Here is a 288,358-nt window from a genome sequence, read left to right as displayed (position 1 = left end):
CACTATTCAGATTCCATCCCCTTGATTCTGTGACATGTTCAAACCCATCCATAACTGGACTCTTATTGCTGTGCTTAAAATATATTTTTTTAAACTTGAAAGCTAGTAAATATCACGACCAACTAGCTCTTGTTGTTGAAGGCCAGTGAACCTCACGACCAACCAAACTCCTTAACGGAGAAGTAGGCTGCACTGAAAGATGCAGGAACTGACCTGAGATTTTCCCATGGCTTTCCTTAACTTGGAGACTGCCCCCCCCCTGCTGGTCATTTACGGTCCTGCTTTGAGACAAGTTCAGTAGTGTACTATGTCAGTGTCTCCAACCAGTAACGTACGCAGGAGACGGATACGATAGGAAATATCAGAACTATATCGTTGAATACAAAATAATATATATTTTTTTTTACAGATGGTAATGATGGTTTATAATGGTTATGTAATTATAACTAGTATATCTTTCTATAGTAAATACTAGATGAAATAGGACTGCAAAATACATTGTTAGGGCTAACAGTCCTTGTTAAATTATGTATGCACATACCGATTTTGCATACAGATATGCTGTCCTCAAAATGGGGAGAAGGGGGCTGTTTGAGTACAGAAATGTACAAAAAGTGTCCTTTAAAAATGAAGATATGTCCTAATAAGAGGGAAAATGTCCTCAATTAAGATCATAAAGCCTAGTTTAGTTCATAAAGATCATAAAGCCTAGAGAGAGGTCAGGTGGCCACTCCATGTTGATTGAGGCAAAGGGTAAGAGGGGACATTCCGGACTTTAAAACATCCACTTTTTACGTTCCTTATTTGTGATATTTATCTTTTAATCCGAGAGACATGTACGTGCTTAAAATGATATAAAAGCTACAACGCATTGCTTGTTACTTTAACTTGACTAAATATAAACAAGTCTGCCACTCAAAAACACATACCAAGAGGCATTTAGGGACAGACATACACATTTAAAATCTTAAGATGAAAAGGCTTTTATGATTGGACAATTGCATAAAAGATGCTGCATTGCCTAAATGTATCTGAGGGGAAATGGCCTGTCTTGAACATGGATGTGTTAACATGCTTTTTTGAAGGACCTTTTGCAGGTTATTCAGAGAACCAGAAGATGGTCACGACAAAACCTCACCCGACCCCCTAGCCTTAGGAATATTGGATATTATATCACTCTAAAAACATTGAAGAATATCACCCTTTGATACCTTGCAGTGTTTAACACTCCCTCTATTATCCCTGACAGTTCCTCATGCTTTAGGACCTGTCCCAACAACATGTAAATGTATCTCTCCTCTCTGCTTTTATCGCCCTATCAGACTCCTCCTCCATCATCGTCTCTCACTGTCACCTCTCATTGGAGCGAATGTCATCAGGTGATCTCTCCCTGCTCTACATTTGCCAGTCTAACTTTCATCAAATCTTATGCAGAGCAGCTCACCAGGGGGCTCCGTTCCACAAAAGTTGATTGACAGGACACTTTGAGCTGCCCGCTGGGAGGGTTTGTTGCCTGGCCCTAGGCTGAGGGCAGAGGTCAACATTTTGAGAAGAGATGGAGGCCGGGCCCGAAGAACAAGATCACAAAGACCGCTAATTATCCTCAGTTGTGTGCGTTGCCGTAGTAACCCACTGTTTTATACTCTCACTAACTCAACACAGACAGATAATGTTGTGTGTCAACTAGTGGGTATATATAGCAAATTGTTTATTTTGTGAATAAAAATATTGAAATGATTTATTTGACAGAACTTTTCTGTGATTGAGGAAACTAGTTGATAGAATGGTAGCACTTCCATTTTTTTTTTACGGTAGTTTTCTAAAAATAAAAAAAATAATTCTACACAACTGGTAACTACATAACGCTAACATAATGTATTTATAATTAGCAGAAACAAATAAGTTATTCAAAGGTTATTAAAATGTAATTAACATTTTGTAGTCAATATGCAACTATGTGCTGTAAAATAAGGTTATATCAATAGAACTGTGGGCCTTGTCTGCTTTGTGCAGGTCTATAGGCTTCAGATGGTATGCATCTATAGATCTCCAGCTTATTGCATCATTGGTTACATAGTGTACACTTGTCCTTGCCTTTGTTTACATTGGTTTACAACACATATTGTTCTCTGCTATTTTTCGAGGAGACCTCCATTATAATCCTTTTCTGAACATAAGGTGCTGGTTGCATGGACCCAATGTAAGCCTAACCTTACAAAGCATGTTCAATGTACAATTTACAGTGAAAGTACTTTTATTCCAGGGTCCTTGCAACCAATTGAAGACACAGACTGCATCAAGCCCCTTTTGTAAACAGAAACTCAAAGCCCAAGAGTTATTGTGTGTGTGAGAGCATACGTGTGTGCAGGAGTATGCTTGCGTGTGTGTTTGTGTATTTAGGGAGAGAGATTGGCCTGGACAGCATGTGAGCCAGATCCCGGTGATCGGGATTCATTACCAGTGTGTCATGTGAATGGGAGAGCTACTTTTCAAACCTGACCAGACTCACCACTTGAACTCTTCCCACAGTAGCAGCGTTGCGTGTCAGTGCATGTTTACTGTGTGCTGTCTCCTCTCTGTCCATGCAGATATCCCCAGTGAGCCAGTGTCACAGAGGGATTGAGCGTTCCCACATAGGTATGCGTTTATGTAATGTGGATATAAGATTTTTGCTTTCCTACATGGAGTATTTATCATGCTCCCAAAAAAGGGCTCTGAGATAAGAACAGGATTAGGTGTAATAGGTTATGATGCAGCTATAATGCATTGTAAGACTTGTCATGCCCACTCATAGTCCCCTTGTAAAAGCCTTATAATCATCACATAATGATTTTTGACAAATTGCTTTTTAGGATTATTTTAAAATAGTATGAAATAATATAAGCCTTATTATAAGTCATTGTAATGTTTTTATTCAGAGTTATAAACCATTATACCTGCAGGCTTTACTGTAGGTAAAAGGTTACTAGATTACTCAACGAGCTCATTCAAAAACAGAGATTCTGTATGATGTTTGCATCTCTATGTCACCGGCTTACGAAATCCTTTCTCAAAGTTACTTCTCTCATATTCTGTTGTCCTACATTTCTGATGATGCGTAGACACTGTGAATGAACACAGACTGCTGAGAGACTGCAGTGCTCTACCCATCAAGGCTTGGATATCCCTGTGTGTGTGCGTGTATGTCTGTGCACCTTCTGTGTGTGTGTGTGCGTGCACGTACAGCGTGTGTGTGTGCATGTGCAGTATGTGCGTATGAGCCTGGTATGTAGGCCTATGCATGCGCATATATGTGTACGAGCTTGGCATGTGTGTATGCGCGTCTATGCATGCATGCATGTATGTGTGTATGAACCTGCTCTGTGTGTGCGTGAGTGTGTGCACTTCCACGCACAAAGGTTACGTAACACCCTAACATGTTATAACTACATGGTATGTGCGTAAGCAGAACTATAGTGTTGACCAAGACCAGTCAGTTCACCGTCTGTACATGCAGGAAACAGTGCACAGTGTGTTGCACTGCTACAAACCAATCCACGAACATGATACCTATCATCATTATGAAATGTTATAGAGGAATATATATGGCTCATTCCCTTAGGAACAGTAATCCTAGGTTTAGACTCATTTACTCTGGACCCTTCCTGTTTGGCTCAGCTGATGGCAACAAGCACGATGACCTCATCACAGTACTTGGTCATTGGCCTAGAGACCCTCTATCATTTGGCCAATCGTAGATTGATTTGGTGACGTTAGCTTTACAGTCTATCGGTTGGATGGGGAGGCGGGACAAAGCGCGCACTGACGTCAACGATAGTATATAGAGCGCTGTGATTGGCTAGACTGGCTAATGTAAAGGAGAAGAATGAAAATATCAAAGGATACAATAGGGGAAAAACACGGTTAAAAAAACATATATTCGAAATAAATAGCAAAAATGGACATTCATAATGTCTAGGTTTTCGATGTCACTTGCTTGAGCGCATTGATCAGCGAAAATAAACAGCTCTAAACTTTTTTTCTATCCCATTCCCCTCCCCATTTAATTGCTGGTTGAACGTCACTTGCCTCTTCTATACTGGTCATGTAAGCTACAGGTTAAATGTTTTTTAAATTATTATTATTTTACAACAGATGTCCTTATATTACCACAACTGCAAAACACGAGCGTTAAAGAACATCAGGTCCCAAATTCCAATTTTTATAGGACTGTTATCTCCGCTGTATGCGTTTGTAGATTGGTAAGGAGTATTATTTTTGTTCCATTCGCCCGCCTACTCCCTGTCAGCAGACCTCCCCTAAAGCACTATTGGATGCCGCAGCCCTGTCCTAAACAGCTGTTTGGTGTTTTGCCACAGCACGATTCGACTAAACACGGTGTCAATCAAATATACATGGCCATGTAGTTCCTTGGATTCATGAAATCTACTGGCTACTGTACTCAAATGTGTCCTCTGATTGGCTAGATGGACTAGTGTCAAGGCTTTGGGCTTCATTCACCATTTTGCGACTGTAGAGTAGAATGTACAGAGCAGTCAGTAGTTTTTCCTCATTTAAGTTGCTTTACAGAAGAAAGATAATGTGACAGTCTGTTAAATGTCAACCCTGGATATCCGACTATAGGCCTACTAACGATTTCGCTACTGACTCGATAAATATCTGCATTGAAAATAATTTTGTGGTGAGTAAAACCTACAAATCTTTCTTCTGCAGCGCTGCAGTAGCCTGTTTTGCTTTGTCGACCTGCTACGTTGTAGACGTTGCCAATAATAAGCACCCTCTGCAACTACTAATACAATTATATATTCATTTTTTTTATAATACTCTACGGAGAGAAGTAAAGAGAGGATTGGATGCCACACTTAATGAAAAGGGAGCGGTGCGGGTGGATTGTCAGCCTAAAACTTTTCCCCCAGAAAATATTCAACGCCATAACTGCCATTATTAAGACTGAGACTTCCTAGAAGTGTTTTTCTTAGGTTGCGATTGAAAGCAAACATCGAAGCAATCTGCATCACCCACATAGTTATTAGCTTTATTATCTCTACCTAGGCTACTATTCGCGATACAAAATGTCTATTTGAATCTGTCCTTCGCCTGCAGGCTTGTGGGCCGCGTTTCTGCGTTGTGTCCACAATTTTTTACTTTTTATTGTAACTTAATGTACAACGTTGCAGTTTGCACTCGCCGGTAAATTAGTTCCTAAGTTGCATCCAGTAATGTCCACATTTGACAACGGTTGTCACGAATGAATTCGCAGCATAATTACTTTGGCTGCTGTCGCACGATGTAACGTTCATGACATATTGTTCGATTTAAGTAAGCCTAAATCTGTTTGTCAATACCTTTTGATGAGTTATTCCACAGCACCATATTTTGGAATTACTAGGCCTTTAAGTGTTTAATGTCCCGTGTTAAATGTTCCACGAAGAAGATTTTGCTAAGCGGCCTTGTGTTGTTAGACCTGCGTCACTGGACTTCACGGCCCTGTTGTGTAGTAAGCTGATAGTAATCGCAAAAGCACTACGACCAATAAGAGTGGTTGACACATATATCGCACCGCAACGTTACTATTCAGCAAAAGTAACAGTTCCCCGGTTCTTGCATTCGTTTGCATTTAACAGTACTTCAGTTTAGGGTTGTTGCTTGTTTTTGATCTACATTCAGCCTAAGTACTTTGGTAGGCAGGCCCTACGTGAAGTTTGTAAATTATCCGGTAGTTGCACTATAGGTCAATGTTCTCCAGTAGTTCTCATCGTTTAATAGTTATGTATCGAAATTGTAGAGGTGGAAATTCATCCCACTGTGCACACACCGGTTGAATAAACGTTTCCCCCCCACTTCGTTTAAATTAAATTACGTTTAACCAACGTAGAATTGACGTCTGTGCACATTGGGATGTTATGTGAACATTGATTTTCATTATGCGCACATAGGATATTACCACAAGTTCTCCAATGGTGACCAATGACAATGCTATAACATGGTAATAGTTCAGCATGCTAGGGTTTATACAGCATAGATATGGGCAAATATATATTTTTGTAACCTGTATTTAACTAAGAACAAATTCTTATGTACAATGACGGCCTACACCGGCCAAACCCGGACGACGCTGGGCCATTTGTGCGACGCCCTCCCTATGGGACTCCCAATCACGGCCGGTTGTGAAACAGCCTGGATACAAACCAGGGATTCGAACTAGTGACGCCTCTAGCACTGAGATCCAGTGTCTTAGACAGCTGCGCCACTCTGCAGCCCAAAGTGAACGTTGATGCAATATTGATAAATGGATAAGGCTCATACATTTAGAAGGGAAATGCGTCGTACCTTCATTTATCGAAATTGTTATAATTATGACACTCACCCACATACTTGCCAGGTGTCCACTATTGAGTAAACAAATGTGCACACTTCTAACTTGAAAAAAGTGAGGCAACAAATGACTTTTATGATGACAGTTCTTTGGAAGCAATCGCAAGTCTCCCAAATATAATTTGCATAACACAGGTACTGGTTTGTAACTGTGTGTATTATCAAACAGCAGTTTACGTGTAGTGTGGTCACAACAACGCAGGTCTGTAGTTCCTCATTACAAGTAGATAGATACCTTGGAGTTCTGTACAGCAAAAATAATTAAATTACTAGACGTACATGACATTGTAACAACCGAATATTCACTAAATATCATTTCTCCATGACATGCAGCATTCAATCCTAACGTGATGAAAGCAAACTCATACTCCACAATATCATTTTGTCTAGACTTTGACGTTTGTCTTTGGTCCTGCTTTGTTAGAGGATTAGATAGACTTTTTGTTGAATCGCGGCGTTGTGTTGTCTGAAACTCTGAGGCGGACGGGAACTGTGTGCTGGAACAAACGACCCAGAATGTAAGCATGCTAGGCCTACAACACATGGCGCTGCCTGTTTCAATAGAAAACCCAAACCAAACCTGTTGGTTTTCAGTTCGTCTCTGTCAACCAAATTTGTCAGCATTCGAGCAACATCGATATTTTCCCTGGCAGTGAAAAATGCCTCTAAATGAGAGAGTGGTTGTTGGTATGAAATCTAAGGAGAAGAGAGGGCTAAAGAGAGAGGATAATGAAGTAGCAGGAAGTTAGGTAATGGTCCATGACAGGATGTGTGGATTGTAGGGGCGGATTGGTTCAGCTACGAAATAGATGAAGGTCACCACCGAGAACCAGAGAGAGAGAGAGAAAGAACGAGTGAGTAAGAGAAGGAGAGAAATGCGAGTGAACAAGAAGGAATTCCCCCTCCTCAACTGTCATAGCCAAGAAACCAGAGAGAGAGATAGAGACAGTGTGTCTGTGTGCCTCTGTGTGTGTGCCTCTGTGTGTGTGTGTGGGTGCAGACTTGTCTGGACAAGCATTTCCAAATGTGCTCGCCACTATTTTGCTATATTGTTATATTACTTTACACACTATATAAGATTGCTTCATTATGGTTTCATTTGTATAATTATATGTGATACTTAAATCTTTTCTCTTGCCCATTCACCCTCTGAATGGCACACACACACACACACACACACACACACACACACACACACACACACACACACACACACACACACACACACATACACACACACACAATCCGTGTCTCAGTTGTGTCAAGACTTAGCTTTCACCTGGATTCATGTGGTCAGTCTATGTAATGGAAAAAGAGCCGTTTTCCCTAATATTTTGTACACTCAGTGAAATTCATGTGAAATGATTTTGTAATAAAATGGTAATACCCATTACTTCTTGAGTTGAATGATACATCGTTCATATCAAGAATGAATGCATTACCAAGGACACAAAATACATGGCTTTATAGAATAGGTCTGTATTGGAAATTATTTGGTCAAACTGGGCCCAGTTCTTCTTTGACGACCACTTCTCCCCACCGCTACCGTACCTGGTGAATAGGATTTGTATAATGTCACAATGCATTCGCCACATGAATAATCCATCCCTTGTTACGCTCTGCTCTGTTTCAGGGTCTGCAATAAGGTGGAAAGAGCTGGAGAAACAGAAAGAGGAAAGGAAGAGAAGAGAGAGAGGAGCTGGAAGAGCAGGGAAATAGAGGGAGGAGAGAGGAACAAAGATTCTGGAAAATTAAGCCACTGTAAATAGTCAAGAAACCTCCCAATGCAGAGATGAAGCCGATTAAAAAGCAAGGAAGGCGCTCGCCCCCATCGACCCGAGCCAAAGGGGGGAAGAGACGGGGGACAGGGGACAGTGGAGAGAAAAGAGACTCGGATGAGAACAGAGACCGATCCCCCAAAAGTCAGACCTCACCCCAAACCTCATCTCACTCAGAGTCTTCTCAGGAGGAGTCGGTGACACTCACAACGATGGCCACGCCAGAGAGGGAGGGCCACAGAGAGGGGCCCCGGGTCCCAGAGACAGCGGCCGCAGCAGCAGGGTCCCTCCCTGGGAAGTCGGAGGACTCCCTCCTGGGGAGCGTCAAATCGCTGAGCGCCCACAGCACAGACAGCAGCAGCAGCGCCACCAGCGCTGCCAACAGCCCCAACCCCTCGTCCAACCGCAAGACGGCCACCTTCAAGGCCCGCGTCCCCAAGAAGAAGTACACCTCTGAGCACTGTGCTGCCGCCGCCGCTGCCGCCGCCAACCACGGAGGCCCCGGCAACACCGGCGCGCCTCCACTGAACAGAAATAGTGCTCACAGTGACAGTAACGCCGGAAGTCAGTTGTCGAGCTTATCTTCGGGGCCCGGGTCGGCGGCGAGGGAGGGCGGTTCGCTCACTGACATCAACAGTCAGACCAGGAGACCAGTGGAGGACTACATTACCACTATAGCTCCACCACAGGACAGGGACAACACACCTGGACCCCCTCCCATAGGGGACAGAGACAGGAGAGGCCCAGAGGGAGGCAGAGAAATCTCCCCCAGCCCTGTCCGCTGCTCCTCTACAGACACAGCCAGCGAACACGACCTGGACGTGAGCGAGCCACACCGCTCCAACTCTCACCACGCCAACCCCACCCCCGAAGCACACACCCTGGCCCTGGTGCAACGTAGCACCCCGCAAACTCCGACCCCACAGAGCCTGTCGGACGCGCTAGCCGACGCCCTGGCCAAAGGTCTAAAGAACCAGCGGGTGCTAGCCAGGCAGGCTCGGAGGAGGACTGGAAAGGGGGAAGAGGAGAACGGAGGAGGGGGGAGGGAGAGCATGGACTCAGTGTTCAGAGCGGGCGTGGTGCGGCGGGTGAGCGGCGAGCACGGCAGCCTGGAGGTGCAGCTGAACGGCGAGAAGGAGCTTTACCGCTACCCGTTCCGTGAGGGTGCCCAGGGACCCGTGGACATTATCATGGACGCCCCGCCGCCCGGCTCCCAAGCCGTCCCCATCGGCACCCCTGTGTGCGTGCCCTTCGGAGGCAACGAGGACGGCGGCACCACAGAGGTCCAGCGCCAGTGGTACCGAGAGGGCCTGGTCACCCAGGTGGACTCCCACCCGGCTGTGTCCTACCCCTATAGAGTGTTGTTAGAGGATAGAGTGCCCCCAGGGGATGAGGAAGGGGATGGCAGGGTGGGCACTCCGACCGCTGTGTGGGTGTCCCGCCAGAGCCTCCGCCTGCTGGTGCCCCCCTGGGACCTGGACCTGGGACCCTGCGGAGGGGGGCGAGAGGAAAGCGATGCCGCCGCCAAGAGAGGGCGAGAGAGGGAGAGAGAGAAAGAGGACAGGGATGAGATAGAGGTGGAGCAGGAGCTGTGTCGCCTCAGCCGTGGGATGGGGCTCAGCGCGACTGTGGCTGGGTCCGTGTTGGGGAGGCTTTCATACCCTGGAACGGCCCCCGCCTCCTCGTCTTCCTCCACTGTCAGCTCCCCCGTCACCCCCGCCTCGGTGCTGAGTCTGGTGCCCGGAAGAGACTGGGAGCGAGAGAAGGACCTGGTGGAGAGAGAGCGGGAGCTCCAGAGGAAACAAGAGAGAGATAACCGAGAGAGGGCCAAGCAGCACCACCACTTCATGCCCCTGACCCCCGAGGAGGACATAGAGGTGTCCCACTTCAGCATGGTGCCCATGGGGGCGGCGGGGGGGGCGGTCAACACAGGCCCACTGGCGGTGTCCCAACACAGGCACATACTCTCCAAGCCGCCCCCGGGCTACCTCAGCCCCCACCTGTCCGTGGTCCGGAGCCTCGGAGGCACCCCGCTGGTGGGCCCCCACCTGGCCCTCAACCCCCACCCCCCTCCCTCCCCCACGGTGCTACTGGGGCTTGAGTCGGGAGCGCTGGCAGCGGGGGCTGCCGTCATCGCCACCCCTCAGCTCCCTCCTCTGTCCTCCTCATCCTCCCGCGGCTCCCTGGATAAGCCGCCCTCTTCAAACTCCAACTCCCACGGCGCATCTGGAGGGGGTGGAGGCTCGTGCTCGGGTTCGACTTCCTCGTCGCGCTCCCGCACCCCGCTCACGGCGGCCCAGCAGAAGTACAAGAAGGGCGACGTGGTGTGTACCCCCACGGGCATCCGCAAGAAGTTCAACGGCAAGCAGTGGAGGAGGCTGTGCTCCAGAGAGGGCTGCTCTAAGGAGTCCCAGAGAAGAGGCTACTGCTCGCGTCATCTCTCCATGAGAACTAAAGAGATGGAGGCCAGCGGAGGGGGCAGAGACCGTGGCGGGGCCAGCAGTACGGGCACCCTAACCCCGTCAGACCTGAGGCTGGGCGGCGGCCGGACCAGTTCAGAGTTCGACTGGGACAATACGTCGCGAGACAGCAGCGAAGCGAGCAGTAGGGGAGGGGATTCACGACCCCGCCTGGTCCTGCCCTCGCTCCTGCCCCAGGACTTATCACGCTTCGACTTTGATGAGTGCGAGGCGGCCACAATGCTGGTATCTCTGGGCAGCTCCCGCTCGGGCACGCCTTCCTTCTCTCCTATCTCCAACCAGTCGCCCTTCTCGCCCACACCGTCGCCCTCGCCTTCCCCGCTTTTCGTCTTCCGCCCGGCCACCTTCAGCCCCATCACGGCGCCGCCTTCGCTCACCCCTCGCCGCCACCGCCACCTGAGCGGCACTAAGGTGGGTACGCCGGGCTCGGAGCGTGAGCGCCACCTGTCGGGCATCGTACCCACCTTCCAGACCAACCTCACCTTCACTGTGCCCATGAGCCCCAGCAAGCGGAAACTTGATGCCCTTCCTCCGCCCCTGCCCCTCTCTGCCCAGGATTACTCCAAGCCCGACCAGCAGTTAGGGGAGAATATAGGCCTAAGCCCAGCCGCCTTCAGGGTGCTCTCTCCTCAGAGCCAGCCCACCACCCCCTCCTCCCTCTCCTTCCCCCGGCCCCGGAGCGCCACCAGCCGCCCCCGTCCTCCGCTGCCTCCACCCCCCGCCAATGCTGGTGTCTCCCACCCCTCCCTCCCCCTTCCCCAGGACCCCAGTCCCCGCCGCGTCGTGCCCCTGCGAGACTCCCCCCGTCATCGTGCGGAACCCCGACGTCCCCCTGGCCAAGTTCACAGATGGACCCCTGGTGAGGAGGGGAGGAGGAGGCCGCTCCTCCAGAGAGCACAGCCAGCCCCTGCACCTTGCCACCGGCCTCCAAGCACCCGTGCCCATCAACGGCGCCGCCACCAATGGCGCAGTCCTCCTGCGAAACCCCGCCTCCACCCTTGTCCTTGTAACCTCCTCCCAGTCCCTGACCCCAGCCGTCGCCGGACACCCTGCCCACTCCAGCCCCACCCTCAGTGGTGGCTCCGCCTCCATCTCCTCGACTGGCTCCGCCCTCTCCAGCTCTGGATCAGGAGGTAGGGAGTGGGAGAGGAAGCCCGGCGGGCACCAGGACGCCATTGGAGGAGCATTGCCCCAGCCGGTAGCCTGCCACCCCTCTCCAACCGCCCTGCTGCCCCTCATCCTACCAGCCGAGTCCCCTCACCCTGCACCCCGCAAGGACATCATCATTGGACGACCCGGGACAGGTAAGACAACAATTATTATTGGGGTGTATAGTGGTTAGTATATAGAGGTGTATAGGATAGGGGTTAGTATATAGAGGTGTATAGGATAGGGGTTAGTATATAGAGATGTATAGGGGTTAGTTAATAGAGGTGTATAGGGGTTAGTATATAGAGATGTATAGGGGTTAGTATATAGAGGTGTATATGGGTTAGTATAGAGATGTGTATCGGGGTTAGTATATAGAGGTCTATAGAGGTGTATAGGGGTTAGTATAGAGAGGTGTATCGGGGTTAGTATATAGAGGTCTATGGAGGTGTATAGGGGTTAGTATATAGAGTTAGTATATAGAGGTGTATAGGGGTTAGTATATAGAGGTCTATAGGGGTTAGTATGTAGAGGTGTATAAGGGTTAGTATATAGAGGTGTATAGAGGTTAGTATATAGAGATGTATAGGGGTTAGTATGTAGGGGTGTATAGAGGTTAGTATATAGAGGTCTATAGAGGTTAGTATATAGAGATGTATAGGGGTTAGTATATAGAGATGTATAGGGGTTAGTATATAGGGGTGTATAGAGGTTAGTATATAGAGGTGTATAGGGGTTAGTATATAGAGGTCTATAGAGGTGTATAGGGGTTAGTATATAGAGGTCTATAGAGGTCTATAGGGGTTAGTATATAGAGGTGTATAGGGGTTAGTTAATAGAGGTGTATAGGGGTTAGTATATAGCGGTGTATAGGGGTTAGTATATAGTGGTGTATAGAGGTTAGTATATAGAGGTGTATAGGGGTTAGTATATAGCGGTGTATAGAGGTTAGTTAATAGAGGTGTATAGGGGTTAGTATATAGAGGTGTATAGGGGTTAGTATATAGCGGTGTATAGAGGTTAGTATATAGAGGTGTATAGGGTTAGTATATAGCGGTGTATAGAGGTTAGTTAATAGAGGTGTATAGGGGTTAGTATATAGAGGTGTATAGGGGTTAGTATATATAGGTGTATAGGGGTTAGTATATAGAGGTGTATAGGGGTTAGTTAATAGAGGTGTATAGGGGTTAGTATATAGAGGTGTATAGGGGTTAGTATATAGAGGTGTATAGGGGTTAGTATATAGAGGTGTATAGGGGTTAGTTAATAGAGGTGTATAAGGGTTAGTATATAGAGGTGTATAGGGGTTAGTATATAGAGGTGTATAGGGGTTAGTATATAGAGGTGTATAGGGGTTAGTTAATAGAGGTGTATAGGGGTTAGTATATAGAGGTGTATAGGGGTTAGTTAATAGAGGTGTATAGGGTTATTATATAAGGGTGTATAGAGGTTAGTATATAGAGATGTATAGGGGTTAGTGTATAGAGGTGTATAGGGGTTAGTATATAGAGGTGTATAGGGGTTAGTATATAGAGGTGTATAGGGGTTAGTATATAGAGGTGTATAGGGGTTAGTATATAGAGGTGTATAGGGGTTAGTATATAAGGGTGTATAGAGGTTAGTATATAGAGATGTATAGGGGTTAGTGTATAGAGGTGTATAGGGGTTAGTATATAGAGGTGTATATGGGTTAGTATATAGAGGTGTATAGGGGTTAGTATATAGAGGTGTATAGGGGTTAGTATATAGAGGTGTATAGGGGTTAGTTAATAGAGGTGTATAGGGGTTAGTATATAGGGGTTAGTATATAGAGGTGTATAGGGTTAGTATATAGAGGTGTATAGGGGTTAGTTAATAGAGGTGTATAGGGGTTAGTATATAGGGGTTAGTATATAGAGGTGTATAGGGGTTAGTATATAGAGGTGTATAGGGGTTAGTATATAGAGGTGTATAGGGGTTAGTATATAGAGGTGTATAGGGGTTAGTATATAGAGGTGTATAGGGGTTAGTATATAGAGGTGTATAGGGGTTAGTTAATAGAGGTGTATAGGGGTTAGTATATAGAGGTGTATAGGGGTTAGTATATAGAGGTGTATAGGGGTTAGTTAATAGAGGTGTATAGGGGTTAGTTATTAGAGGTGTATAGGGGTTAGTATATAGAGGTATATAGGGGTTAGTTAATAGAGGTGTATAGGGGTTAGTATATAGAGGTGTATAGGGGTTAGTATATAGAGGTGTAAAGGGGTTAGTATATAGAGGTGTATAGCGGTTAGTATATAGAGGTGTATAGGGGTTAGTATATAGAGGTGTATAGGGGTTAGTATATAGAGGTGTATAGGGGTTAGTATATAGAGGTCTATAGGGGTTAGTTAATAGAGGTGTATAGGGGTTAGTATATAGAGGTGTATAGGGGTTAGTTAATAGAGATGTATAGGGGTTAGTATATAGAGGTGTATAGGGGTTAGTTAATAGAGGTGTATAGGGGTTAGTATATAGAGGTGTATAGGGGTTAGTATATAGAGGTGTATAGGGGTTAGTATATAGAGGTGTATAGGGGTTAGTATATAGAGGTCTATAGGGGTTAGTATATAGAGGTGTATAGGGGTTAGTTTAATAGAGGTGTATAGGGGTTAGTATATAGAGGTGTATAGGGGTTAGTATGTAGAGGTGTATAGGGGTTAGTTAATAGAGGTGTATAGGGGTTAGTATATAGAGGTGTATAGGGGTTAGTTAATAGAGGTGTATAGGGGTTAGTATATAGAGGTGTATAGGGGTTAGTTAATAGAGGTGTATAGGGGTTAGTATATAGAGGTGTATAGGGGTTAGTATATAGAGGTGTATAGGGGTTAGTATATAGAGGTGTATAGGGGTTAGTATATAGAGGTGTATAGGGGTTAGTATATAGAGGTGTATAGGGGTTAGTTAATAGAGGTGTATAGGGGTTAGTATATAGAGGTGTATAGGGGTTAGTATATAGCGGTGTATAGAGGTTAGTATATAGAGGTGTATAGGGGTTAGTATATAGAGGTGTATAGGGGTTAGTATATAGAGGTGTATAGGGGTTAGTATATAGAGGTGTATAGGGGTTAGTATATAGAGGTGTATAGGGGTTAGTTAATAGAGGTGTATAGGGGTTAGTATATAGAGGTGTATAGGGGTTAGTTAATAGAGGTGTATAGGGGTTAGTATATAGAGGTGTATAGGGGTTAGTATATATAGGTGTATAGGGGTTAGTATATAGATATGTATAGGGGTTAGTATATAGAGGTGTATAGGGGTTAGTTAATAGAGGTGTATAGGGGTTAGTATATAGCTGTGTATAGGGGTTTGTATATAGAGGTGTATAGGGGTTAGTTAATAGAGGTGTATAGGGGTTAGTATATAGAGGTGTATAGGGGTTAGTATATAGAGGTGTATAGGGGTTAGTTAATAGAGGTGTATAGGGGTTAGTATATAGGGGTTAGTATATAGAGGTGTATAGGGGTTAGTATATAGAGGTGTATAGGGGTTAGTATATAGAGGTGTATAGGGGTTAGTATATAGAGGTGTATAGGGGTTAGTTAATAGAGGTGTATAGGGGTTAGTATATAGAGGTGTATAGGGGTTAGTATATAGAGGTGTATAGGGGTTAGTTAATAGAGGTGTATAGGGGTTAGTATATAGGGGTTAGTATATAGAGGTGTATAGGGGTTAGTATATAGAGGTGTATAGGGGTTAGTTAATAGAGGTGTATAGGGGTTAGTATATAGGGGTTAGTATATAGAGGTGTATAGGGGTTAGTATATAGAGGTGTATAGGGGTTAGTATATAGAGGTGTATAGGGGTTAGTTAATAGAGGTGTATAGGGGTTAGTATATAGAGGTGTATAGGGTTAGTATATAGAGGTGTATAGAGGTTAGTATATAGAGGTGTATAGGGGTTAGTTAATAGAGGTGTATAGGGGTTAGTATATAGAGGTGTATAGGGGTTAGTTAATAGAGGTGTATAGGGGTTAGTATATAGGGGTTAGTATATAGAGGTGTATAGGGGTTAGTATATAGAGGTGTATAGGGGTTAGTTAATAGAGGTGTATAGGGGTTAGTATATAGGGGTTAGTATATAGAGGTGTATAGGGGTTAGTATATAGAGGTGTATAGGGGTTAGTATATAGGGGTTAGTATATAGAGGTGCATAGGGTTAGTATATAGAGGTGTATAGGGGTTAGTATATAGAGGTGTATAGTTGTTAGTATATAGAGGTGTATAGGGGTTAGTTAATAGTAGGGGTTAGTATATAGAGGTGTATAGGGGTTAGTATATAGAGGTGTATAGGGGTTAGTTAATAGAGGTGTATAGGGGTTAGTATATAGGGGTTAGTATATAGAGGTGTATAGGGGTTAGTATATAGAGGTGTATAGGGGTTAGTTAATAGAGGTGTATAGGGGTTAGTATATAGGGGTTAGTATATAGAGGTGTATAGGGGTTAGTATATAGAGGTGTATAGGGGTTAGTATATAGAGGTGTATAGGGGTTAGTTAATAGAGGTGTATAGGGGTTAGTATATAGAGGTGTATAGGGGTTAGTATATAGAGGTGTATAGGGGTTAGTATATAGAGGTCTATAGGGGTTAGTATATAGAGGTGTATAGGGGTTAGTATATAGAGGTGTATAGGGGTTAGTATATAGAGGTGTATAGGGGTTAGTTAATAGAGGTGTATAGGGGTTAGTATATAGAGGTGTATAGGGGTTAGTATATAGAGGTGTATAGGGGTTAGTTAATAGAGGTGTATAGGGGTTAGTTAATAGAGGTGTATAGGGGTTAGTATATAGAGGTATATAGGGGTTAGTTAATAGAGGTGTATAGGGGTTAGTATATAGAGGTGTATAGGGGTTAGTATATAGAGGTGTATAGCGGTTAGTATATAGAGGTGTATAGGGGTTAGTATATAGAGGTGTATAGGGGTTAGTATATAGAGGTCTATAGGGGTTAGTTAATAGAGGTGTATAGGGGTTAGTATATAGAGGTGTATAGGGGTTAGTTAATAGAGGTGTATAGGGGTTAGTATATAGAGGTGTATAGGGGTTAGTTAATAGAGGTGTATAGGGGTTAGTATATAGAGGTGTATAGGGGTTAGTTAATAGAGGTGTATAGGGGTTAGTATATAGAGGTGTATAGGGGTTAGTATATAGAGGTGTATAGGGGTTAGTTAATAGAGGTGTATAGGGGTTAGTATATAGGGGTTAGTATATAGAGGTGTATAGGGGTTAGTATATAGAGGTGTATAGGGGTTAGTTAATAGAGGTGTATAGGGGTTAGTATATAGGGGTTAGTATATAGAGGTGTATAGGGGTTAGTATATAGAGGTGTATAGGGGTTAGTATATAGGGGTTAGTATATAGAGGTGTATAGGGGTTAGTATATAGAGGTGTATAGGGGTTAGTATATAGAGGTGTATAGTTGTTAGTATATAGAGGTGTATAGGGGTTAGTTAATAGAGGTGTATAGGGGTTAGTATATAGAGGTGTATAGGGGTTAGTATATAGAGGTGTATAGGGGTTAGTTAATAGAGGTGTATAGGGGTTAGTATATAGGGGTTAGTATATAGAGGTGTATAGGGGTTAGTATATAGAGGTGTATAGGGGTTAGTTAATAGAGGTGTATAGGGGTTAGTATATAGGGGTTAGTATATAGAGGTGTATAGGGGTTAGTATATAGAGGTGTATAGGGGTTAGTATATAGAGGTGTATAGGGGTTAGTTAATAGAGGTGTATAGGGGTTAGTATATAGAGGTGTATAGGGGTTAGTATATAGAGGTGTATAGGGGTTAGTATATAGAGGTCTATAGGGGTTAGTATATAGAGGTGTATAGGGGTTAGTATATAGAGGTGTATAGGGGTTAGTATATAGAGGTGTATAGGGGTTAGTTAATAGAGGTGTATAGGGGTTAGTATATAGAGGTGTATAGGGGTTAGTATATAGAGGTGTATAGGGGTTAGTTAATAGAGGTGTATAGGGGTTAGTTAATAGAGGTGTATAGGGGTTAGTATATAGAGGTATATAGGGGTTAGTTAATAGAGGTGTATAGGGGTTAGTATATAGAGGTGTATAGGGGTTAGTATATAGAGGTGTATAGCGGTTAGTATATAGAGGTGTATAGGGGTTAGTATATAGAGGTGTATAGGGGTTAGTATATAGAGGTCTATAGGGGTTAGTTAATAGAGGTGTATAGGGGTTAGTATATAGAGGTGTATAGGGGTTAGTTAATAGAGATGTATAGGGGTTAGTATATAGAGGTGTATAGGGGTTAGTTAATAGAGGTGTATAGGGGTTAGTATATAGAGGTGTATAGGGGTTAGTATATAGAGGTGTATAGGGGTTAGCATATAGAGGTCTATAGGGGTTAGTATATAGAGGTGTATAGGGGTTAGTTTAATAGAGGTGTATAGGGGTTAGTATATAGAGGTGTATAGGGGTTAGTATGTAGAGGTGTATAGGGGTTAGTTAATAGAGGTGTATAGGGGTTAGTTAATAGAGGTGTATAGGGGTTAGTTAATAGAGGTGTATAGGGGTTAGTTAATAGAGGTGTATAGGGGTTAGTTAATAGAGGTGTATAGGGGTTAGTATATAGAGGTGTATAGGGGTTAGTATAGAGGTGTATAGGGGTTAGTATAGAGGTGTATAGGGGTTAGTATATAGAGGTGTATAGGGGTTAGTATATAGAGGTGTATAGGGGTTAGTATATAGAGGTGTATAGGGGTTAGTATATAGGGGTGTATAGAGGTTAGTATATAGAGGTGTATAGGGGTTAGTATATAGAGGTGTATAGGGGTTAGTATATAGAGGTGTATAGGGGTTAGTATATAGAGGTATAGGGGTTATATATAGGGTGTATAGTTAGTATATAGAGGTGTATAGGGGTTAGTTAATAGAGGTGTATAGGGGTTAGTATATAGCGGTGTATAGAGGTTAGTATATAGAGGTGTATAGGGGTTAGTTAATAGAGGTGTATAGGGGTTAGTATATAGAGGTGTATAGGGGTTAGTTAATAGAGGTGTATAGGGGTTAGTATATATAGGTGTATAGGGGTTAGTATATATAGGTGTATAGGGGTTAGTATATAGAGGTGTATAGGGGTTAGTATATAGAGGTGTATAGGGGTTAGTTAATAGAGGTGTATAGGGGTTAGTATTAGTATATAGCTTTGTATAGGGTGTTGGGGTTATTAATAAGGTGTATAGGGGTTAGTTAATAGAGGTGTATAGGGGTTAGTATATAGAGGTGTATAGGGGTTAGTTAATAGAGGTGTATAGGGGTTAGTATATAGGGGTTAGTATATAGAGGTGTATAGGGGTTAGTATATAGAGGTGTATAGGGGTTAGTATATAGAGGTGTATAGGGGTTAGTATATAGAGGTGTATAGGGGTTAGTTAATAGAGGTGTATAGGGGTTAGTATATAGAGGTGTATAGGGGTTAGTTAATAGAGGTGTATAGGGGTTAGTATATAGAGGTGTATAGGGGTTAGTATATAGAGGTGTATAGGGGTTAGTATATAGAGGTGTATAGGGGTTAGTTAATAGAGGTGTATAGGGTTTAGTATATAGGGGTTAGTATATAGGGGTTAGTATATAGAGGTGTATAGGGGTTAGTATATAGAGGTGTATAGGGGTTAGTATATAGAGGTGTATAGGGGTTAGTTAATAGAGGTGTATAGGGGTTAGTATATAGAGGTGTATAGGGGTTAGTTAATAGAGGTGTATAGAGGTTAGTATATAGAGGTGTATAGGGGTTAGTATATAGAGGTGTATAGGGGTTAGTTAATATAGGTGTATAGGGGTTAGTATATAGAGGTGTATAGGGGTTAGTTAATAGAGGTGTATAGGGGTTAGTATATAGAGGTGTATAGGGGTTAGTATATAGAGGTGTATAGGGGTTAGTATATAGAGGTGTATATGGGTTAGTATATAGAGGTGTATAGGGGTTAGTATATAGAGGTGTATAGGGGTTAGTATATAGAGGTGTATAGGGGTTAGTTAATAGAGGTGTATAGGGGTTAGTATATAGCGGTCTATAGAGGTTAGGGGTTTATAGACATCATAGTAATACATCAGTGATATGGGAAGAGTTATTATTGCAGTTATGCAACATCATTCTTCCACAGTAAATACATCAGTTGGTGTTTTGTTGACTGCGGTGGAAAAAGCTCACTCAGGCGCTGCTCCAGAATCTCCCATAAGTGTTCAATTGGGTAGAGATCTGGTGACTGAGACAGCCACGGCATATGGTTTACATCGTTTTCATGCTCATCAGACCATTCAGTGACCACTCGTGCCCTGTAGATGGGGGCATTGTCAACCTGGAAGAGAGTGAGACCACTCCCATCAGGGTAGAAACGATTCACCACAGGTTGAAGGTGATCACTCAGAATGGCTGTGTATTTTTTGCCGTTTACCTTGCCCTCTAAGGGGTTGTGTGGATCTCAACCATGCCAGGGAAATGCACCCCCACACCATAGCAGAGGCGCCAGAACCCTCATTTACTCAAGTGTTTTCTTTATTTTTGGCAGTTACGTATGTTTAAAAATGAGTGACTTCAGCGACAATAATTGTACATTTGAGTGTGGTGAAATGGTGCAACATGGCCGCAAGAGTGCTGTGTCAGGCGTAAGGTAGCATAACGTTTTGTGGTTGTCCGATAAGGGGTGTGTGTGGTGGGGCAGGGGGGGTCAACGAGTGTGCGATAAGGGGTGTGGGTCTGTGTGTGTGGTGGGGCATGGGGGGTCAACGAGTGTGCGATAAGGGGTGTGGGTCTGTGTGCTTCAGTTTCAGTTCAACTTTGAAAGAGGGACGTGTCTCAACATGCAAGGCTGCTGAGAGCAGGGAGGACTCACACAAACAACACACAGAGCCCAGTATAGCAGACGATACACAACCCCGGGCAGAGTAACCAAGGGCAAGTCCAGTGGTTTTATTTTATCCCACCCGAAATGGGAAGGATCAAAAGTATTACAGTGTTGTCATGGATAATTTGTCTCTCGATGGAATTAGTGCAGCTCTCTTTGCTTATTGGATCGTGCTTCTCTCCACCATTCTGTCACGTTATACTCTATGGGGGGGTTCACTTGGTCCCGTTGAAGTCAATGGGAGATGAAGTGAATGTTTAAAGCTAGCCCTGTCTAGAGCAGTAGTCTCAGCGTGTGTGCATGAAGTAATGTGCTCCGCCATGACCCTCCCATGTGTCATGAGAACCCGAGGAGGGCTTGCAAGTTCAAGACTTCAAACACTTCTGAGAAGAAACCCCTCTATCCTCTAAAGGCAACTCAGTCATCCTTCGTCATGTACAGTATCTCACCTGGCCAACATCAAATTAAATCAAATGTTATTTGTCACATACACAACAGGTGTAGACTAACAGTGGAATGCTTACTTAGGGGACCCTTCCTATCAATGCAGAGAGAAAGAAAATAGAGAAATAATAGAATAATAAGTCAAACACATAATAATAGATGGGCAATGAGTAACGACAACTTGGCTATATATATGTATGAGGTAATTGAGGTAGATACACTATATATACAAAAGTATGTGGACAACCCTTCAAATTAGTGGATTTGGCTATTTCAGCCACACCCGTTGCTGACAGGTAAAGTCAAGCACACAGCCATGCAATCTCCATAGACAAACATTTGTCAGTAGAATGGCCTTACTGAAGAGCTGAGTGACTTTCAACGTGGTACCGTCATAGGATGCCACCTTTCCAACAAGTCAGTTTGTCAAATTTCTGCCCTGGTAGAGTTGCCCCTGTCAACTGCCCCGGTCAACAACGGCTCAGCCGCGAAGTGGTAGGCCACTAGAAGCAGCGTCAACACAATAACTGTTCGTCTGAAGCTCCATGAAATGGGTTTCCAGGGCCAATCAACTGCACACAAGCCTAAGATCCCCATGTGCAATGCCAAACATTGGCTGGAGTGATGTTAAGCTCGCCGCCATTGGACTTTGGAGCAGTGGAAATGCGTTCACTGGAGTGATAAATCACGCTTCACCATCTGGCAGTCCGACGGACGAATCTGGGTTTGGCGGATGCCAGGAGGACACTACCTGCCAAAATGCATAGTGCCAAGTATTTCGCTACACCCACAATAACATCTGCTAAATATGTGTATTTGACCGATAAAATGTCATTTGAACTGTAAAGTTTGGTGGAGGAGGAATAATTGTCTGGGGCTGTTTTTCATGATTTGGACAAGGCCCCTTAGTTCCAGTGAAGGGAAATCTTATCGCTACAGCAAACAATGACATTCTAGACGATACTGTGCTTCCAACTTTTTGGAAACAGTTTGGCGAAGGCCCTTTCCTGTTTCAGCATGACAATTCCCCCGTTCACAAAGCAAGGTCCATACAGAAATGGTTTGTCGAGATCGGTGTGGAAGAACTTGACTGGCCTGCACAGAGCCCTGACCTCAACCCCATCGAACACCTTTGTGATGAATTGAAACAGACTGCGATCCAGGCCTAATCGCCCAACATCAGTGCCCGACCTCACTAAAGTACTTGTGACTGAATGGGGGTAGAAGCTGTTCAGGGTCCTGTTGGTTCCAGACTTGGGACATGCTGTGCTGTAGCAGAGAGAACTGACACCGCCTGGTATAGAGGTCCTGGATGGCAGGGAGCTCTGCCCCGGTGATGTACTGGGCTGTATGCACTACCCTCTGTATCGCCTTGTGGTCGGATGCCAAGCAGTTGCCATACCAAGCGGTGATGCGGCCAGTCAAGATGCTCTCAATGGTGCAGCTATAGAACCTTTTGAAGATCTGAGGACCCATGCCAAATCTTTTCAGCCTCCTGAGGGGGAAGAGGTGTTATCGTGCCCTTCTCGTGACTGTGTTGGTATGTGTGGACCATAATAGATCCTTGGTGATATGAAAATGTCAAGGGATCAATCTCAATGTGACTCAAAAATCTTAAGCAGCTCTAATGTGCAAAAGCCCATATAAGTATATGTTGTTCTTGACCAACTAGGTTGTCATTGTAAAAGAGAATTTGATCTCAATTATGTACTTCCTAAATATCTAAAATAATGGAAGCATATTATATACTAATCAAGACCTATGTTGCTTTTCCAATGAGACCCTATATATTACTTTTCCCTTGAACTGTTTGACTGTATGACTGTTAACCAGTGTACTCTTAGAAAAAAAGGTTCTATCCAGAGCCTAAAAGGGTTCTTTGGCCAACCCCATCGGATAACCTTTTGGAGAACCCTTTCTGGTTCCAGGTAGAACCCTTTTGAGTTCCACGTAGAACCCTTTACAGAGAGGGTTCTACATGGAACCCAAAATAGTTTTATCTGAAACCAAAAAGGGTTATCCTATGGGGACAGCCGAAGAACCCTTTTGGAACCCTTTTTTTCTAAGAGTGTGTGTTTTCCAAAATGGTGGGTCAATTCCCAATGGGGCTGAGAGGGGCATGACTAAATACTGCTCAGACAGGAAATATTTTGTTTCTCTTAAGGGTCACAAGAGAATTCAAAGGGCGGAGAATTCAGTATGGTCACGCCGTCACTGCACAAAGACGTTTGGGAACCACTGCAGTTAACCCTTGCTATTTGAGACTTAAAATAAATCACCAACTATTCTTAATATTTTCCTTCCGAATCTGCCTTTTCCTCCCACAGTATGGACCAATGTGGAGCCTCGTTCAGTGCCAGTGTTTCCTTGGCATTCATTGGTCCCTTTCCTGGAGCCCAGCCAATCGAGTGCGGCTGCCCAGCCCGCTGATGGCCAACAGCTTGTCAATCAGAGCAAAGGTGAGGATTTGTTTAACACTTCACTCGTGTTGAAATAAATAGGCCTATTCTAGTCAGGTTGCATACACAACTCATGTGTTGTACTTATTTCTTTTGTAAAGATATTTAGTGTACAGTATACCATATTGCATCTTTCACAATTTGCTGCATCACTTCATAAATAAATAACTCTCAGTACATTTAAAAAAAATACATTTATGTTGGTGACATTCGACCTGCATGTTTTTGCAATTACCTTGAGATCTAGTTACATTGGGTTACATTGAGTTGATTATTGCGTCCAATAATCATAATTTCTCTATTAAACCATTTTAGCTTCTTATTGTAAGGGATAATCAACTAGGGGCTATGCGGTCTCTGGAAGTAATGCACTGTGCAGAAGGTGGGTGCCACGACACGGAGCTGAAAAACAACCAGCGTCCACCAACTAACTCCCTTCTCACTTGTCTCAGAGCCCCGTTGTGGGGTGGCCGTAGTGAGTGACGGATGGGTGGGTCCACCAGACGCAGAGCAAGGGTCTCCATCCCGCCCACCACCGTCCTCCAATGACAACGACCCCCCAGCTGGAAGAGCAGAAAGAGGTGGAGCCGACAGCGAGACGGAGAGCGATGCAGACGACCCGTACGTTTTGTTTTTTTTCTAGGTTGTTTAATGGTCGTTCGAAGGTGTGTCGACTGTTTTAATTGCAGGTGTCACACTACAAGTGGGATGTCAAAGGAAATAATGTTGTCTGTAGTCTTTGACAGCCCCACTATGGCTTTCTAGAACAGTCCATCACAAATGCTTGCATTGTAGTTGGAAAGACCAGTTCCTTTCAATTGCCCTGGCGTCATTGATTGTTGAATTATCTTAGTTTGATGGAGAGACCTACATAGAAAAAGTGTCATAGTTGTGTTTGTATACCATAGAATGTACCACTTAAAACCACAAAAGTAGCTTGGTATTTAAGTGATGAAGAAGGATACAAGCTTTTTGCCCTCCTCAACCTTTCTTTATCCAGGTACAGTATGTTACTAATGGCATATTCTCTTGAAGAAATAGCTATTAGCACAGAATTGAAGATGATTGGAAAATCTGTCCTACACATTCATACATTATTAAATGTTTCTGATTGGCAGGCCATATTCACATTACGTTTCTGATTGGCAGGCCTTATTCACATTAAGTTTCTGAATGGCAGGCCTTATTCACATTAAGTTTCTGATTGGCAGGCCATATTCACATAAAGTTTCTGATTGGCAGGCCATATTCACATTAAGTTTCTGATTGGCAGGCCATATTCACATTAAGTTTCTGATTGGCAGGCCATATTCACACAGACTTTCTGATTGGCAGGCCGCTATCACATTGAGTTTCTGATTGGCAGGTTTTTTCCGGGTGTAGCCAATGATCCTGCCCCGTCTACGGGCCCTATCAAGAGGCGCACTCAGTCCCTCAGCGCCCTTCCCAAAGATGGAGACAGAAAGGTGAGCTCTCTGCTTGTCTGTCTCTGGCTTTTATTTTCTTATCTGTGTCTCTCAGTCCAATATCTCCCACTCACATACATTATGTGTCATTCTCTCTGTGTGCTATTAGCTCAAACTAGAAATTGCCATTATCTACAGATCGAGGATCAGATTACCTGACCCCCAATCCCAATCTTACCATTAGGGGGTAAAAATATAACTGACCCTGTATCAGTGATTAGGGGCAAATTCGACCTACTCCTTGTGGCTCAACCCTTCCATGCACCCCCTTATCACATGTATCTTTCTCTCTCTCTCTCTTAGAGGGAAAAGGACCACATTCGGCGGCCGATGAACGCGTTCATGATTTTCAGCAAGCGTCACCGGGCACTGGTTCATCAGAGGCACCCCAACCAGGACAACCGCACGGTCAGCAAGATCCTGGGCGAGTGGTGGTACGCCCTGGGGCCCAAAGAGAAGCAGAAGTACCACGACCTCGCCTTCCAGGTACATACAGTGCCTTGCGAAAGTATTCGGCCCCCTTGAACTTTGCGACCTTTTGCCACATTTCAGGCTTCAAACATAAAGATATAAAACTGTATTTTTTTGTGAAGAATCAACAAGTGGGACACAATCATGAAGTGGAACGACATTTATTGGATATTTCAAACTTTTTTAACAAATCAAAAACTGAAAAATTGGGCGTGCAAAATTATTCAGCCCCTTTACTTTCAGTGCAGCAAACTCTCTCCAGAAGTTCAGTGAGGATCTCTGAATGATCCAATGTTGACCTAAATGACTAATGATGATAAATACAATCCACCTGTGTGTAATCAAGTCTCCGTATAAATGCACCTGCACTGTGATAGTCTCAGAGGTCCGTTAAAAGCGCAGAGAGCATCATGAAGAACAAGGAACACACCAGGCAGGTCCGAGATACTGTTGTGAAGAAGTTTAAGGCCGGATTTGGATACAAAAAGATTTCCCAAGCTTTAAACATCCCAAGGAGCACTGTGCAAGCGATAATATTGAAATGGAAGGAGTATCAGACCACTGCAAATCTACCAAGACCTGGCCGTCCCTCTAAACTTTCAGCTCATACAAGGAGAAGACTGATCAGAGATGCAGCCAAGAGGCCCATGATCACTCTGGATGAACTGCAGAGATCTACAGCTGAGGTGGGAGACTCTGTCCATAGGACAACAATCAGTCGTATATTGCACAAATCTGGCCTTTATGGAAGAGTGGCAAGAAGAAAGCCATTTCTTAAAGATATCCATAAAAAGTGTCGTTTAAAGTTTGCCACAAGCCACCTGGGAGACACACCAAACATGTGGAAGAAGGTGCTCTGGTCAGATGAAACCAAAATTGAACTTTTTGGCAACAATGCAAAACGTTATGTTTGGCGTAAAAGCAACACAGCTCATCACCCTGAACACAACCTATCCCCACTGTCAAACATGGTGGTGGCAGCATCATGGTTTGGGCCTGCTTTTCTTCAGCAGGGACAGGGAAGATGGTTAAAATTGATGGGAAGATGGATGGAGCCAAATACAGGACCATTCTGGAAGAAAACCTGATGGAGTCTGCAAAAGACCTGAGACTGGGATGGAGATTTGTCTTCCAACAAGACAATGATCCAAAACATAAAGCAAAATCTACAATGGAATGGTTAAAAAATAAACATATCCAGGTGTTAGAATGGCCAAGTCAAAGTCCAGACCTGAATCCAATCGAGAATCTGTGGAAAGAACTGAAAACTGCTGTTCACAAATGCTCTCCATCCAACCTCACTGAGCTCGAGCTGTTTTGCAAGGAGGAATGGGAAAAAATTTCAGTCTCTCGATGTGCAAAACTGATAGAGACATACCCCAAGTGACTTACAGCTGTAATCGCAGCAAAAGGTGGCGCTACAAAGTATTAACTTAAGGGGGCTGAATAATTTTGCATGCCCAATTTTTCAGTTTTTGATTTGTTAAAAAAGTTTGAAATATCCAATAAATGTCGTTCCACTTCATGATTGTGTCCCACTTGTTGTTGATTCTTCACAAAAAAATACAGTTTTATATCTTTATGTTTGAAGCCTGAAATGTGGCAAAAGGTCGCAAAGTTCAAGGGGGCCGAATACTTTCGCAAGGTACTGTACCAATGATGTATATAAACCCTGGATGACTGACAGGGGGCTCTGTATTGAAGCCACCGCACAGCCATCTTGGTACTCCTCCATTGTGAAAACGATTTTGATAGCTATAGAAATGCATTTATTAATGTCTACATTCATCTTCTGTTACAGACACCTTAATGCAAATTCAATTATGTTAACTAAACATAAATCTAATAAAAATATATTAAATTATTTATTTGAGAGTACTAATGTTACTGTCCCCACTACAAAAAAAACTTAAATACATGTAATTTTGTCCTTGAAACATTTATTTGAAATACTGTACAATTCCTTTCATTACTATGGACTGCTCCTACTGGGGAGTGCCAATATGGCCGACCAGTTTCTTCAAAGCCTCTCAGTGGCCAATACAAAGCATCAGCAATCCAGGGTTTATATACATCATTGGTACATATTAGAGGTCTTTGATTATGATATTTCAATGCCGATACCGATTATTCTAGGACCCAAAAAAAAGCAGATACCGATTAATTGGCCGGTTTTTATATATATATTTGTAATTATGACAGTTATCACAAATAAGACACATGGCTTTCCCTGGTGCCAATTCAATGAAATAGTCCCACACTGGTGCTCTGCTTTTCTCAGCCATCTGTAAAATGAATATAATCACACACACACACACACACACACACAGCTCTCTGACGTAACAATGATACTGAAGAGTCTGCTTAGGAGACACAAATACTCTCAAATGTTTGAATAATAAAAAAACTAGAGTTTCAGTTACCTGTGATGAATGTTGAAAACAAAAACTGTAATTTCTATATGCAGGAAATCTTATTTTAATAATGGGTATGGTAAGAATTGACTACCAAAGTGTGACTCATAATTCCCATGCCACCTTCCAGCAAAATCTGAAAAGCCGTTCCTTCATTCATTTATTCCATAGGATATTTTTAGATTCACTTCAAATAAGGTCTGTGTTTCGTGTAGGCTTACACCACCTTGCCAGTTTGATAACTGTGTAGATATCCATAGGACAAGGTAACTCTGATCAATATTGGCTAAATATAAGAAAAAAACATTTTTTTTGCAGAGTGGATTTATTCAAATATGTTGACAAACGTTACCTTATCCTAGCCAGATTTACATGGGTATCAAAACGCCGAGGCGGTTTAAGCCTGCACGAAACACAGACTTTATTTGAAGTAGATCAAGACATTCCCTATGGAAGACATGAACGGTAAAATAACGAGGGAACCCCTTTCATGTTTCGCCGCAAGTTATTCTATGAAATATGATGCGTTGACTGTTTCTCTCAATACCATTTTGTATTTCGTATACCTTTGTCTATTGGATGTTCTTATAGGCACTTTAGTATTGCCAGCCTAATCTTGGGAGTTGATAGGTTGGAAGTCATAAACAGAGCTGTGCCTCAAGCATTGCTAAAAGCTGCTGGCAAACGCAAAGTGCTGTTTGAATGAATGCTTACGAGCCTGCTGCTGCCTACCACCCCTCAGTCAGACTGCTCTATCAAATCATAGACTAAATTATAATATAATAAACACACAGAAATACGAGCCTTTGGTCATTAATATGGTCAAATCCGGAAACTATCATTTTGAAAACAAAATGTTTATTCTTTCAGTGAAATAAGGAACTGTTCCGTATTTTATCTAAAGGGTGGCATCACTAAGTCTAAATATTGCTGTTACATTGCACAACCTTCAATGTTATGTCATAATTATGTAACATTCTGACAAATTAATTACGGTCTTTGTTAGGAAGAAATGGTCTTCACACGAGCCAGGTGGCCCAAACTGTTGCATATATACCCTGACTCTGCTTGCACTGAACGCAAAGAACTGACACAATATTGCCTGCTAAAATGAATTTATTTGAACTAAATATGCAAGTTAAAAAAATATACTTCTGTGTATTGATTTTAAGAAAGCCATTGATGTTTATGGTTAGGTACATTTGTGCAACGATTGTGCTTTTTTCGCAAATGCGCTTATGTTAAATCATCACCCGTTTGGCGTAGGTGAAGTAGGCTGTGATTCGATAATAAATTAACAGGCACCGCATTGATTACATGCAACGCAGGACAAGCTAGTTAACCTAGTAATATCATCAACCATGTGTAGTTAACTAGGTATTATGTTAAGATTGATTGTTTTTTATAAGATACGTTTAATGCTAGCTAGCAACTTACCTTGGCTCCTTGCAGCCACAAGTCCTTTTGATGCTGCACTCGCGTAACAGGTGGTCAGCCTGCCACACAGTCTCCTCGTGGATTGCAATGTAATCGGCCATAATCGGTGTCCAAAAAGGCAGATTACCGACTGTTATGAAATCCGCCCTAATTAATCGGCCATGCCGGTCGGTCGACCTCTCATACATATACCATACAGAAAAAAACAGATCTGGGACCAGGCTATATTAATGATGTTTATATCAATTGATTGTATTGTTTATTGTGCCTTTCAATACACCCAAGGACTCTAAACCGGAGAATAGGATATTCTGTTTTCTTTCCGTCCTTCCTTCTCTCCTTTTCATGTTATGACTCCGTGTCTGACTCCATTTTCTCTCTCTCCCTCCATTCTCCCTCCCTCCCTCCCTCCCTCCCTCACTGTCTCCCAGGTGAAAGAGGCTCACTTCAAGGCCCACCCAGACTGGAAGTGGTGTAACAAGGACAGGAGGAAGTCTATCTCTGAGGGCCGAGAGACCCCAGGGGCCAAAGAGGCACGCGAGAGGAGCATGTCGGAGAGCACAGGTCAGAGTGCGTGTGTGTTAACGTCTGTGTGTGTGTGTGTCTGTGTGTGTGTGTGTGTGTGTGTGTGTGTGTGTGTGTGTGTGTGTGTGCGTGCGTGCGTGCGTGCGTGCGTGCGTGCGTGCGTGCGTGCGTGCGTGCGTGTATGTCTTTTTACTATAGGTGTGTTTTGTGTGTGCTTATTTATCATCTTAAGGTCTTACACTTTACTTACAGGAAAATGTACATAGTAATGAGAACACTTTGATGAAAAGTGTTACATACTTATTTGTATATTTCCGTGCTCCACTCCTCTGAGGGTGCATGTGTGTGGGTGGGTTTGTTTTTTCCTCTGCTTGTGCAAGCTATTTTTAAGCTTCTTGGTTGTGTGTAATTGTGTGATTGTGTGCTTGTATTAGTGTATTTGCTATTTTGGTATGTCTTGTATACAACGTCCTCTATTCTATTGGCCTGTTTCCCGGACACTGGACTAAATGGAAAGCTCATTGAAAATCTCCATTGAATGTGCTTTTTAGTCCAGGAGTGAATCTGTGTCTGGGAGACCAGCCCTGTTTAATGTGATTTTACTAAGACTATTTTACCCCCCTCCGCCATAGAGCCTGAGTCAGTCTCTCAGGGAATGGAGGCGAAGGGTGCGGCAGGCCCGGACTGGCCTGGGGGCTCTGAGCGTCATGCGGGCGCCTACAGTGGTCAGCTCCCTCGCCCCCGGGCCTTCTCCCAGAGTGCAGTACACAGCCTGGAGAGGAGGGAACGGGCCAGAGATGTGGAGAAGGTAGTGATATAGTTGGTGGCATCACTTTTTCTTCTGTTCTACCTGTTTTGTACGCCATTTTCTCCCCTTTTTTTGTCTTTAATTTTTCCTATTTCTCCATCTTTCTTCTCTCTCTGTTTAGTAATAGTTTTCCAGTAAAATACTGCATTATATCTAAAAGCACTTAGCATAGTAAATAGGAACCTCCCTCACCTTCACCACCAATGTCTAGCACCCACACCCAGGTCATGCACGGCGGCTATTTTGAGCCAAACCTTCTATCACAGTGGAGCTAACTTCTAGCTCTGTGTTTCACTCTCAGTTGTGTCGAGATGGGGCAGGCTCATTCCGCAGCCGCCTCCCTACTCTCTCCCTGACACAGTGTGGGGCCAGCGAGGACGTGACCAGCGACGAGGAGCGCATGGTCATCTGTGAGGAAGAGGGGGACGATGATGTCATGGGTGAGGTCGCAGTCATATTTAGTGTGGCTACCATAGAATTAGGAAGTAGAATTTAAAAAAAATAAAAGCAGGAAATGCATCACCTATGCCTCTACCGCCATTCATTTCAATTAGACTGGTTTGGATTTCTCCCTGACCGAAATGGCCTCCGTTATCGTTCCATTTTGGAACTTGGAAGGTTAATGACATAGCCTTTCTAGTAATTTAATAGGATCTCTATGGTGACTACTCTGTGTGCCCACTGTCTCATTCTCTGAAATAAAATAGTAGATTCCCTATTCTATTTACACTGCATTCTGAAACTATTCAGCCTTATTCTAAAATGGATTAATATTATTTTTGTTTATGAAAGTGTTTTTTATACATTTTTTTCAAATTATTTAATTTTTCAAATAAAATAAAAAGGTATTTACATAAGTATTCAGACCCTTTGCTATGAGACTCAAAATTGACCCCAGGTGCATCCTGTTTTGACAACTTGATTGGAGTCCACCTGTGGTAAATTCAATTGATTGGACATGATTTGGAAAGGCACACACCTGTTTATATTTAGGTCCCACAGTTGACAGTGCATATCAGAGCAAAAACCAAGCCATGAGGTTGAAGGAATTGTCCGTAGAGCTCCAAGACAGGATTATGTCAAGGCACAGATCTACCATTTCTGCAGCAGTGAAGGTCCCCAAAAACACTGGCCTCCATAATTCTTAAATGGAAGAAGTTTGGAACAACCAAGACTCTTCCTACAGCTGGCTGCCCGTCCAAACTGAGCAATCGGGAGAGAAGCACCTTGGTCAGGGAGTTGACCAAGAACCTGATGGTCACTCTAAGAGAGCTCCAGAGTTCCTCTGTGGAGATGGGAGAAACTTCCAGAAGAACAACCATCTCTGCAGCACTCTACCAATCAGGCCTTTATAGTGCAGTTGGAGACGGAAGCCATTCCTCAGTAAAACGCACATGACAGCCCGCTTGGAGTTTGCCAAAAGGCACCTAAAGGACTCTCAGACCATGAGAAACAAGATACTCTGGTCTGATGAAACCAAGATTGAACTCTTTGGCCTGGGCAGGGACTGGGAGGCTAGTCAGGATCGAGGGAAAGATGAACTTAGCAAAGTACAGCGAGATATTTGATGAAAACTTGCTGAGGACTTCAGACTGGAGCAAAGTTTTACCTTCCAACAGGACGACAACCCTAAGCACACAGCCAAGACAACGCAGGAGTGGCAGGAGTGACAAGTCTCTGAATGTCCTTGAGTGGCCCTGCCACAGCCTGGAATTGAACCCGATCTAACATCTCTGGAGAGACCTGAAAATAGCTGTGCAGTGACGCTTCCCATCCCACATGACAGCGCTTGACAGAAGAGAAGAAGAAGAAGAAAATAATTAATATAGAAGAATGGGAGAAACTCCCCAAATACAGGTGTGCCAAGCTTGTAGCGTCATACATAAGAAGACTCGAGGCTGTAATCGCTGCCAAAGGTGCTTCAACAAAGTACTGAGTAAATGGTTTGAATACTTATGAAAATGTATATATATATATATATATATAACTGTTTTTGCTTTGTCATTATGGGGTATTGGGTGTAGATTGATCATCCATTTTAGAATAAGGCTGTAGCCTAACAAAATGTGGAAAAAGTCAAGGGGTCCGAATGCACTGTATATGGTCTTAATGCTGCTCTATAGCTGTTCTGTGGCACCTCAATGTCTTGCACATTTAGTCTATATATGTTTTATTACAGTAACTATCCTAGAGACAACTCCTATAGCTGCTGTGTTGCTTGTCTGTCTCATATTGGTCCGTTTTTAATGGCACATTCACTATTGTTTTATTTCCATGTCTTTACTGTCCTATCATGTCTGATTGGACCTATCGGATCCTCTTTATTTCCAGAGGACTCGTGCCCTGAGGGATCCATAGACCTCAAGTGTAAAGAGAGAGTGACTGATAGTGACGAGGATGAGCCGGATGGACAGGTACTCTACACGTTTAGCCGTATAGCCTCTTAGCCCTTTGGACTGTAGGTGCTATGAACTAGCTACAATTTAGATTTCATGGGTAATGGAACTGCCAAATGAAGTAGGATAGCCATACTGAATTTGAACAGATATATATTCAATTCCCACTCTTTCCTCCCACACATGCTAAGATGGTGTGAGTCTGATCCGTTTCATTCCCCCACCAGTTTTGAATTCTACACTGGTGCACTGAGAGACTTAATTGAGGAGGGACCTTAGTTAACGTTTCTCTTTGATCTCTCCCCGTCCAGCGAGTCTTCCAGCCAGTGGTCCGCTCCTCTCTCCCCTATGCCACCAGCACCTCCCACGCCGACTCTCACTCCGACTCTACCAAGGGGAACACAGGGGGGAGCACTGGAGAGAGCTCTGAGAGGAAGAGAAAACGAGGGATGGAGGGAGGAGAAGAGGGAAGTGGAGAATCCAAAAGAGGAGGTGGAGGGGGGCAGGTTCCCTCTAATTCCATCCCTGGATCGGCGCCCTTCACCTCGACCCCCGCTCTGGGTTATGGACTCACCCAGGTGCTCGGTGCAGTCCGGATGGCCCCCACTATGGTGACCAATGTGGTATGCCCCATCGCCAGCACGCCCATCCCTATCACCAGCAAGCCAATGGAAGGTCACATCGCCCTCAGTGCCCTCCCTGGGGAGAAGAAAGCCACGCTTCTGATTGGTGGACCGGGAGCAGTAGGTGGGCCTATCACAGCAGGGGGTGGGTACTTGTCCTCGTCCTCTCCCAATCCCGTGAGTGTGGGGCCGGGGGGGCTGCAGGTCACCAGTCTAGTGCTGGGAGGAGCTTTCCCCAACCAGTCTATACAGCTCATAGCCCCGCCTCAGCATCTCTTAAGTCCCACCCACAGCACCCTGCCACTTCCCCTCCCCCTGCTGCAGCCCCAGTTCCTTCCTGCCGCCTCTCTCACCTCCGCTGGCGGTGCCAAGCCTGGCCTCACCCAGGTGCAGTACATCCTGCCCATCCTGTCTTCTGTCAGTGCCAACCCCAAGAGCCCCTCCCCCCAGCTAACCCAGCAGCCAACCGGCATCCTCACGCTGCCCTCCACTCCGCCCACCCATGTCTTCCAGGCCAATGGAATACATTCGGGGGCAGGAGCGGGAATAAGATATGCCGCAGTGGGAGGGGTCAGTCCTGGAGCAAGAGGTGAGAGAGAGGAGTGATTGGCTGACAGGAATGGAAAAGGGGTGGACCTATGGAAAAGGGGAGGGTACTTTGCTATATACAAGGGGATATGCTAACAATCATCCAAGATTCATACAGTTGAAGTCGGAAGTTTACATACACTTAGGTTGGCGTCATTAAAACTCGTTTTTCAACCACTCCACAAATTTCTTGTTAACCTCTCTGGGATATTCGGGACGGTAGCATCCCACCTCAACAACAGCCAGTGAAAGTGCAGGGCGCCAAATTCAAAACAACAGAAATCCCATAATTAAAATTCCTCAAACAAGTATTTCACACCATTTTAAAGATAAACTTGTTGTAAATCCAGCCACAGTGTCCGATTTCAAAAAGGCTTTACGACGAAAGCACACCAAACGATTATGTTAGGTCAGTACCTAGTCACAGAAAAACACAGCCATTTTTCAGTCACAAAAAGCAGAAATAGAGATAAAATTAATCACTAACCTTTGATGATCTTCATCAGATGACACTCATAGGACTTCATGTTACACAATACATGTATGTTTTGTTCGATAAAGTTCATATTTATATCCAAAAATCTCAGTTTACATTGGCGTGTTACTTTCAGTAGTTCCAAAACATCCGGTGATTTTGCAGAGAGCCACATCAATTTACAGAAATACTCATAATAAACATTGCTTAAAGATACAAGTGGAATTTTAGATCCACTTCTCCTTAATGCAACCGCTGTGTCAGATTTCAAAAAAGCTTTACCAAAAAAGCACACCATGCAATAATCTGAGTACGGCGCTCAGACAACAAAGCAAGCCATACAGCTATCCGCCATGTTGTGGAGTCAACAAAGTCATAAATAGCATTATAAATATTCACTTACCTTTGATGCTCTTCATCAGAATGCACTCACAGGAATCCCAGTTCCACAATAAATGTTTGATTTGTTCGATAAAGTTAATCATTTATTTCCAAATACCTCCGGCAGACCTCTTAATCATTCAGCTCCCATTCCCCCCTCCTTCACAGTAGAATCATCAAGCAAGGTTCTAAAGACTGTTGACATCTAGTGGAAGCCTTAGGAAGTACAATATGACCCCATTTCCACTGTATATTGGATAGGCAAAGAGTTTTCCCACTTCCTGGTTGGATTTATTCTCAGGCTTTTATTTCTGCCATATGAGTTATGTTACACTCACAGACATCAATCAAACCGTTTTAGAAACTTCAGAGTGTTTTCTATCCAAATCGACTAATTATATGCATATTCTAGCTTTTAGGACTGAGTAGCAGGCAGTTTACTTTGGGCACCTTTTTATTCAAGCTACTCAATTCTGCCCCCCTGTCCCAAAGAAGTTAACAAACTATAGTTTTGGCAAGTCGGTTAGGACATCTACTTTGTGCATGACACAAGTCATTTTTACAACATTTGTTTACAGACAGATTATTTCACTTATAGTTCACTGTATCACAATTCCAGTGGGTCAGAAATGTACATACACTAAATTGACTGTGCCTTTAAACAGCTTGGAAAATTCCAGAAAATTATGTCATGGCTTTAGAAGGTTCTGATAGGATAATTGAGTTTGAGTCAATTGTAGGTGTACCTGTGGATGTATTTCAAGGCCTACCTTCTTTGCTAAGTGCCTCTTTGCTTGACATTATGGGAAAATCAAAAGAAATCAGCCAAGATCTCAGAAACATTTTTTTCCAAACAACTGAAGGTACCACGTTCATTTGTACAAACAATAGTACACAAGTATAAACTCCATGGCAACCGTCATACCGCTCAGGAAGGAGACGCGTTCTGTCTCCTAGAGATGAACAGACTTTGGTGCGAAAAGTGCAAATCAATCCCAGAACAACAGCAACGGACCTTGTGAAGATGCTGGAGGAAACGGGTACAAAAGTATCTGTATCCACAGTAAAACGAGTCCTATATCAACATAACCTGAAAGGCCACTCAGCAAGGAAGATGCCACTGCTCCAAAACCGCCATAAAAAAGCCAGACTACAGTTTGCAACTGCACATGGGGACAAAGATCATACTTTTTGTAGAAATTTCCTCTGGTCTGATGAAACCAAAATAGAACTGTTTGGCCATAATGACCATTGTCATGTTTGGAGGAAAAAGGGGGAGGCTTGCAAGCTGAAGACACCATCCCAACCATGAAGCACAGGGGTGGCAGCATCATGTTGTGGGGTGCTTTGCTGCAGGAGGGTCTGGTGCACTTCACAAAATATATGGCATCATGAGAAAGCAAAATGATGTGGATATATTGAAGCAACATCTCAAGACATCAGTCAAGAAGTTAAAGCTTGGTCGCAAATGAGTCTTCCAAATGGACAATGACCCCAAACATACTTACAAAGTTGTGGCAAAATGGCTTAAGGACAACAAAGTCAAGGTATTGGATTGGCCATCACAAAGCCCTGACCCCAATCCTATAGAAATCTGTGGGCAGAACTGAAAAAGAGTGTGCGAGCAAGGAGGCCTACAAACCTGACTCAGTACACCAGCTCTGTCAGGAGGAATGGGCCAAAAATCACCCAACTTATTGTGGGAAGCTTGTGGAAGGCTACCCAAAAAGTTTGACCTAAATTAAACAATTTAAAGGCAATGCTACCAAATACTAATTGAGTGTATGTAAACTTCTGACCCACTGGGAATGTGGTGAAATACATAAAAGCTTAAATAAATAATTCTCTCTACTATTATTCTGACATTTCACATTCTTAAAATAAAGTGGTGATCCTAACTGACTTAAGACAGGGAATTTTTACTTGGATTAAATGTCAGGAATTGTGAAAAACTGAGTTCAAATGTATTTGGCTAAGGTGTATGTAAACTTCCGACTTCAACTGTATGTCTTAAGTGTTATTTTTTGGGGGGGGAATTAGTTGAAGTCCCCTTCAATCCCAGAATATGTGTAACCTTCTATTTAGTCTCGCATATCCCTGCTCTTTAATATTACCTGTAAGTGAATACATTTACATGCACGCAAATAATTCAATATTAATCGGATTATGGCAGTAGACAGATTATGCAACACTTTACGCTGCTTATCTTCATCAGCATAAGGTCAAAATCGAAGTGAGCAATACACAGATTAAAACACCTGGTTTTCAGAACAATCTTTCAAATGATTAGGACATGTTAAAACCTTAATCGACGTTCCAGCGGTGGAACCAAATGGTGGAACCAAATGATTCGCTGTGGTTGAACATTTTATTTTGATTGGTGATTTCCTGCATTTATCAGAGTGCCATCAGGTAGCCTGATTTCAGATGTGTCCATGTGTGAACAGGATTATTAGGGAAATCGTTCTTCTTGCAAAGCATGTAAATGTTTTCATCAAACTGTTATGCTAATCTAACCATCTCCAATATTTGCATACTCCGGGAGAGAGAATTCATCACCTTATGATTGTCATTAGTTGTCATGTCAACAGTCTTACCTCAACTGCTCTCTCTGTCTCTCTGTTTCTCTCTTTATTTCTCTCTCTCTGTTTCTCTTTCTCTCTCTCTCTCTCTCTCTCTCTCTCTCTCTCTCTCTCTTTCTTTCATCAGCCCAAGCCCAGTCTCCAGTCTTGCAGAGCAAGATGTTGGTTCCCATGGCAACAGTGAGAACAGGCTCTACTCCTCCTCAGCCCATCTCCCACGTGGCCCCTCCCCTTCCTGTGCAAAATGGTGCTCTACCAGGAAACAAGGTAGTGGTTATTACACACAAGCATACCACAGAACAGCAACTTGTACATTTACATGACATTTAAGTCATTTAGCAGACGCTCTTATCCAGAGCGACTTACAAATTGGTGCGTTCACCTTAAGACATCCAGTGGAACAGCCACTTTACAATAGTGCATCTAAATCTTTTAAGGGGGGGGGGGGTGAGAAGGATTACTTTATCCTATCCTAGGTATTCCTGAAAGAGGTGGGGTTTCAGGTGTCTCCGGAAGGTGGTGATTGACTCCGCTGTCCTGGCGTCGTGAGGGAGTTTGTTCCACCATTGGGGGGCCAGAGCAGCGAACAGTTTTGACTGGGCTGCGCGGGAACTGTACTTCCTCAGTTGTAGACCTCTTTCCGGAAAAAAAAGGCTTGAACATCGGTCAAATACATAGGCACACACTGTGATGATCACAATATAGGCATAAAGCAAACATGATCTACAGTTCAATTTGTTGTTACTGCGGGAATAAAACCACAACTCAGATGGTGCAAGTATGCATGTGGACCACTAGCCTCCTTGCTGACCTGTGTGTGTGTGTGTGTTGTCCTGCACAGATCATCCACATCGCCCCCATGCCAATGGTCCAGACAAATGTCCACCCTGCTGGAGCAGTGCATCCTGGCAGTCCCTTCCCAGTATCCATGGCAACAGCCACTGTGATGACTCCGGGCATCAAATCCCCTCAGACTGTGTTGCTGACCTCGCCTCCAACAAGGTACTCGCTTTAAACCTACAATAAACGTCTGATTATACAGTATGTTCAGTGCATTCGGAAAGTATTCAGACTCCTTGACTTTTTCCACATTTTGTTACGTTACAGACTGGATTTTTTAAAAGTGTCCTCATCAATCTATACACAATGCCCCATAATGACAAAGCGAAAACAGGTGTTTAGAAATGTTTGCAAATGTATTCAGACCCTTTGCTATGTGACTCGAAATTGAGCTCTGAACATCCTGTTTCCATTGATCATCCTTGAAATGTGTCTACAACTTGATTGGAGTCCACTTGTGGTAAATTCAATTGATCGGACATGATTTGGAAAGGCACACACCTGTCTATATTTAGGTCCCACAGTTGACAGTGCATGTCAGAGCAATACCCAAGCCTTGACATCAAAGGAATTGTTCGTAGAGCTCCGAGGCAGGATTGTGTCGAAGCACAGATATGGGGAAGGGTACCAAAACATTTCTGCAGCATTGAAGGTCCCCAAGAACACAGTGGCCTCCATCATTCTTAAATGGAAGAAGTTTGGAACCACCAAGACTCTTCCTAGAGCTGACCACCTGGTCAAACTGAGCAATCGGGGGAGAAGGGGGTGACCAAGAACGCAATGGTCACATTGACAGAGCTCCAGAGTTCCTATGTGGAGATGGGAGAACCTTCCAGAAGGACAACCAGCAATCAGGCCTTTATGGTAGAGTTGCCAGACAGAAGCCACTCCTCAGTAAAAGGCACATGACAGTCTGCTTTGAGCCAAAAGTCACCTAAAGACTCTCAGACCATGAGAAACAAGATTCTTTGGTCTGATGAAACCAAGATTGAACTCTTGGGCCTGAATGCCAAGAGTCACGTCTGGAGGACACCTGGCATCATCCCTACGGTGGTGAAGCATGGTGGTGGCAGCATCATGCTGTGGGGGTGTTTTTCAGGGGCAGGGACTGGGAGACAGGATCGAGGGAAAGATGAATGGAGCAAAGTACAGAGAGATCCTTGATGAAAGCCTGTTCCAGAGCGTTCAGGACCTCAGACTGGGGCAAAGGTCCACCTTCCAACAGGACAACAACCCTAAGCACGCAGCCAAGACAAAGCAGGAGTGGTTTCGGGTCAAGTCTCTGAATGTCCTCGAGTGGCCCAGCCACAGCCAGGACTTGAACCCGATCTAACATCTCTGGAGAGACCTGAAAATAGCTGTGCAGCGACGATCCCTATCCAACCTGATAGAGCTTGATAGGATCTGCAGAGAAGAATGGGAGAAACTCCCCAAATATAGCTGTGCCAAGCTTGTAGTGCCATACCCAAAAAGACTCGGGGCTTTAATTGCTGCCAAAGCTGATTCAACAAAGTACTGAGTAAAGGATCTGAATACTTGAATGTGATATTTCAATTTCTAAAAAACAGTTTTTCCTTTGTCATTATGGGGTACTGTATGTAGATTGAGGGGGGAAAAAAACAATTTAATCAATTTTAGAGTAAGGCTGTAGCGTAACAAAATGTGGAAAAAGTCAATTGGTCTGAATACTTTCCAATGCACTGTATGTCCCACTATTACTTTCACATGGCAGTTGCTTTTAGTTTATTGTGGCTGGTCAATTGACCTTCATCAGAACAGTGTGTTCATAGCTAACCCATCTGCTTTTTGTCTCTTCTTCACTCTAGGATCACTTATGTCCAATCCAGCACTGGAGTGGTCTCCACGGCAACGGTCCAGGCCCCTCTCTCTCCAGGACCCACCTACCTGCCGTCGTCTCTGGGCTTCACCGCCATTGCTCCGGCCGGCCAGGCCCTGAAGCAGCCTCTCGTAGCGGGCCAACCGCCCTTGCTAGCCCCAGCCCTTTCCCCTGGAGCCCCGGGGACGGGACGTCAACTCCTCACCGCCATCTACCCGGCCCCAAGCATCACCCTAGCGTCAGGTGTGGTCGCCATGACCTCCGTGCCCCCCAATTTGGCTCAAGAAGTGTCTGCCCAATCATCAGCCTCGGCTGTCGGCGTGCAGGGTTCAAAGGACGTTACCCGGTCACATGAAGAGGGAATGCCACACCTGACTGCAGAGTTGGAGCAAAAGTCACAGGTGGAGGGCCAGGCCCAACGGAAGAACAAGGCTCAGATAAAGAAAGAGAATACGACGGAGGATGTCGAGGCATATAGCAAACCTGATGCTAACTCAATGGCTATGTCCAGCAGCAAAATACCAACAGGTACGTCAAAACTGTAGTCCGCCTCCCTTCACTTTCTCGCCTCCATTTCTCCTTCCACCTCCCCTCTCTTCCCTTCTCTGCTTATGGCCTTTTTGAATGTACTTTCAGTGCATGTATTTTGCTATAGTTGCCTCTTTTATAACTAGCTATGTTACAATATATTATTACTAGGAATCATGAGCCACTATTGTGCATTTTCCTGCAGGGAGTGAAGAAGACGGTGGTCGAGCCAGCCACATGAAAGAAGAGAATACGGACAATGACCGAGATTATGCCAGAGGGAATGGAGAGAGGGAGAGGGAGATAAAGAAGGAGAGTGGGACGCCTGAACCAGAGGAGTCCAGGGAGGCAGAGGATTGGCCCCATGAGGGCCACAACAAAGGGGACAGTGGCAACGGGGGCCACAGCAAAGAGGTACGAGACTCTGGGTTTTGCTGAAGATTAAGCACCCATCGAAAACAATGACTTCTGTAGAGATTGCAAAACGCAATGCAAACAATTGGATTATCGCGATGTAAACAATTATCACAAGCATTTATCAAGGACAAGGCTCTCTCTCTCTCTCTCTCTCTCTCTCTCTCTCTCTCTCTCTCTCTCTCTCTCTCTCTCTCTCTCAGGCTGGACCGAGGGAACCTCTCCACCCTACCACAGGACTGGACCCTCCTCCGCCTCCCCCACAGACTGACAGGGACGCGCCCCCCTCAGCCAAGAAGACCAAATTCCGCCCCCCGCCGCTCAAAAAGCCCTCAGACGCCATTGAAAAGTGAGTGACAGGGATGGGGGGAGGGGTGCAATGGGAGGATATGAAAAACACATCACCATCGCGTTGCTTCTCTCTGTTGTCACTATGTGGTACATTTTTGACAGTTGACAGTTAAGACCAAGTGGAGAAGAATTTGTAGCCAGGGAATCAGTTGGTTGGAGCTTGGTGCTTACATCACTAGCGTTGAGGGTTCGATCCAGACCCGGCGACAGGATAACGTGACTAAGGGGGCAGTTGAAATTGGCATTTTGGGGGGGGGGGATAACGTGACTAAGGGGGCAGTTGAAATTGGCATTTTGGGGGGCGGGGTTCTTGCATTTGGAATTACATTGGATTCTGTTTATATCATGCTGCACCACAATAAACATGAAGCTCAAATGCAGAGACTCTGAGATCATTGAGGGCTTTTGAAGTGACCGGTCGGCGCGATCGGTAGCCTTTCTCCATTGCACTGCAACAGTGTCCAATAGGGTTCCCTCTAGCAGTCGTAAGGACAAAGATTCAGCAGGACGCATGCAGGTAGCAATGCAAATGAGTGTTGGATTTATTTACACAGCGCTGGTGTTTCGGAGATGACGATGATATTTACAAATGTACGGGCACTTAAATACATTTGGCCACACATGTTCTTGCTCGTTCACACAACGTTAAACATGACGGAGGAACCGGACACATGCTCCCCGAACGAGAAATGGACAGGAAACTGGTAAATGCAATGAAGTAAATCAAACGTTTGTGTGCTCTCCAAAACAATGTTTCCACTTGGAGAATGGTATGAATCAGTATTATCCTGAATGACTTATTAGCATTTCCTTAACCAACCCAAATGATTGGGGGAGTATGTTGGGATTAAAAGTAACTTCACTGATGAATATATATAGTTCGCGGAGCATTGATTAACAGGGACAACTAATTGACACAATGAAACAAATAGTGCTCGCGAATTAGCGCGTGTCAGTGCTCTAATAGTGGAGAGAGACGTGGCTATACAGAGCACACCCTCTCCAGGCTCCGGAGACACTCCTGCAGAGCCCCCCCCCCCCCCCCCCCTATAGGAACAGGAGAGAACCAGGAAGGAGACAGTTCAGTCTCCAACACGGCGTCCTCACCAGGGCCAGACTGGTAAACTTGAACCCGCCCTTACAGTATAAATCAAAAAATGACAGGCGTAAATATGAGAAGTGTTTATTTCCCCCCTGCTTTTTATGGAAACCCAGAGGAGTCATACCTAACCGCCCCAGTGGCTTTCGAGAGCTCCCCTACACACACCGCGGTTCTCTCTCCACAGCGGAGATGCATCTTTTTTTTTTTACCCAACCTGTCACAAACAATTGTTTGGGGCTATTTTTATATAGTGAACATAAAACTGAGGTGCACAAGCTCCTTTTTTTTTAGCCCACACGTGGAACCAGGTATGGTTGGATCCCAACATGGGTCTCATAAAATCAAAGTATATTTCAACTGTACAGGGTCCTGTCGGGGTCCTATTTCGAGGAGCGCTTTGCCGAGCTGCCAGAGTTCAGGCCAGAAGAAGTGCTGCCCTCTCCCACCCTCCAGAGTCTGGCCACCTCCCCCCGAGCCATACTGGGCAGCTACCGGAAGAAGAGGAGGAACTCCACAGGTGAGAGAGAGAGATTTTGTCGTGCTGTGAGGTTTGTCCTACATTTTGCCACTTGGTAGGCCGTCATTTTAAGTAAGAATGTGTTCTTAGTTGACTTGCCTAGTTAAATCAAACAAAATGTTCAAAAAGTGCTTCTGCTTCCACATAAATACATAGAATCAGTTGAGAAGAACACCCCATTATACACACCCCTCCCCACTCACACAAAAAAAGCTCATAAGTTCATGTCAGGCAAGACTGCGACCAGCTGGCAGTTCCACACGATTAAAGAGATACTTTGGGATTCTGGCAATGCTAGCACATACCCATAGACTTCCAGTCATTGCGCTAACGCTGTATAACGCTTTCAGTTTCGCGGCTCCCGAGTGGCGCAGAGGTCTCAGGCCCTGCATCTCAGTGCTCGAGGCGTAACTAAAGAGAACCTGGTTCGAATCCAGGCTGTATCACAACCGGCCGTGATTGGGAGTCCCATAGGGCGGCGCACAATTGGCCCAGCGTCGTCCGGGTTTGGCCTGTGTCATTGTGAATAAGAATTTGTTCTTAAACTGACTTGCCAGTGTTAAATGAAAAACGGATTTAGGATTAGCTCGCAAAACTTAACTTCCTTCATACTGGACACAGAGACATTTAAAATGGTATCCGTAAGTTCATCTGACTTTGTGGAAGTAGATAATAAAGGGCTTCATTGCCAAAATCCCAAAGTATCCCTTTAAGGCCTTTACATGCCAGCTTCAGTCTGCCTCTATGTCTCCCCTGCTGTTAAGCACTTTTATTGACAGGGGGACAAACTGATGTTTATAACTGTTCAGCCTGCATCTAGGCACCATATAACGCCTCATCGCTGGCATTAGCTGGAACTCTGCGTATGGGGTCCGATATGACCTTTCTGGCCTGTCTGATGAACCGGAGAGAGGAGGGAAGTGTCATGCCAAATACTCTTCCCTGCTGCCTTGGTCAGTTTCAAGATTCAGGCTTTGAGCTGCACTGTCGGGTTAAACCTTATCCTGAAACAAGCATGACTGGGGAGAGAGTTGTCGAACATATTCAAAAGAAAATGTATTTAGAATCTAGCACGGCCGCTAAAATGAATTTGAACAGATTTCTTTCCTCCGTTGAAAACGGAGGTAGGATATATTGTGGTTGCGTGTTCTATTGGATTCTGTGGTTAAAACACCTTCTCTTCATCCTCTATCCTCCGCCTCCTTCTTCACTCACTCCCATCTCCTTTTCCTCTGTATCTTCCTCCTCCCCCTCTTCTGTATCATTCTCCCCCCATTCTCTTGTTCTTCCTCCTCTTCTCCTCCTCCCCTTCAGACCTGGACTCGTCTGCAGAGGACCCCAGCTCTCCCAGGAGGAAGGCTGCCGCTCGGAGCCGTCTCTCCAGCTGCAGCTCGGAGCCCAACACACCAAAGAGCGAGGTCAAGTGTGAGGGGGACATCTTCACCTTCGACAGAGCTGGTATGTAGTGTGGAGTGTACGGAGGTCTGTTATAGGTGATGTCTTGTGTCATAAATGGTGCCTTATGCAGTGCACTACTTTTGGCTAGGCCCCTGTAGCTTTTTCCTTAGTTAGTTTTCCCTTCCTCCTCGCATTCTTTTCTCACTCATTAGTTTGGATTCCCCTCGGTGCCTCCTCTTTTCTCCATTCTTCTCATCCCTCTCTTCTCTCAATCACCACCCTCTCCTCTCACTCTCTCTTCATATTACTCATGCTTCTCAACTATCTCTCATCCCTCCCTTCTCTCAATCACCGTCATTTCTCTACCGTAGGTGCTGAGTCTGAGGATGTCCTGGGGGAGATGGACAAAGTGCCGTACTCCTCTCTCCGGAGGACTCTGGACCAGCGCAGGGCTCTCGTTATGCAGCTCTTCCAGGAACACGGCTTCTTCCCTTCAGGTAACCACCCGGCACCATCTGCTTCTCTCATTGGCTCATGTAGCCAAATTGTTGACTGTCATTGGTCACCTTGTATACTGATTTTGTGGTTGAGCAAGGCCAGATTACAACCAACTATTTTTCTTCAGAGAGGGCTCATCTTCTTTCCCTCTCCTCTCGTCCTCTACCCCCCCCCCCCCCCCATCTAGCTCAGGCCACTGCAGCCTTCCAGGCACGATACTCAGACACCTTCCCCACCAAACTGTGTCTGCAGCTGAAGATCAGGGAGGTGAGGCAGAAGATCATGCAGACAGCCACACCTGGAACCCCCGGAATCTCTGAGCCCGGCGGTTCAACAACAGGGGTCATGGGTTCAACGGACTCCGCCTCGGCCGCCATCGGCTCCTCCAATACCAACACTCGAGATGGTACAGGGACGGAGCCAGGAGAAAGAGGGCGGAGTCCCGAGGAGCCCAGGAACGTGGGCAAATTGTAGGAATGGAAAGAAGGAGAGATGGAAAGAAGGAGAAAAGCAAGAGAATAGAGAAGGTGGAGAGAAAGTGCCAAAAGAGAGAGAGGAGTGTTGTTGTGTCCCACAGCATGTCCTTGTACATGTAGTAACAGGACATCAGTTTCACTTTGGCACAGTTCTGTACTGGCTGTACCCTCAGCACATTTGTAGTTTGACACAGAACATTCTGTGGTACACACCAGTGGAGGCTGGTGGGAGAAGCTATAGGAGAGGGGGATGGCTGGAATGGATTCATTGTAATGGCTGGAATGGAATTAAAGGAACGTAGTAAAGCACGTGGTTTCCATATGTTTGATACCGTTCCATTTATTCCACTCCAGCCCTTACAACGAGCCCGTCCTCCTATAGCTCCCCCCCACCAGCCTCCACTGGTACACACATTCTTACTGTCTCTCTCTCGCGCACACACACCCCACCAACTCAGACTGTTACTCTTGGGTGGCAGTCACGAGCACTGTCACACAGATGTACACAATGGCACTTTGTAACAATTTGTGCGGATTCAGTTTGCAGCCCTCTGTTGCCATTGACTTCCCTCCCTCCACTCCTCAGCACAGTGGTTGGGATGTATCCAATGTAACATCCACTGAAATTCCACAGCCCCTCTATGCTGCAACAACAGACAGCACTGAACTGGACACACACTGCACACACACAGTCTGCCAGTCAACTCAACACTCGCCTGACCAAGCCTTTGGCCTGCACAGTTTTTAGAGATTGGAGAAAGTGAGTCAACCATTGGCTCCCGAAAAAGGGAGGCTGGACTCAGCGTGACCATTGACCAATCCCTGGCCCAATCAGTAATCAACGTCACAGACAGGCTGAGTTCCTATTGGCTGGAGAGGATGTTGTATATTGAGGTTTCCCCCTTGTGGACGCCATTATGAGATATGAAATATGTAAAGATTGAAGGGTGATGCGTGACAAAGCAACAAACTCAACATTGGTTGGCTGTAAACGAGCACAGAGAAAGGCTGAACGAGACAAATCGTCCATTCATTGGTCAACTCAAGAGGCTGCGGATTCCACCAAGGAAGCCGGAAGCAGATGATGTGACATGGCTCACTTGGCTCCCAAGTGACAGTTGACAAGCAAAAGTAGATTTATAACCAACGTCTAGGAGTCACCCAGTGGATATGTTGCTTTATCTTGTATTGTTGCAGTGGAAATAACACGTTTTTTCTGTGGCCTGTTTTCTCTCTTGTGGCTCTCATTGGTGTTTCTCCAGCATAAACTTATATAAAAGGGGTTTGGAAACAGCCCACGCAACCCCTCTTCTAAATTTTACTTTGGGCCATTCCCCCTCTCCCATGACTGCTCAGTAGACACATAGAGGAGGGGGCAGGCAGTTTGTTTTTAAACGTTGAAATCAGGTGTTTGCACAATGTGTGGTCTTGTGACTGCAATTTAAATCAGGAAAGTATTATTTTTAGAGATTGTTTCTTAGAAATAACCTTGTTGTTCAATGTTATCAATCCCCCTTCTTCCATTTGGAGCCCCTTTCCCCCTTGCTTCCTTTCCCTGCCCCTCTAACTAACCAAGTGTTGTTAGAAAGTGCCCTTAAGCACTGGTCCAGGGTCAGTTCTGTTACGTAGCTCAGGATGGCTCTGGTTAGAGTTTAGTTCAGGGAAAACAGATCCTAGACCAGCCCCGTAGGGCATTCTCTGGAGCCCTCTCTCTTCCCTCTCTGCCACTTTATTTTTTTCCTTATTAAATGGTGCAATAGGACATTTGGAATGGGTGGGTTATGTGGGTCTGTGCCATAGATATTTACAGTACAGTCAGAAGACCCATTCTAACAACTATGGCATAAGAAGAACTCTCTGAGATTGCTATATTTGAAGAGATAGAGCATAGCTAACTAACTAAAGTCAAAGACATTCAAATAGCACTTTTTGCCTCTTCACTTGTTTTGGGAAGAGTTGGGGTAGTTATGGGTGTACCTTTATTTCTCTGTATACAGTTGGATGTGTGAAAAATATCTATATTTCCATATGTGCATATAGATGTTGTGTGTGTGTTTGCGCACATGCATGTATGGACTCGGCCACACCCTTCACATACCATACAATAAGACATTATCAATCATATGTTCTTCACACATACTGGAGGCAGTATTTTTTTTACAGTCACCAGGACTATTATATGCCACCTTGACTGTTATCTTAATGAGATAGTCCAAGATCAAACGCATAGAATTTATCAAAGATTTGTTGAGTCTTGCAAAGGTGAGGCGTGAAATGATTCCGTGAACATGCATGTGCGCACGCAAACACACAGACATACATACACACACACACACACACGAATGCGTGTACACTGTATGATTGTGCTTAAAATAAACTGTCCATACCTTGGAGAAGGAATTTTAGAATGAGAAAGATGAGTGTGAGCTCATAAACAGGCATGTTGACCATGTGCAATATTTCTAAGCAAAATAAACAACTAAATATTGAAAATATTAAAAGACCTAACACAATATCCTTGGTCTTTGACTTTGTTCTGAGTCAGATTAGTGAATGTGAGTGTGCTGGTTTGATGGAATCCATCTCTGTACAACTGACCCAAGATTCTAACGGAAGTGCCCCTCTAAGGTCGGTAATAACAAATAACTACTTTATCCTATGTAGATGTTATGCCTGAAGGTTGAGCGAGTACTGATACTTGAAATGATGACTGGAAGAGAATCTGAATTCAGAGAACGCGAACCTGTGACTCCCCCACACAGTCGACTATGGCTGCTTCCACGAAGTGAAATCCCCAGTATTTTGAGATTCCCTTTGTTGATTGATTTTCTATACACAAGTAGACATGTCACAGCTGTCCATCAGTCATGTTAAAGTGGGATTACCTGCAATTACAATGTCAAGATCCTTCCTGCCAAGGCAGGTGAAGATATGAACTCAATCTCATGCTCGTCAATCCAAAACTTGGTGTACCAGACCATTCAGAGATCTTGGGCAGTGTGTTGATTTAAAGAACCAATACCTGGGTGACACTATTTGCTTGTCCTTTAGTTGACATCAGGCACTACATTTGAGTCACTTTACACTTCTGACATCATTGTTGTGAACTGTGTATTTGCCTCTGAAACAGACACCTGGGTTCAAGGCCAGGTCAGGAAACCCCCCGAATTTGCTAAAATGGTGTGAGAAGTGGGAGGACTCTGCTGTAAGGCCACCAGAGGCATGTGAAGGGTATTGAAATAAATATTAAGGATTCTTTTTTAAGTCTGCTATTTGGGATTCTTTACCCCCCCCATTGAAACCTTAACTATAACCCCATTGAAATGTAAAAATGGTTACAGTTAGGGTAGGGACGTCCAAAGGATGCCGGAAAGCAATGACCCTTATTTTATGTGAAATTCTTACTCTTACTCTCCTCTTATCTAAAACATAATGGGATTTGTAGTTTTCATGTCTGTACTCCCTTTCGTGTATACATTATTTTTACTGTCACGGTAGAAATGAAGAAATCCCAGACGGAAGCGCCACCTCTGGTGAAACTCAACACTGTTATTTTAGCAGTGTAGTTCTATGGGTATTTTCAAAGACAAGGGAACAGCCGTGAGCCACAGCCAAATCGAACTTCATTTCCCAGGAGAAAATGCAATTTGTCAGTTTCTACTGTCTACGAGCTCAGACAGGCAGTGCAAGGGAGGACTCGTCGGAACGGTGTCAATTCTGCCTGTTTTACAACGATTATTGCATTTGCAGTCAAAAGAGGCAACATTTAAACTCACTTGGTGTGAATCTCTAGCCCCCCGCCCGCTACCCTTGCACAGAGATATGAGCGGCAGCGGGCGGCCCAGAACTAGCTCGTTTGCTGAGCCACAAAGTAATCCCGGAGCCGCTGCAGCATCCACCGGATCAGCCGCTGCGGTGGGGAGCAGCACAGGAAAGACCGGGGTCCAGCAGGCCTCGGGGAGCAGTTCGTCTGGATGCTCAAATTTAAAGCTGGCCAGTAAGTTTATTATGATGTTTTTTCTGAAAAATATTGCCTTGGATGATTGAAAGACACACATTGTAGCTACAGTCCAGTGTCGTAGCGAATGTGGTCAATTTTGCACGATTGCCAGGGCGAACATTGTTGTTGTAACGTTAGTTTAAAGAAAAACGAGTTAGCTAGTTAACTGCCTTGATTAACTGTCGTCTGAACGGTTGAGTTGTCAGTTAGCAAACTAGTTACTGTAACTTGCTAACCCACGCCAAAAACTAAGTAATTCGCGTTAGCTAGCTAGCTTGCTAGGTCTAGATTAGTTATACTAAACAAAAATATTAATGTAAAAAAATCAAAGATTTTACTGAGCTGCAATTCATATGATTGAGGAAATCAGTCAATTGACAAATTCAATAGGCCCTAATCTATGGATTTCACATGACTGGGAATATAGATATGCATCTGTTGGTCACAGATACCTTTAAAAAATGGGCCTCAGGATCTTGTCATGGTATTTCTGTGCATTCAAATTACCATCGATAACATGTAATTGTGTTCGTTGTCCATAGCTTATGCCTGCACATACCATAACCCCACCACCACGGGGCACTCTGTTCACAACATTGACATCAGCAAACTGCTTGCCCATAAGACACAGGGTTCAATTCTTGGACCGACTCTCTTCTCTGTATACATCAATGAGGTCGCTCTTGCTGCTGGTGAGTCTCTGATCCACCTCTACGCAGACGACACCATTCTGTATACTTCCGGCCCTTCTTTGGACACTGTGTTAACAACCCTCCAGGCAAGCTTCAATGCCATACAACTCTCCTTCCGTGGCCTCCAATTGATCTTAAATACAAGTAAAACTAAATGCATGCTCTTCAACCGATCGCTACCTGCACCTACCCGCCTGTCTAACATCACTACTCTGGACGACTCTGACTTGGAATACGTGGACAACTACAAATACTTAGGTGTCTGGTTAGACTGTAAACTCTCCTTCCAGAACCATATCAAACATCTCCAATCCAAAGTTAAATCTAGAATTGGCTTCCTATTTCGCAACAAAGCATCCTTCACTCATGCTGCCAAACATACCCTTGTAAAACTGACCATCCAACCAATCCTCGACTTTGGCGATGTCATTTACAAAATAGCCTCCAATACCCTACTCAACAAATTGGATGCAGTCTATCACAGTGCAATCCATTTTGTCACCAAAGCCCCAAATACTACCCACCATTGCGACCTGTACGCTCTCGTTGGCCTGGCCCTCGCTTCATACTCGTCGCCAAACCCACTAGCTCCATGTCATCTACAAGACCCTGCTAGGTAAAGTCCCCCCTTATCTCAGCTCGCTGGTCACCATAGCATCTCCCACCTGTAGCACACGCTCCAGCAGGTATATCTCTCTAGTCACCCCCAAAACCAATTCTTTCTTTGGCCGCCTCTCCTTCCAGTTCTCTGCTGCCAATGACTGGAACGAACTACAAAAATCTCTGAAACTGGAAACACTTATCTCCCTCACTAGCTTTAAGCACCAACTGTCAGAGCAGCTCACAGATTACTGCACCTGTACATAGCCCACCTATAATTTAGCCCAAACAACTACCTCTTTCCCAACTGTATTTAATTTATTTATTTATTTTGCTCCTTTGCACCCCATTATTTTTATTTCTACTTTGCACATTCTTCCATTGCAAAACTACCATTCCAGTGTTTTACTTGCTATATTGTATTTACTTTGCCACCATGGCCTTTTTTGCCTTTACCTCCCTTCTCACCTCATTTGCTCACATTGTATATAGACTTGTTTATACTGTATTATTGACTGTATGTTTGTTTTACTCCATGTGTAACTCTGTGTCGTTGTATCTGTCGAACTGCTTTGCTTTATCTTTGCCAGGTCGCAATTGTAAATGAGAACTTGTTCTCAACTTGCCTACCTGGTTAAATAAAGGTGAAATAAAAAATAAATACATTTAAAAAAGACGCCATACACGTGGTCTGCGGATGTGAGGCTAGTTGGGCAAACAGTAGAATTCTCTAAATCGAATTTGTAGGCTGCTTATAGTAGATACATTATCAGGCAACATCTCTGGTGGACATGTCAGCATGCCAATTGCACGCTCTCTCAACTTGAGACAACTGTACATTGGCCTTTTATTGTCCCCAGCACAAGGTGCACCTGTGTACTGATCGTGCTGTTTAATCAGGATCATGATATGCCACACCGGTCAGGTGAAAGGAGAAATGCTCACTAACAGGGATGTAAACACATGTTGTGCTCAACATTTGAGGATGTGTGTATGAAACATTTCTGGGCTCTTTTATTTCAGCCCATGAAAGATGGAACCAACACTTTACATGTTGCGTTTATATTTTTGTTCCGTGTATATTAGCATGCTAGCTAATTAATGACCTCGCGGTACCATACTGTAACGCTAGCTAAATATAAAGAAAGCATAAGCAACATAAACAACCGTAGCTACGTGTGCTAAGGCATGCCAGCTAACTTGTAAGCAGCAGCTATAGCAGATGGATAACTAGCATCTCAGATGGGTTTTAGATGGCTATGTGGTAACGTTAACTAGTTTACAAGGAGATTCAATCTAGTTAGCTACGGTAGTATTAGTGCTTTTTATGTTTTAACTAGCAAACGAATCAGTGATAACTAGCTAGTTCAAACAACAATTATTTACCTAACGAGCTAGTTACGTGACACTACAAACGACAGTATTAATTTAAATAAATATTGCATAGGCAAGGTAGCCTAATTGTTTTTTCATAACGGCTGACAAGTAAGCTAGCCAGAAAACAACTAGCGTTGTGCTTCCCAACACTGATTCATGTTATGCACACCCTTACCTATTGTTCAAATTAGGTCGATAGTGGATACGTATCTATCCAGTAGCTCAGATAAGTAACCAGCCTAGAAAGAAATCTCTAGTTATACAGTGACTGTTAACAGGTGATACAGAACTTGATAAAAAGTGGTGAAACATGTAACTACTAGCCAGCTGTATAATATATTATGAGCTAGTAATTCTCCAAGAAGTAGGCTAGTAGATATACAGAAGGAAGATGACAAGCTGAAATACTTGCTTACATAGCACATCAACAACTTCCATGCGTCCTTTGCACATGTTTTTTGTTGTTAGAGCATGGTTCCACTTTGTACCTTGTAGTGGACATTGGAATTGGATGGCTTTATCCACCATGATGATCAATGTTTGTCATGCAGAGTACATTTTGTTGGCTGTGGATCTGACTTTTCCCAGACCTTCTTCCCCCTGACTAAAGGTCTCGAAGCTTCAGCATATGTGCAGATCACGTTCTGCACGTGTGTCTTTACTGCACAGATTTGTGGTCCCTTGCACATTTCTCACTGTCAATGGTGAATGATAATTTTTCAAGTTTTACTGGTGAAATGTCCGTATGCGTTTAGATCTCCCTGAGTTAGTGTTATTTTCGCAGTAGCCTGCAGTGTTGTTTTGAGTGATGTACAGTGAGTGAATTTAGCCTGTCTTACAGTAACGTTATACTATGCTATTATATTCGGTTCTGTTAGTATTCTACCTATCATTGTGTGATCTTGCAGACATTGATTCAGCTTTTATCCATCTTTTATTAAATGACCTCCATTTGCCAAAGTAGCCTGTTCTCTATGGCTAGAACAGAGACTGTGTGTAAAGTAGAGAATAAACACAGGCGCAGAAGCTTTGGGATCTTTAGTCCGGAAGAAACAAGTTCTGGGGCAAGTCTGACCTGCAGCCACATCGTATTATATGTGATGATGAAAGTTGGAGCTCAAACCTAATGGTATAAGTCAATCTTGGTGAAACACTAAGCAAAGATGTGGACAACAGGACATGCTGATGCTTTTGAAATGGTGAAGTGGCGTTCCAAATGATGACCGGTCTCCTTTTTTGTCAAGTTTTTTTCATGCTTCATGTGGGACAAGTCATTAAGATTTCTGTGGTTTGGATTTGACACTAGCAAGAATATAGGCTACTGGTCTAGCCGTTGATTGCGTTTGACTAAATTAACCAAAGTTGAATTTTGTCTCAGATCTCTGGTATTTATTGCACAAGTTCACAGGTCCATAAATTCAACCATTTCTTTAAAAACAACTCCCTCTATTTCTGCACATGAGGGTGTGGGATTGATACACCTGGACATGTCATTCTGCAGGAGCACACTGTATTATGTCCTCACCATGGTGATTGTGCACACACACACATCATTTGTTTGTGGGAGGCTGAGTGATCTGAGCAGAGTTAGAGCGGGGTCATTCTCCGTGCTAAGGTCTCCAGTTCAACCAGCCAACTGGCCCTGTCCTGTCCTCATACAGGGAATGAATCTCACATGAAGTAGGCCTGCCTCAGAACTCTCTGTCCCAGGCCACCAAACACACAGTTGTTTGAGGTGGCCTGTAGGTAACCGTTGTTTTGAGTTCAAGTGTATTGGGTGAGATCGATGATGGGCCCTATTGGAGGATCGCAAGTCTCGTGTTCCTTAGGTCAAATGATGTTCAAAGGAGCACACGTCCTCCAACAAGGCAGGCGGCTACTGTAGTGGTTACATAAACACGAGGTAGTTAATAACACGAGCCCTGGGTTGAGTTCAGTAGGACATTCAGTAACTCATTTTTCAACGACAAATAATTTATTGAAACAAGTCTAGATGGTATTTCACCTACTTTAAAAAATATCTCCTTACTTAACATGACCCTGTAGGCCTATTTTCTATGCTGAGTAATTGCTTACTCTGCCTGTTTTGGCTATGTAAATGCCTATTATCATTTGCCCTAAATGCTGTCAATGCCATAAGCCTCAGATATATCTTTTTTAAGAGTCTAGAAGTAAGGAAGTCAGTGAGGGTATGTGACAAAGCGGTGGGTAGAGCATTCCGACCCATGCCGTCACGCTGTTGAAGGCGGGGATGTTAACCACTACACCACCCCAGGCCAAAAATGTCAATACACTTGAGCCCTTGTTTAAATAGAAATTAACCATATATTAGCAACAATGTCCTTGGTCATGTTCATTATGTCACACCGTAGCAAAACAGCTTTTCTTAGAGTTCAGATAATAGGCCTACAACCCCGTTCTGGTCTGTTTTCTTCAGTTTTGTACCCACTGAATGAACAAAACCCTCTTAATCTCCTCTATTTCAAATCTGAAAAGAGGACTATTTTTTTTTTTGACACGACTTGTGTCCTTGTTTCCCAGGGGACAGTGGGAAGGTGACTACGGTGGTGGCCACATCTGGGCAGGGTCCCGACCGCCCACAGGAGGTGTCCTACACGGACATCAAGGTGATCGGGAATGGCTCTTTCGGTGTGGTATACCAGGCGCGCCTCATCGACAGCCAGGAGATGGTGGCCATAAAGAAGGTGCTGCAGGATAAGAGGTTCAAGGTATGGCGGCCAGTCTCTTGGAGAAATACAGCCTTGTTGTCACCCAGAGTCAAATTTGTTTATTTTCAAATCTGTAGCACATAATTTACAGTGTATTTGGAAAGTATTCAGACACCTGCATTTCCACATTTTGATATGTATTTTTTTCTTCTCTTCCATTTACACACGATACCCCATAATGACAAACGAAAACTGTTTTTAAAAAACAGAAACACCTTATTTACATAAGTATTCAGACCATTTGCTATGAGACTCGAAATTGAGCTCAGGTGCATCCTGTTTCCATTGATCATGCTTGAGATGTTTCTACAACTTGATTGGAGTCCACCTGTCATAAATTAAATTGATTGAACATGATTTGGAAAGGCACACACCTGTCTATATAAGGTCCCACAGTTGTCAATGCATGTCAGAGCAAAAAGCCACAAGGTCTAACAAATTGTCCGTAGAGTTCTGAGGCAGGATTTTATCAAGCATTGAAGGGCCCCAGGAACATAGCGGCCTCATCATCTCCATCGTTCTGGAAGAAGTTTGGAACCACCAAGAGTCTTCCTAGAGCTGGCCGCCCGGCCAAACTGAGCAATCGGGGGAGAAGGGCCTTGGTCAGAGAGGTGACCAAGAACCCAATGGTCGCTCTGACAGAGCTCCAGAGTTCCTCTGTGGAGATGGGAGAACCTTCCAGAAGGACAACCATGTCTACAACACTCCACCAATCAGGCCTTTCATGGTAGAGTGGCCAGACAGAAGCCATTCCTCAGTAAAAGGCACATGATAGCCCGCTTGGAGTTTGCCAAAAGGCACCTAAAGGACTCTCAGACAATGAGAAACAAGATTCTCTGGTCTGATGAAACCAAGATTGAACTCTTTAACCTGTATGCCAAGCGTCACGTCTGGAGGAAACCTGGCACCATCCCAACGGTGAAGCATGGTGGTGGCAGCATCATACTGCTGGGATCTTTTTGAGCGGCAGGGACTGGGAGACGAGTCAGAATCGAGGGAAAGATGAACTGAGCAAAGTACGGAGAGATCCTTGACGAAAACCTGCTCCAGAGTGCTCAGGGTCTGACTGGGGTGAAGGTTCACCTTCCAACAGGACAACAACCCTAAACATACAGCCAAGAAAACGCAGGCGTGGCTTCGGGACAAATCTCTGAATGTCCTTGAGTGGCCCAGCCAGAGCCCGGACTTGAACCCCATCGAACATCTCTGGAGACCTGAAAATAGCTGTGCAGCGACACTCCCCATCCAACCTGACAGTGCTTGAGAGGATCTGCAGAGAAGAATGGGAGACACTCCCCAAATACCGGTGTGGAATGTTGTCCCACTCTTCTTCAATGGTTGTGCGAAGTTGTTGGATATTGGCGGGAACTGGAACACGCTGTCGATCCAGATCATCACGAACATGCGCAATGGCTGACATGTTTGGTGAGTATGCAGGCCATGGAAGATCTCAAATAAAATTGTATTGGTCACATACACATGGTTAGCAGATGTTAATGTGAGTGTAGTGAAATTCTTCTAGTTCCGACTGTGCAGTACCATCTAACACGTAATCTAACAATTCCACAACTACCTAATACGCAATAATGATGCAATGTTTAGTGGGGGGAGTCACCTCTTTATCAAAGTGGGGTTTGCATATTACCGCAGGTGAAACCATGTTTTTGTCTGAATGCAGCTGTATGGACCCTCTGGGAAGAATCAACTTGGTTAAGCTTCTATAGTGTCCGTAGAGTTTGTTTTTTTTGTCTGAAAATTAGAACCTAACAGTACATATGGATGACCGAGCGGCATAGGAAAGATGCAAAAGATTGGTAACTGGGACATTTATAGCGTCCAGGAATTGTGTACAGATCCTTGCCACATGGGGACCTGCATTATCATGCTGAAACATGGGCACAATGGGCCTCAGGATCTCGTCACGGTATCTCTGTGCATTCAAATTGTCATAAAATAAAATGCAATTGTGTTCGTTGTCCGTAGCCCATGCCGTAACTCCACCGCCACCATGGGGCACTCTGTTCACAACGATGACATCAGCAAACCACTCGCCCACACGACGTCATACACGTGGTCTGACAAATTTTCTAGAACGATGTTGGAGGCAGCTTATGATAGCGAAATGAACATTCAATTCTCTGGCAGCAGCTCTAGTGGACATAAATGCAGTCAGCATGCCAATTGCATGCTCCCTCAACTTGCGACATCTTTGGCATTATGTTGTAACAACTTCATGATCATGCTGTTTAATCCGTTTCTTGATATGGCACACCTGTATGTCTTGGTGAAGGAAAAATGCTCACTAACAGGGATAAACAAATTTGTGCACAACATTTTAGAGAATTTTTTTTTTTTGTGTGTGTATGAAACATTTCTAGGATATTTTATTTCACCTCCTGAAACATTGGCCTGACACTGTTTACATGTTGTTGATATTTTTGGTCAGTGTGTATGTGTATATATCAAAAGTTTGGACACACTTACTCATTCAAGTGTTTTTCTTTATTTGTACTATTTTCTACATTGTAGAATAGTGAAGACATCAAAACTATGAAATAACACACAGAATCATGTAGTAACCAAAAGTGTTAAACAAATCCAAATATATGTTTGATTCTTCGAAGTAGCCACCTTTTGCCTTGACAGCTTTGCACACACTTGGCATTCTCTCAACCGGCTTCATGAGGTAGTCACCTGAAATGCATTTCAATGAACAGATGTGTCTTGTTAAAAGTTAATTTGTGGAATTTCTTCCCTTAATGGGTTTGAGCCAATCAGTTGTGCTGTGACAAGTTAGAGGTGGTATACAGAAGATAGCCCTATTATGGCAAGAACAGCTCAAATAAGCAAAGAGAAACGACAGTATCATTACCTTAAGACATGAAGGTCAGTCAATGTGGAAAATTTCAAGATTAAAAAAAAGTTTCTTCAAGTGCTGTCGCAAAAACCATCAAGCGCTATGATGAAACTGGCTCTCATGAGGACCGCCACAGGAGAGACCCAGAGTTACCTCTGCCGCAGAGGATAAGTTCATTAGTGTTACCAGCCTCAGAAATTGCAGCCCAAATAAATGCTGCAGAGTTCAAGTAACAGACACATCTCGACGTCAACTGTTCAGAGGAGACTGAGTGAATCAGGCCTTCATGGTCGAATTTCTGCAAATGACCAACCTCTAAAGGACACCAATAAGAAGAGACTTGCTTGTGCCAAGAAACACGAGGAATGGACATTAGGTAGACAGGTGGAAACCTATCCTTTTGGTCTGATGACTCCAAATTTGAGTAGGTGAACGGATGATCTCCGCATGTGTGGTTCCCACCGTGAAGCACGGAGGAGGTGTGATGGTGTGGGGGTGCTTTGCTGGTGACACTGTCAGTGATTTATTTAGAATTCAAGGCGCACTTAACCAGCATGACTATCACAGTATTCTGCAGCGATACGCCATCCCATCTGGTTTGCCCTTAGTCCCACTATAATTTGTTTTTCAATAGGACAATGACCCAAAACACACCTCCAGGCTGTGGAAGGGCTATTTGACCAAGGAGAGTGATGGAGTGCTGCATCAGATGACCTGGCCTCCACAATCACCCGACCTCAACCCAATTGAGATGGTTTGGGATGAGTTGGACCGCAGAGTGAAGGAAAAGCAGTCAACAAGTGCCCAGTGTATGTGGGAACTCCTTCAAGACGGTTAGAAAAGTGTTCGGTGTGAAGCTGGTTGAGAGAATGCCAAAAGTGTGCAAAGCTGTCAAGGCAAAGGGTGGCTACCTTTGAAGAATATCAAATATATTTTGATTTGTTTAACACTTTTTGGGGGGGGGGGTTATTACATGATTCCATATGTGTTATTTCATAGTTTTGATGTCTTCGCCATTATTCTACAATGTGGAAAATTAGTACAAAAATAAAGAAAAACCCTTGAATGAGAAGGTGTCCTAACTTTTGACTGGTACTCTATATAAATCTGGTTTTTAACAGACCATAACTCTGAGTCTGCTTTGGGCGGTATTGCCATAGAAAATGTAGTATCATGATACTGTATCATGGCAACACTAAATTGTCTTATCCTTTATGTCATGAGATGAGGAATATCCATTTTTGGATTGGTCTCGTAAATTCCTATAATGTTATGAGTAGGCTACTTTGTTTTTCTGAATACAGGACACACCTTTTGTCATTTTAGAAGAAACATTTCCATATGACTTTGTGGGAGGAAATTTAGTATTTGTAGCCTACGTTTTTCTGTGACCGAAATGGACACTTTGCCTTCACCTTACTGAACAAACACATATCCCACACATTGTAAAGATCAATTCACTTACAGGGCAATTAGAAACGCTTTTCCACTGTTCAATTCCAGAACTGTGCTTTTGTTTAATACCTTTCCTATGCAGAACCGAGAGCTACAGATCATGCGAAAGTTGGACCACTGCAATATCGTGAGGCTGCGCTTCTTCTTCTACTCTAGTGGAGAAAAGGTAGGTTGCCATCCATTGTTTTTGGCACACCTTAATGCAGAAATGAGAATCCTGAGGACCTGAACGGTCTGTTTCCTCTTCATAACGAGTCATTCTTCCCACTACGAAGTTGGGATTTTCAAAACGCATGAATAACTTGAGTACATATCGAGTTATGACTGGTGCAGTCATTTGGCGTATAATGATAGTCTGTTCTTCTCCCCCCCCCCCTATACAGAAGGATGAGGTGTATCTCAACCTGGTGCTGGACTTTGTCCCGGAGACCGTGTACAGGGTGGCCCGGCATTTCAACAAGGCCAAAAGCATCATTCCTATCATTTACGTCAAGGTAAACTCCCTCCCTTTCTCTTTCATTGTCCAACTTTCGCTTGCCTCAACGTCTTTTCTGTTTCAAATATTTTTATTAAACACACACAAGAATGGTGTATAGGTATACATGACAAGTATACAATTCTTATCTAAACATAAAAGAGCATACAGGAACAACAAGACCCAGAGTTCTGGGTGCAGAACAAATAATACAAAACACGACATACAAAACAAGGACACGTAGAAAGAAAGAGGGAAGATGTCCCCCCTATCCCCCCCCATCCCCTATTCCCCCCCCCCCCTCCCAACTGCTCGGGTGGTAGGGCCAGCACACGCTGCCCAAAGGTAGATTAAAATATTAAGAGTGCGTTAATAAGTACAAATTCACAGCGCCGACTCGTCCAAGTAGGAGAGGAAAGGCTGCCAGATTTTATCAAAAGTTGATAATTTATTGTTCAGAATATATCTAATTCTTTCTAAGTGTACAGTGTTTGCCAATTCACTGAGCCATAATTTGGTAGAGGGCGCTTCCCTCCTTTTCCAAAACAACAAGATTAGTTTTTTTGCCGAGATGAGACCATACGAGATTAGTTGTTTTTGGGGGTTGGTTAATCCGTTTAGGGACTCAGATACTCCCAGGATTATCAGAAGCGGGTCTGGATCTATTGAAGTCTCCAAAACTTCAGAGAGGATCCTAAAAATTCCACACCAATAACCATGCAAGCTAGAGCATAGGGCAAAGCAGTGGAGTAGTGTACCCTGCGTAGCCTGACATTTATGACATTTATCACATGTAGGGGATGTGTCAGGAAATATCCTATGCAGTTTAGTTTTGGAATAGTGTAATCTGTGTAATACCTTGAATTGTATGAGACGATGTCTGGAATTAATGGAGCATGTGTGGATATACTCCAAGCTCTCTTCCCAGTCTGCCACTGAGATGTCAGTCCCTAGTTCTTCCTCCCATTTTGCCTTGATGGCATCAGTAGAAGGTGTGCTAACAGATTGAAAAGCATCATATAGACGCGATATCAGTTTATCTGAGGTGGGGCATATTTTTATGCATCCGTCAAACATGGAAGGTTTGGCATTCCCAAATGTTGGGAGGTGTTTTCTAACGTAGTCTCTAATTTGTAGGTATCTGAAAAAATTACTTCTGGGAAGATTATAAGTTTCCCTCAGCAGCTCAAAGGAAGCAAAGGTCCCTTCTATGTATAAATCCCCTATGGTACTTATCCCCAACTCTCCCCATCGCTCAAAGGTGTTATCAAGGTTAGAAGGGGCAAAGGAGGGATTCCTGGCGACAGGGAGCATGAATGACATTGGTCTGAGCTCAAAGTGGACATTAATTTGCTTCCAGATTCGGACTGTGCTATGTATTATAGGATTGTTACAATAAAGTGACATCTCCAGATTGACAGGCGACAAAATCACAGCGCCAATAGAGAAGGGGTGACACTCCTCACGCTCCATACCAAGCCAGCTGGGTGCTGGGAGTACGTCATCCAACAGAAACGTAACAATGCGGAGGTTAGCGGCCCAGTAATAAAATATACAATTTGGGAGAGACAATCCTCCTTCCATCTTGGATTTACAGAGGTGTTTTTTACCTATCCTGTGTGTTTTATAATCCCAGATGAAAGGATTGATAATTGAGTCCAGTTGTTTATGAAAGGATTTAGGTATGCATACTGGGATGTTCTGATATAGGTAGAGCAGTTGTGGGAGGAAGACCATTTTAATGACATTAATTCTTCCGAGCAGAGAAATTGGGAGAGTTCTCCAAAATAGTATGTTTGCTTTGAGTTTTTGTATCAGAGGGGAAATTCTCTTTAAATAGTAAGGAGTATTGTTTGGTAACTACAATTCCTAGGTAGGTAAATTTTTCTGAAGATAACTTAAATGGGAGATGTTCTAGCCAGGAGGTATTTTGCGACCGTATGGGCATTAATTCACTCTTGTTCCAATTTATTCTGTATCCCGAGAAGGTACCAAACAAATTGATCACATCAAGAATAGCTGGGATACTAGCCTGGGGTTCTGTTACATAGAGGAGGATGTCATCTGCGTATAGGGAGATCTTATTTAGAGTATCTTTAGTATTATAGCCGTGTATTGCTGCATGAGATCTAATCGTCTGAGCGAGCGGTTCGATAATTAGGGCGAAGAGCATAGGCGACAGCGCACAACCCTGCCTTGTCCCCCTGTTGAGGTTAAATCGGGGCGACAATGATTGGTTAGTGAGTATTCTGGCACAGGGGTTCCTATATAAAAGCTGGATCCAATTTATGAACCCAATCTCCAATATTAAATTTCTGTAGGACCTTGAATAGATAGGGCCACTCAACTTGGTCAAAGGCCTTTTCGGCGTCAAGAGATATGACGGCAAGGTCCACGTTGGGTAACCTCTGAGAATACATAATATTGAAGAGGCGCCTGAGATTGAAGAATGAGTTTCTGTTAGGGATAAAGCCGGTCTGATCCGAATGGACCAATTTGCCAATTAAAGTGCTAAGCCTGAGTGTTAGCCAGGCCTGAGTGTTAGCCAGAGTTTTTGCTAAAATCTTTTGGTCTGTATTAAGGAGAGATATTGGTCTGTATGACCCTACCTCTTCTGGATCTTTACCCTTCTTATGTATAACTGTAATGAACGCTTCGTCCAAAGTAGAAGGGAGAGCTCCATCCTCATTGGCCTGAATCAACATTTTGTGCAGATAGGGGGAGAGCATGTTGCTGAATGTTTTATAGAATTCACCAGCGTATCCATCTGGGCCCGGGGTCTTGCCACTCTTTAGAGATTTAATTGTTTCTCTGATTTCATCAAGAGATATTTCCTTATTCAGGAAGTTAGAGTCTTCCTGGTTCAGGGCAGGAAGATTACAGTCCTCCAAAAATGTTTGCATAATTAAGGGGTTAGGATCCGCTTTAGATGTATATAGAGTCTCATAAAACTGCCGGAATCTGTCATTGATGTCTTTGGGGGAAGAGAGTAATTCCCCAGATGCAGATTTAACCCTGTGAATCATTCGGTCACTCACATTTTTTCGAAGTTGTCTGGCGAGTAATTTGTGTGGTTTGTCACCAAACTCAAAATATTTTTGCTTGGCATAGAGAAAATATTTAGCAATTTTAGCTGAGAGAATCTGATTATATTCAAATTTTAAAGAGGTAATTTTTTTATGTTTCTCCATAGATGGGTGGCTAGCATTCAGTAAGTGAATTTGTCCCTCTAGTTCTTCCAGTTTTCCTCTGTTTTGCCTACTCCTGGCAGCCTGAAAGGAGATGATACAGCCTCTCAGATAAGCCTTCAGTGTTTCCCACAATAATGCTGGGGAGGTCTCTGTGTTGTCGTTGGTATCAAAGAAAAATTTAATTTGGTCTTTAAGATATTCACAGAATGTTGGTTCTGTGATGAGCTGAGGATTCAACCTCCAGACCCTCTCGTTTGGTACAATGTCACCCAATCTCAGGGAGAAGGTGAGTGGACTGTGGTCCGAGATTATAATATCATGATACCTCACATTACAGGTATAGGGGAGTAGTCTAGCATCCAACAAAAAGTAGTCAATTCGAGTGTAAACCTTGTGAACATGAGAGTAAAAGGAGTATTCCCTACCCATAGGGTTAGCGATCCTCCATATATCAAATAAGTTTCAATTTTTTATGTAGGTGTTCAAGAATTCGCTTGAATAGGAGGTAGGGGTTCGCCGGGTAGAGGATCTATCTAAATATTGGTCTAGCACACAGTTAAGGTCCCCTCCAATGACCAGGTTAGTATGGGAGATATCTGGAATCAGGGCAAGGACTCTTTTGAAAAAAGAGGGGTTGTCAATGTTTGGCCCATAGATATTTAGTAGAGTTACTGAGGTAGAGTGGATTTCTCCTATTGCGATCACATACCGACCATCTTTATCCGCAATAGTGGTTTTATGTAGAAAGGGAATTCCTTTCCGTACCAGAATCGCTGTGCCTCTCGTTTTGGCAGAGAAGTTAGAGTGATACACTTGCCCCACCCACCTACACTTAAGTCTGCTATGAGAGTTATTCTTCAGATGGGTTTCTTGCAAAAATATAATATCAGACGAGAGTGCTTTCAAGTGGGCTAGGACCTTGCCCCTCTTAATTGGTTCGTGTAAACCCTTGACATTCCAGGAAGTGAATGTAAGCCCCGCCCTCCTCTCGTTTGTAGTTCCTATGGTGGCCTGCATACCATGTAACTTGATAAAAAGGTAAGAAAGCGCACCAAACCATCACGATCAGCATATGTAGCACCTACACCCGAGCAGTATCCAACCCACCCCTCCCCCCCCCTGCAAGCACCTTTACTTCCCACCCTGTTCCCCTAATTTCCCCAACACTTACCCCCCCCCATCAACCCACATTTAACAGGCATGTACAAACAGGAGAGAAAAAAAAGGAAAAATAAAAATAATAAACACATTGTCTGGCCGATGCCAAAAAAGCACGGCGCGACCTCGAACAAGAGGTAAAACAAAAATAAAATCCCAACTATACGTTCACCTCTCACTATCCTAGAACTTCTACTAACATATGAACTGAGGAGGCTCCCGCGAGTTAAGTGTTCAGTTAGCATCTAATAAACCTAAACCGAATAAGTTGCAACTTAAACATATTGCGCCTTTAAGCGTCATCCTGGGTCAATCCCAGAGATAAGCAAGACATAGCCTCAAGATAATATTGCTAAGCACTGCCGGTCAAAACATAAACCATCCGCAACCGACCTAGTCAGCCGTACCTTTACATACTGTGGGTCAGGAGATCGGAACAAGGATTTGTTAAATTAAACGTTCCCCCCATAAAAAAAAAAGTTTAATAAGTAAAATATAAGGGATAAGTATACATATACATACATATACATACACATACATACATACATACACATACATATACATACACATACATACACATACATACATACACACACACATATATATATACATACATACACACACATACACATACATATATATACATACACACACACACACATCCATACATGTATGTATACATACCCACACAAAAAAATCATATATAAAAATATATATTTAAAGAATATGTATATACATCCATATGCACACATACACATACAAACATTCATACCCCAGAATAACAATCTACACTGATTTAAAATATACACATACATAATACTAAAATGCTAAGAGAAAATAGTAATAAAGTACAAATAGTAATTATATTTACGCACACCTACACATACATAAGCATTACAGAGGGCTGGTGGGACTCTAGTCGGGAGAGAGGCCCACGGCCAGACAAAGGCAGAACGGCACAAAACATCAACTTGCTAACCAGGCGTCTGCCCCCTCCCAACCATCACCCCCAGTCCCCTGCAAGCAATAAGTAAATGGTATGGTAGTAAGAGTGATGTAAGGATTGTAAAATAACTAACGAAACAAAACAAAAGTGGGGGAATATAAGTATATCCGTCCGAAGGTGTCAGTGATCAAACCTGGAAGTAAAAATATGCATCGCTGAGCACAGCCGGGATGAAAGTGAATTTAACGTTAAATGAGAGCTCTGACCGCCATCCATTGGTCTGCTCAGCGTCTTACATGCTCTGTAGCCCTTGTTGAGCCCGTTTAATACGTTTTCACCCAATATGGTATAGTATGGATTCGAGTCCATGAGCAGACCCTAACACGCACTAACAAGGCACTCTAACCTGTACGGGGATTGGTGTATATCCCGGATAAACTTCTCTGCGTCCAAAACCGAGGAGAGCCAAATCTTCTCACCGGAAGGCGGGGTAATTCTTAGTCTTGCAGGGAAGAGTAAGGCTGGGCGAAGATGGAGTTTGTAGAGTTTGGTCATGACATCTCTGTAGTCGGCGCGATGCTTTGCCACATCGGGCGCATAATCCTCATAGACACGGAATGGATGCCCTTTATGTGACAGGTTGCCCCTCATTCGAGCTTCACGCAGGATAAGATCCTTGGTCTTGAAACTGTGACAACAGATTATTACTGGGCGAGGACATTGGCCCGGTCCAGGCACTGGGACAAGGGAGCGATGTGCGCGGTCCAGCTGGGGATCCGAATCCAAAACATCCGATCCCATTGCATCCTTCAATAGCTTGGCGAAGAAGTCAGTAGGGCGAGAGCCCGCCTCTATCCCCTCTGCCAGACCAACAACACGAAGGTTATTACGTCTGGATCGGCCCTCCAGGTCCACCACTTTCACAGAAAGCCTCTGCACAGTATCCTGCAAGGACGAGCATCGCTTCTCTAACTCGTCGATCCTACCAGTGTTGAATTCAGAAGCTTTCTCAAGGTCCACAATACTCTGGCCATGCGAAGCGACCGTTCGAATGACGCTCTCGATTTTGGTGTCCAGCTCAGCAATAGTGGCCTTAAGATCCTCAGCTATAGCAACACGTAGCTCCCCCAAAGCCCGGGTAAGTTCTGTAAGTGTCACGTTGTTGCATGTGCCTCCCGCCATGTCTGTCTCGTTGTTTAGTGGGGAGTAGGCCTCCGCTGTGGATTTATTGTCCTTTGGTCGCTTATTACTCGGCATTTTCATATAAAAAGTTACAATCTTGTATTAGAAAGAAACGTTTGTTGTAAAAAGTGCCATAAAGTAGGTTAAATTAGATTATTTCGCAAAAAAGTTGCAGGAGCCTCTCACGCACAGCCGTTCACTCCAACATGCTAGCTCCGCCCCCCCCCCTCAACGTCTTTTCATTAGACTTTGATTGTCTAGTATAAGTCATTCAACTATGAACTATACTTTTTTTACACTCCCAAACAGGCTTGGCATTGACACAAAATAACCCACCTTATTGATTTGTTTATGGTTCTAATTGGTCTACGTCGGCCATTTTGTGTCTCCTTAGGTGTACATGTACCAGCTTTTTCGCAGCCTGGCCTATATCCATTCCCAGGGTGTCTGCCATCGAGACATCAAACCCCAGAACCTGCTGGTGGACCCTGAAACTGCCATCCTAAAGCTCTGTGACTTTGGGAGGTAAGCTGGTCAGGTATTTCCCATTTCCCTCCACATAGACAGTGTTTTTATATACTATTGAACCGAAATTACTGACTGGTACCGAAATATTGAAGTAAACCTGGGTCATATGTGTCCTGACTGAATGTGTTGAATAAATGGACTCAACCAGACACAATGTGAAATGATCCACTGATCCACTGAACACTGATCCAGTTGTATCTTTAGTTACAATCTCCTACTCACACCCTTTTCATTGTGTATTTTGCACATATTACATCCACATATTACATGCTGTTACCGTGCAGACACAGGGCTGCTTTTCTATAGAAAGTATACTGTGACCGTCTTAATTGTAAATCAATAAGTATAAATCTCACTTAAGATATTTACTTCAGCATTGAAAAAATAATTTACACTGAGACGCGTGAGCTCCACCCCTCATTCATCGGGTTTATTAAGCACTGTATAACACAGTTTCCACCAAATGTCAATGGGTCAGGTGGTCTCATGTGGTCGGGTATAATCCTATACCACATGGTTAGATCTGCAGGGCTCAGTATTAGCCTCTACTGCTGAGCATCTACTGCTTATCTTACCAGCGACAACTGTTGCAGTGGGTAGAGATGAAAGTATTGTAACACGGCTGTATTAGAATAACCTAGACTCGGCTTAGAAGACTGCATTAGCTTAAGCTAGATTTAGGACTAGAATCTGTAACAGAGTGGATTGCGTTTTGTAGACCTTACCCTTTGCCAAAGCTTCCTTAAAAAATGTTGGGGCTTTAGGACAAATTGAGTTATTGCACAAGTGCACCTCACAGAGTAGGTGTTCCCTTATGCAAATATGCTAATAAATGCTAGAACGCACCAATAGGATCTCACTAGCTCGTGCTTGGCTCTGCCTATCTCCTTGCTTGTTCTTCCCACTATGATTAATTTGCTCCCATTGGAAACGACAGGCTCTGTTCTATCTTGGGTTAGTTATAAAAAGTATTTGGTATTACCCTAACCTAGACTTAGCTTAGGAGACTGTATTAGCCTAACCTAGACTTAGCTTAGGAGACTGTATTAGCCTAACCTAGACTTAGCTTAGGAGACTGTATTAGCCTAACCTAGACTTAGCTTAGGAGACTGTATTAGCCTAACCTAGACTTAGCTTAGGAGACTGTATTAGCCTAACCTAGACTTAGCTTAGGAGACTGTATTAGCCGAACCTAGACTTAGCTTAAGAGACTGTATTAGCCTAACCTAGACTTAGCTTAGGAGACTGTATTAGCCTAACCTAGACTTAGCTTAGGAGACTGTATTAGCCTAACCTAGACTTAGCTTAGGAGACTGTATTAGCCTCCTAACCTAGACTTAGCTTAGGAGACTGTATTAGCCTCCTAACCTAGACTTAGGAGACTGTATTAGCCTCCTAACCTAGACTTAGCTTAGGAGACTGTATTAGCCTAACCTAGATTTAGCTTCGAAGACTATTAGTCTAACCTTCAACCTCTGCGGTTTACCCTACCTTCAGCGCGAAGCAGCTGATTCGCGGGGAGCCCAATGTGTCGTACATCTGCTCGCGGTACTACCGCGCCCCAGAGCTCATCTTCGGCGCCACCGACTACACGGCCAACATCGACATCTGGTCGGCGGGCTGCGTGCTGGCCGAACTGCTACTGGGACAGCCCATCTTCCCCGGGGACAGCGGAGTGGACCAGCTAGTGGAGATCATCAAGGTGAGTAAATAGGAGGAATGTGTGTTTGTATGTGGTTTACACTACAGGGACAAAATACCTGCCATTCTGATTGCATACCAACATTAGGAGGACATTTGACTAATGAGAATGTTTTGTGTGAGTGGTGGGGGAAAGCAAGGGGAGTAATAATCAGTGATACAATAAGGCGCGCGTTGCATCGTGCCTAAGAACAGCCCCACGGCCGTCAGCCAATCAGCATTCAGGGCTCGAACCACCCAGTTTATAATAATCAGTGACGTGGGGAGATTCAAAATGACAACCATCGTATGCTACTAACTGTGTACTTGTATGTCTGCTACTCAGGTTTTGGGAACTCCGACACGGGAACAGATCCGAGAAATGAACCCCAACTACACAGAGTTCAAATTCCCCCAAATCAAAGCACATCCCTGGACAAAGGTAAATGGTTCTAAAAAAATAAATAGTTATGTTTTTGTCTTTCAAGTAATGTCTTTATTTTTTTCTGAAACTGTTTCATGTTGTGTGTGTGCTTGTACCTCCTCTGGCAGGTGTTTAAGCCTCGCTCCCCTCCGGAGGCCGTCGCCCTGTGCTCGCGCCTGCTGGAGTACACCCCGGTCACTCGCTTTTCACCCCTGGAGGCCTGCGCTCACGCCTTCTTCGACGAGCTGCGCCAGCCCAACGCCCGGCTGCCTAGCGGCCGACAGCTGCCCCTGCTCTTCAACTTCAGCACCACTGGTCTGTACACCATGTTGACCCCCTGACCTTTTTGTAACCCAAAAGTGGTTGATTCAATTAAAATTCAGGGAATCAATTGAAACTCCCATTCAAGAATTGAGATGGACCTGACCCATGCATATATTCTGCATGTCCTTTTAGGATATCTACAATAGAAAGTTTCAAAATATATTTGTTTTGTTTTTTATGTGTAACGTCTATGTGTTGGGGTGTTTAAAATTGCCACAGTCTTGTACCAGTTCTTTCTTATAAATCTAATGCTTTTTCCTATCTTTCTTTTTCTCTCCTATCCTTCCAGAGCTGTCAATCCAGCCCCAACTGAACTCCACCCTAATTCCTCCTCATGCCCGCGCACAGTCCAGTTCATCTGGTACGACCACCCCCAATCCCAAACATAGTAATTGGCTACCCATGTCACTTCAGTGCCACACAGTGGATAGAGTAGCTGTCAATCATTCATTCCCGTATCTGCAGCTAGCGTCATGGAGTAGTAATTGGCTTGCAGACATGGGTTCGGTGGAGTTCTAGGCTAAATCCACATGAAATGAGGGAAATGGATAGTAAGATGACTGCTCTTACAAATGGCAAAAATAATGGCTCTTCCATTATCGCTTCAAATATTCTTTGTCCATGTTTCTGGTCATTGTAATCCTTTCTGTATAAGACAGCAGCCAACCAAAGGGGCACTAGCCTGAGAACCACACGTCTGTCTCCTTTTATGTTTTAGTAACCACACCTTTGTGCATTGTAAATGTTTGTAGTCTTAAGGAGGTCCTCTATCTGGAAATCTGGAAAATGTTTTCTGATCCGTTTTAGTTGAGGTCTTACTACAATTTGGCTGCTTAATGGCATATGTTTACAGTTTATACTTGACTAGCAAAATCAATCTGTTATACCCGTTCAAAATATCTAACACTGTCCTCTTCTCTACCACTTCTGTTCCTCTCTATCCTCTATCCCTCAGTAGATGGCTCTGGGTTAGACGGCTCCTCTCAGCACAGCTCAGTACCCGGATCACTCAACAACAGCACCTGAAACATCCCTGCAAACCCTCTGTCTGCCAGCCCCCCCGCACACACACACTATATTGCTTCTTTCTACTTCGCTGCTTGTTATTTCTCCCCATTGGTTACAAACATACCTTTTTGTACTGTACATACATTGAACAAACCATTTATAGCGTTAGAGGGTATCATTAGCTGACAAGGTAGTTTTGTTACATTCAATTGAAACTAGATCAGCACTACAGGCAGAGTTCGACACTCTCTCACACACACACACACACACACACACACACACACTTTCTCATGTATTGATGACACCTTAAGTATTATTCCACTCCCTGGCTGCATCTCCTTTGGCCCAGCTCCCTCTTTCTCTCTGCCTGTTTATAACACTCATGTTCCTGCTGTTGAGGGTGGCATTCGACGGTTCAGTAGGTGGGGCAGGTCCTCTCTATAATATTTTTTAGATGTTTTTTTTTTTAAATCAAGTTTTTTTTTTTTTTGGTCTTTTTATTCTAATGTGTATTTATTTTAACTGAAGACTTCATGAAGAGTTCTGCCACAACCACACACAAATTCTACAGGAGTTTGTCTCTACAAGCTAGTTGAGGTGTTTCCCTGTTACAGTCATTTGTAGACAAATTGGATAAAATGGTTCTGGTTGCCAGATGGAGGGAGGAAGATGCTGTGTTTTGTTTTAATACTTTTTATAAAATTATATTTAAAAATATGAAATGACAGCTGCTTAATTTTTTTTTTTTTTTTGCTTCGAAGGCACTGTGAATTTTTACATGGAAAGGGGAGGGTTCAAGTTTATAATTGGTAGCCATACTTGCTAGCAAATTTCCAGTGTGTGTGTTGAGGATCTGAAGGAAAGGGTTTGACAGATGGTGAGGCTGGTGGTGTTCGTGTGGAGACTGAGACATCCATGATTCACATCTGTGTAGCAGCATCTCTGACAGTCCCAAACTGAGCCTCCCTTTTACTGTCCTTGGGAAGACAACCATCTATAGGACCTTCATTCCTGTATTTCAGACTGCTGTGGTAGTGAAATGTCACCTTCCTATTGGCTTCAATATATGGCATAGCATAAAATATATTGTATGGTGAGGATACATGTTTGATTTCAAAATCTGGTTCTGGCTAATTTGGCACTCATGCATTCATAGCATGAACTCTCCAGAACTCCCGATTATTATATATATATATTTTTTAAGTATATACACGCCGTCAAGCAAAGTGGACTTTCAAGAAAGTGGACTTTCACAGCACACTTGTTAGAATCTTTGTCAGTGTTGCACCCATCTAGATTGTAGAGGACCAAGGGATTATCAACTATGGGTTCAGCCATGTGGACATACATGTATCCTACATGGAGTAGCTGACTCCAGTTTGGACATTTGAAACAGACCATGATTCCAGTTCCGTTCTGTTAATTCTCAAATGGAGTTGAGGTCGTGTGTGTGTGTGTGTGTGTGTGAAGACGCGTACTCTTGTTACTGGTGTAGTGTGGCCGATAGCGATTTCATAGTAGCCCTACAGTCTTGTGCTTGTGGGAGTGAATGAGAATGAGTGAGAAATTGAAGCGGGTGAGGGAATGGCAGAGGTTTTTTGTGTGTGTGTGTGATGATAATGTGTTGTTCATGTGAATAATCGTACTCCGAATTCAATCTGCACCGTTTTGAAAAGCCAGTGTTGTAGATTTAGATCAGTTCTCAGTACTGACCACTTGAAAGCTTTCTAGTACAAGCGTGTTATGATATTGTACCACCTCTACCACCCACTTGTAGAAACAACCGTCATATGTGCTGACGTTGGTTTAAAGAACACATTTTTCCTCTTATCTCTCTGAAGCCATCTTCTTCCTAGCCCGGAATCCCAATTGATTTGCGTGAAATGGAGCATATTGGTTTGGATTCCTTTTCTTATTTTCTTCTCCGCCCTGTAAATATCACCAACTTTTAATTTCCCCTCATTATTTTTATTACAGTGTTTTATTTTTCCGTTACCTGTTGAACTCGTCACGGACCACTTTCAGTTCCATTCAAAAGTCTGTAAATACAATCAGTTTCAATGGCCTGATTTCAAGATGTAAATACCCCCCCCCACACACACACACAAAAAAAAGACCACATTTTCCCTCCCTGTTTGTTGATGTCTCTCTCTCCTCTCTCTCTGGTCGCGCGCCTCCATAACGTGTGATTGTACTCTATCTCTCGGCTTTATTTATTACCTCACTTGGTGTTCTCGTGTAGGGAGATGTTGAGGCACCGACTGTTTTGTGGGCATTATGTAGAGTGTTCCAGAATACATGTACTGTACTTGGAACCCACGACATTGGTATGTTTGAAAAGTTGGACTGAAAATGTTTGGTTGGATATATCCAGATTTGATCAGACTATATCTGTGGTACGATTCCAACTAATATATTTCCCTGGTTTTTAATTTTTTTAATTTTTTTTTTTTTTTTTTACCTTAAGTCACCTACGTACTGACCTTTTGACAGGGAAATGTGATTGTGGGCTGTGAGTTTACCAGACAACCATTTGGCCAATGCACGGCCCCTGTACCCATTCATTACAATGGGCGCCCAATGTACGAGATTTAAATTGTGTGAAAGTGTCATGTTGTACTGCAGAGAAGCCATAATAAATGTTTAAAAAATACTCGCTGGATGTGAAGGGTAAACCTGAGGGCCTTGATGGCGACACGGGGTCGGATGGTGCAGCCAGCTTCCCTCCCCTGACAATGCCTATGCCCATCACGGACAATTTGAAAGCAGCAAGTCAAAATGTCAGCCACGGACAAAATGCAGCGACTTCAGTACGAACCAGTTATCAACCCCCTCCTGTTCTGTGTGTTGATGTACATGCCTGTTTGCTGGTTTCATAACTAAATCTCAGCAGGATCAGGCTACTAGCTAATTATACTAGAAGTACCCTGTTCTGTGTATAGCAAACCAAGTGAGGTCACTTTTTAATGTTCTGTGAGTAAAATTGTTATCAGTAATTTTTCATTCCAATCCTGTTTCTATTGTATCTTCCTGGTCAGGAGACCTGGTGTGCTTTTGGGACAGAGGGAGGAGAGGGAAGGAGGGAGAGAACCCAACTGTCTGTTTTTGTCTGTATGAAATGAGCACATTTAATAAAGTGATAACTCCTATGAGCCCTTGTTGTTATTGTGTCAGACTGAGTAACATGTTTGAAACATCGTCTCATGTCACCTTTTGGTCATTTTTGATAAAAGAACAAACATATCCTACAAAGCCAGAAGTATTGATTGTTAAAAGACAGCAGCTCCAATGGCAGTGTATTTCTGCATATGTACTATTTCATTATTTGTTTTTGGTCAACAACTACACATGTGCAGAGGTCCAACAATCGAACAGTGTTTATTAGGAATCGTGCTATGCAGCCACTTGGACCAACTCTTGCTGCAACCTCGACGAAGGGGTGGACATAAATGTAAATCCGGGACACTCATATTAGTATGATCTGATGTCAGGGCTTTTTCTGGATCCAAATGGGGCTTAGGTGGTGGCCGTGGCCAATGGTGCGTTTCGCCGACCAATTTATTTTGAGGTCCTGTTGGACTCAGTGATAGTTTTGCGGTTTTAAAGCACATCTTGCCATGGGGCTGAGGGAATTTGTAGTTCTGATACAAATTTCCTGCAATTTTACAGTTTTACATCAGGCTGAGATTGAAATGTGCAGTTGCAAAGCAAATGTCCTGCAATTCTACATTTCATGCCAGGGGCTGATAGAATTAGCTGTTTTAAAGCTAGTTTATTGCAATGCTACCGGAGTGTCTCAAACATAACGAAATCCATTGGGGTCCCATGCCAGGACAAAATGACTTATAAATGCATCATTTTGGGAATTTTGTTTATTTTCCCTGACTCTTTAGCTTTTATTTTTAATGATTGTTAGTTCTCAGATCTTATTCAAAATGTATTAATCTTTTCTACATACTTTTTCTGGTTATAGTTTTAAGTTTACACTGAAAACAATTAACATCCCAAATGTTTTTTTTCCCCCAAATAAAATGTATACAGGGCGGTGAAAAGGTATTATCCCCTTTCAAATGTTCTCTACTTATGCATACTTTTCATACTGAATGTTATCAAATCAAAAGTTAATATTGGATAAAGGGAACCTGAGTGAACAAATAACACAATGACATACTTATTTAATTGATTTAATAAACAAAGTTATGCAACACCCAATGCCACTGTGTGAAAAAGTAATTGCCCCCTTACACTCAATAACTGGTCGTGCCACCTTTAGCTGCAATGACTCCAACCAAACGTTTTGTGTAGTTGTTGATCAGTCTCTCACGTCTCTTCCATGCAGAACTGCTTAAACTCAGCGATATTTGTGGGTTTTCAAGCATTAACTGCTCATTTCAAGTCCTGCCACAACCTCTCAAGTGGAATTAGGACTAGGCAATTCCAAAACGTCAAATGTGTTGCTTTTTAGCCGTTTTCATGTAGACTTGATTGTGTGTTTTGGATCATTGTCTTGCCGCATGACCCAGCTGCGCTTTAGCTTCAGCTCACAGACTGTTGGCCAGACATTCTCTTATCAGATTCTCTGACACAGAGCAGAATTCATGCTTCCTTCTATTAAGTCGTCTAGGTCCTGAGGAAGCCAACCATCACACTACCACCACCATGCTTGACCGTTGTTACTGTGGAATGCACTGTTTGGTTTTCGCCAGACATAATGGGACCCATGTCATCCAAAAAGTTATACTTCTGACTCATCGGTCCTATTATTTGTGGCTAGCATTAGATAGGTGGCTAATGTTAGCTAGGTGGCTAACATTAGATAGGTGGCTAACATTAGCTAGGCTAGGTGTTAGGGGTTAAGGTAGGGTTAAGGTTAGTGTTAGGATGCTTTGTTATTGTTTTGACTGTTTGATTGCCCCTTGAAGGTATTTTTGTTGGAAGTCGAATTGAATACCACGTAAATTCTCCACTTCATAAGTGATGTCAATAATTGAATAGGAATTTCTATATTAGTTGGCCCCAACCCTGGATGCAAAACCATTCCAAATAACATTGCCATTAACATGGTATTTGAACTTTGTTCAACAGAATACTACCGTAGTTCCATGGAGCACCAATACTAGTTAATCATTTTTTAAAATTGATCATCTTTTATAGCTCACACGATCGGTAAACATTCCAAAGAACATTCTTTGCCATTCATATCTGGAATTTGAACATACCTCAAATCAGCTCTATGGAACACCATTACCAGCTAACAATTGTTTGAAATGGCTAACTATTTATTTGTAGCTGACAGTGTAAAAGTGCTCCTCTTTCTCCAGATGAACAGAACCTGCAGAACTTACCAGTGATTCACATTAACAGGTAAGTCCTCAATTCATGTACATTAAGTAATAAACTGTTTAATTTGCTGTTATGCTGTTTTTCAGAGAATTCTGGATGTTTCTAGCATTATTGCCCTCTGATTGTTCTAGTACCTTGTTTATAAGAGACCATCATCACCACCATGGCAATGTTGACCATATCTCTGCTGCTCTGTGCTGCCGTTGCTCTGAATGGTGCAACAGGTAGGACACACAGCAAACCAAGAATATACACTTTAGTTCACACTTTACAGCATTCTTTACAAAACACTCCTTTCCTGTCGATCCCTGGTACTACAGATAGTTGAAGTTTTTGTTATCCAGGTGCTGAGGCCCTACCCGAGGCCCTACCCAAGGCCCTACCCGAGGCCCTACCCGAGGCCCTACCGACATCCCAGAAAGCACAGTCGAAAGTTCCATATGTTCAGCAAGTAAAGCATCTTAACGCGCAATTACCGCTGCAAGCTCCTTGTAGTTGCCCTTGTGTCATGTCCTCTAATAGCCAATTCTGGCCTGACCCAAAATGCAGTGGAGTTGATATGCCACTTGACAACATCCCTGTTTCTTCTTACTTTCCCGTTGTGTTGTGAGGTTTGAATACGCAGACCTTGAATCATGATTGATTCAGCTTTTTCCCAGCATAGATCTGATGTGGGCATTTATATGCTCCATGATTTTGTTTTGGCATTTAGCTGAACGATCAATGGACTTCAGGTCACTGTACCCCCCTTTCGCCCAAGTTTCAGACTTTCCAAAAAGCAGGCAAGTCCTGCAATGCACGCTGCATGATGAAAGGATCCCTGTTAACCAGCTATACATTTGATACCAGTTGGTATTGAACGCCCTCACCTTTTCATCCTTCTTCATGAAACTGATCTCAGGCAGAGGTCGACCCTCAGTTTTAATTCCCACCTTTTCCCGAGTACCCCAGAGAATGAAAGGGGTTCTTCGACAAAAAGTCAACAACATTTTCGTTTGCGTTGGCGATAACTGCACACTTGAGCTGGTAGCTAGCGAGTTACTGCTACTTGCTACTGAAGTTAGCAAGGCAAATTGAAATAAATTGCACTAACTGGACACAAAAATAAAGTTCTAAAACCAAGAAAACAATTTATAATCTACCTCTTCCATCTCCTGTATTCGGCACAACCCGAATACAACACACTAGGTTCATTCTCTAATTCTAATCCTATGATTGGATGAACAGCATGTCTGTTCATACTGCAAAAGCTTTCACTGGATGGAGGTCGTCCTCCGGAAGTGGTCATAATTACTATGTATATCTATTGAAGGGGTTGAGGCCTACGAGCCTCCTAGGTTTTGTATTGAAGTCAATGTACCCAGAGGAGGACAGAAGATAGCTGTCCTCCGGCTACACCATGGTGCTACCCCAGCGAGTACTGTTGCTATAGACCTTCATTGCAAAACTATGTGTTTTAATCAATTATTTGCTGACATATGAATGTATTTAGTATAGTTTAATCTAAAAAGGATAACTTTTTTATTGTTTCACTATTTTTATTTTTATTACATTTTACTGAGGAGGATGGTACTCTCATTCTTCTTCTGTGGAGCCTCCACTGGACTGGGCAGTAAGTCCAGGTGTGACAAAACCTAGGGCCTGTAGGACTTGTTTTGTTGATAGCCTTGTTAAGAAAGCAGAGCAGCGCTTTATTACGGACAGACCGCTGCCCATCTTAGCTACCTTTGCATCAATACGTTTTGACCAGACAGTTTACAATCCAAGGTTACACCGAGCAGTTTAGTCTCCTCAGCTTGCTCAATTTCCTTGATGGAGGTGGGGTGATAGAAACAGGCTGATATGCCCATAAACGAAGCAGTCAGTCCTTTCTTGCTCCATCCGTCTATCCACATGGTTATTTTTCATGCCTCTTTCAGAATCTCCTTAACGTTCTGGGTTGCTGTATAGTTTTGCGAAGCAATCAAGCCGTTCGCTCTAACAGCAGCAGGAGTTTTACATTTGGTATCAAGTGTTCGGTTGAATTTTCTGAAGGCTGGCTCATCTCAGTCTCGTGGAATTTTCAGACTGGAGGAATGAATTAACCAGTGCTTCTTCTCTTTTTTTGAAACTCATTTGAGGTTGCTATGGTTGCTATGTTTCTACTCTTTTCATGCAAACTGCTGAAGTTGGTTGTCCTGACGTGCAGCTACTGGTTGACGTGCAGCTACTAATAGCTAGCTGGTGGCTATCTCACCTGGAATTTATACTGAAATGGTTTGTATGATTCTTTGATCAAACTCTGATATCCTAGACTGTACCTTTAAGAATCCTGTTACAATTATGGCAGTATCATTCATGTTTAATAATGACTCTTAAGAGAAAACACAATGTCTACTCCCGTTTTATTGACAATAAACAACAAAACAAGTACAAATAATCTTTACTGAATATTTGACTTTACCATAAAGACTGTTCAGTTGGATGTTGGCACTATGGAGTATCATTGTTGGTTTCAGTTCTGGATTTCACACATTCTTTTGGAGCACACCGAGGGAAATCTGTTGCCGCAGTTTATATCGTTCCAGCCATATTTACCTTAAAAGGAAACACGGCACAGAAATGACCTCTCAAATAATCTCAGGTGTTCACACAACAATAGTATAGTGTGTTTTCGGTGTGTGTGTGTGTGTGTGTGTCAGCTTTATTTGATGAATGGATCAGTGAATGATACTGGGCCTACTGTACCTTCCCAGTTAATCACTAAACATGGCTCTCTGCCACCTCTATTATTGGGCTCTCCTTTCTTCCAGTTCTGGTAATCAAATTCAGAGCCGTCACTCCAAAACCATAGTCTGTCCTGTGGGGAAGAAGTGAGGTCTCAGTATCAAATAAATCCCATGTTATTATTATAATAGTATGCCAATAGATACTGCAGTGACCTTTTTGTTGTTGTTGAGTACATCTATAAGATCTTCCAAACCGAGATCTGACTTTATCAGTGACCCTTGAGATATTGATGAGTTTACCAAAGATATTACTGATCTGTGAGTATACTCCACCTGAACAGCATCAAATCCTCCGATCCAGGGAGTTGATAAACCGCCAGTCTTGCACCCCGCAATTGCCTGTAGAAATTGATACTCCGCAGAGCTGTGCACAGATGCCAGGTTTGCTCCAAGGGACACACAGTGGCGCTACAGTGAGAGATAGACAGGGACAAAGACATTTCGTAATGTAAGTATTAGTCAGTAATCCAGTCTGTGATAACTTATCTTCTGGACTCTCACAATCAAATATTGTCCATCGCAAATTAATGCTCCTTTAAAAAAATGCTCTAGGAGATATATTAGATTATCTCTGTCTTAACCAATGTCCTATAGATTCCAATATACAGTAGGCCTTAATTAGCATAAATATATCAATCAATATGCCACGCTTAAAGAAAATTCCAATGAAACAATAACTTCAAGGGGAGGTTCAATATTTTTACATGACACGTGCGTTGCCTATAAAAAAAAATGAGGCCAAATCAACTTTAAGGGTAACCTCAAACCAAATAAGCGAGATGATTTTGATCGAACTTTCCCTTTAATTCACAGTAGAGAGTAACCATAATACCTCTGCTAGGGGCCATGACCTTGCAGTCTCGACGAACATGAAGCAGCGCGATCCAAATTGGAACCAGCCTGTGGGGCATTGGTTCCTGTTCTCTGCTGCCACTACTCCCTCCTCTTCTCCCTTAGCTCCTGGAAGAAGGACAGACAGGCAGGAATTCAAATGGACAAATCATAGCAATGTTGTTCACAAACAACCGCCCCTGTACACAACTGTTATTCTGATTAGTAGAATCATCAACCTGTGAGAGGTGTCTACCTAGTAGTACTGCGGATGAATCTACTGACATACGTTTCATGGACAGAGATTAAAAACTACAATTACCAATATGCAAAGCCTGCTCAAAGTCAATTGTCTTTTCAAGGGACTCTATAGAGGATGTTAAAGACAAGAAAACACATGAAATCAACGCTGCCTTTGCAAAGTTCATGGGACAGTTCTATACCCTTTGCCAACCCGAACTGTCATGTGCTGGCTCAGATATTTTATTTTCACATTGCCTTTCCCAGCACAGTTCCAGCAACTACGGTGGATTCGTAACCAGGCCAGCCCAGTGCAGTCCGACTCGACTCAGTAGTGTGAAAAAGTTACTATCGTACTGGCCAAATTCAAAACAAGTGCAACTAACTAGGCACACACTTTTCTCAGTGTTTTTCTCCAGCAAAGGTTCTGAAACAAGAACTGGTACACAAAAAAATGTGAAGGTAGGGCCTCAGCACCTGGACAACAACAACATCAACTAGCTGGAGTTACAGGGATCGACAGGAAAGGAGTGTTTTGTAAAAAATGCTGTAAAGTGTGAACCAAAGTGTATATTCTTGTCCTACCTGTTGCACCATTCAGAGCAACGGCAGCACAGAGCAGCAGAGATATGGTCAACATTGCCATGGTGGTGATGATGGTCTCCTATAAACAAGGTACTAGAACAATCAGAGGGCAATAATGCTAGAAACAGCCAGAATTCTCTGAAAAACAGCATAACAGCAAATTAAACAGTTTATTACTTAATGTACATGAATTGAGGACTTACCTGTTAATGTGAATCACTGGTAAGTTCTGCAGGTTCTGTTCATCCGGAGAAAGAGGAGCACTTTTACACTGTCAGCTACAAATAAATAGCAATTTCAAACAATTGTTAGCTGGTAATGGTGTTCCATAGAGCTGATTTGAGGCGTGTTCAAATTCCAGATATGAATGGCTTTTCATGGCAATGTCCTTTGGAATGTTTACCTATCGTGTGAGCTATTAAAGATTATCAAACAAATTAATGGTTACCTAGTAAATGGTTTTCCATGGAACTAGTATCCTGTTGAATAAAGTTCAAATGCCATATCCATGATAATGTTATTGGGAATAGTGTTGCATCCAGGGTTGGGGCCAACTAAAATAGAAATTCTTGACATCAAATAAAATCAAGTCAAATTTGATTGGTCACATACACATATTTAGCAGATGTTATTGCGGGTGTATTGAAATGCTTGTGGTCCTAGCTCCAACAGTACAGTAATAAACTAACAATTCACAATAATACACACAAATCTAAAAGTAAAAGAATGGATTCAAGAAATATCTAAATATTAGGATGAGTGGCATTGACTAAAATACAGTAGAATAGAATACAGTATATAGATATGAAATGAGTAAAACAGTATGTAAACATTATTAAAGTGACCAGTGATTCCATGTCTATGTACATAGGGCAGCAGCCTCTAAGGTGCAGGGTTGAGTAACCGGGTGGTAGCCGGCTAGTGAAGGCTATTTAACAGTCTGATGGCCTTGAGATAGAAGCTGTTTTTCAGCCTCTCGGTCCCAGCTTTGATGCACCTGTACTGACCTCGCCTTCTGGCTGATAGCGGGGTGAACAGGCTGTGGCTTGGGTGGTTGATGTCCTTGATGAACTTTTTGGCCTTCCTGTGACATCGAGTGCTGTAGGTATCCTGGAGGGCATGCAGTGTGCACCCAGTGACGCGTGGGCGGTGCAGTTGCCGTACCAGGCGGTGATACAAGCCGTCAGGATACCATCAATTGTGCATCTGTAAAAGTTTGTGAGGGTCTTAGGTGCCAAGACAAATGTAATTTCTTCAGCCTCCCGAGGTTGAAGAGGCGCTGTTGTTGCACCTTCTTCACCACACTGTCTTGTCAGTGATGTGTACGTTGAGGAAATTGAAGCTTTTCACCTTCTTCACTGCGGTCCTGTCGATGTGGATGCTGGCGTGCTCCCTCTGCTGTCTTCTGAAGTCTCATGTAAATGTTATTTAGTTTACCATACTACATACCCCACTTTGTTTGGTTATCCTTAGATACAGATACTTAGATTCTCCAGATTTGCCCAGAAAGGAGGGGGGGGGGGAATGCACCAAAAATGCTATTCACGTGCATGTCTTTAGTATTTAACAGATAGAATGATGAAAAAAGGTATTTCTCCGCAATCTTCTCTGGACAAGTCCGGTCCTGGAGTGTCTTAACAAAATGAAACCAAAATATAGACTTGACTTCATCCAGTGTCAAGAAAAATGGATTTGCGCGATATGACAATATGCACATATTTAACGAGATATTACTATATTTGCATATTTTTAAAATATATTTCAGAAACATTGCAATACAATAAAGTATGATATTTGTGTCTACATCCAACTGGTAAAGGGGAGAAAAATGAGGCTGTGGTGCCTAGCCTTATAAGAATAATCGTCGGTGTCCGACTCAGATTCAGACATTTCTGCCGCACCGTTCAAAGCTAAGGCCAGTTCTGGTTGTTGTTGATCACAGGTATTCTCTTGTCTATACTGTAATAGCCTTGACCATGTTCGCCCCGTTGTCAGTTACGAAGAGTAGGATCTTCTCCTCTGCTATGTCCCATGTGTTCAATGTGCGGTCAGTTACCTCTCCAGTGTGGGGATGCTAATTCCGATGGAGGTTGACCAATGCGTGCTGTGCCTTGTATTTGTATTTATTATTTTATTATGTCAAGGCAGCAGCTACTCTTCCAAGTGTCCAGCAACATTAAGGCAATTACATACAATAAAACATTACATTTCACAACACATTGTTACACACTACTCTACTGCAACATATCTACAACACAAAATCCATATGTACATGGGTAGAGTGTGTGTGCTTATGCGTGTGTCTGTGCCTGTGTGTGTGTCTCCTCACAGCCCGCACTGTTCCATAAGGTGTCGTTTTAACTGTCTTTTTAGCTGATTTTACTGCTTGTATGAGTTACTTGATGTGGAATAGAGTTGCATGTAGTCATGGCTCTATATAGTACTGTGTGTTTCGGGTAGTCTGTTCTGGACTTGGGGACTGTGAAGAGACCTCTGGTGGAATATCTTGTGGGGTATGCATGGGTGTCTGAGCTGTGTGCCAGTCATTTAAACAGACAGCTTAGTGCTTTCAACATGTCAATACTTCTCACAAATACAAGTAGTGATGAAGTCAATCTTTCCTCTTCTTTGCGCCAAGAGAGATTGACATGCATATTATTAATGTGAGCTTTAAGGGCCAGCTGCTTTGTTCTGGGCCAACTGTAATTTTCCTTTTTGTGGCACTTGACCATATTACTGGGCCAGTGGAGGCTGGGGACTTGAAAAATTGAGGAGGATGGGAGACCCAGGGTATAGGCGCGGAACGCACGGAGACGACAAAGTGTGTTTCAAAAATCATCAAAGACTAACTATTTTAACCTAAAGAGTTTAATAAAGACATTTAAATGACAATATTATGAGTTACTTACACAGTGTTGGGAAGGGATCACAGCAGTGATTGGATGAGGATATGAGGCGTGAGTTGAGGTGTTCAGAGGCTTGACCACTGCAGGACAGTGTTTGACTGGGAAGACAAAAAACAATTACACAACACACTATACAGTTAGACAAAAGAGCTAAGAATGAGTTAGTCCAAGAAAGGAGTAAAATCATTGATGTGTCATCATGTGATTGTGTTTGTGATTGACTCTACATACAGGAATGAGAGAACAGATTGGGGTCCTCACAGTACTTGGAGGGGAAACATTCAATTTGCCAGTGGATCAGTGGGAACATGAGGCTTCAGTTCACGTCAGGAGAGAGTTGACAATGGTAGTGGAGTGGTGGTCATCACCTCTTAAATCAGGGAACAGGGCCACCACGTCCCAAGGCCACCACCCGGTTACTCAACCCTGCACCTTAGAGGCTGCTGCCCTATGTACATAGACATGGAATCACTGGTCACTTTAATAATGGAACACTAGTCACTTTAATAATGTTTACATACTGTTTTACTCATTTCATATCTATATACTGTATTCTATTCTACCATATTTTAGTCAATGCCACTCATCCTAATATTTAGATATTTCTTGAATCCATTCTTTTACTTTTAGATTTGTGTGTATTATTGTGAATTGTTAGTTTATTACTGTACTGTTGGAGCTAGGACCACAAGCATTTCAATACACCCGCAATAACATCTGCTAAATATGTGTATGTGACCAATCAAATTTGACTTGATTTTATTTGATGTCAAGAATTTCTATTTTAGTTGGCCCCAACCCTGGATGCAACACTATTCCCAATAACATTATCATGGATATGGCATTTGAACTTTATTCAACAGGATACTAGTTCCATGGAAAACCATTTACTAGGTAACCATTAATTTGTTTGATAATCTTTAATAGCTCACACGATAGGTAAACATTCCAAAGGACATTGCCATGAAAAGCCATTCATATCTGGAATTTGAACACGCCTCAAATCAGCTCTATGGAACACCATTACCAGCTAACAATTGTTTGAAATTGCTATTTATTTGTAGCTGACAGTGTAAAAGTGCTCCTCTTTCTCCGGATGAACAGAACCTGCAGAACTTACCAGTGATTCACATTAACAGGTAAGTCCTCAATTCATGTACATTAAGTAATAAACTGTTTAATTTGCTGTTATGCTGTTTTTCAGAGAATTCTGGCTGTTTCTAGCATTATTGCCCTCTGATTGTTCTAGTACCTTGTTTATAGGAGACCATCATCACCACCATGGCAATGTTGACCATATCTCTGCTGCTCTGTGCTGCCGTTGCTCTGAATGGTGCAACAGGTAGGACACACAGCAAACCAAGAATATACACTTTAGTTCACACTTTACAGCATTCTTTACAAAACACTCCTTTCCTGTCGATCCCTGTAACTCCAGCTAGTTGATGTTGTTGTTGTCCAGGTGCTGAGGCCCTACCTTCCCTCTTTTTTGTGTTCCAGTTTTAGAACTGTTCCAGGACTTTGAGCAGGCTTTGCTTCTGGGTAATTATAGCTTTTAATCTCTGTCCATGAAACGTATGTCAGTAGATTCATCCGCAGTACTCCTAGGTAGACACCTCTCACAGGTTGATGATTCTACTAATCAGAATAACAGTTGTGTGCAGGGGCGGTTGTTTGTGAACAACATTGCTATGATTTGTCCATTTGAATTCCTGCCTGTGTCCTTCTTCCAGGAGCTAAGGGAGAAGAGGAGGGAGTAGTGGCAGCAGAGAACAGGAACCAATGCCCCACAGGCTGGTTACAATTTGGATCGCGCTGCTTCATGTTCGTCGAGACTGCAAGGTCATGGCCCCTAGCAGAGGTATTATGGTTACTCTCTACTGTGAATTAAAGGGAAAGTTCAATCAAAATCATCTCGCTTATTTGGTTTGAGGTTACCCTTAAAGCGTGGCATATTTATAAATATATGTATGTTAATTAAGGCCTACTGTATATTGGAACCTACATGACATTGGTTAAGACAGAGATAATCTAATATCTCCTAGAGCATTTTGTTAAAGGAGCATTAATTGCGATGGACAATATTTGATTGTGAGAGTCCAGAAGATAAGTTATCACAGACTGGACTGCTGACTAATACTTACATTATGAAATGTCTTTGTCCCTGTCTACCTCTCACTGTAGCGCCATTGTGTGTCCCTTGGAGCAAACCTGGCGTCTGTGCACAGCTCTGCGGAGTATCAATTTCTACAGGAAGTGGTGGAGAGCAAGACTGGCGGTTTCTCAACTACCTGGATCGGAGGATTTGATGCTGTTCAGGTGGAGTATACTCACAGATCAGTAATATCTTTGGTAAACTCATCAATATCTCAAGGGTCACTGATAAAGTCAGATCTCGGTTTGGAAGATCTTATAGATGTACTCAACAACAACAAAAAGGTCACTGCAGTATCTATTGGCATACTATTATAATGATAACATGGGATACTGAGACCACACTTCTTCCCCACAGGACAGACTATGGTTTTGGAGTGACGGCTCTGAATTTGATTACCAGAACTGGAAGAAAGGAGAGCCCAATAATAGCGGTGGCAGAGAGCCATGTATAGTGATTAACTGGGAAGGTACAGTAGGCCCAGTATCATTCACTGATCCATTCATCAAATAAAGCTGAAACACACACACACACACACACACCGCAAACACACTATTCTATTGTTGTGTGAACACCTGAGATTATTTGAGAGGTAATTTCTGTGGCGTGTTTCCTTTTAAGGTAAATATGGCTGGAACGATATAAACTGTGGAAGCAGCTTTCCCTTGGTGTGCTCCAAAAGAATGTGTGAAATCCAGAACTGAAACCAACAATGATACTCCATAGTGCCAACACCCAACTGAACAGTCTTTATGGTAAAGTCATGAGTTGTTTCTGTCAACTGTAACTTTGAGTTAGTGGTTGTTCATATATGTTGAGTGATGCTTTTGTTGTTTATTGTCAATAAAACGGGAGTAGACATTGTGTTTTCTCTTTTGAGTCACTATTAAACGTGAATGATACTGCCATAATTGTAACAGGATTCTTAAAGGTACTGTCAGGATCTCAGAGTTTACTCAATGTTCAAGGATCATCAAAAGCCGTACTATAAATTCTCGGACAACCCAAAGATTCCTAGATGCACTTCCAGACTCCCTCCACCTACCCAAGGATGTCGGAGTACAAAAATTGGTTAACCACCTGACTGACGAATTAAATGTAACTGTCACGAGAATTATCTATCCCAATGATAATAATTTTATAGCTGCACACATACTTCCACACAAACAGTAGGTATCCTACGCACATACTTCCACACAAACAGTAGGTATCCTACGCACATACTTCCACACAAACAGTAGGTATCCTACACACATACTTCCACACAAACAGTAGATATCCTAAGCACATACTTCCACACAAACAGTGGATATCCTACGCACATACTTCCACACAAACAGTAGATATCCTACGCACATACTTCCACACAAACAGTAGATATCCTACACACATACTTCCACACAAACAGTAGATATCCTACGCACATACTTCCACACAAACAGTAGGTATTCTACGCACATACATACACACAAACAGAAGATATCCTACACACATACTTCCACACAAACAGTAGGTATCCTACACACATACTTCCACACAAACAGTAGGTATCCTACGCACATACTTCCACACAAACAGTAGATATCCTACGCACATACTTCCACACAAACAGTAGGTATTCTACGCACATACATACACACAAACAGAAGATATCCTACGCACATACATACACACAAACAGTAGGCATCCTACGCACATACATACACACAAACAGTAGGCATCCTACATACATATATACACACAAACAGTAGGCATCCTACGCACATACATACACACAAACAGTAGGCATCCTACATACATACACACACACAAATAGTAGGCATCCTACATACATACTTCCACACAAACAGTAGATATCCTACGCACATACATACACACAAACAGAAGATATCCTACGCACATACTGTCTCACTACCCAGCCGACAGAGATCAGGGAGACCTTGACCTTGAGACGTACTCCCCGTTCTCTCCCAAATCTCTAGTCAGGTCGGCGCCAAATTTTGCTCAGACAGTCTGTGTATAAAATACCATAAAGACATAAACATCAGCCATATTGTTTTACCCTAATTCTGACTAGAACTACACATTTATTGATTATAATTTTATACATTCTTATCAATTCCATACAATTGTATGGTTTCAGGGTGGAATATTCTAATCATTCAATTAACAGATAAATCCCATTAACAGTAACCTTTTGTAGTACCCTAGATGCAGTCGCACCCCTAAAAAAAACATTTGTCACAAGAAACTAGCTCCCTGGTATACAGAAAATACCGAGCCCTGAAGTAAGCTTCCAGAAAATTGTAACGGAAATGGCACTCCATCAAACTGGAAGTCTTCCGACTGGCTTGGAAAGACAGTATCATGCAATATGGAAGAGACCTCACTGTTGCTCGATCATCCTATTTTTCCAACATAATTCAGGAGAATAAGAACAATCCAACATTTATTTTTGATACTGTTGCAAAGCTAACTAAAAAGCAGCATTCCCCAAGAGAGGATGGCTTTCACTACAGCGGTGATGAATTCATGATCACTTGAAAGAAAATTATGGACTCCTCTTTAAATCTGTGTATTTCTCCAACGCTCAGTCGTCCTGAGTCTGCACCACACCTCCAGGACCTAGGATCAATGTAGACACTCAAGTTTTTAAATCCTATATCTCTTGACACATTCATGAACATAGTCATGGCCTCTAAACCTTCAAGCTGCATACTGGACCCTATTCCAACTAAACTACTGAAAGAGCTGCTTCCTGTGCTTGGCCCTCCTATGTTGAGCATTATAAATGGCTCCCTATCCACCGGAAGTGTACCAAAGTCACTAAAAGTGGCAGTAATAAAGCCCCTCTTGAAAAAGCCAAACCTGACCCAGAAAACATAAAAAACTATCGGCCCATATGGAATCTCCCATTCCTCTCAAAGATTTGAGAAAAAGATGTTGCACAGCAACTCACTGCCTTCCTGAAGACAAATAGTGAATACGAAATGCTTCAGTCTGGTTTTAGACCCCATCAAAGCACTGAGACTGCACTTGTGAAGGTGGTAAATTATATTTTAATGGTGTCATACCAAGGCTCTGCATCTGTCCTCGTACTGCTTTTGACACCATTGATCACCACACTCTTATGGAGAGATTGGAAACCCTAATTGGTCTACACGGACAAGTTCTGGCCTGGTTTAGATGTTATCTGTCGGAAAGGCGATCAGTTCATCTCTGTGGATGGTTAGGCCTCTGACAAATCAATTATACATTTCGGTGTTCCTCAGGGTTCCTTTTTAGGACCGCTATTGTTTTCACTATATATTTTACCTCTTTGTGATGTCATTCGGAAACAATGTTAACTTTGACTGCTACGCGGATGATACACAGCTGTCGCAACATGGTTAAGCCCCAAAATTACCCACCCTGGAAGCCTGTGTTTCAGAAATAAGGATGTGGATGGCGGTATATGTTTTACTTTTAAACTCTGACAAAACAGAGATGGTCCCAAGAAACCAAGAGATCTTCTGTTGGATCTGACAATTAATATTGATGGTTGTACAGTTGTCTTAATCTCTCTTTTGACAAACATATCAAGAATATTTCAAGGACAGCTTCTTCATAACACTGCAAAAATCAGAAATGTTTTGTCCAAAAATTATGCAGAAAAGCTAATCCATGCTTTTGTCACTTCTACATTAGGCTATTGCAATGCTCTACTTTCTGGCTACCCAGATAGAGCACTAAATAAACTATATAAGGCTGCTAGAATCTTGACTGCAACCAAAACATTTGATCATATTACTCCAGTGTTAGCCTCTCTACACTGGCTTCCTCTTAAGGCTATGGCTGATTTCAAGGTTTTACTACTAACCTGCAAAGCATTACATGGGCTTGCTCCTACCTATCTCTCTGATTTGATCCTGCTGTAGATACCTACATGTGGTCACAAGACGCAGGCCTCCTTAATTGTACCCAGAATTTCTAAGCAAACAGCTGGGCTTTCTCCTATAAAGCTACATTTTTATGGAATGGTCTGCCTATCGATGTGAGAGACGCAGACTCGGTCTCGACCTTTAAGTCTTTATTGAAGACTCATCTCTTCAGTAGGTTCCCCTTACGTATCTGGCTGTAAGGGAGTCAGGCGCAGGAGAGCAGAAGTTGGGTAGCCAAAGGAGCCTTTTATTTCAGCGAACAAAACACTCACGGCACTAAGAACACTAAACATAATATGGATTGACATAACCCAGCGCAAACCAGTCTAGCGTGCACATACACGAAACAACAAACAATTCCACACACAGACATGGGGGGGGCAGAGGGTTATATACACGTTGTCACGCCCTGACGTTAGTTATCTTTGTTTTCTTTATTATTTTGGTTAGGTCAGGGTGTGACGAGGGTGGTTTGTGTGTTTTTGTCTTGTCTACGGTTTTTTGTATATCTATGGGGTTTTGGTATTGTCTAGGTAAATGTAGGTCTATGGGGGCCTGAATTGGTTCCCAATCAGAGACAGCTGTTTATCGTTGTCTCTGATTGGGGATCCTATTTAGGTCGTCATTTTCCATTTTGGTTTTGTGGGTTATTGTCCATGTGTAGTTGCATGTCAGCACTCGTGTTTATAGCTTCATGTTCGTGTTGTTATTTTGTTAGTTTGTTTAGTGTTCTTCGTTTTAATAAAATAAGAATGTATTCATCTCACGCTGCGCCTTGGTTACGACGAACATGACAGAATAACCCACCATAACAGGACCAAGCAGCGTGAAAAGGAGGAGCAGACGTTATGGACTTGGGAAGAGATTTTGGACGGAAAAGGATCCTGTACATTGGAGGAAATACTAGATGGAGCAGGAACCTGGACACAGCCTGGGGAGTATCGCTGTTCTAAGGAGGAGAAATACCGGAGAATAGAGGAACCGCAACGATATGAGGATACACGGCTAGCACGGAAGCCCGAGAGGCAGCCCCAATAAATAAAATAAAAAAGGAGACCTGAGCCAACTCCTCGTGCTTACCGTGGGGCCTGAACTAAACAAAGGTCATGTAACAAAGAGTGAACAGAGTAAAACTAACTATTTACGCATACCAGTACACAATGTATGACACTTCCTGAGGTGCGTGTCACCAGCCCGGTACCACCAGTGCCAGCACCATGCACCAGGCCTACAGTGCGCCTCGGCAGTCCAGAGCGTCCAGCGACAGTACCCAGTCCAAAGCGTCTGGCGACAGTACCCAGTCCAGAGCGTCCGGTGACAGTTCACAGACCGGAACTTCCAACGACGGACCACAGTCTGGAACCTCCAACAACGGGCCACAGTCCGGAACCTCCAACGATGGGCCACAGTCCGGAACCTCCAACGACGGGCCACAGTCTGGAACCTCCAACGACGGTCCCCAGTCCGGGGTCTCCAACGATGGGCCACAGTCCGGAACCTCCAACGACGGTCCCCAGTCCGGGGTCTCCAGCGACGGTCCCCCGTCCGAGGTCTCCAGCGACGGTCTCCAGCGACGGTCCCCCGTCCGGGGTCTGCAGCGACGGTCTCCAGCGACGGTCCTCCGTCCGGGGTCTCCAGCGACGGTCCCCAGTCCGGGGTCTCCAGCGACGGTCCCCCATCCGGGGTCTCCAGCGACGGTCTTCAGCGATGGTCCCCAGTCCAGAACATCCGGCGATGATCCACGCAGCGAGGGTCTCCAGCCCGGGGCCTACAGCGAGGATCCGCAGTCCAGAGCCTCCGACGATGATCCACAGGTCTGTGCTACAAGAGCGGACTCAGAGTAAAGAAGGGGGGTGGCATCCAGAACCAGAGCCGCAACTGAGGTTAGATGCCCACCCAGACCCTCCCATATCGGTTTAGGTTTGCGGCCGGGAGCCCGCACCTTAGTTATCTTTGTTTTCTTTCTTAGTTTGGTTAGGTCAGGGTGTGACGAGGGTGGTATGTGTGTTTTTGTCTTGTCTAGGGTTTTTTGTATATCTATGGGGTTTTGGTATTGTCTAGGTAAATGTAGGTCTATGGGGGCCTGAATTGGTTCCCAATCAGAGACAGCTGTTTATCGTTGTCTCTGATTGGGGATCTTATTTGGGTTGCCATTTTCCATTTTGGTTTTGTGGGTTATTGTCCATGTGTAGTTGCATGTCAGCACTCTTGTTTATAGCTTCACTGTGGTTTTGTTATTTTGTTAGTTTTAATAAAAGAAGAATGTATTCATCTCACGCTGCACCTTGGTCTCCTCGTTATGACGAACGTGACACACTTCTAATACTGAGGGAATTGAAACCAGGTGTGTAGGAAAACAAGACAAGACAAATGGAAAAATGAAAGGTGGATTGGCGACGGCTAGAAAGCCGGTGACGTCGACCGCTGAACGCTGCCCGAACAAGGAGAGGAACCGACTCCGGCGGAAGTCGTGACAAGAACAAATAGAAAATCACAAAATTCTAATAACCTTGCATTTATTCTTGAAGAATAAAATTCATAAATTATTCTCCATAATGACACAAAAGGTTTTTATTACTGGACAAACAAGAACGTAAACATCTTTAAAATCTGTTCAAAACTATCATGTGGATGACATAGACTGTCAGTCTTTGCATCTAGAGCACAATCTATGAATTTGAGTGGTGTTACATTTCCCTTCCCTGTATACCAAGAAGTTGGGCGAACATTTAGTTGTTTTTCGAATCCCAGAATGTAGCTTTACGTTTCCAAACTCTCACTAGGTATATACAGTTGAAGTCGGAAGTTTACATACACTTAGGTTGGAGTCATTAAATCTCGTTTTTCAACCACTCCACACATTTCTTGTTAACAAACTATAGTTTTGGCAAGTTGGTAAGGACATCTACTTTGTGCATGACACAAGTCATTTTTCCAACAATTGTTTACAGATTATTTCACTTATAATTCACTGTATCACAATTCCAGTGGGTCAGAAGTTTACATACACTAAGTTGACTGTGCCTTTAAACAGCTTGGAAAATTCCAGAAAATGATGTCATGGCTTTAGAAGCTTCTTATAGGCTAATTGACATAATTTGAGTCAATTGGGTGTGTACATGTGGATGTATTTCAAGGCCTGCCTTCAAACTCAGTGCCTCTTTGCTTGACATCATGGGAAAATCAAAAGAAATCAGCCAAGACCTCAGAAAAAAACTGTAGACCTCCACATGTCTGGTTCATCCTTGGGAGCAATTTCCAAGTGCCTGAAGGTACCACGTTCATCTGTACAAATAATAGTATGCAAGTATAAACACCATGGGATCACGCAGCCATCATACCGCTCAGGAAGGAGACTTGTTCTGTCTCCTAGATATGAACGTACTTTGGTGCGAAAAGTGCAAATCAATCCCAGAACAACAGCAAAGGACCTTGTGAAGATGCTGGAGGAAACAGGTACAAAAGTATCTATATCCACAGTAAAACTAGTCCTATATCGACACAACTTGAAAGGCCGCTCAGGAAGGAAGAAGCCACTGCTCCAATACCGCCATAAAAAAGCCAGACTATGGGTTGCAACTGCACATGGGGACAAAGATCGTACTTTTTGGAGAAATGTCCTCTGGTCTGATGAAACCAAAATAGAACTGTTTGGCCATAATGACCATCGTCATATTTGTAGGAAAAATGGGGAGACTTGGAAGCCGAAGAACACCATACCAACCGTGAAGCACAGGGTGGCAGCATCATGTTGTGGGGGTGCTTTGCTGCAGGATGGACTTGTACAAAATAGATTGCATCAATGGGAAGGAAAATGATGTGGATATATTGAAGAAACATCTCAAGACATCAGTTAAAGCTTGGTCGCAAATGCGTCTTCCAAATGGACAATGACCCCAAGCAACCTTCCAAAGTTGTGGCAAAATGGCTTAAGGACCACAAAGGCAAGGTATTGGAGTGGCCATCACAAAGCCCAGACCTCAGTCCTATCAAAAATTTGTGTGCAGAACTAAAAAAGTGTGTGCGTGCAAGGTCGCCTATAAACCTGACTCAGTTACACCAGCTCTGTCAGGAGAAATGGGCCAAAATTCACCAAACTTATTGTGCGAAGCTTGTAGAAGGCTACCTGAAACGTTTGACCCAACAATTTAAAGACAATGCTACCAAATTCTAATTGAGGGTATGTAAACTGCTGACCCACTGGGAATGTGATGAAAGAAATAAAAGCTGAGATAAATCATTCTCTCTATTATTCTGACATTTCACATTCTTAAAATAAAGTGGTGATCCATCCGACTTCAACTGTACATACAGTATTTAAAGATAAATACGAGAATGGACAACATGTGTATTTATCCTACTGTTTTAACCAAACAAATGTCCAAACTCAGTTTGTGAGTACAAGATGTGCTTATTACTGCCACATGTATTAGACCCATATTGTATGGCATGGTACTCACAGGCATGGTACTTATTCCCTCCATGAACAGCTCGCTAGTATAATTACCTCAACATGATCATGGTAATTAACCAATTCTGTTTTGTGAATATGATATATTATAATGATATAGCCTGTTATTATCATGTTATCTAGGTCCGTCTGAAGCCGAAAACGAAAGGAAATTCACGAGTACCACAAGGCTCCTGATTGGCGCAGTGGTCTAAGACACTGCATCTCAGTGCAAGAGGCATCACTGCAGTACCTGGTTTGAATCCAAGCGGCATCTTATCCGGCTGTGATTGGGAGTCCCATAGGGCAGCGCACAATTGCCCCAGCGTCGTCAGGGTATGCCGTCATTGTAAGTAAGAATTTGACTTGTTGTTCTTGTTGTTGTTCTTAAAAAATGCAAAAGGCCTAACTTCACCCATGCTCTACCAAGGTTTTCCAGCTTTGACCTGCTATGTAGCTATGTTGGTCTGATGTACTTCAAACAACATGTAGGCAGGTTGCTTAGGATTTAAACCTTCTCAACACCACAACAAATATGCTGGTACACCTAGAGTAGCTTGACGCACCCGCGCTTCACACCTGACGCCATTTTTAATAGTTTCTTGTGTGTTTATGCTAGAGAATTACCACAACTCAATCCCCTCTTTCCACCGATAGAAAGCTTGCACCTATTGAATAACACAGGGCTTGTGAAAGTGGTGGTTTCTACACCTAAGAGGATCCTGACAAGAAAATTGTCACAAAATGGTCTATAAAAATATATAATTTACAGCCATCACTCCATCACTCTGTGGGGAAGAACAGTCAAGTCTCAGACTCATTCCCATAGAGTAAAAACAAGGCCAGTGGATAATTCATTGAGCATTTGCTCCAGTATCTGCCCCTCAAAGAGCTTCCAAACCTAGACTTGACTTCATGAGTCTTGGCTTTAGAGATATCGATAAGTACTCTACATGAACAGCATCAACTCCTCCAATCCATGTTTTGGAGAAATCACCAGTACTGGTCATCACCACCTCCTGTAAGAAATGGCACTTGGCAGAGCTTTGCACCGATGCAAGGTTCGCCCCGAAATGCACACAGTGCCGCTAGAGAGCGAGGTGGACAAGAACAGATTCATTTTATAGTAAAAATGAGAGTCGTGACATCTGCATTGCTTGCTGTTTGGGGTTTTAGGCTGGGTTTCTGCTGATGCCACGTTGGTATGTTTGATCGGGAGACAGGTGCAGGAATGCGTAATATGGGTTTTTAATTTGCCCAAATTACAGTGTGCCGTGTAAAGTCAATCAATCAAACACTATACAAAACACAGGGTTGAAACCCAAACAAAAGAGCGAGGAGTACCTCGAATAAATAACACATGCACACAATGATTAACACAGGGGACTGGACCCGTAATCATCTGCGCTATCCACAATGGCACGAAATCCAGAACACACAGCACAGGTACCCACACAAACCAACGGACATTGTAACAACAATCAAAAGGACACTGGTAAACCAAGGGCACACTTATACAAGTACTAATCACTGGGAATAGGGGCCAGGTGTGCGTAATGAAAGTTCCGGAGGGATCCCTGACAGCTGGTGTAAAAAGGGCTTTATAAATACATGTGATTTGAGTTAGTCTAAAAATGATGATCCCCATGGCAACATGCTCATAAAGACTTTGCGTCACTTTCTCCAATATTCCATGAGCCTGAACCAGGCACGAAATAAATGTCTCAACCAAATCCAATCAAACAGTAACTTGATTCACCGTAGAAGGTAAACACAATATGATACTGTACCTCAGCTGCAGCCCATGTCCCTGCAGTCTGGAAGAACTTGTAGCAGCATGATCAGTATTTGGTCTATGCCCTCCTCTGTCCTCCACTTTCTGGAGGGGAGGACAGACACAAAATTAATTGACTGACTCACTGGTTGGGGCCAAACAAAATAATCTATAGACGTAAGTTTCACTGGCAAACATTACGAACTGCTAACGTACCCAGAGGCAATGTTAGCTCAGCGACCATCACCTCAAGGGGCTCTACAGTGAAACACGAGGGGGTACATTCAATCAAAACTGTCGTAGCAATATTTATGCAACATCTTTGTTTGAACGTTTACTCCTCACAACACATCTTTACTCTGAAAACTGGAAGCATCTAGTGAAGGGAGTCTACCTAGTCAAGACTTACCAAGAGGTGGGTTCTGTTTAAAGGTGTTTCCCTCATCATCCATATCCTCTATGACATAGAAACACATGGAGGGAAGACATTGTTTTAAAAGTTTCAATAATGTCCGCTGGACACTATCGACATACTGTATATGCACACACTTACCAAGGGGGATGTTCCATGTTTCCCTCCAATGAAGGTTCTGAAACAAGAACTGTCACACAAAAGAGAGTGAAAGTAGGGCCCCGGCACCTGGACAACGAAAACATCATCAGTGCAATTGTCCGAAGTTGTCAATATCTTGTCAACTCAAGTGGAGTACGCATGGATATATGTCTTGCGGTGCGTTTTACCTGGTGCACTACTCAGCGCAAAAGGCAGCACAAAGCAGTAGGGCTATGGTCAACATCGCCATGGTGATGATGGGCTTCTGGAAACAAGACATATGTTTTAAAATACATTACTGAGAAAGAGAGGGCTAGAAACAGTCAGGAAGAACTCACTGAGAAAGAGCTCAAAACAGAAACACACAGTGTTGTCGGTGAGAAGAGGACTTGCCCATCTGCAGGTTCTGTTCAGCTGGAGAAAGAAGAGCACTTTAAAATAGTTAGCTCACATGGCCACAAGGGAAAAAATCTGCCAATTAAAAAAAAAAAAATGGTTAACTTGATATTGTTTATTTTTTCATGGCAATCTTTCCCCCTGCTCTTTAGATTAGGTTGATTGGTGTTATTGAAGATGTTTGCTGAAACGTGAGCCAGATCATGATAGAATATACAAGCACTTTATCTTTAGTCATCTGTCTTTAATCTTTGTGAAATTAGGATGAATTGCAATATCCAATCAAGAGCTGCCTAAATCATATTACACAAAGCCCTCTTGTTGTTAAGTCTAATTCAAATGAAGCAGTCGAAATGAATTATGCTAACTCGAATTTCCCTACTTTCAGCACCATGAGCTGTCCATTTATGGACAATGTTAATTACTCAAAACTGGCTTATTGTGAGATCAATAACTCTGATAAATACCTAATGGGCAAGAAACATATTGTTTTTAATAAATTCAATGATATTAGTAGCAATCTATCAAAGTTGACCCCCGGGTCCTTCTCATCACAATCTCCTTCTCAAACTGAACAAAACATAGGACAGTCCAGGCGTGCATTTTTTGGGACTAGGCCTAAACCTTTTTTTTACTCTCCTTATGAACTGCCACCATAGCCCTACACAGCATAGCCATTGGTTAGGCAGCACACAAAAACGTTTTTGATTAGCAAGAGGAGAGCAGGCCGGGGCTCAGGGTTGGAATATCCATTGCAGTGTGTAATGCAGCCTAGTGTTATTTACACCATCCCAGCAGATATCTTAGAAACTACTATCTTTTCTCTGCGCTTCTCCGAGCATGCACTTTGTAGACTATAGGCTATGGATCTTTTGATTGAGACCACACTAAATAGCCTATAGGCACGTTTATATTGCGCGCCCAGTGGCATCGCACACATCGATATATAGCCTAATAATCAAAGAATTCTAAAACACTGTGAAATATAGACATTTCGTCAATTACAAATTACATGACCCTCCCCTGTACCTGATTTTTTTTTTTAACACTAAACCCTCCCCTTGACTGAAATTGAAAAAGCATGACTCTTATAAGAAAGCCTGTCCTTTTAAGATCTCAGTGATCGTGTCAAAGCTATCACGCACTGGCAGAGTGTTAAGTTCATTACCAAGTGCAACTCGCTACTTACTGCTGTGAACACAAAATCCCAGTTTTGGACATAATTTCCTTTCTGGCCAATTTATTCATCACTGTGTGTGAATACCAGAACTGTAAGTCTACATTTTCGCCTGACATTGTTAGGTGGCTAGTCTGATGTTGCTAGTTACTTGTATTTTCATTTCAGTCATTGGATTATTATAACAGATGAGAGCTGTATATTTTGTTTTGTTCTTGTTAAATGAATGTGCCACAACTTCTTAGCGCTGCAATCCCATTAACGGGATCGATATGACAACAGCCAGTGAAAGTGCAGGGCGCCAAATTCAAAACAACAGAAATCTCATAATTAAAATTCCTCAAACATACATGTATTTTATACCGTTTTAAATGTAATCTTGTTGTTAATCCCACCAAAGTGTCCGATTTCAAATAGGCTTTACAGCGAAAGCACCACAAACGACTATGTTAGGTCACCACCAACTCACAGACAAATTCAGCCATTTTTCCAGCCAAAGAGAGGAGTCACAAAAATAGAGATAAAATTAATCACTAACCTTTGATGATCATCATCAGATGACCCTCATAGGACTTCATGTTACACAATACACGTATGTTTTGTTTGATAAAGTTCATATATAAAAAATCTCAGTATACATTGGCGCGTTACGTTCACTAGTTCCAAAAACATCCGGTGATATTGCAGAGAGTCATTTTACAGAAATACTCATTATAAATGTCGATAAATACAATTGTTAGACATGGAAATATAGATATAGCTCTCCTTAATGCAACTGCTGTGTCAGATTTCAAAACAACTTTACAGAAAAAGCAAACCATGCAATAATCTGAGACGGCGCTCAGATTAAAAATAAAATTATCTGCCATGTTGGAGTCAACAGAAATCAGAAATAACATTATAAATAATCCCTTACCTTTGACGATCGTCATCAGAATGCACTCCCTGGAATCCTAGTTCCGCAATAAATGCTTGATTAGTTCGATAATGTCCATTATTTATGTCCAAGTTGCTACTTTTGTTAACTTCAAAAAGTTATATTACAGGTCGAAGAAACTTGTCAAAATAAGTACAGAATCAATCTTTAGGATGTTGTTATCATAACTCTTCAATAACGTTCCAACCAGAGAATTCCTATATCTGTAGAGAAGCCATGGAACGCAGGTCGTTATCATGTGAAATGCGTGACCAGGACCTGGCACTCTGCCAGGCCACTGACTCAAACAGCTCCCATCTGGCTCCACAACACAGTAGAAGCCTCATTCAAGTTTCTAAAGACGGTTGACATCTAGCGGAAGCCTTAGGAAGTGCAACATAGCCAATATCCCACTGTGTATTCAATAGGGGCTGGGTTGAATATCGATCAACCTCAGATTTCCCATTTCCTGTTTGGATTTCTTCTCAGGTTTTTGCCTGCCATATGAGTGAGTTCTGATATACTCACAGACATCATTCAATCAGTTTTAGAAACTTCAGAGTGTTTTCTATCCAAAACTAATAATAATATGCATATATTAGCAACTGGGACTGAGGAGCAGGCCGTTTACTCTGGGCACCTCTGGGCACCTTTCATCCAAGCTACTCAATACTGCCCCTGCAGCCATAAGAAGTTTTAAGTATTGATGCCATTTGTATTCATGTTTATTATTTCCAGACCACATCTTGTATGGATAAATGGACTGTTATTTGGATAATCACAGCTGAGTGACATGGCACAGAATGGCAGACATTGTTAATCTCCAATCAACATTTATAGAACCCTAAACTGAGGAACTGTCTCTCTCTCCGTATTTCTAATAGGAGTACAATCTCCATAACTTTACCTACTCAAACAGTGTATACATTCCAGAGGCAATCACCCTCTAATTCAACCCTTCCCCATTTTAGTAATTGTGTAAATTTCGATCCGTCCCTATGCATTTCAGAACAAGTCATAACAAGTGAGTTTTTTTTTCTCCAAAAACAAATTAGAATCAATAACATCAAATGCTGCGCTGAAATCTAACAATACAGCTCCAACTACCATCGTATGTATTATCCATTTATTTTAGCCAATCATCAGTCATCTTAAGAATTTGTTCTGAACTGACTTGCCTAGTTAAATAAAGGTTACATGTAAAGTATGCAGTACAAGTTCAGTGCCCTTCCCTACATGCCTGCTGAAAGTCAGCAGTTAGTCATTAAAAAATAGCATTGTATTTGTTCAAACACAATTCTCTCCACCAGTTTACTAAGAACAGGCGGGGGGGGGGGGGGCTTTACTATTGTTTAGTAGTGGAATTTCTTTAGCTTCCTTCCTCGCCTATGGACACACTCCTTTGGTTAAATACATGGCAAACAGGGGTGGCAATACAGTCTGCTACCATTCTCAATAGTTTCCCATCTAGGTTGTCTATATCAGGTTTTTCCACCTCTTCCACACAAACTTGACCAAGTCGATTCAGTATATGAGTGTGTGCGCGTGTGCATACATTTGCTTGAGCCTAATAGCATGTTGTGAAATTGGGTTAATTTGCAATATCCAATCGAGAGCTGCCTCAATCATATCACAGTGTCACGGGAGTTCTAAAAGTGGGTTAAATGGGAATGCTTGCATTTGTGTACTACACTGCACACATACATAGTCATGTGCATAGTTTATGGATGCGTATGTGTGGGTGTTTTCAGGAATCCTGTCACCTGACCTAAAGATACAGTGCTTGTTTTGATCTTTGTCAATGGGGTCACGTTGTAGCTACAATCTTTAAGTACACCAACAAACCTGTGGTGCAAAAACAAAAACATCAATATTAACAACTAGTTCACATCAAGGTACCATAATTACAAATAAAATTTTTAACCCCGCCCCAATTTCGTGTTATCCAATTGGTAGCTAGTCTTGTCCCATATCTGCAACTCCCCTTCAGACTCAGGAGAGGCGATGGCTGAGAGCCATGCGTCCTCCTAAACACGACCCTACAGAGCTGGACTGTGTCTTGACACACTGCTCACTTAACCCGGAAGCCAGCCGCACCAATGTGTCGGAGGAAACACAGTCCAGCTGGCGACCGAAGTCAGCTTGCAGGCGCCCGGCCCGCCACAAGGAGTCGCTAGAGCGTGATGGGACAAGGAAATCGCGGCCGGCCAAACCTTCCCCTAACCCGGACAGCGCTGGGCCAATTGTGTGCTGCCTCATGGGTCTCTCGATCACACAGTCCGGGTCTGTAGTGATGCCTCAAGCACTGCGATGTAGTGCCTTAGACCGCTGCACCACTCGGGAGGCCCCCACTTAAAAATGAATGCATAGATGTCTACATTGGGTGACCGTCCTTGAGAATTGTTTTGGTCCATTTTATTAATTCAATACCTCTCCTTTTACAGAACCCTTTCTGGATAATGATATTGAACAGGTTCCTCCCGATATTGAACAGGTTCACTCCTTACTGGTTATGTCTCTGTTTTCTGTTTTTACAGAGGGTCTGGGTGACGAGGCAAACACCTTTTGAACAGAACCCAACTCTTGGTAAGTTTGTACCACTGTAGACTCGCCTCCCTTCTGGAACACTTTTTCAAAGTTACGTGTGTCTGTGAAAGGAGTAGATGTGTAAAGAAATATACATTTCTAAGAGAAATAAAATGTGCTCGCTTGTCTTTCACTGCAGTGCCCCATAAGAAGATAACTGTTGCTGAGCAAACGTTGCCTCTTGGTAAGTGTTTTTTTTTTTAATCTCTTATTTTTGTTGAATTAACATTTTCAGTTTTTAGGCGGTCACTCGCCCAGGACAAAAAAAAAACTTGAATTGTACATTCCACATAATGGTAGACTCTAGGTAGATTTGTACATGGACAGTGGTCTGTAAACAAACATGTTAACATTGCTACAGCAACCTGTTTCCGTCCCCGTCCTCCCAGAGAATAAGTGGAGAGAGGAGGATGTGACTGAGGAGGTAGGGGGATGTGGAGGAGGGGGCGGAGTGCAAGGAGCTATGCCCAGTAGGCTGGTCCAAATACTGATCAAACTGCATCACTGCAAAGACATGGGATACAGCAAATGGATCATGATTTGTTTTATTGGTATTTACATACAGCCTATGGGTCAAGCTTTCTGTACGTTGCATCCAACAGCTCCACTCGGGCTAAAACACTAATCTGATATCTGTATATCAATATTTTTTTTTTATAATTATTTTTTAATTTGTGTCCACCACAATATACCGCTTTGAAATATGATTAAAACATGTCATTCACTCGGGACTGTCCCTTTAAATTATGAAATGTCACCTCTTGCACAAAAAGATGTGTGGCTTCAAAAGCGTTGGTTGATAATCCTGCCACTTAGAGAAGTAGGCAGAAAGCAAATGCCTGCTTCAGTATCCATTGGCACATCATATAAAATGTTTTATATTCTTTATTTTAGCCTGGGGCCCTTCCCGACCTCGAGGCACCTGCTGCTGCAGGACAATCTGCATACTCTTAATCTGCCACAGACACTGGCGAGGAAGTTGTCAGACTGTCTGCAGACCTAGATAGACTGGGTCACAGTCAGGGGACAATTACCCTTCGAGTCTGTAACGGACCGATCTGCATATTGTTTTTCCTATCACAACAGCCCCTTGAATAGTCTCCTTTTACAATCATTAACATTCATTTTCTGTCACATATTTTCATTTGAAGATGATTTGTTGATCTGAAACATTTCATTGTACACATTTAATTCATTTTCTCTCATTAGTTCTTAAACATATTTCTGCCGTAAAAGTCATATAGTATTTTACGGTAAGCCTATTGCAGTGTGTGTTAGTAATTAAATATGTAGAAGGGTGAGCCGGTCAAGGATCGATTCAGACAAAGTGGTAAATTGTACGACAAGCGACAGTTTATTCAGAGTGAAGATATCTGGTACCGCGTAATTACGGCTCTTCCGTTAGCTCGCACAGAACAGCAGGAAAAGAGACCGTTAACAATCTACACAATCCTTATATGTGGAACAGAAAGTAGGTTGATTCTAGAAGATCGGATCTTTGGATTGGTTCAGGCTGGGGTGTAGTCTGTAGTCTTCCGCCATTGGCTCAGTTGTCTGTCCGTCATCGTAGAATCCTCTTCTGGCACACAATGTTCGGCTAGAAAGGAGATTATGTGTGTGCGCTGGTTTGGCAGTTAGTGTGTAATGTGGGAGCTATCCTGTAGGGGGCCCAACAGGCTTTACTGTGAGTTATAGCAATGTAATAGCAGTATGCTGGTCACCTGCATAAGAAATAGCATTTCTTTACATGTGCCATTATACTAGCAGTATATTAGTGGCGTGATGTAGTTCCCTTCATAAACGGTGTCACTGTCAAATCAACATGGTAATGAACCAAAGACCGAAGAACCAACTCTTGCAAGGTGACACCAAGTACCATGTTTATATTTTTTATTTTTGTTTGCAGTCATCTAACATTAACCTATGTTATGAAATACATCATTGAAATGTATGGGTTTTCTACATGTTTTTTTTTTGTTTGATGCCTGTGCCGGAGCAGAGGGCATCTCTTTAATCAGCCCCTATTGTTGAATCTCTGCCCCAATAAACAGTTCAATCCAATACAGGCCTATCAGACGATCGCATTTAACTCTCACAAACATGATACTTTGTACTGTGTTCAACTGATATGGAACTATGGGAAATCGGTTTCCTTGTGGACATGTGAGCCAACAGTATGAAAGTGCTCCTCTGCTTTTTTTTTTTTTTTTCGAGGGAATCATCAGTGAATCACTAACAGCCCAAAACATCTATTAATCAATTGAGGTAGATGTCTCGTTTGTTATTGATTGTATATGTCTTATTTTCAGGATCCCATTATCATTATGGCAATGTTGATCCTTTCTCTGGTTCCCTGTGCTGTGTTTGCTCTGAGCGGTGCAGCAGGTAACTCACACAGCAAACCAAGAAAACACCTCATCCTCGTATGACATCTAAAATGATACAGCTCACATTATATCCTGGGAAAATGACATTTCTTCATAGTAGTTACATCTCTTTTCCGAGAGGATACAAATGTCATGGAAACCCTCATGGAACAGAGCCCACCTGCTGGTAAGTGCTCGATGTTGTTACATCGTCTTCAATGAATGAGCAACTTGTGATGGCTTTTCTGAGTGCGGAACTACAACCCTGTGATGTGTGAAACCTGGTGCATGAAGAAATCTGATTTCTCAACTTGCTCAGCACAGTGCTTGTGCATTGGTAATGTTAGGCTTCAATGAGTTTGTTCTGATCATGTCTTGCCTCATCACAGAGACGGTGGAGAGGTTGAAAATGCATCCAATTTCTTCTTAACTGACTTGCCTAGTTAAATGAAGGTCAAATATAAACTTAAAAAATCAATGTGGCAAGAACACAAAATCCATAGCTGAAATGATTTTGTAGTTAAAAAAACCAACTTCCATTATAAAATAGGCATGTGATATTATATCCTGTCCTCTTTGTCTCTAGCGGGACTGTGAGCAATTCAGAGCAAGACTTGCATCCGTCCACACCCCTGAAGAGTGTAGTTTTGTGCAAGAGGTGATCAGACAGAGGACTTTACCCCCTGCCTGGATGTGGAGGATCTGATGCTGTTCAGGTAGAATTTGTTTATTTAACTACACAAGTCAGTTAAGAATTCTTATTTAAATTGTAGCCTAGGAACAGTGGGTTAACTGCCTTTTTCTGGGGCAGAGCTAGAGTAATGTTTGCCTATGTAATATCTACTGGCATCAATTTGATTGTTTCTATTCTATGGTGATGTTTCTTTGACACTGAGATGACTTCTTCCTCACAGAACCAAGAGTGACGGCTCCAAAAATGTGACTACAGGAAGTGGCTCAAAAGGGCAACCAAATGGTGTTAGTGGCAGTGAGCCATGTATGATGATGAACTGACGAGGTACAGTAAATCATACTATGTGAAACCCTTAACACTTATCACCCTATCCTTAAATGACATTGAACTTTTATTTATAGTGTGTTTAACCACACAGGTGTGACAAGGACGTTAAAAACAAGACTAAATCAGCCATGTTAAGTCCATTTCCATTGCATCAGCAGTACTCTTATGGGAAGTCTTCTGCGAGTCTAGCTCGTGCACTTGTAATCAAGTGAAGAGAGCATGTATATCCCTTGTAATCCTCCTCAGTTGAAAAAGGCCGGAATGACGTTCGCTGAGAACGTGTACGTCCATCTGTGTGCTCCAAAAGGACATGTTAAATCTGCCAACTAGACCTTTTGTGATACACTTTTTTTTCATGAAAACTATACAGTATTCTTATAGAATGTGAATATGTGGTGGGCTTATGGTTTTTAGGAATCATAGTCAAGCATGAGGTTTAACTTAAGGGGGCTTTTCCGATCATGTAAGTAGGCTCTCGTCAATCTTGTCAGTTATGCTAATCATGTCAAATGCCATTGTGAAATTCTGCCGATAATAAATGAATAATATCCCTAATATTTCGTGTAGATGTCCCGCTGTGGTGTGGGTGCATTTGAAGAGTAGGTACAGTACATTGTAACACTAAGTGCTGTTTTTGGATTAAGTCTTTAAATGCGGTCTTCATTGTTGCACATCAAGATAAGCCAAGCCAATGAAGAGTGGTACAGTATTGGTGATGCAGTGCACTATTGCATCACGAATAATTGACTGTACCCCTCTTGCGCCGTTCTCCCCTCAGTGATATATAGACATTCGACCTACAGAGGAGCGGCCATTGTACCATAGGAACCACAAGTAAAAGTGTTTCTGAGCTCGATGGTGTAGCAAGCAACTCCACCTGTCTGGCTTGCAGTACAGTCAGGCCACGTTGACACAATGAAGCAAATAATGCAGCTACTAAGAATACCTGCAAATGTTTTAGGTAAAAATGGTAAAAATGCATCCATAAGGAATGATGCTTGACAAGACAAAGACAATATTCATTTCTAATAGATAAATTGTGTCAATATCTCTAACAAAATCTGGGGTTACCATCTGCACAAAATAATATTTGAACGTAAATGTCGATCTACAGTTAGGCCCTCGACTATTTCTTTTCCACGCTCATCTTTCCACAAGTTGTGAGGTTGTATCTAGCACACCAGGGGGCGACATTGCATAAGGTTGAAATGGATGAATAAATCCCGGTGCTATATTGAAGAGTGTCACTTGTTAGGCTTGGATGGATATCACAGTGATTATTTATGAGAATGTTTATAGAAAGGTTAGGCCACTGATTTTACAAGAGACAAATATGTACCATGAAATGCACTGAAATGTTTAGGCCTGTGTAATATAGTGTTGTTTATTTGTTCATTGCATCTTGTAGACTACTCATTCATAGCTAGGGCCTGAATGGCCAAATAAGCCTACAGACAAACAGAAGAAAATCAAGGAAGATTAAGGTTTGAATAAACCTAGGCCAGAGATGGTCTATAATTTTGTAACATGCTTTGCCTAGAACTTTGTCATACACACAGTAACACCATACAAGAAGGCCCTACAGCACAGATCATCAACTAGATTCCAATTATTTTTTGGAGCGGATGGTCTGGTTTCTGGAACATTATAATACCTTATATTTTTAGATATATATTTAGCATATTGGCCGCAAGAAGCCTAAACAGAGATAGTATTTGACTAAAACATCATTTTCAAACCTTGATTACATTTGGGAACATTGTCCTACGTAGGGCGCGGTCTTTCGGACGGGACGCTAAAACAGGTGTCCTGACTCTCTGTGGTCATTCAAAATCCCATGGTGCTTATTGTGAGAGTAGGGGTGTTCATCCTGGTGTCATGGCTAAATTCCCAACCTGGCCACCTAATCACCCCCCTCATTCCTAATGGGCATATATCCCTCCTCACACCACCAACTGATAGCTGATGTGTGGTGAGAGTTCTGGCACAAAAATGGCCGCCGTGCATCACTGAGGTGGGTGCTACACAATGATGGTGGATAAGGTGAGTTTCCCCCATACTATGTAAAGCACTTTGGTACCTCAGTTGGTAGAAAAGTGCTATATAAATCCAATCAATGATTGGATGAGTAGGTGTTCTAAAACTTTTGACCGGTAGCCAGTTTCATCATAGCGACTGCACTTGAAGAAACTTTCAAAGTTCATGAAATTTTCCGCATTGACTAACCTTCATGTCTTAAAGTAATGATGGGCTGTCGTTTCTCTTTGCTTATTTGAACTGTTCTCACCATAATATGGACTTGGTCTTTTACCAAATAGGGCTATCTTCTGTATACCACCCTTACCTCGTCACAACACAACTGATTGGCTCAAACACATTAAGGAAAGAAATTCCGCAAAGGAACTTTAAGATGGCACATCTGTTAATTGAAATGCATTCCAGGTGACTACCTCGTGAAGCTGGTTGAGCGAATGCTAAGAGTGTGCAAAGCTGTCATCAAGGCCAAGGGTGGCTACTTTGAAGAATCTCAATGAAAATAAAATATTAATATTTGCAAAATGGACAGATATATGGCTTTTTCTTTGCTACTCTGCCTAGAAGGCCAGCATCCAGGAGTAGCCTCTTCACTGTTGACGTTGCGACTGGTGTTTTGCGGGTACTATTTAATGAAGTTGCCAGTTGAGGACTTGTGAGGCGTCTGTTTCTCAAACTAGACACTCTAATGTACGTACTTGCACTCTTGCTCAGTTGTGCCTCCCAAGTTTGAGCTGTTCTGTGAAGGGATTAGTACACAGCGTTGTACGAGATCTTTCGTTTCTTGGCAATTTCTTGCATGGAATAGCCTTCATTTCTCAGAACAAGAATAGACTGACGAGTTTCAGAAGAAAGTTATTTGTTTCTGGCCATTTTGAGCCTGTAATCAAACCCACAAATGCTGATGCTCCAGATACTCAACTAGTCTAAAGAAGGCCCGTTTTATTTCTTCTTTAATCAGGACAACAGTTTTCAGCTGTGCTAACATAATTGCAAAAGTGTTTTCTAATGATCAATTAGCCTTTTAAAATGCTACATTTTGATTATCTAACACAACGTGCCATTGGAACACAGGAGTGATGATTGCTGATAATGGGCCTCTGTACACCTATGTAGATATTCTATTAAAGAAAATAAACCGTTTCCAGCTACAATAGTCATTTACAACATTAACAATGTCTACACTGTATTTCTGATCAATTTGATGTTCTAAGTGACCCCAAAGTTTTGAACGGAGGTATATATATATATATATATATATATATATTTGCTCAGAAAACTTGGGAGGCCAAATAAAATGGGCCGCCAGTAGGGGAACCTTGCCCTATGTACTCGTTTTTTCCCCAATTACTTTCGGACACCTTCAGTCCTGCAGGCCAGTTCAGTGTTTCTCCACTCAGTATGTAAAGATGTTTTGCCTGGTTACAACCTGAGCATGCGTTTTGCTGCTAATGTTTCCCCCCAAAAATATAAAAATAAATATCAGTAAAAGAAGATCTGCCCTCAAGTACAGTGTTAGAGAGGACAAGCAAGCTCGAGTGCCAAAGCTTTTAGAGGATTAAAAACAAACTGGTTTCATCTCCTCGGAAATTCCTCACCGTTTGCACATTACAAGCCTGGGGGCCTCGTTGCACAATCCATCAGTATTGGCTTTGCACGCTGAAGGCTGCTGTCAGCAATGGTGCCAACTGCTTGTCATTCTGTAACTCTGTCAGCACAGGTGTGATGGCACAGCTGTCTACAATATTTCAACCTTTCTCTGTAGTTTTATATAACCTTCTACGAACTACAAACACATTTTTGCCAAGATGCAAAATCAAAGAAAAGGCTTATATTCAACAAGACCCACCCCCTCCGTTCACAAACAAGTTCACTGGCAGCACTTTGACTGGAAGAGGAATGTAAGATTAATGTAGTGAGTGATTAGTAATCAATGAGTAAATAGATGAAACATTGTTGACAGACATGCTTTTCTCTCACACTGCCACACATATTAGAATTCGCCTAACCGAGGTGATCAAATATTGGCATTGAATTTAGGCTTTTAGATGTGTCGTCCATGTCCACTTTGTTAAACGGTGAACCCCTGAGAGCAACACGGAGCTCCGAGGTTAAGATGACATTGTCAGTCAACACAGTCAAAGCATTTTGAGCTGGGAAACATATCAATCTCAGATCTCTCACATCCCATTGGAGTTGTGGCTGGTATTGCACTCGCCTGTTACATGGGAACAGGAAATGACCTCTGTTCCACAGCGTTTAAAACACATTTAGCTCCAAGATTCCCGAGTCCTATCAAGGGCACAAAGTGGAATTGTTATTAATGGTACCAGACACGTGCAGACGCTCATACACACACACACACACACACACACACACACACACACACACACACACACACACACACACACACACACACACACACACACACACACACACACACACACACACACACACACACACACACACACACTCCAATGGAAACCAAATGGTGCAGCATGTGTCTGTGTGATCCACTCTGCTGTTAGGGTCATAGTCTGTGTATTGTGTGTGTGCTTGTGTGCGTGTGCATGTGTGTATACGGAGGCACAGGCAGAGTGGGTCCCTAGCCAAATAGTTAGCGAACTGCCATCTGTTTTACCCTCAGAAAACTCACACAGAATCCAAGGAGGGAGCAGGGAGGAGGAGACAAAAGATAGAGAAATTCACACGGACTGTTTCACACCCACTGACCCCCTAAAGGGAAACAGCTAATGTGCAGCCAACCTCAGTATGTCAGCTTACCAGCATTATCCATCACTAAGCATTCACTGTGATAGGTAGGGAGAAGGCTGACAGCTGTATGTGAGCCAATTTAACTGTGTGTCTGTGTGTCTGTCTGCCTCTGTCTTTGTATGTGTGTGTGTTTTAATTGGATTGCAGTCTTTTGAGTGTTTGTGTGTGTATAATGTGTGCATTCCTCTCAGACATAGGTATGGACCACTCCTCCCTCTACTTGTTCTCCACCTGCTGCCCGATATTAAACTCTCTGGAGGTGGTAATCTCCTATCAGCTCATCTGCCAACCTGTCAACACACAGGAGACTGTCCCTGTAGCGCCTCCTACACCACAGGCGGAGGTACTGCACCCAAAGGAGATGTCACTCGATGGCCATGTTTGAAAGGACCAAAACGGCAACATCGACAGACTTTATGATCAAGATTACGAACATGAGCTATTTGTTCTTTGTGTAGGATTAGGAATAGCCCCTCTTGGGGCTAGGGGGCAGAATTTTCCCTTTTGGATAAATAGCGTGCCCAATTTCAACTTCCTGCTACTTCATGCCAGGAATATAAGATATGCATATTATTCATAGATTTGGATAGAAAACACTCTGAAGTTTCTAAAACTGTTTGAATCATGTCTGTGAGTATAACAGAACATACGTAGCAGGCAAAACCCCAAGGACTAACTGTTCAGAAATATTATTTTTTGTCATTGCCAAGTGATATTGGGGCGGCAGGGTAGCCTAGTGGTTAGAGCATTGGACTGGTAACCGGAAGCTTGCAAGTTCAAACCCCGGAGCTGACAAGGTACAAATCTGTTGTTCTGCCCCTGAACAGGCAGTTAACCCACTGTTCCATTATTGAAAATAAGAATTTGTTCTTAACTGACTTGCCTAGTTAAATGAAGGTCAAATTAAAAATAATATATATATTTCTTAGGAACCTGTTTTCAGTTCCTACCGCTTCCACTGGATGTCTTTGGAATTTGGTTGAGATTATTCCTTTGTGCACTGAAGAAGTAGGCCAACTAGGAACTGGGTGTTCAACGGAGAGTTGAGCAAGATGTGAAAAGTGGTGCTGGTTTGTTTTCATTCCTGTATTGAACACAGAAAGACCCGTCTACAATTTGATCGATTATTAACGTTTAAAAATACCTAAAGTTGTATTACAAAAGTAGTTTGAAATATTTTGGGAAAGTTTATAGGCAACTTTTGAAATATTTTGTAGTGACGTTGCATTTTTTGTAAGGTGTTTTTTTCTGGATCAAACACGCTTTATAAATGGACATTTTGGATATATATGGACGGAATTAATCGAACAAAAGGACCAATTGTGATGTTTATGGGACATATTGGAGTGCCAACAAAAGAAGCTCGTCAAAGGTAATGCATGTTTTATGTTTTATTTCAGCGTTTTGTGAAGCCGCTTGCAGGGTTGAAATATGCTAACCTCTTTGTTTACTGCTGGTGTTATCATCAGATAATAGCTTCTTATGCTTTCGCCGAAAAGCATTTAAAAAATCTGACATGTTGGCTGGATTCACAACGAGTGTAGCTTTAATTGAGTATCTTACATGTGTGATTTCATGAAAGTTTGAATTTTATAGTATTTTATTTGAATCTGGCGCTGTGCATTTTCCCTGGCAGTTGGCCAGGTGAGACATTTGCGTCCGGCCTATCCCAAAACTAGTTTAAGGGTTAAAATCATGGAAAGTGGTTCAAATTGGATTTGTTCGATAAATCCGTCCTTTCTAGCATGGTCAGATATCGTGATGACCAAGAACTCTTTACAAGGAAAAAGTGTTGGTATCATCCTAGCCTGCTTTCATCAGATTTTAGACCTTGGATGTGTCCCAAATGGCACCATATTTCCTTTATAGTGTACTATTTTTGACCAGGGCCCTAGGGTGTCATTTGAGATGCAGACCCAGATGTATGTCATCTCTAGTCACTGACATGAATCGATCATGTAAGTGTCCGTGAGGGAGAAAAAGGAAAAAGTAGACCCGGCAGCCCTTGAGGACTGTGGTGCGTGACACACCCTGAGCATTGTGTTGCTATGAAAACTAGCCCCTAGCTACCTATTATCCTTAGCAACAGACTAATCAGCTAGCGACAGGTTTGCACTCATGATAAGCGCTCAAACGCCTCCGTAGCATCAAAACACTCATTAAGCGAACACAAAGGAAACTCCAGGGTCTCACATTTGATACACTGTTAGCGGAGGAGAGTTTGGATCTTGTTCTGGTTCTGGGGGCTGTTGAACTTAAACAGAGAAGATCCAAGATAGAGTCTGGAGTCAGTCGGACGCCCTGTCACTCTCTTCTCCATGAGGTTGTGCAGGTAAGGCACGTTTGGGTTCATCGTGAAGGTTCTCTTTTGGTGCATTTTGAGAATGAAGCATCACTCCGGAACTCTAGGACATCACCACAGACATACAGTAGAGTAATAAAATAAATACTTGAAGTTGCTTTCAGTCGAAACACAAACAAAATATACCTTCACTGGAGTTTAGTGGTGGAGGGGGGAAGGGTCTTCTCTGCCACTCATCCCAGCTGAAAGAATTATGGAAGTCAATTGTGTAAAATAATGAACTTATCCACATAAGTAGGTAGGCACAAAACCCAAGAACACTTTTTGAAACAGAAGGGGTGCCCCAGGAAATGATCCAATCAGAACAAAGATTAGCATTTTCCGTTTCAAAATGGTTTGCTACGTTGTACTCTACTGAACACAGTTTCTTTAGGAAGCCTACTGTTGTTGCTTTTCAACTGGAACCGAGGCTTAGTTATATTGCTGTCCACCCGGTGTGTGGAGCCCTCTGAGTCCCCTTCCCCTCTGTCTCAGTGCTGCCTGCGGTGGTATTGGTACTTGATAGTGTTCATAAAGCTCTCTCTACACACGTCACAGTGATGTAGCTCCCCCGCCAAGCCGTGGATGGCCTTTCGGGTGCAGCTTCATGCCAAATCAGTGGTGAAGTCACAGGCCGTGCAGAAGGAGGTCTGGCTCGAGGAGGAATCAGTTGGATTGGAACTACAGGCAGCAGGGTTTGTAAACATGGGAGTGTTGAGGAAGGAATACTGTTTTTGATTCTAATTCAGTCTCAATGCTATCCACGGCTTGGCAGGGGCGCTACATTACTGTGACGTGTGTGGACAGAAATGTTTGAACACTACCAAGTACCTCTACCACCGAGACAGAGGGGAAGGGGACTCAGAGGGCTCCACACATCATGTGGACCGCAATATACCTAGGCCTCTGTTCCAGTGGAAAAACAACAACGGTAGGTACTAGGTAGGCTTCCTAAAGGAGCATGGAGAGCTGTGCTGTGTTCAGTCGAGTACAATGTAGCAAAACATTTTGAAACGGAAACGCAAATCTGTGTTTTCATTGGATAATTTCCTGGGGCACCTCTTTTTTTTAAAGGTTTTCTCACGTTTTGTGCCTACTTATTTATGTGGATGAGTTTATTGACTTACGTAATTCTTTCAACTGTGGTGAGTGGCAGAGAAGAGACCCCAACCCACTCACCCCTCACCACCATAACCACCTCCATTCTCCCCAACCCTTCCACTTCCCTAAGCTGCCGCTTGCGCACCAACATCCAGGCCCACACTGACCTCAAGCCCTTTAAGTGTGACCTCTGCCCCAAGATGTTCGCTTGGAACAGATTGTCGACGCTCCATTGTATCACCCACAGCGCCCGCAAGCCAGACACCTACCTACCTGCGCTGCGGCAAGAGCAGGCTCAAAGACCCACCACCTGGTCCACGAGCCACAGGACTCCTTCAACCAAGATGGCGGAGTGGTGAAAGAGGAAATGGTCACGTATGAGGGCATGGAGAAGGGGCACAGTGTGGTCAATGATGGAGACCCAAAGAACCCAAACCATTTTCGATACAAATGCCGCAATGTTTCCGATGTCCACGCTGCTTCCGATTGTCCTCCCACGTGCCTGTTCACAGGTATGTCTGGCCATCAATTCAATTCAATTCAATTAGGCCTGAATTCGGTTCAATGCAATTCAACTATATGTACCCCTTAAGGGCAATTACGCCCCTCTCTCTGCCTGCTGAAATGTGGCCTCTTAGTTGAGGTGTTTAAAAAACAACAACTGGTAATTCCATTGTAACACGGCACAAAACTAGGTTGATTAACGATTGCTCTTCATTCAGACCAGTACAATACTCTACCGCTTTGAGGCAATTAGGAAGGTGTTATCATGGAGAGCACAAGAGCATAATTACATATATCCTTCCCAGTGGTCGTGCAATACATTTGAACACAAAGGCAAGGCCTGTGTTCATACATACAGAACCATCAGACTGTACCTTTGACAACATTCTGTATGAATTCATGTGCACTGAGATACGAGGTGGCGTATGCAACGACGAAATGGGAAAGTGTTCAGTCAATGAGGGAATTCTACAAGTAATACTCTTATTATTACTAGACGTATGACTCGATGGTTATGCAACATTACTTCCCCCACCATCATGGACAAATTCCAGTCTAATACGACAAGCAAAAGGAATAGATTATAAGTCGATGTACACTTCCTTGCCTGTGGTCAAACGTGTTTCAATAGTGATAGGTGTACTCCAATGCCATTCTTTGACTTATCTTGCCCGCGGATATGATTTGACAGTGTAATCACATTGAGAAACCAGTCTGGTGGACGCGCCATCACATGGCTACACAAGACTGCCGCACACACACACGGACCTACCATTACGTGACTAGCCCCTTAGCAACATGGCTGAAGGCCGGGGGTTTCTCTTTTGCTCTTCCCCACCCATCATAGACACCAGGGGCGTATTCATTATGGCACAGGGTAGCAAAACTTTTGTTTTTGAAACGGAAAACAAATACAAGCCGTTCTTGTTAGACTACTCCATGTAGTCCCTCCCCGTTTCAGTCGGTTTTCTTCTATTTGGTGCCTATTGAACACAGTCCCAGCACAGTGCCAGGGCCTGCCCACAGCTCTGCCCGAGCAGAAATAACCCCCAACCGACCTCTCACTCAAGAGTTACTGTGTAGGGAGGTGGAAGGAATGACACTGCGCCGCGACTCATTGACTTTCATTGAGAAGGTTTCTGATTGCGCTGCAGCGACTATCTAATAGCTAATGACGTCCCTCAACAAAGAGTTGCAGTCTGTTTTGGAATGAGTGCCCAGTAATTAACTGGTCCTGATGATCTCTACAACTAAGAGCATTGTATTTGGTACAAATCATTCCCTAAGTTATAGGACTGAGCTGAATCTGGTAATGAACGTATGGGCTGTTGTGGAGACTTGGTGTTACCTCAAGAAAGCGGACCGTGTTATATAGAGTTGTTGCATGGAGCTCCCTTTCCTCTCATATTGCTCAAATGAAGAGCAAACCTGGTTTCAAAAAACAGATAAAGAAACACCTCACAATGCCTCTCCACCATTTGACCTAGACATTTTGTGTGTATGTGTTGATATGTAGGCTATGTGTGCCGTTTTAAAACGTATGTAGTGTATTATGTCATGTTTCATGTTGTGTGTTGGACCCCAGAAAGAGTAGCTGCTGCTTTCACAACAGCTGATGGGGATCCTAATGAAATACCAACTCCCAAATTAGACTGCCTCATCATCCACTAAGACAGTTTACCACAAACACACACAGACAACAACACCGCTTTAATTACACAGCATTGTATTGTATATTCGAGGCAGTGTCAGAGGAAGACCCAGACATTTTTCAAAGACTCCAAGTCTAATGAGTTAAATCATAGTCTGTTCTCTCTGCTACCGCACGGCAAGCGGTACCGGAGCGCCAAGTCTACGTCCAAAAGGCTCCTTAACGGCTTCTAACCCCAAGCCATAAGACTGCTGACCAATTAATCAAATGACCACCCAGACTATTTGCATTGGCACCCCTACCGACCCCGACCTACATGTACAAATGACCTTGACTAACTTGTACTCCCGCACATTGACTCGGTACCATGTTAATATATACTTTTTTTTGTTTTTTACTTTAGTTTACTGAGTTAATATTTTCTTCACTCTATTTTCTTAAAACTGCGTTGTTGGTTAAGCATTTCACGGTAACCTGATGTATTCGGCACGTGATGAATAACATTTCATTTCATTTATACGTGTCATGTCTGTTGCATTAGTCAACAGAGTCAAGACCTGTGGAGCGAAGCTTTAATAGAGCTAGGTTCTATTTTCCTGAATTTCTGCCTGGCTGATGTGCCCAAAGCAAACTCAGTCTGTTGGAGCACAAACTCAGTCTGTTAGAGCACAAACTGAGTCTGTTGGAGCACAAACTCAGTCTGTTAGAGCACAAACTCAGTCTGTTGGAGCACAAACTCAGTCTGTTAGAGCACAAACTGAGTCTGTTGGAGCACAAACTCAGTCTGTTGGCGCACAAACTCAGTCTGTTAGAGCACAAACTCAGTCTGTTGGAGCACAAACTCAGTCTGTTAGAGCACAAACTCAGTCTGTTAGAGCACAAACTCAGTCTGTTAGAGCACAAACTCAGTCTGTTGGAGCACAAACTCAGTCTGTTAGAGCACAAACTCAGTCTGTTAGAGCACAAACTCAGTCTGTTGGAGCACAAACTCAGTCTGTTAGAGCACAAACTCAGTCTGTTGGAGCACAAACTCAGTCTGTTGGCGCACAAACTCAGTCTGTTAGAGCACAAACTCAGTCTGTTGGAGCACAAACTCATTTGACTTTTCTATTGAACATACTTCTTTCCGTATGAAATATTATAGTTGATTTACATTTTAGGATACTTGAGGATTAAATAGAAATGTAGATTGACTTGAGTGACAAAGTTTTAGCGGTAGCTTTTCTGACTCCTTTGTCTGCATGTTGAACGAGTGGATTACTGAAATCGGTGGCGCCAACTTTTTGGGATATAAAGAAGGATTTTATCTAACAAAAAGACAATCATGTTGTAGCTGGGACCCTTTGGATTGCAAACACATGCTGGCTTATTGTGAATTGCATATAGGACCATGATTAGTGTCGGGAGTATTTCCTGGTCTGGTCATGTGGTAAGGAAAGAATCCTGGCATTATGTTGAATTGGAAATACACGACATGACCAAAAGTATGTGGACACCTGCTCGTCGGAACATCTCATTCCAAAATCATGGGCATTAATATGTAATTGGTCTCCCCTTTTCTGCTACAACAGCCACAATTCTTCTGATAATGCTTCCACTAGATGTTGGAACATTGCTGCGGAGACTTGCTCCCATTCAGCCACTAGCATAAGTGAGGTCGGGCACTGATGTTGGGCGATTAAGGCTGGCTCACAGTCGGCGTCCCAATTCATCCCAAAGGTGTTTGATGGGGTTGGTCAGGGCTCTGTGCAGGCCAGTCAAGTTCTTCCACACTGATCTTGACAAACCTTTTCTGTATGGACCTCACTTTGTGCATGGGGGCATTGTCATGCTGGAACAGGAAAGGGCCTTCCCCAAGCTGTTGCCAAAAAGTTGGAAGCACAGAATCGTTTAGAATGTCATTGTATGCTGTCGATTTCACCTCACTGGAACTAAGAGGCCTAGCACCGAACCATGAAAAACAGCCCCAGACAATTTTTCCTCCTCCACAAAACCTTAGTTGTCACTATGCATTCGGGCAGGTAGTGTTCTCCTGGCATCCGCCAAGCCCAGATTTGTCCGTCGGACTGCCAGATGGTGAAGCGTGATTCATCACTCCAGAGAACGCATTTCCACTGCTCCAGAGTCCAATGGCTGTGAGATTTACACCAATCTAGTCGATGCTTGGTATTGCACATGGTGACCTTAGGCTTGTGTGTGAATGCTCGGCCATGGAAATCCATTTCGTAAAGCTCCCGAAGAACAGCTCTTGTGCTGACGTTGCATCCAGAGGCAGTTTGGAACTCGGTAGTGAGTGTTGCAACCGAAGACAGATGGTTTTTACGCGCTTCAGTAGTTGGCGGTCCCGTTCTGTGAGCTTGTGTGCCTACCACCTTGCGGCTGAGCCGTTGTTGCTCCTAGACCTTTCCACTTCACAATAACAGCACTTACAGTTAACCGAGGCAGCTCTAACATGGGAGAAATTGAACGTACTGACTTGTTGGAAAGGTTGCATCCTATGAAGGTGTTGAAAGTCACTGAGCTCTTCAGTAAGGCCATTCTACTGCCAATGTCTGTCTATTGAGATTGCATGGCTGTGTGCTCAATATTATACACCTGTCAGCAACAGGTGTGGCTGAAACAGCCGAATCCACTCATTTGAAGGGGTGTCCACATACTTTTGTAATAGCGTAGGTGCTTTTCGCTTGAAATATTATCTTCATATTTCAAAGTGTCTCTTTTTCCCCGTCAGATACTCTCATATGGGGAAGCAACCACTCACCTGCTCCATCTGTGGTGAACACTTCTTCCACAAGAGCAGCCTGAAGCATCCTCTGACACACCATGCTCAGAGTAATACTAATGGTGTGTGTGTGTGTGTGTGTGTGTGTGTGTGTGTGTGTGTGTGTGTGTGTGTGTGTGTGTGTGTGTGTGTGTGTGTGTGTGTGTGTGTGTGTGTGTGTGGATTTCCTTACCAGTCTGTGCCCTCAAATCTTGATTTAATCTTTTATCTGCATTGTGTTGATAGCCCTGCGTGATGTCATCTTGTGTGTTTGACTTTGCGTGGGTGGCTCTTCAAGATGCTTGCCTGTTGCTTTGCGTATGCACCCGTATCTACGCCAGCCTCTGTGCCATATGCACCTCCCTACGTCTAGTCTGTCTTCTGTTCCCTCGGCTAAGCGATGGATCGTGCCCGCACTGATAAAGTCAGCTAGCATTCACATCCATTCATATCCATATGAGGTGTTATCCGCTATGAGAGAAAAGACTTGGAGGAGCAGCAAATCCGAGCGAGGGCGTCCCCACTGCCCACAATCCCGTACAACAGCCACCATCCCTGCCGCCCTGTGTCACAACACACAATCGCATTGTGCGTTTCACAGGCCGTGACCTGACGATTTTTACGTGATTTATTTTGTTATTTGCTGTCCTTGTTAAATCACGCCGGCTCGGGCCCAGTAAGCGAGGTCGTCGGGGGCAATGTAGCAACACAACTTACAAGGCCTCACGCAGTCACCTCGGTCTTGTGCATATTCCCCCTTTTCACTTTGACTAATGAATTTCCCCACCACCACTTTATTCACCCCTTAATTAATTATGTTGGTGTATCTGGGAGAAGTTGTTGCCTGAATAGACGGAAGATTTTATACCTTCACCTATTTCAATGCATTGACGTCTTTGACCTCTGACCTGAAAGGGCCTCTCCCCCGTGTGGATTCTAAGGTGAGTGATGCGCGGCTGGGGAAGTCCTTACCACAGTAATTGCAGTGAAAGGGACGGGGCTTGGGGACGTTGGCGGTGGCCACCGGCGCCGGGCAGTGGGTGAGGAGGTGCTCCTCCAGAAGGCAGCCGTGGCGTAGCGCCGTCTGCAGGGGATCATGGGGCAGGAAGGGGGAGGGGTCTGTCCGGCGTGGGACAGTCTGTGGATTTCCAGGCCTTCCTGGGTGACACAGTGGTAGCGGCAGATCTCACAGTTCAGAACCCCTGTGGTCCTCTCTCGCCTTCCGCCTCGGCCATGGCCTCTACCTCTGTCCTGGCCCCTACCTCTGTCCTGGCCCGTTTCCCTAACAACCAGGCCGATGTCCACCTTTCTTGCACGAAGAAGAAAGTCAGTGAGATTACACGGCACAGGAGAACCCATGTTAAGTGAGCATACGAAGACAACAGGGTTAAGGGTTAAGAAAGCCGTTTACAAACGTTGACATTTCTATGGGTGATAATATCAAAGAACTCTACATCATATAATGACAAGGAACAATTCCTAATTAAACATTAAACTAAAAGAGTACACAGGCTAGATCCTAATACAATAAGATGTTATGAAAACTCTTCGATAGGTTTAGGGTGGCAAAATTCCCTGCTGATTCCAGAAATCCTCCAACTGTAATTTCAGAAATACAAGGGAATTTGGGGAAAGTTTCATGATTGTTTCAGCTTGTTTTAAATGTCAACCGAAATGCCAGTTCCAGACAACCAAATTGTCTGTCTTTAGTCCCCTTTCAACAGCTTGTTGTGCTGGCGATTTATAGAGAGGAGTATTTGGTAACACTCCAGGCTTTGGGTGTCGAGTATAAAGCTCTTAGCAGCTCATTAGACCCCTATTAATCGTTGAACACTCTGGGCTAGTGTCTAAAAGACATTTTAAGGTTGCTAAGGGCTTGTATTTTTATTTGCAAAGCTTTTCGGTGTTCACATGAACAATAACCTATCAGTTTTATGTACCGATGTGTAGAATTCCTTTTGAAGGAAGTTATTTCTAACAGAATGTTTTGAAGACAACGCTCTAGGGCGGTGGTATTCAAAACGCGGTGGGGTCGGCCCGTGCAAAAATGAAGAGTACAGATTATTGTATGGGACAATACACAAACGTTTTTGAGAAAGATAATTTGACAAATAGAATTGAGTAAATGTGGTTTTTTTCCTCTTAATTTTTACAAGATGAAATATACAATGAATTGAATTTAAGGACCCCTTTAGGTATCCCACTTTTTTCTGTTAAAATGATTTGATAGCCTCAGTGCAATTACCGCATTGAAACTCACTGAATAACAGATGAATACATGAAAAAACAGTCACGTGGAAGTATGTTTTGAAGTGTCTGTGAAATATCTGAGAAATATAAGACAGCTCAGGAATATGTATATACCCTAAACAAAAACATAAATGCAAAATGCAAAGTGTTGGTCCCATGTTTTATAAGCTGAAATAAAAGACCTAAAAAATGTTCCATATGCACAAACATATTATTTCTCTCAAATGTTGTGCACAAATGTGTTTTCATCCCTGTTAGTGAGCATTTCTCATTGCCACGATAATCCATTCACCTGAGAGGTGTGGCATATCAAGAAGCTGATTAAACAGCATGATCATTACACTGTTGCACCTTGTGCTGGGGACAATGAAAGGCCATTCTAAAATGCCACACAACACAATGCCACAGATGTCTCAAGTTTTGAGGTAGTGTGCAATTGTGGCATGCTGACTGCAGGAATGTCCACTAGAGCTGTTGCCATAGAGTTTAATGTTAATTTCTCTACCATAAGCCACCTCCAACATCGTTTTAGAGAATTTGGAAGTACGTCAACTGGGCTCAAAACCGCAGATCACATGTAACCAAGCCAGCCCAGGACCTCCACATCCAGGCCTTTTCACCTGCGGGATCGTCTGGGACCAGCCACCCAGACAAATGATGAAACTGGGTTTGCACAACCAAAGAATTTCTGCACAAACTGTCAGTCTAATCTGCGTGCCATCTCCTCATGTTTCAGAACGATAATGCACGGCCCCATGTCGCAAGGATCTGTACACAATTCCTGGAAGTTGAAAATGTCCCAGTTCTTCCATGGCCTGCACACACACAAGACATGTCAACCATTGATCATGTTTGGGATGCTCTGGATAAACGTGTATGACAGCGTGTTCCAGTTCCCGTCAATACCCAGCAACTTCGCACAGCCGTTGAAGAGGAGTGGGACAACGTTCCACAGGCCTGATCAACAGTATCTGTGACCAACATATATCTGTATTCCTAGTCATGTGAAATCCATAGATTAGGGCTTAATAAATTTATTTCTTTATATGAACTACAACTTGTTGCATGTCGCGTACATTTTTTTGTTCAGTGTACATATATACATACATTTGTACGTGGAACTGCCCTATATTTTCATGAGAAGACACATTTTTGGGATTTCTCCTGGTTTGATAAACACAGCCGTAGCTCTGCCATCCTCAACCACAGATGGGGAACGCCAACATCGGCGGATGCTGTGGTTTGAGACACAGCCCATACAAATACAACATCTGATGTCTCTAGCTAAACAGGCTGATTTTGACGGGGATTTTGAAATCATTAGCTTTCAAACTGGATTTGACACGGTGCATTCAGAATCAGTTGTATTTCTTTGAATAAAACGCTCTCTCTTTCCATTTCAATGTTCCTCCCTTTTGTAGGGAGATAGCATGGCAGTTGGCCTTAATCTGTCTGTCAAGAGATTTAACGTTTTCTTTGGCAAGACAAATGTAAGCCAATCGCTAAAGTACTTGCTTGACATGATTTGTCTGTATCTATACAGTTGCACTATGTTACCAGTCAACAGGGGCACGTTTTCCCTTTGCTCCGAGTGAGAATTACGAACATGGTGAGCTGAAAGTCTGTGAATTACAAAGCCCACTTACGAAAAGTGTCCCCAAAGGTAGGTTCAAATAGAGAGAGATTGTTTGGCATGGAGAAGCTATTTGGTGGTGTATTTGTGGTAACAAATCCGCTGACAGCAGTTGATGTGGTTGCAAGGAAGGTGTAAAGGTGCCTACATTTGGCAGCTGTCTGGGTTAAAGAGGCAGCCAAGCCCTAATGGTGTCAGTCCCAGGCTTAATTCGGAGAATTCTGAGCCCTGGTCAGAGTGGAACTCCAATTGACCCGGGTTTCTTTTTCCAGGAGCATGTCTGCAATGCGGGCAGGTAGACAGTTAAGTCAATGAGACACTTGTACTTCCAAATGAAGCATCAAGCTCTAAGTGCTTTCACTTCCTATGGCTTGTATGGATCGCGGGGGCGTTGAATTGAATTGCCTCTGTTGAACTGATATTCCTGAGATTAAGGATACGGGTCTTATTTAGTGAGATCATGAATGAATGACTCTAAAGTGCGGACATATTTACCTGTTTCACACTAACGTGCTGACATTGACCTGTTTCAGACTAACGTGCGGAGATATTTGCCTGTTTCACACTAACGTGCGGAGATATTTGCCTGTTTCACACTAACGTGTGGAGATATTGACCTGTTTCACACTAAAGTACGGACATATTTACCTGTTTCACACTAATGTGGAGACATTTACCTGTTTCCCACTAACATTCGGACATATGTACCTCTTTCATACTTACTTTCTGACATATTTACATGTTTCACACTAACATGCTGACATATTTACCTGTTTCACACTAACATGCTGACATATTTACATGTTTCACACTAACATGCTGACATATTTACCTGTTTCACACTAACATGCTGACATATTTACATGTTTCACACTAACATGCTGACATATTTACCACACTGTTGACATATTTACATGTTTCACACTAATATGCTGACATATTTACCTGTTTCACACTAACGTGCTGACATATTTACCTGTTTCACACTAACATGCTGACATATTTACATGTTTCACACTGACGTGCTGACATATTTAACCTGTTTCACACTAAAGTACGGACATATTTACCTGTTTCACACTAACGTGGAGACATTTACCTGTTTCCCACTAACATTCGGACATATGTACCTCTTTCATACTTACTTTCTGACATATTTACATGTTTCACACTAATATGCTGACATATTTACCTGTTTCACACTAACATGATGACATATTTACCTGTTTCACACTAACATGCTGACATATTTACATGTTTCACACTGACGTGCTGACATATTTACCTGTTTCACACTAATATGCTGACATATTTACCTGTTTCACACTAACATGCTGACATATTTACATGTTTCACACTGACGTGCTGACATATTTACCTGTTTCACACTAACATGCTGACATATTTACATGTTTCACACTAACATGCTGACATATTTACCTGTTTCACACTAACATGCTGACATATTTACATGTTTCACACTAACGTGCTGACATATTTACCTGTTTCACACTAATATGCTGACATATTTACATGTTTCACACTGACGTGCTGACATATTTACCTGTTTCACACTAACATGCTGACATATTTACATGTTTCACACTAATATGCTGACATATTTACATGTTTCACACTAACATGCTGACATATTTACCTGTTTCACACTAACGTGCTGACATATTTACATGTTTCACACTAACGTGCTGACATATTTACCTGTTTCACACTAAAGTACGGACATATTTACCTGTTTCACACTAACGTGGAGACATTTACCTGTTTCTGACATATTTCTTTCATACATATTTACATGTTTCACACTAATATTCACCGTAGGGATTTTACACACACTAATATGCTGACATATTTACATGTTTCCACACTAACATGCTGACATATTTACCTGTTTCACACTAACATGCTGACATATTTACCTGTTTCACACTAACATGCTGACATATTTACCTGTTTGATCTGACATATTTACTAACATGCTGACATATTTACAGGTTTGTATTTTTCATGTCCAATCAATGTTTCACACTGACGTGCTGACATATTTACCTGTTTCACACTAACATGCTGACATATTTACATGTTTCACACTGATATTTTTATCCATTTTAGTTTCCGACACTAAGTCGATGCTGACATATTTACCTGTTTCCTGGATAAGAGCGTCTGCACTAATATGCTGACATATTTACCTGTTTCACACTAATATGCTGACATATTTACCTGTTTCACACTGACGTTGACAATATTTACCTGTGCACACTAACATGACATATTTACATGTTTCACACTAACATGCTGACATATTTACATGTTTCACACTGACGTGCTGACATATTTACCTGTTTCACACTAACATGCTGACATATTTACATGTTTCACACTGACGTGCTGACATATTTACCTGTTTCACACTAATATGCTGACATATTTACCTGTTTCACACTAATATGCTGACATATTTACCTGTTTCACACTAACGTGCTGACATATTTACCTTTTTCACACTAAAGTGATCACCCAAAAACCACTGTGATGGTTTGGATATTTTCTTTTCACATTGTCATTTTAAAGCACGGTTCCAGCAACTATGGTGAATGTGTAACCTGGCCAGCTCAGTACAGCTTGGCTCGGTTTGGCTCAGTAGTGTGGAAATCCCTAAAGAGCATTAAAAATAACTATTTTGCTGTGTCTTAATCTGAATGTTCTGAATGTTCAGCAAACGTCAGCAATTCTTGGATACAAGCATGACAGGGCATGGTGCACTTGAGACAGGGCATGGTGCACTTCAGACAGGGCATGGTGCACTTGAGACAGGGTGTGGTGCATTTGAGACAGGGCATCATGAACTTGAGACAGGGCATGGTGCACTTGAGACAGGGCATGATGCACTTGAGACAGGGCATGATGCACTTGAGACAGGGCATGATGCACTTGAGACAGGGCATGGTGCACTTGAGACAGGGCATGGTGCACTTGAGACAGGGCATGGTGCACTTGAGACAGGGCATGGTGCACTTGAGACAGGGCATGGTGCACTTGAGACAGGGTATGGTGCACTTGAGACAGGGCATGATGAACTTGAGACAGGGCATGGTGCACTTGAGACAGGGCATGGTGCATTTGAGACAGGGCATGGTGCACTTGAGACAGGGCATGATGAACTTGAAACAGGGCTTGAGACAGGGCATGATGAACTTGAAACAGGGCTTGATGAACTTGAGACAGGGCAGGGTGCACTTGAGACAGGGCATGATGAACTTGAAACAGGGCATGATGCACTTGAGACATGGCATGGTGCACTTGAGACAGGGCATGATGCACTTGAGACAGGGCATGGTGCACTTGAGACAGGGCATGGTGCACTTGAGACAGGGCATGATGCACTTGAGACAGGGCATGATGAACTTGAGACAGGGCATGGTGCTTGAGACAGGGCATGGTGCACTTGAGACAGGGCATGGTGCACTTGAGACAGGGCATGGTGCACTTGAGACAGGGCATGGTGCACTTGAGACAGGGTATGGTGCACTTGAGACAGGGCATGATGAACTTGAGACAGGGCATGGTGCACTTGAGACAGAGCATGGTGCATTTGAGACAGGGCATGGTGCACTTGAGACAGGGCATGGTGCACTTGAGACAGGGCATGATGCACTTGAGACAGGGCATGGTGCACTTGCCACTTACTCCACGTGTCTACTAATTGAAGTAGTGAAAACCTCTAACAACTCTTTCCACTGATTTGTGTGACAGATGTTTGTTGTTGTCGTTGATTGATTAGGATCTCCATTAGCTGACTCCAATGTAGACATCTAGTCTTACTGGGGGTCCAACACATAACGAAAATACATTACAGACAAAAGACTTTACAATTGACATACATTTAAAAACATTAACATGTAGTGTGTGTGTGTGTGTTAATTAAATGCACCCACCTGCTGTCCCAGGTCTAAATCAGGCCCAGATTAGAGTGTAACAATGACAAATCGCAGTGGAACTGGCTTTGAGGTCCAGAGTTGAGTTTGAGGGATCTAGATGGTGGTGAGACGGAGTGTTTAACCTCCCAAATGTTTGTGCCAAGTCTTGTCACATTTCACGTAAGCACTTTGTCCACGTAAACATCAATGTTGCAACTCCTTTTTGACATTTCGGAGCTTCAATGAATCATTGGAGCATTTAACATTCGGACGTTCAGAGTTTATTTCTGCTCAACCGTGCTTTCAGAATTTATATTATGGCGATTCGTCATAGTTACTTCATTTTGTCTTCTTCACACCTCAAATTTGGACGATGACCTGGAGAAGCCACACAAACAAGATAGATTATTTCATCTAGGCAGTACGGTAGTGAAATCTCAGCAATTCATTTTCTCAGACATTTCATATTTCACAATTTGCGTCATGCTAAATACGCCATATCGTGACGCTAATGACAGTTGTTCCCACAAAGGGGAGGCTTTAACATGTAGACGTGTGAAAACTGGTTTGAGAGGATGTATTCTTCCTGGTTTGAGGGGACATGTCCTTCCTGTTTTGAGAGGGTGTATTCTTCCTGGTTTGAGGGGACATGTCCTTCCTGTTTTGAGAGGATGTATTCTTCCTGGTTTGAGGGGACATTCTCTTCCTGTTCATCTTTTCTCTGTTGTTTTTAGTCTAGAATCATATCCTCACATTTACAGTCGTACACGCTGTTATTTTCTGCACATAATTCAAGTACTGTGTACCATCTTTTGACCTGTGGTTCTCCTGGCAAAGCCCCCAATTGCTTGTATTTCTGCCCACCCTGGCCACGACCTATGCCCTCACCACGCGCATGTGGGTCCCAAGTGTGTGCCTCCCAACATCTTCATTCTCATACTGCACCCCCCCCCCCCCATACCTCGACATCACTGCGCTTCATTGCTTCCCTCCCCCTCTCGCTATCCTCCCCTCCGTCTCAATCCTCTTTCACTCTACACTCTCTTATTCACTTTGTTGCTCCCTCAATGTGTCGCTCTCCTGCTCCCTCTCTTCCCTCCTTCCCTCTCTCTCTCTCACTCACTCACTCATTGATAGTAGAGCATATGTGACCGGCATGCTGAGAGCCTAATCATTATTCCACAGGCGAGGTATGGCGCCGGGGCTGAATGTCAGTTCTCCTCTTTTCTACCCCCTCTCTCTTTTTCTATCTCTCTCCCTCACCCACTTTCTCCTTCGTAGTCTTCCTAACACACCTTTCTGACGTTCTCTCTCTCTCTCTCCCTCTTTCTCTATCGCTCTCTCTGGCTTTCCCCGCCATAGTGTTCTCAGGCTGTGGTGAACAGTGGGACCACACAGACGGGCCCGGAAAGGAGAGGACAGTATGAGTGAACGGGGACGATAAAACACCACAGTTGTTACATGCAGATAAAGGGACTTGGGTAGCGCACTGCCCTTAAGCAGGGGACACTAATGTCAAGCTGTGTTTGTGTGTGTGTGTGTGTGTGTGTGTGAATGCATTAGTGTGTGCTGGTATGTTACAGTGTGTGTGTGTGTGTGTGTGTGTGTGTGTGAATGCATTAGTGTGTGCTGGTATGTTACAGTGTGTGTGTGTGTGTGTGTGTGTGTGTGTGTGTGTGTGTGTGTGTGTGTGTGTGTGTGTGTGTGTGTGTGTGTGTAGATGTGTGTTAATTTTTGTATGTGTGTGTAGCTAGACATTTGTATTACATCTAGGCTGACTCTGATCAGTTTTATAGTTTCAATTCTGACGTACTAGATATCCCGGTCATCTATCATCCTTCTGAATATTTAAGCAGCATTGATTTCATGATCGGCCGAGTCTCATCCTGAATATCTAGGCAGCGTTGATTTCATGACCGGTCGAGTCTCATCCTTCTGAAAATCTAGGCAGCGTTGATTTCATGACCGGTCGAGTCTCATCCTTCTGAAAATGTAGGCAGCGTTGATTTCATGATCGGTCGTGTCTCATCCTGAATATCTAGGCAGCGTTGATTTCATGACCGGTCGAGTCTCATCCTTCTGAAAATGTAGGCAGCGTTGATTTCATGATCGGTCGTGTCTCATCCTGAATATCTAGGCAGCGTTGATTTCATGACCGGTCGAGTCTCATCCTTCTGAAAATCTAGGCAGCGTTGATTTCATGATCGGTCGTGTCTCATCCTTCTGAATATCTAGGTAGTATTGATTTCATGATCGGTCGAGTCTCATCCTTCTGAAAATCTAGGTAGTATTGATTTCATGACCGGTCGTGACTCAATTTGTTCTTATTTATTTGATATAAATTTGCATCACCTCACATTCGATTTCCCCCAATTTATTTCCTCTTTCAGTTGTTCTCGTTTTCTCTCGTCCCGATCTCATATAAAGATCTGAAGCTAGCTATGCTCTTTATGTCCATAACGTCCCAGTAAGTGGTTCTCATTTCCTGCTTTATCCTAAGCACCCAGTGGCAGTTACAACATAGAAATACCCTGAATAGTGCCAGACCCAATGAAAATGGATATAGAGATGTGTGCACCATTGATTTAGGGAGCTTTCCATAGCAAATGTGTTATTGTGTTATTGTGCCTGTTTTTGTGTAGTGTAGTGTAGTGTAGTGTGTGTGTGTGTGTGTGCGTGTGTCTGTGTGTGTGTGTGTGTGTGTGTGTGTGTGTGTGTGTGTGTGTGTGATGAGGGAGAGAGAGAGAGAGGGGGGGGAGTGAAGTACCTACACATCATGCCCCAGGGGGACTCTACTTTGAGAGGGAGAGAGGATGAAAGAGGGGAGAAAGGAGGATAAGGGAGGTAAATGTAATGTATTGTGAGGGACGGTACGTAACACTCCTGTAGGGCATAAGGTTTATGAGCCCTGTCTCCCCCTGTGATCAGGCATTCCCTTTCCCTTTATCCTATCCTCACTGGATGCTCACACACACACACACACACACACACACACACACACACACACACACACACACGCTATCCGTGATGGATTTCTTCTCTCACATAACCATCTGCCTTATGTTTTTTTAACCGCAGGTTGAGTCTGTCTGTGTGTGTGTGTGCTTGTGTGTGTGTGTGTGCATGTGTGTGTACACTGTATGCTTGCGTTTGTTACTGTGATTTATAAACATAATATGATCTGCTTTGTAGTGTGTGGATAGAAATGGATATGCCTGTGAGTTTGTGCAGGGAATTTCAGGGTGTTACTAGTAGGAAACAGCATCTCCACCCCGTTGATCCTCAACACTGGGGCCCCACAATGGTGCGTTCTCAGCCCTCTCCTGTACTCCCTGTTCACCCAGGACTGCGTGGCCATGCACGCCTCCAACTCAATCATCAAGTTTGCAAACGACACCACAGTGGTAGGCTTGACGACCAACAGCAACGAGACGGCCCACAGGGAGGAGGTGTGGGCCCTCGGAGTGTGGTGTCAGGAAATGACCTATGTCATTGTGTGGGATAATATCAGGTTCCACCATGCTTAAATGGTGCAAGCATGGTTTCAGGCCCATCCACAATTTACCACCCTGTACTCACCCCCATACTCTCATTTCCTAAAACCCAAATAAAGAAGTTTTCTCCACATGGGGGTGGAAGGTATATGATAGGCGCCCTCGCGAACAAGCCGCCCTTCTCCAGGCCATGGATGACGCATGCAATGACACCACTGCAGACCAGTGTCAGGCCTGGATTTTCCCGAAGATTCTTCCCAAGATGTTTGGCTAATGAAAACATCCATTGTGATGTGGATGAGAACCTGTGGCCAAATCCACAAGACAGGGTTGATGGAAATATAGAAATACAGTAATCAATCCTTTGTTCAGCTTTTTACAGTAAGCCAGGTGAGGAACACCGCAGTTGATGTTTTACTGTAGTTTTTTTCTTTTTTCTAGATAATTATTTTTGCTCTGATTCAAAAGGAACCTATGAGTGATTTTATTGTATTTCATCAATAAATGTCAGATTTTGTTCAATGATTCCACTGTGTCTGTAGTATTATCTTTACTAGTCCTTTTACAGTGATGTATTTACGTGTAGTACCATAAACAAACATGTATCACATATTTTGTACTACAATATTTAATGATTGTACTAACAACTACACAGTGAAACTATCGGTATATTGTGTGATCTAAATGAATGTTTCTATGGTATTTCATGATAAATTAGTTATTTAAACCAATGATTCTGCAAGTGCAAGGTTTCTTTAAAGCTATGAATGCACTATGCAATGTTTTGAACATTGGACAGCCTGTGTTACAACTGATGACAGTTTTGAGTTTTGTGTCTAGAGTTTTGAAAAATGACCACAAGGTTCTGAAATTAATGTTTACATATCCTACATTACTCATCTCATCTCATATGTATATACTGTATTCTACACCATCTACTGCATCTTGCTTATGCCGCACGGCCATCACTCATCCATGTATTTATATGTACGTACTCTTATTCATCCCTTTACATGTGTGTGTATAAGGTAGTTGTTGTGAATTTGTTAGATTACTTGTTAGATATTACTGCATTGTCGTAACTAGAAGCACAAGCATTTTGCTGCACTTGCATTAACATCTGCTAACCATGTGTATGTGACCAATAAAATGTGATTTGATTTTGTACTGTGCGAGTATGTTACTATATGCCTGTCTGTCTGTCTGTGTTTTAGTGTGTGTGTTTTAGTGTGTGTGTTTTAGCGTGTGTATTTTAGTGTGTGTTTGTGCGCCCATGAGAGAGAGGCGGGCTGATGTTTATTTTATGTTGTGTCCTTGATTGACAGTAGGGGATGAAAGGGTGGCAGCCAGTTGATATTTAGAGAGAGAGAGAGAGAGAGAGAGAGAGAGAGAGAGAGAGAGAGAGAGAGAGAGAGACGATTGGACTGGAGAGAGCTGAAGAGGTATGGAGGTACAATGAAGAGAGAGAGAGAGAGCAAGGAGCTTGCTGGTAGTGCTGAATGCAGTCCGTTCCTTCGCTAGCCCCACAGGAAATACAGCGAGCCCAATACTGAGGGACAACAGGACAAGAGGCGTTAGATAGAAAAAAGAGGAGTCAAAAAGAACAGGGGAACAGGGGAACAGTTACACAGCTTTCACTCATCTCCAAATGGACTGGTCTTTATGAAGAAGCCCAGAGAGGAGGGGGTCGATTCCTGTCATCTTCTTGTGACAGCCTGTGGAGCCGTAACCGGGGTGTCATTGCGACAGCGTTTGCTCTGCATTTTATTTGAATGTGTGTATCCGTCTACCTGTCAATAGAGTCTGGAGCTGTGATTGGCTTCATTGAAAGAAAGTGATCTGTCGTTCTGTTTGTAAAAGGGGATTTGGACAGGATGGATTTTGGGGAATTCGGGGAATGCTTAAAGGACACAGACCTGATAGGGTCATAGTGTCTCTATTGCGCCTGCAACGCGCAACTCTGCTCTTCTCTCCTCTGCTCCTCTCCTCGGCTTTCTCCCTCGTTTCCCCCCCTTCCCCCTCCTCCCATTCTCTCCTTTCGCTCCCTTTTTCCTGTCGCTGGCACACACACTCGTAATAGCCGTCCGTTTGGCATTTTGCTGAGGGCTCCCTCACTCGCTCTCCGTGGCAGCCGCTAACTGCTGATCTAGCAGGGGCTAACCGTTCGTTCGCCCATGGAAAGGGGACTGAGATGGGTGAGTGTGGGTTTTTCCCTCTCCTCTTTTCTCCCCCTTTTCATCTCCTCCTCCTCCCTCTCTCTCATCCCCGTTCTTATTTCTGTTACATCTTTATCTCGCTGGTCGTTATTTGTCCATTGTTCTCCATCAATCAACCCTCGACCCCCCCCCCCTTTCCTATATGGATCATCAGCCATTTTATCGCCCCCTCTGTCTTTCGCTCCCCTCTTTCCCATTCCCTCGTTTCTTTCGTCACTCATTCCCGCCATCACCCACCCAGCCACCCATCGAGGGTGCATACAAACTGTATGAACGAGCCTGGATGTCAACCGCCGTTCAACCGGTCAAAAACCGTCACTCACAGCGAACTCCCCACCCCGGAATTCCTATTTCTCCACATAATCCCCCCCCCCAAGTTCCCTCACCCCTACTCAACCTCCATGATTACCCCCAAACCACTAACCACCAGCATCATCTCAGCTCCATAGACTCATATTTCTGGTCAGTGTCTGAAAAGCCATAAGGACTGTGATGGCTGTACGCTAATGCTAACACTAGATGGTACTCGGGGTGACGGGGTCATAATAGCACAAGCTGTGTTCTGTTACTGAGATCACCATCACTCTGTGTGCCTCCGTTGGGTTGCTGCAGCGGGTCTAAACAGCGGCAGGCAGGGTCCTGTTGTCCCGTAGGCTGCAGGCGACGTTCTGGAATAGAACACAGCAATGACAAACCAGTGTCTGTTCAATAACGCTATAGCTACACCTCAGGGGGGGGTGTGTTGAGTTCTCGTGCACATACACACACTTACGTTCGTTCGCGCGCGCACACACACACACACACACACACACACACACACACACACACACACACACACACACACACACACACACACACACACTGTAACATACCAGCACACACTAATGCATTCACACACACACACACACACACACACACACACACCCTGCCACACATTCTTTAACAAGATGCCTACAACCATGATGCAGAAAGGGGTACAGACACACACATTTACTGCTTTGCCATCTGGCTGTACCACAGGTTTCTCCATTCTGAGACGTAAATGGTGCTTTACCGTATGAAGACACAAAGATGACCCTGTGACTAAAACAACGTGAAGCCTAACGAATAATGACACAAATGAGAGAGAACTGTGATTTACAAACAATGACTCATGGGTTTGGAAACAGAAGTCCTAAATTACATTGAAATATTGGAGATGATATCAGAGCAAACCAGCACTTCTTTTGTCTAGGCCTCAATATATAACCCAGATGATGTAAACAGAGATGCTTAGGGGACATTACTCATTTTTAAAAGGCTTGTGATATGTTTTTTTACCTTTATTTAACTCGGCAAGTCAGTTAAGAACAGATTCTTATTTTCAATGATGGCCTAGGAACAGTGGGTTAACAGTGGGTTAACGACAGATTTTTACCTTGTCAGCTCGGGGGATCCAATCTTGCAACCTTTCGGTTACTAGTCCAACGCTCTAACCACTAGGCTACCCTGCCGCAGTTGAACCTGTATCTTTCCCACTGGAAAGTTGCCCCTAAGCACAGATCCAGGGACAGTTTATATTTAATCTCTGAGAGGTTTACGGTTAGGGCAGGGATAAGGAAAAGCTGATCTGAGATATGCTATTAGGGGCATCCTCCGCCTGTGACCTCTCCATCCAACTAATTTGCCTGCCATCACCATTCACCGTCACGCCACATGAACTCCAAACTCCTACTCACCGTACACACCACACACACACTTTCAGTTCATACATCTATCTATCTGTCTCCCAGGAGTTGGAAGCATCCACACAAAGAACTCGCTCACAATAGCTACATGCGAGCTGTTGTGCTCTGCAGATGCCCTTTCGGCTGGAGTGTTGCAGTGAAGCCGGGTAGCTCCATTTGCTAAGTGCTAAATCAGACTGTAGTTGCTAGTCGGTAGCTCCATTTGCTAAGTGCTAAATCAGACTGTAGTTGCTAGTCGGTAGCTCCATTTGCTAAGTGCTAAATCAGACTGTAGTTGCTAGTCGGTAGCTCCATTTGCTAAGTGCTAAATCAGACTGTAGTTGCTAGTCGGTAGCTCCATTTGCTAAGTGCTAAATCAGACTGTAGTTGCTAGTCGGTAGCTCCATTTGCTAAGTGCTAAATCAGACTGTAGTTGCTAGTCGGTAGCTACATTTGCTAAGTGCTAAATCAGACTGTAGTCCGCTACATGCGGAACACAAGAGGCCACTTGACCGCCGTCCCCCGCTAAGGCGTGCAAGCTGTGCGCGTTTCGGCTCCCGCTGCCACTGATGGCGTTAGGTAAAGGGCGCTAGCGTTAGGCAAATGTTAGTCAAAATGTTGGTAGAATGGTCAAATCTCCAATGCTCCAGCTACACCTTCAAACACGTCCCCCCCCCCCCTTTTGAACAGCCTCTGCATTTTCTGAAATGGACGCCCTTGGTGGTAATGTATATGATATGAACGCGCTGCTAATGTCATGGCAACAGTGAGGAAACATTTAGACAGCGTACGTTTGAAGCAGTGCGGCCTTTTAAGTACAGAGTGTAAATGTTGATGCTACAGGGAAAATACCATAGAGTCCTCCTTGTCTGTGGAAACACTTACTTAGAAGAGCATTCGCTATATGTACAAAAGTATGTGGACACGCCCTTGATTCGGCTATTTCAGCCACACCCGTTGCTGACGGGTGTTTAAAAATTGAGCACACAGCCCTGCAATCCCCATAGACAAAGATTGGCCTTACAGAAGAGCTCAGTGACTTTCAACGTGGCACCGTTAAAGAGATTCCACCTGTCCAACCATTTTTTATTTAACTAGGCAAGTCAGTTAAGAACAAATTCTTATTTTCAATGACGGCCGAGGAACAGTGACAGCCTAGGAACCTCGTCTCCTCAGAGGAGTTGATCTTGCAACCTTTCGGTTACTAGGCCAATGCTCTAACCACTAGGCTACCTGCCGCCCTGTCAAGTAGTCAAACAAGTCAATTAGTCAAATTTCTGCCCTGCTCGAGCTGCCCCCATCAACTGTAAGAGCCGTTATTGTGAAGTGCAAATGTCTAGGAGCAACAATGGCTGAGCTGCGAAGTGATAGGCCACACAAGCTCACAGAATGGGACCGCAGAGTGCTGAAGTGTGTAGCGGGTAAAAATCCTCTGTCCTTGGTTGCAACACTCACTTCCAAATTTCAAACTGCCTCTTGAAGCAATGTCAGCACAAGAACTGTTTGTTGAGAGCTTCATGAAATGGGTTTCCATGACTGAGCAGCCGCTCACAAGCCTAAGATCACCCTGTGCAATGGCAACCATCGACTGGGGGGGTGTAAAGCTCACCGCCATTGGACTCTGGAGGAGTGGAAACGCGTTCTCTGGAGTGATGAATCACGCTTCACCATCTGGCAGTCCGACGGACGAATCTGGGTTTGGCGGCTGCCAGGAGAACCTGCCCGAATGCATAGTGCCAACTGTAAAGTTTGGTGGAGGAGGAGTAATGGTCTGGGGCTATATTTCATGGTTTGGGCTAGGCCCCTTAGTTCCAGTGAGGAGAAATCTTAACACTACAGCATACAATGACATTCTAGACGATTCTGTGCTTCCAACTTTGTGGCAACAGTTTGGAGAAGGCCCCTTTCCTGTTTCAGCATGACAATGCCCCCGTGCACAAAGCAAGGTCCATACAGAAATGGTTTGTGGAGATCCATGTGGATCCATGTGACCTGCACAGAGCCCTGACCTCAACCCCATCGAACACCTTTGGGATGAATTGGAACACCGGCTGCGATCCAGGCCTAATCGCCCAACATCAGTGCCCCGACCTCATGAATGCTCTTGTGGTTGAATGGAAGCAAGCCCCTGCAAGTCCCCAGTCACCTGAGCCACGGCGTGTTCACACTGTTACCACCTGGTACACAGTCTCGGACCAGCAGGCTATGAGGATTCTACTACCACTAGACCCATCTGACTGCTGAACAGCTAACTCTAGCTGCCTCCCTGCACAGAACTGCACCTTAGAGACTAGTTTAATCTCAGAGACTATCTGCCCTTTGGAGACTATTTGCACCGACGACCCGCGCATTCAACCCTTACACACAAACCCAGCCACACGCACTCAAAAGTCACACACAGAGTCAATGCTGCTTTTTCTACAATATTTGTAAAGTACGGTCCATTATGACCGTGTAGTACTGTGCATTCTACGTCTCATATTGCTCCTATTGCTTGTTGTTCTTGGCTTGTTCTTGATATTATTGTTACTGACTAATGTGCTGCGTTGTTGAGGGAGTTAGCCCAAAAGCGCTTCGATGCACCCTTTATACCTGCTGTAAACTGCATGAGACATATAATGTTATACTAACATTCATTCCCGAGTTGAACAAATAGTGTCGTTTACCTCGGAAACAAAGTATGATTCAAGTCAGCGGAACCACACGTTTAAAATTGGATGAACAATGATAGTTTGCATAACTACAAAGGTGGCTGTGCCTGCTATACATTTCTTATGAAATTGATGTTGTAATTGAACACTGACAAATAAATAGAATAAGTCACATAAAATGCGGCCTTTTGACAGTGCATTTTCTGGGAGATGGTGAATAATGACTGGGTTCCACTGGATGTCATAAGGTGAATGCACCAATTTGTAAGTCGCTCTGGATAAGAGCGTCTGCTAAATGACTTAAATGTAAATGTAAATGTATACAATACCGTATGATCTTGAAATGCTGAAACGCACTCTCTCTCTCTCTGTCTCTCTCTCTGCCTCTCTCTCTGTCTCTCTCTCTTGCTCTTTTCTCTCTCTTTCACTACAGATCTCGAATCACTCCTGGAGACGTTTTCACCTGGCGTCCATTTCCTGCCCTGACAAGGACCACACTTCCCTCCATGGGGCCACTCTTCTGTGTGATCACCTCTAGAGTACCCCGCATCCTTCACACCTAAAGACTTTGTATCAAGCTTGCTTCCTTTCGGTGGTGCCATGGCAACCTGTTCCGTTCACAGCCTCAGTGTTTTGCTGCCACGTTGAGTGACGAGCGGATTTGGGTAATTTTTTATGTATGATGACACGTGGATGTGAGAACTAAAAGACAGGAAAACCATTGGTAACCGTGAATTTCCTGCCAAGATGTCTCACACGAGGTGATGCGGCTGTCATGTAGGAAGTACAGTCATGTATTGGATTCCCGAAAATCCTTTAGTTCCAGATAATCTCGTTTCAACATAAACACTCTTTGTATCCTTCTGTGATCTACAAAGCAGTGGATTCACTCTCACAACCCAGAACTGAGCGATCGTTTGAAATTGCAACCAGGTTATTATCTGCCCATCTCTTCTCTCATATTCCCATCATTTCACGTATGCTTTTGAGTAGCCTAATTATGTTTGGCTCACTCTAAGAGACTGCGTGGAAATCTTCCCGGCCCTCCCGGTGAGAAGTACACCTGAAACAAACAAATTACAACAACAACAAAAAGGTGTAGATAAGGAAGAGAGAGGTAGAAAGAGAGAGATTAACCAAGAGAAGCGTGTCAAGCGGGGGAACAGGTGTAGAGTATCTAAAAGAGAAAAGTGAGAGAGAGGGAGGCTGAGAGTCAGGCTGACATTTTCAGAAGCCCGGTTATAGAGGAGAGGGGAGAGAAAGGAGAGAATCTGTAGGGAAGGTTGGGCAGGGGGATGGATAGAGTGGGGGTTCTGGGTAAGGATCAGGGGGCCATTTCTGCCAGATAGTGGGGTAACGGTGGGATCCCAACCTTTAGACTGACACCCACCCAGTGTCATTGGCATTCTCTGCACTGCCTTCCTCGCTATTCGTCAGGCGAAGGGGAGAGTGTAAGAGAACAAAAAGAGAGGGGGGGGGGGGAGTGAAAGAGAGAGAGCAAAAACGAGTGCTTCTGAATGATTGTACTGTCGCCACAACCGGGGCCAATTAAGAGAATTGCATTATATGCCTTAATCTTGCCAGTCAAGTGGGAGAGATATAGACAGAGAGAGGAAGAGAGAGGGAACCCGAAAGAGAGAGGGGTACAGGTGCCACAGACACATGTCATTATCGCCTTCCTCTTTAATTTAGTTTTTTCTTTTCATCTCGGAACGAGATCCCTTTTGAGGACTGTTCGCCCCGTTCGCCGCAAGGGAAGGCGGGAGAATGAAAGAGTTATTTTTTTCCAATTGAAACAGAACGTTCTTTTTCCTCCCGGCTCTTCTATTTGTTAACAGCACAACACTCGTTCATTCTGCCGTCTGTTAATCGCTCCACTAGGGCAGAAAGCTAGATACTTCACCTTCACCTCCGTCTAAATCCCCTTTTTCCACTGCTGTTGGGTATTTTTCACTCCTGTAGAAAATGCATCCTTTTGCACCCTGAGGGAATCATTTCCTATTAAAGAACAAACCCAGGGGTTGGACATTACTCCTATATAGGTTTCCCCCGTAATACACCGTATCACCATATCAAAAAGAATAGACTACTTGGTGAAAAGAAACAGAAAACCCTCCCAAAGCCCAGAGACCCAGTCCCTCACGACACCCCCCAACTCCTTTCTCTTCCTCCCCTCCCTCCCTCCCTCCTCTCGGATCTTACTCCTCTCGCTCCATTCCTTTTATCCGTGGGGGCATCCCACTCCCCGCCGGGACTAAGCCGGCTTGCATCCGCGGGAATCTTTTGATATCGGCTCCTGGTGTCGTCTGATTCATTCTGTGAGTATACCTCTCTTTCCTCTCGCTCTCCCCTCTCAGTTGGTGTGTGAGTGCGCCATTGTGTGTCTACTCTACAGGTACCTTGCCTCCTGTTAAGGCGTCTCTCCCTTCGTTTGATTATAGTGGCGAGCTTGTAGTAATGCTCTCTAGTAAAGGGTAGACCGGTTTAGTCAGTGTGTGTGTTTTTGTGTATGTGTGTGAGATGTATTTACATGTGAGGAAGGCAGTAGTGTTGATGATGAATGATGCACCTGAGGTACTTTGTGCATGATTGTAGATAATTATAAACTGGGTGGTTTGAGCCCTGAATGCTGATTGGCTGAATGCTGTGGTATATCAGACCGTATACCACAGGTATGACAAAACATATATTTTTACTGCTCTAATTAGGTTGGTAACCAGTTTATAATAACAATAAGGCAACTCTGGGGTTTGTGATAAATGGCCAATATACCACGGCTAAGGGCTGTGTCCTAGCACTCTGCGTTGAGTCATGCTTAAGGAGAGCCCTTAGCCGTGGTATATTGGCCATATACCACACCACTTTGGGCCTTATTGCTTAATTAGACAGGTATGGTTGTGTCTTCTCTGCAATGTGCTTGTGTTAATTATGTGTGTGTTCATTTTTTCCTTTTATATGTGTTTGATGGAATGTGCTGATTTACAAGCTTTCATTCTGCACTCCCCCAAAATATTTTGGCTGCCCTTCAGTTTTGCTCATATTTTGTGAACATTACACAATCAATTCATGTTTTCTGGCGGAATGTAATCGTCTCTTTTAGAATTTACTTAACTCGGTGGGACTTGATGTGCACTAGATTCATTCATGTAGAAATGAACTGATCAAATTTCGTTTGGTCACAGAGTTTTTTCTTTTTTGCGGGACAGAGCTCATTAGACTAATACCCAGCATGCTTTGCAATCATACATTTGTACATTTACATTTACATTTTGGTCATTAAGCAGACACTTTTATCGAGAGTGACTTCAGTCAGTGCATTCAACCAAGTTAGATAAACAATCACATGTACAAAGTAAAACGTTTATGTAACCATTACTGAGAATGTTGTTGTAGTTAATGCTATACTTCGGGATTTTGCATGCTAGGACCCATAGGCTTCAAGTCATTGTGCTAACACTAATTAGCATTGACCTGTGAACCTACTGCTAACTTCCTTCACTGGACACAGAGACATAAAAATGGTTTGCACGAGATAATCTGACTCTTGGGAAGTAGATAAATGGAATTGCCAAGATCCTGAAGTATCTCTTTAAACGGGTGTATTGGTTGATACACTGTACCTGCAACCCTGTTGGTTTAGGAGCTGGTAGAAAAGCTCATGGGTGAGCAAGAAGCAGATGGGATTGCAAAGCTCCCTACTTAAATCTTTGTTTGTTGTTGATTTTTTTTTAAAGTTCATAAATGCTTTTTTAATTTAGCAGTTTAGGGTGAATGCAACTCAGAGCTAAAACTGACACAATTGTTTCATTTGGGAGGTACTTCTAATTAGGTCAACATGATTGCCTGAATAGATTTTGTCAATCTGAGGTAATCATTTCTAATTATTATCTCTTAATTCCATAGTGTTTCAATAACACAATGAAATTAAGTAGATCTGAGTCAATCATTTCATGTAAAAAATAACCTGTTTCCATTAGGTGTAACTACTGTCCAACATTGAATTGTGTGTGTGTGTATCAGGATTGGGCTCATTTCAAATTAATGGCAGTCAATTCGGGAAGTGATTTGAATGTAAAATTCAAAACATTTGAAACAACTACTTTTCATTTTATTGAGAAATTGTTGAAAATAAATGCCCTTTTTTTTGGTTTATTGAATTGTCATTTTTGTTTACTTCCTGAATTGACTGCCTTCAATTCGAGTAGATCCCAACCCTGGTGTGTATGTGGCTTTTGATGTACTGTGTGTGCCAAAGCAAAGCCTACACTTTACATGATGTGTACTAAGTGTTTACCACTTCCCCAGGCTACTATAGAAAAACATCTTATCATACAGAGTGTGCATAACATCCAAATGTTAAAAAAAATATGACATGCTAAATAGTCCACGTGGCAGCAGAACTATACTCATACCATACATTGTATTAACCCTGGGATAGTAATTGATGGGCCCACAGAATGTAATTCCACCACATCCAAGGCCTATAGATAGATGGACAATCTGCACCGACTGCATTTCCGAGAAGCACCCAGGACGCTATTTCTGCCAATAAGTAACCGTGGGATATGTTATGATTAAGATCATTTTTCTTTGTGCTCTTTCAGTCCAACTCCACTGACACCTCTTAGCTCTGCAGAGCTCTGTATATTGTAGAGTGCTAAGACCTCCTCTATCACTGTCCAGGCCACACACTGGGCCTTGTCGATAATTCGAAAGCTATATTGATATTCTGCTTGAACTAGATGGAGGAAAATCACTCCCTTTTACAGTTAATCGCTTAGATGGAAATGGCCTCTTTTTTCACCCCAGACAAAACTCTTACCCGGAAAATTCAGGGAGTTTGTGCTATAGCTTGAGAATTGAATAATAATTGTCAATCTTTTATCCATTATTCTGGTTTCAGAGTTGATATTATTTGATTATTTGACTCTGATTCAGAGTTGATCAGTTTGACGCTACGGAGTTGACGCTACGGAGTTGGCGCTACAGAGTTGACGTTTCAGAATGTATGTTTTTGAGGTCATCTTTTGATGTGTGGGGAATATCAGTCATCATAAATCAAATGGCTTTATGTTGATTAATAACATCTGCATGAGCTTGGACACGTAATCATTCAGTTATGGTGATTCATGTTAGCGATCAGATTGTTTTGTTAATTGGTGAGGATTTCTGTCAGTCACACAGAACACCACTCTATGTTGATTCATTCATAACGATACATGTCAGATCTATCTGGATTCATCTACCCAATGCATGTGAAAATGAAGGACGAACCACAATGCAGCCTACATGTCCAACGTTATACAACACGTCTGTGTTTCCAATTGATAAGCAGTGGGTATAAGTCAAGTATGTATATGAACGATATTCAAATTCCAGATTGTGTGTTGCTAGGAATTATCATTTGAATGGGCATCAATGATGTTGTCCTCCAAAAACAATTGAATTGAAGTCCTCTATTCTTCTCAACCTTGGCAACACGTTCTATGTACCAGCTCACAGGAGACAAAGGGGTCCACATTCGCAGCCAGATAGAAATACACATCACAGACACTTCTGCGAGGTCGCTGAGAGCCGATATCAGTCATAGTAAGTAAGATAGTAGGTTATGATTAGTGATTATATGCCTGGTGGCCTTACATCAGCTGATGAGCACCTTGGCTTGGAGTGTGTGCAGCACTGAACTCATGTCTCTGAGCTGAGCTGCTTAGTCAATGCCGCTCGCTGGAGCGGGGCGCTGCTTCTACTGTGGCACGTTGCTGGCTTGTCAGGCTCTGCAGCCACACAGCTCAGCACATGCTGCACACACTGCCACTAGAAACACACACACGCACAGACGCACACGCACACACGAAGAAGCACTGTCCAGCTGTATGGAAGGCGGAGGACTTTAGGTCAAAGCATGTCCTCGTGGGACAGCCTCAGCTGGGTTTTGTCGCCATGCTATTGGTGGATCGGATCGTGCCATTTCGTTAGCAATTTGTCACATAGTTGATGTCGGCAGTAAAGGATGTCCCAGTCGGCCAGTGGCAGAAGTGACAAATATAGAGTTCTAGAGCCTTCCTATGTGCTGGGATGTCAGCATTGCAGTCAAATCGAGAGAGTGGGGACTAAAAACGCATTCCCATGGTGTCCTCTTCTATTGCTGCGGAGTCCATCTTTGTTGACACCTTTGGAATTTTGAAATCCTCCTGACCTCTCTTACAGACAATGAGGTAGAACTACCTTTTTTCATGTAATAATTTACGCATCAAAGATCATCCTTTGGCATTTTCTTCAGAATGGGCTAGCGACAAAAAGTTTAAAGGCCCAATGCAGCTGTTTTTATCTCAATATCAAATCATTTCTGGGATAATAAATTAAGCACTTTACTGTGATTTCTCACGCAATAATTTTGCTAGGACTGTCTGGGAGTGGTCTGAGTGGGGAGGGTAAAACTGAAAACGAGCTGTTATTGGCAGACAGGTTTGGAACTCTCTTGGTCTATCAACTTATTCATCGCCTAGTGATGTCACCAGGCAGGCCAAAACTCCACCCCACCCAAAACAGGGTCTTTTCAAACCGCTCTTACACTAAAAGGGCATTATCATCATTTTTACAATTTCAAAGTATTATTCCAACCTCATAGTGTGGAAATATATGTAAAACACAGGAAATCACATTTTTGTCTGCACTGGGCCTTTAAGAGATGGATTCGAAAAGACTACAATTAGTCTTTTCACAATAAGGGGTGTAAATGTGTATTCAAATGAGTCATTCCTCATATTTAAATGGTATTACCAGAGCAAATTGACAATAAACCAGTGTATTCATATTTTGAGATGTGCAGCTTTGTCAAGGACTTTGTTTGGGAAGGTTGTGGTTCAGTCAGTGCCTGGTTATGTGGTTGATTATTGTTGAAAAGATTGCTGATCTGCAATTGTCACATCTTTGTGTAAAATATCCAGATTTGTCTTAGTTTACCTGCGTGTTGGGTGCTGTAGAGTGGAATGAATCAATCAAAAGGATTGGTAGAATAAAGAAACCACATTTGGAATAGAACAGTTGTCATAGTTACCTTTGTAGGTATAGAAAAATGTCAAGCTTTATTAGGGAATCATACAAAAAAACAGCTATTCACTTACTTCCAGTAATATTCAGTGACAACAAAAGCCTAATCGTGAGAATGCAAAAGTGGTGCAGGTAGCATTGACCACAACAGTCATAGGCTTCATCAATAAGTGCATTGGCAATGTAATCCCCACAGTGACTATAAGAATGTATCCAAAGCAAAAACCATGCATTACAGGCAATATCCGCGCTGGGCTAAAGGCTAGAGTTACCTTTTCCAAGGAACGGGACACGGACATGGATGCATACAAAAAAGCCTGCTACAACCTCCGTGACATCAAACATGCAAGAGGACAATATCATCTCAGACACCCTAGACCCACTCCAATTCGCATACTGTCTCCACAGATGACACAATCTCAATTGTACTTCACACTGCTCTCTCCCACCTGGACAAGAGGGCAAATAATTATGTGAGAATTCTGTTCATAGACTACACCTCAGCGTTAAAAACACCATAGTCTCCAAGCTCATCACCAAGCTAGGGACTCTGGGACAGAAATTCTGGACTTCCTGATGAGCCAGCCCGATGTGGTGAGGGTAGGCAACAACACCTCCACCATGCTGACTCTCAACACGGGAGCCCTTCAGGGGTGTGTGCTCAGCCCACTCTTGTATTCCCTGTTCACCCACGACAGCGTGGCCACTGATGACTCCAACACCATCATCAAGTTTTCTGACAACACGACGGTACACGGCGATGAGTCAGCCTACAGGGATGTCTGAGACTTAGCAGTTTGGTGCCTAGAACAACAACCTCCTCCTAAATGTTAGTAAAACCAAGGAGCTAATTGTGGATTATAGGAGAAAGAGGGGAGAGCACACCCCATACACACTGACGTGGCTATTGTGGAGTGGGTCGAGAGCTTCAAGTTCCTTGGCATCCACACACACCTGCACAGTCATGAAAAGGGCACGGCAGTGCCCCGTCCCCCTCAGGAGGCGGAAAAGAGTTGGCATGTGCCCTCGTATCCTCAAAATGTTTTACAGCGGAACCATTTAGAGCATCTTGATGGGCTGCATCCCCACTCGGTATGGCAAATGCACCGCCCATGCCTGCAAAGCGCTACAGAGGGTGGTGCGAACAGCCCAGTGCATCACTGGGGCTGAGCTCTCTGCCATCCAGGATGTCTATATCAGGTGGTGTCAGAAGAAGGCATGAAAATGTGTTAAAGACTCCAGCCACCAAAGCCATAGACTGTTCACCAACAGGCTCCGAGACAGCTTCTACCCCCTAAGACTGCTAAATAGTCTGCTAAATAGTAAAGGAATGGTACCTGAACTATCTGACCTGACGCTATCTTGCACTGATCCTATGCACACTCACTAGACTAAATATACACACTCACACACGCTACATTGACACCCACACAAAACCCACACACACATTCACATACACTACACATGCACACACACACACACACACACACACATATCGCCACAACCCAAACACACAATCATACACACACACACTTTTACACTTATCAATTGCTGCTACTCTGTTCTTTATTTTACTCATATTATTATTATCTATCTTGGTGCCTAGTCACTTTACCCTGCCTTCATGTACATATATACCTCAAATACCTCGTACCTCTGCACATTGATCTGTTACTGGTACTGTAATTAGCTCCATTCTTGTGTGTTTTATTTTATTCTTACGGTAAAGTCAACACCCGTTTTATTCGGCGCTTGTGACTCAAACATTCAAAAGGCACTCGCAGGTCTGAGCTATCCTGCTCCACCCACATCGGTTCAACGCATTGACTGGGGTTGGGGAAAATAAACGTGTTGCCAAATATAGCCATGTGCATTTCACAAGTATTTTAATCAAATGTGTTCATAAAACGTATTAAAAACACGTCCGTAAACCCACGATGAGGACATCGACCGGTCGAGTAAGTTTCCATAAATCATTGGGTACAATTGCAAGAAAAAAATGTCAGATCGACTGAAGTGGTGGCAAATCGGTACATGTGACAAATAAAATTGGATTTGATTGGATTAGCTCTTTGCCTTTGTTATCGGTCAGCTGGAAGGGCCTTGGACTCTTCAATTACGAACAGATTTCCCAAGGCTCTGCCAGGCCGTCCCACACTCATCATTACTGGCCTTGGGAAGGCATTCATCTCTATGGGCCGAAAGTACTGGAGAAAAAAATCAATGGCCATCTCCCAATAGATTTAATGACTCCTTTTGCTTGTCGGCTTTACTTTAGGACCACTGGTTGGTGAAGGTAACAGACAGGCTTCTCCCACCATATTGTGCTCAAGTATGAGGCACTGTGAGACCTGAGTTCATGAAAGAACATGAGGAGTAAAGAGAGCTGTTTTAAACTATTGGAGCACAGCCAATGCCTTCGGGCTAATGCATTTTTGTCCAGCATACTTGTCCAGCCAGATCCCGTGCATATGAAAGAGAGATGAGCTATGCATCAAATACATGCCAAATAAATGGATCATCAATAAGGACCAAACTTGGGTTAAAATACAAGTTTATTTGAGTATGTGTTTTTTAAATACTTATTTTCTGTGTATTTGAGTATTTTCGAATAATGTGGCCTGAATCAACTACTTTTGTAAGGGGTGCGAATCTGGTGGCAGGGAAAGCAGAAAAGCAGAACTTGTGTCACGTTCTGACCTTTATTTCCTTTGTTTTGTATTTATTTAGTATGGTCAGGGCGTGAGTTGGGTGGGCAGTCTATGTTTGTTTTTCTATGTTTTGGGGTATTTCTATGTTTCGGCCTAGTATGGTTCTCAATCAGAGGCAGGTGTCATTAGTTGTCTCTGATTGAGAATCATACTTAGGTAGCCTGGGTTTCACTGTGTGTTTGTGGGTGATTGTTCCTGTCACTGTGTTTTGCACCAGATAGGGCTGTTTTGGGGTTTCACATTTATTGTTTTTGTTAGTTTGTTCATGTGAAGTGATTTATTAAAACATGAATCAAAACAACCACGCTGCGCTTTGGTCCGCCTCTCCGTCAATGGAAGAAATCCCTTACAGAATCACCCACCACAACAGGGCCAAGCGGCGTGGTAACGGGCAACAGCAACAGCGGCGCAAAGAGGAATGGACATGGGACGATGTATTGGACGGGAAGGGTTGCTACACCTGGGAGGAGATCCTGGCGGGAAAGGATCGCCTTCCATGGGAACAGGTGGAGGCAGCTAGGAGAGCAGAGGCAGCCGGAGAGAGGAGCCGGCGATATGAGGGAACACGGCTGGCAAGGAAGCCCGAGAGGCAGCCCCAAAAATTTATTGGGGGGGGCACACAGGAAGTGTGGCGAGAAGCCAGGTAGGAGACCTGCGCCAACTTCCTGTGCGAGAGAGACCGGGCAGGCACCGTGTTATGCTGTGAAGCGCAGGTACATTCCAGCTCCGCGTATCGGCCGGGCTAGAGTGGGCATCGAGCCAAGTGCCATGAAGCCGGCTCTACGCATCTGGTCTCCAGTGCGTCTCCTTGGGCCGGCTTACATGGCACCAGCCTTACGCACGGTGTCCCCGGTTCGCCTGCATAGCCCAGTGCGGGCTATTCCACCTCGCCGCACTGGCAGGGCAACCGGGACCATTCAACCGGGTAAGGTTGGGCAGGCTCGGTGCTCAAGAGCTCCAGTGCGCCTGCACGGTCCGGTCTATCCGTCACCACCTCCACGCACCAGCCCTCCGGTGGCAGCCCCCCGCACCAGGCTGTCTCTCCGGCTCATCCTTACAGAGGCTCCCGCCTCTCCAGCGCTGCCGGAGGCTTCCTCCTCTCCAGCGCTGTCGGAGTCTCCCGCCTCTCCAGCGCTGCCAGAGCCTTCCTCCTCTCCAGCGCAGCCGGAGTCTCCCGCCTGTTCGGCGCTACCAGAGCTCCCGCCCCTCAGTCCAGAGGCACCAGAGCTACTCAGTCCAGCGCAGTCAGAGGCTTCCTCTCCAGCGTTGCCGGAGCTTCCCGTCTGCCCAGCGTTGCCGGAGCTTCCCGTCTACCCAGCGTTGCCGGAGCTTCCTGTCTGCCCAGCGTTGCCGGAGATTCCCGTCTGCCCAGCGTTGCCGGAGCTTCCCGTCTGCCCAGCGTTGCCGGAGCTACCCGTCTGCCCAGCGTTGCCGGAGCTACCCGTCTGCCCAGCACCGCCGGAGCTACCCATCTGCCCAGCGCCGCCTGAGCTTCCCATCTGCCCAGCGCTATCTGAGCTTCCCGTCTGCCCAGCGCCGCCTGTGCCGCCAGTCTGCCAGGGGTCGCCAGTGCCGCCAGTCTGCCAGGGGCCGCCAGTCAGCCAAGGGCCGCCAGTCAGCCAGGGGCCGCCAGTGCCGCCAGTCAACCAGGGGCCGCAAGTGCCGCCAGTCAGCCAGGGGCCGCCAGTCAGCCCAGAGCTGCCAGAGCCCCTCAGCCAAGAGCCGCCAGAGCCCCTCAGCCAAGAGCTTCCGCCTCTCTGTCCAGAGCTTCCGCCCCTCTGTCCCGAGCTTCCGCCCCTCTGTCCCGAGCCTCCGCCCCTCTGTCCCGAGCTTCCGCCCCTCTGTCCCGAGCTGCCCCTCAGTCCAGTGGGGTCATTTAGAGGGGTCGCCGTGGTTAGGAGGCCACGGAAGCAGACAATAAGGCGGACCAAGACAATGGTGAAGTGGGGTCTGCGTCCCGCGCAAGAGCTGCCACCGCGGACAGACGCCCACCCAGACCCTCCCCTATAGGTTAAGGTTTTGCGGCCGGAGTCCGCACCTTTGGGGGTACTGTCACGTTCTGACCTTTATTTTCTTTGTTTTGTATTTATTTAGTATGGTCAGGGCGTGAGTTGGGTGGGCAGTCTGTTTGTTTTTCTATGTTTTGGGGTATTTCTATGTTTCGGCCTAGTATGGTTTTCAATCAGAGGCAGGTGTCATTAGTTGTCTCTGATTGAGAATCATACTTAAGTAGCCTGGGTTTCATTGTGTGTTTGTGGGTGATTGTTCCTGTCTCTGTGTTTTGCACCAGATAGGGCTGTTTTGGGGTTTCATGTTTCTTGTTTTTGTTAGTTTGTTCATGTGAAGTGATTTATTAAAACATGAATCAAAACAACCACGCTGCGCTTTGGTCCCCCTCTCCGTCAATGGAAGAAATCCCTTACAACTTGATAATAGCCGGAGCAGTTTAATAGTAAAACCAACGGCATAAGAAATACAAAGTATGGGCACAATATCCTGACGCGCACCAGTCAAACAAGGAGAGGCTTCGACTTCGGGAGAAGTCGTGACAGCATCTATTTTCAAACAACTTCTTATGAATAGCTTACTACAGTATTTGAAAGCCTTTTCAAATACTTATTTTAAATACAACGTTCAAATACCTGGGCTAAATGCATGGGAGTGTATTTGAATTATTGTATTTGAGTATTTTCAAATACTTTCCAATATTCAACTGTCTTTTCAAATACAAAATATCTTAATACTTACTTCCAAATGTATTTAAAAGTAATGAAATACCCTATTTGAACCCAGGTCTGATAAGGATAAGGACGCCAATGGAGTCCGACACATATTTACATTCATTTAAAAACATTAACGTAAGTGTGTGTGTGTGTGTGTGTGTGTGTGTGTGTGTGTGTGTGTGTGTATCTATCAGTTACGCATACATGTCGTTACTTATACACAACAAATACAAATAGGTCACATGAGGGAGACGGTTTGTGCCGTGAGGTGTTGCTTTATTTGTTTTTTGAAACCAGGTTTGCTGTTCACTTGCACTATATAAGACGGAAGGTCATTCCATGCACTCATGGCTCTGTATAATACTGTGCTTTACTTGAATTTGTTCTGGGGACTATGAAAAGACCCCTGGTGGCATGTCTGGTGGGGTAAGTGTGTGAGTCAGTGCTGTGTGTAAGTTGACTATGCAAACAATTTGGAATTTTCAATACATTAATGTTTGTTATAGAAACAAGAAGTGATGCAGTCAGTCTTTTCTCAACTCTCAGCCAAGAGAGACTGTCATGCGTAGTATTTATATTAACCCTCTGATGCTGGCCAGCTCCAGCTTAACTATGTATTTCTTTGCAGCACTTGACCATATGACTGGACAATAATCAAGATAATATCAAACTAGAGCCTGCAGGACTTGCTTTGTGGAGTGTAGTGTCAAAAGAGCAGGGCATCTCTTTATTCCGGACAGACCTCTCCCCAGCTTTACAACCATTGAATCTATATGTTATGACCATGACATTTTAAAATATAAGGTAACAACAAGTTATTTAGTCTCCTCACCTTGTTCAACAACCACACCATTCATTGCCAGATTCAGCTGAGGTCTAAAATCTAGGAAATTATTTGTACAATATACAATACAATACTTAATAATCAGGACCAGAGTATTACTGGCCATCCAATCCAAAACAGAATGCAACTCTTTGTTAAGGGTTTCAGTGACTTCATTAGCTGTGGTTGCTGATGCGTATATGGTTGAATCATCAGCATACATGGACAATATACTTTGTTTAATGCTAGTGGCCGGTCATTGGTAAAGATATTAAAAGAGGGCTTAGAGAGCTGCCTTCCGGTACACCACACTTCACATGTTTGACATTAGCGAAGCTTCCATGAAAGAAAACCTTCTGAGTTCTATTAGATAAGTATATACAGTAGAGGTTGAAAAGCTATAACACATACTGTATGTTTTCTCAACAACAGGTTATGGTGAATAATATCAAAGGTTTCACTGAAATCTAACAGTACACCTCGCACAATCTTCCCATTATCAATTTCCTTCCACCAATCATCAGTAATTTGTGTCTCCATAACCTTCTCCATAAGCATGGTGAAAGTCTGTTGTTCATTTGTTTACACAGAAATAGTGTTGTATTTGGTCAAACACCATTTTTCCAACAGTTTGTCAAGAGCTGGCAGCAAGCTGATAGGTCTGCTGTTAGAACGAGTAAAGGCCGCTTTACCACTCTTTTGGGTAGCGAAATGACTTTGGCTTCCCTCCGAGATATGACAGATAGGAGTGGCTATAGTCAGCTTCCATCCTCAGTAGCTTTCCCTCTAAGTTATCAATGCCAGGAGGGTTGTCATTATTGGTCGATAACAATCATTTTCCCACCTCTCTCTCTCACTAACTTTACAAAAATCAAACTTTTGTTTCATTCTACATTTTTTATGCATGAGTATGATGGCTCACTGTTCATTGTTGGCATTTCCTGCCTAAGTTTGCCCACTTTGTCAATGAAGTAATTATTAAAATAATTGGAAACATCAAATGGTTTGGTGATGAATAAGCCATCTGATTCGAGGAAAGATGGAGTTTAATTGGTCTTTCTGCCTATCTTGGCTTCATAATACAGTTTCATCTTCTTTTTGTTGTTTCGTCACATCATTTCTAAATTCATGGTGAGTCAGCCAGTCAGATGTGCAGCCAGACTAAGTAGCCGCTCCTTCTGCCCCATCTCTTTCAACCATACAGTTTTTCAAATTTCTCATCAATCCATGGAGCCTTAACAGTTCTAACAGTCAGTTTCAAATCAAATTGTATTGGTCACATACAAGTGTTTAGCAGATGTTATTGCAGGTGCAGTGAAATTTTTGTGTTTATAGCTCCAACAGTGCAGTACTATCTAACAAGTAATATCTAACAATACACACAATCTAAGTAAAGGAATGGAATTAAAAATATATAAATATTTGGATGAGCAATGTCAGAGCGGCATAGACTAAGATACAGTAGAATAGAATACAGTATATACATATGAGAAGAGTAAAGCACAATCTGTAAACATTATTAAAGTGGCCTGTGAGGTGTTACAGATGGCTATTTAACAGTCTGATGGCCTTAAATAGAAGCTGTTTTTCAGTCTCTGTCCCAGCTTTGATGCACCTGTACTGACCTCGCCTTCTGGATTATAGCGGGGTGAAGAGGTAGTGGCTCGGGTGGTTGCTGTCTTTGATGATCTTTTGGCCTTCCTGTGACATCGGGTGATAACCCTAACCCTGTGGTTGCGGACGGTTGCCGTACCAGGCAGTGATACAACCCGGCAGGATGCTCTCAAATGGGCATCTGTAAAAGTTTGTGAGGGTTTTAGGTGCCAAGCCACATTTCTTCAGCCTCCCGAGGTTCAAGAGGAGCTGTTGCGCCTTCTCCATCACACTCCCAGGGCCCTCACCTCCTCCCTGTAGGCTGTCTCGTCATTGTTGGTGATCAGGCCTACTACTGTTGTGTCGTCTGCAAACTTGATGATTGAGTTGGAGGCGTGCATGGCCACGCAGTCATGGGTGAACAGGGAGTACAGGAGGGGGCTGAGCACGCATCCTTGTGGGGTGCCAGTGTTGAGGATCAGCGAAGTGGAGGTGTTGTTTCATTCCTTCAACATCTGGGGACGGCCAATCAGGAAGTCCAGGACCCAGTTGTACAGGGCGGGGTTCAGACCCATGGCCTCGAGCTTAATGATGAGCTTGGAAGGTACTATGGTGCTGAAAGCTGAGCTATAGTCAATGAACAGCATTCTTACGTAGATATTTATCTTGTCCAGATGGGATAGAGCAGTGTGCAGTGCGATGGCGATTGCGTCATCTGTGGACCTATTGGGGCGGTAAGCAAATTGAAGTGGGTCTAGGGTTTCGGGCAAGGTAGAGGTGATATGATCCTTGATTAGTCTCTCAAAGCACTTCATGATGACAGAAGAGAGTGCTACGGGGTGATAATAATTTAGTTCAGTGACCTTTGCTTTCTTGGGTACAGGAACAATGGTGGACATCTTGAAGCACGTGGGTACAACAGACTAGAATAGGGAGAGATTAAATATGTCCGTAAACACACCAGCCAGCTGGTCCACACATGCTCTGAGGTCGCGGCTAAGGATGCCATCTGGGCCGGCAGCCTTGCGAGGGTTAACACATTTAAACATCTTACTAACGTCGGCCATGGAGAAGGAGAGCCCACAGTCCTTGGTAGTGGGCTGTGTGTTATCCTCAAAGGGGGCCAACGAAGGTTTTTTCGATTGTCCGGAAGCAAGACGTCGGTGTCCATGACGTGGCTGGTTTTCCGTTTGTAGTCCGTGATTGTCTGTAAAACCCTGCCACATATGTCTCGTGTCTGAGTCGTTGGATTACGACTCCATTTGTCTCTATACTGACATTTTGCCTAATTGATTGCCTTACGGCAGGAATAACTACATTGTTTGTATTAGGTCATATTCACAGTCACCTTGCTATGGTTAAATGCGATGGTTTGCGCTTTCAGTTTTGCGTGAATGCTGCCATCTATCCACGGTTTCTGGTTAGGGTAGGTTTTAATAGTTACAGTGGGTTCAACATCTCCTATAACACTTCCTGATAAACTCAATCACCGTATCTGTGTATTTGTCTATTTTGTTCTCGGAGGCTACCAGGAACATATCCCAGTCCGCGTGATCAAAAGCAATTTTAAAGCATGGATTCCGATTGGTCAGACCAGCGTTGAATAGTCCTTAGCATGGGTACTTCCTGTTTGAATTTCTGCCTATAGGAAGGCAGGAGCAAAATGCAGTCGTGATCTGATTTGCCGAAGGGAGGGTGGAGGAGGGCCTTGTAGGCATCCCGGAAGTTGGAGTAGCAGTGGTTGAGTGTTTTAGCAGCACATGTACTACAGTCAATGTGTTGATAGAATTTCGGGAACGATTTCCTCAAATTTGCTTTGTTAAAATCGCCAGCTACAATTAATGAAGCCTCAGGTAATGCAGCCTCAGGATATGTGGTTTCCAGTTTGCATAAAGTCCAGTGAAGTTCTTTGAGGGCCATCGTGGTATCGGCTTGAGGGGGTTATATACACGACTGCGACTATAACCGAAGAGAATTCTCTTGGGAGGTAATACGGTCGGCATTTGATTGTGAGGTATTCTAGGTCGGGTGAACAAAAGGACTTGAGTTACTTTATGTTATCACAATCACACCATAAGTAGTTAATCATGACATATACACCCCTGCCCTTCTTCTTCCTGGAGAGATATTTATTATTGTCTGCGCAATAAACTGAGAACCCAACTGGCTGAACGGACTCAGACAGTATATCCCGAGAGAGCCATGTTTTCGTGAAACAGAGTATGTTACAATCCCTGATGTCTCTCTGGAAGGAAATCCTCGCTCTTAGCTCATCAACTTTATTTTCCAGAGACTGAACATTAGCGAGTAATATACTCGGAATCGGTGGGGGTTGTGTGCGCCACCTGAGTTGGACTAAAACTCCACTCCGAGTACCTCTTTTCCGCCAGCGGTGTTTTGGAACAGCCTCTGGAATCAGTTCAATTGCCTCCTATAACAACACCCCAAAATAAATGGTTTTAGATGTGCCAGGTGAACCTGCAACCACAACACTTCAATAACACTTGAAATAAGATGTTCTCTAATCATTACAGGGATATGGCTCTAAATATATACAGCAACACCTCCCCCATAAGCATTCCTGTCTCTTCTATAGACGTTATATCCTTGTATTGCTACTGCTGTATCATCAAATTAATTATCTAAGTGAGTCTCGGAAATGGCTAGTATATGAACCTTATCTGATGTTAGCAAGTTATTGATTTCACGAACCTTATTTCTAAGGCTGCATATATTACTATAGGCTATTTGTAGCCCTTTCCTGGGTAGCTTAACAGAGATAAACATAATATGGGAAATCGCAAACAAAGCCAAAGAAAAATATATACATTCAGCAGTCCATTAATCAGTTGGTGTGTGTAAGTGTGTGTGTGCTGTGGGGTTGAAGCTACGAATCCACAGGCTTGGCTCTCTCATCCCTTCCAGGATTTTGGGAGGGAGGGTGAAAAATAAGCATGTCATAGCAGATGTAAGCAATGTCCCTACGCGATCTGGCAGCTTTCATGGCTGGGATAAGTTTTTTCCTCTTCTGACGCACAGCTTCAGGATAGTCCTCGTTGAGGAAGTTGTACCTTCCTCTCAAGTTCTTGGCTCTTCCGGAACCGCTACAGTACCTTGTCCTTGAACCTCAGGAACTTGACCACTATTGGACTGGGCCTGTCACCTGGGCCAGTGGTGAGTTTTCGAGTCCTGTGAGCGCGCTCCACCTCAATCTTCCGTTTCTCCTCGAGACCATTTCCCTCACTTTGCCCTCAGTCTCCGACCAGGCCTCGTGTGGAGATTCTGCAATTCCGTCCACAACAACGTTGTTCTGTCTTGACTGTCCCTAGAGATAATTGATTTCTCATACAGAACTGTCTTTTCTCAATGACTTACCAATTGCAGTCATCTTGCCATTCCCATGTTTAAACTGATTGAATTTATTTTGGGTAACAGACATATACAACGAAATGTAAAATGTGGATCCAGAGGATATCACTTGAAAATATGAATTAAAACGCTTGTTTCCACAGTGGTCCTCGATGGTAAAAACAATAACACATATAATGATTAAAAGGCAAGACAAATTTACAAACAACCATAAATACATTCATTTACTTTGACATCCTAAAACGTGACACTATTCACTGCACTTTTCCCGAACCTTAAAAACCAACCATGTTAATTTCACATTTCAACCATTAAAAAACGCTCTCTTCATTGCACATCATACCTATCATTCAAATAAATACACCTGACCAGCAGTAGGGAGGCACAAGGGGTAGCGGAGTGGTTTCTCTTATTTATACAACCTTGTCCAAATGAAAACCTTTGCCTGATTTTTAAAGCTATTTCTTAGCTTGATCTCTAAAGGGAGGCAAATGTCTGTATGGAAAAACATGCTCCTCGCAGTACTGTTTACGCTTGGGATTTTACAAGACATATCACTAGCTCTGGTATTGTAACTGTGTTGGTTATAGACCATATCAATGTATTTTTTTCATATAAGCTTGGGCACGATCAAGATGTCGATCAAGATGTCAAACATTTCATTAAGTTTAAGTTGGTCAACTCTGGACTCCAAAGGCGACAAGCCCACCACCCGGAACTCCTGCACCCCTATATGGTCCTAGGGGGTCATTAAGCATATACAGTGCCTTGCGAAAGTATTCGGCCCCCTTGAACTTTGCGACCTTTTGCCACATTTCAGGCTTCAAACATAAAGATATAAAACTGTATTTTTTTGTGAAGAATCAACAACAAGTGGGACACAATCATGAAGTGGAACGACATTTATTGGATATTTCAAACTTTTTTAACAAATCAAAAACTGAAAAATTGGGCGTGCAAAATTATTCAGCCCCTTTACCTTCAGTGCAGCAAACTCTCTCCAGAAGTTCAGTGAGGATCTCTGAATGATCCAATGTTGGCCTAAATGACTAATGATGATAAATTCAATCCACCTGTGTGTAATCAAGTCTCCGTATAAATGCACCTGCACTGTGATAGTCTCAGAGGTCCGTTAAAAGCGCAGAGAGCATCATGAAGAACAAGGAACACACCAGGCAGGTCCGAGATACTATTGTGAAGAAGTTTAAAGCCGGATATGGATACAAAAAGATTTCCCAAGCTTTAAACATCCCAAGGAGCACTGTGCAAGCGATAATATTGAAATGGAAGGAGTATCAGACCACTGCAAATCTACCAAGACCTGGCCGTCCCTCTAAACTTTCAGCTCATACAAGGAGAAGACTGATCAGAGATGCAGCCAAGAGGCCCATGATCACTCTGGATGAACTGCAGAGATCTACAGCTGAGGTGGGAGACTCTGTCCATAGGACAACAATCAGTCATATATTGCACAAATCTGGCCTTTATGGAAGAGTGGCAAGAAGAAAGCCATTTCTTAAAGATATCCATAAAAAGTGTTGTTTAAAGTTTGCCACAAGCCACCTGGGGGACACACCAAACATGTGGAAGATGTTGGTCAGATGAAACCAAAATTGAACTTTTTGGCAACAATGCAAAATGTTACGTTTGGCGTAAAAGCAACACAGCCCATCACCCTGAACACACCATCCCCACTGTCAAACATGGTGGTGGCAGCATCATGGTTTGGGCCTGCTTTTCTTCAGCAGGGACAGGGAAGATGGTTAAAATGGATGGGAAGATGGATGGAGCCAAATACAGGACCATTCTGGAAGAAAACCTGATGGAGTCTGCAAAAGACCTGAGACTGGGACGGAGATTTGTCTTCCAACAAGACAATGATCCAAAACATAAAGCAAAATCTACAATGGAATGGTTCAAAAATAAACATATCCAGGTGTTAGAATGGCCAAGTCAAAGTCCAGACCTGAATCCAATCGAGAATCTGTGGAAAGAACTGAAAACTGCTGTTCACAAATGCTCTCCATCCAACCTCACTGAGCTCGAGCTGTTTTGCAAGGAGGAATGGGAAAAATTTCAGTCTCTCGATGTGCAAAACTGATAGAGACATACCCCAAGCGACTTACAGCTGTAATCGCAGCAAAAGGTGGCGCTACAAAGTATTAACTTTTGCTCCTACCTGGCACGCAGGCGTCCCATCTAGAGATCTGGAAATGCAAATGCGCTACGCTAAATGCTAATAGTATTAGTTAAAACTCAAACGTTCATTAAAATACACATGCAGGATATTGAATTAAAGCTACACTCGTTGTGAATCCAGGCAACAAGTCAGATTTTTAAAATGCTTTTCGGCGAAAGCATGAGAAGCTATTATCTGATAGCATGTAACACCCCAAAAGACCCGCAGGGGACATAAACAAAATAATTAGCATAGTCGGCGCTACACAAACTGCACAAATAAAATATAAAACATTCATTACCTTTGGCCATCTTCTTTGTTGGCACTCCTAGATGTCCCATAATCACTATTGGGTCTTTTTTTCGATTAAATCGGTCCATATATAGCCTAGATATCGATCTATCAAGACTGTGTGATAAACGGAAAAAAAATAGCGTCTTATAACGTAACGTCATTTTTTTAAATTAAAAAAGTCGACGATAAACTTTCACAAAACACTTCGAAATACTTTTGTAATGCAACTTTAGGTATTAGTAAACGTTAATAAGCGATCAAATTAATCACAAGACGAAGTATATTCTATAGGGGTACGTCTGGAAATAATGTCCGGGTAAATCTCAACCAAAATATCCGGTCGGAGCCCGGAAGAAAGGCAATGCCTTGCATCTTTTTGACCCAAGAAACAAAAGGTAAGCAAATGACAAGACTGTTGACATTGTGTGGAAGCTGTAGGTATTGCAACCTCAGCCCCATTAAATGTGGTTCACCTTTATCAATGGGTTGAAGTCGCGCATGGATATATTTTTCCATTTTCAGTGATCAGATTTTCCTGCACTTTTCGATGAAACGCACGTTCTGTTATAGTCACAGCCGTGATTTAACCAGTTTTATAAACGTCTGAGTGTTTTCTTTCCACACATACTAATCATATGCATATACTATATTCCTGGCATGAGTAGCAGGGCGCTGAAATGTTGCGCGATTTTTAACAGAATGTTCGAAAAAGTAGGGGGTAGGTGTAACAGGTTAAGGGGGCTGAATAATTTTTCACGCCCAATTTTTCAGTTTTTGATTTGTTAAAAATGTTTGAAATATCCAATAAATGTTGTTTTACTTCATGATTGTGTCCCACTTGTTGTTGATTCTTCACAAAAAAATACAGTTTTATATCTTTATGTTTGAAGCCTGAAATGTGGCAAAAGGTCGCAAAGTTCAAGGGGGCCGAATACTTTCGCAAGGCACTGTACCTGATAACATTACTTTGCATGACCTGCATTCTCTTTTTCATTTTTTTTGATAGCCCACTAAACCAAGCAGAGCAGGCATAATAAAAATGACTCTGAGTCAAGGTTGAGACAAGCCGTTTTTAAAAAACTTTGATGTGAAAATACGATATAAACGATATAAACATTTCAATTTGTTTGCCATTTGAGAAATACTTTTAGCAGCAATCAGGTCTCCAGAAAGGGATTGATCTAAGGACACACACATATACTTGGTTTAGATTCAATCTCATTGCCTGCACAGTTTACCTTGATCTTGTCAGCCCTAAGCAATACTGAGCTGACTCTGTGAGAACTGCAAACTGTTCTTCAGGTCCTGGACCTCTCTGGTCAGGTTGTCCATTATTTTATTGTTGTTGCTTGTAGAACTATTTTGTGTTAGTTTAAAAGACCCTTCACCTGTGATAGAGAGACTCCACTGTCCTTTTGTCTTTATCATGGTAGCAACGTAGGTTAGGCGATTCCTCCTGGCAGTTCCAGACAGGATGCAGGGGAGACTGGAAACAACAACAACAAACAGAAGGGTTCTAGACAGCCACAGCTAGCTAAGAAGAAAAGTGTTACCACATTTTTCGTCACAGTAACCAGGTTTCCATCCAACCTTTTTATGCAATAATGCACATGTCGGATAAAATATGTCATGACGGGCCAGAGTTTTTTCTATTTAACCTAAGAACAAATGATTATTTACAATGACGGCCTACCCCAGGCCAAACCCTAACCCGGACGACGCTGGGCCAATTGTGCGCTGCCCTATGGGACTCCAAATCACGGCCGGTTGTGATACAGCCTGGAATCAAACCAGGGTCTGTAGTGATGCTTCTAGCACGGAGATGCAGTGCCTTAGACCGCTGTGCCACTTGGGAGTGGATGGAAATGGCAAATATGTCAGTCAACTTTCAAAATGTCGACAAAACAGAATACTCTAGACAAGGTGGGATATTTTTGTGTGGGGGCAGCAGGGTAGCCTAGTGGTTAGAGTGTTGGACTAGTAACCGGAAGGTTGCAAGTTCAAATCCCCGAGCTGACAAGATACAAATCTGTCGTTCTGCCCCTGTACAGGCAGTTAACCCACAGTTCCTAGGCCGTCATTGAAAATAAGAATTTGTTCTTGAAAATGACTCTCTCCAGAAATAAGTCTCTCGCTGTTGCCGCCTGCTACCGACCACCCTCAGCTCCCAGCTGTGCCCTGGACACCATTTGTGAATTGATCGCCCCCCATCTAGCTTCAGAGTTTGTTCTGTTAGGTGACCTAAACTGGGATATGCTTAACACCCCGGCAGTCCTACAATCTAAGCTAGATGCCCTCAATCTCACTCAAATCATCAAGGAACCCACCAGGTACAACCCTAACTCTGTAAACAAGGGCACCCTCATAGATGTCATCCTGACCAACTGGCCCTCCAAATACACCTCCGCTGTCTTCAACCAGGATCTCAGCGATCACTGCCTCATTGCCTGTATCCGCCACAGAGCCGCAGTCAAACGACCACCCCTCATCACTGTCAAACGCTCCCTAAAACACTTCTGTGAGCAGGCCTTTCTAATCGACCTGGCCCGGGTATCCTGGAAGGACATTGACCTCATCCCGTCAGTTGAGGATGCCTGGTCATTCTTTAAAAGTAACTTCCTCACCATTTTAGATAAGCATGCTCCGTTCAAAAAAATGCAGAACCAAGAACAGATACAGCCCTTGGTTCACTCCAGACCTGACTGCCCTCGACCAGCACAAAAACATCCTGTGGCGGACTGCAATAGCATCGAATAGTCCCCGTGATATGCAACTGTTCAGGGAAGTTAGGAACCAATACACGCAGTCAGTCAGGAAAGCTAAGGCCAGCTTCTTCAGGCAGAAGTTTGCATCCTGTAGCTCCAACTCCAAAAAGTTCTGGGACACTGTGAAGTCCATGGAGAACAAGAGCACCTCCTCCCAGCTGCCCACTGCACTGAGGCTAGGTAACACGGTCTCCACCGATAAATCCATGATTATCGAAAACTTCAATAAGTATTTCTCAACGGCTGGCCATGCCTTCCGCCTGGCTACTCCAACCTCGGCCAACAGCTCCCCCCCCCCGCAGCTCCTCGCCCAAGCCTCTCCAGGTTCTCCTTTACCCAAATCCAGATAGCAGATGTTCTGAAAGAGCTGCAAAACCTGGACCCGTACAAATCAGCTGGGCTTGACAATCTGGACCCTCTATTTCTGAAACTATCTGCCGCCATTGTCGCAACCCCTATTACCAGCCTGTTCAACCTCTCTTTCATATCGTCTGAGATCCCCAAGGATTGGAAAGCTGCCACAGTCATCCCCCTCTTCAAAGGGGGAGACACCCTGGACCCAAACTGTTATAGACCTATATCCATCCTGCCCTGCCTATCTAAGGTCTTCGAAAGCCAAGTCAACAAACAGGTCACTGACCATCTCGAATCCCACCGTACCTTCTCCGCTGTGCAATCTGGTTTCCGAGCCGGTCACGGGTGCACCTCAGCCACACTCAAGGTACTAAACGATATCATAACCGCCATCGATAAAAGACAGTACTGTGCAGCCGTCTTCATCGACCTTGCCAAGGCTTTCGACTCTGTCAATCACCATATTCTTTATCGGCAGACTCAATAGCCTCGGTTTTTCGGATGACTGCCTTGCCTGGTTCACCAATTAATTTGCAGACAGAGTTCAGTGTGTCAAATCGGAGGGCATGCTGTCCGGTCCTCTGGCAGTCTCTATGGGGGTGCCACAGGGTTCAATTCTCGGGCCGACTCTTTTCTCTGTATATATCAATGATGTTGCTCTTGCTGCGGGCGATTCCCTGATCCACCTCTACGCAGACGACACCATTCTATATACTTTCGGCCCGTCATTGGACACTGTGCTATCTAACCTCCAAACGAGCTTCAATGTCATACAGCACTCCTTCCGTGGCCTCCAACTGCTCTTAAACGCGAGTAAAACCAAATGCATGCTTTTCAAACGATCGCTGCCTGCACCCGCATGCCCGACTAGCATCACCACCCTGGATGGTTCCGACCTTGAATATGTGGACATCTATAAGTACCTAGGTGTCTGGCTAGACTGCAAACTCTCCTTCCAGACTCACATCAAACATCTCCAATCGAAAATCAAATCAAGTCGGCTTTCTATTCCGCAACAAAGCCTCCTTCACTCACGCCGCCAAGCTTACCCTAGTAAAACTGACTATCCTACCGATCCTCGACTTCGGCGATGTCATCTACAAAATGGCTTCCAACACTCTACTCAGCAAACTGGATGCAGTCTATCACAGTGCCATCCGTTTTGTCACTAAAGCACCTTATACCACCCACCACTGCGACTTGTATGCTCTAGTCGGCTGGCCCTCGCTACATATTCGTCGCTAGACCCACTGGCTCCAGGTCATCTACAAGTCCATGCTAGGTAAAGCTCCACCTTATCTCAGTTCACTGGTCACGATGGCAACACCCATCCGTAGCACGCGCTCCAGCAGGTGTATCTCACTGATCATCCCTAAAGCCAACACCTCATTTGGCCGCCTTTCGTTCCAGTACTCTGCTGCCTGTGACTGGAACGAACTGCAAAAATCGCTGAAGTTGGAGACTTTTATCTCCCTCACCAACTTCAAACATCAGCTATCCGAGCAGCTAACCGATCGCTGCAGCTGTACATAGTCTATTGGTAAATAGCCCACCCATTTTCACCTACCTCATTCCCATACTGTTTTTATACTGTTTTTTATTTATTTACTTTTCTGCTCTTTTGCACACCAATATCTCTACCTGTACATGACCATCTGATCATTTATCACTCCAGTGTTAATCTGCAAAATTGTAATTATTCGCTTACCTCCTCATGCCTTTTGCACACATTGTATATAGACTGCCCCTTTTTTCTACTGTGTTATTGACTTGTTAATTGTTTACTCCATGTGTAACTCTGTGTTGTCTGTTCACACTGCTATGCTTTATCTTGGCCAGGTCGCAGTTGCAAATGAGAACTTGTTCTCAACTAGCCTACCTGGTTAAATAAAGGTGAAATAAATAAATAAAATAAATAAACTGACTTGCCTAGTTAAATAAAGGTAAAAAAATATATATATATTTTTGTGTCAGTAAAATGTATAATGCTAGAAATGGCGGTGGAAACGTGCTTATGCGCAAATATTGATATAACCATCAAACGATAAGTTACGTGGTCCTCCCACTAAGACTCGGGGCAGCGTGCAGTTTGTTAGGCTACAGATTCAATAAGTTCTGATACAATTCACAGGGGGGTGAAAGTGCACGGTGGTGAGCTTGATACTCCTTTCCACTGTATATTTATTTGTTTTCTGGCGACATGCCGTTTAAAAATACCCGCACTGTATGTATCTGTGCATATGCCAACTGTCAAGTGGGCAGATTTGCTATATAACACAAATTGTTTTTGTGTGACAAAACCATCAGTACAGTTGAAAATGGGATGGAAACCCCTTTTCAGAAACCCCCATTTAACCGCAAAAGTTATTTTTATGTGCACTACGTAACCATGCACAGGCGTTTTATCCGCAACAAGTCCATTCCTACACAGTGTTTGTGCGTGACCTCTTGTACGTCACCTCTACAAAGACATTGTGGGGATCAGACTCCCATAATTGACCTACAGTAAAGAGGAATTTTCCAAGGACGTTAATGGAGAGGAGGCCAGATAGATACTGCATCTCAGGGTAAATCGCTTGTGGGTTGAGAGGTGGTTATTTGACTGCAGTCTATTTCCTGTGACCAGGGACCCTTTTAAGCCTGGTCTATGATGACCGCTTTGGCCGCTGCAATAGGGACCAATCAAAAGCCATTGATTAGCTGTCAGAGTGCTGCTGTGTACTCCCCCCCGTAGCCAAACAGCCTTTCGACAGCCACAGTGGTAGGGAGGTAACTAATGTGTTATTGAAATGGTACAGGAACTGGATGGGTCTTTTAGGGTTTTTTAGAACATTGCGTAGAAGGTGGATATGATTGTGTGAATAAGCCATTGTCATGACTTTACTTTCATTAATCTGATGACTGTTATTTATCTAATCAACTAACTATGTTTAATTGTTACCAGATTAAATCAATCATGTGACAATTAACTCATTAGGAATTTGGGGCACCACGAGAGCGGTTGTTTAAAGAGTTATCATCTCCAGAATTAAACTCTAAAGGTCTTTACCTATCACACCCATAAAACAGTCAACGTATTAATCATAACCTCGTATCATATCATCATTCATTTTCTTAGTCAACCGTGTATTCTGTTTCGTTGTGTTCTTGAACGTAGCCCTTTTTCTTTGTGTTCTTGAACGTAGCCCTGTCTTTGATTTTTGTTCATTGATTTCACCTAGTTACTCACCTGGTCTCATCAGCTCCTTATTTAGTTCAGTTCATTCTGTATGTGCCTTTGTGAGGTATTGTTCGTTTTGACTCTACTAAGCCTTTTTCTAGCTTGTTTGTGAGAACCAGTTACATATAGCCTTCAGTCCTAGTTTTGATTGAACTGCCTGTTTGCCAACCTGTGTATGACCATTGCCTGCACGTGACCACGATTTCTGCCTTCTGCGAAGTGAATCCTTTTCTCCCTGAGTATTCATTACATTTAGAAACTTCTCTCACAGTAATCCTCCTCCCAGAGCGCTAAGAACCTTGGCGTGATCCTGGACAACACCCTGTCGTTCTCAACTAACATCAAGGCGGTGGCCCGTTCTTGTAGGTTCATGCTCTACAACATCCGCAGAGTACGACCCTGCCTCACACAGGAAGCAGCGCAGGTCCTAATCCAGGCACTTGTCATCTCCCGTCTGGATTACTGCAACTCACTGTTGGCTGGGCTCCCTGCCTGTGCCATTAAACCCCTACAACTCATCCAGAACGCCGCAGCCCGTCTGGTGTTCAACCTTCCCAAGTTCTCTCACGTCACCCCGCTCCTCCGCTCTCTCCACTGGCTTCCAGTTGAAGCTCGCATCCGCTACAAGACCATGGTGCTTGCCTACGGAGCTGTGAGGGGAACGGCACCTCAGTACCTCCAGGCTCTGATCAGGCCCTACACTCAAACAAGGGCACTGCGTTCATCCACCTCTGGCCTGCTCGCCTCCCTACCACTGAGGAAGTACAGTTCCCGCGCAGCCCAGTCAAAACTGTTCGCTGCTCTGGCCCCCCAATGGTGGAACAAACTCCCTCACGACGCCAGACCAGCGGAGTCAATCACCACCTTCCGGAGACAGCTGAAACCCCACCTCTTTCAGGAATACCTAGGATAGGATAAAGTAATCCTTCTCACCCTCCCCCCCCCTTAAAAGATTTAGATGCACTATTGTAAAGTGGCTGTTCCACTGGATGTCTTAAGGTGAACGCACCAATTTGTAAGTCGCTCTGGATAAGAGCGTCTGCTAAATGACTTAAATGTAAATGTAATCCTATACTTTGCACACAAACTGCCGCCCGTTTGGAGTAAGAAATCATGAATGAAATTATTCTTTGAAGATCGGTGGTTCTCAGTGGGGTGATGAGAGTAGTAGAATACGGTGGTTTGGAGAGTAGTAGAATACGATGGTTTGAAGAGTAGTAGAATACGATGGTTTGGAGAGTAGTAGAATACGATGGTTTGGAGAGTAGTAGAATACGATGGTTTGGAGAGTAGTAGAATACGATGGTTTGAAGAGTAGTAGAATACGATGGTTTGAAGAGTAGTAGAATACGATGGTTTGGAGAGTAGTAGAATACGATGGTTTGAAGAGTAGTAGATGGTTTGGATAGTAGAATACGATGGTTTGGAGAGTAGTAGAATACGATGGTTTGGAGAGTAGTAGAATACGATGGTTTGGAGAGTAGTAGAATACGATGGTTTGGAGAGTAGTAGAATACGATGGTTTGGAGAGTAGTAGAATACGATGGTTTGGAGAGTAGTAGAATACGATGGTTTGAAGAGTAGTAGAATACGATGGTTTGGAGAGTAGTAGAATACGATGGTTTGAAGAGTAGTAGAATACGATGGTTTGGAGAGTAGTAGAATACGATGGTTTGGAGAGTAGTAGAATACAATGGTTTGAAGAGTAGTAGAATAGGTTGGTTTGAAGAGTAGTAGATACGATGGTTTGGAGAGTAGTAGAATACGATGGTTTGGAGAGTAGTAGAATACGATGGTTTGGAGAGTAGTAGAATACGGTGGTTTGGAGAGTAGTAGAATACGATGGTTTGAAGAGTAGTAGAATACGATGGTTTGGAGAGTAGTAGAATACGATGGTTTGAAGAGTAGTAGAATACGATGGTTTGGAGAGTAGTAGAATACGATGGTTTGGAGGTTTGAGTAGAGAAGTACGGTGGTTTGGTAGAATACGTAGTTTGAGAGTAGTAGATGGGTTTGAAGAGTAGTAGAATACGATGGTTTGGAGTAGAATACGAGGTTTGGAGAGTAGATACGATGGTTTGAAGAGTAGTAGAATACGATGGTTTGGAGAGTAGTAGAATACGATGGTTTGATGGTTTGGTTTGAGAGTAGTAGAATACGATGGTTTGAAGAGTAGTAGAATACGATGGTTTGGAGAGTAGTAGAATACGATGGTTGGTTTGAAGAGTAGTAGAATACGATGGTTTGAAGAGTAGTAGAATACGATGGTTTGAAGAGTAGTAGAATACGATGGTTTGAAGAGTAGTAGAATACGATGGTTTGAAGAGTAGTAGAATACGATGGTTTGGAGAGTAGTAGGTTTGGAGATGGTTTGAAGAGTAGTAGAATACGATGGTTTGGAGAGTAGTAGAATACGATGGTTTGGAGAGTAGTAGAATACGATGGTTTGAAGAGTAGTAGAATACAATGGTTTGAAGAGTAGTAGAATACGATGGTTTGGAGAGTAGTAGAATACGATGGTTTGAAGAGTAGTAGAATACGATGGTTTGGTTTGGAGAGTAGTAGAATACGATGGTTTGAAGAGTAGTTTGGAGAGAATACGATGGTTTGGAGAGTAGTAGAATACGATGGTTTGAAGAGTAGTAGAATACGATGGTTTGAAGAGTAGTAGAATACGATGGTTTGGAGAGTAGTAGAATACGATGGTTTGGAGTAGTAGAATACGATGGTTTGGTAGTAGAATACAATGGTTTGAAGAGTAGGTTTGGAGAGTAGTAGAATACGTTGGTTTGAAGAGTAGTAGATACGATGGTTTGGATGGTTTGAGTAGTAGAATACGATGGTTTGAAGAGTAGTAGAATGGTCCCATTTAAATGAGCTTTTCTAGATACCTTACTTAGGACAGCTAGTCAGCCATACCAGTGATTGTCCGGGAGGTGACGTTATCGTCTCTACCTTGTGTTGAGATTGAGTTTGAACCACTTTGGACGTGAGCTGGAGCTAAACATCTCTCTGGTCTGATATGTTCATTCTTAACCCACCATTTTATACAGCTCATTTAAAAGGGGCGGTGGGTGAGGCTGAGACACTCTCTGACTTCACTCAAGTTACAGAAAGTTACAAAGTTACAGAAACAATTTCCTCTTACAGTTTCTAAGATCACATCCCTCTCTTAACAAATACACTTTCATCATTTTTCATATTTCCTACACAATGTGGAGGATGGAGAATTCGTACAGTTAGTGTATATACTTTTCAAGTTACAGTATTTTTTAATGACACAAAATAACAACCCGAAATGACATTATTACGCTTTAGATCACCTCTGACCATCCCCCACGTTCTATGTTGAAATATTGTTCTGGTATTCGCTTTAGGACGTGTTAGAGTTTGTGAAACAAAGGCACATTCCTGTGTGAATTTGGAGAGGGAGATAGCTGAAAGTCCCCCCCCCCCCAGTTCACCATCTGTGGGTGACAGAGGGTCTGGCCGAAGTCATCCACCGCAAAGCTGATCCAACCCATCTGGATCCTCACAGGACAATCATGATACCATGTTGTTTGCTGGGAAAGAAGTGTTAAGGTTTAGTCAAAATTTGAATTCAGAAATGTGTTATTCCAAGAAGAGTGGGACAATCATTTAACATTTCGAGAGTATTTAAAGAATACATGGAGATGCTGTCCGTAACAAGCATACAATGCAGCTATCATTTCATAACTGAACTTGCGTGAGCATTGCGTGACTCATTTCCTAATTTAATGTGCTATTACAAACAGAGAAATGTTGAACTAAATTGATAATATTATCATCGCATGTCACACTCTTGATGTGCTCAGCCATGGTACCAAGATATAATACGAGCTAGACTCCAGGAACTTTCAATAATGCAATAGAGGTTTTGATTCCAGAGACAGGATTATTACCAGCGATATTCAGTCATCTACGTGACAAATCAGTGGCAGTGGGTGCCATTTAAGATGAAGGAGGATGATTTTTTGTTTTTGTGAACATGACCTTATTTCTATTACAACGTATTGGATGACTGTCATTCATATTCCATTCATCCAGCTCAATGTAACATTGATAGGTTTATGCTACTAGATGATACTCTAATTTCCCTGTACCCACAAAGAGGTAGCTAAGACCCAGCCTATGAATGAACGTTTACAACGTAGGTGCACACAGGTCGAGAGAATTTTGAGTAATGAAGGTGACAGACAGTGTCGCATCAATACCGCCGTGCACACTCTTGCCTGCATCTAGCTGTTCTAGGGAGTAATCATTGTTCCAACAATTGCAAACGAGAGTTTCTATAAGACAAATTCAGGTATGTTTATCCTCGTTTCGTTCCGTTTAAGAAACGTTTCTCAACAGAATCGGCGCAATGAATTTGTACTTTACTATTTATATGTTTGACAACTTTTACTTTTATTTCACTACATTCCTAAAGAAAATGATGTACTTTTTACTCCACACGTTTTCCCTGATGCCTAAAAGTTACATTTTGCCTGCTTAACAGGACAGGAAAATGGTCTAATTCACACACTTACAGTGCATTCGGAAAGTATTCAGACCCCTTCCCTTTTTCTACATTTTGTTACGTTACAGCCTTATTCTAAAAGTGCTTCAATTAATTGTTTCCCTCATCAATCTACACACAATACCCCATAATAACAAAACAAAAACAGTTTAAAAAATTTTTTTAGCAAATTTATTTAAAAAAATAATAATAATTGACACAAGTATTCAGACCCTTTGCTATGAGACTCGAAATTGAGCTCAGGTGCATCCTGTTTCCATTGATCATCCTTGAGATGTTTCTACAAGTTGATTGGAGTCCACCTGTGGTAAATTCAATTGATTGGACATGATTTGGAAAGGCACATGCCTGTCTATATAAAGGTCCTACAGTTGACAGTGCATGTCAGAGCAAAAACCAAGCCATGAGGTCGAAGGATTGTGTCGAGGTACAGATCTGGGGAAGGGTACCAACATATTTCTGCAGCATTGAAGGTCCCAAAGAACACAGTGGCCTCCATCATTCTTAAATGTAAGAAGTTTGGAACCACCAAGACTCTTCCTAGAGCTGGCCACCCGGCCAGGCTGAGCAATTGGGTGGAAGGGCCTTGGTCAGGGAGGTGATTAAGAACCCGATAGTCACTCTGACAGAGCTCCAGAGTTCCTCTGTGGGCATAGGAGAACCTTCCAGAATCACAACCATCTCTGCAGCACTTCACCAATCAGGCCTTTATGGTAGAGTGGCCAGACGGAAGCCACTCCTCAGTAAAGGCACTTGACAGCCCGCTTGGACTTTGCCAAAAGGCACCTAAAGGACTCTCAGACCATGAGAAACAAGACTCTGCACCATTCCATATTGTGGTGTACCTTATAGATGTTAGTATGTCAGTAAAGCAATATAGCATAACAGTAGCCGTGCATCAAAATAAAAACACTATTTGGCAAGCACAGAAACAATTAAATCACAATATTTCAACCATTCATTTATCATTGAGAAAGTTATGGTTACTAAAATATGAATATTTGATAAAATACATATACATCCTTTATAAATCATTTAACTAACTACCACCTCATTAACTTCTAGTAAATTATTTACAAGGTACTTAATATCCAGAGTACTAGCTAGTTATAAACCACTTATAAGCTGTTATCAATTTACAAATCTGCTTATTAACTAAATACAAACCCTTTAATAGCTTCTAGTAACTACTTATAAACCCTTTAATAGCTTCTAGTAACTACTTATAAACCCTTTAATAGCTTCTAGTAACTACTTATAAACCCTTTAATAGCTTCTAGTAACTACTTATAAACCCTTTAATAGCTTCTAGTAACTACTTATAAACCCTTTAATAGCTTCTAGTAACTACTTATAAACCCTTTATATGCCCTTTGAGTTACCTTCATGTAAAGGCTACCAACAAAGGGACATGGTTGTGGTTTTTGTGGTGATGCTCTCTCCAATGCAGTGGCAGAGCCTGTCTGGTTGGTTGGACTGGTGCATCGGTTCTCCAGAATGATGGGTCTAATTTCCAGACGTTGTGAGAACACCTCTGAGATTTTTCAGGCCGCACAATTCTTTGAAGTGCTCCTTATTGGCATATCATAAATAAACATGAGCTTTGGATTAAGGAGGCTAAGCACACAGGATGGAGCAAGGAATAATCATATGCTCCTGTATGTTGTGGCCAATGTTTTGCATGTTTTGTGTGTGTGTGTGTGCGTGTGTGTGTGTGTGTGTGTGTGTGTGTGTGTGTGTGTGTGTGTGTGTGTGTGTGTGTGTGTGTGTGTGTGTGTGTGCGTGTGTGTGTGTGTGTGTATTTGTGTGTGTTGGCGTGGGTGTGCGAGTGCGAATGTAGGCGTATGTTTGTATGGTTGTGTGTGAACTAGTGTGTGTCTTTGGTGTGTGTGTGTGTGTGTGTGTTGTGTGTGTACGTGTGTACGTGTGTGCGTGCGTGAGTGTGTGTCTATGGATGTGAATGGGATGTTTATGGATGTTTGGATCTCATTTTGGATGTGTGTGTGGATGTTTAATCTTCTTCTAAAACGATGAAATCAAGCTGTTACAGTACATAGAGTTAGCGTAGCCAATCTTTTCCCTTTGATCTAGTTGAATTCATTTTTTTTTTAAACACACAATTCATTTGATGTTGTAAGGCAGGGGTGTCAAACTCATTCCATGGAGGGCGTTGTGTCTGCGGGTTTTTGGTTTTCCCTTTCAATTAAGACCTAGACAACCAGGTGAGGGGAGTTCATTACTAATCAGTGACTTTAATTCATCAATCAAGTACAAGGGAGGAGTGAAAACCCGTACACTCGGCCCTCCGTGGAATGAGTTTGACACGTGTTGTAAAGGGGGTCAAAAAATGCTCAGAATAGCTCATTGAAAAAAGTAATTGCATACAGTTTCCATATAACCGAATTACCAGGTAGATGAAAAGATAATCAAGCACAGAGTCAACTGGAATGTCGTGGAATATGAAAAGGTTTAAAGATAAGAGGATAATAGGAGACTATCCAGATAGTAATGTCTATCAGCTTCAACTGGTCAATTCTACAAGTAGATGGGATGCCCAAAGAATCAATATATCTATGAAATGTACTTTAATATGCACATCTCATCTTATACTATGACATTTTGTATTTCTCCTTTAGTCACCCAGGTGTATCCCATATACACTATATACAGTACACAAAAGTATGTGGACACCCATTCAAATGAGTGGATTTGGCTATTTCAGCCACACCCATTTGCTGAGAGGTGTATAAAATCAAGCACACAGCCATGCAATCTCCATTGACAGTTCGTACAATTTCTGCCCTGCTAGAGCTTCCCCGGTCAACTGTAAGGGCTGTTTTTGTGAAGTGGAAATGTCTAGGAACAACAACACCTAGGAGCATCAATGCTTTGCGAAATGCCAAGTGTCGGCTGGAGTGATGTAAAGCTCGCCGCCATTTGACTCTGGAGCAGTGGAAACGTGTTCTCTGGAGTGATGAATCACACGTCACCATCTGGCAGTCCGACGGATGAATCTGGGTTTGGCGGATAACAGGAAAATGCTACCTGCCCCAATGCATAGTGACAATTGTAAAGTTTGGTGGAGGAGGAATAATGGTCTGAGGCTGTTTTTTCATGGTTCGGGCCCCTTAGTTCCAGTGAAGGGAAATCTTAACGCTAGACGATTCTGTAGTTCCAACTTTGTTGCAAAAGTTTTGGGAAGGCTCTTTCCTGTTTCCCGTGCACAAAGCGAGGTCCATACAGAAGTGGTTTGCCGAGATCGGTGTGGAAGAACTTGACCTGCCTGCACCGAGCCCTGACCTCAACTCCATCGAACACCTGAATTGGAACGCCGACTGCGAGCCAGGCTTAATCGGGCCAACATCCGTGCCTGACCTCACTAATGCTATTGTGGCTGAATAGAAGCAAGTCCCTGCAGCAATGTTCCAACATCTAGTGGAAGGCCTTCCCAGAAGAGTGGAGGCTATTTATAGCAGCAAATGTGGGACCACCTCCATGTCAATGTCCACGATTTTGGATAGAGATGTTTGAGCAGGTGTCCACATACCTTTGGTCATGTAGTATACTCTGACTGTCACATGCCTTTACTTCACTGCACCTATCCTGTGTATGTGACAATAATACACTTATTTCTACCATAAATAAATACATTAAAGTAATTGAAAAGATAGAGTACAATTATACATGATCCCCTCATGGGATTGCATTAGCCTATGAGAGGCTCACGGCTAAGATTAGTTAATGGTTTCATTCCGGGCACCATATCATATCTAGATAAGCATATGGAGTAACCCCAAGTGCTTACTAGGAAAAGCAATAGAAGCCATTGACCTCCAAATCTCACTTAGGGCCCCCAGAAGACCAGTGTGGAGGTGCTGCTCAGAATTTATCTTGTAAATGTGGAAATCTTTGCTTTGGTTTTCTGTAATGATCTTGACTGAGGTCACCATTCTGGGGCATGGCACATCTTGGCACACAATGAGGTCATTTATGCTGAGCGAGGTTAAGAGAATCCCCACATTACATCCGTCAACAAAATGAGGCGGACATAATACACGGATTACCCCGGCCTGAGGGACATTTATCTTCATTCAACCACACGACTCCATTATGTACCCTTGTAATGGCAAGAATGAAAAGATCACAACACTATGAGTTATACGTTGGCACTTTATTTTACAGCCCGATTAAGCTAGCACTAACCTGGTATTGTCACAACTTCCCCCGGAGTCGGTCCCTCTCCTTGTTCGAGCAGCGTTCGGCGGTCTACGTCACCGGCCTTCTAGCCATCACCAATCCACTTTTCATTTTCCATTTGTTTTGTCTTTGGTTTTTACACACCTGATTTCAATTCCCCCATGACATGTTCATTATTTAACCCTCTGGTTTCCCCCATGTTTGTGTGTGTGTTTGTTCTATGTTGATGGCTGTATCTGACGTCTGGTATGTTGTTTCCCGGGTTTTGTATTTGCGCCCGTTTATTCGTGGTACCGGTATATTTCACTCTGTTGTAATTGTTTTTTTTGGGTATTAAATACCTTGTCCACGCATCTCAACTCTCCTGCGCCTGACTCCTTTTCACCAGTTACCCAAAGCCTTGACAGGTACGTATTAACTCAGAAACTACGTATGTGGTAAAATGTATCATTTCTGATATTAGGGATGGCTCGAAATTTACAGAATGGTTAATTGGAGGAAAATGGAGGAGGGTCATGATTTTTCAATTTCAGTCAAGAGGAGGGTTTAGTGTATATATATTATTTGTCCAGGGGATGGTCATGTAATTTGTAATTTATGAATTTTCTACATTTCTCAGTGTTTTAGAATTATGCTTATTAGGCTATATGGACGTGTGCCCGATGCTACCCCTCGTCTCTTATTCTCCGCTGGGTGCACAATATCAAGTGTGCCTATATGCTATTTAGTGTGGTCTCAATCAAAAGATCCATAGCCTATAGGCTACAAAGTGCATGCTCGGAGAAGCGCAGAGAGAAGATAGTAGTTTCTAAGATATCTGCTGGGATGGTGTAAATAACACTAGGCTGCATTACACACTGCAATGGACATTCCAACCCTGAGCCCCGGCCTGCTCTCCTCTTGCTAATCAAACACTTTTTTGTCTGCTGCCTAACCAATGGCTGTGCTGTGTGTAGGCCTAAGGTGGCTGTTCAGGAGGAGAGTCAAAGGCTTCTTCCTGAAAATAATTGTTGATTAGGCCTAGCCTATAGACACTTCAAACTCAACTCTGGACCTCGAAGCCAGTTCGACTGCATTTTTTTTCATTGTTTCCCCTCTAATCAGGGACTGATTTAGGCCCTGGGACACCAGGTGTGGGTAATTAATGATCAGGTAGAACAGAAAACCAACAGGGTCTGGACCTCGTAGGGTAAGAGTGCAGTATAGACTATGTTCTGTTCAGTTTGAGAAGGAGAGTGCAAAGATGAGGACTGGAGGTCAGCTTTGGTAGCTTGCCACTACTATAATTGATTTGATTAAAAACAATATGTTTCTTGCCCATTAGGCATTTATCAGAGTTATTGAGGTCACAATAAGCCAGATTGGAGTAACTTACATTGTGGTGCTGGAACTTGAAGCGGCAGCCGTGGCACAATAAATCAGAAATGGACAAGTCATGGTGCTGAAAGTAGGCACATTCATGTAGGCATTCATTTAGTCTTAATTTGAATTAGACATGACTAACTATGAGTGCTTTGTGTTGCAGTCTATTTGCTCCTGTTTAAGAAGTAAGAAATACCTGTTTGACAGACAAAATTAGGCTATTGGCTGTTATGTCCAATTCCTCCACCCAACATGCACTCTTTAAATCGCTTACCCCTGTGTCATTGAATGGCTTTAAAGTTAAAAACCAAGACTCAAATTGAGGGGGCGTGAGACTACTTTTATTAATAAATATAAAGGAAAAAAGCACAGGCCTACGCCTTGTTAGCTTAAGATGTTGAATCAAATAAAACTGATCAGATGATAGAAAGTGATCTACAGTGTTTTTGGTCCGCGACGCTTTATGCTACAAGCTGTAACTCTGATGGAGATATCTTTGTTTCCTTTCTTTGACATTCAAAGGCTGAGCTACAACCTTCTATAGGCGAGGAGACAAAGAAATAGACGTTGCTTGGGAAGTAATCTAATTCTGTCCCTATCAATTGATTAGGCTATTAACTTTCTGTACAATAGAAGATGTTTAAACCCAGACAGCTTTTTAGGGAAACACTTGTGACCTTCTCTCGTTGGGTTAAACCACTGAAGAAGAGTATCCAGCAAGCTTACATTTCTCGGCATCGGTAGGTCTACTCTGTCTGGGGTGGAAGGGTAGGCCTAACTTTTGAAAGTACCATGCTCAGATACCTAATGATGTCTCAGATTTAATTATTTGCAAACGGAAAATTGTGTTGCAAACGAGTCACACTTATTTGTCAGTAGAGGAATATGATGAGCCTGTAGTTTTGGTAATTTTTGTGCTATTAAAAAAAGGATTCTGCTAATATGTAAAATGACATAGATTTGCATGACATGTTTAAAAAATAAAATCAATTCTCGGATCTCCAAATACAGTGATAGATTTATGCAATGCTTTTACGATAAAGGAGATCTTTCCACCCCTACTCTTGTCCAAGGTGGTCTGCGAACCCACACCCTTTCCAGCCCACAGCCTTGTGTGCGATCAGAATTCCTGAGCTGCCATGTAATGCTTACAGGACAAAGAGCAGTTTCTAAAACTGCATAAATAAGGCTCTGGTCTGTCCAAGAAGTGAGGGTAAACTGTAGACATGTTCTCTGTTATCTACTTTGTTTTAATGATTGTTTTGGGCATAGGGGAGGGTTTTTCATGCGTTCAGGGGGGGTTTAGGTCAAATCTATTTTGCTGAAGGGAGGGCCATCCATTTTAATTTCAGAGAGGTCCGATTTTCTCCATGTAACCCTTATTATAGACAACGTTACCTCCCTTGCTTGCCTCTTGGGTGACAAAATTTCAGGAACGTTCAATAAAATCCCTGATTTCCCCTAAATCCCGGTTGGAAGATCCCCGGAATAAGGAGGGAGTAAGCAGGAAACCTGTAAGCTTCCAACCGGGATTTCTGGAAAACCAGGGAAATGTATTAAAGGTTCCTGGAATTTATTTTGCAACCCTACTCACATCAAAGAATGAAAAACAAATGGTGACTACCTGGTACCAAATGGTAACCCTATAGTCAATGAATCTTAAAGGAACTGACATGCTACTGCTATGCAATTAGGTTATTACTGTTTTACTGTAGAAAGTCATTTAATATATAGTGATATATGCCATTTAACAATATCTAAGTGGTAAACTGGTAAACATGATAGGTAAGCAGCGGTCTTTAAAGGAAAGCGTCACCGGGTTTCATTCATCCTTTAGATGAGATGAAGTTGTTTTTGTGTTTTCCTAGGCGAATTTACTTGCCTGTGTGCCTGTATGATTGTAGTTGTTACACGACAAAAGGTGATGTTATCTTTTTTTTTACCAGAGAGAGAGAGAGAGAGAGAGAGAGCTCAAAGTTGAAACACTTTCGTTATGGAAATATCTCGGCGGCTCGACAACTCTGTAAATAAAGTAACCCACTCCTATCCACAGAGATGATCCTTTGACATCAGGCGTATACAGTATAGCAATTTGGTTTCTGTGTTTTTCTTGGCTCCTCTCAAAATCGATGGTGTCATCCTCTCTCCGAGTATTTTGGTGCGTAGGTGCACGCGTTTGTGAGTGAGCGAGCGAGCGTGTGCATGTGCCTAGAAGTTTAGAGTTCATGCCCATTCGTTTAGAATAGGCTACACGTGTATAGTTACAGTACATATACTATACATATACAATACTTATGTCTCCGTGTCCGGAAGTTGGTGCTTAGATACTGAGAGAGTCTGTATTGTGTGCCAACAGGTTGAGAATACGTGTGCAGATGCCTGTGAGTTAAGAGTACGCTACACGTGTATATGATTAATGCAATACAAATGTGCGTGTGTCCGTGTTTGGACTTTTGCGTGCGTCAGAGAGAGAAATGTGTGAATGTACGTGGGTATGTGTGTTTTAGTGTGTGTTGATGTCTCATCATCCCAATACTGTATGTGCAAATGTCCTTTTGAGCGGCCACATTTCTTCCCCCAGTCTGTCTCCTAAGAGGACTGCTGCAGAATGGACAGTGAGAGAAGAGAGACAATGACGAACACTATTTGAATCCACTCGCCCGAGGCTCTCCCGGTTACACACGCAATATAAAAGCTCATAGCACAGAGCTATGTATTCAAAGACACTGAGCTTATAAATGCAAAAAGGAACTTCGCTTCACACAGTCCACGGTGCAGTGTTCTAAGTGTGGCTCTGCCATTGTTTCTGAAGACACACAAATGCCAGGGTTTACATTAACTATACTGAAAGTGAATGAAAATTAGAGGGAAAAAAACGAACTGTGAAAGTCCAAGAGAAGACAAGGAAGGGAACAATGCTCTGAAGGCCATATTCCTGTCCATTCTGTCTGATTTGCACTGTAAGTGCTACAAGTACATATGAAAAGCACGGTAGACAATGTGATCATTTATAATAATGGATGAAAAATGTTTTAATGAATAGCTCGGAGTGGAGAGGTACAGGCAAAGGTAAAGGAAGCCTATTGTGACTGACAATGGATGACTTGCTGTAGCTGGCTTTTGTCATTGTCAGTATGATTGATTGACAGGGTTGGTTGGAAGATGATATATGAATGCGCTTTTCGGGCCTTGGGGACAAGGTGAAGTGACATGAAAAAGCACAAGGTCTTTGGAGCCAGGGACAAGGGCACATCCTGCGTGTCTCTGTCTACGTGTGTGTGTGTGTGTGTGTGCGTGCGTGCATGGATGGGTGCGTCCGTATGTGTGTGTGTGCGTGCGTGCGTGCGTGCATGGATGGGTGCGTCCGTGTGTGTGTGTGTGTGTGTGTGTGTGCGTGCGTGCGTGCGTGCATGGATGGGTGCGTCCGTGTGTGTGTGTGTGTGCGTGCGTGCGTGCATGGATGGGTGCGTCCATGTGTGCTTGCATGTGTATTCTATTCAGAATATGAGCTTCTGCCAGGTTTCAGACTTGGCATGGCACTCGCTGCCTCTGGAGCTATCCGTTGTGAGCGTGAAAAAAAACAAACATTTCTGATCTTAATTACTGGCGGTGAAAGAGGGAGAGGCAGGAGGACAAAGAGGGAAGCTGAGCTTTGTTCCAATAATCTAAACCTGTCAACCATTATCCATTCCTTGGCTCCCGCCTTTTCCTCAAGACCTCAAAGCCATGAGGAATATCCCGAATATCTAATCAGTCCTAGCCATAAAAACGTGCAGTTCTAGATATTTTATCTTTATGGTCCTAGCTATCACCTGTCAGTGGGTTTGAGAGAAAGTGTACATACGGAGATAGAAAGGCTGAAGTGAAGTGAACTGATAGAGTGAGTAAAGAGAAAGGCAGGAGGGTGAAGTGAAGTGGTAGACTGAGTAAAGAGAAAGGCAGGAGGGTGAAGTGAAGTGGTAGACTGAGTAAAGAGAAAGGCAGACATGTCAAGTGAAGTGGTAGACTGAGTAAAGAGAAAGGCAGGAGGGTCAAGTGAAGTGGTAGACTGAGTAAAGAGAAAGGCAGACATGTCAAGTGAAGTGGTAGACTGAGTAAAGAGAAAGGCAGGAGGGTGAAGTGAAGTGGTAGACTGAGTAAAGAGAAAGGCAGGAGGGTCAAGTGAAGTGGTAGACTGAGTAAAGAGAAAGGCAGGAGGGTCAAGTGAAGTGGTAGACTGAGTAAAGAGAAAGGCAGACATGTCAAGTGAAGTGGTACACTGAGTAAAGAGAAAGGCAGACATGTCAAGTGAAGTGGTAGACTGAGTAAAGAGAAAGGCAGGAGGGTGAAGTGAAGTGGTAGACTGAGTAAAGAGAAAGGCAGGAGGGTGAAGTGAAGTGGTAGACTGAGTAAAGAGAAAGGCAGGAGGGTCAAATGAAGTGGTAGACTGAGTAAAGAGAAATGCAGGAGGGTCAAGTGAAGTGGTAGACTGAGTAAAGAGAAAGGCAGGAGGGTGAAGTGGTAGACAAAGTAAAGAGAAAGGCAGGAGGGTCAAGTGAAGTGGTAGACTGAGTAAAGAGAAAGGCAGGAGGGTGAAGTGAAGTGGTAGACTGAGTAAAGAGAAAGGCAGACATGTCAAGTGAAGTGGTAGACTGAGTAAAGAGAAATGCAGGAGGGTCAAGTGAAGTGGTGGACTGAGTAAAGAGAAAGGCAGGAGGGTGAAGTGAAGTGGTAGACTGAGTAAAGAGAAAGGCAGACATGTGAAGTGGTAGACTGAGTAAAGAGAAATGCAGGAGGGTCAAGTGAAGTGGTAGACTGAGTAAAGAGAAAGGCAGGAGGGTGAAGTGGTAGACTGAGTAAAGAGAAAGGCAGGAGGGTGAAATGGTAGACTGAGTAAAGAGAAAGGCAGAAGGCTGAAGTGAAATGGTAGACTGAGTAAAGAGAAAGGCAGGAGGGCCAAGTGAAGTGGTAGACTGAGTAAAGAGAAAGGCAGAAGGCTGAAGTGAAATGGTAGACTGAGTAAAGAGAAAGGCAGGAGGGTCAAGTGAAGTGGTAGACTGAGTAAAGAGAAAGGCAGGAGGGTGAAGTGAAGTGGTAGACGGAGTAAAGAGAAAGGCAGGAGGGTGAAGTGGTAGACTGAGTAAAGAGAAAGGCAGGAGGGTGAAGTGAAGTGGTAGACTGAGTAAAGAGAAAGGCAGGAGGAGGGTGAAGTGAAGTGGTAGACTGAGTAAAGAGAAAGGCAGGAGGGTGAAGTGAAGTGGTAGACTGAGTAAAGAGAAAGGCAGGAGGGTGAAGTGAAGACAAAAGAGAGCACACAGTCTGAAACCCCAAAGGGCCCGTTGAAGTCACCGCAAAAAGTCAAAGCGAGTTTAACAGACGACGCTTTAAACAGAATGCAACACATGCTTTGGTAACAAACAAACACACAGAGGGAGGTGGGCGGGAGAGGAAGGAGAGGAGAGAGGGGGGTGTTTCAGACCATTTGTTTGCTTCTAAGGTGGAACGCAAATCTGACAGGTATAACAATGGGAGCATGAATCAGTGTTATTATTAAATGCGAGTCTTGGAATGGCGTGCGATAGGCACTCCCGATTAGCCCAGTGTGGTGCAGTCAATGGATTCTCCTCGCTGGCCACCATTAATAGCTATTGTTTCCCTAAGCGCTCACATTGGTCAGAGAAAAGAGGGAGATGAGACTTGAAGTATACAGTGAGGTTATGGACGGGTGACACTCACAAAAACATGTAGATGGAAAATAACACACACACACACACACACACACACACACACACACACACACACACACACACACACACACACACACACACACACACACACAAGCAATATACTGGATATCAAGTATATAGTATATATTGTATCAAGTATATATTGTTTGCAATGGACACATATCTATACAGTACAAATAGATGGAAATAAAAACCGCTGATGAAATAGATAGATACAGCAACTAATGATAGCCCCCCTCGAAAGTTAACTGTAAGTCTTCTAGCAGTGACCAGGGCTCTCCAACCCTGTAGGTTTTTGCCCAACCCCCACTTGTAACTAACATGATTCAGTTTATCATCCAGCTAATTAGTAGAATCAGGTGTGTGAGATTAGAAATGGAGGGAAAAGCTACAGGATGGTAGCTTTCCAGGAACAGGGTTGGAGAGTCCTGCACTAGACACACTACAAGTATTGTCGGTTCCTTTTCTGATCCCTAGGCCAAACCACTGACTGTCTCCTTTGTGTGCGATCGTTGCAGTGAAGGTTTTATGCTCTCTGACTTTGTGTTTTCAGCTAGTCAATATTGAGCGACGATTGTCTGGCCCTGAGACCACAGAGAAGAAACGTCCCACGGTGTGGTTGCAATCGACCCGTTTGACAAGCGTTTCGCCACGCTTCACAACACACACCGTTGATCCACGACAGAGACACTCTTTTCGTGGAGCAGAAGCTTCCAACATTCCACTTTTCCCATTTTGAGTGTGTTGAGTTACTCGCTCAAACTAACTCGTAGCCTTGTACAGTTGCAGTTACCTTTCCTAGCAGTTGATGACTCACTCACTCACTTGGGTGTCTATCTGTCACTCCAATAGTCACTCATCCTCTCACTTACACACTCACCAACTCCATCTCTCGCTAAAGTTATATTACCGATTCTGTCTCTAACACACGTCCACACATAGGCACACAGGCACACAATCACACGTACACAGGCAGGCTGCTCATCAAAATGACCAAGATGGCATTTGCCATTTTGCTCTCCTCCTCCCTCTCTCCTTTCTTCCTCTTTCCCTCCCTCGCTCATTCTTTTTCACACTGCTGCCGTGGCAACAGAGAACCAGGAGGGAGATAGAGATAGATGGAAAGGAAGAAGAGAGGGAGAGAATTGGTCAAAATGAGATTGGCGTCAGGGTCCAGCAATGGTGTGAATCAGAGACTGGTAGATTGAGAGAGGGAAAGGTGGAGGGGGTAGAGGGGAGAGATGTGGGGGTATCGGTCTGCACAGAGTCTGTTGCGTAATTCCTCCACCCTGTCGACCAGAGCTAAAAATGGCCACTTTTATGGCAAGCAATCATTCCGTTTGAAAAACATTGAACAAAAACACACCCGGCACACAAGTGACTGCAGTGAAGGACAGCGGGTGGATTTCATTATGCAATGAAGGCTTACAAAAGCGATTTGCATGTGTGGAGTGTATGTGTGTGTGAGGTGTGTGTGCATTGGCACATGTGTGATTATGCAGGTCCTTGTGTGTGTATGCATGAGCATGTAGTCAATTATCAGTGTATGAGCGGGAGCATGCATGCAATTTTGTTTGTGTGTGTGTTAAGAGCTAGTATGTGCAAAAGGGTATCTGTGTGTGTATACTGTATCAGTGTGAGGGCAGGTATTTTTGTGCGAGAGGAGAGACTATTCTCTCTCAGTCTTTGTAATTAAATGTGAAATGTATTCAGTGCGGCAGGACTACATAACGCTCCCTAGTCGTGTTCATTACACAAACAAAAGTCCACCAATCAGGGGCTGTGAACAAGCAGCTGTGTACAAATGCGTATCCCTGCATTCAAAAGGTCTCCTGGAGGCCAACACTGACTACAACCTCATTAACAGGAAGCAAAATCTCGCTCCGGAGCCAGAATCCATGATTAAAGCCCATATTTACCTCCCTTAAATAACAGGATATCAATTTGCTGCAGGGCATTAGCTCCAAATAGGCCTTTATGCACTATTACTTTGCCAGGAAGTCAAGGCGGCTTCTTAGCAGTTAAACATATGCAGGGTTGAGGACGTAATGGATTACAAAAATAATTATATCTGTAATCCGTTACGTCACTAAATATCAGATTACAGATACTTTTGGAAAAACTAGATGATTACTTCAAGGATTCAGAAAATTCAGGAAGGATGTTTGCAGATTTTTGGGGTGGACACTTCTCTGTTTTCTCAATAACATTCAAATCAGCATTGAAAAAAGGCGCAAGTTTAAGTTTGTTCCACCTGAGTGAGTCAGACCATAAGTCAGAGACCACTATGATGACACACCAAATGGGTTTGATGGATCGCTGGAAAAGAGCAGGAATAGGCTTTTGTAGGCTACAGTCCAAACTATGTCTTCCAATGGTGTGATTGCTGTTGGCATCCAGAGATGATCTAACTTGAATAAATGCTTAGAGGTAAGGATGACAGCAGTGGTGTAGTCTACGGCGATATGGATAACACTTATTATTGATATCTACATAGCGCATTGATGTGAATCTCTCTCGGAGGACCTGAGCCCTAGGACCATGCCTCAGGACTACCTGACATGACGACTCCTTGCTGTCCCCAGTCCACCTGGCCGTGCTGCTGCTCCAGTTTCAACTGTTCTGCCTTATTATTATTGGACCATGCTGGTCATTTATGAACATTTGAACATCTTGGCCATGTTCTGTTATAATCTCCATCCGGCACAGCCAGAAGAGGACTGGCCACCCCACATAGCCTGGTTCCTCTCTAGGTTTCTTCCTAGGTTTTTGTCCTTTCTAGGGAGTTTTTCCTAGCCACCGTTCTTCTACACCTGCATTGCTTGCTGTTTGGGGTTTTAGGCTGGGTTTCTGTAAAGCACTTTGGGATATCAGCTGATGTACGAAGGGCTATATAAATAAATTTGATTTGATGTGAATCACACTGCTGCTCTCTCATTTAGTTATTTGCGCCTTACAGTTTGTGGTTGTTGTGGATGGCTGTTCCCAAATCTAAATGTGTATTTGAACCCAATAATGGTGAAATTCAAGAAGTTTAAGCTCCCTATCAATCATTGTTTTTTTAAACCAGTGGACAGCCAGTGAAAAATGCCCTCTTGCAACAACTGCATAGTGCAGATCCCAGCCTATGGAATGAAAGTGGGGCTGTTATTACTCAATGTAATTCATGCTGATAAATATAAAATAAAAATCCATAGGCCTAATGGACATATGCTCAATTTCGCACACTTTATTTAACTAGGCAAGTCAGTTAAGAACAAATTCTTATTTTCAATGACGGCCTAGGAACAGTGGGTTAACTGCCTGTTCAGGGGTAGAACGACAGATTTGTACCTTGTCTGCTCGGGGATTTGAACTTGCAACCTTTCGGTTACTAGTCCAACACTCTAACCACTAGGTAGCGTACAATCTGTAGTTGCTACATCTATTTTTGGACATAAATGATATATATTAATGTAGAGATGTAATTTACTTGTATTATATGTAGTAGAAAGTGATGGGTTAGAAGAAGCCTACATAACCAACCCATAAAGTAAAATTTTACATCCACATATGACCAGCTATGTAAACTTTAACATTGATTTATTCTGCCATAGATGTCGTTCAATTGGTAACATACATTTTTGTCTTCTTCTAATGCCTCTTAAGGGGAAAGTAATCTAAAAGTAACTGAATGTAATCAGATTACGTTCCTGAGTTTGGGGTAATCCAAAAGTTATGTTACTGATTGCAATTTTGGAAGGTAACTAGTAACTGTAACGGATTACATTTAGAAAGGAACCTACCCAACCCTGAACTTACATTATGTTTGTCTAAGTATCTGTTCATATACATGTGTGTTTGAGTGAGTATCAGCATGGATTTGTGACCTTTGCCAAGTAAATGCAAGTTCATACACTAGCAAAGCAGAAATAGTAGACTGAATGACTAAATGGTTGAGTATTATGCAGAGACTGTGTGTTTTGGCGAAGCATACTTGCCCTTACACTGCACTGCATGTTCTCCCTAGGGGGTACTTATTAGGCAGGTCCCTCTCTACACTGCTCTCCATTCAGTGAGCTGAGTAGCGTTGCAGAAGAAAGGGCCCGTTTCAGGATCAGCCTATTGATTTGCTTCGCAAATCCACCACCGCAGGCTAGTCCCGTGTGTGTCGTTCTGACTGCACCGTGGTTATACGCCTGAATCGGTGTGGGAGTGTATGTACCGCAGACATTGTCCTACTTTACGCCTGGCTTGACAATAGCTGGTGGATGGAGGTGGACAGTGCAGAATCTCAATGAGCGTTCGTCTGTTGCCCGTGTCTATGATTCAGCATTTCAACCCCCTCCTCTTTCTTCACATCCTTCTCATCCCCCTGTCCTGCCTCCCAACAGGCAGTCTCCCTGGGGACATGATCCGAGGACGCCCCTCCCCCTTTCACCCTGTTTGATCAGAGGGGGCTAGTGCTCTGCCTGTCAGACCGGTGGGTTAGCGTTACGCTACACAGGGCCATATGCTCTCGTGAAAGAAGGAGAAAGGGAGGGGGCAGAGAAAGAATAGGAGGAGAGGAGAAGGAAGCCTTAGGGAGGATGGGGAGTGAATGAAAGAACTGGGAAAGACTGTGAAAAGAAGGAGATGAGAGATAAGCAAGTGAAAACACTCAGAAGGATTGCTCTGAAATTTGTGAAACCTGTTATGGCCAGTTGTTACCTGTTGTGGCCAGTTGCTACCTGTTGTAGCTAGTTGCGAACTGTTGTTGCTGGTTGCGACCTGTTGTGGCCAGTTATTTTGACCCATATAACACCCGTGGGTTGTTTTATCTACTGCCTCTTTTTGAAATGACATGTTTTTCAAATGAGCTAATGACATCTGAATGATCGGTGCGAAGGAGATGGGTTGATAGGTTGAAGATGTGAATTCTTTGGAATCACATAAAAACAAGACCTTTGAAGACTTGAGAAAATACTTCAAAGAAAGCCTTTCCTTAACAATATAGTTATTTTCACACTGATGTGTAGTTTCTCATTACTCTGAACAAAGAAAGGGAATCATGGTCGGTGATTTTTATTTTATTTTTTACCTTACTCAGATTTCTATGGCAACATACAGATGTAGGATCTTAATTTGAGCCAGTTTACTACACAAGGAAAATAATCCAGGAAATGTGAATTATTATGTGGATTATAATGAATGGACATTTTTGTAGGGGTTGGGAGAATTTTTGTTAGGCCAAATCAATTCTGAAATATTGGAGTGGAAAATCAAACTTTAGAAGCCTTTAAAAAAATCAAATACATGACAAGTTTGCATTTCTTGCTTTGCTGGAGAATTCTCAGCAACAAAAGAGTTATCAAATTAAGATCCTACATCTGTAAGGGGCTCCTGAAATCAAAAAGAAGATGATCCTGTTTTTGTAGCGTTTTGAAAAAGACAGGGGGGTGCTAGGGAGAGTAGCCAATATGACAGAAGCTCACAGTCTTGGGCACAGTATCTGCTCGGACATCGTTTAATGTGATGAGTCATTATGGATTAACTATGATAAAGGCCACCCGGGACACACCGTGGCAGAACAGGGTCACACCCTCTCCACCAGGCCTGAACTATGACTGTCTGACGGTCGCTATGTCAGAGGAATCACTAAATAAAGAGTTTCGTTTTCCTTCAATTTGATATCGCTATGGCTGACACCACAGTAATTAGGCCTTTGCGTAAATCAACTAGTTATAAATGAATGTATGTACATTGAACAAAAATGTAAACGCAACATGTAAAGTGTTGGGTCAATGTTTCATGAGCTGAAATAAAATATCCAATACATTATCCATAGGCAGAAGAAGCTTATTTCTCTCACATTTTGTGCACACATTTGTTTACATCGTTGTTAGGGAGCCTTTCATCTTTGCCAAGATAATCCATTCACCTGACAGGTGTGGCACATCAAGAAGCTGATTAAACAGCATTATCATTACACAGGTGCACCTTACGCTGGGGACAATAATATTTGTAGTTTTGTCACACAACACAATGCCACAGATGTCTCAAGTTTTGAGGGAGCGTGCAATTGACATGCTGACTGCAGGAATGTCCACCAGAACAGTTGCCAGAGAATTGAATGTTAATTTCTTTACCATAAGCATTCTCCAACTTTGTTTTTGAGAATTTGTCAGTATGTCCAACCGGCCTCACAACTGCAGACCACGTGTATGGCGTCATGTGAGCGAACGGTTTGCTGATGTCAACGTTGTGCTGTGCCCCGCGGTGGGGTTATAGTATAGGCAGGCATAAGCTACGGACAACGAATACAATTGCATTTTAACAGAGATGCCATGACAAGATCCTGATGCCCATTTTGAGGCCTATTTCTTTCAAAGTATCTGTGACCAACAGATGCATATCTGTATTCCCAGTCATGAAATCCATAGATTAGGGCCTCATGTATTTATTTAAATTGACTGATTTCCTGATATGAAGTGTAACTCAGTAAAATCTTTGAAATGGTTGAATGTTGTGTTTATATTTTTGTTCAGTGTATATTATTGTACATGTATGTACAGGTAACTGACAAAATAAAGGAAACACAAACAGTGTCTTCATCGGGCATCGGGCCACCACAAACCATTCAGAACAGCGTCAATGCACCTTGGCATAGATTCTGAAAGTGTCTGGAACCCTATTGGATGGATGCGACACCATTCTTCCATAATTTGGCACCAGAATCTCCCATAAGTGTTCAACTGGGTTGAGATCTGGTGAAAGACTCTCACACTGATACAGCACACACACACACACACACACACACACACACACACACACACACACACTTTAAACCCCTTTGCTTCTTTGAGACCCCTCTTTGAAAGTCACTGAGATCTATTCTTTTAGCCATGGTAGCCAAAATAATGGGCAACAAGGCATTTGTATACAGTACATGACCATAAGCACGGTTGGGATGTGAATTGCTTAATTAACTCAGGAACCACATCTGTGTGGAAGCAACCTTCGTTTGATACACTTTATATCCCTCTTTTATTCAAGTGTTTCCTTTGTTCTGGCAGTTCCCTGTAGATGTAGGGGTCCTTGGTCATGAACACATACAATACATTGATAGGCTGGCATGTGTAAGCAGTCAGTGGAGATTTAGCTAACCACTGAAGATTACGTTGGATAAAAGGCGTCTTTTGCTCTCCAGCCCAGGTGGTAGTCAAACCGATTACATGAACAAGAGGAGCCGGGGAGGAGGTCATTGCTGAGAAGCGTGTTAAAATATAGATCATATTGCTAGCTCTGCCTTGACGTCAACGGGTTATATCTGCCTCCCAGCTAATGTCTTCTGCATCAAACAAAACAACAAAAGAGATCCTAAACTGTACGCTTCTTCTCTCGACCTCTCGTTTAGGGAAGGCAGCGAAAGACACCCCGGCTAAGAGTGGCGAACATTACTCATCCTCTCTCTCTCTCTGTCGACTCAAAACATCTCGATGTTACTCATCGTTGTGTTCTGTTCGATTGAAATGTGGATAACTGTCAGTTTGGGTATAAAATGGAAGGCTAGGCTATCACCTTTCTGTTTTGCAGCCCGTGGCTCGGGGCGTTGCGGAGAGCAGTAGTGGTGAGACTGAATGCAGTGTTGGCTATAGACAGCATCTGGAGATGGCTTGGTTGGGGGTTGAGGGCTGGATGCGAGCGAGTGAGCAAGGGGCTGGTGGCGGGATGGTCTCCAATGGCCCGTGTCGCTCCAGCTGTCACTCAGTGCCCCCAGGACTCTCCGCTCACACCTTGTCATCTCCTCTGTTACTCAGGGACAGCTGAGAGAGAGGGCAAAAGACAGGCAGAAAGTGAGAGAGATTGAGGAAAAAAGGGGGAGGGAGCCCATAGGCCTACATAGTCATTGGGAGAGAGTGTATGAAAGAGAGAAAGGGAGACAGACAATGGCTAAGAGAGAGAGAGAAAGACAGTCTTTCTTGACTAAGATAGCACCGTTTGCAGCCGTCCTTTGATATAGAATAGATATTGTTAGAATGGAGGAGATTAACGGGAACTCAAAACCTGCCAAAGGTGCCTTCTTATAAAAGAATCAACCATAAGCCCCACATATCATACAATCTTGCCTTATGTATTGGATGAAACATAGGTGATATTATCAACACAATTTACTTTGTAATTGGTGAATGGGATTGTGTGGTTATGGCAATAGATAAAGATGCAGAAATCGCTCCCCATTTCCTAGTTGCTAAAATTGGAATAGAAATTAGTGCCTAATTTCAGAATACATGACAAAACAAGCAATAGTGTGGAGTATTATTGTACCATCTAAACCGCTGTGAAATATAGTTTCCTAAACCAAAGATATTGTATTTTCAGTTGTTTGAAACCGGTGTTAAAAAAAAAAACACAACTGAAGAACATGAAGCATAGAAATAGCACACATAGAACAGAGCTACTGCTTCTTAGTAGTTTTCAATGAGAAAAGCAGATCTATAAGTCACATTCTATGTGAATTTGGTCAGGTTGCCCAAAAAGTTACATATTGCAGTTTTAAAGTGTAGTAGTAATAACAGTCGTTGTAGTGTAGTAGTAGTAGTAGAATAAGAGCATCTGCTAAATGACTAAAATGTCCATGTAGTAGTAGTCTACTGGATCGGCCATTTCATGCAGCGTATATACGATCTAACAATAGCTTTAAGCACTTCATTCGGCCGTGTGTGTGGATAGCTCTGCATGTCCTTTCATTTACACAGTGTGCTACAAAGGGATATACCTCAATCCCCTTACTGCCCAAAATATTGAAACCAAGATTCAAGAGAAAAGGAGGGAATAACAGAGGATGATATGAGAGACTTAATAGCCTATAATACAATTGATATTTTACAGAGAAGTCTGGGTCTGTGGGTCTCAGCTGGGGCTCGTGTTACTGCCCTAGTGATATGCCTGAAATTGGGTCTGCATTCACGCTGCTTTATACCTGTAATCCGGCTTTGCTTCTAGTACCTGGCTGTAATCTGCAGGCATTTTGGTAGTAATCTACCTCAAATGTGTAACGGCATTCAGAGGTGGAAGAAGGATCGGACCAAAGCGCAGCGTGGTAAGTGTTCATGATGTAATATTTAATTAATCGAACTGAACACTGGAATAGAAAACAATAAAGTGAACGAATGAAAACCGAAACAGTACCGTGTGGACCAAACACTCACACGGAGACCAAACACTCACACGGAGACCAAACACTCACACGGAGACCAAAAGTGAAACCCAGGCTACCTAAGTATGATTCTCAATCAGAGACAACTAACGACACCTGCCTCTGATTGAGCACCATACTAGGCTGAACACAAAAACCAACATAGAAAAACAAACATAGACTGCCCACCCCAAATCCCAACTCACGCCCTGACCATACTAAAACAAAGAATAAAATAACAGAACTATGGTCAGAGCGTGACAAAATGCTTCTTCTCCATTTAACCTCGCTGAAATGGTCCAAAATTATTGACAACAATATTTGTTGACACTAATGTACTTGTCCTCTTGCTCAGTTGTGCACCGGGGCCTCCCACTCCTCTTTCTATTCTGGTTAGAGACAGTTTGCGCTGTTCTGTGAAGGGAGTACTACACAACGTTGTACGAGATCTTCAGTTCCTTGGCAATTTCTCACCTGGAATTGCCTTCATTTCTCAGAACAAGAGCAGTGTGACCGTTCAGGGCGGGGTATTGTGATTTAACAGTCTGATAGCCTTGAGATAGATGCTGTTTTTCAGTCTCTCGATCTCAGCTTTGATGCACCTTTACTGACCTCGCCTTCTGGATGATAGCGGGGTGAACAGGCAGGCCATGGCTGGGGTGGTTGATGGCCTTCCTGTGACATCGGGTGCTGTATGTGTCCTGGAGGGCAGGCAGTGGTCATGCGTTGAGCAGACCGCACCACCCTCTGTAGAGCCCTGCGGTTGTGGGCGGTGCAGTTGCTGTATCAGGTGGTGATACAGCCCGACAGGAAGCTCTCAATGGTGCATTTGTAAAAGAAATTGAGTGTCTTAGGGGCCAAGACAAATTTCTTCAGCTTTCTGAGATTGAAGAGGCGCTGCTGCAGCTTTTTCGCCACACTGTCTGTGTAGGTGGACCATTTCAGATGGTCAGTGATGTGTACGCCGAGGAACTTGAAGCTTTTCACCTTCTCCACTGCGGTCCCATCGATGTGGATGGGGGCATGCTCCCTCGGCTGTCTCCTGAAATCCACTATCAGCACTTTTGTTTTGTTGATGTTGAGGAAGAGGTTATTTTCCTGGCACCACTCCCAGGGCCCTCACGTCCTCCCTGTAGGCTGTCTTGTTATTGTTGGTAATCAGGCCTACTACTATTGTATTATCTGCAAACTTAATGATTGAGTTGGAGTCGTGCGTGGCCACGCATTCATGGGTGAACAGGGAGTACAGGAGGGGGCTGAGCACCCAAATCAAATCAAATCAAATGTATTTTTATTTATATAGCCCTTCGTACATCAGCTGATATCTCAAAGTGCTGTACAGAAACCCAGCCTAAAACCCCAAACAGCAAGCAATGCAGGTGTAGAAGCACGGTGGCTAGGAAAAACTCCCTAGAAAGGCCAAAACCTAGAAAGAAACCTAGAGAGGAACCAGGCTATGTGGGGTGGCCAGTCCTCTTCTGGCTGTGCCGGGTGGAGATTATAACAGAACATGGCCAAGATGTTCAAATGTTCATAAATGACCAGCATGGTCGAATAATAGTAAGGCAGAACAGTTGAAACTGGAGCAGCAGCATGGCCAGGTGGACTGGGGACAGCAAGGAGTCATCATGTCAGGTAGTCCTGGGGCATGGTCCTAGGGCTCAGGTCAGTTGAAACTGGAGCAGCAGCATGGCCAGGTGGACTGGGGACAGCAAGGAGTCATCATGTCAGGTAGTCCTGGGGCATGGTCCTAGGGCTCAGGTCCTCCGAGAGAGAGAAAGAGAGAGAGAAGGAGAGAATTAGAGAACGCACACTTAGATTCACACAGGACACCGAATAGGACAGGAGAAGTACTCCAGATATAACAAACTGACCCCAGCCCCCCGACACATAAACTACTGCAGCATAAATACTGGAGGCTGAGACAGGAGGGGTCAGGAGACACTGTAGCCCCATCCGAGGACACCCCCGGACAGGGCCAAACAGGAAGGATATAACCCCACCCACTTTGCCAAAGCACAGCCCCCACACCACTAGAGGGATATCTTCAACCACCAACTTACCATCCTGAGACAAGGCTGAGTATAGCCCACAAAGATCTCCGCCATGGCACAACCCAAGGGGGGGCACCAACCCAGACAGGATGACCACATCAGTGAATCAACCCACTCAGGTGACGCAGCCCTTCCAGGGACGGCATGAGAGAGCCCCAGGAAGCCAGTGACTCAGCCCCTGTAATAGGGTTAGAGGCAGAGAATCCCAGTGGAAAGAGGGGAACCGGCCAGGCAGAGACAGCAAAGGCGTTTCGTTGCTCCAGAGCCTTTCCGTTCACCTTCCCACTCCTGGGCCAGACTACACTCAATCATATGACCCACTGAAGAGATAAGTCTTCAGTAAAGACTTAAAGGTTGAGACCGAGTTTGCGTCTCTGACATGGGTAGGCAGACCTTTCCATAAAAATGGAGCTCTATAGGAGAAAGCCCTGCCTCCAGCTGTTTGCTTAGAAATTCTAGGGACAATTAGGAGGCCTGCATCTTGTGACCATAGCGTACGTGTAGGTATGTAATCAGAGAGATAGGTAGGAGCAAGCCCATGTAATGCTTTGTAGGTTAGCAGTAAAATATTGAAATTAGCCCTTGCTTTGACAGGAAGCCAGTGTAGAGAGGCTAGCACTGGAGTAATATGATCAAATTTTTTGGTTCTAGTCAGGATTCTAGCAGCCGTATTTAGCACTAACTGAAGTTTATTTAGTGCTTTATCCGGGTAGCCGGAAAATAGAGCATTGCAGTAGTCTAACCTAGAAGTGACAAAAGCATGGATTAATTTTTCTGCATCATTTTTGGACAGGAAGTTTCTGATTTTTGCAATGTTACGTAGATGGAAAAAAGCTGTCCTCGAAATGGTCTTGATATGTTCTTCAAAAGAGAGATCAGGGTCCAGAGTAACGCCGAGGTCCTTCACAGTTTTATTTGAGACGACTGTACAACCATTAAGATTAATTGTCAGATTCAACAGAAGATCTCTTTGTTTCTTGAGACCTAGAACAAGCATCTCTGTTTTGTCCGAGTTTAATAGTAGAAAGTTTGCAGCCATCCACTTCCTTATGTCTGAAACACATGCTTCTAGCGAGGGCAATTTTGGGGCTTCACCATGTTTCATTGAAATGTACAGCTGTGTGTCATCCGCATAGCAGTGAAAGTTTACATTATGTTTTCGAATAACATCCCCAAGAGGTAAAATATATAGTGAAAACAATAGTGGTCCTAAAACGGAACCTTGAGGAACACCGAAATTTACAATTGATTTGTCAGAGGACAAACCATTCACAGAGACAAACTGATATCTTTCCGACAGATAAGATCTAAACCAGGCCAGAACATGTCTGTGTAGACCAATTTGGGTTTCCAATCTCTCCAAAAGAATGTGGTGATCGATGGTATCAAAAGCAGCACTAAGGTCTAGGAGCACGAGGACAGATGCAGAGCCTCGGTCCGATGCCATTAAAATGTCATTTACCACCTTCACAAGTGCCGTCTCAGTGCTATGATGGGGTCTAAAACCAGACTGAAGCATTTTGTATACATTGTTTGTCTTCAGGAAGGCAGTGAGTTGCTGCGCAACAGCCTTCTCTAAAAATTTTGAGAGGAATGGAAGATTCGATATAGGCCGATAGTTTTTTATATTTTCTGGGTCAAGGTTTGGCTTTTTCAAGAGAGGCTTTATTACTGCCACTTTTAGTGAGTTTGGTACACATCCAGTGGATAGAGAGCCGTTTATTATGTTCAACATAGGAGGGCCAAGCACAGGAAGCAGCTCTTTCAGTAGTTTAGTTGGAATAGGGTCCAGTATGCAGCTTGAAGGTTTATTTATTTTCATCATTGTGTCAAGAGATATAGTACTAAAACACTTGAGCGTCTCTCTTGATCCTAGGTCCTGGCAGAGTTGTGCAGTCTCAGGACAACTGAGGTTTGGAGGAATACGCAGGTTTAAAGAGGAGTCCGTAATTTGCTTTCTAATAATCATAATCTTTTCCTCAAAGAAGTTCATGAATTTATCACTGCTAAAGTGAAAGTCATCCTCTCTTGGGGAATGCTGCTTTTTAGTTAGCTTTGTGACAGTATCAAAAAGGAATTTCGGATTGTTCTTATTTTCCTCAATTAAGTTAGAAAAATAGGATGATCGAGCAGCAGTAAGGGCTCTTTGGTACTGCACGGTACCGTCTTTCCAAGCTAGTTGGAAGACTTCCAGTTTGGTGTGGCGCCATTTCCGTTCCAATTTTCTGGAAGCTTGCTTCAGAGCTCGGGTATTTACTGTGTACCAGGGAGCTAGTTTCTTATGAGAATTTTTTTTAGTTTTTAGGGGTGCAACTGCATCTAGGGTATTGCGCAAGGTTAAATTGAGATCCTCAGTTAGGTGGTTAACTGATTTTTGTCCTCTGGCGTCCTTGGGTAGGCAGAGGGAGTCTGGAAGGGCATCAAGGAATCTTTGTGTTGTCTGTGAATTTATAGCACGACTTTTGATGTTCCTTGGTTGGGGTCTGAGCAGATTATTTGTTGCAATTGCAAACGTAATAAAATGGTGGTCCGATAGTCCAGGATTATGAGGAAAAACATTAACATTTACATTTACATTTAAGTCATTTAGCAGACGCTCTTATCCAGAGCGACTTACAAATTGGTGCTTTCACCTTATGACATCCAGTGGAACAGCCACTTTACAATAGTGCATCTAGGTCTTTTAAGGGGGGAGGGGAGAAGGATTACTTTATCCTATCCTAGGTATTCCTTAAAGAGGTGGGGTTTCAGGTGTCTCCGGAAGGTGGTGATTGACTCCGCTGTCCTGGCGTCGTGAGGGAGTTTGTTCCACCATTGGGGGGCCAGAGCAGCGAACAGTTTTGACTGGGCTGAGCGGGAACTGTACTTCCTCAGTGGTAGGGAGGCGAGCAGGCCAGAGGTGGATGAACGCAGTGCCCTTGTTTGGGTGTAGGGCCTGATCAGAGCCTGGAGGTAGTGAGGTGCCGTTCCCCTCACAGCTCCGTAGGCAAGCACCATGGTCTTGTAGCGGATGCGAGCTTCAACTGGAAGCCAGTGGAGAGAGCGGAGGAGCGGGGTGACGTGAGAGAACTTGGGAAGGTTGAACACCAGACGGGCTGCGGCGTTCTGGATGAGTTGTAGGGGTTTAATGGCACAGGCAGGGAGCCCAGCCAACAGCGAGTTGCAGTAATCCAGACAGGAGATGACAAGTGCCTGGATTAGGACCTGCGCCGCTTCCTGTGTGAGGCAGGGTCGTACTCTGCGGATGTTGTAGAGCATGAACCTACAGGAACGGGCCACCGCCTTGATGTTATTTGAGAACGACAGGGTGTTGTCCAGGATCACGCCAAGGTTCTTAGCGCTCTGGGACGAGGACACAATGGAGTTGTCAACCGTGATGGCGAGATCATGGAACGGGCAGTCCTTCCCCGGGAGGAAGAGCAGCTCCGTCTTGCCGAGGTTCAGCTTGAGGTGATGATCCGTCATCCACACTGATATGTCTGCCAGACATGCAGAGATGCGATTCGCCACCTGGTCGTCAGAAGGGGAAAGGAGAAGATTAATTGTGTGTCGTCTGCATAGCAATGATAGGAGAGACCATGTGAGGTTATGACAGAGCCAAGTGACTTGGTGTATAGCGAGAATAGGAGAGGGCCTAGAACAGAGCCCTGGGGACACCAGTGGTGAGAGCACGTGGTGAGGAGACGGATTCTCGCCACGCCACCTGGTAGGAGCGACCTGTCAGGTAGGACGCAATCCAAGCGTGGGCCGCGCCGGAGATGCCCAACTCGGAGAGGGTGGAGAGGAGGATCTGATGGTTCACAGTATCGAAGGCAGCCGATAGGTCTAGAAGGATGAGAGCAGAGGAGAGAGAGTTAGCTTTAGCAGTGCGGAGCGCCTCCGTGATACAGAGAAGAGCAGTCTCAGTTGAATGACTAGTCTTGAAACCTGACTGATTTGGATCAAGAAGGTCATTCTGAGAGAGATAGCGGGAGAGCTGGCCAAGGACGGCACGTTCAAGAGTTTTGGAGAGAAAAGAAAGAAGGGATACTGGTCTGTAGTTGTTGACATCGGAGGGATCGAGTGTAGGTTTTTTTCAGAAGGGGTGCAACTCTCGCTCTCTTGAAGACGGGAGGGACGTAGCCAGCGGTCAGGGATGAGTTGATGAGCGAGGTGAGGTAAGGGAGAAGGTCACCGGAGATGGTCTGGAGAAGAGAGGAGGGGATAGGGTCAAGCGGGCAGGTTGTTGGGCGGCCGGCCGTCACAAGACGCGAGATGTCATCTGGAGAGAGAGGGGAGAAAGAGGTCAGAGCACAGGGTAGGGCAGTGTGAGCAGAACCAGCGGTGTCGTTTGACTTAGCAAACGAGGATCGGATGTCGTCGACCTTCTTTTCAAAATGGTTGACGAAGTCATCTGCAGAGAGGGGAGGAGGGGGAGGGGGAGGAGGATTCAAGAGGGAGGAGAAGGTGGCAAAGAGCTTCCTAGGGTTAGAGGCAGATGCTTGGAATTTAGAGTGGTAGAAAGTGGCTTTAGCAGCAGAGACAGAGGAGGAAAATGTAGAGAGGAGGGAGTGAAAGGATGCCAGGTCGGCAGGGAGGCGAGTTTTCCTCCATTTCCGCTCGGCTGCCCGGAGCCCTGTTCTGTGAGCTCGCAATGAGTCGTCGAGCCACGGAGCGGGAGGGAGGACCGAGCCGGCCTGGAGGATAGGGGACATAGAGAGTCAAAGGATGCAGAAAGGGAGGAGAGGAGGGTTGAGGAGGCAGAATCAGGAGATAGGTTGGAGAAGGTTTGAGCAGAGGGAAGAGATGATAGGATGGAAGAGGAGAGAGAGTAGCGGGGGAGAGAGAGCGAAGGTTGGGACGGCGCGATACCATCCGAGTAGGGGCAGTGTGGGAAGTGTTGGATGAGAGCGAGAGGGAAAAGGATACAAGGTAGTGGTCGGAGACTTGGAGGGGAGTTGCAATGAGGTTAGTGGAGGAACAGCATCTAGTAAAGATGAGGTCGAGCGTATTGCCTGCCTTGTGAGTAGGGGGAAGGTGAGAGGGTGAGGTCAAAAGAGGAGAGGAGTGGAAAGAAGGAGGCAGAGAGGAATGAGTCAAAGGTAGACGTGGGGAGGTTAAAGTCGCCCAGAACTGTGAGAGGTGAGCCGTCCTCAGGAAAGGAGCTTATCAAGGCATCAAGCTCATTGATGAACTCTCAGAGGGAACCTGGAGGGCGATAAATGATAAGGATGTTAAGCTTGAAAGGGCTGGTAACTGTGACAGCATGGAATTCAAAGGAGGCGATAGACAGATGGGTAAGGGGAGAAAGAGAGAATGACCACTTGGGAGAGATGAGGATCCCGGTGCCACCACCCCGCTGACCAGAAGCTCTCGGGGTGTGCGAGCACGTGGGCGGACGAAGAGAGAGCAGTAGGAGTAGCGGTGTTGTCTGTGGTGATCCATGTTTCCGTCAGAGCCAAGAAGTCGAGGGACTGGAGGGAGGCATAGGCTGAGATGAACTCTGCCTTGTTGGCCGCAGATCGGCAGTTCCAGAGGCTACCGGAGACCTGGAACTCCACGTGGGTCGTGCGCGCTGGGACCACCAGATTAGGGTGGCTGCGGCCATGCGGTGTGGAGCGTTTGTATGGTCTGTGCAGAGAGGAGAGAACAGGGATAGACAGACACATTAGTTGACAGGCTAGAGAAGAGGCTACGCTAATGCAGAGGAGATTGGAATGACAAGTGGACTACACGTCTCGAATGTTCAGAAAGTTAAGCTTACGTAGCAAGAATCTAATTGACTAAAATGATTAAAATGATAGAGTACTGCTGGGGTAGGCTAGCTGCGTTGTTGACACTACCCTAATCAAGTCGTACCGTTGAGTGTGAAGTTTCTACAATGCTGCTTATCGGGAGCTAGCTGGCTAGCTAGCAGTGTTGGTTACGTTAAGTTGCGTTAGGAGAACGACAATAGCTGGCTAGCTAACCTAGAAAATCGCTCTAGACTACACAATTATCTTTGAAACAAAAATTAAGATCCACAACATTTATTCCATGGGATAAAACTAGGTCCAGCGTATGACTGTGACAGTGAGTGGGTCCAGAGACATGTTGGACAAAACCCACTGAGTCGATGATGGCTCCGAAAGCCTTTTGGAGTGGGTCTGTGGACTTTTCCATGTGAATATTAAAGTCACCAAAGATTAGAATATTATCTGCTATGACTACAAGGTCCGATAGGAATTCAGGGAACTCAGTGATAAACGCTGTATATGGCCCAGGAGGCCTGTAAACAGTAGCTATAAAAAGTGATTGAGTAGGCTGCATAGATTTCATGACTAGAAGCTCAAAAGACGAAAACGTCATTTTTTTTTGTAAATTGAAATTCGCTTACCCATCCTTGTGGTGCCCCTGTGTTGAGGATCAGCTTAGTGGAGGTGTTGTTTCCAACCTTCACCAACTGGGGGCAGCCTGTCAGGAAGTCCAGGACCCAGTTGCACAGGGCAGGGTTCAGACCCAGGGCCCTGAGCTTAATGATGAGCTTGGAGGGTACACTATGTTGAAGGCTGAGCTGTAGTCAATGAACATCATTATTACATAGGTGTTCCTCTTGTGCAGATGGGATAGGGCAGAGTGCAGTGCAACGGCGATTGCATCGTCTGTGGATCTATTGGGGTGGGTCTAGGGTCTCAGGTAAGGTGGAGAAAATGTTCCTGTTTTAAAGCAGATTTCCTGCAATTCTACACATTATCATGGGACAGAGAGAAAGATGTGTAGTTGTATAGCTAATCTCATGCTATTCTACACAATGTGCAATGAGACTGAGAGAATTTTGCATTTTTAAAACTAAATTCCTGCTATTTTACTCATTTTGCCATTAGGCTAAGGGGAAATGTAGCAGTTTTACAGCTAATTTCTTGTAATTCCAATTTTTTTGATCCGCCTATACAATCGGAGGTGTGTGGTACGTCAGTGTCTAAGATCCCTCCCAATGTGTTCTCCAACTCATAAAACATTTTCAAAAAAGGCTCAGTGCCATTATCCTTACAAGATGAGGTGTTGAAAGGTACTCAAAACAGGGTTGTCAATCATTTTGACCCCTACTTTTTGAGGAAAATTATTATGACTTGTTAAACAAAATATGTTTCCCTGAGCAATTGCAGTAGTATCAAATAATATAATTTCCCATTTTGTTTTGCATACAATAGCTCCGTATTTTGAATTATTTATTTTATACAGTCATATTTCCTCATCTTTATCGAGGGTGACAGCAATTTCGGAGCCCACTGTAGTATGACAAGTTGTATGCATATGGATTACAACAAGAGGGAGGCTGATTCGTACAAACTCAATTTGAATTTGATAAATCTTTCTCATCCACTACAGAACGAAATCCCCAAAGATTTGTGCCGCCTCTTACTGACCAATGAGCCTTGTAAATGTCGAAAGCAAGATATGCTTAAAAACATTCTGGTTTTTAAATATGTTTTGGGAGGAAAATATAGAATGATGTTGATAGAAACCAACGAGGGTCGATGATGAGGCTATTGACGAATGTAAAAATGTAAGTGTTATTCATTTCGGGATATGACATTTGACTCTAATTACTTCAATAGGTCACATTGGAGCATAGAAGAATCACCACTGTCTCCCCCCTTCTCTAAACCTCTCTTGCTCCCTCTCCCCCTTCTCTAAACCTCTCTTGCTCCCTCTCCCCCTTCTCTAAACCTCTCTTGCTCCCTCTCCCCCCTTCTCTAAACCTCTCTTGCTCCCTCTCCCCCTTCTCTAAACCTCTCTTGCTCCCTCTCCCCCTTCTCTAAACCTCTCTTGCTCCCTCTCCCCTTCTCTAAACCTCTCTTGCTCCCTCTCCCCCTTCTCTAAACCTCTCTTGCTCCCTCTCCCCTTCTCTAAACCTCTCTTGCTCCCTCTCCCCCTTCTCTAAACCTCTCTTGCTCCCTCTCCCCCTTCTCTAAATCTCTCTTGCTCCCTCTCCCCCTTCTCTAAACCTCTCTTGCTCCCTCTCCCCCTTCTCTAAACCTCTCTTGCTCCCTCTCTCCCCTTCTCTAAACCTCTCTTGCTCCCTCTCCCCCTTCTCTAAACCTCTCTTGCTCCCTCTCCCCTTCTCTAAACCTCTCTTGCTCCCTCTCCCCTTCTCTAAACCTCTCTTGCTCCCTCTCCCCCTTCTCTAAACCTCTCTTGCTCCCTCTCCCCCTTCTCTAAACCTCTCTTGCTCCCTCTCTCCCCTTCTCTAAACCTCTCTTGCTCCCTCTCCCCCTTCTCTAAACCTCTCTTGCTCCCTCTCCCCCTTCTCTAAACCTCTCTTGCTCCCTCTCTCCCCTTCTCTAAACCTCTCTTGCTCCCTCTCCCCCCTTCTCTAAACCTATCTTGCTCCCTCTCTCCCCTTCTCTTCATCCACCCTTCCCTCCCTCCTTCTCTGTTCCCCTCCGTGTTAATCTACCACTTTGTTTTGATTCATCTCTCTTTCAGTACAAATCCTGGCCACCTCTTCCCCTACGCTTTGTACAGCGTTACATGAGGAGCCGTATGTCTACATTTCCTTGTTTGCAGTAGACATGAAATATGGATATCAGACCGTATCAAACAAACTGTGATTTCCTCTACTCTAATAGGCCATTTCAAAAGAACCAAAGCACTGACAGAGAGAGAGTGAGAAGGGAGAGGAGGAAGAGGGGAGAGAGGAGAGAAGAAAGGTGATCCTGGGATTTTTCACTCAGTACTCGCTACCCAGCACAACTGTACAGTTTTTTCCCCCTCCACTATCCACCCGGGGGATGGTGCGTTTCATAACCACAGGCTGTGATTGATGACAGACTTGGTATTTAGCGCCCAGATCTGACCATTTTGGAAAATTACCTTCTGACAGAAAGCAAAAGGAGGACATTATTGCCATGCGGGAGGCGGAATGCTCTTTAAGCCATTTCATTTACCTCCCATAAATCTAGCCTACTCACCCTTTTTTCTTTGGATGCGGAGGGGAGATAAGAGAGGATGGTAAGGGGCCTTGGTGGGGGGAGGGGAGAGGGGAGCGGGATCAGGTACATTTCCATCAAACACTAGCCAGCCTGTAATGAATCTGATATGACACACGTTGGATGATTTCATGCAGATAACAAGGCATGAGGGAAATGTTTCCCTCTTCCTCAGCCTCTCAGAGTATATGCAATTTACTGAGTGTGAAATTGTCAAATGTTTGTTTCTTTTCCCGATGGTATTTACAGTTCTTATACCAAGTGACAAGTCTGAACATTCAGAGGCTGTGTTTACACAGGCAGCCCAATTCTGTATTTCAGATGTTTTATAATTGGTCTTTTGACCAATCAGAACAGCCCTGAAAAAGTGCGGCTGTGAAAAGATCTGATGTGATTGGTCCAAAAAACAATTAGTGGTTCAAAAAGATCCCAGTTATGCTGCCTGTGTAAACTCAACCATACTATCACACATGATGATATAAGCCTATAGAATGAAGTAACATACATGCTATACATACTAAGTAGGGAGTAAGTATGTATACTGAGTATGTATACTACATATGGTAGGTTTCAATTAAGCCTGGCTGCATGGCACTTCAAACTGAAAACAATCCCTCTATTTATCTGTTGCACAGATTGTGAGGGCATGGCAAAGCTGGTAGAATATGCTGCTGGCGGCAGAAGCTAGTGGCATATGGAGTGACTCGGTCGCTATAGGGACAGCCCGGCGTTCGCAGCATTCCCTTTGTTTCCATGGCGATGGAGGTAATTAAGAGGAAGTGTGTCCTTAGCGACTCCAGAGGGGTCATTTCCAGCTCCGCTAACTAACTCTCAATGTAAATACTTAATGTACAACAGTTTTCATAAAGCATGCAGCAATGAAAACAACCATGATGCTACTACTGCACTGGGATCCCGCTGCTAGCTATCGGCTCCCTGCTTTTTACAAAAACTGTCTCAATCCCACTTCCTCTTACATCAACCAATTCCAAGAACTGTGTCCTCTGTCAAATCATCCAACTAGAAGGATTGAGAGCGATAAAGAGAGAGAGGGCATTCTCTGTCAAGTACAGTAGCGCGTAACTCCATAGAGCAGAGCGGAAGAACCTGCCATAGCTCGGGGACCATTTTGTTTAATTTTAGCAGCACTCTGACTAACTCATATTAGACTTAGCATGGCTCTACTTTTTATAGGAGTGGTGGATGTGGGGAAGGCTCTAGGGGTGTTAGACTGTCATTTGGCTCGCTGCTGACAGTGAAAGACTGGCAGAGAGCCTACTTTTGCAATTGCAATTTTAATGCACCCCAAATTAGTGAGTCTCTAGTAGCATCCACAATGTTATCAAATCAAATCAAATCAAATCAAATGTATTTATATAGCCCTTCTTACATCAGCTGATATCTCAAAGTGCTGTACAGAAACCCAGCCTAAAACCCCAAACAGCAAGCAATGCAGGTGTAGAAGCACGGTGGCTAGGAAAAACTCCCTAGAAAGGCCAAAACCTAGGAAGAAACATAGAGAGGAACCAGGCTATGTGGGGTGGCCAGTCCTCTTCTGGCTGTGCCGGGTGGAGATTATAACAGAACATGGCCAAGATGTTCAAATGTTCATAAATGACCAGCATGGTCCAATAATAATAAGGCAGAACAGTTGAAACTGGAGCAGCAGCACGGTCAGGTGGACTGGGGACAGCAAGGAGTCATCATGTCAGGTAGTCCTGGGGCATGGTCCTAGGGCTCAGGTCCTCCGAGAGAGAGAAAGAAAGAGAGAAGGAGAGAATTAGAGAACGCACACTTAGATTCACACAGGACACCGAATAGGACAGGAGAAGTACTCCAGATATAACAAACTGACCCTAGCCCCCAGACACATAAACTACTGCAGCATAAATACTGGAGGCTGATACAGGAGGGGTCAGGAGACACTGTAGCCCCATCCGAGGACACCCCCGGGCAGGGCCAAACAGGAAGGATATAACCCCACCCACTTTGCCAAAGCACAGCCCCCACACCACTAGAGGGATATCTTCAACCACCAACTTACCATCCTGAGACAAGGCTGAGTATAGCCCACAAAGATCTCCGCCATGGCACAACCCAAGGGGGGGCGCCAACCCAGACAGGATGACCACATCAGTGAATCAACCCATTCAGGTGACGCAGCCCTTCCAGGGACGGCATGAGAGAGCCCCAGGAAGCCAGTGACTCAGCCCCTGTAATAGGGTTAGAGGCAGAGAATCCCAGTGGAAAGAGGGGAACCGGCCAGGCAGAGACAGCAAGGGCGTTTCGTTGCTCCAGAGCCTTTCCGTTCACCTTCCCACTCCTGGGCCAGACTACACTCAATCATATGACCCACTGAAGAGATAAGTCTTCAGTAAAGACTTAAAGGTTGAGACCGAGTTTGCGTCTCTGACATGGGTAGGCAGACCTTTCCATAAAAATGGAGCTCTATAGGAGAAAGCCCTGCCTCCAGCTGTTTGCTTAGAAATTCTAGGGACAATTAGGAGGCCTGCGTCTTGTGACCATAGCGTACGTGTAGGTATGTAATCAGAGAGATAGGTAGGAGCAAGCCCATGTAATGCTTTGTAGGTTAGCAGTAAAATATTGAAATTAGCCCTTGCTTTGACAGGAAGCCTGTGTAGAGAGGCTAGCACTGGAGTAATATGATCAAATTTTTGGTTCTAGTCAGGATTCTAGCAGCCGTATTTAGCACCAACTGAAGTTTATTTAGTGCTTTATCCGGGTAGCCGGAAAGTGTAGCATTGCAGTAGTCTAACCTAGAAGTGACAAAAGCATGGATACATTTTTCTGCATCATTTTTGGACAGAAAGTTTCTGATTTTTGCAATGTTATGTAGATGGAAAAAAGCTGTCCTTGAAATGGTCTTGATATGTTCTTCAAAAGAGAGATCAGGGTCCAGAGTAACGCCGAGGTCCTTCACAGTTTTATTTGAGACGACTGTACAACCATTAAGATTAATTGTCAGATTCAACAGAAGATCTCTTTGTTTCTTGGGACCTAGAACAAGCATCTCTGTTTTGTCCGAGTTTAAAAGTAGAACGTTTGCAGCCATCCACTTTCTTATGTCTGAAACACATGCTTCTAGCAAGGGCAATTTTGGGGCTTCACCATGTTTCATTGAAATGTACAGCTCAGTCAGTGGCCCCTTATTTGAATGTGTCTCTGCATGTTCTGTCAGGCGTAGAGTCAACTTACTCTGTACATCCCATGATGTTAGCTATCTTCATTCCCTGGCCAAGCCCCTGTTAAATGTACCTTAGTTGAATGTGTCTCTGTGTAAGGTATCTTCTTGTTATAGGTTGTACTGTGGACATTTTTACCAGGCTTAGAATCTGTTTACTATGGACATCCCTTGTAGCTAGCTAGCTCTCTGTATTCTTTAGCCAAGTTCGTGCTTGTAGAATTGAGAATGTTTTCTCAGAACCAGTCAAGGTTGTGTTGTGTTCCATCCTTAGAACCTTGCCATACATGTGTAACCTTGGTCAAGTTGGACAGTAAATGCTCTTTTTTCCTCAAATTTGACCAATGTCTGTGCTCTCTAGGCTCACATTTTATATTGCAGTTACCCTCCTGCCCATATATAAAATATATCCACCCTCCCCCTCTCCTCCCCATCTACCTCTTTCCCCCCACTTTCGTTCTGTCTTCGCTGACACTGTACAATCTCACTCATTCCCCGCTGGTGTGATGTCTCATGTTCTCCTCTGCAGCTGAGCGCAGTCAGGCCACAGAGGTTCAGCCTCACCTTCGCACTGTAGAAGCAATACCCTCTCCTTCCTTCCTCCCTTCCTTCCTTCCTTCCTCCATGTTTGTGATCAAGTGCTTTAACAACGATTGGAGGAGAGAAACGCAAGAGTAAACCTGGAAAGAACAGCTGAAGCAATATAGAATAGAGGCACAGTGCATGATTTTAATCCATTTATTCACAAACCCTATATATACAGTACAGCCTACAGTGCAGCCAACTGTACACATACACAGTTGGTACCAACAATGGAACAGCCATTTGTTGGACTGTGCAATACATTAACAATACAGTTGAGTGTCCAGGTGGTTTTCCCTAACCATCTGTGTCAGACAATGGGCCGCCGTTTAAAAGAATACAATTCAAGAAGACACGGAGACGTTAAACACGCAATTAGTGGAGTCAATGTAAACAATATAGCTAGTTACCACCATTCACCATCCACTGCCCATTCCAAATCAATTTGGCTCACTCTTTCATTTCCTGTTTGTGCCGCATGTGGTGGCATGCTAGCTGTCGGAAGAAAGCACAGCGGTAAGGGTGTGCTCGTGTTGAACCCATGCCACTGTTTGTAGGGAGAAATGTATGTCATGTGCCTCGGGCTAAATGAAAGGATTACCATGTCATTATAGCATTTGAGTCAGCAAGACGGCTCCATGATGCCGGCTAAGCAAAACAAAACCGTCTTATCCCCCAGGAATATAATGCTAATATTCTATATTTAGGGATGGTATTAAGTCCCATTACCCAACAGGCTAACAATTGATCCGGATGGATTCTTTTAAATATGTTATTGGACCATAAACATATTTGGCTCATTAACCTGTTGCTTCTACTCGGGACGCTTGCGTCCCAACTAGAGCTCTGGAAATGCAAATGCGCTACGCTAAATGCTAATAGTATTAGTTAAAACTCAAAAGTTCATTAAAATACACATGCAGGGTATCGAATTAAAGCTACACTCGTTGTGAATCCAGGCAACAAGTCAGATTTTTAAAATGCTTTTCGGCGAAAGCACGAGAAGCTATTATCTGATAGCATGCAACACCCCAAAAGACCCACAGGGGACGTAAACAAAATAATTAGCATTTCGGCGTTACACAAACCGCACAATAAAATAGAAAACATTCATTACCTTTCACCATCTTCTTTGTTGGCACTCCTAGATGTCCCATAAACACTATTTGGGTCTTTATTTCGATTAAATCGGTCCATATAAAGCCTAGATATCGTTATATGTAGACTGTGTGATAAACGAAAAAAACATCGTTTCAAAACGTAACGTCATTTTTTAAAATTCAAAAAGTCGACGATAAACTTTCACAAAACACTTCGAAATACGTTTGTAATGCAACTTTAGGTATTAGTAAACGTTAATAAGCGATAAAATTCAAAATGTCCGGCTAGAAACTCAACGAAAATATCCGGTCCTAGACCGGAGGAGATACGGTGTCCTGCATGTGTTTGACCAAGAAAAAACTCGAAGGGAAATGACAAGACTCTAGACACTGTGTGGAAGCTGTAGGTACTGAAACCTCAGTCAATTAATTGTGGTTCACCTTTATCAATGGGTTCAAGTGGCGCATGGATATATTTTCCCATTTTCAGTGATCAGTTTTTCCTGTGCTTTTCGATGTAAATGCCGTTCTGGTAAAGCCACAGCAGTGATTTAACCAGTTTTTTAAACGTCTGAGTGTTTTCTATCCACACAGACTAAGCAAATGCATATACTATATTCCTGGCATGAGTAGCAGGGCGCTGAAATGTTGCGCGATTTTTAACAGAATGTTCAAAAAAGTAGAGGGTCGACTTAAGAGGTTAAACTACAAGGTCCAAAAAATGATGATCCATGCTGCTTTGAAAATATAATAATTTATCAAGCCTACAAGCAATACAAGACTCTATTATTATGTTGGGAGAATATAATACAGTTTTAAATAACTCAATGAATCGTAAATGTCATGCCCTGATCTGCTTCACCTGTCCTTGTGCTTGTCTCCACCCCTCTCCAGGTGTCGCCCATCTTCCCTATTATCCCCTGTGTATTTATACCTGTGTTCTCTGTCTGCTTGTTGCCAGTTCGTCTTGTTCGTTCAAGCTTACCAGAGTTTTTCCTGTCAGCTCCTTTCGTTTCCCGGCCTCTCTTTGCTAGTCCTCCTGGTTTGACCTTTGCCTTTCCTGACCCTGAGCCTGCCTGTCGTCCTCTACCTTTGCTCCACCTCTGGTTTACTGAACCCTGCCTGTCCCTGACCCTGAGTCCGCCTGTCGTCCTCTACCTTTGCTCCACCTCTGGTTTACTGAACCCTGCCTGTCCCTGACCCTGAGTCCGCCTGTCGTCCTGTACCTTTGCCTTACCCTGGATTTCTCGACCCCGGCCTGCCTTGACCTGTCTTTGTCTCCCCCTGTTTGCTACAATTAACAGTGTTACTTCAACAGTCTGCATCTGGGTCTTACGTTGACCCCTGATAGGAAAGGAAACCACATTATAAACTATCACCCTCATGCACGAATATCATGGATATATTGGAATGAGTGGATATACAGTATGGAGGCTTAAAAATCCTGACCTAGTGAGATATACATATGGCATAGGCTCAATCAAGTCATCTTGATTAAATTATGTAATTCTTAAAATTGTTGATAGGGGTCAAATTTGCTCTTACAGAATCTCCATGTGGGAGAGGATATTAGACATTTAATCAAAGCCTATTGGATAAAAACATTTTTTGACTAGACCCCAAAAATGTATAACTGACTTTTTCCAACATACCATAGGTACAGCAAGATCCCCTTGTTGCTTGGCCTTTAGAGGCAATTGAATACTCATCTTTAAAACAAAAGCAATTTAGGTGAAAAGAGTTCATATTCGCAAAGGACATTGAGTGACTAATAGTACAGATAGATAACAATAAAAACTGTACCATAGAGGCACAGAATAAGTTAGAGGAACTTATTTAAGAGAGATTAAGTGTAGTATTTTTTTTTTTTTAATTAAGCGTACTGGATGGAATATGGGGAAAAATGCCCCAAATTATTTTTTAATCTTCAACATAGAAATGCTACCAATAATGATTTACTAAAACGTATTACAAATGATGGAGTCACCCATGATTCACTAAACAATATTTTGAAAGAGGGACCAAAGAACTTTACGAATAAGTTTTCATTTCAGTTTCCTCCATCTCCACTAACCAAAGTTCATTTCTATTAATAATGTACAAATAACGCTGTACAGAAAGATTCATGTGAAGGCCAAATTACAGAGGTGGAACCTGATGCAATTAAAGCCTTTAACTCCAGGGCTGGCATACCAGCCGTGAGGTACACAGCCTAGAGGCATATCAAACCTTTTTTGATGTACTCAAAAAAGGTTTGTTATTATTTTAACCACTCCTGTAAAAATGGTAGATTATCAGATACTCAACCAGGTTTTATTTCACTATTACTAATTCAGGACTCAGGGTGGTAAACATATATATATTTTTAAATTTTGGAGGCCCTTTACACTTCAGTGTTGTGCCACAAAAAAAAATGAGCAAAATGCATAGCGCATAGAATTAAAAAGGTATTGTCAGATATTATTCATCCTAATCAGACAGGTTTTTTTACATGGACGATACAGTGGAGATAATATAAGACAAGTACTGGAAACAAAAGAACACTATGAAATATCTGGGAAACCAGGCCTGTTATTCATAGCTGACTTTAAAAAGGCTTTTGATGAACTAAGAATGGAGTTTATACTGAACAGAAATATAAACGCAACATGTAAAATGTTGGTCCCATGTTTCATGAGATGAAATAAAATATTCTTTACACCGGTGCACTTTCTGCTAGCAACAATAACAGGCCACTCTAAAATGTGCAATTTTGTTTACATCCTTGTTAGTGAGCAGTTCTTCTTCGCCAAGATAATCCATTCACTTGACAGGTGTGGCATATCAAAAAGCTGATTAAACGTCATTATCTTTACATTACACAGGTCCACCTTGTGCTGGGGACAATAAAAGGCCACTCTAAAATGTGAAGTTTTGTCACACAACACAATGCCACAGAGGTCAAGGTTTGAGCGAACTAGCAATTTGCAGGCTGACTGCAGAATGTTAATTTCTCCACCATAAGCCGCCTCCGTTGTTTTAGAGAATTTGGCAGGACGCCCCAACGGCCTCACAACCACAGACCATTTGTAACCATGACAGCCCAGGACCTCCACATCTGGCTTCTTCACCTGTGGGATTATCTGAGACCAGCCACCCTGACAGTAGATGAAACTGTGGGTTTGCACAACTGAAGAATTTTGAACTGTCAGAAACCTTCTCAGGGAAGCTCATCTGCGTGCTTGTTGTCCTCACCAGGGTCTTGACCTGACTGGAGTTCGGTGTCGTAGCCGACTTCAGTGGGAAAATGCCCACCTTCGATGGTCACTGGCATGCTGGAGAAGTGTGCTCTTCCCGAATGAAGCCCGGTTTCAACTGTAATGGGCAGATGGCAGACAGTATGTAAAAGAGTGTTGGAGGCTGCATCAGATGATTTGGCCTCCACAATCATCAACCCAATTGAGATGAGTTGGACCACAGAGTGAAGGAAAAGCAGCCAACAAGTGCTCCTTCAAGACTGTTGGGAAAGCATTCCAGGTGAAGCTGGTTGAGAGAATGCCAAGAGTGTGCAGAGCTGTCAAAGGCAAAGGGTGGCTACTTTGAAGAATCTCAAATATGTATTGATTTGTTTAACACTTTTTTGTTTTTTTGATTCTATATGTGTTATTTCATAGTTTTTATGTCTTCACTATTATTCTACTATGTAGAAAATAGTAAAAATAAAGAAAAACCCTGGAATGAGTAGGTGTGTCCAAACTTTTGACTGGTACTGTGTATATATGTAATCTGCAGTTCAAACAATAGCAAAGCCACCACACCACCACTGTTTTGGTGAACAGCTGAGGGATGGGTCTGGTGATATGTAACCGGTCAAATTCATAGACAGAGCTATGGATGCAAGGACTCACCATCGATCAACACAGTTCTGACCATGTTCTGTAAACAAAGGATAGATTTTGGGTTCTGATGGGGTATGACAGTTTAACTAAGCTCATGAGGTGTTTAGAAGTTCTACTCTTCAAGACTCAATGGCTATATGTAATCATTCATTTAAAAGTCCCCCAAAAAATGGATGTGGCAATCAAAGATTGCCTCTTTAAGCTAACGCACCCAGAGGTGCCGTGTTTTGTAGCAGTGTACTGTAACAGCAGGCTCACTACATGACACCACTTGTAGCCTAGCGGAAGATCCTAATTAATTAGGATCATTATAATATTTATTTCTACCAGGCACCATTTCTCATTTTCTCCTACAATTTGTACCGTGTCTATTCCTACTATATTTTCTGTCACTCAGTGCAGCTGTCTCATGCTCTCTCTCTCTCTCTCTCTCGCACTCCTCAGCCTCTTGCCTCGTCAGCCTGTCCTACTCAACTCTTTCAATTCAAATTCTTTTTGGAATCCAGTTTAAACGCACGCAGGAAGGCGTGTCCTTGTCAGGACAAATAAGCATTTAGCCGGGCTAACAAATCAGACAGTTGACAAAACAACTCGCTGTCCAGAGTACAGATGAAGTTATGGGATGTGATGGAACGATATTGGATGTGTTATACCCCGTGGCTACATCCTGTGTTCAGTTATGCCGGCACTCCCTAAATCTCACTCCTGTAGCTGTAATCTACTTTGAAGATGTTTTACACATTTTACCATCCCTCCCCAACTAATTATCCTATTTTTCGACACCTTTACCTCTCCTTTTTTCTCTCGCTCCATTTCTCTCTCTCTCCTGGCTTCCCCTATTTCTTTGTGCTCGCTTTGTGCTCTTTAAGTTTTCCTTGAGTGACTAATTCTGGTAACCATGTGAGTTTCTATGTGAGTGGGACCTATCTGTGTGTGTGCTGCCTCCTTACCTCTGAAATATAGACATGAAGTCCTGGGGAGCATCTCAATGACGTACTCCACACGTCCTCTCTCCTCACCTCCTTCGAGTATCAAGGACCCATTGGAGTAGAAGGTCAGAGGGGAGGGGCCTCTGGCTTGTTCATCCAATGGATTTTAAGGTGGCGAGGAGAGAGGATGCGAGGAGTACGCAACTGAGATTCTCCCCTAGTCAGGTGTGTATTATATCACTTAGCTCCAGCCATATATTATGTCATATAGTTGTATATTATGTTATAATGAGTCCTCCCATCCAGCAGGTGGTGGACCAGGCAGCCAGAAGACCGTTCTCCATGAGGAGTAGTGGAAGATGCCGGCTCTGCCAGCGCTGCTGCTGTCGATTTACTTCCTCTTACTGTTGCTGACCATGGCCCCGCTCTCTTTCACCCAGGCTCCCGCACTCTCCTCCGTCAGAATGGGTGGGATTTCTACTAGTTACCACAGCCACAAAGTCAAAATGGGCTATATCATAAATGGGATTACAAATGTAGAATGTAATAAAAATATAGGACAGAACACACGACAAGAGAGACACGACAACACTACATAAAGAGAGACCTAAGACAACAACATAGCATGGTAGTGACACATGAAAACACAGCATGGTAGCAACACAACATGACAACAACATGGTAGCAACACAACACGGCAGCAGCACAACATGGTAGCAGCACAAAACGTGGTACAAACATTATTGGGCACAGACAACGGCACAAAGGGCAAGGAGGTAGAGACAACAAGACATCACGCGAAGCAGCCACAACTCTCAGTAAGAGTGTCTGGTAACACAGGAAGCTGCAGTACAGTACAGTTCACAGTACAATGTTCTATCAATGTCTCCATGGATACGCATACTGTAGGCTAATTGAAGATCAGGAAGATAAGGCTTGGATCAGAGAATGCCTCATTCCTCAGTAATTCTAATGTAAACAAGGGTCGTTACCATAAGGATGATAGGATCATTTATCAACTCATTTGATTATGTACATCTCGCTGACTTCACCGATGTGATCATCATTCAGTGATCGTCCTAAATGTCAGATGACAGGTTGTCCAGTTTTCCCCCTGAATAACCTTTCCTTGAAAATGTCTCTAGTCCGTGTGATTCTCTGTGACTCACCCCTGGTATCCATTTTGCAGATGGGTTGAATGTTAGTCAAAAGGTCAGCCTCATTGGAACATAGATCAGATAGACTTACTTTGAAAGGAATCACAAAACCCAACAGTGGATTTGAATCCATCTGCCCCCGGGTCTGGTTTTTCACGCTCCTTTATCTTCTCGTCTGTCTTTCTATCGTTCTATTTATCCCCCCAGCGGCCATTTTGGACGACCAGTCGGTGTGTGGGCGAGGGGAGCGGCTAGCGCTGGCCCTGGCCAGGGAGAACATTAACAGTATTTTTGAGGGCCAGTCCAGAGCCCGGGTGGAGGTGGACATCTTCGAGCTGCAGAAGGACTCACAGTACGACACCACCGATACCAGTAAGCATGATCAGTACAAACCACTATTTTCTAAATTGAGCTGGATAGACATTTTATTCATTCAAATGTGACCGACGGGTTTCAAACCCAGGACGAATCCTGAGTACCGCAAGAATGTATTAACCCGCTGAGCTAATGCCAATGTTCCACTTATTGTCAACTATATCTGGATAGACACTTTACGCATACAAATTTGACAGAATGGGTTCAAACCAAGATCTCCTGAGTGCCACAAGACTGCTAGCCCTCTGAGCTAAAGACAATACATTATCTCAGAGGAGCTAATGCAAGTCTTCTGATCCCAGGCAAGGTTACTCATCACATGAGTTACACCGACATACACTCACACACTCACAGTGTACCGCTGACAGAAGTCATTGTCTTGGAGAAGGACGAATCGACCGAGGAAGCTAAGTGTGTGTGTCCGAGATCATTATTTTTCACGTCATAGCCTTTTGTACTCCCACCATCACAAAGGGAGGCAATATGGTAGTGGGGGTTAACAGTTGCTCTTTAAACAGTGAGTGACCGTCAAGTATTCACGTGCAAACACACTCACACACACATACACACCACAGGAGGTTGGTGGCACCTTAATTGGGGAGGACGGGCTTGTGGTAATGGCTGGAGTGGAATTGGTGGAATGGGATCAAATACATGGTTTGATGCCATTCCATTTACTCTGTTCCAGCCATTATTGTGCCCTTTCCTCCCCTCAACAGCCTCCACTGATACACACACACACATTGCTGATCTGTCTCGGATCTGGGAGAGCCGTGCAGGTTTTCTGAACAGAATAATAACACTCATCTCCAATAGACAGAGTGTGGATTCAGATTGCCGTTATGGCTACAATTAATCAAAAGTGTCCAGCATTGACTCTTAATTTGATATATCATCCAAGAACTGGACAGAGACAGAACTGGACCTCGTCCAGAACTGGACCTCCGTCTTGCTGGTGAATTCTCTCTCCTTACTAATTCCCCTCTTTCTCATTCCCTCCCGTCTGTCCGTGTCTGTCTGTCTGTCTGTCTGTCTGTCTGTCTGTCTGTCTGTCTGTCTGTCTGTCTGTCTGTCTGTCTGTCTGTCTGTCTGTCCCCTCGTTTCTCTCTCCCCCCCATCTCGCTGCTGTCTGTCTCTCTTCTCTATCTCCCCTCTGTCTCAGTGTGTCAGATATTGCCAAAGGGGGTGGTCTCTGTGATTGGCCCCGCCTCCAGTCCTGCCTCAGGGTCAACTGTCAGTCACATCTGTGGAGAGAAGGAGGTGAGCTAGCTATCTCCTCTAAACCACATTCACACTGCTACTCATACTATATCCCCAAACTCCCATAAACCACTACTCCACTACTTGTCTGCTTACTGGATGATTACCAATCATTGAAAGGACTGGATAGGTTTCGGACATTTTGTTTATACCTATCCTGCTGGGGTTTACTTATTAAGGAAGTGTACTCTCAGATTATTAGGTACACCCATCTAGTACTGGGTCAGACCACCCTTTGCCTCCAGAACAGCCTGAATTATTCTGGGTGTATTCTACAAGGTGTCGGAAACGTTACACAGGGATGTTGGTCCATGCTGACGTGATGGCATCACACAGTTGCTGCAGATTGGACGGTGGTACATTCATGCTGCTAACAGCCCGTTCCATCTCATCCCATTATGCTCTTGTAACGGATGTGAAACGGCTAGCTTAGTTAGCGGTGCGCGCTAAATAGCGTTTCAATCGGCGACATCACTTGCTCTGAGACCTTGAAGTAGTGGTTCCCCCCTCTGCAAGGGCCGCGGCTTTTGTGGAGCGATGGGTAACGATGCTTCGAGGCTGACTGTTGTTGATGTGTGCAGAGGGTTCCTGGTTCGCGCCCGGGTATGGGCGAGGGGACGGTCTAAAGTTATACTGTTACACTCTATTGGGTTGAGGTCTGGGGACTGACCAGGACACTCTAGTAAACTGAACTCACTGTCAAGTTCCAGGCAATGTTTGTGATTGCGTGCCCACTGGAGCTGCTTCTTCTTGTTTTTAGCTGAAAGGTGTGGAACTTGGTGTGTTCGGATGTTGCAATAGCCCATCTGTGACAAGGATCGACAAGTTGTGGATCCCGAGATGCCGTTCTTCACACCAATGTTGTACTGTGCTGTTATTTATCTGTTTATGGCCCACCTGTTAGCTTACACGATTCTTGCCATTCTCCTTCGACCTCTCTCATCAACAAGCTGTTTTCGCCCACAGGACTGCCGCTGACTGGATGTTTTTTGTTTGTCGCACCATTCTCGGTAAACCTTAGACACTGTTGTGCGTGAAAAGCCCAAGACGGTGGCAGTCTCTGAGATACTGGATCTGTCGTGCCTGGCATCAACAATCATACCACGCTCAAAGTCGCTTAGGTCACTTGTTTTGCCCATTCTAACGTTCAACTGAACAGTAACTGGATGCCTGGATGCCTGGATGCCAGCTTTATATAGCAAGCCAAGGCCACGTGACTCACTGTCTGTAGCAGCGATCCATTTTCATGAACGGTTGGTGTACCTAATAAACTGGCTGGTGACTGTATGTAGCACTGCTATAAATTCAAATCAAACTTTATTTGTCACATGAGCCAAATACAACAAGTATAGACCTTACCGTGAAATGGTTATTTACATCCATTAACCAACAGTGCAGATCAAGAAGAGTTAAGAAAATATTTACCAAATAAACTAAAGTAAAAAATAATAAAAAGTAACACAATAATAAGGCCTTTTACAGGGGGTACCGGTACCGAGTCAGTGTGCGAGGGTACAGGTTAGTTGAGGTTATTTGTACATGTAGGTAGGGATGAAGTGACTATGCATAGATAATAAACAGCAATTAGCAGCAGTGTACAAAACCAATGGAAGGGGGGGGGTCAATGTAAATAATCCGGTGGCCATTTGATTAATTGTTCAGCAGTCTTATGACTTGGGGGTAGAAGCTGTTAAGGAGACTTTTGGACCTAGATTTGGTGCTCCGGTACCGCTCGCCTTGCGGTAGCAGAGACGACAGTTTATGACTTGGGTGACTGGAGTCTCTGACAATTTTATGGGCTTTCCTCTGGGCCGTACGCACTACCCTCTGTAGCGCCTTACGGTCAGATGCCGAGCAGTTGCCATGCCAGGTGGTGATGCAACTGGTCAGGATGCTCTCGATGGAGCAGCTGTAGAACTTTTTGAGGATCTGGGGACCCATGCCAAATCTTTTCATTCTTCTGAGGGGGAAAAGGTTTTGTCGTGCACTCTTCACGACTGTCTTGGTGTGTTTGAACCATGATGGTTCGTTGGTGATGAGGACACCAAGGAACTTGAAACTCTCGACCCGCTCCACTACAGCCCCGTAGATGTTAATGGGGTCCTGTTCGGCCCACCTTTTCCTGTAGTCCATGATCAGCTCCTTTGTCTTGATCACATTGAGGGAGAGGTTGTTGTCCTGGCTGTCTCATAATTGTCGGCGATCAGGCCTACCACTGTCGTGTTGTTAGCAAACTTAATGATGGTGTTTGCTTTGGATAAAAGCCTCTGCTAAATGGCATATGTTTTAAGTCCTTTCAGGTCAGTTGATGTTAGGGAGAGGAGACGTGGAAACAGTTCATGTTGGGACACAGCCCACATCACTCTAGGAAATGTCCTCTCTGACCTCTCTCTCGGTCGTAGTTTAGTGAACTCTGTAATGAGTCAACTGTGGGTCATTCAGTTCGAACCTGCATGGTCACACTTCGGTCATGCAGAGATTTAACCTGGTTAATACTCCTTCTTTCACTAGCTATGATAATGAATGAGTCTTAAACCGCGGTTAGATTACGATCTCTCGTCATATAAATCTGCAATGGGATGCTGTCAATCATGTACCAATGGAAATCTCTTCAGGCATTTTCACATTAGATTTCATTTCAGTACGGGCCAAGCAGCATTTCATCCCAGGGGCGAAACAATTCAGACCTGGCCCTTAGCCAGATGAAGTCAAACAAGGGTTTAAAATCTCGCAATAGGAAGAAAATGCAAATGTGAAGATGTTTACCGTCTATGGATGAAATACCAGTATATAAACAGCGTTTGCTTTGTTTGGGTTGAATTGGGTTGAATATGTGAATGTGATGAACAGTGCATGATAATAATGTCCAGGGTAAAAGCTTGAATGCTTAAACTCTCTTTATGCAGCCATTTTTTAAAATATCAATATCAAATAATTACCTTGCTGTAATAGTTCTCAAGCAAGACTTTTGCTAGGACTGTCTGGGAGTGGTCTGAGTGACCACTCAGGGGTAGAGATATGTCATCTGAAAACTAGCTGTTATTGGCAGAAGTCTTAAACTCTCTTTGTTATTGGTCTATATGAACGTGTACTGGCTGGTGATGGCACCAGGCATGCAAACAACTCCACCCATGCAAAACCTGCTGATTTAGAAGGTCTTGTGTAGATTGTATCTTCAACCAGCAACTATCAAGTGTTTTCCCACTTTTTACAGTGTTAGTTTCATCAGCTGTTGTACAATATGATACAAAACACAGGAAAATATCATTTTGACTGCACTGGGCCTTTAAACCCAACCCCTTCATCTCCCTTCCTTTACTCTTTGTGTATGATATGATAATAATAATTTTGCTTATTATAGTATACACAAGTACGATAATAATAATCCATTATCATCATACGTGACCATCATTTATAACATACTCACATAAACAATTGTGCACACTTCCCATGATCGATTCATGATGCCTAAAAGAGCATTTATAACGCCTTATGTTGCCTGCTGTCTCAGATCCCTCATGTGAAGGTGGGCCCGGAGGAGACGCCCAAACTCCCATACCTCCGCTTCGCCTCGGTCAGTCTCTACCCCAGCAACGAGGACCTGAGCCTGGCTATTGGGGCCATCCTCCGCTCTTTCAGCTACCCCACCGCCAGCCTCATATGCGCCAAGGCAGAGTGTGAGTGTATATGCCTCAGGTTGTCTGATACTGCATGCATGTTCCTATAGTCCCCTACTTGTAGAATTCCGTACCACAATATTTCCCTATGTACACATTTTGTGGAAAGGATTCTACATGGAACCCAAAATTGTTCTATCTGGAAACAAAATGGTGCTATCTTGAACCTAAAATGGTCCTTTGGCTGTCCCCATGGGAGAACCTTTTGAAGAACCCTTTTTGGTTCCATGTAGAACCCTTTCCACAGAATATTTTACATGGAACCACAAAGGGTTCTACCTGTAACCAAAAGTGGTTCTACCTGGAACCAAAAAGGGTTCTCCTAGGGGGACACCTGAAGAACCCTTTTGGAACCCTTTTTTCTAAGAGTGTACAGTCTACTTCCTTTACCTCCATACATCAACTCTCCACGGTTACGGTTTGATCTGAACAAACGGTTGAGTGTGAGTGCAGGATGTTTGATATTTGTCTCATGCTTCTAGACCTTGATTATTGTTGCAGTATCACCTGTGTGAGCGTGGAGAGTGTATAAGAAATGATACATTGTATACGTTGTCAAATGAGATGCCCTGCGTTGCTGTTTTCCTCAAGGTGCATGTTAACATTTGAGTCATTTAGCAGATGCTCTTATCCAGAGCAACTAACATGAGCAATTAGGGTTAAGAGCCTTACTTAAGGACAAATCGACAGATTTTTCACCTAGTCGGCTCGGGAATTCAAACCAGTGAACTTTCGGTTACTGGCCCAACGCTCTTAACCGCTAGGCTACCTGCCGCCTCCATGCTCATGTAATCCTTTATTTAGCAGGTTCAAGTAGTCCAAGTAGCTTCAAGTAGTGCATATGTAACCGATGTGAAATGGCTAACTAGTTAGCGGTGGTGCGCGCTAATAGCGTTTCAATCGGTGACGTCACTCGCTCTGAGACCTTGAAGTAGTTGTTCCCCTTGCTCAGCAAGGGCCTCGGCTTTTGTGGCGTGACGGGTCACGATGCTTCGTTGGGTGTCAGTTGTTGATGTGTGCAGAGGGTCCCTGGTTCGAGCCCAGGTAGGGGCGAGGAGAGGGACGGAAGCTATACTGTTACACATAGCTATCTGTTGAGGTTCATGTATTGTGTGTATGTTTTGACGCTTTAGACTTGTCAGCGTACAGCCGATGCCCCTGAAGATTCAGCAGAGCAGTAGTGCGTATCATTTTGCATTGGTCTGATGCTCCTCTCTTCAAATAATACAACTCCAACAAAGACCCTGAACTGTACAAGAGTACTCCAGTAGCCTGGAGCCATTCATACAACCCCTCTATCACCCTCCCATCATTCCTCCTGCGTTCCAGTGTCCCCTGCACACAGAGTGCAGCCGCCCAGCCAGTCCAGGTGGTGGATTAGCCCAGCTCCCCTCCACAGTGGCTTATGCCTTCCACTTATGAGCTGCTGCTCTACTCGACTGCTCAGGTCTAGGCCAAGGTTGGGTGTGCCGAACGCATCTTTTAACAGTCCGCGCCACCCTCCCTCTTTATGGAGCCCACTATTTTCCACTTGGCTGGTCAAGTCTGCGCTCTGTGTAATGTTCTTTCGCAAAATGGTGTCTATTCTTTCCTCTTCCCTTGGTTTTTCTTGTTTTATTTTCCAGTCAGCTATATTGCCACTGTATTGGTTTGTCTGTTCCCTGTTCAAGGCCCAGATTATCAAGGTCAGGCATGTGATAGACTCGTTTCTGGATAGAGTAACTCACTGGTCACTGAATGTTATGAAAAGGGGTAGGAAGTAAAGGTGGACATGTACTTTCTGTCCAGGGATGAAGAGGAGGATGGTCCTCCTCATTCATTTCAGGAAAAAGTGAAACAATTTAACACGTTCAGAAATCCTTCTTGAAACTCAAACGATACCTTTGTTTACACACCTCACCTAAATATCTGATTAAACATACTGGTAACAGAGAATGTGAAAATATGTGTTAACAGCACCAGCTAGACATGTACAGTTACCTTCTGGTTGCCAAAGATTTAACGTTACTACACAGCATAATATAAAGTTATGGGGGGGACAGAGAATTAGAGCAAAATATCATGTTTTTCCAGTAGCAGTAATCAAAATATCTTTTGAAATAGCAATACAGTGCTATAGTACTCTGTAATGTTTGGTTGAGGTATCACAAAGTATGTGTTTCATCAAGCCTCTGAAGTGCTCCGCCTCCACCCCCTAGGCCTGCTGCGATTGGAGGAGCTGGTGCGGCGCTTCCTGATCTCCCGGGAAACACTGTCCGTTAGGATGCTGGACGAAAGCCTGGACCCCACCCCCCTGCTAAAGGAGATTAGAGACGATAAAGTGGCTACTATCATCATCGACGCCAATGCTTCCATCTCCTACCTCATCCTCAGAAAGGTCAGGACCCTCACCAGGCTACAGTCACAAAGACAACTAACAACAGTGTGGTCCTCTGTAGCTCAGGTGAAAGAGCAAGGCGCTTGCAATGCCAGCATCGTGGGTTTGATTCTCGGGACCACCCGTACGTAAAATATATGCACGCATGACTGTAAGTCACTTTGGATATAAGTCCTGCTTAACGGAATATACTAATATTATATATTTAAGCAATAAGGTCCAAGAGGGTGTGGGATACAGTATGGCTTATATACCACGGCTGTTCAAACATGACGCAACGCAGCGTGCCTGGATACAGCCCTTAGCCGTGGTATACTGGCCAATTACCACAAACCTCCGAGGTGCCTTATTGCTATTATAAACTGGTTAACAATCTAATTAGAGCAGTACAAATAACTGTTTTGTCATACCCGTGGTATACGGTCTGACATACCACGGCTGTCAGCCAATCAGCATTCAGGGCTCGAACTATCCAGTTTATAATACAGTTTAAAATCTTTCAAAGAATCAAGTAGCACATTATTTGAAGGTTACCTAGAGCTACATAAGGACTTCATAACACATGTATAACTCACACATAACACATTTGTAAGCAGCTCATAAGCATTCCCTAAATGCTTATGTCAAGTTTGATAATTGTATCATAGCAATGTCACCGAGATATAATTAATCTACTTGAAGGCGTTGACATGAGCATTTATTACACTCACGAAATGCTTAAGCACTGCTTATGAATCTGCTATATCTGAATGATTCATGGTTTAGCAGATACTTATGTAGGTTCGCCTTGCCCAGCTCAATGTCATTCTCTGCGGTATAAAACACACAGCACCATTTATCCTACTCAATATTGTGGCCAGAAGGCACATTATATATGTATGCTTTGAAATGATGCATTATTCTGTTCTGTAGTCTACTGGTGGCACCAGTACTGTAAGCTATGTAAACGCTAGATGTAGTGTTCACGTAAGCCATGTGTATGCACGTGTAATCAACTGTCAAAAATAGCAGATATGCGCTGTTAGCTTTCAATGGTCAAAGTTCTACATGCCAAACACCTGCTCATATGTCTAAAGCTAGCAAACTTGTTACCTGAATGCCATATGATAAAGTTACTGCATCACCCACAGTGCAGTGCAATTCAGTGTATCAGCACTGTTACAATGCCCCCCCCCCCCCCTCACCCCTCTCTCCTTTTCCACCCCTCAGGCATCAGAACTGGGGATGACATCAGCGTTTTACAAGTACATACTCACCACAATGGTAAGAGCATACCAATCAAAATTCTCCTCCCCTCCCTCCCTCTCCGTACCCTACCCACAATCCTCTCTGCTCGGCCTGTGGACGGCTATCGCGGCAGATCTCATCTGAAATGCATGATGGGAGTGCACCGCTTGTCATCATTATTTCTGTGCCTGGCGCATGCCCTTGTGCGAGGTGACTTACATAGCTAGTCATATTTTCTACATCGTATCCCGTCCCGTCTACGGTGCAGGGCATTTTTGCTGTGGTACTTACAAGGGCGCACGCCTCACACACCCAAGTGAGAAACGGCAGTTCCCTGAACATTGGAGAGGGACCAGAAATCTCTAAATCATGACCCTTTTCATTTTCATAGCTGAATGGCACGCCGCTCTACCGTCTGGAACTAGAACCGTTGGTGTCCTGCCTCCCGGTACCAAAACGCTGTCCCTGTATTATACCATGGTCTCCTTACTGTATTCAGCTACTGTGAGATGCTGTGGTAAACTGTTACTACCGCTGTCCAACTGCAAGGAACTTTTCCAGAGCCGTATTTCAGATAGGCTGTATTTCAAAATGATTTTAAAGAGAAGAAAGATGTACTTACTTACTACCCCTTTCTACCCCTATTCCACACTGCTATCTCATACCTCACTGTCAGTGGCGGTCAGTGCCGTTTATAAGCATGTCCTTATTTCTATTACAGCTTGTTGGATGACTGTCGTTCATATTCCATTCACCCAGTTCAATGTAACATCAATAGGTTTAGGCTACTACATGATACAAAATGTTCTCCAACCCATCATGAGGTTTCTACCAACTAGCCTATGAATGAAAGTTTGCAACATAGGTGCACACAGGTCTAGAGAATTGTGCGATGACAGACAGTGACACATGGACAGACAGTGACACATTCAATACCTCCTTGCACACTCTTGCCTGCATCTAGTTTATCTAGGGTGTAATCATTAGTCCAACAGAGTAATTAAACTAGCCAGCTGCATTTGCTAGCTAAGTGAAACTGAAAGTGGAAAAATGACAATCTCTCTCACTTGCTTCTCCTTCATTTTTGAAGAAATGAATTTGTTCAAAACTGTTCAACTATTGTCTTTCTCTCTTTTTGAGTAAACTGCTCACCACATTTTATGCACTGCAGTGCTAGATAGCTGTAGCTTATGCTTTCAGTACTAGATTCATTCCCTGATCCTTTGATTGGGTGTCAGTTCATGCTGCAAGAGATCTGATTGAGCTCTGATTGAGCTCTGATTGGAGGACATCCTCCGGAAGTTGTCATAATTATGGAAGGGGGTAGGAACCAAGAGCCTCAGTTTTGTATGGAAGTCAATGTACCCAGAGGAGGATGAAAGCTAGCTGTCCTCCAGCTACAACATGGTGCTACCCTACAGAGTGCTGTTGAGTATCCTGTAGACCTTCATTACAAAACAGTGTGTTTTAATCAATTATTTGGTGACATGTGAATATATTTAGTGTAGTTTTATCCCAAAAAAAATATAACTTTTTCAATGTAATACCATTTTTGTTTTTGTGAAATTCACTGAGGAGGATGGTCCTCCCCTTCGTCCTCTGAGGAGCCTCCACTGCTCACTGTTGAACAATCATTTATTTGACATGACTGGGGAGGGGGAAAAACATGAATATTTTCCCCTACCTGTATGGTTTAGCTAGCTCTCCCAAGCCCCTCCCACCTTCTTGTGCCAATCAGGACTTTCTCCTGCTGCGATTAAACTAACTCCCGAGCCCCCCCCCCTCTTTTGTCAATCAGGACTTTCCCCTGCTGCGATTGGACGACGTGGTGGATGACCAATCCAACATCGTAGGTTTCTCCATGCTCAACAGCAGCCATCCCTTCTACCTGGAGTTCATCAGGAGTCTCAACCTGTCCTGGAGGGAGGGCTGTGACCTCAGCCCCTACCCCGGCCCGTCGGTGAGAACCGGAATCCTTGTATGTGGTTGTACTCATACACTATTACTGTGACTAACACTCATACTCATACTCACTCTCTTTCATAAACTGTAACTCATATCTTCTTCAAACACTCATATATTGTGTAGTCTTACTGTCACTCGTATACTAATTATTTACCAGCACTCATATACTTGTTACTCATATCGTTTTCTCATACAATGTCACATACTGTTACTGCTGTCACTCATATACTGCTACAGTAATTTACTCATACGGTCAGCTAAGTATGTTTGTGTTCTCCCTACTGCTACGTTATCCACGTGCTGTTACCCGTTATACTCTCGACTATGATAACTTATACTGATAAAGTATTATATATGTTATACTATAACAGTGTAATGACATCCAGTTCTACATTCTCACTCATACACTTACTCGTACGTGCAATGCCACACATTTATGCGTACATTTCTAAGTCATACACAGCGGAGGGGGCTGGTGGGATGAGCTATAGGAGGACGGGCTCTTTGTAATGGCATATTGAAACCACATGTTTGACTCCGTTCCATGAATTCTAATCCAGCCATTACAATGAGCCCGTTCTCCTATAGCTCCTCCCAGCAGCCCCCTCTGATTGACAGACTTTATCACTATTCCTTTTTACACGGTCAAACTGCCAGTTGAAGTACACATATTGTCATGCTGTCACTCACAGTCTGCGTGTTTCTCACTCTGCCAGGTTGACTGATGCCTGATCAGATGTCATTCATTTTTAAAGGGATACTTCGGCATTATGGCAATGAGGCTCTTTATCTAGTCAGGTGAACTCATGGATACCATTTTTATGTCTCTGCGTGCAGTTTGAAGGAAGTTGCTAACCTACACCTATCGCAACTGCTAACTAGCGTTAGCACAATGACTGGAAGTCTATGGATATCCTATTAGTATCTGCTAGCATGCTAGCCGATACCCATAGACTTTCAGTCATCGCGCTAATACTTGTTAGCATTGGCTCGCGAAACTACCTCTAACTTCCTTCATACTAGACACAGAGACATAAAAATGATATACACGAGTTAATCTGACTCTGAGGAAGTAGATAAAAGGCCTCGTATCCAAAATCCTGAAGTATCCCTTTAAGATTTGATTGAATCACACAGCTTTGGCACAGACCACAGTGCCACCTTGTTGACTGAGTAGCGTTACATCTATCCCAACGTTTCTCACTCTTTTTGTCTTTCTTTCTCGAGCTTCATGCCTGCCTCTCTCATCTTTCTCTCCATCTCTCGCTTTCCTTCCCTCCCTCCCTACATCTTTCTTACTCTCTCTCACATTTGTATCAACTACTCTCTTACTCTCTGCTTCCCTCCCTCCCTCCCCCCTATCCCCTTCGCCCCTTCCCTCTCTCTCTCTCTCTCTCTCCCCCACAGCTGTCGTCGGCTCTTATGTTTGATGCGGTGCATGTGGTGGTGGGGGCGGTGCGTGAGCTCAACCGAGTCAGGAGATTGGAGTGAAGCCGCTCAGCTGCACCACTCCTCAGATCTGGCAACACGGCACCAGCCTGATGAACTACCTGCGCATGGTACTAACACCTGCTCTCTCTTTACCCAACGCTGTCCCAATGCTGTCCCAACTATCCCATTTTGTATGAGCCAACTGATTCGTAATGTTGTTGACTACAGAAACCGTTAGTTCACCTGTGTGTCCCAACTAGCCAGTTGTGCCACCTGCATATAAGCCAACTGATTGCTGTCTTGCCTAGGAAACAATGTAACCTTTTCCTGCAGTGGGCTAAATCAGGATAGAGTGTCTCTTGATAGTCTTAAGTACAAACATGGTGATGGGCTTGAAAAAAGAAGGCACCTGTACCATGTCAGTTATAGAATTGAAATGTATTACATTTTGAGTTTGCTTCCTAATATTACACATTATATACATCACAGAAGACTGAAATATAACAAAACTGTTTGACGTAGAAACACCGGATCTTCTTTTTTTTTTAAATGATGTTGATTAATTATGAAATCATAAAAATGATTAATAACATTCCACCTATGAGGTCATTTGACTGCAGGAAAGAGCTACGACAGGTTGTGTCCCAATAGGTCCAGCGCTTAGTTGAAGTATGCAACATGGCATGGTACATTCACCTGTTACTGAACACTCTCCCAACTAGCCTGGCTAGCTACTTATGCGTTTTCCACCTTAGCCAACTCGTTCTCCTGCCAAGGCAGCAATGTAATGTTGTTGAGTACAGAGCAGTCAGGTACCAATAGATTCCATGCTTAGCTAAGACATGGCCGCCTTTGGTCCTGAACTACAGAAGTAACAGGGGTTGTGGGACAAATCCATGTAAATTCAGTACATTTGCGGAATGAATGGCATTTCTGAAATGGATTGGAATTTACCCCAACCATACCAGTAGGCTAACTAGTGAATAGCACAGCTCCACTTCGCAGTACATTAGAGCTTGAAGCACTGTCCTATAACCTTCCTGTCACCTTTGGGAGTTTCGGTCGTTGCCATGTATACCACTGCTCTTGTTTTGTGGGCGTTGTTGCTGTTAGGGTGGTTGGTGTGTGTTGTGGTCTTGATGGTATTCTTCCTATCGTCATTGTTGCGCTCTGCTGGGCAGCGTATTTTCTCTATTTTCTCTCCATCCTCTCCTCTCCCTCGTTTGGGCATCTCTTGTTCTTCCTCTCTTTTAGGGTGCAATTCATCCTGAATCTCTCTTCACACCCTCCATCTTGCTTGCCTGCCTTTTGTTTTAGCCATACATCTCTCTGTCTTTCCCACCACTGTCAACCCTAGCTATTGTCTGTCTGTTTGTCTGTGCTGAATCTTTCCCTCTCCCTTTCTCTCTGTTCCTCTGTCCCTCTTCTCTTTCGGTTCCACATAATTCTTCTCTCTATTTGCCGCTCTCTCTTTCCCTGGCTACTTGAAATAATAAATGTATGTTTTTCTCTCTATCGTGCTTCCCCTCCCTCCCTCCCTCCCTCCCTCCCTCTCCCTATGTCTCTCTGTCTCTCTGTCTCTCTCTGTCTCTCTGTCTCTCTGTCTCTCTCAGGTGGAGTATGATGGGTTGACCGGCAGGGTGGAGTTCAACAGCAAAGGCCAGAGGACAAACTACACCCTGAGAATCCTGGAGAAGCACCGTGGGGGTCATAAAGAGGTCAAGGGATCATGGGTTCAAATGTCACTGGGTCATGGTGGGGTCGGGGGGGAATGGCTCAATTTAGGAGTTGATTTGACAAGCACAATACATTTTGACTAAAACATACACATTGATCATGGGTTCAACCTTATTCTATATCTCTTCCTCTTCATCCCCCTCTCCTCTCTTTCTTTCCTTCGTCATCCCTGTGTATAGATCGGGATCTGGTACTCTAACAACACATTGGCGATGAACTCGACATCTCTGGACATCAACATGTCGGAGACGTTGGCTAACAAGACGCTCATCGTCACCACCATATTGGTAAAGACATATTGGTTTCGCACATTTGCATTGGTAGATGTGAAACTGTTGGTTTTCTGTTGGCCATTTTGGGTCAAACCACATTTCTCAAGTGTTCAAGATTCATTTGAGGGCGGCAGGTAGCCTAGTGGTTAGAGCGTTGGGCCAGTAACTGAAAGGTTGCTGCATCGAATCCCCGAGCTGACGAGGTAAGAATCTTTCATTCTGACCCTGAACAAGGCAGTTAACCCACTGTTCCCCGGTAGGCTGTCATTGTGAATAAGAATCTGTTCTTAACTGACTTGCCGAGTTAAATAAAGGTAAAAAATATATATCTTTTAAATGACATAAAATTGACCAAGAACAAAAAAGGAGCCAGTTAGGGGTACACTAATAATTTAATTGTACAGTAACTTGTAATATCAGTTCTATACACCTCATCAAGTCAGTGCTAAGTACTGTAGATGTTAATGTCATTCATGGCTAATAAGTCACATATAGCCCCTTAATGACAAATCATTTCGCCAGTGACCTCTATGCAAGAAATTACAATATATGTAAATGTGGGTATGTGTTCGCATTACAAGTAAAGAGTCAGCTCCTTCAGGACACTGTTCCTTCTTTGAATAATGATGAAGAAATATTCAGCAGCTGTTTGTTTGCTGGATGTTTACTTCAAAGATATATATTACATGTAGATTTCCATTTCAGTCACTGAGCACACAATCTTATCCAGAGCGACTTAGTTAGTGCAATCATCTTAGAAGTAGCTTTGAGAGACAACCACACATCACAGTCATAGTAAGCAAATGCATCCCTTAATAAGTGTCTGTTAGCAAAGTCAGTGCTACATATAATAACAAAAGACACGCGGGGGGGGGTTATTTTTTATTAATTTATTTAAATCAACATGTTTCGGGAAAATGCCTTCGCCTTCTTTGAATTATAGCTCTTGAAGGACCTTTTGATGTCCTTCTATTGCAGGAGAACCCGTATGTGATGCATAAGTCCAACTACCAGGAGCTGCGGGGAAACGACCGGTACCAGGGCTTCTGTGTGGACATGCTAAGAGAGCTGTCGGACTTGTTGAAGTTCTCCTTCAGGATCAAGCTGGTGGATGACGGGCTGTACGGAGCGCCTGAACCGAATGGATCCTGGACAGGCATGGTGGGAGAGCTCATCAATAGGGTAAGCGCACACACACACACACACACACACACACACACACGCACGCACGCAGGCACACCGTCTAGACGACTGGCTGTAAAAGTGGGTCAATGAGGTGGGTCGTCAATCAGTCAAAGGCAGCCTGTGATCGCCACGATAACTCATGAGAAGGCTGTCTAAAATCCTTGGTTGTAGAGAGCTATAGGGACGGGCAGGCTTTGCCCCTGCTCTGCGCTACAATACGTGATGCAATTAGTCTAAAATCCTTGGTTGTAGAGAGCTATAGGGACGGGCAGGCTTTGCCCCTGCTCTGCGCTAAAATACGTGATGCAATTAGTCTAAAATCCTTGGTTGTAGAGAGCTATAGGGACGGGCAGGCTTTGCCCCTGCTCTGCGCTACAATACGTGATGCAATTAGTCTAAAATCCTTGGTTGTAGAGAGCTATAGGGACGGGCAGGCTTTGCCCCTGCTCTGCGCTACAATACGTGATGCAATTAGTCTAAAATCCTTGGTTGTAGAGAGCTATAGGGACGGGCAGGCTTTGCCCCTGCTCTGCGCTACAATACGTGATGCAATTAGTCTAAAATCCTTGGTTGTAGAGAGCTATAGGGACGGGCAGGCTTTGCCCTGCTCTGCGCTACAATACGTGATGCAATTAGTCTAAAATCCTTGGTTGTAGAGAGCTATAGGGACGGGCAGGCTTTGCCCCTGCTCTGCGCTACAATACGTGATGCAATTAGTCTAAAATCCTTGGTTGTAGAGAGCTATAGGGACGGGCAGGCTTTGCCCCTGCTCTGCGCTACAATACGTGATGCAATTAGTCTAAAATCCTTGGTTGTAGAGAGCTATAGGGACGGGCAGGCTTTGCCCCTGCTCTGCGCTACAATACGTGATGCAATTAGTCTAAAATCCTTGGTTGTAGAGAGCTATAGGGACGGGCAGGCTTTGCCCCTGCTCTGCGCTACAATACGTGATGCAATTAGTCTAAAATCCTTGGTTGTAGAGAGCTATAGGGACGGGCAGGCTTTGCCCCTGCTCTGCGCTACAATACGTGATGCAATTAGTCTAAAATCCTTGGTTGTAGAGAGCTATAGGGACGGGCAGGCTTTGCCCCTGCTCTGCGCTACAATACGTGATGCAATTAGTCTAAAATCCTTGGTTGTAGAGAGATATAGGGACGGGCAGGCTTTGCCCCTGCTCTGCGCTACAATACGTGATGCAATTAGTCTAAAATCCTTGGTTGTAGAGAGCTATAGGGACGGGCAGGCTTTGCCCCTGCTCTGCGCTACAATACGTGATGCAATTAGTCTAAAATCCTTGGTTGTAGAGAGCTATAGGGACGGGCAGGCTTTGCCCCTGCTCTGCGCTACAATACGTGATGCAATTAGTCTAAAATCCTTGGTTGTAGAGAGCTATAGGGACGGGCAGGCTTTGCCCCTGCTCTGCGCTACAATACGTGATGCAATTAGTCTAAAATCCTTGGTTGTAGAGAGCTATAGGGACGGGCAGGCTTTGCCCCTGCTCTGCGCTACAATACGTGATGCAATTAGTCTAAAATCCTTGGTCGTAGAGAGCTATAGGGACGGGCAGGCTTTGCCCCTGCTCTGCGCTACAATACGTGATGCAATTAGTCTAAAATCCTTGGTTGTAGAGAGCTATAGGGACGGGCAGGCTTTGCCCCTGCTCTGCGCTACAATACGTGATGCAATTAGTCTAAAATCCTTGGTTGTAGAGAGCTATAGGGACGGGCAGGCTTTGCCCCTGCTCTGCGCTACAATACGTGATGCAATTAGTCTAAAATTGTGATGATTAGTTGATTCATCAAATCGGGTGTTAGTGCTGGGATTGAGCAAAACCCTGCTGAGTTCTCTAGGACCATGGTTGGTGACAACGGATCGAAAGGGTGTGAAGTCATGCGTCTCAATCAAAGTCTGCTGATCGCCAGGTTAACCTGTAGCTCTCGGAGAACTTCCCGGGCTCAAAGATATGCTTATTGAAACAGTCAGATCATTGAAAGGGCCTGTGACCAGACGTGTCTGTCAGGGGCTGGTATGTCAACTGAAGTTGACACTCGACATTTATCAAACATAACCCAAAGAGTGTGTATCAAGGTGGCTTTCACTGGCACCCACCTGCAGTTCAGAGGAGGGGTTGAGCGGGAACCGGTCCCTGAGGAAGGGGGAGCAGGCAGCCAGCACCACTTTGTGACAAAGAGCAAAATGTACCAGAATCCGTAAGGCACTTAATGCTCCTTCGACTGCTATTGCCATAGTAACAACACGGTGTCTAGCACTACTGTTGCTGATACGTTTGTGACTGATAACGATATGTTCGCCACAACGCCATAGACTCACCCGTTACTTCTACCGCCACTGCTGTTGCCACAACTAAAAAGGACAATTGCAATTACCGATGCTATCTGTGTGATTGCTGGCCCTATCTCGACTCCCGATAGCATCTAATAATGCCGTTACTGAAAATGGTAATGATAATGATGATGGCATCCATAATGACCTTACTTTCCCCCAGTGTGAGTGGAGCTGGTGGGGTAGTGGAGCCGTGCGTGACCTATCCGGCGTATTAAGAGCTTAATCAAATGTCTCTGTCGCTAATTATACAGTGGTGCAGCCTGTGATGCCCTAGCGTAGGTCGGCACACACACACCCTGATGAACGCACGTGTACACACACGTGTGTATACACTTAGAAAAAAAGAGTTCCAAAAGGGTTCTTCGGATGTCTCCATAGGAGAACCAATTTTGGTTCCAGGTAAAAACCTTTTTGGTTCTAGGTAGAATCATTTTGTGTTCCATGTAGAATCCTCTGTGGAAAGGGTTTTTACATGTAACCAACAATGGTTCTTCAAAGGGGTTCTCCTATGGGTTCTAGAGAGCACTTTTCTTTCTAAGAGTGTACACGCTCTAAGTGCACACACATGCGCTCATGTGGAGTGAACACGCTCTTGGTGGCACACACGGAGAGACACACACTAATGGATATGCAGAGTGAGCCCTCACACACAAAGTTATGTAAATTCCATGAAAATATACACTCACTAGATTTTTTTAATATGCATACTTGTGCAGTAAGCACACACACACACACACACACACACACACACACACACTAGCATTGCCTAAACAGTTCATTGAATAACACACTAACACACCCCCTTCTCTCCCTCTCTGATACGGCATGATGAAAGAGGGTGAAACTCGTTAACGAGTCTGTCCTCGTTAATCAATTAAGCTGTAGTTAAGGAACTGAGAGGTGTCTGGGGTCTTGTTTTTGTTGGAGCAGCCATGCACTCTATGATGACTATGCCCTCTATGGTGTTTCCCGCCCCTCTCCTTCCTCTAGACCTCCCTCTTGAAGACTCTTCTCCTCCTGCTTTCCTACATGTCAAGACTGCTTTCAAGTCCTCCTCGATAACATCCTTTAAAAAAAATGTATATATCTCTCTCCATCTCTCTGCTCTCTCTTCGACTCCCCTCTGTCTTATATCTCTCTCCATCTCTCTGCTCTCTCTTCGACTCCCCTCTGTCTTATATCTCCCTCCATCTCTCTGCTCTCTCTTCGACTCCCCTCTGTCTTATATCTCTCTCCATCTCTCTGCTCTCTCCGACTCCCCTCTGTCTTATATCTCTCTCCATCTCTCTGCTCTCTCTTCGACTCCCCTCTGTCTTATATCTCTCTCCATCTCTCTGCTCTCTCTTCGACTCCCCTCTGTCTTATATCTCTCTCCATCTCTCTGCTCTCTCCGACTCCCCTCTGTCTTATATCTCTCTCCATCTCTGCTCTCTCCGCTCTCTCTTATATCGACTCCCCTCTGTCTTATATCTCTCTCCATCTCTCTGCTCTCTCTTCGACTCCCCTCTGTCTTATATCTCTCTCCATCTCTCTGCTCTCTCCGACTCCCCTCTGTCTTATATCTCTCTCCATCTCTCTGCTCTCTCTTCGACTCCCCTCTGTCTTATATCTCTCTCATCAATATTTTTCTCTCGCTCTGTTGTCTTTTCTCTCTCTCTCCCTTCTCTCTCTCTCTCCCTTCCCTCTCTCTTTATCTCTCTCTCTCTCACACTTTCTTTCTCTGTCTATCTCTCTCTTTCCCTCAATACCCCCCTCACCATCCCTCTCTCCTACAGAAAGCAGACTTGGCGGTAGCTGGGTTCACCATCACCTCAGAGAGGGAGAAGGTCATAGATTTCTCCAAACCCTTCATGTCCCTGGGCATCAGCATCCTGTACAGAGTCCATTTGGTAAGATGACCACGGAGACCAGTCCATTTAGTTATGATTTACCACTAATGGTTCTGCACTGTTATTGAGTACAGATTATGTGTGCTGTACTACGTTGGTGCTTTTCCACTGTGAGAGTTGTCACGGCTCTTGCCATGTCCTGAGTGTCATTCCTAGCTATGAAAAAGCAATGGAAAGCAATGGAAAGCAATGGAAAGCCTCCAGCTGGACCAGGGGTGCAGTGGAATGTACACTGTTTTATACATTGTTGTTACTACCTCGGCTAACACTTTATTTCTGTGCCTATAAACTGATTATAGACCGTGATAAAATGGTTTGTTAAGCATTAGCAAAATGTCTATCAGACGTGGATGTATTTAGTCCCATAGGTGAGTACATTGCATGTATCAATCATTTCTTATGAGGACACGTAATCATATACAAGTCATGATTATAAGGATGTATTCAAACTATGATCATGATGAGTATTTTAACGTCTGCTGATAAAGTGTCACCTCCAACCGGATTCATCCAAAAAGCAATTATCACATATGGACAACAAACAAAACAAACCACATTACTCTGTAGCCTAATACATTCCATTATCAATGTAATTACTCAAGCTGTCGTGGGTCGTATTCATTAGGTACCAAATTGAAGAAAATGGACTGAAGCAACTTGTTTCCATGTTTCTGCTGCAAAACCTTTTGCTCTGTTGAGTCCTAATGAATACGACCTTGTACTCACATTGCCCAGTCTGTGATGCAATCAATGCCAATACTCTGCCCCATTGTGTTTGAAATCTGAACTGCACCGTCCGCTATCGATCTCCGTTAACACTAACTTTGTCCTCGTCCTCCAATCAGGGACGGAAGCCAGGTTATTTCTCCTTCCTGGACCCGTTCTCTCCGGCCGTGTGGCTCTTCATGCTGCTGGCCTACCTGGCTGTCAGCTGTGTGCTCTTCCTAGCCGCCAGGTAGCTAACTACACCACCTAGTGGGCTGGGGGACACCTCAACCTGCATATACACTGGTTAGAGTAGCCTGGTGGTCCTATATCTGTTGGATATGCAGCACAAACAGATCTGGGACCAGAGGTTATACAAGTCTTCTTTCCCTCATCTACTTATCTAATAGAGAGAAGCAAAATGCAATTTTGGGGATCTTTTTTTCACTCATTAAGACACGATGCTAGTATGTGTGAATCATGTGTTGAAGACATAAAGCATATGTCGAAGCTCATAGTCCACCTCTCTCACTGTCCACCTCCCAGGTTGAGTCCGTATGAGTGGTACAACTCCCACCCGTGTCCTATGGGGCGAAAGGACATGCTGGAGAACCAGTACACCCTGGGTAACAGCCTGTGGTTCCCCGTGGGAGGCTTCATGCAGCAGGGTTCTGAGATTATGCCCCGCGCCCTGTCCACGCGCTGCGTCTCCGGGGTCTGGTGAGTGTGGGAGTTTTTTTTGGGAGACGTGTGTGTGTCTATCTACAGTATCAATCTCTATATTTCTTCCTCCGCTCTTCCTCCACTTTACTCTTCTCTCAAAGCTACTGTTCATCAGATCAAGCAGATGGCAGTCATATACTGATGGGAATTATATTGTGCCGCAGTATTACACCCAACCTCACTCACTTCTCACTCTAGTTTGTTAGCTCCGTTAACTCTGAATTGTCTTGATACTGCAATGCACTGCTCAGAATAAAACTGGGTTTAACCTAAAAGGGTAAAGTAGTGCAATAAGTTACTTTTTTTGAAAACTATGTAGATGCTCAGACGATCAACAAACATTTCATGATATCAGTGCAACAGCGTTCTGTGAATGGGAAGAGTTCAACAATTTGTCATTTTGACCTTCACAAGGATTCAGAAAAAGAGCAGAACTTTGAGGTGTAATAAAATGGGATGGTCTCCTGGACACAAATTAAGCCTATTTCTGGACTAGGGTTCTGGTAACTTACCCACATTTCCCTGAAATCCTGGGTGGAAGATTCCAAGAATCAGGAAGGAATAACTAGTGAAAAAGCAGGAAATGCAACCAGGATTTTTGGAAAGAAAATGGCATTTTGGGATAGGTACCATAATTCTGCCACCATATTCTGGACAACAACTAAGATCTTATTGTAAGGATTGTCGTCGGTGGAAGAAGGATCGGACCAAAGCGCAGCGTGGTAAGTGTTCATGATGATATTTATTTGAAACGAACTGAACACTGAAATACAAAACAATAAACGATGTGAACAAAACGAAAACCGAAACAGTACCGTGTGGCCCAAACACTCACACGGAAACAAACACCCACCAACCAAAAGTGAAACCCAGGCTACCTAAGTATGATTCTCAATCAGAGACAACTAACGACACCCGCCTCTGATTGAAAACCATACTAGGCCGAACACAAAGACCAACAGACTGCCCACCCCAACTCACGCCCTGACCATACTAAAACAAAGACTAAAATAACAGAACTATGGTCAGAACGTGACACCTATAGGTATCTTTTTTTAGTCCAGGACTAGGCTAGGCTTAACTTTGCCATAGTGTAACTCGTGGTAATATGCCTGTCCCCTGTCTCTCCATCCCAGGTGGGCGTTCACTCTTATCATCATCTCCTCCTACACGGCCAACCTGGCAGCCTTCCTCACTGTTCAGAGGATGGAGGTGCCCATCGAGTCTCCTGACGACCTGGCTGACCAGACAAACATCCAGTATGGTACCATTCAAGGAGGCTCCACCATGACCTTCTTCATGGTAGGGATTGTATGCTGTGTGTGTGGGGTGGGGGGTGGGGGTTGGGGGGTGGGGGTGCAGGACATTTGAACAGATCATACATGTATGTTTAGAATTGCAGGAAATCTGCTTTAAATATGAAAAAGGCTCATTGCAATATGTGTAGAATTGCAGGAAATTAGCTTTAAAACAGCTACTTTTTCTCTCAGCTTCAAGGAAAAATGTGTAAAATGGCATGAGATTAGCTATAAAACTGCAACAAAAAAATGTGGTTGGGGCCTTGCTCAGACGGGGGGGTCCATTCTAAGCTGCGCTATGCCACTTGTGCAGGGGTGTGTGTGTGTGCGTGTGTGTGTGTGAGAGAGAGGGGATGGGGGTTCATGTGTATGTGTTGGGGGTATCACAAAAAGTTCAAAACCCTTCTTGTCTTGCCATGACAACCTTCAACACACCCATCAACAGAACTCGCGCTACCAGACGTACCAGCGCATGTGGAACTACATGCACTCCAAGCAGCCCAGTGTATTTGTGAAGAGCACAGAGGAGGGCATCGCCCGCGTGGTCAACTCCAAATACGCCTTCCTGCTGGAGAGCACCATGAACAAGTACCACCGCCGCCTCAACTGTAATCTCACCCAAATAGGTGGTCTTCTCGACACCAAGGGCTATGGCATCGGCATGCCCCTGGGTGAGTGGAGAGGGAGTGTGGTCGGGGGGGTAGGGGAGAAGGAGTGAGGACTGCCATCCAAATGCCACTGAGTGAGTGTTGGAGAGGGTGGAGGAGAGAGAATGAGGGAAGGAGAGAAGGATGGGTTAGGAGGCATGCTGGACACCAAGAGTCACGGTTTCACACCCTAACCACTAAGAGCTCTATTCTTATTGGGTGTCATTTCCCTGGAACTTATCATGTTATTACACTTCTCTCATTTTATTTTGATGATAAACCTAAATGTAAACTTGCATGTTCTTGCTGGAGGCCCACTTTAACATCAAACCCACCTGGTTTAGATGGATTCCTGGCTATGTATTACAGCCTCGGGACATTTTTTCCCCAAAGAATTCCCAGAATTTCAAAACATCAAAGTAGGCCTCAGACATACAGTATCACATTTCCCTCAAGGACTGACCAGGGATACGGTTCCTCTTTCTTTCATCAACATGCCTTTACATTGCCTTCCAGCTCAAAGGTCAGAAATAACTCACATCTCATCACCCAACATTTTCTTTTAAGAAGCCTGTCGCCATGGCTACAGTTGCTTCTTCCTCAGCAACTTTGATGTTACACAAGTAGGTGGTCCTCAGCAACAGATTTATTAAGGACAGGCTTGGATCCTTGTTTTTTAGGGGGGGAAGTATGTATTTACACGACTCCAGCTATGTGGGAGTTCTTTCGCCTTCCCTATTAGCCGGGGGTGGAATTGGGATGGAACGCTTGGGAACAGAGGTCCCACAGTGAAAATCTCAGGGGGAACATTTTGACATTTAACATTTTGTTAGTGGAGATCCATCTGTGGAGTTCACAGATGGTTCCATCCCAGCTAACTAGCCTATTACTGAATATTAACAGTATGTCTGACTGGCCTACCTTACAACCTCTGACTTACATGTACAGTATAATTGGTGTTTGTTGTATTTGCACAACAGCATGGATGCCAACCTCTAAGGTTACAGTTGGCTCACATGTAGTGCAGAGTCCCAATTATAAATGTCTCTCTCTCTCCCTCCCTCCCTCTCGCTCACTCACCCCCTCCCTCATTTTCTTTCTCCATCACCACGTTCTCTACCTCTTTTTAAAGCCCTCTCTATTCCCAATCCTCTCTTGCTTCCTCCATCTTGATTCGATTCAATTCAATTAACTTTATTGACACGATTTGTCACTATCTTTAATCGCCAAGCAATGACACAGGAAGTTAAATCAATAATGAGGACATGGTGATACACAATTAGCAACAGTAATATTGTTCTCTCTCTCTCTCTTTCACTCCTCTCCCTCCTTGTCCATCTGTCTGTCTCTCTCTCGCTCCCTCTCTCCTTTCCTCCCGCACTCTGTAACTCTCTCTCCCGCCCTCTCTCTTTCACTCCTTCTCTCCCTCCTTGTCCGTCTGTCTCTCTCTCTCTCCCTCTCTCCTTTCCTCCCTCTCTCTGTAACTCTCTCTCTCTCCCCCCCCCCTCTATCTCTCTCCCTCCTCCCCCTCTTCCTCAGGCTCGCCGTTTAAAGAGGAGATCACTCTGGGGGTGTTACAGCTGGCAGAGAACAACAGGCTGGAGATCCTGAAGAGGAGGTGGTGGGAAGGGGGGCAGTGCCCCAAGGAGGAGGACCACCGAGCCAAAGGTGGGTACAGCACCACCTGTGCCAGTAGTTTTTATTTGATTGAACCTTTACTTAAACCAGGAAGTCCCATTGAGGTCAGAAGACTTCTTTCGCAATGGAGACCTGGCAAAGTACCAGCACTAATGATCAGGGGGCCTGCTCATCTGGGATCACTTTTTCCTTTTTGATCTTAATCAATAAGATTAAATGGACAGGGTGGAGCTGATCCTAGATCAGCACTCCTACTCCGAGAGGATTGAAAATGAATGGAACACTTGTGGGGAAATGAAATAGGACCCTAACCCTAACCCTCCCTCACACACCCTCCCAGCCCAGCATATCGTATACCTTAAGTTAGGCTAGTAAATACACAACTTTTCCATCCAGGAGTGGCTCTCCGTCAGGTCCTGTTCTTGGTAACGACTGCCCAGCAACCGTCAGCCGTCATACAGCTGAGATAATGTTCATTTGTTCCAAACCAGCTCCTATGCAGTCACATTACTACTGTACACAATACCATTTGTATACAATACAATTGCTGACATTTCCTCACGTAGTAGCAAGCACTTGTTCCTCAGATACTCATAAAGTCCATGTATTTTTGGTATCGCAGAATCGTGGTATACAAGTGAATTGATACGTGTAGTCCATTCTATTCCCATCACAATGACTCACAGCTGGAAATGACATTTGCGTTAGATGTGTGTGTGTGTGTGTGTGTGTTTGTGGTGTGTGAATGTGTGTTGGGTTTATTATGCCTCATCCTTAGAGATGGATTCCGCAGTAGGGGGAAACTGAGTCACTGTCCGCCCCACCACCGCTGTTATTGTTTTGTTGACGAAGCGGAGGTGACGAGCCTCTCGGGGGGGGGGGGTACATATTCTGCTGTTCTATAGCGCATGCAATGATGCATGAGGAGAAAAACAGTGTTGGTTTAAGAACAAAACAAATTTGGAAGATGTATTTGATTAGTGTGATGATTACTGCATTTTACCAGGGGGATATAAATGTCTACATGGTGTGTGTGTTTGTGTGCCAAAAGCACATTTGGATTTTGTATTTGCCCCTTTTCTGACGTGTTTCTTATTTTTCATTTGTGCAGTGTCCTTTTGGGACATCTGCTAACCCTTCTCCCATTCCAAATGCTTAGATAGCTACAAGCAACAGACTGAACGATATAGACCCAGACGTAGCACGCTAGATGTTGTTTGTGGTTTGCATATTTGGCAGCCCCGCAGTAAGACACACGTGCGACCCAAATGGCACTCTATCCCTATATAGTGCACTACTTTTTAACCAGACACACTCGTTACAGTTGAGTCATCCATGGGATAAATAAGTGCCCTGAGGTTAAAGCAGGGAGACTTGGGCCTTTGTTTTGATACACTCAACATAACAAGGGTACTTGCTCAGAGCATTCTTATGAGACATTTTGAGGATAAAAAAATAAAATAAAATAAATAAAAACATGTAAAAACCTTTGTGTTGAATATTCTGTCTTCGAAATAGAACAGGAAGAGCTGAAGGGGATTCGTGTGGTTGATTGACTTATTAAGTCAATGAATGCAGGCTTGTTGAATTGTACACACCCACAACAAATCAAATTTGTCACATGCGCCGTATACAACAGGTGTAGACTCTACCGAGAAATGCTAACTTACAAGCCCTTTAACCAACAATGCAGTTCAAGAAATAGAGTTCAGAAAATATTTACTAAATAAACTGAAGTTAAAAAATGTAATAAAAAAGTAACACAATAAAATAACAATAAGGAGGCTATATGCAGGGGGTACCGGTGGTACTGGTTAGTCGAGGTAATTTGTACATGTAGGCTAGGAGTAAAGTGACTATGTATAGATAATAACCGTGAGTAGCAGCAGTGTAAAAACAAAGTGGGGTGGGGGTCAATGTAAATAGTCTGGGTGGCCATTTGATTCATTGTTCAGCAGTCTCATGGCTTGGGGGTAGAAGCTGTTAAGGAGACATTTGGACCTAGACTTGACGCTCCGGTACCGCTTGCCGTGCGGTAGCAGAGAGAACGGTCCATGACTTGGGTGACTGAAGTCTTTGGCAACACACACACTCCCTGTAGGAACATTAGGCCGCTTAAGGTTCACAGAGCTTTTCTCCCCCCTAAGGCTTTGTATAGAGAGCGTGAAAATGACCTTATGATCCTGTGGAGGCTATTTCATCGTGTCCTGGGCTTTTTCTGTGCCCTATGTGTGTGCCAGGGTAATCACAAATATCTGTGTGCGTGTCGTGCATGTGTATGTCCTTACACACAGCCCTACCATTCCCTCTCTGTCCGTGTGTTCGAACTGTGTACATAATTCCTCCGTTCCTCCACAGGTCTGGGCATGGAGAACATCGGGGGCATCTTCGTGGTGTTGATCTGCGGCCTCATCATCGCTGTGTTCGTGGCCGTCATGGAGTTTGTGTGGTCCACCCGCCGCTCGGCAGAGACAGACGAGGTACGCCCTCACTCCTGCCCCGGCCAAAACCACAGACGCACTCCAGTAGGTTACTATGGCAACACAACTCCAGCCCGCCCGCCAGCTCGCTCTCTCTCTCTCCCTCTCTCTCTCGTGTGGTGTGTAGTGCAGTGAGTGTTGTGTTTCGGCGTCGTCGTGTTGATGTGTAAATGGCTGCAAGCAAACAGAGGGTGATGGTCGACGTCTGCGTTTTCCTTTCTCTGTCCTTTGTTTCTCTCCATTTCTCTCTCGCTCCCTCATCTCTCTAGCTCTCTGTCTAGGCTGTCTGTGATTCAGTTCTCTCTCTCTCTCTCTCTCTCTCTCTCTCTCTCTCACGTCTCTCTCTCTCTCTCTCTCTCTCTCTCTCTCTCTCTCTCTCTCTCTCTCTCACTCATCTGTCTCTCTCTCTCTCTCACTCTCTGTCTCTCACTCCTCTGTCTCTCTCTCTCTCTCTCTCTCACTCCTCTGTTTCTGTCTCTCTCTCTCTCTCTCTCACTCCTCTGTCTCTGTCTCTCTCTCTCTCTCACTCCTCTGTCTCTGTCTCTCTCTCTCTCTCACTCCTCTGTCTCTGTCTCTATGTTTTGTGTTGGTCATTGTTATTCCTCCCGCTAGTCCATTGTGTTGTTTATTTCATTGCCGTCTGGGTAAAAAGCTGTTTGTGACTTTCATTTGCCCCTACTTTATCTCTGCTTGCTGCTTTCTTTGTATTTGTGATTCCTGTCTCCGTTGTCGCTCCGTCTTTAGCTTTGTTCTGTATGTGAGATCCTTTTGAATGTGTGTCAGTGTCACTGTAGGTAGCTACTTATTTGTCATATTACCATTGCCCAGAGGTCACACCGTATTTGAACAGTGCAACAAGTTTAGTAAACCTCGGAAGATTTTCCTCTGTCCTTCTCCCACACATTCACACGATCATCCCCTTCTCTCTTTATCTCCCTATCTTGCCTCTCCCTCTCTCTGTCGTTCTCTCTCCATCCCTCTCTCGCTCCATCTTCCTCTTCTCTCTCGCCTAGGTGTCAGTGTGTCAGGAGATGCTGACTGAGTTCCGCAACGCCATCTCCTGTAAGAAGAGCTCACGCTCTCGGCGGCGGCGTCCCTTGGCCAGCACTGGCGGCGTCTTGCGCCACCCCACCCGCCTCCAGCTGGGTGTCCCGAGACCCATCCGCCTAGTCCGCGAGATGCGCCTCAGCAACGGCAAGCTGTACAGCAGCTCGGGCCACCTGACTGGCGGAGGGGGAGCAGCAGGGGGTGTGGGGCCGTAGGGGGGCCCTCAGACATGGGTCCGGGGCCACAGCGCCTCCTGGAGGACCCGCTGGGTGCCAACACCACGACACCCCCTCCCCCGCCCGAGGCTGCCACGGCGCCACCCTCCCGGAGCTGTGCCCATGTGCGGATCTGCCAGGAGTGTCGGCGCATCCAGAGCCTGAGGTCAGCATCGTCCTTCTCACGCATCCCGCCCCACCTCGGCCCACACTCTTCCATGTCCCTGCCCCGCCTCACTCCACCCCCGCCACCCTCATCCACCAACACCGACAGCGAGGGGGGCGGCTGCGGCACAGCGAGCCCCAAGCGACCCAAGCCTAAGCCCACGCCCCCTCCGCGGCCCTTACCCCCGGCGAAGGCGCCCACCACAGACCTGCTGCTGGGGAAACAAGACTGAGGAGGGACGGAGGGATCGGACATGTGACAAGGGTCGAGGGTTAAAAGTCAAATGTCAGGGTTCAACAGAGAAACGCGTAGGAACGAGGAGCGGAAGGGGCTGTGAGCTTGTAGTGCATTGACACGGCAGGATCAAACCACTCTGACCTGTTTGAGGGGGTTATTCTCCAGGGCAGAATTTGCGGAGACACCAACCTAATCAAGGCCGTCCTCCTAAACCAGGAGTCCTGCTAAGCAATGGATCAGGCTGTCTATGGAGTGGGAAATGACTTTTGACCACATATGACCGTTAGCTGCCCTTACGGTGCAGTGAGAGACCATGTGGTGACCGTTCAACAGTAAGCATAAGTGTGTTCAAGCTGCCTGGTTTGGCTTTTGACCTTCTCTCTCTCTTTCACTTGGATCTGATGGGAGGACTTGACCTATCCAACAAGCGCTGGAGAGATTCAGGGGACCATAGAGACTTCAAACACACAGAAACTCTTGCGTTTAAAGAAGTCGGTTCTTGCCAAGAAGATGCATATTTTTTTTCCCCAGAGCAGCTGGAAGAGCTTGAACTTTGGAATTTGTGTTTTCGATTTGCTTTCTGTCAGAGTCTAACTCGCCTAATTTATTTTCTATCTTTCTTTCTTTCTTTCGAATATCTTTTTATTGTCGTCATTGGTTTCTTGGTCACTGTTTAGTTATTGACTCGTGTTTTTGGTCTGTCATTAAAGATCCTTACGAAAGCCAATGTGGAGATCATGACCATTCGTGCGTAAATGAGGTATCTTTCCCACCAGTCACAAGCCCGGGAACGAAGTTCAAAGGTCAATAGTCTAAAGAGGCATTCTCTAAAACACATTCTGACAGTACACCCAGATCACAGGACAATATTACAGTCCATGTTTGCTTGTCAGAGTAGCAGAGAGTGGCCTTGCCTTCCACTGATCAACAAGCCAGTTTTGCCACAGAGTTTTAAACACAGAGTTAGTGTATCATAGCCCCATCAAATTACAACGCAACAGAGCTACAGAGCACAGTTAAACAACACAGTGCGTTGTGAATCCTTCAAACAGATCAGAATTGAATAAACTGGATATAAATAGCAAGAGAAAAGGAGAATACCAAAACTCAGCACAAGGAATGACAAATGAGACAAAACGATGATTACATACGTACAAAGCAGAACAGCAGAAACGTAATGCACAGTCCTGTCTGGCCAATGGTAATAGGAAACCTGTGTTAATGTGTGTTCTGTGTGATTCATATGGGGGTCATAAGTGTGTGTGTGTGTGTGTGTGTGTGTGTGTGTGTGTGTGTGTGTGTGTGTGTGTGTGTGTGTGTGTGTGTGTGTGTGTGTGTGTGTGTGTGTGTGTGTGTGTGTGTGTGTGTGTGTGTGAGAGTGCATACAGAGGAAAGAATGGTGTCGAAGTGTATTTTGTCATATTTCATGCTCTTTCTTTCTCTCTCATTTTCCCTCAGATTTCTATACCAGTGCTAAATGGATTATTAAGGAAATGACGACAAATGTATATTATTACGATTATATTGTTATTATTACTACTGTTGAAGTGTGGGGTACTGTAAGAGGGGCGTAGTCGTCTGATGTTAAATATATAGACACACAAAGGTATTTGGAATAAAAAACAAAAACAGTATACAAACGTCTGAATCTGGTGTCGTTGCATATGTCCGTGCCTGTGTGTGCATGGACATAAACCTGATTTAATATCTAGAAGTTGCACTTTCCTGCTGTATCTAGTTGTGTTATCGGTGGTCTGTCACACAGGATGTTGTACACCGCACTGACAGACTCACACAAGTCATGAGAGGCCTCAACAATACATTCTGTCTCAGTAGAAGGAGCTACAGTGCAGTAGAGTACAGAATAAGAGTCATTCAGTCGGTAAAAGCGACAAGTAGCATGCTTTTTTCATGCTTTTTTCATGCTTTTTTAAAAGTTCATTTTGAGGTCACGTTATGACTTTTCATGTCAGCTGTTGGTAAGATTACTGAATACATTATGACTGTTGCATTAAATAGGGGAGCTAAGAAAACAACGTTTCTTGATATATTCGGGGGATTGTATCTGTCTTGCCACTGCAGATAGTTTAGCCCAATATCCACGCCATCCACACTTGTAAAACCAATCTCTCTCAGGATACTGCAATGGAGAGGGCATACTGCCAGCTGGCCCTTTGTTTGTGGTACTGGGAAAGAACATCACGTTCAATACCACCCTCAACCCCTCAGATGTGGTCAACTTTATCACTGTAGCATGGCATTTTAATGGTGGCAGTGGACTTGTACCTGTTGTCACTTCTGTGCCCAGAGGACATACAGTTGAGGCTACACAGGAAGTGTCATTGAATTCATCTGCCTGCGTCCCAACGTGGACCTTTCATGACGAAAGATAGCAGGATTATTCCCTACTTTCAGGCTTGTTTGTATATACAGTGCCTTGCGAAAGTATTCGCCCCCCTTGAACTTTGCAACGTTTTGCCACATTTCAGGCTTCAAACATAAAGATATAAAACTGTATTTTTTTGTGAAGAATCAACAACATGTGGGACACAATCATGAAGTGGAACGACATTTATTGGATATTTCAAACTTTTTTAACAAATCAAAAACTGAAAAATTGGGCGTGCAAAATTATTCAGCCCCTTTACTTTCAGTGCAGCAAACTCTCTCCAGAAGTTCAGTGAGGATCTCTGAATGATCCAATGTTGACCTAAATGACTAATGATGATAAATACAATCCACCTGTGTGTAATCAAGTCTCCGTATAAATGCACCTGCACTGTGATAGTCTCAGAGGTCCGTTAAAAGCGCAGAGAGCATCATGAAGAACAATGAACACACCAGGCAGGTCCGAGATACTGTTGTGAAGAAGTTTAAAGCCGGATTTGGATACAAAAAGATTTCCCAAGCTTTAAACACACCAAGGAGCACTGTGCAAGCAATAATATTGAAATCGAAGGAGTATCAGACCACTGCAAATCTACCAAGACCTGGCCGTCCCCCTAAACTTTCAGCTCATACAAGGAGAAGACTGATCAGAGATGCAGCCAAGAGGCCCATGATCAATCTGGATGAACTGCAGAGATCTACAGCTGAGGTGGGAGACTCTGTCCATAGGACAACAATCAGTCGTATATTGCACAAATCTGGCCTTTATGGAAGAGTGGCAAGAAGAAAGCCATTTCTTAAAGATATCCATAAAAAGTGTTGTTTAAAGTTTGCCACAAGCCACCTGAGAGACACACCAAACATGTGGAAGAAGGTGCTCTGGTCAGATGAAACCAAAATGGAACTTTTTGGCAACAATGCAAAACGTTATGTTTGGCGTAAAAGCAACACAGCTCATCACCCTGAACACACCATCCCCACTGTCAAACATGGTGGTAGCAGCATCGTGGTTTGGGCCTGCTTTTCTTCAGCAGGGACAGGGAAGATGGTTAAAATTGATGGGAAGATGGATGGAGCCAAATACAGGACCATTCTGGAAGAAAACCTGATGGAGTCTGCAAAAGACCTGAGACTGGGACGGAGATTTGTCTTCCAACAAGACAATGATCCAAAACATAAAGCAAAATCTACAATGGAATGGTTAAAAAATAAACATATCCAGGTGTTAGAATGGCCAAGTCAAAGTCCAGACCTGAATCCAATCGAGAATCTGTGGAAAGAACTGAAAACTGCTGTTCACAAATGCTCTCCATCCAACCTCACTGAGCTCGAGCTGTTTTGCAAGGAGGAATTTCAGTCTCTCGATGTGCAAAACTGATAGAGACATACCCCAAGCGACTTACAGCTGTAATCGCAGCAAAAGGTGGCGCTACAAAATATTAACTTAAGGGGGCTGAATAATTTTGCACGCCCAATTTTTCAGTTTTTGATTTGTTAAAAAAGTTTGAAATATCCAATAAATGTCGTTCCACTTCATGATTGTGTGCCACTTGTTGTTGATTCTTCATAAAAAAATACAGTTTTATATCTTTATGTTTGAAGCCTGAAATGTGGCAAAAGGTCGCAAAGTTCAAGGGGGCCGAATACTTTCGCCAGGGACTGTACATATATATATATATATTTTTTTTTTTTTACGATTACAAACTGCTATATCTGGTATTTTGTTTGCATATGTCTGTGTTTTTGTGCGCAAACATATTTTAATTTGGGACTGAGCGATTTTTTTTAGATTTTCACAGTTCAACATCCTGGCCATCACTAGTCTAACACAGGATCAGTAGCGAACAGTGGAGTACAGCCACTCCACAGTGCTACTCTGTGCCACAGGGTGTCAGGCCTATAGCCAAGGCATTGAGGCAAACAGGAAAATATATTTCACGTAAAGGAGTTCTTAATTCACCTGACTCCTTAAGTCACAGGTTATGAGATACAGTTGAAGTCGGAAGTTTACATACACTTAGGTTGGAGTCATTAAAACGTGATTTTTCAACCACTCCACAAATTTCTTATTAATAAACTATAGTTTTGTCATATGGATTAGGACATCTACTTCGTGCATGACACAAATAATTTGCTTGACATCATGGGAAAATCAAAAAAAATAAACCAAGACCTCAGAATAAAAATGGTAGACCTCCACAATTCTGGTTTATCCTTCGGAGCAATTTCCAAACACCTGAAGGTACCACAAACAATAGTATGCAAGTATAAACATCAAGGGACCACACAGCCGTCATACCGCTCAGAAAGGAGACGCGCTCTGTCTCCTAGAGATGAACGTACTTTGGCGCGAAAAAGGGCAAATCAATCCCAGAACAACAGCAAAGGACCTTGTGAAGATGAGGAAACCGGTACAAAAGTATCTTATATCCACAGTAAAACGAGTCCTATATTGACATAACCTGACAGGCCGCTCAGCAAGGAAGAAGCCACTGCTCCAAAACCGCCATAATAAAGCCAGAATACGGTTTGCAACTGCACATGGGGACAAAGATGGTACTATTTGGAGAAATGTCTCCTGGTCTGATGAAACAAAAATAGTTTGGCCATAATGACCATCATTATGTTTGGAGGAAAAAGGGGGAGGCTTGCAAGCCGAAGAACACCATCCAAACCATGATGCTGGGGTGGCAGCATCATGTTGTGGGGGTGCATTGCTGCAGGAGGGACTGGTGCACTTCACAAAATAGATCTCAAGACATCAGTCAGGAAGTTAAAGCTTGGTCGCAAATGGGTCTCCCAAATCGACAATTACCCCAAGCATACTTCCAAAGTTGTGACAACAAAGTCAAGGTTCTGGAGTGGCCATCACAAACCCTGAGCTCAATCCTATAGAAAACTTGTGGGCAGACCTGAAAAGGTGTGTGCGAGCAAAGGAAGCCTACAAACTTGACTGAGTTACACCATCTCTGTCAGGAGGAATGGGCCATAATTCACCCAACTTATTGTGGGAAGCTTTTGGAAGGCTACCCGAAACGTTTGACTCAGGTTAAACAATTTAAAGGCAATGCTACCAAATACTAATTGAGTGTATGTCAACTTCTAACCCACAGGGAATGTGATGAAAGAAATAAAAGCTGAAATAAATTATTCTCTCTCCTATTATTCTGACATTTCACATTCTTAAAATAAAGTGGTGATCCTAACTGACCTAAGAAAGGGAATTTTTACAAGGATTAAATGTCAGGAATTGTGAAAAACTGAGTTTAAATGTATTTGGCTAAGGTGTATGTAAACTTCCGACTTCAACTGTATTTCCCCAACAGTGAGGTACTGGTACTAGTGTCAACATAAAAGTGACTTCAAATGTAGGGTACCAGTCAAAAGTTTGAACAGAGAGAGGGTTTCAACATGGCTACTTAAAGACATGTTCCGAGGCCTCTCCACTAAAGGTTGATGCTTTTATGTTTTAACCTTTTATTTATCAATATTAGAACACACTTTGCACACCTACTGACTCTAGCAACATTCGGGTGGCATGTATTTGATAGGTCTGGAACTGGGAAAACAAGAAGATGCAAAGAAGATCAGTAACAAGATGGCGGATGCTAACGTTATGGAGATGCTAGCCACCATCCACGCAGAAATGGCTACACTACGCTCTGATTTCATGACCAAACTTCACTCCTCTGTGTCAAGTCTAGGAGCTGGAATTATGATAGAAGTCCAGTCATCTATGGCGACACGACAAACAACTATCGCGGCCCAAACCCCAAAAATAAAGGATATTGTAACGTTGTTGACCGACATAGATAAGCGGCTTACCGAATTGGAGACCAAAAACAATGAGTTTACCTCAGAGAACTTAAAGTTAAAGGTCTAGATGAACAGGGAAACTGTTCCCGGGGACAGAAGGGCGCAATGCTACCGAGTTCATGGCCTCTTTCCTGCAAGACGTCTTCGGGGGAGATACTTTTGACAGGCCCCCAGTCATCGAACAGGGCGCATCGCACTCTAGCGGCAAAACTGTATGGTGTGTCTGTTCGGGCACATGCATATGAGTGCTATAGCGTTAATGCTTAGGACAATTTGAAAAATTAGGTTATTCATTTTTCATCCACATGTCCATAGATCTATGTTAATTCCCCTTTATTCAACATAGGACATAGTGAAACTTGTTTTTCTCTTTTTTCTTAAAAAACCTGGGCTTCCTGTTAGTAAAGTGACAGAAAACAGGGTAGGTCTTGTGTTTGAGATCTGTCGTATAATTTGGGGACTCGGCAGTGGGGTTCTTCTAAACTTTATTTGTATGTTTTTTTTAGTTTAGGGTTACACAAACATCTTAGTAATTGTTTTCATTTTTGCGATGCACTACTGGGTTACGTTATTCTTTACTACTGCTGTAACATAAACAGTTAATTTACAGCAGTCTCCTGGAATGTTTTGAGCATTGGGCATGTGGTCAAGAGGAAGAAAATTCTAACATTCTTTTTAAAAAAAAGGAAAGGGTTTCAATTGCCACTTATCTACAACATAACATGCTAAACTGGAGAGGGATTGGGTGGGCCAGGTGTACTTTTCTTCATTTAGTTCAAACAAAAGAGGCACTGCCGTCCTCGTAAATAAAAAAAATGTGCATTTATATTTGAGCACCAAGATACAGACCCTGAAGGAGGATTTATTTTGATTACAGGTAATATACTTGGGCAACATTTTACTATACTAAATGTATATGGCCCAAACACAGACTCCCCAAAATGTATGCCTGACATTATTTCATTACTTAATCATCACTGCAAGGGACCTGGGTTTATTTCAGGAGAATGTAATTGTACTTTGGGTAAATTGGATAAATCATCAACTGCTCCAGTCTCAAATCATAGAGCCTCAAATGCTCTCAAATGCGATTGTGATTCATCTGGTCATGGTAGACGTATGGAGAGAGTTGCATCCTAATGTCGTGTGTGTGTGTGTGTGTGTGTGTCTGTGTGTGTGTGTGTGTGTGTGTGTGTATGTATGTATATAGGTGGTGTAGCAGGTTCAAGGGTGTGGGGTTTCCACGTCACCAAGTTCAATCAAACACGCACAAGGAGCACAACTAGAATGCAAATGGGGAGTTCATTAGGGAGTTTTGCACACTGGGGAAAAGGGGGGAATTCACCAACCATTTCACAGTCCACAATCCGTTCTCCTTGTCTGTTCCGTTCTCCAGGCAGGGGTAATCCTAAAACTCGGGTCTTCAGCCAATCCGGTTCTGTACACAGTTGGGGTAGTCAGACAGTCCAGGTCACAACGAGTAATCCCACAGTTATTTCTCTTACTTCCCTCTCTGTTCTCTGCCCCGTTGTGCAGGCCGCTTCCTCTTTTATCCCCCAGTGCTCCCTGGCTTAATGATCCACAGGCTCGCCTGGGGCAGGAAGTCCATAAAATAGTCAAATAATATGCATAAATATATACATACATACACACTGCATATATACACATAGTGTACCTATTGTGGCAGACGGCAGGGAGAGGTGAGGGGGTGGAACCAGCGGGCTGCAAGATATCTCCCTTCAATAAACACTCCCCTCACTTCTCTCTGCCATCTGCCGCAGTAGCTATGTGTATATATGGCAGTGTGTATGTATGTATATATGAATGTATATTATTTTACTGCTCTAGGGATGTAATTATTCTTTGGATGACCTTACTTACTATTATGTATTTTTTCACTCTTTATGCGATGCGCAATGCAGAGAACGCCGGAAGAAGAATGATCATTTCATTACCACAGTGAATTATTGTAATGTTTGTTTATGTGTCAATTAATCCTATAATGGATGGGTTGCCAATTGGCGATTTGACACGGAAAGAGACTATACTTTCTACTCTAGACCCTATAATTCATATTCTAAATTGTTTTTTTTTTATATGGCCTCTATTTGCATGCATGTTGTCCAGTCATGTGCTATTGGCTCTATAGTAATTTCCGACCATGCCCCAATGTATATAGATATTGAAATCGGCAAAACAGTTCCCAAAACGAGATATTGGAAACTTAATACGTCTCTGCTTAACAATGAAGGATTCTGCTCTGCTCTGTGATAAAAGATAAATGATCACATTACTGCCTCGACAATCAACTCTCTCCTGTTTGAGCTGCAACTGTCTGGGATGCTGCCAAAGCAACCATAAGGGGTCATATCATTTCCCATGCCTCTCTGATCAAGAAGCTTAGAATGGAAGAAGCATTTAGTAATACATTTAGAACTTTTTCATAAACAACCACCAACCCCGGAGAACTGGAATTCACTAAGTGGTGCTGAGGCCAAACTCAATTTAGAGCATACAAAGCATGCACAAAAAAAAAATGGTTGTTTTTTTACCAAGCAAAAATAGAGTGAGTTTGGTAACCGTCCGAGCCGTCTACTTGCACACCAACTTTAAAAAGAACAGCATGAAAGATTGATTAAGTCTATAAGAATGGCAGATGGCTCCACTTCTTATGATCAATTGCTTATCAATTATTTTCTTTTGCAACTTCTATACGTTCCTTTATACTTCACAATGTACAAGATCGGACAACGAAATTGCAAAATATCTGAATAAGATTATCTTGCCCATTATATCTGATGAGCATAGAAATAGACTAAATGCACCCTTTACTCCTGAATAGGTTTGGGACACTATTAAGGCAGTGCCTTCTGGCAAGGCACCCGGCCTAGACGGCTTCTCGGCAGAGTTCGACAAGACGTTCTGGCCTGAGACATGCCCTATCTTCATGCCTGCTCTAAATAATATGTCTGAAAGAGACGTCACCTGTCAGGGTACAAAATTAACATGGATAAATCCACGGCTTTACCTTTTAATATCCCTTCTACAATCAACTTAGAAACGATGGTCTGAAACAGGCGTAAAATACGTGGGCATATGTGTTACTCCAAATCTTAAAGACCTGTTTACTTCAAATGATATGCCTTTGCTCACAAAGATTAGACAGGATCTGAGTAACTGGTCTACCCTACCAACTCTCTTTTTGGCAGAATTAATGTCGTCAGGATGAATATCCTTCCACGGCTAAGTTACCTATTCCAAAATATTCCCTGCTGTCTATCTCAGTCCTTTTTTTCAGAAAATGAATGCAACTATATCTATGTTTTTATTTATTTATCTGGAACAAAAATAAACCTACAATCAAATGTACCAAGCTAATGAAGCCTAATGATTTAGGAGGGGTCTCTTTGCCAAATCTGCAACTATATTACTGGTCTGCACAGATCAAGCACATGATTAGTTGGTGCCTAGACAGATGCCACTCACTTTAGGTTGGAATGGAATCAATAGCATGTCATCCAAGAGCACTTCCTTACCATTTATTAATAGCTTTGAAAAGATCCAGTCTTTATCTGACAATGTCACAGTACATACTGTAATGCACTCTTAGCTTGGAAAGATGCAAGGAGGTACTTGGTCACCGATTGCCCTTAATCCAGATTCCCCCCAAAGATTTCTTTAAAGTACCTACAACTTAGACATTTCATAGAGGGTCAGAAGAAAGCCGATAAACTACGTTTTCAAATGACTGAAGTTGGAAAAACTATTTACGAAATCTACTGTTCGGAGAGGTTTAATCTCAGACATATATTCTATTTTATTGAACAAAAGTGCCTCATCCTATGACGCGTTGAGACATGTTTGGGAGAGAGACATTGGACATGCATTCGGTGAGGAAGAATGAGCTTCTATCTGCGAAAGGGTCCTCCCCAAATGCACCTCTATAAGCATACAATAACTAGGTTTCAACATTTTTCATAGAACCTACTTTAAACCGGTCCGCCTTCACAGAATGTTTTCCAGTGCATCACATTTATGTTTTAAATGTAAACAGGATACTGGCACTCTTCATGCATTTTTGTTTGGTACTGTAGGAGAATCCAATCTTGGAATGATATTCATTTACACATCCAAAAGATCTTGGGTAGACAATTAGCTTTTTCACCGAATGTATATTTGCTCTACTTTGATTGTAAGGTTGTGTTTGATCCTGACTCTGAACGTCTGTTCAATACCCTTGTATACTTAGCCAAAAAAATGCATATTGTTATTATGGTCCACACCTGAAGTACCATCTGTGATAATGTGGCTTTCTCAAGCTTCTGCTATCCCACCTCTAGAAAAACGTACCTTTGATTTATACCAGAGGTCGGATACGTTTAGGAAAATCTGGGCTCCATTTTGGTCCTATGTAGAAAACCTCCCATAAATGACCTATGTTACAATTGTGATGTTTTGTATATATTTTTTTTATGACTGCCTTTTTGTATTACGTTTTGCTCTATCCTTATTCATTTTATTGTACTTGGTCTGTGTGGTGCAGTTTGTTTGGTTGTCTGTGTAACCCCTGTTAAAAGAAAATAACATTAAAATAGAAAGAAAATTACAAATAATTACAAAAAAGTTTGGACACACCTACTCATTCAAGGGTTTTTCTTTATTTCTACTATTTTCTACCTTGTGGAATAATAGTGAAGACATCAAAACTATGAAATAACATATATGGAATCATGTAGTAACCAAAAAAATGTAAAACAAATCAAAATATGTTTTTATTTGAGATTCTTCAAAGTAGCCACCCTTTGCCTTGATGACAGCTTTGCACACTCTTATCATTCTCTCAACCAGCCTCACGAGGAAGTCACCTGGAATGGATTTCAATTAGCAGGTGTGCCTTGTTAAAAGTTAACATCTGGAATTTCTTTCCTGGTTAATTTTATTATTTTAAATTAATTATTAATTTGTAATAATGACAATTACAACAATACTGAATGAACACTTATTTTAACTTAATATAATACATCAATAAAATCAATTTAGCCTCAAGTAAATAATGAAACATGTTCAATTTGGTTTAAATAATACAAAAACAATGTGTTGGAGAAGAATGTAAAAGTGCAATATGTGCTATGTAAGAAAGCTTCAGTTCCTTGCTCAGAACATGAGAACATATGAAAGCTGGTGGTTCCTTTTAACATGAGTCTTCAATATTCCCATTTAAGAAGTTTTAGGTTGTAGTTATTATAGGAATTATAGGACTATTTCCCTCTATACCATTTGTATTTCATTAACCTTTGACTATTGGATGTTCTTATAGGCACTTTTGTATTGCCAGTGTAACAGTATAGCTTCCGTCCCTCTCCTCACTCCTCTCTGGGCTCGAACCAGCAACACAACGACAATTAGAGCTCGCTAATTAGCCAGCCATTTCACTTCGGTTACACAAGCCTCATCTCGGGAGTTGATAGGCTTGAAGTCATAAAAAGCGCAATGCTTGACGCACAACGAAGAGCGGCAAAACGCACGAAAGCGCTGTTTGAATGAATGTTTTCGCGCCTGCTTCTGCCTACCACCGCTCAGTCAGATACTTAGATACTTGTATGCTTGTTTGCTCAGTCAGATTATATGCAACGCAGGACACGCTAGATAATATCTAGTAATATCATCAACCATGTGTGGTTAACTAGTGATTATGATTGATTGTTTTTTATAAGATAAGTTTAATGCTAGCTAGCAACTTACCTTGGCTTACTGCATTCGCGTAACAGGCAGTCTCCTTGTGGAGTGCAACGAGAGAGAGGCAAGTCGTTATTGCGTTGGACTAGTTAACTGTAAGGTTGCAAGATTGAATCCCCCGAGCTGACAAGGTAAAAATCTGTCGTTTTGCCCCTGAACAAGGCAGTTAACCCACCGTTCCTAGGCCGTCATTGAAAATAAGAATGTGTTCTTAACTGACTTGCCTAGTTAAATAAAGGTATAAAACAATTAAAAATTACACATTTTTTAAAGAAATTGGCAAATCCGCGCCCAAAAATACAGATTTCCGATTGTTATGAAAACTTGAAATCGGCCCTAATTAATCGGCCATTCCGATTAATCGGTCGACCTCTACTCTGCATGTGTGGTTCCCACGTGAAATACGGAGGAGGAGGTATGATGGTGTATGGGTGCTTTTCTGGTGACACTGTCAAGGATTTATTTAGAATTCAAAGCACACTTAACCAGTATGGCTACCACAGCATTCTGCAGCGATACGCCATCCCATCTGGTTTGCGCTTAGTGGGACTATCATTTGTTTTTCAACAGGACAATGACCCAACACACCTCCAGGCTGTGTAAGGGCTATTTGACCAAGAAGGAGAGTGATGGTGTTTTGCATCAGATAGCCTGTCCTCCACAATCACCTGACCTCAACCCCATTGAGATGGTTTGGGATGAGTTGGACCGCAGACTGAAGGAAAAGCAGCCAACAAGTGCTCAGCATATGTGGGATCTCCTTCAAGTCTGTTGGAAAAGCATTCCAGGTTAAGCTGGTTGAGAGAATGCCAAGAGTGCACAAAGCTGTTATCAAGGCAAACTAGTGGTTACTTTGAAGAATCTAAAAGGAAGACACGAACATTGTGCCCACAGTACAACTGAACTGTCAAGATGAAACCTTGTCTAGCTTATTCCACTGGGTGTCAGCACTGTCAAGGCAGATGGCAAAATCAAACGTTCACCTTAAACAATTACAGTAGACTACCCTACAATGTTTTTTAGGGTTTGTGTGGTGAATATCTTTTGAACAAATAAATTGTTTTTTTTTCTTAGAAATTGTTTCCCATGGTGGAAAAGTAAAGTCATTCCTATATTTCAAGCAGTAAATTGTATTTAGTTTTTCTTAAATGGTTGAATTGCTAAATTCACAGTAATAGTAGCCGTACGATTCTATGAGCAAAATTGATGACTTGTCATACATTGTTAGGCTGTTTTAAATATTTTGGGCACAGAACTAGACATAATTTCTTCGATATTTTTCATTCTCCGCAGTAGTAATAGTTGGTACTATGTTAAAATAGAGTGTAGTATGTGAATGGGTTGCAATCCATTCTAAGAGGCGGGTTTTCTGATGTTGACACCTTTACTGGGTGTGTACCATGAAGGAGTGTACTCATTCAGTTTGTAAAAGCGACAGGTAGCCCGCATTATTCTCTGTCGCAAGAAGGGTTCCAGACATCTGGGATGGATTTGTTTAATTTTAGGTCGCTTGTCATTTTGCTGTCAGCAGTTGGTAAGATTAATGAATATATACATTATTGTTAGCCCTACATGTAATAGTGGACCGAAGAAAACAAAATGTTTGGAGATGTGTTGGGTCGGTTAGGTTTTGGAGGCGCCGTCTGAAGGCGCATTGACGTGGTTCTAGTAGAATGCCTTTTTCAGGCCAATAATATAGGCTACCATTACAAACATTTATTTATAGTTTTTACTAGTGCATTGCATATATCTTGCTTCCTTCTTGATGTATATCACACACTTATATGTTGAAGTGAACACCTGTACTCAAACCGGTTTCTCTCAGGATGCTGCAACGGGCAGAGCGTACTCCCAGCAGGCCCGTTGCAGGGAGTACAGGGAAAGAACGTCACGTTCAAAACCCTCATCATGCCCACAGATGTAGGCGACTTTATCACAGTATCTTGGAATTTCAACGGAGGTAGTGGACTTGTACCTGTTGTCACTTCTGCGCCCAAAGGAGAGACAGTTGGCGCAGGCTACGCAGGAAGAGTGTCACTGAATTCATCCACCGGCGTATTGAAGCTGGGACCCTTGACCGCGAAGGATAGCGGGGACTATGCGGTGACCATGGTCACAAGTGCTGCAGTACAGCGCACAGGTGTAACGGCGCTCAAAGTTCTAGGTGAGTAAGACGTTGATTGTGCATACAAGACGTTAATTGAATGCGTAAATGTCCCGAAGTAGCCTAAACATTTTGGCATATGTTTGCCAAAATCAACTTTGTTATTTACAGCCAACTGTTTTCGTCTACTATATTCATTCCCAAGTAAGCCCTACTCCACAGATACATTTTGATGCATAATTCCCTAATAATGATTCAAGGGTGTGGCCCTGTGGCTTGGAAAACGAACATTCTAACCTACTACCATGCTCTAGAAATATGGGATGGAGTTATGGCACTGGCATTATACTGTATTGCTACAAACCTAGGCCTGTTTCATGGATTAATGCTTATCCATGCCAATATCCCAAATGAGTTTTTGCCATATCTCAGCTAGACACCTACACAGCACTGCCTTCAGAAAGTATTCACACTCTGTGACTTATTCTACATGTTGTTGTGTTACAGCCTGAATATTCTTTTCTCTCAACCGTCTACACACAATACCCCATAATGACAAATTGAAAACCATGTTTTTAGAAGAAGAAAAATGTTTGCACATTTATTTAATATGAAATGCAGAAATAGCTCATTTACATTAGTATTCCCACCCTTGAGTCAATACTTTGTAGAAGCACCTTTGGCAGCTACTGTATTACAGCTGTGAGTCTTTCTGGTTATGTCTAAGAGCTTTCCACACCTGGATTGTACAATATTTGCCCATTTATTCTTTTCAAAATTCTTCAAGCTCTGTCAAATTGGTTGTTGATCATTTCTAGACAACCCTTTCCAGGTCTTGCCATAGATTTTCCAGTAGATTTAAGTCAAAACTGTAACTCGGTCACTCAGGAACATTCACTGTCTTCTTGGTAAGCAACTCCAGTGCAGATATGGCCTTGTGTTTTAGGTTATGGTCCTGCTGAAAGTTGAATTAATCTCCCAGTGTCTGGTGGAAAGCAGACTGAACCAGGTTTTCCTCTAGGATTTTGCCTGTGCTTAGCTACATTCTGTAGGCCTTCTGCCTTATGTAACCATACCAAATGTAACATATCATACTAATTTGAGTGTCCCAGGTTTATGTTTACTATGTTACGTCTAGTCTATGAGACCAGGCATTATACTGATTTAAAAACTTTGTCAACTTCCTCTGTGACAACAACACTGAAAAATAGGGGTTTTATGGTTTTAGAGAATCAAAGGACCATGAATGTAATAAGAAACCTTAGGTGCTGGCTTAAGGCCGGTAGCAACCGCCACAGCACGTCCGGCCAGAACAAGGATGAGGCGGATGTGCAGGTTAAGAAGGGCTTCATAGAAAAAGAGAGCCACATTCACACACGTGTCACAGACAGCTGACCACTCATGGTTCAGAGAACTGAGAATCATGTCCACTGAGAACTGACATTAACTATGGTTCTGAAAGGAAAGCGGGCAAAGAAAACAGGCTATAGCACTGCTATAAATAAAGGTTAAATTAACAAATATATGTAAATAATATGAATGACATGGCTGTCTAAGCTAGCGCAGGTTAAGTATAAAACAGGAAAGGCTATACACTACAGCAGCATTTAATATTTGTATTAGTATTTATTTTTTTCGCATACTGGTTTGTAATTAAGGCATGTGAAAGTTCACATGTTACAGATGGCATTTCTGCCCCCAACAAATGCATTTTGATGCAAAAACGTTTTTATTTTAATTTTTTAACTTTCAAATGCTTCTCCTTTAAAGTAATAACGTCCGTCATTCGCCCCCATTTGCATGCTGCGTCACATATTCAAAGCTTGAAGGATGGCAATGACGAGTCCGAAGTAGGGAAATAGTTTACAAGTAAAACTGGACTTTCAAGTTTATGGCAAAGTGTAAAACCAGTAAGAGGTCATATACCATTTTGTTGGGTCAGATTAGAATGACCCCTGTGTATTTTTGGTCAGTTAAACGGCAATTTATTTTACGACATCACAGCCATCGAATGAGCACTTGTTCAGTTCACAACATGTTCAGAAAGCCTTTGCTGCCAACCTGTGGTTTACTTTTCATCAGTTTAATGCTTTCGCTCCCTTCCCCCTCAGCCTTAGAGTACAGCTTCATCAATATGCCACTCTCCCCTCCCCCTCCCTCTGCCTCAAAACTCAAGCACTGATAACAATTACCCTGAAACCCCATGCCCTCTTTGCCATCACCTCGTCTTCCCATTCACCCACTCCTACCTCCTCCCTCCCCTCCTCAGAACCGGTCGCTGTCGTGACCATCAAGTCCAACCTGAATGAAGCGGTCGAGTTCAACAGCACTGTGGTCTTGACCTGTTCGGCCAAAGGCTCCTTCCTCATGTACAAGTGGCTCAACGGCACCGCCCCGCTGGTGGCCGATGGGAATCATGTGACTTTGAGTGCAAACGCAACAGTGCTGACCGTGGCTGGAGTGTTCAGGGAGGATCTGGTCGGACCCATCTACTGCACAGTCTCCAACAAATTAGAGAGCGATAGCAGTGCCCCCTTCAACCTCACTGTCAGCTGTAAGTACATATGTTCTTATAGCCTGGTCTCACATCTGTTTGAGCTGTCTCCTACTCCTATGGTCATTGTTAGAAAGACAGCACAAACAGATCTGGGACCAGGCTAATATTCTTATCCATCGATTCCGCTTCACGTCTCTGCAAGGCTATCTGAAAGGTTCAGGTGGCGTTTAGTTTAGAGTCTTAGGAGGCTTTGTGTGACTTGGGACACTCCCAGTAGGGGTTTCTACACCCAAACCCAACTCTCCTGTTTACACCATGCCTGTGGTCCGATGGTTATGCTGATTTACCCTTATCAAGAGAGTTGAAATCCCGGCAACATTTTCTTTCTTAATTTTATCAACACGTAGATGTGATATTGAGCAGTATATCAATTTGTTTGTGTGACGGCTTTAGAATAAGTCATGCCAGCCATTTTCTATATTGCAACAGGTAGAGGCTGCTGATCTAAATCAGCCAGCTCAGGGTAGTACAATGCAGGTGTCAGGAAAATGCAGGTCAGATAAGATCCACATTTCATCAAAGTCCATCTGAGTAGAGCACCTGGGAGGGGATAGACCAAGCATGGCTTGTTTTCGTTAAGAATGTAATGAGCTGCTACATTGTGGTGTGCAGCCTTAGGCCTAAGCCTACATTTGAAAAATATCTGGACCTAACTCCAACCCTAATATATTTGCAGATGGGCCAGAAAACATCGCCATGCCAGTCACCCCCACGGCTGAGGTCCAAAAGAAGGGTTCCAACATTACATTGACCTGCTCAGCCCAGTCTAGCCCTGCGGCGGTGATTCAGTGGATCCACAATGGAGTCCCGCTCAATGTGATGGGCCCCAAGCTGGTACTGGCCAACATTGCCGAGGCACAGAGTGGAAACTACTCCTGCATGGCCAGCAATGCCAAAACCTTGCGATACCTGGAATCCACCACAGCCAAGTTCACTGTAGTAGGTGAGTAGAAGAACCACAAGAGCCAATGGGAAATCAAGGTTTTGTACATGGATAGGAAGGGTGCTTTAGCAAATACAAAGGGGAACCATGGATAGTATACTGGTAAAGACCTAGAGACTCAAATCTTACTCTAATGGAAAGCAAAGTAGTGAAAATGGTGGTTGCATTCAGTTGAGCTACAGTATTCTTCTGAGGTTCTTGTCGGTAACATGTTTCTCAGATGTTACAAGCATTTGATTTGATTAGACTTATCGACTGACTTGATCTTGTTTAACTAATTACAAGGAAGTTATTATAACCCGTTCTCCATTTAATGGTGAATATTTATCGAAAACGTTTGTTACAGCCAAATCAACACTTTTAAAACAGTTTCTGTATCGGCAAGATAAAGAATTTGTCTTTAGTCCTCCATCCCTGCCTCAAAGAGATGGCATCATCCTTATTAAGCTAATACCATGAACAGACAGACTGAAACCTGTTTCTTGGCTTCGCACCCAGAAGGCATAACACCGAACACTGAATGGATTCCGTATGATTTTTAAGCCTCCGGTACAAGTTTCAAACCCAGTGACCTCGTATCATGGCAACTTTGTACGTTCCCTTGTAGGTTTTTAAAGCATGTGAAAAATGTGCTGCATACCATACGGTACAAAGAGTGCATGGCCCGGTGTGTACTGAAACGATTTACAACAGGAGACAGACAGTCTACCATGTTGTGAGTGACTAAAACCTGCTCGGTTGGGGGGAGGTCTTTCAGAATGCACGGAGTCTTTGAGTCGTGTGTTGTTTTTTTTCAAAGGAAGAGAGATTGTGGGATGTGGTGGGTGAGGGGGGTCATTTCAGTCATTCTATGAATGCTCCCCTCTACTTGGCAAACAGTAGTGACTTCAAGTCCAATTATTCCGTCATGAATCACAGTGACACATTTGTACTTTTAATGACCAAAGCTGAGGAAATAAGAATTTGCCTCTGAAAATGTTTGCCTTCAAGCCTAACACTTATTGGCCAAAGTATTGATTAGGCAGTTATGAGTCACCATTGAAGGCCATGAACTTTGTGTTTAAAATATATGATCTTGGCATTCGTTTTCCAACACTTAATAGTCTGGAAAGAAGACATCAAGATAAACAAGACAGTGGTTTCTCAAGTTCCACCGGTTCACCTGGTCCAAAGCAAAAACACAAACTTGGCCTTCGTCTCACTTTCAAGTGGTCTAGCAAGACAGTGAGCATGCTAATTGCATTGTCTATTCATGTAGGTCATTTGGTTTTGCTTGGTACATCAGCCCATTCAAAGACTCATTGTAAAATAACATTCTATTTGATGTCACATTTGATGGAAACATGGCCTGGTATAAGCTGTACAGTGATATTGTATAGTAGCTACCCACAGACGTCAAATCAACTATTATTCCATGTTGGTTCAACGTCATTTCCTGGTTCAACCGGTGTGCCCAGTGTTCAGATGTCATGTCATTAAGGTATAATGAAAGTACAATGTCTTCCAATTTAGTAGGCATCGCTAAATCCATCCAACTAAAATCGAATGAAGAGTTCATCAAGCTTCATGGGGTTCATCAAGCTTCATGGGGTTCATCAAGCTTCATGGGGTTCATCAAGCTTCGTATATTCTAAATACTTTGTGGGTCTAGCACTCTGTAGTTGTGAGTGAAACAAGCTGTCTCTCAGTGTTACCATCTGGTCTGTGTAAACCCGAACTCCATTTGTCCTCTGTGTTTGTAGAGGCCCTATCCGGCACTAAGATCACAGGCCCCAATGGAACGCTCGTTGCAGGTAACAGCACGGCCACCCTGAGCTGCCAGGCAAGCGCCGGCACCGCCGGCACCCGAGTGTGGCTGAAGAATGGCGTGGCACTGTCTCCTAGCAACAGGGTCGTGGTCTCGGCAGACAAGAGCTCGGTCACGATCAAGCCAGTGCAGAAGGAGGACAGTGGGGAGTACCAGTGCAAGCTGACCAATGCTGTGAACACAGATTCTGCCAGTCTCAAGATAGGGGTCAACTGTGAGTCTCTGGCCTCTTGACCTCTACGCTGACCATTAACACCAATGAACGAAGTTAGCTTTATGTTTTGTTGTATATTCATAACGTTACAGTATCCAAAAAGAAAAGCTTTGTGTTTCACCCAAATCCACGATGAACTGTCTGAATGCTAAAGTGTAGTATTATTGAGGTCAGAATGGCCAAATCCATCTGAAATGCAGGTATAAATTCTCCTTTCCTGTGTCTCAGTTGGTCCTGAGGCTGTGTCAGTGAAGGGGGATAGTGCCGTAGAGGTGAAAGACCGTGTCACGCTCAAGTGTACCTCAGTCTCCCTCCCTGCTGCCACCTACACCTGGAAGTTCAACGGGACGCGGACCGACGTGATGACAGCCGAGTACATCATCGAAGCCGCCGTGTACAAGAACACTGGGATTTACACCTGTGAAGCCAGCAACGCCGTCACCGGGTTGAGCACCGCCGTCGCCCACCAGCTGTCCGTCAAAGGTTTGATAGCAGAGGCTATAAGAGTATTCCACCATTTGGCACCATGGTTCTTAGGATGTCTTCTCACCCTAACTTTTGTTGGGATATTCTACTCGTAAATCATGTACGGTAGCACTGTACACATTTATCTCCAGAGGAAGCCGCATTACTTTGAGATGTTCTGATGACGATGATAAATGACAGGTTGTTCTTGTGATTCCTCAGAGGAGGGAACACTGGAGAATGGTCTGACGGGCGGGCAGATCACCGGGATCGTCATCGGCGTGATTATCGCCCTAGGGGCCATCATCGGTGTAGTCCTCCACCTGAGACGGAGAAAAAGACAGTGAGTCCTCTTGGTTTTACCTTTTGATCCACTTGTGCTATTCCATTAAAAGAGCGTATGGCTTTGCAGACACACCTGTTGTGTGTAATGATACCCAATTCCTCCCCGTCTCTTAAGTGCCCTTCCTGTGAATCTCCAGTCCTCGCTTCATTCCTCTCATTCTTTGGCATCCTAGAACTTGTAGTGTTACCAAGTATCTTCACTTTGTTTCATAGCAGTCAAATTCTCTGCACTTCCAAAAACCCTATTTTAGCAAACTCTTTGTGGCTTTTCATTTGCCTCAACACAGATAAAGATACGGATTGTTTTTTTTTGGGGGGGGTTACAGCAAGGTTTCATATGGAACTCCAAAGTGTCATTTCTGATCAATCGTATCACTGAGGTGAAAGTGATGCAAACGACCACATCCTCTGAGTTACCTGCCAGTGGATTCAGGAATCATTATCTTAAAGCGAAGAACAAACCGTTTAGTCAAGGCAGGCACGGGCTGACACGCCTCGCACATTCCAGCATTTGGCAACAGAAATCTATGATAACACCCCTTCTGAACAAACCAGAAAGGGAGAAATATACCACAGGTGTCATTGCTCACAGTTTTGCATCAACACCCTTTTTCTCATTGGAACTCTTGTTGTAGTTCACGTTCTCATTCCTCTCCCCTCCCTCGCGAATAAGGCAGAGCAGACAAAAAAAAAGTGACCTGATGGGACAGAGATCGCTGGAGGTCAAGCGTACTGTACCTGCAGAGCACGGTCTACAACCGCCGCTCCAAGGTTCAGAGTTTGTCTCCCTGCGCCTCGTTATCATAATCCGACAAACTCAAACTTGATATTTGAGGCTATTGTTCCTTGACGGCGTTCGCACTCCTGGAGGTCTTAGACAGGAAACTGTCTGTATCCATTGACTAAGAATGTCAGGTTTGGATCATTGGCAGGCTCCTCTCCCCCTGTAACCATAACGGATGAATAAATAACGGATGAATAAATAAATTATTATTGTAAGGTTGTCAATGGAAAAACAGGAACTCTGTAAGTGAAGATGAACTACTGGGATTGCTCACTTAATATTTACCTGGCTGATTTCTCGAGGGTGCCTGCAGATGCATTCCTTGAAATAGTTTTTGTTTCATTTAGTAGACGTCGTACAAAGTAGTATTACGTACATCAGCTTTTTGTGTTTGTGGCCAGTAGAAAATAAAGAACGGAGGTGTGCGTAAAGGTTCAAAACAAGGAAAGGGAAATAACGTTACAGGGATTTCTGATGCAAAGACCAACCGCCTTCATCCAGTCAGGAAGATGAGCCTCCAGATAACCAACCAGCATAACACGCAGTTCCCCCAAAGTGCAGACTTCCTACTGGATAACTTAACAAGCCGATAAAAAAGCAAAAGATACAACATTTTACTTGAGTTCACTTCATTGTCATGTTTACAGCCGGTGAACAAAGGGAATGCAGTGTGGCGTTAAAAGTAGGCCTGGTTGGTTACGTTTAGACAACCCTGTGTGCACAGCTGGGTTCACACAGACGCACACCTGTTTTAGATGAGAGAGGGACTGGCAGGTTCAAAGCCCCAAACACCATACGGTTCCTGATTAGTGCGATAGGTGACTGGCAAATTGGTGCACAGCAGGCCAGGCCCCTAAGTAAAATGGGGGGGATTAGTGATTACAGGTGCCGATAGTGTAGGTTTCTGGAAAAGGGCACAGTCTTTAAAGGGAGCAGATTATTTTCACCGGTAGAGGATATAGATAGATATATGTCGTAGGTGTACACTGAATTTGTTTAACCATGTTCTGATATACGTTACTTGCCACTTTTTACAGAGTATCCAAGATTGATTAAAGCAACTAAGATATGATTCTGTTGATATACCATGACATGTATATAGTAGATAACTGTGAAACGTCACAGATAAACCACTGCCAAAGACCTGCATGTATTTATTCTGGCTCGCTCTCCTCATTCTGCCTGGCCTTGTCAGCCTGGATCAACGCTGTGGGTTTCAGTATTTTGAAAACACAGTCGGACCACATTCCAACACTCTCTCTCTAGCCTCACACTCAGGAGAGGAAGATTCCATCTCAACAGGGGGGTCCGCCTCTTTTCGCCCCTCTCTGAATCACCTTAAGATAACAAGCTGTCGGGGCGTGGTGGCCCCGGGCCGTGGAACGGACACTTCCAGCCGAGCTTAAGCCCCTCCTCACTTCAGATTCAGAGTATTTAATAGTCACGTACAGTGTTGCAGGTGTGATTGTAGGGTACAGTGAAAATCTTAGCCTTAGAGCTCCAACATGCAGGACTAAGTGAACTAAAATAATGGAGATGGTAATAAAAAACAACAATAGAAATGGCACTATATACATAACAACAACTGTGGCGGTGATAAATAAATAAATGAAGTAGCAGGTAGCTGACTAGTGGTGGCTAATCAGCAGTCTGATGGTCTGAGGGTAGAAACATTCTGTTTTTGACACGATGCTCCTGTACTGCCCTTGTCTGAGTGATAGAAGCAGGGAGAACAGGGCGTGGCTGGGGACCCTGATGATCTTCTTGGCCTTCCTGCAACACCTGGTGTTGTAGGTGTCCTGTAGGACAGACAGTGTGCGTTCGGCTGCACGTACCACCCTCATAAGAGCCTTGCTGTCCTCGAGCGGTGGAGTTGCCGTACCAGGCTGCGATGCAGCCCGACAGCATGCACTCGATGGTGCTCCTGTACAACACTGTGAGGGCCCTCGAGTCATCACGTCGGTCAGCGTCCAATTGAACTTCCAGGTGTAGGTGGCAGCAGGGAGGGTGACTGAGGTACACTTCAGCGTGACACGGTCTTTCACCTCTACGGCACTATCCCCCTTCACAGGACCCAGTTCTATAGGGAGGAGTTCAGACCCAGGGTCGCGAGCTTTGTAATGAGCTTATAGGGCACTATGGTATTGAAGGCCGAGCTCTGGTCGATGAACAGCATCCTCACATATGTGACCAACCGGCTCAATCTTATGTAGCAAAATTTGAAATGGTGTTTTTTACATTTAGATAAAAGTAGAGACTCAGGGCTACAAAATGGTATATCATACACTACAATTGAGGAACAATGGGAAAGTAATTCTACTTTGAAAGGTGATAAACTTGTAATCTCACTTTGGAGAAAATGGCCCTTGAATGTTTTGGTACACCTACTGGAGAGCTCTTTGTCTACACCCATTCAGCATCGTTCACACCATCTTAAGCTTCAGCCCCACCCAGCTCTTTAAGGATTCACATGTGAGGCCATATAGTAAACAACCAAAGAGTTCAAGACTAAAGGCTGGTTTATACTACGGGTGTGTTCATAAATTCAATCTGGAGTGCCAGAGCGCGCGTTTGTAAATTCAGAGCGTTTTGCCCTTGGAGTGTTCAGACAGCATGCTGGACGCTCTGGCCTAGGAGTAGGGTTGATCTGAGCATTCTGACCTAACAACAACAGTCAAGCACCCAAACTAACTGACTAACATTGGCTAGCTTGCTAGCTACTTCCAGACACAAATGAGGAAACGGCTCACTCTGACCCTTTTACTCACCCTAGCAGAGGTGGTTAGGTTGTTTTTTTTGGTGACTGCAACTGTGCTTCTCGCAACAATTTAATTCAGCTCTTTTTTCCAACGTTTACTGACACTGGCCATACTGAACAGGTGTTGAGCATTCGTAAATTAGTCTGTTATTCTGCTCTCTGGCACGCTCAGACAAGTGCTCTGAAATCGGAGTAAATAACCAGAGCGAATTTACTTGCTACGTCTATCGTCAGTTGTTGCAGTGGCATCATGAATATTCTATTGAAATGGTTACTTGCATAGTGGAGTCTTTTGTTTAGACATGTAGCTAGCTAGCTAAACAATTAACCATAATCCCAACTCACAACGTTACTACCCTGCATGAATCTGCAGGTAGCTAACCAACCAGGTTCAATGTTAGCTAGCTAGCTAACATGAGGCTATAACTACCAATGCAAATAGCTCTGAGATACGAATAATATTACTACACAGATCATACACGTAACGTTAGCTCGCGAGCCAGCCAGCTAAGGTTAACTAGCTAACTAACAGTACACTTTAACTTGAAATGAAAACAACTTTCTGACAAAATTTGAAATGTGTAATATCTGAAAATGTAGCTAGTTTACTATTTTGCCTGTATTCATGGATGGACGCTTCTCCCTCTCTGTCACGGATGCCATGGTTGCCTTAGTTTGAAGATGCAATCCGGAGAGAGGTGTTTTATACAACAGCCTTCAGTGTGTTCTCTTTTCAACTCTGTCTGCATATTTGCAATCAAACGGCAGAATTTTCTCAATCTCCTTAGCTACTGTAATTCCACCATGCATTCCACTGATTTCAAAACATGGTCCTCCAGAAAGTGGAGAGCAACCCCTTTGCAGTTCTACTATGTGATATCTTTCAAAGAAATCTGCATTAGAGAGGATTACCTGCACATACTGACCAGCTCAAATAGACAGTAGCGTGCTACATGACAGACCCATCTGAACTCATCTCTCAACATGTCCAGCCCACCCATTATCTCAGCCAATCATGCCTAGCGGGAAGGTTCCTGTCTTTTTCTGTGGCTAAACCAACTAGGCTCGTAATTGAAATTTTTTATTAATATTTACAGATTGCATATCAGTTTGTTATTAAGGCACATGAATGTTTACATGTTCCAGAAGGCACTTCTGCCCAAAAAATGCATTTAGATATTTTTTTAATTAAAAAGTTAACTACGTTCAAATGGCTTTCCTGTGGAGTGGTGACGTGCGACATACGCCTAGTTTCCTGAAATGAGTCACATTTGCATTCCTATGGTCCAGGTGGGTAAGGGCAGTGTGCAGTGCAATAGCGATTACGTCGTCCGTGGATCTGTCAGGGCGGTAGACTAATTGGAGAGGGACGAGTGTGTCGGGGAAGGAGGAGGTGATATGGTATTTGACTAGCCTCTCAAAGCACTTCATGATGACAGAAGTGAGTGCTACTGGTCTGTAGTCATTCAGCTCAATTACTTTCCCTTTCTTGAGCACAGGATGATAGTGGACATCTCGAAGAAGGTGGGTATAGAGGCCGGAGTTAGGGAGAGTTTGAAAATGTCAGAGAACACAAAACAGCCAGTTCGTCTGCACATGCTCTGAGGTCACTGCTAGAGATGCCGTCTGGGCCAGCAGCCTTGCAAGGGTTAAGATGTTTGAATGACTTACTTGAATGGGAGCTCAGGGTCATTGTGCTCGTTTCTTGAGAAAAAGGTGTTTAGCTCGTACGGTAGGGTGGCGTTGGTGATCTTTAGGAGCCCCTGCCACATACGCCTTGTGTCCGACCTGCTGAATTGCTCCTCCCCTTTTGTCCCTATACTTGTGTTTCACCATCTTGATCGATCTGCGTGTGTCATATTTGTACTGTTTAACCAAACTATTGTCCGCGGTCACCTTGCTCTGTTTATAAGCAGCATCTCTCTCTTCAGATTTCTGGTACGTTTTGGTGGACTAGAGAGGTGGACAGAGATTGAGTCAGTGGAGCAACAATTAGATAAGGGAAATGTATGCTCTTCTTTATTGCCATCACTTGGATTTTCCCCCTTTCCATGGGAGTCACTGGTGATAGGGGAGAGGCTGAGCTGAGAGCATGGTTGGAATGCCACCGTCTTGTCTGCACAGGTCTCTCGCTCTCTTTCTGTCCATCTCCCTCTTCTTCTCGCCTCTTCTGTCTGTTACTGTCTTTCACTCTTTCTAACATTCTTACTCTACATTCCTCTCTTCCACTTGGTTCCATCTGTCCTCGCTTACTTTCCGCTATGATTGAGAGTTTCCTCGACACGGTTTGTCCTGAGGGACATTCCTCACGGAAGTACTCATATTTTCTGGAGACATGCCGTAATTCAGCCATAGTGCACGGGCATACCTGCAGGATCAAAGTGAAACTGCCAAGTACTCATTGTTGATATTGTAGTTATTGAGTCATCCTCTTCCTGTGTTTGTCCCCATTGTTATGTCTACTGTTCTTATCAATGGCACAAAACTAGGCTAGATGCTTAGATGCTTTCTGAGATGAGATCGCAGCATTACAAAGGTTACAGTACCTACCCACACTGCTCTTATTCGTCAGGGCATTAGGGTTTGTTCACTAACCATTTAAACTCGTAGGAATTGGCCTATATGGATAGGGCTAAATATATATTTTTCTTTTTACAGAAGAAATATGAAAACCATATGTATAACCATGGTAGCAATTAAAAGGAAACAGTTTGGAAATTAGGGGGAAATTATTTAGACTAAAGGCGAGGACAAAACAGTTCATCTGAAACGAGATGGAATCTTAACTTTACATTGTTGATTGTATGTGAATTTTACATTTGTCTTTTTCGCTGCATTTGCTGATAACGAAATCGGAAAACACTGTGGATACATTCAGCAACATGATAAGGATATACAAATTTGGGGTAGGTACAACATAAGACAAAGAGATGAGAAGGGTTTGAGTGAGAGGTCAAACTGGTGTCTCCAAAGTGGCTTTCACACCTCTACAAAGTGTCCACAGTTCCTAAGCAATTTCAATGCAATATTACGACTCCAAGAAGAGTCTTCAACAATGAGCTGCTATTTCAAGCTCTCCTAGCTGTGTTGTTGAGGAACGAGAGCAAGCAGACGTGTAGTTGTTCAGAACAACCCAGGGTATGACGCCACGTCGTCTTGGAACTGAACATCAAGCACAGTGATCATAAACGTTGACAATGTACTCTATATCACATGAGTCTTACGATATGGGAATGGGAAGTCTTTGGCTTGCTTGTACGGCATAAAAGCCATATTTTATTATAATCCTCAACGTCTCGTCTTTCAAAATACTTTGAGTCCTCTTTTATTTATAACATTTCCCTCACTCGGACAACAAAACATTTGCTCAAATTGCCCAGTTGCAGGGAGGGATGGGGCCAACATCTTGTCACTCGGTGTGCTCAAGCTCAGAACCGCTGTCAGTCAAAACCCATACCGTGCTGTGAAGCGGAGACCTTGAGCTCTGACGTCATGTACACTCGGTTGGCAGTTTATTAGGTACGCCACCCCGTTCACGTGGCCATGGCTTGCTATTTTAAAGCAGGCAGACGGGCATCGAGGCACTCAGTTACTGTAGGATTAGAATGGGCAAAACGAGTGACCTAAGTGACTTTGAGCATGGTATTATCGTCGGTGACCATCAAATAACATCCAGTCAGCGTCAGTCCTGGGGGCCAAAAAGGCTAGTTGATGAGGGGTCGAAGGAAAATGGCAAGAAAAGTGCAAGCTAACAGGCGGGCCACAAACAGTGGTGTGGCGCAGTACCACAGTGGTGTGTAGAATGGCATCTCGGAACGCACAACTCGTCGATCCTTGTCATGGATGGGCTATTGCAGCCGGCGACCACACCGGGTTCCACTCCTATCAGCTAAAAACAAGAAGAAGCAGCTCCAGTGGGCACGCCATCACCAACACTGGACAATTGAGGAGTGGTAAAAACATTGCCTGTTCTGACGAATCCCGGTTCATCTTGCTGATGGCAGAGTCAATGATTTGCCGTAAGCAGCATGAGTCCATGGCCCCATCCTACAAGCATTTCGCTACACTCGCATTAACATCTGCTAACCATGTGTATGTGACAAATCAAATTTGATTTGATTTGGTGTCAATGGTACAGGATGGTGGCGGTGCTGTAATGGTGTGCAGAATGTTTTCCTGGCACACGTTTGATCCCTTGATACCAGTTGAGCAACGTTTCCATGCCTGAATAATTCTGGCTGTTCTGGAGGCAAAGGGGTGTCTGACCTGGTCCTTCATGTACCTAATAAACTGGCCACTGAGTGTATAGCATGTTACTGTAAAGCCACTGCGTTACAATTTAGGTGCTTATCAGTGTCCAAATCTACCAATTTCGACATGTATATGGGTACAAGTGTAAAGAGCTGCCTATTGGGTTTCCATCAAAGAAATTAGGATACACAATTATTTTGAAATAATAGCTGCCTGCTTTATATTTGTTGCGGTCATGTGGATATATTAACTAAAATCAAGTCATTCAGGTTGTCAAAGCGAAGTTATCATCCCCACAACAATGACGCGTCTTGTTTTCTCAAATCCCTTCAAAGCCAACTCATCATTACACTAATCGCCACTATTTTCTTTTATGTTCTGTTTCAGTATCGAGTCGCCATACTAGAAGAGTGCCCCGAGGAAAGCTGGTAAGCCGCTCTTTGATAACTCTATATTATCCTGAAGTTGTTTTTGCGTTCCCTTGTCAGGCAACGCAGGCCAGCATTATCCTGTTGTTAACAACAGTTATCAAGGCTGTCTCCACTGACCTGGGACAAACATTTCCTTGTTGAGGACATTTTTATTGCATTGCGTTTGAGGCTATAGCTACTGTTCTGTGGTGCCACTCCGTATCACACACATTTTACCTGAAAGGCCTTTCAGATAAGAATGTTGACTTTATACGTAGGGAGTGAACACCGAGTCAGAGTCTGGCATAGCTACAGTAAATTAGTGTATCCATCTTTAGTCTGAATGAACAAGTAAGGCAAAGGTCCTCATTGCTGTTATCATTTGATTTTGGCCTATTAGCACTTTGGGAGTTGAAGTAGAACAAACGCCAGTAGACACTGTATAGCCTAAGTATTGCCAATGTTCACCTAAGAGGACTTTCAGACGAGGGCTGATGAAAACAAGATATTCAACTTCAGAACGTGTTCTTGTGGTTGTGAGCAGCGCTCAGTGGTAAGCTATGAGTTTCTTCTTCCCCACAGGAGCTATCAGCCCAAAGAATCAGCCAATTATTCCCCTCAAGATCAATCTCTGCAGTCGGGAAGACCACTCAGGTGGAAACCTCCCCCATGTCTGTCCAGCCATACAAGCTATTCATCACAAAGTCCATATAACCCCAGGGGTCACAACATCACCCTCTCCAAAAACATTCACACATCAGAAGACATGGTCATCTCTGTTGAAAATGGTGGTGTCCTTGGGCTTGGATTGGACCCGAAAGCACCAACACATCTATCCCATCTAACACCACTCTGTCTGTATGGACTTATTTTCCTTCACACACCTTCCCTCCTCTCCATCCATCCCATTGGCTAAGGTAAACAGCTTCCAACATTCCCTGAGATGCTGACTCTTTCCCTTTTTTTTTTGCAAAACAGGAATGTCATTGCTTACATCAATTTCTCCACACATTCCTTGGGAAATGAATCGCATTATAGACTTGAGCGATGGTGAGAAACTGGAGGAGGATCTAGTGGTGTAATACACTGGAGTCCCACGGGACTGTAGGGCTTAGTCACTTGGTCCCTCCTCACTCATCAAGGCGAATGGGCAAGTATCGTCTGAATCTTTCAAACACCTGACGGACACAGGTTCGTAAATCTGACGTTGCCACAGACAGGTGTCTGCTTGATCCCAAGGGTTGCTTACCCCCCCCCCCCTTTTTTTATTTTCCGTCTTTACCTCTACAAGATCTGCTCGTAAGAACTTAATGTGAAGACGGCGATGACAAGATCCGACACGCAGCAAATATTCAGGGGAGGAGAAGAAAAAAAAGGTAGGAATGTTTTTGTGGGCAAAGACATTCTTTGGTTTTGGAGGGAAAATGTGTGTGCTTCAGGGCTGTACTACTGAGTTCTGTTATTTGCTATATTCCACTTTTCAAAGGTTTTAATCATTTGGCCTTTTGTAGTTTAACCCCCCCAAAAAAGACAAAACTATGTTTTTAGAAACATGAATGAACAAGTGACATTTTATGTTAACTGTAACACAACCCCTTTTGACCTGCTTTTTAGCTTTGTTTTTGTCACTAGTGTTTTTTGAACCCTCCGATGAATACATTAAGCTGATGGTGTTTTTTTTAAATCCAATGAATGATAATAAGTTGTTTCCTGTCAAACAATTAGTTGTTTGACAGCACACACAGGTATGTGACAACCGGTCATACACACCTTCAATTAGAACACACAGAACTATGGGTTAAGAGTCATTTTTATCTGTTAAGTTTTCTCCCATCATTTAAAGTCAATGGGGGGTTTTGTGTGGCATAAACAGTACAGGGCAGTTACTCTAGTAGGCCTGGTAATGTCACTTGGCTGTGGAAGGTGTTTACTCTTGTGGTTTGACCTATTCTGTTAAAACCTGTAATTACATAAAGCATTCCGTATATTCAAACAGAAAGACAGATGCACAGACACCAGAACTTGAACACGGTAACCAAATATGCTGAACAAAAATTTAAACGCAACATGTTATGTGCTGGTCCCATGATTCATTAACTGAAAAAAATATCCCAGAAATGTTCCATACACACAAAAAGCTTATTTCTCTCAAATGTTCTGCACAAATTTAACATCCCTGTTAGTGAGAATTTTATCCTTTGTCAAGATAACCCATCCACCTGACAGGTGTGGCATATCAGGAAGCTGATCAAACAGCATGATCATGCCACAGGTGCACCTTGTGCTGGGGGACAATAAAAGGCCACTCTAAAATGTGCAGTTTTGTCACACAACACAATGCCACAGATGTCTCAAGTTTTGAGGGAGCATGCAATTGGCATGCTGACTACAGGAATGTCCAACAGAACTGTTGTCAGAGAATTGAATAAGTCGTCTCCAACGTCGTTTTAGAGAATTTGGCAGTAACTCATTCTGATTGGCTGGGCCTGGCTCCCCCGTGTGTGGGCCTATGTCATGTGGCTGCGCCCATGCCCAGTCATGTGAAATCCCTATATTAGGGCCTAAAGAATGTATTTTAATTGACTGATTTCCTTATATGAACTGTAACTCAGTCAAATCTGAGAAATTGTTGCGTGTTGCGTTTATAGTCTTGTTCAGCAGGTACACTGGTCAAAATTGGTCCAGTCACTGCATGTACTAGTCATTAGTTTTCATAGTGATCTAAGTAAGAAACTTGATTGACTGAGGAAGAATGAGATTGTTCCGTTTTCGTTTCGTTGGTTTAGTTCTTGAAGATAAACAGGGAGAAATTGACACCTTTTACCTGAAGTGTTTTAGTGAAAAATGGAAGAGCAATAAACCTTTGTAAATATGATTTACTTTATGTAAATGTATACTGTAATAAACATTGTATTTTTTAGGCTTGACATTCTGTTGTCTATTTTGGGGTTTCTTGCTTTATCTTAATTTGAATATTTCAAATGTCAGAAGCTTTCTCAGGTTGTTTACAGAAAGGCGTATTATTCTTTAATGACTGACCAGCCTATATTCATTCATCATTTTCTCCTTGTATGGACACGCCTCTGAGATGTTTACTTTTTTTTGTTTTATTTATTCTTCTGTCCTTACTGCCACTTGTGTTTTGTTACAGTCTTGCTTCTTTGCAAATGGAACTCTCCTACCTATGTCTCGCTAGCCAACCGCAGTCTCTGTTTCTACACAGCCAATCACCTCTCTCTCTCTCTCGGGTTTTGGAATGACACAGAACATAAAGGCGGTCTTGCTGCAGTTGGTGTGTGTGTGTATGCAATGGTGCTCTCCTCTCCTGCCACACCAGTCCCCCCCCCCCCCCCCCATTTCTTCACAGATATGGCTCAGAAAAAAGAAACGATGTAAAAACCTGCTTTAACAGAGAAAGAGAATCCCTGCAGTGGGCATGTTGTGAGCTCAGGGTGAGAAACCGACACCCTGAGCTCAGGGGTGGGTTAATTAAAGCATCCATATTTTATCTGAACCATAATGGACTGGATTTGAAACCACACATTTACATTTGAACTGGATTTGATCCTCTTGCAAACGCGTTCATATAAAATGAGCTAACCTGTCTAGAGTAATTGGGACGGGAATACGAATGCACGGTTGGATGAACAAACACTACAAGGTGCAGGATGCTCTTGGTGGTGACCAGTCTATCAAGTTCATTTGCCTTGAGTCAACAATGGCTTTTTTTTAAAAACTTTTGGTCTGGTTGGGTGTTAAAACAATGGGACAACTGTATCACTGTACTTGAATCTAAACAAAAACTCAATAAAATGTAAGTGTACAAAAATATCTCTGGATCCCTTTTTAAAGCTGACTTTATGTCTTATAAGATTACACCACATCTATGAGCTCAAGCTTTTAGTTGCCAGTGTATTAGGTTTCTTGAGTGCAAAGTGTTCTGCATGTCAAACAACAGGCATGAAATCGAATATACTGAATGTAAAGTGCTTTCGAGCAATTATCTTGCATATTAAAGCCAAAAGGAGTTTGTATAACTCTTTACTAACTTGATTGTAACATGTTTGTTGTGGCCATACAGGTTTGAAGCCTATGTTGGATATAGGCTACCTCTACCTGACTTCCACTAACCCTGTCACTGTCAGGAAGTTGTGCCTGCCAAGGACATTAGTTCATAAATAAGTCTGCTTGGCAGATCGAGTGAGTGTCTCTCACCCACAAACAGTGTAGTCTAAAGAATAGTCCCCAGTCACAAATGATGACTCAGTTTTTGCTCATATGTCACGGCGACAGTCCCCAGAGCTCTTGTACAAGGCAGAGCAGCCTTGAGAGAGGAGAGGGGAGGGGAGGCAGTTTCAGTGCTGTGACTATGACTCACCAACCTGACTTTCTGCAGATCAGGGCTGTCATTACCCTACTCTGTAATCACACTCACACCAGCCAATGTGTCTCAGTGTTTTTTGTTGTTGTAGTAGGCAGATTAAAATGGCTGTAACTTGTTGGTACAAGTCTAGATGTATGCAACTTCAAATTGTTCCTTTACATTTTTTTTTTTTACTAATGAGCATATAAGTTTGGAAATCAGTTTGGAACTAAATAATAATGTTATGTGTAAAATAACTAGTGGTAAATTATATTTTGTGTGAGTCATGACCTTTAACTGTATGTGCATATCTGTCTCAGCTATGAGTGCAAATTCAGGTTCCCAAGTTTACTTTCTTTTTTCTTTTTTGGGGGAGCTCTCTCTCTCATCCAGCTCTCTCAATCCTCTACCATTGCATTTGCACACTTATTCTCAACACACAGACAGATATTACTTCCTAGATATTAAAACTTGGCGTCAATGACTTCTTTACCGCTGGCTTCTCTTGCTCACAGACCTGAAAACGTAACCAAACAGGTAGCATCTTCCAGATCAGAGTACCTTGGAGTCAATCACCCTCCGTGTGCCAGGCCCAGGGGCCTCATTTATAAACTGTGCAATACAAACTAGATCCCAAAACATGCGTGCACCAGTTCTCACGCAAAAGTTGGCATTCACAAAAACGGAACTTGGTGTTCAAATGTAATCATGTTCCCGCAAACTTTAGACCATGCCTACTCGCAGTTTCTAGTGGTTAAAATGTTGCATTTACAAGCAGGCAAGTATATTAGTGTTTTGTGCAAATGGGGGATATGATGGACAGGCTTATTCGTAACGATAAACAGGTTAATAACAAGATGCAATCCCTTTGCCGTTAGTGAGAAGAGTGAACATCTATTTTGTTTATCTTTGCATTTTAAAATAATTACAAATAGGTGTCTATTTCCGGGGCTATTATTTATTTATTTTGCTCCATGATCATTGCGTAATAAATTCCTCACCTTTTCTGTCATGGTTTCGTACTCACGAGGTAGTACAGGCCGACGACAAGGATACCATTCGTCCCATCTCGTTTAATTGGACTCACTTCACAGTAGTAACGGCTCCAGAGGCGTGCTCTGACCAACTGTCTGTCATATGCGCGCAGGGAAATAGATCATGAGAAGAAAAATGCATCAAAGTGAAGAAAAATGCATGTTTAGAACTGATCAATGATCGCATGGTGCAAGAATTAATGCAATTAATTGATTATTCAATCAATCAATCAAATGTATTGGTAGCCTAGTGGTTAGAGTGTTGGGCCAGTAACTGAACGTTTGCTGGATCGAATCCCAGAGCTGACAAGGTACAAATCTGTCATTCCCCGGGCACCGAAGATGTGAATTTCGATTAAGGCAGTCCCCCGCACCTCTGTGATTCAGAGGGGTTGGGTTAAATGCGTAAGACACATTTCAGTTGAAAACATTCAGTTGGACAACTGACTAGGTATCCCCCTTTCCTTTATTTATTTATAAAGCCCTTTCTACATCAGCCAATGTCACAAAGTGCTGTACAGAAACCCAGCCTAAAACCCCAAACAGCAAGCAATGCAGATGTAGAAACACGATGGCTAGGGAAAAACTCCCTAGAAAGGCAGGAACCTAGAAAGAACCCTAGAGAGGAACCATGATCTGAGGGCTGGCCAGTCATCTTCTGGCTGTGACAGGTGGAGGTTATAACAGTACATGGCCAAAATGTTCAAATATAATATATTCATAGATAATAATCACAGTGGTTGTAGAGGGTGCAACAGGTCTTCACCTCAGAAGTAAATGTTAGTTGGCTTTTCATAGCCGATCATTCAGAGTTTGAGACCGCAGGCACGGTAGAGAGAGAGAGTCGAAACAGCAGGTCCGGGACAAGGTAGCACGTCCAAAGAACAGGTCAGGGTTCCATAGCCGCAGGCAGAACAGTTGAAGCTGGAGCAGCAGCACGACCAGGTGGACTAGAGACAGACAAGGAGTCATCAGGCCAGGTAGTCCTGAGGCATGATCCCAGGGCTCAGGCCCTCCAGGAGGGGAGGGAGAGAGAGAATTAGAGGGAACATACTTAAATTCACACAGGACACCAGATAAGACAGGAGAATTACACCAGATATAACAGACTGACCCTAGCCACCCGACACATAAACTATTGCAGAATAGATACTGGAGGCTGAGACAGGAGGGGCCGGGAGACACTGTGGCCCTGTCCGACGATACCCCCGGACAGTGCCAACTAGGCAGGATATGACCCCACCCACTTTGCCAAAGCCAGCCCCCACACCACTAGAGGGATATCCACAGACCACCAACTAACTACCATGAGACAAGGCTAAGTATAGCCCACAAAGATCTCCCCCATGGCACGAATCGGAGGCGGCGCCAACCCAGACAAGAAGATCACCCCTCCTAGTGACGCACCCCTCCTAGGGATGACATGGAAGAGCACTAGTAAGCCAGTGACTCAGTTCCCGTAACAGGATCAGAGGCAGAGAATCCCAGTGGAGAGAGGGGAACCTGTCAGGCAGAGACAACAAGGGTGGTTCGTCGCTCCAGTGCATTTCCGTTCACCTTCACACCCCTGGGCCAGACTACACTCAATCATATGACCCACTGAAGAGATGAGTCTTCAATAAAGACTTAAAGGTCGAGACCGAGTTTACATCTCTCACATGGATAGGGAGACCATTCCATAAAAAATGTAGCTCTGTCAAAGAAAGCCTTGCCTTCAGCTGTTTGCTTAAAAATGATAGGGACAATAAGGAGGCCTGTGTCTTGTAACCGTAGCGTACGTGTAGGTATGTATGGCAGGACCAAATCGGAGAGATAGTTAGGAGCAAGCCCATGTAATGCTTTGTAGGTTAGCAGTAAAACCTTGAAATCAAACCTAGCCTTAACAGGAAGCCTGTGTAGGTAGAGTGGCTAGCACTGGAGTAATATGATCAAATTTTTTGGTTCTAGTCAAGATTCTACCAGCCGTGTTTAGCACTAACTGAAGTTTATTTAGTGCTTTATCCGGGTAGACGGAGAGTAGAGCATTGCAGTAGTCTAATCTAGAAGTGACAAAAGCCTGGATTAGCTTTCTGTATCATTTTTGGACAAAAGGTTTCAGATTTTTTTGCAACGTTACGAAGATGGCAAAAAGCTGTCCTTGAAATATGTTCGTCAAAAGAGAGATCAGGGTCCAGAGTAAAGCCGAGGTCCTTCAAAGTTTTATTTGAGACGACTGTACAACTATGATGGAAGCACCTTTGTAGAACCAAAACATACACAGCCTATGCTCTGCAGACTCGAACTCAAGAACGAATCGTGTGGGAGGGCTTCAGTTCGCTTACCACCTTGCGTGGCTACCTAGACTACTTGTTCCGGGTACGCCAAGCCCACGGACATTAGTTTCTTCTCCATAAAGAGAAGGAAAAGAAGTCTGTAGTGAATGACAGAGCATCGGAAGAGTCGTCAGGCTACTTATCACCCTCATGACAGTCCAGCCATACATTCCGTCATTCACAAACTAGTCCGGTTGCAGCCACAAATAGACCTCGTTTCAAATTAAATAAGAAATCATCTTATTTGTGTGCCTAGCAATTAACAAATATACATTGTTTAAAGCACATGTTTACAAGTCTCGGTCACAAATGACGGCTCCAATAAGCCCCTATAACTCTGACCTCGCTCATAGTCACAATGCGCATAGCAGATTGAGTAGCCTAGCCTACACCCAGGGACAGGGTCACTATTAGTGACACCGGGGGTCAGGATCCTGTGGGGGTTCAGTTTCCACGGAAACGGGGAGAGGAAGTTTAGCAGTGAAACTTGAAGTAGTGAGATTGTGCAACTCCTGCACTATGCCCTCCTTCCCCTTATCAGGTGTTTTGAGGCTTCGTCAGTCTGAAAATACTCATGGAATGTGCGTTGTGTGTGTTAATTTGTGTTGGGGTGTGTATCTATGTCTACCACCGTGTCATGTACTGTATGTTGGTTGACATGTCCATTTTCTTTGCGCAGTGTCATTGTAATTTTAGGTTACGTGTGTTTACAGCAGGTGTGGTGTGTGCTTCTGTATTACATAGAAGTACTACAACAACCAAACCTGGACCAACTCTGTCGCTCTCTCTCTCAGAACTATCTTCTTGACCCTAACCAGTCAGGCTTCAAGACGAGTCACTCAACCGGAGACTGCTCTTCTCTGTGCAACGGAGACTCTCTGTCCTGCCAAGCCTGACTGTCTCTCCTCTGTTCTCATCCTCCTAGATCTATTTCCTGCCTTCGACACCGTGAACCATCAGCCATCAGATCCTCCTCTCCACCCTCTCTGGGCTGGGTGTCTCAGGCTCTGCACATCTTGGACTACAGTATATTCGTAAAGTATTCAGACCCCTTGACTTTTTCCACAATTTGTTACGTTCCAGCCTTATTCTAAAATGGATTAAATACATAAAAAATCTCATCAATCTACACACAATATCCCATAATGACAAAGTGAAAACATTGTTATTATTTTTTTGACAATGTCTGCAGCATTGAAGGTCCCCAAGAATACAGTGGCCTCCATCATTCTTAAATGGAAGAAGTTTGGAACCACCAAGACTCTTCCTAGAGCTGGCCGGCCCGACCAAACAGAGCAATCGGGGGAGAAGGGCCTTGATCAGGGAGGTGACCAAGAAGCCGACGGTCACTCTGACAGAGCTCCAGAGTTCCTCTGTGGAGATGGGAGAACCTTCAGAAGCACAGCCATCTTTGCAGCAATCCACCAATCGTGCCTTTATGATAGAGTGGACAGGCAACTCCTCAGTAAAAGGCACTTGACAGCGCCCTTGGAGTTTGCCAAAAGGCACCTAAAGTCTCTCAGACCATGAGAAGCAAGATTCTCTGGTCTGATGAAACCAATATTGAACTCTTGGGCCTGAATGCCAAGCATCACGTCTGGAGGAAACCTGTCACCATCCCTACAGTGAAGCATTGTGGTGGCAGCATCATGCTGTGGGGGATGTTTTTCAGCGGTAGGGACTGGTAGACTAGTCAGGATCTGCAGGGAAAAATGGACGAAACTCCCCAAATACAGGTGTGCCAAACCTGTACTATCATACCCAAGACTCGAGGCTGTAATCACTGCCAAAGGTGCTTCAACAAAGTACTGTGTAAAGGGTCTGAATACTTATGTAAATGTGATATTTTAGTGTTTTTATTTTTAATACAATTGCTAACATTTCTGAAAACCAGTTTTTTGCTTTTGTCATTATGGGGTATTGTGTGTAGATTGAGGGAAAAAATATATTTAATCGATTTTAGAATAAGGCTGTAACATAACAAAATTCCCAAAAATTCAAGGGGTCTCAATACTTTCCGAAGGCACTGTACATTCTACCTGGCAGGCCGCTTCTATCAGGTGATGTGGAGAGGATCTGTGTCTGCACCACGTGCGCTCACTACTGGTGTCCCCCAGGGCTCGGTTCCCGGCCCTCTCCTCTTGTCTCTATACACTAAGTCCCTCGGCTCTGTCATATCCTCACATGGTCTCTCCTATCATTGCTATGCGGATGACGCTCAAGTACTTTTCTCCTTCCCCCCTTCAGACACCCAGGTGGCGACGTGTGGATGTCGGCCCACCACCTCAAGCTCAACCTCGACAAGACGGAACTGCACTTCCTCCCGGGGAAGGCCTGCCCGCTCCAAGAGCTCTCCATCACAGTTGACAACTCCACAGTGTCCCACTCCCAGAGTACAAAGGACCTTGACGTGGCCCTGGAGGTTGACTACTTTAATAAACGTCTTCTTCTCCGGAACCACTGAACCAATTGGCACCAAATTTTATATATAGCATTTGTACAGTATTTCTGTGCCACACCACGCTCACATGAATGTTTATTGGACTATTTTTTGAGATACTATCCTGGATAAACATAATTTGTGAGAGCTTGGTCCATAGATCCTAAGTATCAAGTTTTGTGCAGATCGGTCATTCGGTACCAGAGGAGTAGAGTTGTGTTTCACAAAAATTCCAAATCTATCATGGTGGATCTTATGGGTCTTTGAGGCATATTTGTTTGTTGTGAGGAGAGGGACCTGTATACCAAATTTCAGTTCAAATGGGATGAGGGGCGTGAGCTTTCAAAGTTTGCATTTTTCTATGGCTTGTTATAGAGCCACCATGTGGCCAATTGGCATAACATTGCATGAGAGGTTGTGGCCCTTGCCCCTTTACCATCAAGCAAGGTTGCAACTTCTGAGGTCTTACCATCTCAAAGGAAATCACATTTGTTTTCACCAATAAACGCCACCAAATACAATAGGGTTTCACCAGCTTTGCTTCTGAACCCCTAATAATTACGAACGCCAACAAATACAACATATTTAGCATATATGGGGTCGGCTATTTGAAAAACTAGGCTATAACGGACTAACATTAGAATTTAAGATGATAACAATGCAATACATAAAAAAACGTAAATACACAACTAAAGGCAACCACTTATTTAGCCATTGAGCATGTTCTGATTGGCCAGTGAGGGGCCAAGCAAGACACACCCACAACTTGTTAATTCATCAAATCCCAGCCCTTTTGCGCCGCTGCCCACTACTGCGCCTATAATTCCGGTTTTGAAATTAGAAAAAATATTTCTGTCACACCCCTAAACTATTAAAACACTGCCACCAGCGCTAAGATTAACCAATGCGATAGGTTTGTTAAAATAGAGCCCAGACTATATCCTGGTTGTGGGTTCAAGGTCTGTTACAAACGAGAGACATAATATAGAAGTATTTGCATTCATCATTTGCGTAGTGTATGGACGGCAGAATTAGAAGGAAATCCTGATGAACCGGACCTGCAGGATCAAGAGTGAACTACCGCCACCATAGTAGACTGGGCGAGGTGTCGGTGACAATCTTTTCCAAAAAAGTTCCTTTGTGATGATTCATGAGCTAACTGCTGAGGCAGAACCCAAACTAGTAGCAGCCTTTGCAGCTTCACTGGTATCTAAAGTCACTGTTCGCCAAGGAGAAATTGATAACTGTGAATTGTTGTTAAAAGTAAAACATGTCTGTGAAATGTAAACTTAAATGTATCTCTTTCTTTCAATTATTTCCCCCCCTTTTACAAAACACTGAATTACAGCAGTGATAACATGTAATAATGTAAAAAATCATTGACATTATGATTGACTATATTGTTACGACTTCCGCCGAAGTTGGCTCCCCTGCCTGTTCGGGCGGTGCTCAGCGATCGTCGTCACCGTCCTACTAGCCGCTACCGATCCCTTTTTCGTTTGTCTGTTGGTTTTGTCTTATTAGTTTCACCTGTGTGTATTTTGGTTTAATTAGCTTCCCTATATGTAGTAGTTTGACCCGCCCTTGTTTTGTGCGGGATTGTCTTTTGTTACGTGTGTACATATTAGATCGTAGTGTATTTTATTTTCTATACTGGACACCCTGTGGTTTTGGGTTGTCTGGTATAGTGTCCTGCGCCCTGTATTGTGCCAGGGTTTCCTTCTACAACTGGAACTGTACCTGGCTACCGTGCGTCCTACTCCCTCCGGAGAGGAGAGCATGAGCGCCCTCGTCTCCTGTTTGACTGGTCGAGCTCTCAAGTGGGCCAACGCAGTGTGGAACGGTCCGGACTCGGCGAGGGATCATTACCCCGAGTTCACCCTCCGATTCCGAGCTGTGTTTGACCATCCACCAGAGGGTCGTGTGGCGGGTGAACGGCTGTTCCACCTGCGTCAGGAGACGAGGAGCACGCAGGACTTTGCCCTGGAGTTCAGGACCTTGGCCGCAGGGTGGAACGACAGGGCCCTGATAGATCATTTCCGATGCAGTCTCAGGGAGGACGTCCGCAGGGAGTTAGCACACTGGATGAACTTCATTGACGTGGCTATCCGTCTCGACAACCTGCTGGCTGCCCGCGGGCGTTCGGATCAGGTCCTATCGTTTCCACTTCCCAGCCCTCCTGCCCCTATCTCTATGGAGTTAGGAGGGCGGCTTCGAGGGGTACCTGAGGAGGAGTGTCCTCCTGCACCAGTTGTGGTCGGCGAGGGCACACGGCCGACCGGTGCTGGAGGAACTCGTCTGGGAGTCGGGAGGGCAGGCGGAGCACTACTCGATCACCCCAGGTGAGTAAGAACCAGACTCACCCAGAGCTTCCTGTCGGTCATATGTATGTGTTAACTTCTTTCCCTGGGTTTCTTCCCTCTCTACAGCATAAGGCGCTAGTAGATTCAGGCACAGCTGGGAATTTCATGGATCGTGGGCTCGCGTTAAGGCTAGGGATTCCCCTGGTGTCATTAGACCTACCTTTCCCCGTGCACTCCTTAGATAGCCGACCATTAGGGTCAGGAGTAGTTAGGAAGGCTACGGTGCCGCTGGACATGGTAACGCAGGGGGGTCATAAGGAGCAGATTAGTTTGTTCCTTATAGATTCACCTGCGTTTCCAGTGGTGTTGGGCATTCCCTGGCTAGCTCAGCACAACCCAGTGATTTCCTGGCGACAGGGGGCTCTTAAGGGGTGGTCAGAGGAGTGTTCAGGCAGGTGTATAGGAGTTGCCTTTGGTGCGACTACGGTGGAGAGTCCAGACCAGGTTTCCACCGTGCGCATTCCCTTTGAATATGCCGATTGCGCTATCGCCTTCAGTAAAAAGAGGGCGACCAAATTACCACCCCATTGTCGAGGGGACTGAGCGATAAACCTTCTGGAGAACGCTGCACTTCCTAGGAGTCACGTGTATCCATTGTCCCAGGAGGAGACAGTAGCGATGGAAACATATGTTGCTGAATCGCTGGGACAGGGGTACATTCGGCCCTCCGCATCACCCGTCTCCTCAAGCTTCTTTTTTGTGAAGAAGAAGGATGGAGGTCTGTGTCCGTGCATTGATTATAGAGGTCTAAATTCCATCACAGTGGGGTTTAGTTACCCACTACCTCTCATCGCTACGGTGGTGGAGTCATTTCACGGGGCGCGCTTCTTCACAAAACTGGACCTGAGGAGTGCGTATAATCTGGTACGTATCCGGGGAGGAGATGAGTGGAAAACCGCATTTAGTATTACATCTGGTCATTATGAGTACCGCGTCATGCCATATGGGTTGAAGAATGCTCCAGCCATCTTCCAATCCTTCGTAGATGAGATTCTCCGAGACCTGCTCGGGCAGGGAGTTATAGTGTACATTGATGACATCTTGATCTATTCTGCCACACGTGCGGCGCATGTGTCTCTGGTGTGTAAGGTACTTGGGCGACTGCTGGAGAATGACCTGTATTGCAAGGCGGAGAAATGTAAGTTTCCTTCCTGGGTTATCGTATTTCCACCTCCGGGGTGGTGATGGAGGATGACCGCGTTACAGCAGAGGCGGGCAGAGCTTTCAGTCGTTTGAAGGAGCTGTTCACCAATGCGCCCGTGTTGGCGCATCCGGACCCCTCTTTAGCGTTCATAGTGGAGGTGGACGTGTCCGAGGCGGGGGTCGGGGCCGTGCTGTCCCAGCGCTCTGGGGCGTGCCACCCAAGCTCCGCCCTTGTGCCTTCTTTTCGAGGAAGCTCGGTCAGGCGGAGCGAAACTATGACGTGGGGGACCGGGAGTTGTTAGCTGTAGTCAAGGCTCTGAAGGTGTGGAGACATTGGCTTGAGGGGGCGAAACACCCTTTTCTCATCTGGACTGACCATCGTAATCTCGAGTATATCCGGGCAGCGAGGAGACTAAATCCACGTCAAGCTAGATGGGCCATGTTTTTCACCAGGTTTCGGTTTACCATCTCATACCGGCCAGGCTCCCAAAACATCAAAGCTGACGCGCTGTCCCGCCTCTATGATACCGAGGAGCGGCCCGTTGAGCCAACTCCCATCATTCCACCTTCATGTCTCGTGGCACCGGTATATGGGAGGTGGATGCAGAGATAGAGAGGGCCTCATGGTTAGAGCCGGCCCCCCCTAACTATCCAGCAGGGGCTCAGTACGTGCCGAGGGGGGTCCGGGATAAGCTGATCCGTTGGGCTCATACTCTCCCTTCCTCGGGTCATCCTGGCATCGAGAGGACAGTGCGGAGTCTTAGAGGGAGATACTGGTGGCCCACGCTGGCTAAGGACGTGAGATTTTATGTCTCCTCCTGCTCAGTGTGCGCTCAGAGCAAGGCTCCTCGGCACTTGCCTAGAGGGAAGTTACAGCTCCTTGGGCTGAGCTCGCTCAGAACTCCCTACGCCACTCCTCAACTAACTTGTCCCCTTTTGAGTGTGTGTTAGGTTACCAGCCGGTCCTGGCCCAATGGCATCAGAGCCAGACCGAGGCTCCTGCGGTTGAGGAATGGATACAGAACTCCAAGGACACCTGGAATGCCGTCCAGGAATCGCTAAGGTTAGCGGGAGAACGACAGAAGAGGAGCGCTGACCAGCACCGCAGTGAGGCCCCCGTGTTTGCACCGGGGGACAGGGTCTGGCTCTCGACCCGAAACCTGCCCCTCCGCCTGCCCTGTCGGAAGCTGGTGGGGCCATTCAAAGTCCCGAGGAGAATAAACGAGGTGTGTTACAGGTTACAACTTCCTAGGTATTACCGTATTAACCCCTCGTTTCATGTGTCTCTCCTCAGGCCGGTGGTGGCTGGTCCCCTGCAAGAAGGTGAGGTGCCTGAGGTCCCTCCGCCCCCTCTGGACATCGAGGGGTCCCCGGCATACACAGTACGTGGCATTCTGGATTCGAGACGCCGGGTGAGGGGCCTACAGTACCTCGTGGACTGGGAGGGGTACGGTCCGGAGGAGAGATGCTGGGTTCCGGTGGGGAACATTTTGGACCGTTCTCTCCTGAGAGATTTCCACCACCTCCACCTGGATCGCCTGGCGCCTCGTCCTCCGGGTCGTCCTCGAGGCCGGTGGCGGCGCGCCGCGGGAGCCGCGCGTCAGGGGGGAGGGGGGGGGGGGGGGGTACTGTCACGACTTCCGCCAAAGTTGGCTCCCCTGCCTGTTCGGGCGGTGCTCAGCGATCGTCGTCACCGTCCTACTAGCCGCTACCGATCCCTTTTTCGTTTGTCTGTTGGTTTTGTCTTATTAGTTTCACCTGTGTGTATTTTGGTTTAATTAGCTTCCCTATATGTAGTAGTTTGACCCGCCCTTGTTTTGTGCGGGATTATCTTTTGTTATGTGTGTACATATTAGGTCGTAGTGTATTTTATTTTCTATACTGGACACCCTGTGGTTTTGGGTTGTCTGGTATAGTGTCCTGCGCCCTGTATTGTATTGGGCTTATCAGTTGGGTGTGCAATAGTAAAGCACTTTACTCCGTTACTCCCTCTCTGCGTCTGATTCCTGCACACACACCTAGTCCCGCGTGACATGTATTTCATAACTGGTATTACAGATAGGATATATGGAGACATACACTGTGCGTATAAAACATTAATAATCAAAGGGAAAGCTATGATCCCTTTATTGATGTCACCTGTTCAATCAATGCAGATGAAAGGAAAGAGACGGGTTAAAGAAGGAGTTTTACGCCTCGAGACAATTGAGACCTGATTTGTGTATGTGTGCCATTCAGAGGGTGAATGGGCAAGACAAAAGATTGAAGTGCCTTTCAATAGGGTATGGTAGTAGGTACGAGCCGCACCGGTTTGAGTGTGTCAAGAACTACAAAGCTGCTGTGTTTTTCACGCTCAACATATTCCAGTGTGTATCAAGAATAGTCCACCACCCAAAGGACATCCAGCCAACTTACCACAACTGTGGGACGCATTGGAATCAACATGGGCCAGCATCACTTTGGAATGCTTGCGACACCTTGTAGAGTCCATGCCCGATAAATTGAGGCTGTTCTGAGTACAAAATGGGGTGCAGCTCAATATTAGGAAGGTGCTCCTAATGTTTTGTACACTCAGTGTATGTGACAGACTTGGCCCGAAAATCTGACATTCGGAGTGTCACACACCACAAAAGCAGTCTGCAGAAGCCAAAAACATGTCAAGCTGTCATTCATATTACTCCTTAGCAGCGTTAAGCAGTGGTGCTGTATGCCCTTCCGTTTTGATACAGTTGGATTGAGCACTGACTTTGTGCCAAGTGGCTCAGAGGATAGAGGTACAGGTTTGGCTGGCAGGATTTTTCCTGGTATGCCAGAGTGCAAAGGGAGGTCAGAAAAACAAAAATAACCAGACTAAACAATGTGAGGGAGTTCTTACTTTAATTGTGTCCAGATCTCTCTTAACAAACGTAAGGGAAATGTCATCAGGTGTTCCACGTTTGAGATTCTTTATACCATCACAACTTTTCATTGACCCTAAAAGGTATTTACTACAAATTGAATATTTATGATGAATATGATGTTCATTTAAATCAAGTTGGTTGTGGTTTAAAACTGTTTCGTACATTAGGCTTACATAGCTGTAAGTATCGCAAAAAAAACAAAACAAATGGTTGATTTCCTGTAAAACTATTTGTTTCGTGGTTTCCAACAGAAACCCCTAATTGTACAAGTTTGGGGTCAATTCTTCATGACTCACTGATTGTGGGAAAGTGTTGCAATAACCAAGAAATAGTAACACCACACTCAGAAAAAAACATTATCCACTGTAATGATGCATCTGATTATGATATTTGGGAATGAATATTCATATGCAATGTACTTTATCATTCAGATGGAAACCGATAACATGATAATGTTTTTAATGATTTTATTTTTTAAATTATTTTATTTAACCTCTCCGGAGGACAAATATCTTCGTTTTTTTTTTACAGCTTTTATGCTACATATACATACATTTTACATACACATTTAACATATACATTTGACATACATTGTACTTTTTTATATATAACAACAATACATTACCAAACAAACTCTTTAATCCCAACCCTCAGCCACTCTCAGCCCATCCCACCTATCACCATAGACCACCCTTGTTTGGTTTCCATGTGCCATATATTTTTCCATTGTGTTTTACAAAATTTTGGAATCTTTCTAATCGTATATTATCCACAGATTGTGAGCTAAAGATGAAAACCTTTCCTACAAGTATTATTATGAGCCTTTCTTAATAATCTATTGGAGAACCATTTTGGGTTCAAGTATAACTTATGTATGAGTGAATCTTTTAGTGAGAGGTTTAAAGCTTTAATATTGAATCATTTTAGCCCCTCAAACTCATATTCATTATACAAATAGGCACGTTTAATTTTGGCTGCCGTAGCATTCCAAATAAAATTAAATATTTTTTGTTCATTTGATTTTAAAAACGAATCTTCTGGAGTAGGCCATTAGTAAGTAAGTAAACTGTGATAGGACCAAAGAGTTAATCAGTGTAATATTTCCGTAAATAGAGTATTTACCTCTCCATGGTTGAAAAATCGTATCTATTTTTGCTAACTTTCTATTGAAATGAATTGTGGTAAATTCATTTATATTTTTTGAGATGTGAATACCTAGTATGTCTAATTCACCATCCACCCATTTTATTGTTAAACTACAAGGTAATGTGGACATTGTATTTTTTAATGCTCCAATATTTAATATGGTACATTTGTCATAATTAGGTTTTAATCCAGTGAGGCTAGAAAAGTGATCAAGATCTTCAATGAGACCGTGCAGGGATCCAGATTGAGGACTTAAGAAAAACTACAATCATCGGCATACATTGATACTTTTGTTTTTCTCCCCTGGATTTCTAACCCCTTGATGTTCTTGTTGAGTCTAATTTTAATAGCTAGCATTTCAATGGCCATAATAAATAGATATGGAGACAACGGACAGCCTTGTTAAACTCCTCTTAAAAGCTCAATACTTTCTGAGAAGTAACCATTTTTTACTATTTTACATCTGGGGTTGCTGTACATAACTTTAAGCCATTGTATAAGAGATTCACCAAAATTAAAGTATTCCAGGCATCTATATATAAATTCTAATCGTACTTTATCAAACGCCTTTTCAAAATCTGCTCTGAAGACAAGACCTGGTATCTTCAATGTTTCAATATGTTCAATTGTTTCAGCTAATTGTCATATTTTATTTCCAATATATAGTCCAGGTTAAAAACCCTTCTGGTCAGGATGAACAGTATCTGGTATAGCCTTTTTTTAAATGGTAACTGCATGGTAAGCTTTTTGCCTTCTAAATCCTTACTGGAACTGACCGCTAATGTGTTGTGTGGGTGCGTGCGGTTCGTGACATGGAATGTACACATTGGAGGAAGTCTGCTGTACCTGACTCAGTCGGTCAGTCAGAGACGCAGGTCAGGTGCATGATGGGATAGAGCAATCTATCTGTCTGCCATCCATCACGTCACCTCTGTCCTGCCTCGCCTGAGGGCGTTGGGGCGGAGTAACGCCTCCCCCAGCTTTGTCCCTCTGTGACTGAAACACCATGCCCCGAACGGTGCTGAGCACACACACACACACAAACACACACACAGACAGACACTAAAAAAATAACTCACTCAGACAGAAACACAAATAGAGACACACAAACATGCGTACACACACACACATACACACAAGTGTTCATACACTAACAAACATACACAAAACAAAATGCATTGACACACACCTTCATACTTGCAAACATGAACATGTTTGTGTCTACTACAGAAGAATAAGTAAGATATTAATGGGGGAAATGTCAAGGTCCAATGCAGCTGTTTTATCCCAATATCAAAACATTTCTGGGTAACAATTAAGTATCTTACTGTGATTGTTGTCAATCAAAATGGTAAAATTCTTTAGCAAAATAGCTTCTCAGCAAGACCAATTTCTCAGGCAAGAATTTTCCCGAGGACTGTCTGGGAGAGATCTGAATGTGGAAAACCGAAAACTAGCTGTTATTGGCAAAAAGGTTTGGAACTTTCCTACTGGTCTGTTAACTAATATATCGCCTGGTGATGACACCAGACAGGCCAAAACTCCATCCCACCAAAACAGGCTGAAAATTAAACTCTAAAAGGGAATCATCATAATTTTCACAATATTTTTCCACCCTCTTGTTGTGGAGCTAAATATAAAATACAGGAAATCTAGTTTTTGACTGCACTGGGCCTTTAAGGCGGTGCCTTTCAGCCTGGGTGTCACAATGACTGTAGTGCCACCTGATGGTCCTTATATTCCTCTCCTTTTTGTGAGCAGATCGAGTTATCCTCAGTTTCTGCTAGGGTTGGGGTGAATTACATTTAAAATTCAGTCAGTTCAGAAAGTAAGCAAAACTACAATTACAATTACAAATGTGACTGACTGGAATTGAAATGGAATTGACCCTAAACACTGCTTTCTACATTACTGTTGAATGTTACTCCCTTTTTGTCTTGGCACTACAGAGGGAGTTGTGCAACTGCCTATCTATCTATGCCTGCACAACATCATAACATCCTTACCAAAAACAAACTCAGAATTCAACGCTGGTAGTTACAGTTGAAGTCGGAAGTTTACATAGACTTAGGTTGGAGTCATTAAAACTCGTTTTTCAACCACTCCACAAATTTCTTGTTAACAAACTATAGTTTTTGCAAGTGGGTTAGGACATCTATTACACAAGTATTTTTTCCAACAATTGTTTACAGACAGATTATTTCACTTATAATTCACTGTATCACAATTCCAGTTGGTCAGAAATTTACATAAACTAAGTTGACTGCTCATTTAAACAGCTTGGAAAATTACTGAAAACGATGTCATGGCTTTAGAAGCTTCTGATAGGCTAATTGACATCATTTGAGTTAATTGAAAGTGTACCTGTGGATGTATTTCAAGGCCTACCTTCAAACTCAGTGCCTCTTTGCTTGACATCATGGGAAAATCAAAAGAAATCAGCCAAGACTTCAGAAAAAAAGTGTGGACCTCCACACGTCTGGTTCATCCTTGGGAGCAATTTCCAAACACCTGAAGGTACCACGTTCATGTATACAAACAATAGTACGCAAGTATAAACACCATGGGACCACGCAGCCATCACACCGCTCAGGAAGAAGACGCGTGTCTCCTAGAGATGAACGTACTTTGGTGGGAAAAGTGCAAATCAATCCCAGAACAACAGCAAAGGACCTTGTGAAGATGCTGGAGGAAACAGGTACAAAAGTAACTATATACACATTAAAACGAGTCCTATATCGACATAACCTGAAAGGCAGCTCAGCAAGGAAGAAGCCACTGCTCAAAAATTGCCATTAAAAAAAAGCCTGACTACGGTTTGCAACTGCACATGGGGACAAAGATCGTACTTTTTGGAGAAATGTCCTCTGGTCTGATGAACCAAAATAGTACTGTTTGGTCAAAATTACCATCATTATGTTCGGAGGAAAAGGGGGGGCTTCAAGCCGAAGAAAACCATCCCAACCGTGAAGCACGGGGGTGGCAGTATCATGTTGTGGGGGTGCAGGAGGGACTGGTGCACATCACAAAATAGATGGCATCATGAGGAGGAAAATTATGTGGATATATTGAAGCAACATCTCAAGACATCAATCAGGAGTTCTGTCAGGAGAAATGGGCCAAAATTCACCCAACTTATTGTGGGAAGCTTGTGGAAGGCTTCCCGAAACGTTTGACCCAAGTTAAACCATTTAATGGCAATGCTACCAAATACTAATTGAGTGTATGTAAACTTCTGACCCACTAGGAATGTGATGAAAGAAATACAAGCTGAAATAAATAATTCTCTCGACTATTATTCTGACATTTCACATTCTTAAAATAAAGTGGTGATCCTAACTAACCTAAGACAGGGATTAAATGTCAGGAATTGTGAAAAATTAAAGTTTGAATATATTTGGCTAAGGTGTATGTAAACTTCTGACTTCAACTGTAGGTTTGCTTGGCTTCAGTCATGCTTGGACAGACTAGCTAGCTAGGCCCTAAAGTAGTGTAGCCTAACGGTAATAATTTCCCCCTGTGTCTCTGTAACTCCCCTGCATTCTATCAGTTGCTTCAAAGCAGTAGTTGGAACACACACATTCTGGCAGGCTTGTAATGGTTTATAATAGTACCAGGAACACACCGTGACATTTCCCAATCCCTTCCCCACCCCCAAATACATACAGTATTACTCAACATCCTAAAGTAAGCAAGAACAGCATTCCCTTGAAAGGAGTCACCCACTTCCCATATCTATTCTGACATGGCCAACTTCCAGATAGTGAATGAATCCAGGGGAGTATCACATCATTCTGATTTGAGAAGATTTATTGACCCAGTAACATATACATAAAAGGGGAGTTAACCTTTTGATACTGTCTGGTTCAATGTGATATGTAATGTGTAATCCAGTAAGCCTACACAA

General features: G+C 43.7%; 6 protein-coding genes and 1 pseudogene across 8 annotated transcripts; 5 read left to right on the top strand and 2 right to left on the bottom strand.

The window, feature by feature from the left end:
* The first annotated feature begins 4,516 nt into the window (after nt 1-4,516).
* On the top strand, nt 4,517-48,204 carry LOC115128771 (protein capicua homolog). Its single transcript, XM_065017733.1, is given in 21 exon segments — nt 4,517-4,681; nt 8,009-11,434; nt 11,436-11,937; nt 23,433-23,564; nt 24,017-24,185; nt 24,931-25,030; nt 25,334-25,516; nt 29,784-29,916; nt 30,510-30,685; nt 30,987-31,125; nt 33,017-33,099; nt 33,393-34,293; nt 37,858-37,997; nt 38,572-38,732; nt 40,397-40,935; nt 41,141-41,349; nt 41,553-41,698; nt 43,168-43,319; nt 44,634-44,777; nt 45,089-45,214; nt 45,403-48,204. Coding segments are annotated over 20 exon segments (7,689 nt in total). The 5' UTR covers nt 4,517-4,681; nt 8,009-8,167; the 3' UTR covers nt 45,690-48,204.
* A 1,113-nt stretch (nt 48,205-49,317) lies between these two features.
* LOC115128368 (glycogen synthase kinase-3 beta-like) lies at nt 49,318-73,466 on the top strand. Of its 2 annotated transcripts, none has more exons than XM_029658167.2 (10): nt 49,318-49,688; nt 54,902-55,089; nt 59,484-59,567; nt 59,785-59,895; nt 66,748-66,878; nt 68,379-68,583; nt 68,908-69,003; nt 69,114-69,300; nt 69,599-69,670; nt 70,268-73,466. In XM_029658167.2, the coding sequence occupies exons 1-10, from the start codon at nt 49,514-49,516 to the stop codon at nt 70,333-70,335; spliced, it is 1,317 nt and encodes a 438-aa protein (XP_029514027.1). In that variant the 5' UTR covers nt 49,318-49,513; the 3' UTR covers nt 70,336-73,466. The 2 variants fall into 2 exon arrangements, with proteins under 2 accessions (XP_029514027.1, XP_029514025.1); XM_029658165.2 differs by having other exon boundaries at nt 49,324-49,688; nt 70,265-73,466.
* A 4,561-nt stretch (nt 73,467-78,027) lies between these two features.
* Nucleotides 78,028-80,464, bottom strand: LOC115129003 (ladderlectin-like). Its single transcript, XM_029659144.2, has 6 exons — nt 80,288-80,464; nt 80,085-80,163; nt 79,261-79,388; nt 78,702-78,836; nt 78,388-78,499; nt 78,028-78,237 (listed from the first exon to the last, which is right to left on the bottom strand). The coding sequence occupies exons 2-6, from the start codon at nt 80,143-80,145 to the stop codon at nt 78,155-78,157; spliced, it is 519 nt and encodes a 172-aa protein (XP_029515004.1). The 5' UTR covers nt 80,146-80,163; nt 80,288-80,464; the 3' UTR covers nt 78,028-78,154.
* A 3,475-nt stretch (nt 80,465-83,939) lies between these two features.
* LOC115129002 (ladderlectin) lies at nt 83,940-86,009 on the top strand. Of its 2 annotated transcripts, XM_029659142.1 has the most exons (7): nt 83,940-84,129; nt 84,254-84,332; nt 84,491-84,532; nt 84,724-84,851; nt 85,175-85,309; nt 85,503-85,614; nt 85,767-86,009. In XM_029659142.1, the coding sequence occupies exons 2-7, from the start codon at nt 84,272-84,274 to the stop codon at nt 85,847-85,849; spliced, it is 561 nt and encodes a 186-aa protein (XP_029515002.1). In that variant the 5' UTR covers nt 83,940-84,129; nt 84,254-84,271; the 3' UTR covers nt 85,850-86,009. The 2 variants fall into 2 exon arrangements, with proteins under 2 accessions (XP_029515002.1, XP_029515003.1); XM_029659143.2 differs by lacking the exon at nt 84,491-84,532 and having other exon boundaries at nt 83,942-84,129.
* Nucleotides 86,010-103,124: 17,115 nt separating this feature from the next.
* Nucleotides 103,125-239,806, top strand: LOC115128367 (glutamate receptor ionotropic, kainate 5-like; annotated as a pseudogene).
* Nucleotides 124,066-124,794, bottom strand: LOC135571522 (NFX1-type zinc finger-containing protein 1-like). The gene has a single exon (XM_065018122.1). It carries the CDS (start codon nt 124,792-124,794, stop codon nt 124,066-124,068), a length of 729 nt encoding a protein of 242 aa, XP_064874194.1.
* An 11,736-nt stretch (nt 239,807-251,542) lies between the features above and the next one.
* On the top strand, nt 251,543-269,677 carry LOC115128366 (carcinoembryonic antigen-related cell adhesion molecule 1-like). Its single transcript, XM_029658163.2, has 9 exons — nt 251,543-251,646; nt 251,938-252,276; nt 254,486-254,770; nt 255,450-255,716; nt 257,459-257,737; nt 257,966-258,220; nt 258,425-258,545; nt 266,728-266,768; nt 267,333-269,677. The coding sequence occupies exons 1-8, from the start codon at nt 251,598-251,600 to the stop codon at nt 266,744-266,746; spliced, it is 1,614 nt and encodes a 537-aa protein (XP_029514023.2). The 5' UTR covers nt 251,543-251,597; the 3' UTR covers nt 266,747-266,768; nt 267,333-269,677.
* The last annotated feature ends 18,681 nt before the right edge of the window (nt 269,678-288,358 follow it).

The sequence above is a fragment of the Oncorhynchus nerka genome, linkage group LG4, assembly GCF_034236695.1.
Source record: "Oncorhynchus nerka isolate Pitt River linkage group LG4, Oner_Uvic_2.0, whole genome shotgun sequence".
NCBI lineage: Eukaryota > Metazoa > Chordata > Actinopteri > Salmoniformes > Salmonidae > Oncorhynchus > Oncorhynchus nerka.
Note: the sequence above shows the minus strand (reverse complement) of the source record. Positions and strands in the feature narration are given on the sequence as shown.

Bases quoted from the DNA above. Each gene is read 5' to 3' on its own strand.
- LOC115129003 (XM_029659144.2), bottom strand. From the start codon at position 80,145: ATGGCAATGTTGACCATATCTCTGCTGCTCTGTGCTGCCGTTGCTCTG. The intron at 78,837-79,260 runs GTATTATGGTTA...CTCTCACTGTAG, and splicing joins GGTCATGGCCCCTAGCAGAG to CGCCACTGTGTGTCCCTTGG. The intron at 78,238-78,387 runs GTACAGTAGGCC...TTTCCTTTTAAG, and splicing joins TTTAGTGATTAACTGGGAAG to GTAAATATGGCTGGAACGAT.
- LOC115128368 (XM_029658165.2), top strand. From the start codon at position 49,514: ATGAGCGGCAGCGGGCGGCCCAGAACTAGCTCGTTTGCTGAGCCACAA. The intron at 49,689-54,901 runs GTAAGTTTATTA...CTTGTTTCCCAG, and splicing joins CTCAAATTTAAAGCTGGCCA to GGGACAGTGGGAAGGTGACT. The intron at 59,568-59,784 runs GTAGGTTGCCAT...CCCCCTATACAG, and splicing joins TCTACTCTAGTGGAGAAAAG to AAGGATGAGGTGTATCTCAA.
- LOC115129002 (XM_029659142.1), top strand. From the start codon at position 84,272: ATGGCAATGTTGACCATATCTCTGCTGCTCTGTGCTGCCGTTGCTCTG. The intron at 84,333-84,490 runs GTAGGACACACA...TTTGTGTTCCAG, and splicing joins TGCTCTGAATGGTGCAACAG to TTTTAGAACTGTTCCAGGAC. The intron at 84,852-85,174 runs GTATTATGGTTA...CTCTCACTGTAG, and splicing joins GGTCATGGCCCCTAGCAGAG to CGCCATTGTGTGTCCCTTGG.
- LOC135571522 (XM_065018122.1), bottom strand. From the start codon at position 124,794: ATGCCCTGTCTCAAGTTCATCATGCCCTGTCTCAAGTGCATCATGCCC.
- LOC115128366 (XM_029658163.2), top strand. From the start codon at position 251,598: ATGGATTTGTTTAATTTTAGGTCGCTTGTCATTTTGCTGTCAGCAGTT. The intron at 254,771-255,449 runs GTAAGTACATAT...ATATATTTGCAG, and splicing joins CTTCAACCTCACTGTCAGCT to ATGGGCCAGAAAACATCGCC. The intron at 257,738-257,965 runs GTGAGTCTCTGG...CCTGTGTCTCAG, and splicing joins TCTCAAGATAGGGGTCAACT to TTGGTCCTGAGGCTGTGTCA.